This window comes from Balaenoptera physalus, assembly GCF_965194825.1.
Source record: "Balaenoptera physalus genome assembly, chromosome: 18".
NCBI classification, from domain to species: domain Eukaryota; kingdom Metazoa; phylum Chordata; class Mammalia; order Artiodactyla; family Balaenopteridae; genus Balaenoptera; species Balaenoptera physalus.
The window spans coordinates 57066081-57303996 of NC_138899.1; the positions used below are offsets into that span (position 1 = coordinate 57066081).

General features: G+C 38.0%; 2 protein-coding genes across 10 annotated transcripts in view; both read left to right on the top strand.

Moving 5' to 3' along the window:
- Positions 1-3166: 3166 nt before the first annotated feature.
- Positions 3167-182458, top strand: DGKH (diacylglycerol kinase eta). Of its 9 annotated transcripts, XR_014256274.1 has the most exons (33): positions 3371-3568; positions 10425-10649; positions 67642-67752; positions 72954-73034; positions 99894-99998; positions 100264-100396; positions 104751-104857; positions 105547-105672; positions 109196-109298; positions 109689-109742; positions 110430-110589; positions 112378-112486; positions 112604-112743; positions 116080-116164; positions 123022-123107; positions 129463-129562; positions 131093-131366; positions 132053-132175; positions 135386-135511; positions 141806-141923; positions 142919-143029; positions 143172-143268; positions 149311-149418; positions 151779-151892; positions 152144-152278; positions 153462-153625; positions 157449-157554; positions 158553-158645; positions 161453-161572; positions 162773-162881; positions 164368-164498; positions 169150-178809; positions 178855-182458. XR_014256274.1 is itself a non-coding variant. In XM_082435364.1 (32 exons), exons 2-32 carry the CDS (start codon positions 10458-10460, stop codon positions 169231-169233), a joined length of 3705 nt encoding a protein of 1234 aa, XP_082291490.1. In that variant the 5' UTR covers positions 3167-3282; positions 10425-10457; the 3' UTR covers positions 169234-182458. The 9 variants fall into 9 exon arrangements, 8 of the variants coding, with proteins under 8 accessions (XP_082291490.1, XP_082291492.1, XP_082291488.1 ...); XM_082435364.1 differs by lacking the exon at positions 3371-3568 and adding an exon at positions 3167-3282 and having other exon boundaries at positions 169150-182458; XM_082435366.1 differs by lacking the exon at positions 3371-3568 and adding an exon at positions 3176-3276 and having other exon boundaries at positions 169150-182458.
- A 25251-nt stretch (positions 182459-207709) lies between these two features.
- Positions 207710-237916, top strand: part of AKAP11 (A-kinase anchoring protein 11) — a 52685-nt gene continuing 22478 nt past the window's right edge. The window contains 9 exon segments of the mRNA XM_082434982.1: positions 207710-207846; positions 220254-220363; positions 224404-224520; positions 227216-227263; positions 233141-233275; positions 234679-234943; positions 235501-237132; positions 237135-237812; positions 237815-237910. Of these exon segments, the coding sequence (XP_082291108.1) occupies positions 220304-220363; positions 224404-224520; positions 227216-227263; positions 233141-233275; positions 234679-234943; positions 235501-237132; positions 237135-237812; positions 237815-237910 (3031 nt within the window). The 5' untranslated portion in view covers positions 207710-207846; positions 220254-220303.

A 237916-nucleotide genomic window follows, 5' to 3' on the forward strand; every position in this document is an offset into this window, starting at 1 on the left:
GTGATAGAGTGTGCTAGTTTTCACCAAAAATCTGTTCCCTTTCTTTCATGGTTATAGAGTTGTGGTTGGGACATGGCTACCCTGCTAGTGGCCTCATTTTCCTGCTCCTTTGCTGCTAGGTGTGACCATGTAACTAAGTTCTGGCTGATGGGATATGGGCAGATGAGAAGTGTGTCCCCTCTGGGTCTAGGCCTTTGGGTTTGGGTTCCATGCTTTTTTCTTCCTCAAGCTGGAATTCCCTAATCTGCTTCTACCATGTAGATAAAGGCAACACCCTAGAGGATGGAATAGCAATATGGGGCAAAGGAGCCACCCAGCTCCCTGGACCGCTTATCCCAAGAGTGTTTTATGAGAGAGATATAAATATTGTGTTTGAGGGATGGCAGGGAGGAAGGAGCCTTTTACCCTAATTAGTATACATAATAAATGAAAACTGGTTAACATAGACTACTAAAAGGTGGATTCTCAGATGGAGTAAATAATACCAAAATTCAACTGTTATTTACAAAAACACTTAAAAATAATGACTCAGAATGGTTGAAAATGAAGAGATGGAAAGATGTATACTAGGCAACCACTAACAAAAAGAAAGATAATTGTATCATACAAAATAGAATTTAAGGTGGAAAAACAATGGACAGATAAACACCTAATGAACTTAACTAGGCAAACTGGATTATAGTCCTGACTTTGAAATTTATACAGTGGAACCCTGGGCAAATTGCTTTATTCTTTTCTAGTTTCAGTTTCTAGCTCTATAAAAGATGATAATAACATTATTTGCAGAGTTGGGAGATAATGCGTGGGGAACATTTTTACAGCCATAAAAATATAGTAAGTCAAATTCGATCATATAATTCACTCATTCGACATTTACTGAGCACTTCCCATGCATCAGAAACTGTACTGAGAACTAAGAAGATGGAGTCAGTCATATTACCTGTCATCAGAGAGATTATATGTAAAAAAAAAATGAGTTTAATAAAGTATTCTACAGCGTTATGGAGGGAGGGGTGTGCATTTTGTCTAGAGAGAGTGGCCAGCAGAGTCAAAAAAGATTTCATAAAAATGGTGCCTCTTAGGTTGATTCTGGAAAGATGATCGGTGTTTGGACAGGCTGAGTAAGAGGAAGGGTATTCCATGAGAGGGTACAGCATAAAAATAATTGGCCTGATAGGGAACTGCATTTGAGGAACTCAGAGTGTTTGATGAGACTGGAGAAATAGATGCTGGCTAAGGTACTGGGACTTCATCCTACAAGATGAAGCCATTTGAAGTGCTTATCCAGGGAATGACTTGCTTGCTTTTGCATTTTAGAAAGCTTATTTTAGCCACAAGGTGAGAGATGGCAGAGGTGGAGGTGTAACCAGCTTAGGGGCTGTGAAACTAATGAGGAAAGGAATGCAATGTTTCAGGGGCTTGAAAGAAAGGACCTGAAACCAGGCAAGAGCTGTGAAATGGAGAAAAGGTGATGGACGGGAATGTCTGGTCCACGGAGGGGCAAAATGGGGGAGAGAAGGGGAGCCTGGGACAATTTTCAGATTTCTCCTTTGGTTGACTAGGTGGATTGTGGAGACATTTACTAGAATGAGACTAGCGAGAACAGGCAACTGGCAGGAAAGTTAACTCCTGTTTTATTAGTCAAGCTGAGTTTAAGGTCAGTGGGACGTCTGGGTAGAAATTTCTGATACGAAATTGGCTTTACAGACTGGAGATCTGGGATAGGGATGGACACTTTATGAGTTACTAGCACATGGTTGGTAGTTGAAGTCATGGGTGGGTCTGGATAGACCAGGCAGCATTAGAAACAGACCAAGGGCAGACTATTTAAGCACTCCAACATGTCAGAGGTGGCAAAGGGGCTGAGCGAGGTGGTTAGAGAACTGGAAACTGAAGTGTCACAGTGGCCAATGGAAGGGATAGTTTCAAGGATAAAAGTTTTGGTTCCCAGTGACAAATGCTGCAGATATGTTAAATAAGAAGGGAATTGGGGGTCGGGGGGAACAACCCAACGGTTTAGGGAATTTTGAAAACCATAGGTGACCTTTGTCAGGGTCGCCTCGGAAGAAGAGTGAGCACAGAAGTGGGTTTGCAGGGAAGAATGAGTGGTAGATGAAGAAATGGATGTGAGAATATTGAGAAAAGGCGTTTATCTCCCGAAGAGCTTGGCTGTGAGGAGGTGGGGACTGGAGACAGACTGGATCAAGTAAGTGTTTTGAAAATTTCAGTTTGTTTTAAAAATGTGTGAATATATTTGACATGATTAAGGGCCTTGGGAAGATGCTGACAGAAGGAGCCTGAAAGTCCAGGAGACGGAATAACCTGTGAAAAGCCATTCTTGGATTGGAAATAGACGCAAACCGTCTTCGATGCCAAAAAGATGATCGGAAACGCTGTTTGAAACGTTGTTTTCAAAGGGCGGGACGAGGTGACTTGCCATTTATTGAGCAGTCACTGCGAGCCGGTCGCTTCCCCTCTAACTTGAAGGTAGTGCTCGAATAGGAAGGCAGATCGACTCCTTAGCCGGGTTTTTTCCCCATGAAACCGTTAATCATTAAAAATGAATAAAAGAAGTACTCCCTCAAGCCTAACCCCTCTTGCAGATGCTAACCCATCGGCGGTGTTTTTAACGTCACAAAGAATAAACCATCCCTAGCGCGACTGGTTCAACAGCGGCTCTGGAATGCAGTTATCTCCCTCGCTCTGTCCAAGTCGGTTACTGTCCAGCGTGATTTCGTTCAAGCCTCAGCGCCCAGAGGAGGGGAGGTGCCTGCCGCGCGGGCCGCCGGCGTCTGGAGGGAGGCGGGCGCCGGCTGCAGGCACCGGGAGAGGGAGACTCGGGGAGAGGGGCGCTGGAGGCGTCTCCCGGGACTCGCGGCCACCGCCGTTCCCGTCGCCAGCGCATCGGCCGGCCCAGCCCGGGCTTCCCCCGCCGCTCCCCGCGCGCCCGGCTGCGGCTGGGCGTCGGTCCCCGGGGGAGGCCGCTCCTGTCCCCACTGCCGCCCGGTGCCCCTGACCACCCGGCGGCCGCTTTCGGTTCCGCGCCTTATAAGGCCTGACAGGGGGGTCACGTGCGTCCCGGGCCGCCCGCCGGGAGGAGGGGGCGGCGGGGAGGAGGGGCGGGAAGCGGAGAGGAAAAGGGGAGGGAGCCGGGGGCGGAGGAAGGAGCGAGGGGCGGGTTCTGCGGCCGTGGGAGGCGGAGGTGGTGGCGGCGGCGGCGGTGGCGGCGGCGGGGAGCGGACCGCTCGGAGCTGGACCGAGGAGGAGGAGGAAGAGGTGGAGGTGGAGGAAGGGACCGGCGCGGGGGCGGGAGAGCGCAGCGCGGCGGAAGCCGGAGACGGCGGGAGGGCCGGTGGCTGGCCCCGGGCGGGAGCCGGGGCGGCGGCGGCAGCGGCCGTGAGGACCGCGGCGAGGGAAGCGCATCCAGCGGCCCCGGCGGCGGCGGCGGCGGCGGCGGCGGGGGCCCGGGTCTGCGCGCTCGGGCGGCCGGCGGGCGCGGGCCGGCGCGATGGAGCCGCAGCACGTGCGTCCCGCGCCCGGCGCCCGCAGCCCGGCCTGGGAGGAACCGGTGGGTACAGCGCCCGCGCCCACCCCCTCCCACTTCTTCTCTGTTCCCCACCCCCCCCGCCCGCCCGGGCCGGGTTCCGTTCAGGAAATGGCCCGGGATGAGGTCCCCAGCTGCTTCCCAGCCGGGACAGCGCTTCCTCCGCCGCCCGGGCTCCTCCTCGCGCGCCTCCCGGAGCGCCTTTGTCCGGCCAGCCGAGACTCTCCTCGAGGGGCCGCCGGCGATCCTCTGACCACGGTCCTCGGAGGACCGTTTCCGTGCTTCATCGACTTCTCAACTTTTTAGTTGATTTTAGAGCGAGGCGGGTGGGTAGGGAGGGGGAAAGGAAAATCCCATTCTGTGGGTCCGCGTGCATGGCTCGGAGGAAACCGGTCTTCCCTCCCGAGACCGCGCCCTGGGCCGTCACCTGGGCGCGCAGGTTCCTAGAGATACGCGCTGGCTAGGCGGATCGCGGCTTGAAGCCCAGAACCACGCCTCCGCCTCGTGTTCGCCGCTAAAGCCCCGGGCTTTTCTAGGGGTCAGGGGGTTTGCCAGGGATGAAGCGGGAAGCTGACCTAGATTTCGCCGAGGATTTTCGCTGCCCATACAACGCGGAGGTCGGGTAATTTTAGGGACCAGAGTAACGTGTGCGTGTGCATTGTGTGTGCGAGGATAAGGAGCAGGAGCCTGGGGGGCTTCGGATTTGGTCCCTCAAACTCCAACTTCTTTCTTCCAACTCAGACAGTCAGAATCACCTCACATCTCTCCAGCGATTCTACCCCGAAACCCCCGTCTCGCTCAGAGCTGTGTAATCCTGTGTGGGCTGCCTTTTCCCTGGCATCGAATTTTGGCTCTCTACGTCCTGCCTCGATGTTTGCTACTCCGTCTTGGTTGAAATTCTTGAACCTATTTGAAAAGCCTCGTCCGAAATTTCTGGCCTCATCAGTATTTTGTTCAACATGTTCGGATGCTCTTTTCCCAGGGACTCCGCGTTATCTGCTCAGGCTGGCCCCCTGCCTGTTGAGAGCTTCTAGGTCAGGTGCTAGGCTTGGTTATCCTTTTTTTTTTTTTTTTTTTCTAATATGTACACTCCCAGCTCCTTTGCCCAAGTACGTTTCTCTACCTTCTGTTTCCCGACCTTTCGGGAGTGTCCTTCAACTCTGATCCATCTGTATCTGCAGCTGTCTTTGCTTTTGTAAATCTGAACATGTTGTTAGGTTGCCCATCTCCTCGTATTTCTTCTATTGTGGTTATTACTGGGGATTAAATTATTCTTGAAACTAAAAATACAATTCAGTTTTGGAGTTTAAATCAAAGATCACTGAGAACTAAATTCAGTGACCTGGTTTTGTAACTTTTTTACTTTTAAACTCTCCTATGTGAAGTCCTTTTTGAACGTGCATACTTTAAGTCAACACCAATCACAATGAAAAATACCCGGTTATATGTATTTTACTTTAAGATGCTGATGCCTCAACTACTTTGTGCCTAGAAAAACAGAGGAAGATGTTTATTTTTGCTTTACTTAAAGTGACAAAAATGAAAATGTTCATTTATTAGCCTTTGAAGCTAGAGCCCGAACAGAAATATGTGAATGAATTGTGACACTTTGTCCAGCTGCAGAATTCTCCTAAAAAAATTAGGTTTATTTTCTTTAAATACTGAAAGCCTTTTTATTTACTCAACAGGTATTTTATACAGCACCTACTATGTTCCAGGACTGCTGGAGCTGACAGCACAGGCACAAATCCTTAAATCCTCACAGAGTGTTCATTCTGAGTAGACAGAATGTCTTGTTTCATACATATTAATAGTTTACATTCAGAGAGTCCAAAAAAAAAATCTTCAGAGATCTCATGTGTGGTATAAAATGATACTTTTGACAAAGTGATTTTATTTGAAACCCTGTGGCCAGCTATGTCTGACACAAAGTCTAAGAATTAATAAAGGGGATTCTCATTTAATTTCCTAGAAGAGTTATCCAAATTACTGAAAAGTGGTGTATACAAGAAAAAAGAAGGGGTAAATTAGGGGAAATAGAGTATTTAAATGTTAATTATTTCAGACGTGTGGAGCTAAGTGGGGAAATACCAGCTTAATCTAAGTATGTTGGAGGACAGTTTTCCCTTCAAAACAAATTTCATCAAAATCAGGGATTCTTGAACTTTTCTTGGATCAGTGATCCCTTTAAGAATCTAATCAAAGCTATGGACTCTCTTTCTCCCCAAAATGTACGCATGCAACATACATTTAAAAATTTAATAACATTTCAAGGGAATCGCAGAGTTCCCAAAACCAAATCTGTGGACCCTCAAAGACCTTGGGTTAAGAACATCTGCTTTGATCTGGACTCCATTCTGCTATCATTTAAAAACTGTTTTTTTAATTCAAATATAGGCAACTTTAATACTTTACCATAAAAGTATACTCATTTACATTTATGAAAAGGAATATTCAATACTGAACAGGCAGTATTCACAGCACACAGATCCTATTGCATTATCCCTTACTGTATATGCCAGCATACATGTAAGGATTTACTTTCCTCATTCTTTTTTGCCGGATCCCAAAATGATGTGATTCTACATAGAACTATTCTGACAGAAGAGTAAACATAGTATCAGGAATCGATACTGAGTAATAATAAAGAGAATGAGGCAAGTCTAACTTGAAATGCACCCACGTCTGGAGCTGAGAGGCAGCCGCTGGCCATCATGGCGTTTTTTGTACGTGGAGATGAAATGAAGTTATTTAGTTAAGTGAGGGCATTTAAATAAACTGTTAGCCTTATTACTCCACCTAGGGCACTGGGCCTACAAGAAGATAAATGTTAGCATTCAGGTGTCTGTGTATTTTCTTTAACGCTAGGTCTGGAATGTAATCAAATCAGTGGAAACAGAGACATTACCTAAATTTCTAATTAATTAAAAAATACTTTGGTGGTGGAAATAGGTGGGGAGGAAGATATTTAGCCAAGCAGCCCTTACTTGTAGATAATATCCTGGGGGGAAATGGATGGTTAGAATTCTAGCCAGAACTTAGAAGAGTGTGGGAGTATTTACAAAGTAGTTCTTAAACAGTGCAGGGATACTAGAGTAACTTTTACTTGTTAAAATTTATTTTTATTTCCAAATGATTTTTATCTAGTTGGCTCTGATGAAACTATTCAGAACTACTGAAAAATTAGGAAGGGGAGAGTTTCAAAGGAAAAAGGGCCAAAACATAAATGAGAGTTTACAAGTATATTTATGTATGAAGTCTAGATGGCCAAAGGTTTTTGCCTTAGGTACAGTGATGAGCATATGTACATGGAATTGATACCACAATTAATTTCGAAACCTTTTTTGTTGAAGTAACAACTAAGGAAACTTTAATGAAATTTTGAATGTTAACTTCTAAACATGGAATAGATAGTGTATTACGGAAGTAGTTTTAAAGTTTGAATGAAAGCAGGTCTGTACCTGTTCAACCTGCAGTGTTCTTTGCATGGTTCCCATTGATTAGGAACTTGAGTCCTAGAACCTAACTCTTTTTAAAGTGCCTATGTACTTGGGTTCTTCAGAATATAAATGTAGACTTCTTTATGTTTATGATATAATATTTAATGTAAAACCATAGAACATATGAGATTTAAAAGTTGCAAATGGATATTAAACCTCTTGTTATGAGTCGTGATCAATAAGAATGTAATTCAAAATATCTCTATAGATATTAATACGTTAATATTCATAAAGTTGGTATCAGAATGAGAATTGGCTCTAACTTATACATCTTCAATATAATAGTTCTTTTTTTTTTTTTTAAATGGGGCAGAAAGCCCTATTAAGTAGAAACCTAAACCTAATTTAGTGGTAGCTTCTATTTCCATTTCTTTTTGAATGTAGTGTCTATGTGGCTTATGTCCAAGTTTGTAATAGTGTGTTTGTGATATGTTGTGTTCCAAACAAAGATTTCAAAGTAATAATAGTAAATATGTAAGACACATCTAAGAAATTATTTGAAAATCTGAAAACACCAAGTAAGGAAAAATTCAAGGAAATCTTGTAAATTAAAGAAATAATGTAATATGCCACATATTTGAAATTTGTTTTAGTTGCTATTTTGAGGTACATTAAAATGGTTGCAAATATTGAGCTCTTGACATTGCTATTATATTTTTAAGGGAAGCGAAGTGTATTGCAAGTATACAGTATACAGCTTTAATATTAATTCTGGAAATTTTACAGATAAGACCTGAAAAGATGCTAGTGGGTCAGCTACTTTAAATTTGGGATTATTTGAAACAGTTCCTCAGAAGAGATGATTGAAGAAAAGAGGGTTTTTCACGAGCTGCCCTTTGTGGGAAATGATGCAACATTCCTTCACTTGCTTACACAGTATTTCACTCTGAGTATGTGCTAGGGAAATTGTAGAGCAGGGATCATTTATTTAGCATGAGCAGGCTAAGACTGGCTGTGCTTTCAAAGTCACAACCAAATTTTAGAACTTGTTACAGGAGTCTTTGAAGAGCAGGGATAACTGTGAGGTTAATTTTTTATGAAGTAATGAATACCTTTACTTTGAAGTATTAATTGCCCAGCTTTTGCACGGGAAACTATTTTAATATTTTTAAGTGATCAGTGTTTGAATTAGAGTGAGAAGTGTATTCAGTCTTCTTTTTAAGATCACAGAATAGGCATGGACATTAAACAATGCCTTTTCCTTTCATCACTCTTTGCCTGGCTTCTGGAAAATGTTACTTATATAAAACTTTAAAGCCTAAAGTGTGAACAGAAACATATAATTGACAAACTGACTTTTGTTGTATGATGTGGTAAGGTGAATAGAACATTACAATAAGACACATGATTTTGACTTTGGTCCTGCTTGTGACTTTGGGCCTCAGGTTCTTTACATTAAAAGAGAGGTCTGAACTAGGTTTATTCTTTCAAGAGGCCCTTTACTAGGGCCTTTACTAGGTTTATTCTTTCAAGAGGCCCTTTACTAGGTAAATGCTCTTATTTACACTGTCAGACCATTAGACTTGTCAGTGACCAAACAGTTGGGTTGGGATAAAGGCCATTATTTTGATTATTTTTTTCTCTTAAAGAATTCCCTTCTCAGCAGTACGTTCTTTGTAGATATAGAATTGCATTTTTACAGAGCCATAAGGGCTCTTAAAGTTTATTTTGCCACTTCCTTCCCTTCCTAAAGAAGACAAATGAGGCCGGAGAAGTAGCCTTTATCAATTAGTATTACCTGGCAGCAATCTCCTGTCTTTGCACATTCAAACTAATCAGCACATTTTACATTTCAGTCAATTTAATCTACCACGTGGATAGACAGTAGTATTGGGATTGCATCTTGTTTCTTAAAATCTCTTAGAACTGTTAGTTCTGTCACAGCAAATTATTGAGAGTAAGACTGAAACTAAAAACAACCAAGCAACAACAACAACAAAAAACCCCAAACTAAAACATCCCTCCCTTAGTCTGGAGGACCCTCAAAGGTCATGTCAGTTGAAAAAATTCGAATGAATCCTGAAGGGCATGAACACGCTGAAGAGACTGAATGCTTTCCTGAAGTGTGAAGAGACTGCATAGTCTGGCAGGGACTTTTTGCCCTACTTAAAAATATAGCTAACACCGGTTTGGAATTCTCTGTGGACGACAAGAGGAATCTGTCATTTTAGCCTCTTCTCCCGGAAGCCCTCCCACACCTACAAGGGTTCTTTGGCACGGGGCGTGCACAACGCACCGCGAGGCTGCTATTCCCAAGTGTCCGCTCAACCAGCTCGCGGGGGACGAGCTGTGAGCGGTGCCTGCCGCCTGTTGATCCCATTTCCTCCTGCTCTAGTCCGGGTTAGGGAGTGGCTCTCCCAGGACTTCCAATGTTTTCGTGCTCGGGCACTCGTGTTCACACGGCTCCAGTGCATTGTTTTCTTCCAGGCAGTCTCGGTTAGCGCTTCAGCTTAGATATTTATTTTGCATTCTGTCGTCTCGGGCTGCGGGTACTTGCTCGTCTCTGCGCGCTCTCCACGCCCTGGCCAGTTTCCTGTTAGCCAAAGGGATCGCTCTTTCTGAACCAAAAGTTCTCAGAGCCGAGTGGAACCTCCCGGAAAATGCTCTTCTCTTCCGTGTGCGCCGGATGGGAGTGGGGGTGGGCCAGAAACTAAAGGCCACGGTCGGGAGAGCTGAAAGGACCCGAACCCCTAGGCGGAGGCGGGAGAGGTACGGGTCATCCGAGAAGGGCTCCGGGGTCCGGAGACAGACAAGGGGGCAGCGCCCATCCATCTCGGGGCCGGAGGGGACTTTTACTCGAGGGAACTGTGCGACGAGGCCCAAGTGTCTCTGGAGAGATTCTGGGTCCAGGAGGTGGCGGGAGCACCCAGGGGAGCCGGGAGGAAGCTAGGTTCCCTTTCAACTCCTGGGGCCGTTCTTGCCCCTGCTGCCCGGGGACCGAGGGAGGGAGCATCGCCACTGCCGGGCCTGCGGGGATGGGATGCGGAGGCTTCGCGTCTCCCCCGCCCTCCCGTCCATCCTGGGGACCCCGGACCCTAGGGGAAGTGGGAGGTTGTCCCAATCCCTCTGTCGCTCCCATCCTCTCTACCCTCCTCGGTTGTATTCCAGGTCAGGAACCCTGTAACATCCCGAGGCTGGGTGCACTGGCGTCCCAGCGGGCCTGGGTCCGTGTCCCCTGCGCCCCACCGCGGTCGCCACTCAGGCGGGAGCGGAGCGCGGGATCCTGGAGGGTCCCGGCCGCGGGAGGCGTCTGGTCCCCGGCGACCCTTCTCCCGCGGGGCCGGCTGGGGGAGGGGAAGATGGCGGCGGCGCCTGGGCGCGGGGCTCCGGGCCCGGCTCGAGCAGAGCCCACCTACTGACCACCGCCGCCGCCCCCGCAGGGCGGTGCTGTGTCCCCACAGGAGTCGGAGAGGATGGCGGGGGCCGGCGGCCAGCACCACCCTCCGGGCGCCGCGGGAGGAGCAGCCGCCGCGGCCGGCGCCGCGGTCACCCCCGCCACTGCCTCGGCCGGGCCCGGAGAGGATTCGTCCGACAGCGAAGCGGAGCAAGAGGGACCCCAGAAACTTATCCGCAAAGTGTCCACCTCGGGGCAGATCCGGACCAAGGTGAGGCTGGCCCAAGGGGACCGTGGAAGGCGGGAGGCGGCTGGGCGGGTAAGAGGAGAGTGGGCGCCTGGGGCGCAGGGCGATCCCGGGAAAGTGTGGAGCCGAGGTGAGGGCGGGGCCTGGGCCCGGAGGCGGGGCCTGGGGGAGCCGGACGGCGCGCCGAAGGAAGGGATTCCCGGCCGGCGCGCTGGGGCCTCCAGGGTGGGTTCCGGGGGAGCTGTGTGGGCAGGGGCGGAGGAGAAAGGAAGCAGGGAGCGTGGGAAAAAGCGGAAGCGCTGTTTAGAGTTCCCACTCAGGGATCTGAAAAGGAGTGTTTCATTTTTGGTCCTACCTGCCGTGCAATGGTTCGGTAGAGTGTGTGCGTTGCGCAGGGAGCGAAGTGCAGGCTGACCAGCCAGAGCTGCAGTGAACTTCGCCACCTTCCCTTCCCGTGGGCAGCAGCCTGCCTCTCCCTGGCCCACTCTGAGCGGGTGGATGGGGAGGTGACACCTGACAGCCCCTGTGCCCCTTTGCTGCCCTTTGGTAAATGATGCTCGCGGTTAACCGCACCCTGCGCGGCACAAACAACAGACCTCACTGGAGTACTAGGTTCCCGCTAAGTGCAGTGTTCTTATCTTATCGACACACCCATGGTTATTTTTAATGATGAAAAGTAACCGCTTTGTGTTACATGGAGATTAGCATGCTGTGCTACTCTTTGTGTAGCAGGTACTGTTGACCTGTGAGGGCTCAAAGTTGAGAGTTTTGATTTTATATGTATATATAGCAAATGCTTACGACTGAAGGATTATTTATACACTCTAATTTTCATCATACTGTAGAAATCATCACGCGGAGAGTCAGTTATCACGGGGGGACTTTAACGAGGAATTTGCAAAGGGAACCAATAAAATCATTGGATTTGTGTGCTCTTTAAGAATAAATTTGCAGAAGTTAATTCATTCTATACCTATTTTTATGAGAATTTGTTTTCTAAGGTTAATGGACCCATATATGAAAATAGAACTTTTATTATATGCCTGTGGGTTCATGTTTGCACCTGCCTCCTTATTTTCTAAAATAAATATGTGTAAGCACACACACAGCTGTTAACAAGCTGCACTTAGAGTCAGAGATGCTTCCTTTTCAAGTGCGCATCTTGTAACCTCCTTTTAACAGTGACATTTTAAATTTAATATAATTTTGATAAATTAAGGATATGGAGTTTAATGTATTTTTAGAAGATTAAGGCTAAACAAAATAGGGACTTTCCTAACAGAGAGTACTTTTAACATTTGAAATCTTAGTTAAAAAAAAAAGTTCACAAAACTGTGTTAATAATGGGCAAAATGGCAGGTTTTAAAAAAATGGTATTTTTATACATTCAACTTAAATGGTAAAAATTCTATGTATACTTATATCAAGATTGACCAGGAAATTTATACTGTTTGGAAGAAAATTTAGAGATAACCCTAATTTGAATTGAGTAACGTCAAACAACAAATTTGTCGGGAGTACCACTAAAATTTGAAGGGTTCTTGAACTCATGACGATAGCTACGATTATACTCTTTAAATTTGGTATTATCTATGGTTTGGGGTGAAGTATCTATATTGAGACTAAGAGTAAACTCAAAAAGCATGTTTATTCTTGGTTTTCCATTTAACTTTCTCACAAAAATATTTAGCACATAATGTTTTGCCATGATTAGGGATAATTAGTGATCATTCAATGAAATGTTCCTTAAATTTCTAAAGATGTATTGAATTTCAGAAGTCCTGTCTTTTATACTAGCTTATACAAATGCATACAAGTTCATCAACATTATCATATATGGACACATGAAATCAGGGCCTAAACCGGCTGAAACTGGTGGGCCTTGTCCTCCCTGCCTGTCCCAACCCCCCAATCCAGACTGTTCATCTCTGCTACAGATTTCATCCGTTACATCTCTTACCACAGGTACTGATTCTCAGGGATGAGGGCAGGGCAGTGGGCGGAATTCATAGAATGGGAGCTGCTAAATTTCACTGTTGGTTTCCAGTCTTCAGTTGTGATCCAGATGAGAGTTAAGGGGAAAGATCTTTAGAAAAGGACAGACACTCCTGATCCCTTCCACAGGTGTGTAAAATGGGGGAGCCTGGAGGAGAAGGAGGCCCTGAGACTAGCCCAAGGCTTAGTCATATTTAAGACAGCAGGAGCTTGTATATCCCGAAGATAAACCAAGGGACCACTAGGTCTCACAAGTTGTGATTACTAATGGTATCTTCTGTCCTGGTTATGTAGCAGCCTGGGGTGGTGTCTGTGGCACACGCACACGTATTTACACGCACATATCCATGTGCTTACATATGTCTGCACATATATGCTCTCTCTTTGGAAAGCACTTATGTACAGACATACAAAGGGCCTACAGCAGAGTGAGTTGCACATAGAGGTCGTAAGTATTTCTTAAATGAATGACTATGTGTATATATTACATACATACATATAATGCTTCATATATATAGGTATTATTGTTAAAATGCAGTACTTATTTTAGTGTCCTTTAAGATCCTTAGGATCATAAAGCTGTTTGGTGTCTAGTTTAGGTTTGGAGTGAACAACAGCCACTAACTTAAGTAATTACCTTATTTGAAGTGAAGTGTTCCTTGTTGTGAATGCTGGTTAATGTTTTAAATAATTTGAGTGTTAGTGAAGAACCTTAAGTTAATTGTGGCATTTGGGAAGTATCCAGACTTCTCTTAATTGAAAAAGTAACATGTGCATATAGTAAGACATTCAGACAGTGTGAGAGGATATTTGGTGATGGTAGGGTATCCAGTGAAAAGTAATCTCCCTCCCACGTTAGACCACATAGTCTCTGTCTCAGAGGCAATTGTTGACATTTTCTTGGTGTGTTTCCAGAAAATTTCTATGCACATACAGAAATATATATATGTGTGTGTGTGTGTGTGTGTGTGTGTGTATATATATATATATAAATATATAAATATGTAATATTTAAAAAATACTAATGAGAACATTCTCTACACATTCTGCCTCTCGTTTGTTTGAAACATGGAGATCATTTCTCTAATGCTTGACTACGACTACCTCATTCTTTCTAATGATGGCAAAGTATTCCATTATATTAAGTTGAGCTAAGTGAAGTTGCTCTGTCAGTAGGTCAGAATGGTAAAGAGTAGGGCTGGGAGGTGGGGAAAATGGGGAGAAGTACACACTTTCAATTATAAGATGAATATGCTCTGGGGATTTAATGTACAGCATAGTGACTGTAGTTAATAATACTGTATTGTGTACTTGAAATTTGCCAAGAGAATAGCAAAGTATTCCCCCCCCCCCACACATACACTCTTAGCTGTGAGGTGATGGATATATTAATTAACTTAATTGTGGTAATCATTCCACAATGTATATGTCTATCAAATCATCACATTGTGTACTTTAAGTATATACAATTTTTTTTTTTACTTTTTATTTATTTATTTATTTATTTATTTGGCTGTGTTGGGTCTTCGGTTCGTGCGAGGGCTTTCTCTAGTTGCGGCAAGCGGGGGCCACTCTTCATCGCGGTGCGGGGACCGCTCTTCATCGCGGTGCGCGGGCCTTTCACTATCGCGGCCTCTCCCGTTGCGGGGCACAGGCTCCAGACGCGCAGACTCAGCAGTTGTGGCTCACGGGCCCAGGTGCTCCGTGGCATAAGGGATCTTCCCAGACCAGGGCTCGAACCCGTGTCCCCTGCATTAGCAGGCAGATTCTCAACCACTGCGCCACCAGGGAAGCCCCAGTATATACAATTTTACTTGTCTGTTATACCGCCATAAAGCTGGAAAAAAATGGTCCAATATGGGAAATTTCATACGGTTTAACCTGCATGTTATGTCATCATTTAATTAACCAGCTCCCTATGAAAGGATATATGGGCTATTTTAAGACAACACTAATCTCGGCTTTTTTGCAGTGGATACTTTGTGTTTTTTTTGTAAATTTATTTATTTTATTTATTTATTTTGGCTGCGTTGGGTCTTCGTTGCTGCACGCAGGTTTTCTCTAGTTGGGGAGAGTGGGGCTACTCTTCGTTGTGGTGAGCGGGCTTCTCATTGCGGGGCTTCTCTCATTGTGGAGCACGGGCTCTAGGCATGCGGGCTTCAGTAGTTGCGGCATGGGCTCTAGAGCACAGGCTCAGTAGTTGTGGCGCACGGGCTTAGCTGCTCCGTGGCATGTGGGATCTTCCCGGACCAGGGATCGAACCCGTGTCCCCTGCATTGGCAGGTGGATTCTCAACCACTGTGCCACCAGGGAAGCCCCCAATGTACTTTTTAAATAAAGAATAAATAAGACTGGCATGCCTTTTAAATTCATGTGGTTTAATAAAATGCTTATGTACATTTTAGTACCCTGTCACATCCTAATATTGTATGCTCTTTGTTCCCGTTTTCATTTCCCATTTTTTCCTCCTGTTTCTTTGCCTTGCTGTCATCTCTACTATTTTTCTCTTTCTCTGTTTTTCACTTTTTTCCTTTCTCTGTATCAGCTAAATGGAATTTCAGGTAGTCTCATCTAGCTACCCAGGTGCTAAACGCTAGATAATTTTATGGGTGCCTCGATTTCCCCAAAGGAAAAAAAAATCACTTATATACAAAAGTTTAAATAGTGCTGATGTGGGGAAGCCAAAGGGAGCTGTAACTCATCAAATCTCTTCCTCTCTCTTTACCCTTGACTGTTATCCCTAAATTCTTAGTCTTGTTTCAAGGAGAAGCTTGATTTTGCATTCAGATTTACTGTTGTGGAGAATTTCACAGGTGTTTGCTGGGAGTGAGACATTCTGAAACAGCACTGATACAACCTCACACCAGCTTAGTTTTGAACATGAGTGTGAAGGACAGTTGGTTTGCTTTTTGTTGGCCCATGAATACTGTAGTCTTTCATTTTGCAGCGAATGGCTGGAGGAACATTGGTCAGGCTTATAGACTAAGATTGTTCAACCGTCATAAGCCAAATAGTGTAAACAAGTGGGAACCATCTCAATGACTTCTTTTCACACTGACTCATCTTGGCTAAGGTCTTGAAGCTTCATGTGTCAAAAATATTTCCTAATTTGGTTTATTATGCTCACATTTATTTTTTTTGACATTTATGTCTTCTTACAGTTAATTTTAATGTCCACAAATGTGTCTCTAAATTTAGGTAAAACATACCTAAACACTGGAAAGATATTCAGAACTTTGCAACATTATATCTGGATTAGGACATCTCTTTCAGCCCATTAAAAGAATAACCACCACATTTTTCAGTTGGTACCTTGGTTTTACTTTAACATGAAGGATGTATAAATAAACTCTTATATCTTTATGGTAAGGCATAATCAATATGGAAATATTGATTTGTATTTTTCACTGCTTTATGAGATACAATTTGTGCAATTAAAACATTATTTTTCACCATAAACCTTCGATAGAGTAGATTAGGGAAGACTCGCTCAGTGTTATTTCAGGTTGTAGGTGGCAGCCCATTAGTAGGTCATGCTGATTCATATCCAGTATTTAAAACAGAAACAGAATAGATTCGAAAATACTATTTAAGACTTTTAGCCACAGTTCTGCATGGAAACATTGGATTGGGTAATGATCCAAATAGGACGGGAAACAGAAACAAGGCCAGAAGATTGTTAAGAAATAAAGTAATATTAACAGGTTTATTGTTCAGAAACTCAACATGATGTGAAAGGCAAGTAGGAATTTTTACATTTTGATAGGTGATAAGCAGGAAGATATCTTGAATTAGAATAATTAACATTCATCTAGGCAGAAATCAGCTAACTTTTTCTATAAAGGGCCAGGTAGTAAATATTTTAAGCTTTGTGGGCCACAGTCTGTGCTGGAATTACTCAACTCTACTGTTGTAGTATAAAAGCAGCTATAGATAATACTTAAATACTTATATGCAGCTGTAATGTGGTATATGTGTGGTGTATGTCTATATGTGGTAAAATGTGACTACATTTGTTCCAATAAAACTTTAAGGATGTTGACATTTGAGTTCATAACATTTTTATGTGTTAAAAAATATTATGTTTTTAAAAAAGCCATTTAAACATGTAAAAACCTTCTTAACTTGTGGGCTGTATACTATCAGGTGCCAGAAGTATATGGCCCATGGATTTGTCTTGTGGGCTGTAGTTTTTTGATCCCTATCCTAGGTGATGGAAAATGGTTTGCAAAGCACTACAAAGTTAAGGTGCTGTGAAATGCAATCAGTGTTTAGGGGACCAAAAATAGCTAGATTTCAATCCATTTAAAAATCTCATCTTTGTAGAACATTTTATTTTTAGCTTGGTTTGCGTCTTTGCTTCCATTTTAATGTGAACTAAATATAGACTGGAAACTCTGAGTCTTGGTACACTAATATATGGTATAACAGCTTTCTTTCCATTTTGATTACAAGTTAAACATGATATCCCATTAATAAAGATAAGAGAAGTAATAAATAATTTACTAAACCTTTACATATAACTTAAGATGCATTATTTGAAGGTATCTAAATTTAGAAAGCTTTCAGTTAGTTTAAGGTTGCATGTTTGCTATTGTGGTGAGAGTGATGGAAGGTTATATGAAACTACTATTGTAAATGACTCGGGGCTCCTTACTATTTCCAGGGTACAGTGTTTCACTCATATTGGATTTGTTAGGCTTTACTTGCTCAGGAAATACGTATATAGCAAAGGTTTTAATTAAAGAGAGTTTGTTTCATGTCTAAAAATAGACCTTTGAAAAAGACCATAACATGTTCATTATATGTCCATGCCCATTACATTTTCCCTTGGCAAATTAGTTTGATTTTGTTGGGTATGGAGTATTTTTTTCTGTGAATATTTAGTTATTTGAAACACATTTGTAGTTTTGATTTGGTTAAGTGGCTTAAGATGGTCAATAGCCATTGTTGATAATGGCCTTAATTTAAGATTCAATGTACATTGTTTCTACTTTAGATTGTCACTTATTTTTTTCAAGTGAACATATATGGCAATAATTCCCCTCCCTGCCTCCCCCTCTGCCCCCGCTTTTTGTTAGAAGGATATTGGGAAGACTTGTTAGTCTCTTGTTTTCGTTTTTAATTTTTATTGGAGTATAGTTGATTTACAATGTTGTGTTAGTTTCTGCTGTACAGCAAAGTAAAGCAGTTATACGTGTACATATATCCACTCTTTTTTAGATTCTTTTCCCATATAGGTCATTACAGAGTACTGAGTACAGTTCCCTGTGCTGTACAGTAGGTCATTATTAGTTATCTAAGCCTTTTGTTTTACACCAAGGAAATATGATTAACTTTATCATGTGTGGAGCTGGAATCTCTAACCTTCTCACTGTGCGGTTTGAATACCAGGACTTTCTCAAACCATCAGATTATAATTTAGTATAATAAAGCTTTTTTTAATAAAGCTTAGGGCATTTATGTCAGAAATTTGAAGACACCTTTCTCCTTAGCATTTTATTGTTTACAGAGCAGTTTTATATACATGATCTCATTGAACAGTTGCTTAAAACCATCTGAATTTTACAACTGATAAAACTGAGACCAAGTTTGAACATCTGCCGAGTAAATGGCAGGGTTGGAACTCAAAAGCAGGACTTCGAAACAGTGGATGGCTTCCAAATGTCTTCTTTTAAGTCCCGTAAGCTTCTTGGGTTTTGAAACTTGACATCTACAGTGTACAGGTATGGATGTATGCGGGTGTCTCCTTACCTCTCCTGCCTCTTCTCCTCTCCCCTAAATTCCCCTCTCCTCCCCCTTCCCTTCCCTCCTCCTTCCTGCCCTGCCCTTTATTCGTTTGTTTAATCTGTGAACGTATCTGTGACCAATGTTTTAGGTATCCTAATGCCTTTTTTGCAATCGAAACCTCTGTTTTTAGTGAGATGTTAAAGAGGATATGTTTGAAAAGTGAATTGTGGAATAAAAGATTTCAGCTGAAATTTACATTAATTTTAATTACTGTTGGACAAATCATGGAATCGCTTTAAAATGTCTTTAGAAGGACTAATTTAGAAGAAATGCTTATAGGTATCTAACACTTCAAATAGATTTTCAAAGAAAACTTAGTTTCACTTTTATAAGGTAAGATGCTATTTTTAAAAGGTCATGGTATAGCACTAAAAAGAATTATATAAAGTACTTTTCCATTGGCCTATTAAGGCATAGTTGAGGAAAAAATATGAGTAAAATTTATTTTTAAATAAATGGCTAAGGAATGAAAATGACATTTTGAGGGCCCGATTTTCTCCGTCTGACTCTTTAATTTAGATAAGAAAAGGTTCCAGGGTGTATACCTGAGCAGGCACACTGTTTTGCGTGGAATTATTGGTACAAACTCATATAGTACTTTAAAATTATGTTATAATATTATATGTATATATGAATATATACTATCTCCGTGGTTTGTGAAGCATAGTGGTAAAATGAACACCTGTGAACCAGCTTTGGAACGAGAATATTTTCAACATCACGCATCTACCTGTGTGCCCCTTGGCTTTTCTACTCCTTTGTTGCCCCTCAATTCATTCAAAAAGATATTTATGGTGTCCAAGTACTGTCATAGGTGCCAGGGATAGAGCAGTAAACAAAACCAAAATAGATGAAAACCCCTGCCCTCATGGGGCTCACATTTTAATGCAGGGAGAATTTATAACTTATAAATATGTAAAATGAATAGTATATTAGAAGGTGAGCAGTGCTATAGAGAAAAAAAAGCATGAATGGGAGCGGGGGTGGGGTAGGAAGGGGAAGGTCTTCCTGAGAAGGTGACATCTGAGCAATGACCTTGAGGAAATGAGCTACGCAGACCTCTGGGGGGGGAAAGAAGTCAGGCAGAAGGAACAACGGCTGCAAAGATCAAGAAACAAGCTACAACAAGGAGGCGATCCGTGGGGCTGAAGTGGGGTGGGGGGATGGGAGTGGAGGGGAAGCAGGTGGAAAGCTGGAAGTAAGTTAACAGTAAGGTAGTGTAGAGTTGCTTGCTTGGGGTTCATGCATTCCATAGTCTGGATGGACTTCAGAGGGCTCCCCAAATTTTGTGTCCATGTGTATGCCCCTCAGAAGACTAAAACCACTGATTTGTAAAGGGGAATTGCAGGACAGACAATAAAAGACAGATGAAAAAAATACAAACACACACTATAACCATCTGTTGTTGTTGTCATTTGGAGAAATGCTAAAATTAGGAGTGGGTTCAGTGCAATGAAAGGAGAAACTCCATTGGACAGCAGGGTCCCCTGGGGCAGTTAGGTAGTGTCGGGTTTGCTTCTCAGCTCTTCCATGTGCAATTAGGTGACCTTCACCATGTTATTTAACGTGGCAGAGAATGCCGTGCTCCTCAATATCTGGGTTTCCCCTGTCCTTCCTGGCCCGCTTTGAGACTTCATTTTCCGCGTGCAGATAGGTGGGGCTGTGTCAACTGAGTTTGGGCCGCTGGAATATGAGTGGGCATGATGTTTGTCACTTGGCCTCTAAAGCCATTTGTGGGACTCTCCATGCTTTGTCCCTTCTCTCACGTGCCAGATGGATGTCGATTATCCAGTGGAAGGAGCTTGGATCCCTGCCTCATAGAGCAGAGCCTCTGTGCTCCTGCCCCCAAACCTCACTGGCCAAATTGGATTGTGACACAAAAGGGAAATGGACCTTTACTGTGTTCAGCCCCAGAGATTTGGGTACTGTTTGCTACAACCGTTAGCATACTCTTAACCAATACACTTCATTTCTCTGAACTTCAGATTTCTCATTTGCAAAATAGGGATAGTGATTCTGCCCTCAAAGGGTAGTGATGAGGATTAAGGAAATACACAGTATGCTTTTGTATCCCTGATTATTATAATTCTTTTCCAAAACTGGTATAAAAGTCCTGATAACACAGTTATTCCTGATACACATGCCTTCTAAATACTGTAATCAGTAGGCTACACAGACCACTGTCCTTTGTTGACTATTTAAATGGACTTGATAAAACTATATATTTTTACAGACCGTTATTTTGTCATTTGGAAAACTGTCTTTGCTACCGTGCAGGGCCCTTTGGACATACGAAAACCCATACTGCCAGAGCAGTGAAGATGGGCTCCCTCGATGACTTTCATGAGGGCCAACCTTGTTTCTACAGTAAGATATGCTACAAATGTCTTAGGAAAAAATACTCTATTAAGGACAAACGACCACTTGGAGGTGGTAGTGGAGATAATTGGCCAGGTAGGCTTTTAGGTGCATCCATGGCCAAGTCTGCTTTATCCTGGATTGATCTTTATACCTTCCCTTTCTCCCCTTCCTCAGCTCCCACAATCTGGCTTTTGCCCCAGCGACTTTATGAAAACTTCTTTTGCAAAGGTCACTGAGGATCTAATTGCTAACATCCAGTGGTCTCTTTTTAGTTTTCACTCAGCTGTGTTTCTTGCAATTTTGACACTGTTGACCATTTTTTTTTCTCACACCTTCCCCTTTTGCTTTCAAGGTTTAATCCCTCTTATCTTTCTCATTAGCTTTTACTGCCTCTCAGCCTCGATCCTTGATTCCTTTTGCTAATGCTGAATGTGTGTGTCTCCTAGGATTCTCACTCTCTTTGCTTTTCCTTGGTTGATCTGATCCATTAGGTTAGGCTTTGACTACCAGCTGCACCCATCTTTCTCCAGCCTGTGCTCTCTCCTGAGATCTGGACCCTTTGCCTACTAGACATTTCCTATGGTGGGTCCTGTAACCATCTCAGCCTCAATATTTTCACAAACAGATTTAAATACACAAGCTCCCCACCCCCCTGGCCACATTTTGCTCCATTACTTTTATAGGAAGGATTTGCCTTGTAGTTAACTCTGATTTTTTGTCTTGCCGATAATCTTCATTAATTCATTTGCTTTTAGCAAATACGCGTTCAATGCCTACTATGGCTCTGCCGAGTGCTAGGGCCTGGGGAAACAGTGGTGTATAAAGCAGATACAGTCCCTTGCCTCATGGAGCTCAATTAGCAGTCACCAAGTTTGGTCAATTGTGTATTTTCATAGATTATCTCCTTTAATCCTCATAATAAAACTAAGTAGGTAGGTACGAATATTATCCCCATTTTAGAAACAAGGAAACCAAGGTTTAGATAAATAACTTGCCCAAGGTCACCCAGCCATCAAGCGACCTGCTGGATGCCTGATTTAACTATTATGATATATAGTACCGTCCCTTTCTCTACTGCTTGCATCTGTGGTGAATTCATTCCTTCCTTCCCATTTCTATTGCTGTTTCCCCAACCTTCACTTAACCTTTATAATTTAGCATTTGGATTTTTGTCATGGATTTCCTCTCTGGTCCATTCTCTACTACTGCTCTGCCAGAGCTATCTTTATAAAAGAGAAGTATGATCATAATACATTTTGCATCAACTCTTAGTCATTACCCATTACTGGTGGCATAAAGTTTAAATTTCTTAACATTGCTTCCTAGGTCTTTCTCAGTTTAATGCTAGACTACCTTTCTATTCATTTAATCATTATTTATTGAGTACTGTTGTAGTTGCTGGAATGGCAAAACCACATAAAAAAGCCTGCTTACTAGAGCTTGTAGTCTATTGAGGGAGAAGTTAATAAACATGTAAGGAAATATATATCAGATGTTCATAAGCATAATTAAGGAAAATAAAACATGATAAAGGGAGAGGGAGTGATGGAGTGGTGTGTATACAGTTGAGTGTGTGTAAAGTATTTTGAGTAAATTGGTTCAGGAAAGACTGTCTTTGATGAGGTAATATTTGAACAGGGATCTGAATGAAGTGACATGAGCCATGCAGATATCTGGTGTCAGAGCGTACCAGGCAGAGTCAATACTGTAGTCTCCAGTCGGCCACTGTTCTGTGGGCAGTCACGCCAAACCCCTCTCTGTTCCCAGAGTCAGGCAGGTGCTGTCACACCTCCAAGTCTTTGCATGAGTTATTCCATCTACCTGGAATGCCTCCTCTTTCCTGTTTCTCTGCCTGATTTATTTTATACTATCATTTCCCCACATCTCTGAAAATATTTGAAGTGGTTTACATTCAATACTGTGTATCAAGCTTAGGTAAAATGTAGCTAGGAGTGTAGGACCAGGAGGAAGCTTAGTAGGTTAGTCTATAGAGCAGAGACTCTGCTCTCTCTTTCTCCTTATAAAATATAATATAATATAATAATATACAATGTATAATATGTAATATTTCATATTATATAGTATACACAATACATAAGATGCACAATACAACATATAATAATTTTATAACACTATAATATAATATATTATGTATATTATATAATATATAAAGATATGTTATATATTTATATATCATATAATATATATATAATTATATTTTATAAATGTAATAAAGATAAGTTGTAAATTTGGCCCCAAGCTTCATGGCAGCCAGAGCAACAAGATCACTTACAAAATGTTATTGTCAGTGGTGAAAAAGCCCTCTAGATTTTAGCAGGAAAAACAGTTTTTCTAGATCCCAAAGAATGTGTTGTGTTCTGCCAGTCTTCACTGGGGTGTTACTAAGGGGTGAGGTAGACACTCCCCTACATCATAACACAAATGCTAGAGGTGTCCTTACAATGTCTCCCCTTGTAAGGTCCGGACACGATCTAAACGGCAACTTCATGACAGCAGTTCTGGAGGGGATTTAAGTAAGGCAGTTTTAGTTATGGCTAAATCCAGGCATAAAATCCAAAATGTTTTTGAAGATTGAATAAATGGCATGTACTTCAGACAATACTCCTGATAAACTGGGCGTCTGCTGAAATACTTTCAAAGTATTGTAGCAGCTCAGGTTATCTGCTGTTATTTATTTATTCAGGTGCTGTTGATAAGAGGGGATTGAGTGGTATGTTTTCAGCTGATCTAGAAAGAAAAATCTGATGTTTCTCGGTGGTTCTCCACTTCATATCTCTAATAAAATGGTTTTACATCTAGGTTTTTAAAAACTATATTTGCAGTGTTTTATGAGTGCAATGCAGAATATTAAAAACATGTATACATTTTAGGAAAGTTATGAGAAGAGTGTTGACCTCATGGACCCCTGGAAAGGTCTTGGGGACACTTTGACAATTGTTATGTTTGCACAATGTATCTGGACTGATTTTTTTTTTCTTTGAGAGAGACAGCCAGGAGGATATCTGGAGGAAGAGCAGAACAAGCAAAGGGAAAAGCAAATGCAAAGGCCCTGAGGTGGAAACATACCTGAGAGAGTCCAAAAATGTTAAGAGGCTGAGGGTGGCTTGGAGCGAAGTAGGGCGGGGGGAGTAAGTAGCAGGGAAGACCCCAAGAGAGGTCAGGGGGACGACAGACACGTTGTGGTGATTTCCATGAGACAATATACATATTTAGCCTGGTGGCTGGTACATAATTAACATTTAATAGATGCTAGTTATCACAGTACTATTAAAGGAATACAGTTGCAAGTTTGATCTTTAAAATAAAAGCAGCCTCTAAAACAAACTCTTTAGAAATAGCAGAGACACAGAGCCATAGCTAGAGAGAGACCTAGGAGTCAAGTGAGGGCTTCTTTAAAATAGTGAAATGATTCTTTTTTTTAGGAGAAAGAAGAGAATATTGGTGGTCTGAGGAGACTAATCCAGTTGAGAGGGAAGATTAGATGATGCAGGAAAGAGAGGAAAATTCCTGGAGCAATGTTCTTAAATACATGAGGCAAGATGGGATCTTGTGAGTAGCTGGGAGCTCCTTTGCTGGGAGCAGGGCAGTTTATCCATAGTATTGGGTAGATGCAGTGGTAAGCGTTTCTGGAAGTTCTTTTCTGATTCTTTCAGTTTTCTTAGTGGAATAAGAAGCTGGGTCCTCAGCTGAGAAGATATTAGCGATCTGAAGAGAGAGGAAAAGGTATGAAATACTTGAATGGGAGAGTGGGAAAGTGAATGGAGTAGAGAAATACGGTGTGAATATCAAGTGGCATTAAGGGCACACCTGAAGTGAGAGGGGCCATGAGTTTAAGGTAAGCACTGCCAGCCTGGTACGGGACCATGTTTGGCTGCAAGGGTATAAGCACGGAATAAGTGGAGAATTGGATTAAACCAGGGTTAAGGTTTGTCTCTGTAAATATGGCAAAGCAAGAGGGGACGGGGAGCTTGAGGGTGGATACGGAGGAGAGATTATCATGACAAGCTCTGGCATTTGTGTTAGGTACCCAATGAGTGCTCGAAGCAGGTCCTAGGAAGTAAGTGTGGGACCCAGCAGCTAAGGAAGGGTGGAAGGGAAAAATCATTGCAGAGTTAAACTTTAGTCATTCAAATTAAAAAAGAAGAAGAAAGAAGATAAAAGAAAGACTACCAAAAGAAGCTCTCCAGTTTTAATTATTTTAAATATGTTTTACAGATGCATTACTAATAGGTTTTCCTGGGGAAATCTCGAGATCATGTACTCACAGCTGGTGTCCCTCCATCAGTAAAGTACAGAGAATATTTTATGTAGAACATGAAACAAAAAGTTCCTCAAAGAAATAAATAGATCTGGTTTGGAATTTTTTTAAATCATGCAAATGAAACCCTAACATGCATGAAGTAACCCATGAGTCCCAGTTCCAGCTCTTATTGGTTAACTTACAGGACCTCTCTAAGCCTTGGTTTCCTGGTATTAAACCATATTAAAGCTCTTGTGAGGATCAAGTCATTAGCTCAATACCTGGCACACAGTAAATGCTAGTAAATGTTAGCTATGTTATTCAAGCATCTCGAGGTGAATGGCCCTTTTTCAAGAAGGTGCCTCTGTGCTTCCAAGTATATAAGTGAGTGAGGTGCTAGTGAAATCTTCAGTCATCGTGAAAAAAATTCCAGGCTTATTCTGCCTTTGGCATGCCAGAGCTCAGAGCTGTTTGACTGTAAACCTTTTTGTAAGTTGGGAAGTTTACAGAGATTTTATCATAAATCTAGTTAAGATTCCACAGCAAAGGGAGGAATGTTGAAGGAGGAGATTCAACTTTCCCCTGGTACCACTTCTGCCTTATCATCACCCGTACCTGTCATAACAGTTCTAAATTATTCCCATGTGAGTATTCATGGTCTTTCCCCTCCTCCTCTTAAAGAAGAAGCACTCTAGCTTGTTGGATCAGCTTCTTCATTCTCCTTGGTTATGGAGCAGGAGAGTAGATATGATGAACCGACAGGAAAAAATTCCCTCTACGGCATTAGTACCTTAAGGGTCTTACTATATGTGGTATAATTGAGAGGCTGGAATGAACAGGAAGTCACATGTGCTTGGCTTTCTTCTTAATGCAAACTGTGAGCATGTGTGAGACATTCCTTGGGCAATATGTGGGCAAAGGAAGAGGACTGGGGTCCTATGTGAGCAAGTAAGAGAAATAGCCAGTAAAATAAGGATCATTGTCATCATTGTGATTCCATGTATAGCTACAGGCTGATAAAGCCTGGGGACTTGATGTACACTTTAATTCACCATCTCTAGTATACTATGAGCACATTATATATAAAATATTTAAATTATAAAGCAGTGTACACCCATGTTCATGGCAGCATTATTCATAGAAGCCAAAAAAATGGACGGATGGATGGGTAAACAAAATGTGGTCTATACATACAATAGGATATTAGCCTAAAAAAGGAAAGAAATTCTGACACTGCTACAACATGGATAAACCTTGAAGACATTATGCTAAGTGAAATAAGCCAGCCACAAAAGGACAGATACTGTATAATTCTACTTACATGACGTCCCTAGAGTAGTCAAACTCAGAGAAACAAAAAATAGAATGGTCGGTTCCAGGGGCTGAAAGGTGTGGGGAATGGGGAGTTAGTGTTTAATGGGTACAGGGGTTCAGTTTTGCAAGAGGAAATCGTTCTGGGGATGGATGGTGGTGATGGCCGCACAACAACATGCGTGTACTTAACACAACTGAACTGTACACTTAAACATGGTTAAGATGGTAAATTTTATGTTATGTGTATTTTACCACAGTTAAAACAAATTATAAAGCAAGCTTCATAGCAACAGCCCACTATAAACTAAAATACTAATATTACAAGAATTTTTTAGTGAAACACTCAAGAAATGTGCAGAACATCAAGACAATTATGAAAACATCAGGAAAACTATGAAACTTTGCTGAGTAACAAAAAGAATTCAAATGAATGGTCTTAAGTTTTACCTAATTTATCTGTAAGTTTTACACAATTACAAATACATTTGCTATTGGGATTTTGGCTTACTGAAATGATCTGAAAGGTCATACAGTAATATCTAGTTACATACTGAAAAGGAAGAGTAATGAAGTGGGCCTTAACCAATCAGATGTAATTAAACAGCATAAAGCTACAAAAAAATTAATGTGGCTTTGATATGGGAATAAAGTGAGAGATCAGTGGAGCAGAATAAAAAGTCCAGAAACTTGCCCATAAATATATAAGAATATATTTTACTCTACAGATAATATTTCAAATCAGTGGTGAAAAAGATGGATTACTCAGTAATTCCTCTTGTGGCAACTAGCTCACCATTCAATTAAAAAAACTGGAAGCCCAATCCTTACCTCACACTATGGACTACATAGTTTCCAGATGGGTTAAAGATCAAATTTATAATAATTAAATCATAAAAGTACTAGAATACATAAAGGTAAGTAATTGCATAGTCTCAGGGTTGGAGACAATTTTAAAATGTGATACTAAGGAAGAAAACAGAAAGTAAAAGCTTGTTGAATCCTGACATTGAAACTCACCATGAACCAAGTTGCAAGGCAGATGATTTCCCAAATTACTCCTGTGTTTAGCTAGAAAAATTCTCATTCTGAAAAAAGGGAACCCTCCTACCCTGTTGTTGGGAATGTAAATTGGTACAGCCTCTAGGGAAAACAGTATGGAGGTTCCTCAGAAAACTAAAAATAGAGCTACCATATGATCCAGCAATCCCACTCCTGGGCACATATCTGGAGAAAACCATAATTCGAAAAGATACATGCACCCCATTGTTCACTGCAGCACTGTTTACAATAGCCAGGACATAGAAGCAACCTAAATGTCTATCAACAGAGGAATGGGTAAAGAAGAGGTGGTACATATATACAATGGAATATTACTTAGCCATAAAAAAAGAATGAAATAATGCCATTTGCAGCAATATGGATGCAACTAGAGATTATCATACTAAGTGAATTAAGACAGAGAAAGACAAATATCATATGATATCACTTATATGTGGAATATAAAAAAAAAGGGTACAAATGAACTTATCTACAAAACAGAGATAGAGTCACAGGTGTAGAAAACAAACTTATGGTTACCGGGGGTAAGGGGGAGAGGACAAATTGGGAGATTGGGATTGACATATACACAGTATTATATATAAAATAGATAACTAATAAAGAACTACTGTATAGCACAGGGAACTCTACTCAGTACTCTGTAATGGCCTATATGGGAAAAGAATCTAAAAAAGAGTGGATATATGTATATATATAACTGATTCACTTTGCTGTACACTTGAACTAACACAACATTGTAAATCAACTATACTCCAATAAAAATTTAAAAAAGATTCTCATTCTATGTTTATGACACAAATGTCCAATAATAAAGCATTGTTTAAGTGATTTTGCTATATCCATATCAAAAAAATCACTGTTCCTTCAGGTGCACAGTGCCTGGTGAAAGAAGTTGTTCAGGAGGTACATAAATGAACAAATAGACAAATTAATTCACATCATGTTGACATGGAAGATACCCACAATATAATGGACAGAAAAAGGAGATTATAATACCATGTGTAGCCCCGTGGAAGGAGATAACAGAGATACAGTGGTTTCTCATTGTATTACAGATTTATGGATATTTACTCTTTTCTCTTTATTTCTATTTTTAAATTCTTTTTACAGGTTACACGTTTGCATTTGTAATAAGAAATAACTTTAGTTTTTAAATTTGGATATATATCATTACAGAAAAATGCAAAAAAATTTTTGAATTCTCATACACCAAAGGAATTTAAATACCACCCAGTGTGCATTAATAAAATGTGTCTGATAAATAAGTGGCATAATACTTCATATTTCTAGAGGTGAATTAAACATTTCTGTAGGAATAATCAAAGGTGGATGGTATTATTCACCTAGCAGCATGCATTAATTTTTCTTTTTCTCTATAAAGGAATAATTGAATAATAATTCAGCAATTTACCATTTCTGTAAAAGCAAAGTCAAACAAAAAACCCCTACAAGTGTGATCCACACTTATAAATAAGATTACTATAAGGATGTTATTGAGATGTTAGAAGCTGGAAGTCTGCATAACCTAATAAAATCAATAGCCCTTAAAAAGGGTGGCATTCTGACAAGACTGAACTGCATACTGGCTTTTTCTTCTAGTACTCTGCTATAATTACTTTGTTATCCTTCCCTTAAGACGCTATTTTTTAGTGTCCACTGAATTCATGGAACCTTTTTCAAGGGTTCACACAGAACCATGGTGCTTTTGTTAGACGGTATGTAACAGGAAAGAGTAATTAGAAAATTTACTAAGTTCTGTTTATACTCATTGTGATCTATTTGAATTAAAGATTTTTCTTTTCATTGAGTCATTATGGTTTTAAGATACACAGTAGAAAATCCCTAACAGTTGAAGGATGCTGGTTTATTTGCATTTTTGTGTTTTGGACATAGAGAGTTATTACAGAAGTTATGTGTGTTTCTTAAAGAGTAACTTAGACATATTAAGTAATTTTTCAAAACATGATTTTTGCCATTTAAACCCTATTATTCTTACAGTTTCATATCTTCTGTAAGGTCACCACATTTACCAAAATCTGTATCCTGAGGATGATGAAAGTTCAGGTATCTCACTCAAAATCAGTTGTGAAAAGCACTAAATTTCATCTTCCCTTTCTCCTTTGAATAAATTATAAACAAAAGAAATATTTGTAAACTTTTTGTTTATCAGTGGCATGTTAAGATAACTATTAAGAAGACACTTGAAACAATCTGCATTATGGAAGGGAAAAAAAGGCATCCTTACCCTACCTTGGCTTATGCGCTATAACGTATCCGTGTATCTCCTGACTCAGATAATGTTTCAAAACAGGCTACTGTCCAGTATCCATCTATCCACTCATCCCCAAACAACTTGAACATAGGAACTATTTATGTGCTGGAATTACAAAGATTAATAAAACACATCTCCTACATTTTAGCTGTTCACTATCTGATGTGACTTTTTAATGTTGAATAATACCTCAGAACTTCTAATAAATCCATAGTTTGATCTAACAAAACGATTTTTGGAAAAATGGAATTGAATATATGAAGGTATGTGTCATTCTTGAAATGAATAGTACCTGGTGCTTTGTTTCACACCCAGCATTCGAGAGGCAATGCATGGTAATGGATAGTGTTGAGTTTTTAAGGACATATAAAGGCCCTTCTGCCTCTTATACTTACTAGTTGTATGATAGTAGATAGTTAACATCTTTTAGCCTCAGTTTCCAAATTTTAAAATTGAGATAATTCAGTTCACCTTTTGGGGTTGTTATGAGGATTAAATGGGATGAGATTTGGAAAAGTGAACTTCAGTTTGCCTTCTGTCTCTTTTGTACTGTTTCCTGCTTTAGGTCATATTTCTGCAATATGTTAAATAAGTTCACGTTTAAATTTACTAGTGTTAGGTAAGCTGGGACGAAGTGAGAGAGTGGCATGGACTTATATACTACCAAATGTAAAATAGATAGCTAGTGGGAAGCAGCTGCATAGCACAGGGAGATCAGCTCGGTGCTTTGTGACCACCTAGAGGGGAGGGATAGGGAGGGAGGGAGACGCAAGAGGGAGTAGATATGGGTGTATATGTATACGTATAGCTGATTCACTTTGTTATAAAGCAGAAACTAACACACCATTGTAAAGCAGTTATACTCCAATAAAGATGTTAAAAAAAAATGTACTAGTGTTGTTTGAGAGTGCAATAATCCTTCCAATTTGGCAGTACATTTAGGATATTAATTTTCAGGCTGGCAGGTTTGTGGTGGTTACGCTGCTACATTGTATCTCACTGTTTAAAGTGAAGGAACTTTAAAATATTTATTTGATCATGAAAGTGTGTCTCCTGGGACTAAGGACATCAATGAATAAGACATCTAAGTGTAAAAATGCAATACGTACTTGGCTTGACTTTTGCCATCATTATTTTTGTACCGTCGTTAATCTGTACATAAAATGCTGTCATTCTCTTCCCTTAATTTGCAAATCTTTCAGAAGCCTCTTTGAAATTTAGCCCTCAATAGATTTGTCAACTAGTCCCCATTGCTTCTGCCCATTCGTTTAGGCTACTTAAATGTTTCTAACTAATGTCTATGGGTTGCTGCAGCCACCAACTGAAATTTAAGGAGGGTGAAGGTGGGGACTCTCTTAGTAACGGCCTGATGCACCGATTGCTGTTCATCCATTATCGTAGTTTCCACATCAGCACTTGCTGGTACCTGTTTCAGCAGCTTCTTCCTACTCTTTCCTGTTTTCAGGCTGCTATCTACATTCTACAAACTCATTGGCACTTCAGTTCCACCCCTGTTAGCTATTTCCATCCTTGATTTCTATGCTCCTAATTGAACCCTGTTTTTATTTATTTATTTATTTATTTGCCTGCGCTGGGTCTTCGTTGTTGCGCGTGGGCTTTCTCTAGTTGCAGCGAGCAGGGGCTACTCTTCGCTGTGGTGCGCGGGCTTCTCGTTGCGGTGGCTTCTCTTGTTGCGGAGCGTGGGCTCTAGGCACGTGGGCTTCAGTAGTTGTGGTGTGTGGGCTCAGTAGTTGTGGCTTGTGGGCTCTAGAGTGCGGGCTCAGTAGTTGTGGCGCACGGGGTTTGCTGTTCCGCGGCACGTGGGATCTTCCCGGACCAGGGCTTGAACCCCTGTCCCATACGTTGGCAGGTGGATTCTTAACCACTGCACCACCAGGGAAGTCCCCTGTTTTTATTTTTGAAGGCTCTAAATCTCCTGAACCATTTTAAACAATGTATAATGTACTAAGCTTTAAATCTCACTCTATAATAGCTTTTTCCTTTTAATATGAGCCCACTTTCAATGTGATTCCATTTTCCATTTTGGATCACTGTATATAATCCTCTTATAACCTTTTTTTTTTTTGAAATTGCAGGTGGAGTTTGTAAATATTGTACAAATGGCTTTTATAAATAAATTTCTCAAAATTCAGTCTATGATTTGAAAAAACCAAGACTCTAGCCTCCTTAAAATAAGCTTAAAAAATTACTTGGCTAGTAAAAATTGTTATTCATGTTGTTTATAGCCTGTGTAACAGACAGCTGTGTTGGAAGGGAAACAGCTCAATTCTTTATTGGCCTACAGAATAAAAGTATTATTGCTATAGACTGAATGTTTGTATCTCTACAAAATTCCTATGTTGAAACCTAATCTTCAGCAGATGGTATTTGGAGATGGGACTTCGGGAGGTGATTAGGTTGTGAGGGTGGAGCCCTTATGAATGGAATTAGTGCCTTTACTGATGGAACCCCAGAGAGCTCCCTTGCCCCCTCTGTCACGTAAGGACACAGTGAAAAGACAGCTGTCCGTGAACCAGGAAACTGGCCCTCCCCAGACACTGAATCTGCTGGCTCCCTGATTTTGGACTTCCCAGCCTCTGCAACTGTGAGAAATAACTTTATGTTGTTTATAAGCCACTTAGTCTATGGTATTTTGTTATAACAGCCCATATGGACTAAGAGAATTATTATATAACAAAAAGAATTCAATGTGTGGTATATTTGGATGTGTAATTTGTGCTAACATAGTAATATATTTTCTATTACCTGTAATGGAAAACTTTCTGCACTGGATTTTTGGACAATGACTAGCTGAAGAAAGAAGAGAAAAATCAACCTCCAACATAGAGCTGGAAGGCGAAAGACGAAATATTTATATCAGTAGAGTGTTTTGCAAGAAAACATTAGAATCTTTTTTATTGCCCATTTTCTAGAAATCTTACTGCTGTTCACATTTAGGTTAACCATGTATTCCCTACAGTTGCCTATTCTAACTTTGTTTCTATTTTTTGTGACTGTGGAGTTTTCACATATAGTGTTGTGAATTTGATTACTTTATAAGTAATTTATGGCTCTTTTCCAAGAATACATAAGCAACAGAACATTGTCTTAAAAAATGTGCTATTCAGATGTGCCAGTACAATTCATCCAAGGGAAGCACCTAAGGCCTGCTAGTTAAAATAATTTGATATAACTCCAGTTTCTATAGCATTGAGAAAGAAGTTATTAGAATGTTTAATGTGTTTTTAAATGTGTGTATGTGTGTGTTTTTCTTTTGGTGGTTTGTAACTAAGACTTGTATCCTGTTAAAATGAAAGTCACCAAGGATAGAATATAGAATTATGCACCACTTTCTCTTTCTCCGTAATGTTTATTCACACTCTTTTCGCAGTGCAGTTCAGACATTCTTGTTGGTGCTTTTAAGTTGCTTATATTTGTAATAATCCCTCCACTTGACCATTTAATAAAATCTTTAACATACCCCTTGAGAAAATATAGTATATCAGAAGACTAGAAGATGCTTCTAGTCTTAATTAATCTGCCCATATTATGAATTTAACACTTTTTTTCTGATATGGTTTAGATCATCACTTTATAAATACTTAAAAGGATGATGTTGCAAACTTCAGAATAGAAATACATAATTAGTGAAATGCTGTTTTAGAGCTTTTGAAAGCTTGTATGAAACTTTACTGTTGATTATTACTGATGGCACTTGGCTTAATGTTGCAATACTAAGAAATGATAAAGTCATTTACCCAAGAAATTTAAAAAGGATTAATAATATGTTCAGATAAGGAATGACAAATACAAATTTCTGAATATTATTCATCTGAATAAGAACAGAAATTGGAAAGCAATTTTTATCATCTTTGGCCCTGTCCTTGAACTTTTATCTGTTCAATGGAAATGTTAGGGTGAATAAGGTCAGCCTATTTAGAAACATCTCAAACTAGTTTGACTTTTGGTTCAAGGCAGTCATTTGCTTTTCTGGCTAAAGAAAATAGAAGAGACTGCTGACCATCAAGATTTAAAGGTTACCTACTTCTATTTCCACCAGATAGAATTAGGATGAAAATATCTAGCTATACGTGTTCCTGCAAGGGCAGTTTAAGATGATTGCATCAGCATTCTCAGTGGTTTTCCCAATTCCAGCCTTCCTTCTCCTCTAATCCTCTCTCTGCAGGTGAAATGATCTATTTATTTCTTCCAAAGAGAAATAATTTTGGAAAAAAGTATAGAAAAAGTTAAAAGAAGATATTAGCCTTTCATATTTCCACCGTTCAGAACTAAACAGCATGAGTATCTTGTCATATTTGCTTCCACTTTTTTAATTTGCTTAAACAAAATCACTATTGTTTTTACAAAAAGAAATACGATACATGTGATTGTAAAGAATAAAAATAAATACAGTAAAGTACTGTACCAGTGAGGTTTCAGTGCAGGAAACAAAACATTCTAGGTATTTTAAACAGAAAGGGATTTAATTCAGGGAATTGGGTCCTTACAAAAATCCCTGAGAGGCTGGATGAGTAAAAAATATAGGCACCTCTGCCACTGCCGCAGCTGTCTTATACCTATGAGTCCTTTCGAGAATGGCTCACGGGTTTTTTTTTTTAAACTTCTTTTTAGGTTTGGAAATGTCTGCCTGTTGTCTTTTTACATGAATCATTTGACTGAATATAAGTCCCATTTTCCTTCCCTTCAAATTTTGTTCCATTGTCTTCGACTTTTGTATTGTGGAAAAATCTGAGAGCAGCCTGATTTCCTCACATTGCTTTTTCTATCTGGATGTCTGAATAATTCTTTCTTTATCCTTGAAGTTAAATTATGTAATGTCTTAGTTTTCCCTATACCCAGAAAAATTATGTTTCTATTTAAACACTGTTATTTAGATTTCTTTATCCTCACCTATTGGTGTCCTTTTCCTTTACGCTTTTTGGCATGGTGCATTCCACAGAATAGCTCATGTTTTTCAGACCAAATGTAAGACTATTAGGGAAGGCATTTAACTTTCCAGTTCTAGATCTAGTCTGTACCTTATGTCTGTACTTTATGAGATGCTGAGTTTTCTGCCTTACAGATATGTGAGTACTTGTTGAATGGGTTGGGTTTCTGTCTTCTGGGATAGAAGATTGGACTAGGTGACCAGTGACCCTTCCAGCTCTGATATTCCTCAATTAGTATTTTGTGACTTCCAGTATCAGCCTGTAACTAGGCAATATTCTGGTGAAATCCTTTGCTAATTATGCTTGTTGTAATGAAAATGAATGAACTAGTTCCAGTTCTTGATAGTCTTTTGAAAACTAGCTTCTGAATCAACTCACCTTTTAGAAATCTTTCTCTAAAAGTTTTGGATTCTAGGAAGGCTACTGAACTTGACTATTATAAATGTCAGGTCTGCAATATTAAGTTATAACAGAATCCTTCATGTCTAATTTTTTTCTTGCCCTACATATTTTTCTTGACATCTGAAAGCTCCAGATTTCTGAGCATTTTTCATTAAGTATACCCATTTTAGTTATTATTTAAATTCCCCTCAGAAAATTTTATCCCCAAGATACTTATCTAAATTTTATAGACTATAGCTTCCATATAAAATTTTGCTTCAGGGGGAAAAAAAAAGATTTCTCGAATTTAACAATTTAGAACCATGAATCTAGTTCATATATCTTTACAGGTGAGAAAACCAAGAATCAGAGAATTAACTAAGAATTAAGTCCTGACAGTAAGTCACAGAGCCAGACTCCTAATTTTTATGCTTCTTCACTCACGCGGTGCTGGGAAAACAAAAACTTGGATCATTCTTCATTCCACATTTACCATCTTATGTACATATTTTAAAATGCTGTAGCATTTTGGGGGACAATTACTTGGTATTTGCCAAATGGATTTTCTAATGTCATCATTTTCTGTATTTATTAGTTGCTATTTTACTGAGGAAATGTTTTCTCTTCTCTCCATTTATTTTTAAATTTATTTTTTGCACACATCAGTATGGACTTACGACTTTCTATTTTACTCAGTGGGTTATAAGCCATTGATGCTCCCCACAGGGCTGTATAGAGAAAGACCTTCATCACCCTGCTTGACCTCCAATAGCTGCTACTTGCCTGCCTTGCTCAGCCCCACCTGATGGGCTTTTGAACTGAATTAGTAAAGAAGGAAAGGAAAACATATTTTTTATTGGTAGAAATAATAGTAAAAAGTAAAGCTGCCTTTTGAATGTTTTTCTAGACCTTCCAACTATATTTTTAGTGACCTTTATGTTCTTAGGATTTTCATATTCCTTAATATATTTTTCCTGTGTTGTTTTCCTTATTATCTCAAATGTTGTTTACCCATCAATTTCCGTTTTATTATTATAGGGTTTTTCCTCAATGTTAATACATTTCAGAGGCAAAGGCTCAAGTTTAAAATTTTAGTTTACAGTAGTGTTTTTGTTTGATGCCATGCATCATTGGATCTTATTGCTTGTCCTGTAGTAGAATTAATGTGTGTAAAATAATGCTAGCTTGTTCCAAGTAGTCACATTAGTATTTTCAAATCATCATTTTTACCAGGTTCTAGAATGCTGTTTGTTTAATTTTTTAAGAGATATCCATGTTGATATCTGTTGGAGGAGGTAGTGTGCCCCCCCATAGGCATCAATAATATTCCATATTTCTCTTTACTCTACAAATTGTATTGTCAATTTATATTTGTTTTCCCACTAGAATCCCCAACCTTTGCTTGTTTGGTTTAAGTATCTCTGGGGCCCAGCATAGGGCTTGTTGAAAGTCTTTTGAAATGAATTGAAGAGTGTGAAAATGAGCTGTCAGTTCTAGATCTTTGGGATAATGGAGAGTTGAGGGGATTTATGCCAGAGGCTCTGGCTGCCCAGACTCTTCCTATTTTTGGTCTAGGAAAAAAGCCTAGAAATGTCTGCATTAGCTAGGCTAGTACTAGATAAGATCATGGGAATTTTTTTAAAGTTAATGAATTTAAATTAGGATCTTAGTAAGTATGCTGCCAGTTGTCAGCATCTTAAAATGTTTGAGAAGCAAAAAAAAAAAAAAAAGAAAAAGAAAAGATTAAAAATATTTGCTTTTTGCTTCAAGGAACTTGCGACTTGAATGGGGAGGTACGTTGAAGGGGGCAGTGAAACCAGTACGTAGTGATGTGACACTTGTGAGGTCACTGAAATTCTTTTTTCCATTTGTAAAACAGTGACGTGCCGTCCTCCCTTTCTGTTTTATTCAGCTGTGAGATTCAAATGGAGACACGTTAAAAACCATAAATAGTTACAGAATGCAAGGTTGTGTTATTTTACCATTGAGAATGCAGGGAGTACAGTCATCCCTAGGTATCCAGGGAATTGGTTCCAGCCCCCCCCCCCATACCAAAATTCATGGATACTCAAGTCCCTTATATAAACTGGCAGAGTACAGTTGGCTCTCGGTGTATACACAGGATTGGCATCGCGGATACAGTGGGCTGACGGTACCCGGTGCTCCTGGGATTCACAGCTGCCACCTCACCTGGCGCTGCAGATGCCAGCCCGGCAGGGGGCGCCCTGCCCGCCCCAGACACTCGCCAGAGGTTGGGAGAGTTGGTTAACCCAACCCAACAGGGGTAGGGATAGGGCCCAGCCCTCTCCCTTATGGGATGCTCTGTGGTGTCTCTTGCTTCCCGGACGCACTGGTTGCGAATTCATGGCTGGCCCACCTATCCACCCGCTTCTCTTTGGTGACCCCTTTTGCTTTCCTCGTGTTATTCTTTATCTCCTCTTGCTGCCTGGGGCTCAGTTTTCTCGGACACCCGAGCTAGGACAGATGGCTTTCTCTGTCTTTAAAAGCGTGAAAGAAATACTGAAAATGAAACAAGCCCCCTTCCCCAAAATAAATGAACAAATAAAAAATTGAAAAAGAAAAAAATACCCCAGAAGCCAACATATTTTCTCAAGAATTATACAAAATAAGAAATAAAAGTGAACTTGGTGTTATACCCAGTTTTAAGTGCAGGAGGCACATGGAGAGGGGCAGCTGGGGATTCCAAGTAGAAGCGGTGACCACAGCAGAGGATCAAATGTGAGAGCAGATTAAGGTGAATAGTAGAATAATAGAAACTGGTGACCAGACTTTAATAACAATCTTTACATAGTGATACAAGAACTCCTAGTCATTGATATTTATGTAAATATATTAAATATTTAATATAAAGAACATAGACATTTATACATATGTGTACTTTATGAATATTTGCACCATAAAGTGACTTAAGACAAAAATTTTTTGAATTGTTTATTCACAGGTATCTCTTGGAAGTTCTTTGCTGTTCATCTTATTGCTTTCCAAACAGAAATAGTACAATCCGTTCTTTTTTTCTTCGCTACTACATTGTAGGAAATGATCCCATCTGCTATTCAGTGTTGTATATAAGAGCGCTTGTGTGGTTTTAGTTTAGGTGTAAATATTTAAAACTACCAGGATTTTTTTTCAGGAAGTTATTCACAATAGCCTCATTCATCTTAAAGAGCTTTACTATTTCAAAAAATTGATAGTAATGGTAACTTTACATAAACATAATAAAGTGTGGGTTACCTTAATGTAATATTTAAGCTTTAGCTCAGTAGAGCACTGCCTATGTTCTGTTCATCCTGAACTAATATTAAAATAACCTCTGTGGTTATATTTGATGCAACCAATACAGGCTTAGGATACAATTTTATAGTTAACAATACCCTTGTAGGCTGTAGAGGGGTAGCTAAGGATTAGATTTTTTTTTTTCCAGATTAGTAGCTTAAACATGCTAGATTTTAGTTGCCTGCAATATACTTATAATAATTTGGGTTGACAGTGTCCTGACAAAATTATAAGGACTTTATAACTGCCTAGGTTCTGAATGTAACAGAGAAGTATAGCAAATTTGGTAAAACAGATGGTAGTGGTCAAATTAATCCTGCTGTATTAACCCAGTGAAAATTTTCATAATGCCTATTCTCTGTTAGTATAAAATAACCTTTAATCCCATAAATGGATATTGTGTATGCACCCTGGATTTCTGTTTACTATTCTTCTTGCTCATGGTACTTTATGTTGCTATTTTTATCCCTGCTTTGAAATAACTAGCCGTCATCCATTTTGAGCTACTGATCTACTTTATGAATTGAGAATATGATGCAACATAAGAAAAAATGCAAATTTAGGTTATATTAATGTAAAATTATAAAAATGTTAGCTGAGACACGCTGGATCATCAACTAAATAATAGCTTTGGTGCACTGACCAACACTATCTTGATAGGACATAGGGAACCTTTGAGAATATAATAACTGTTTGTAAGTCATAATATTTCATTTCATATTTGTAAAATGTCTGTAAACAAAATAGTTTCAAAGATTCCTCTCCCATCCCTCCCTCCCTCCCTCCAACTCCCACAAAATAATGGCAATCCTGCCTCCATAACCTGCCCAGGATGGTCATGGCTCCATGGAATGCACTTTAAGATACATCGATGTAAGGGGAAAGGTACAGTGATTGTGATTTGGAGTTTGTGGCAGTAGGTGGTTTGAAAGCTCTGATAGTTCTCAAAATAGAAGCAATGAGGCTGCTATGATGTAGCAGACATACTTCTTGAAATGTTAAAAGAAATGATCAAAGGTGGTATAGTTTTGCAGCAGAGCTTGTCTTTTATGTGGATGGAATGGATTGTTTTGGGAAAAAAACGTAAAGTAGAACAATAAAACAATGCTAGGATTTAAGGCTCTGAAACATAGTCTTATGCTTTTTTTTTTGAGGCTAGTGTAGACAGAGTTTTAAAATTGAAATAATGAGTTTTTAAAAATTATTTCAACTCTTGGAAGATCCAGGTATATTTAAAGTTCATAATCTGAGTTCGCTCTTTCCTCTGTGAATTTCTGTAGCACTTAAGAAGTACCTTTCCAAAGATATTTACTACGTAGTGATGTGTTTGTGTGATGTCTGTATTTTTAGCTCACTTATTATTAGACTTTAATTTTCTTCTAAGAGCAGTAAGAATAGAGATCTTTCAGGCATTTCTGTAAACACCCAAAAGAATCGAAAGCAGGGTCTCAAAAAGATATGTGTACACCCATGTTCACAGCAGTGTTATTCACAATAGCCGAAAGATGGAAACATTCCGAATGCTAAGGGATGAATGTATAAACAAAATGTGTTACATATTATATATATAAAATGGAAAATTATTCAGCCATAATAACGAAGAAAATCCTGATACATGTTATGACATGGATAAACCTTGAGGACATTATGCCAGATGAACTCAGCCAGTCACAAAAAGGAAAAAATCTGTATGATTCCACTTATATGATCTACCTACAGTTCTTAAATTCATAGAGACAGAAAGTAGAGTGGTGGTTGCCAGGGACTGGCGGTATGGGAGAACGGAGAGTTGTTTAACGGATATAGAGTTTATGTTTTGCAGGATGTAAAGAGTTCTGGAGATTGGTTGCACAGCAATGTGAGTGTAGCAGACATTACTGAACTGGACACTTAAAGATGGTTAAGATGGTCAGTTTTGTGTTATGTGTATTTTACGACAATTTAGAAAAGCTTGCAGAAACTATGTAAAGGTGATCGTTAAAATAGCGCTCAGCAACAATTGATCGGATTTGGTTACACTTCTAGATTTTAAGAAGCTTTAAGAAGCAAACTGTGACTCAGATTTGTAATACGATATTCATCTTTAAAGATACATGTTTTCAGTCATGAATTAGAAAGCAGAATTTAGTGTGGGTCTGTGAAAAGCACCACAGAGTTCACAGAGATTTGTCCTGGTATCTCTGTAGTAATGCTTTGTTTGAATTTTCATGCTTCATAAAGGGTTTATATTTTTCCTATTTCTCACAGACATAGATCTGTGTAATGGAATGACTGTTATCTGTCGGGTAGAGTTAAGAGACAAGTGTGCAACAGTGTGCCATTTAAGAATCTTATTCAAAAAGGAGATTCAAACAACAAGGTCCTACTGTACAGCACAGGGAACTATATTCAATATCCTGTGATAAACCGTGATGGAAAAGAATATTAAAAAAGAATGTCTGCATGTGCATAACTGAGTCACTTTGCTATACAGCAGAGATTGGCACAGCACTGTAAATCAACTCTACTTCAATTAAAAAAAAGAAGTGTCTTTATAAAAAATAAATAAATAAATCTAAAAAAAGGAGATTCAATTAGATTTATTTAGAAATTGTATGATTTATATGTTGTTGTTTGTTATTTTCTTAAGAGTTGAAACTTTTTATTTTATGAATAATTTTATTTTGACTTATGCAAATTCAGTAGTTTAAGGTCATGACAAGTCATTTTTGAGAAACTTCAAATTCAGTTCAGAACCCATTTATGTGGTAAGTTTTCCACAATCACTCCAGACTTGCTTATTCTATCCCACCAGTGAATTTCAGTAACTCTAATTTAATAATGTAATACATTGCACATTCTCCTATGCTTACTGGGATTTGCAAGATGATTAAAAGTGCCAACCCACTGGGAGAGAATGTTCTGGTTACCTGACTGAGCACTCTTTCGAGGAGGAGGTATCATTTGAGGTGGAGTGGGGGAAACCATAGGAGAAAGGAGAGGGTGTAGAGATTATACAGAGACTGATGATGCGTCTGAACATGTGGAAGGAGAGGGTCCCGGGCAGGTGGGTTTCCATGTCCGAAGGTGATTCTGTTTTTCAGTCACACTAGGTTGATGGCTTGGCTGGGTTTAGAATTCTGGTTTGGAAATTACTTTTTCCCTCAGAACATTGAAGGCATTGCTCCACTATCCTCTAGTTTCCAGAACAGAGAAATTCTTTTACAATCTGGACTTTTGGTGCTTTGTATATAGCTTGTTCCCCATTCTCTTTGGAAGCTTGAAGGATCTTCTGTTTTCCAAAGGAATCTGAAACTTCATAGCAATATTCACGTGGGTTTATTTTCATCCACCGTGTGGGCTTTTCTGTACACCCTTTCAGTCTTCAGTTCTGGGAAACTGGCTTGAATGATCTCTTCCGTTCTGTGTTCTCTGTTCTTTCTTTTCGGAATCGTTATTATGTGGATGTTGGACCTTCTCCACTCATCATCTCATTTTCCTATTCCCCTCCCCTCCCCCCTTTTCCATCTTTTCGGTTTTTTTGTTCTGTTTTCTGGAAGATGTTCTTAACTTTATTTTCCAGCTCTTTTATTACATTTTCCTGTCTTTAGCTAGCTAGACGCATATACACGTATGTATGTATGTACGTGTGTGTGTATTTGTATGTGGAGGTGGGGGCTTGGGGGAGGAGCTTGAGAGAGAGAGAGGGAGAGAGGGAACGAACCTTGAGGCTGAGTGGACTCTGTGTGTGTGTGTGTGTGTGTGTGCAGGGGGTAGGGACTTGTCACGGTATAATCAGGTTGGCCATTTTGTTGGTGGCCTCTGATACCGTTATCTTTAAGTCTTCTCTTCACTTGGTCAGATCCCCCCAAGAAGACTCTTCTAGTGGAAAGTTGTAGTCCTGGCTGCCAGCATCCATTGAGGAAAGAGTCTTTTGTGTAATTCTCCTGTTTTTAATATTATACCCCTGCCTTCAGTTATGCCTGGGCTTCAATTCTAGGCGTCCTCTGTGTGACCCTCTCCAGAATAAACCTCCAGTCTTATTCCAGGGTTGGGGGGAGGGCAGTTGCTAGGCTGAAGTTGAAGAGATCGAGGGTGGAGGTGTTGGGGGATGCACGGATGAAAGGGGGTGCTGAGTGATTTTAAAATAGATTTTTCAACCACTTCCTTTTAGCTTCACCTTTATCTGGCATCCAGAGGCACCAGGTGCTGTCAGTTCTTAAGCCATTTGGGGATGGTTTGTTCAAGGGGGTTGATTTTCACCTTTTCCTCATTGCTGTCTTACATTGTGCTAAGTACATCCACACTCATCCATCTGCTTTACATCTTACAGAATTTTGCAGTTGTTGTCTTCTCTCATTTTGTTTATCTTTGTGGTTTTATGCCTTTTTAGAAATCCCTTTACTGGGATTTTGAAGTATTGAGAATGAGTAGAGCTAAAAGCATGTGTTCAATCAGCCATTTTAAATTGGGAATTTGGGAAGTTAAATCTTCATAGAGGTGGTAAAAGAATGAATATCTTTCTTTCTTTCTTTCTTTTTATTAAAGTATAGTTTATTTACAATGTTGCCTTAGTTTTTGGTGTACAGCAAAGTGATACATATATATTCTTTTTCAGGTTCTTTCCCATTATAGTTTATTACAAGATATGGAATATAGTTCCCTGTGCTATACAGTAGGACCTTGTTTCTTATCTATTTTATATATAGTAGTTTGATCTGCTAATGCCAAACTCCTAATTTATCTCTCCCCACCACCCCTTTTCCCCTTTGGTAACCATAAATTTGTTTCCTATGTATGTGAGTCTGTTTCTGCTTTGTAAATAGGTTCATTTGTATCATTTTTTAGATTCCACAGGTAAGTGATATCATATGATATTTGTCTTTCTCTGTCTGACTTACTTCACTTCTCTAGGTCCATCCAGTGTTGCTGTAACTGGCAGTATCTCAAGGAATGAATGTCTTAATTTAAAATTTAATACTTAAAAGTTTGCTAGTGTGTAGTGTCTGTTGGACCATATTTTAAGAGCCACTCTTTTTGATGAAAACCCCAAGATAGATCAGAAGATTCTTAAGTATATGATTCCTCGTGTGTTCATGTTCTTTAAATTCGTAGTGTAATGCTACTCTCTTTGTGATCTAAACATGCGATGAATACTTCAGAAGTATAAATAATACTCCTAACTTTTTTTAAAGTAGTATGTGTTTCTGGGACTTCCCTCATGGCACAGTGGTTAAGAATCCGCCTGCCAACGCAGGGGACACGGGTTCGATCCCTGGTCCGGGAAGATCCCACATGCCTTGGAGCAACTAAGCCCATGCGCCACAACTACTGAGCCTGTGCTCTAGAGCCTGCGTGCCACAACTGCTGAGCCCATGTGCCACAAGTACTGAAGCCCACACGCCTAGAGCCCGAGCTGCAAAACAAGAAAAGCCACTGCAATGAGAAGCCTGCGCACCGCAATGAAGAGTAGCCCCGGCTCGCGGCAACTAGAGAAAGCCCCAGTGCAGCAACGAAGACCCAACAATGAAGGCCCAACGCAGCCAAAAATACATAAATAAATTAATTAATTAATTAATTAAAAGTAATATGTGTTTCTAAAATGAGTTATATTAAAAATCCAATAATTAAATAAATATTTGAGTGCATATATGTGCTAGTGCTATGTGAGCTATTCTTAAGCTAAAGGCTGTGCTTCAGAGCTACTGTTAATTGAGAAAAGTAAGTTTTACATATTTAAGGGCACATCCCAGGAGTACACTGAAGTGCGTAAGGATTTAGCAAAAACTTTTCTCGTTGGAACAATTACGAATTCGCAGGGAACATGATTAAATGCTAAATTTTATATTAAACTTAGTGCTATAGAACGTCACAGTAGAGAGAAATTCTTCTGGGCCAAGATAACGAAAGGATGCTTCATCTCGGCTCGGACAGCCCTTTGTCACAAGTGCATGTTTAAAATTGAGCTCTTCATCTTCTCATCCACCCTGATCGATAGAATGTAGAAGGTTTGTGAGTAACTGTACAGGTACCCAGTTCACCAGCTCTTTCCTGGCTCATTCCAACCCACAACCTCCCCACTAAGAGCTTGTCCTGCATCACAGCGCTTGGGCCACCCTCTAGTGTCTCTGCTTTCTGTAATGGTAGTACCAATTTTGCCATCCTCCTCTCTCTCTTCTTTACTCTCTGTATCCCATGTTATCAATTCTTGCTGATTCTTCCTTTGCAATATGTCTCCAGTTTGTCCATTCAATTCTAGCATCTCAACATATTTATTTAAGTACCTGATATGTGCTAGGAAGTGTGCAAAGTATTGGGGCTGAAGAAAGGCCATCAAGGAGTCTGTACCCCTTCATGGGTACAGAGATATGGACCTTGAAAATTTCAGGAAAAATGTGGGATGTGTTAGGAAAGTGCTTTGCATAGGGTCCCATCGGCAGCATGGAAGGTTGGTGTTTACCCACTGGGGGAGAAGGCCTGACACAGCAGAGGATGTAATGGGTGTAGTTTAGTGTTTGCTGGAATAGAAGGTGGTGGGTCTGAGGCTGTTTTCACTGCAGGTGAAGCAGCACTAGTAAGCAAGGGCGAAGGCTCAGAAGATATTGAATTCATTCATTCAACAGATATTTATTGAGCATCAACTGTGTGCCAGGCAACTGTTTCACAATTGGATGCAGCAGTGAACAAGACATATAAAAATCATATATAAATATAAATCATGTATCATCATATGAAAAGCATAAGTATAATAAATAAATAGATAGTGCATTATGTTCGAAGGTGATAATTGCGATGGAAAGCTATAAAACAGAGTGATGGAGCTGGGCATCTTGGGCCCTAACCTGTGGCTGAATGATTTTCACACTGTATTCCCCAGAACGCTGGAGGCTGCAGAGGTGCTTCACGGGATCAATAAGCATTTGTTCTGGATTTCATTTTTTTAATATGTTTGAAAACATTTCAAAAACAGTAATGAGAAACAGCATGGGCAAACAAAATATATTATGTATGAAGTTTTACACATTAGATACCACCAAAGTGTTGACTGGTGCCAATGCAATAGTCATGTTTGGAAAAAGGCCTGGATTTTGAAACAGTTGTGTTTGTATTGTAATATACAATTTTTATTCATATCATAATATACAGTTTTACCCACTTAAACCTAAAGATGAATTTACTTTAATAAAACATCTCACTTACATATACACGGAGAATCCACGACTAAAATTATTTGAAAACCACCTTGGAGAATCCAGTTTGCCTTCCTCTTGGCTTATCAGAGCTGCCTTCAGCACCTTCAGACTTTCTCCTTTCTAATCTCTCTTGCATCCCACTGCTAGAGTTAATTTTCTTTTTTAAAAAAAAATTTTTTTAAATTATTGTTTTAAATTTTTGGCTGCATTGGGTCTTCATTGCTGTGTGCAGGCTTTCTTCTACTTGCGGCGAGAGGGGGCTGCTCTTCACTGCGGTGCGTGTGCTTCTCATTGCGGTGGCTTCTCTTGTTGCGGAGCACAGGCTCTAGGCGCGCGGGCTTCAGTAGTTGCGGCGTGTGGGCTCGGCAGCTGTGGCTCGCAGGCTCTAGAGCCCAGGCTAAGTAGTTGTAGCGCACGGGCTTAGCTGCTCTGCGGCATGTGGGATCTTCCCGGACCAGGGCTCGAACCCATGTCCCCTGCATTGGCGGGTGGATTCTTAACCACTGCGCCACCAGGGAAGCCAGAGTTAATTTTCTTAAAGCGCTGAAGCTTATAATTAAATGCTTGAAACTCAAACCCTATTGTGGGGGAAAGCAAGACCTTAAGCACATCTTTGTTTTCTCATCTGTAGGTATCTTCTCTGCTCTAAATTTTTATTTCCATGATTTTTTTCCCCAAGCTGTGTCAGTGGTCCTTACGATCCATCTCTAGCTTACACACCCAGTGGCCCCGCCCCGCCCCCAATAATCCCTGCCCTTAGAATGTGCCCTAATCTGCTCATCCTCTTCACTCCTGTCTCCTCCCTTCCCCAAAGCACACACCACTTGCTGGTTAATTACTCTTTGCATATATTTATGTTGTTTCCCCAGCCCATTCTGGCCTCTTACTTTAGGCCATTGATTTAAATTATGCACACTCTTTAAAAACAGTCTCCTAGAACTAATGGTTAAAGAAAAGTTCTTGGAGGAATGTTGGCACTACCAAATGATGTAGCATTAAGGTAAACTGCAAACTGGGAACAAGCCACTTGATTTGTCTAGACTGTGCTGTCCAGCACAATAGCCACCAGCCATGTGTGGCTATTTCAATTAAAATCAATTAAAATTAAGTACAATTAAAAACTCAGTTTTTCAGTCTCACTAGTACATTTTAGGTGCTCAATAGCCACGTGTGGCGAGTGCTTCTGGGACAGTGCAGATAGAGAACGTTTCCATCGTTGCAGGATGTTCTATGGGGCAGCACTGGTCTAAGAGGTCACAGGTGACTTTTGAGTTGTGTTTCAGGGACTTCTGGAGGAAAAATATATTTACAGATGGTCAGAGGAAATGCCTGATGAAAAAACAGAAGAGATGAGTTTAGACAGTTGGTCCTAGAGATTTGACAGTGGCAAGAGGGAGAGACATAGGGGAACAAGTAATGGCCAAGTAGAAAGAGCGGTGTGGAAAAAAAGTTGTGAGAACAGAAGGACTGGATCTGTTCTAGACATTGGAGGAAGAGTAAGTACGAAGAGGTAGACATATTGGACGTTGGGATAAACAGGACGTTGGCATGGGTTTCACTCTGTTTCAGTTTTGGGTGAAGCCCCAAAAGATTGCAAACAATAGGTGGCAGTGATATCCACATTCCTAAGTAAGGTTTGCACCTCTTAGTTCACCACCTTGAAGGTGTGGTCAAGCTTGAAGAGACCAAGACAGGGGCCGAGAGGGCGGGAGGAAATGGGATGCTTCCATTTCACCTGAGTGAGGGTGTTGGAAGGAGACCACTTGGCTCTCTTGCCATGATCTGTGTGGACACTGAATCTGGACTAGACAAGTTTAGAGGTCAAATGCTGGAGCTCTGCCTGCCTGGCTGGCTTCAGAACAAAGAGGGAGAGCTGCTCTGGAGCCAGCTGTGCTTTCGCTAATAACAAGGCAGCATGTCCATCAACAGATGAATGGATAAAGAGTATGTGGTATATGTATACAATGGAATATTACTCAGCCATAAAAAAGAATGAAATGATGCCACTTGCAGCAACATGGATGGACCTAGAGATTATCATACTGAGTGAAGTAATTCAGAAAGAGAAACACAAATATCGTATGATATCGCTGATATGTGGAGTCTAAAAAATGATGCAAATGAACTTACATACAAAACAGAAATAGACTCACAGACATAGAAAACAAACTTACAGTTACCAAAGGGGGAAGTGGTAAGGGAGGGGGCGAGGAGGGATTAATTAGGAGTCTGGGATTAACAGACACACACTACTATATATATATAATAGATGAACAACAAAGACCTACTGTATAGCACAGGGAGCTGTACTCAATATTCTGCAATAACCTGTAAGGGAAAAGAATAAAAAAATAAGTATATATGTATGTATAACTGAATCACTTTGCTGTACACCTGAAACTAACACAACATTGTAAGTCAACTATACTTCAATAAAAAACAAACAAACAAAACAAAACAAAAAACAAGGCAGCAGGGTTTGTTTTCCACGGACCAGGAGAGGGCCTGGTGGGTGGTCTTTTAAATTAAGAGTGGCCCTACTCAAGAGCCTTTCCTACCAGGGACAGTGTGACATTTGCAGTACAGGCTAGAGGTGTGCCCATCAGATGCAGAGGCTGGAGGGTGGGCAGGCATTCTGAGTGATCACCTGAAGAGGCTTTGCTTGAGCCCAAACTAGGGAGAGCTGCACAAGGATGTTTCCAGGAGGAAAATCTTTGCAGAACCCATGAAGAGGCCCCTTTGAGGAGACAGACACTGTGGGTAGTAAGACACTGTGGCACCCATGCCAACGTCCTGAAGGAAGGAGCTGACAGATTCAAGAGAAGAAGCCTTTCCATGCCTGGAACAGCCTGGACTGGGGAGGGGAGAATCTTGAACTTTGAATAAAGTTTGGAGTTTGGGCTGGACATTTTACTTACTGAAATATAATGGTTTTTGTGACTAAAGGTGACCAGAGAACTTCTAATTTTTGTGAATGACTGAAAGAGCTTTGGAATGGATTTCATCCATGACAGGGAAGGAATAGGCTTCTGACTGGATTAAAGGTGCAGTGGCTAAAGAACAGAGTTTTTGCTGCTTGCACTCCGGGGGGCCTTATTTATTTGGGGTAATGGCTATACTGATTTGGAGTTGGATGAGAGTACAGAATGTTTAGAAAAGCTTTTAAGAGATTGCGTTGAGAATTAATCAGGAGTAAGCGAAAGGATAATAGCCTGCAACGTGCTCTGTTGAAGAGAAACAACAGGCATTAATGGATCAACAGCACATGGGATTTTTGCTGCTCTTTCCGGGATTACTCTGCAGTCTGGGATAAGGAGGAGGCTATTATATATTTATTTGAGGTTTCCAGTTTTGGAATTTTCAGGCCTCACAGTTTTGTGGATTGCCATTTTGAAGTAAGAGTAAAGCAAATGGAAGATGCTGTTTAACACAGCCAAGTTCTTTTCTGTTTGTGGCGGTTCCAGTGCCTTTTAAGGCTATTAGGGGGCTAGTAATTAAATATGTTTCTTTCAGCTCATGGTTAGGCTGGGGTAGTATATTATTTCTATTTTATTCTTAGGATTGGTTTCTTTATTATGTATGTTCTATGGGGACTCTTGTTACACTTTGTCAGTTAGGTGTCACATCCAGACAGCAGACAGAAAACAGGCTCTCTTTTCTGGTATACCAAAAGCAGTCCCTCCCCACCCCCAGACCTCCACTCACATCTCATTGGCTGGAATTAGGTCTCATCCCACTTCTGAACTAATTACAGATGGCACAGGGAAAGGAATCCTCCTAGCAACTTATTAAACTAATTAATATGTACTTGCTGGAGCTAGGAATAGATTCAGCATCCCCTAAGCATATGACTTGCAGAGAAAGAGTGGGTATCTAATCAGGGTTCTGTGAGGAAGGAGGAAAAGATATTGGATGCTGGGTAGAGTCTTGTACCTATTCCTAGAATTATATATACTGACTTATTACAGATTAGATGGTAGGAACATAGTATATGTTGACTAACTTGCTGTCACAAAAACCCCAAAATATAGTGGGTTAAATAATATAAAAATGTATTCCTCTCTCACCAGTAACAGTTCAGAGGCATGTGGTCCAGAGCTGGTGGGATGGCTCTAACATAGCTTGAATATTAGAGTTGCCAAGTTGTAATAACAAAGAAACCCCCCAAATTCAGAGACAGAGAACAAAGAAGTTTCTCTCTTACATGACAGTGCAAGGAAAGTTTCTGAGGTGAGTGAGTATTTCTGCTACGCGAGGCCACTCAGGGACCCTGGTTCCTTCCGTGTTGTTTCCTTGCCATCTCCCCAAGGGATTGCCCTTACCTGGGGGGGGGGTCCCTTATGTTCCAGGTTCCAACCAGAAAGCGGAGGAAGAAAACTTGGAGGAGGGAGGCCCATGTATCAAGGCCTAGGCCAGAGGGCACTCATTACCTCTGCTCAAATCCCATGTGCAAGAGCTCAACCACAGGGTTCATCCAACTGTGAAAAGCTTGTGCTGTACTCTGTTCAGGGTGCTATAACAAAATACCGTAGGCTGGGTGGCTTATAAACAAAAAACATTTATTCTCACAGTTCTGGAGGTAGGAAGTCCAAGGTCAAGGTGCCAGCAGATTCAGTGTCTGGTGGGAGCCTGCCTCCCAGTTCATAGATGGCCATCTTCTAGCTGTGTCCTCACATGACAGAAGGGGCAAGGGAGCTCTCTGGGGTCTCTCTTATAAGAGCACTTATCCCATTCATGAGGGTAGAGACCTATTCACATCCCAAAGGCCTCACTTCCTAATACCATCACAGTGGGGTTTGGCTTCAACATATGAACTTCAGGGGGACACAAACATTCAGCACCTGGGAAATGCAGCATCAGTGGGCACATTTCAGGGTTGCCCAAGTCATCACCATTGCCGGCCAGCAGAAAGTGGGGAAAACATAGTCCAAATCTAGGCCAGGTGTCTCTAAGGGGATGACACTTGAGTTGCCCCCATCTCTTCTACTCAATTCCCATTGGCCTAAACTTAGTCACATGGCTGCATATAAGGGAGGCCAGGAAATGGAGTTTGTAGCTAGAAGGCCAAGTACCGGGGAAGGGAAGAATGGACTATGGTAGACCACTAGCTGTTTCTCTCATGAAAAGGTTTCTCTCTGATCTACATAGAATCTTTCTATCCAGAGACTGCTTACTTATTAACAAATTTTTATATAATGCCTAAGGCCTATAGTCCCCCATCATAACGTTTCTGACTTTAGTTACTTGCCATCTTTCCACCATAGGAAAAACTGATAGTAGTAGTAAAGCAGTATTAGTAGAGTCATTATGAAAAAAATTTTTCTAAAGGTGATTTTTATAAAAAAATATACATGACCTTGGCCTTCTAAAACAATGTGTATAGTTGTGTTTGTGTTTGTATGTGTGTGTAGTTTTTAAACTTTTATAACCTCAGGTTATACATTTGATAAAAGAAAACAGGCATCTTTTTGGAAGTGAGTGGTAAATTTTCTTCCTGTAGCCCATTTGGACTTAGGTTCTGCTACTCTGAGGTGATAACTTACTTTCTCATGTAGGAAATTATTCTTTGAGTGGTCATAGGATGTTGTCCTAAACTTTTATATGTATTCTTTTACATGCTATTTTCAGACTTTTGGGTTCATACTTACAAACTGGTTTAGTGAGGTTTATAAGTAAATGAGTAGATTATACACACCTTTCATTTCTGGTTAAAATGAAATTAGATGTTGTGAAAACCCTTTCTAGAACCTTAAGTATGATCTCCAATATACTATTAGCTCCAGGAAGGCAGGCATTTTTATCTGTTTTGTTTACTGCTCTATCTCCAAGGCTTAGAATAGTTCTTGACATGTAGTAGGCATTCAATATGTGTTAAAAGAATGAAAAGATATGTAAAATACGATATATTTCATGTGTGAATCATAGAACCTGATTTTCACTTCTGAACTTATGGAATTTGGATTAGGCATCGGAGCGAAGTAGTCTTTGGTTGCCTCACCTTCCAGGGGAAAAGTACAGCAAGCCTTAGAATCTTCCCTGGCTCTGTTTAACCTCAGCAGACAAATTCTATGTGTACACAGAGAATTGTGTACAATAAAGGTAACACGTATATGATACGGCCTAACATAGGCATCAAGATGTAGGGATATCTGAATTGAAGAGAGGGAAAGGAAATGTTCCACTCCAGGCCAAAAACAAAACATTCACTTTTCTCAACACAGCTTTTCTCAAGTGGATTGGAGTTTGAGTAGGATGAGGAAGAAATAAAATAATTTGGATCCTAGAATGACTTTTGGGGGTGAGGGAGATAGGGTTAGACTATCGTCTACAGACCGAGTGGGTAACTTGATCTGTTTTATGATTTATTTTTTTCTCATACTGTAATTAATATATTTTTCAGAATTCACGTACCACTGATAATATTGAAAATGAGAGATAAGCTTTTTAGAGTAAACATAATCTTAGCACATTGCTCTCCTCTGCGAATCCATTACCTTTTACAAATAGGGCTCCATGAGGACTGAGCATATGGAATTGCAAATGAGTGAGCTCTACATAGGTGGTGCATTTGGAAAGGAGGGTGTTTAAGCCCAACAGTTGGAGGTGAGTCAGTGAGGAGGAAAGATCCTGGGGAAAAGCATTCGGGCCTCTGGAAAGACGTAAATGTGGGTCCCAAGATAGAAGGGTCCATGTTTTGTTCAGCAAATAGCAGGTAGACCAGTAAGCCGGGAGCATAAGCTACAGGACCAGTGAGGCTGGACGCTGCACGTAGAGAGGGGGCTACGAAACCAAGTAAAGATGTAGACAGTCAAGGGCCTCAGACGCAGGGTTTTTGTTTTACTCTGTGGTTTATGAACAACCAACCACGATTTTGAACAAGGAAGTGACAGGATGAGAGCTGCATCTTAAGGAAACAATTCTGGAGGAAAGGAGTATAGAGAATTAATTAGCGGGGACTAGATTTCCTTTTATGAACAATAGGGAACGTTTGTTGGATTGTGCTGTTCAGTTGAGGCCTGCGCAGTAAGCCAGCATCCTTGTGAGTGAAGAACAACTGCGAGGAAGGTTCCTCATCGTGGGTTTTGTTTGGAGACCTTGAATGCGGTGCCTCTTGAAGCTTGTGCTCCTTGGCGGTCGGGGAACATCTGGTGTGCACCTGCTGGGAGAGCCAAGACACAGAGGTCCTGGGCCCCTCTTTGGGCTCACAAGCCTGGAGGACAAGAGGTATTTTGTTCATATTGTCTGGCAAGGTTTTCTCTGTGTTTCGTCCTTTTGTTATCGCCAGTCTTTGGTAAAGACTCGTTTGAGTGTTCTGTCTTGCCCCCATTTTATTATGGGCTATTAAGAGTGGAGCTGTTTTCCACACTCGGGCCAGACTTTAAGGGGAAGCAGTCACTTCCAAATGAAGGATGAGTACTGGTGGCAGGCTGGCTGCCGGTCCAGCTCTTGTCTCCAGCAGGAGATTCTTCCTGCAGCGCTGTTCTTCATTTCTCCATAGGAGGTGTCTAGGTGAGAAATAACGGAGTTACCAGAACTGGGGCACAGGCAGCAGGATCAGACAGGAAGACCGTGTTTCAAAATCATTTTGATGGCAAACTAAGGAATGTAGGGGCAAGAGAGAATTAAAGATAGTTCAGAAGTTTGGGGATTATGTGCTTAGGAAAATGCCGCTGCGGCTGCTGACAGATGGGGTCACAGGAAGAGGAGCAGAGCTGCCGTGGGAAGGTGCTGAGTTCGTTTTGAATTCCAGATTGGGTGACTTTTACCCAGTGTTGTGTAGTTATTTCCCAGAAGTTTCAGAATTAGCATCTAGGTTTCCTGGACCAGACAAATGTGTTTTTTAAAATTATGCAAGAACATATATTACATGAAATAAAATCTACTTGTTGAGTTTCAGCTGGTGATAGCATCTCCATGGAGCTGGAGTTAAAAAACTACTGAGAATAAATGGAGAAATTTGTTTTAGGAGATCTGTATCTATTTAGAGGACATAATGGGAGGATGAGTTCACCCAGAGAGATTTGGCAGGTAGGATATATTTGGAAATAGCCAAGGGGCAGTTTTCTTGAAGAAGCAGTGAAAGCTAGGCAGTAAGCTTGAAGAAAATGAAAGAGACAATAAGAATACTCTACATTTGAAAAAAAAAAAAAGAACTTTAAAGGAAGTTTAAAGAGAGGCAAGCATAGATTGGAACCTGGGACATAATGAAGAGGTGAAACAAGTTTATACTCTTTAAGAGCAGACATGCTGGGGGAAAGAACGGGTGGGGAGGGAACAATCAGAGATGGAAGGCAGAGGAAAGAGTTCAGTTCCGTTTAACAAACAAATTATAAGTACCATTGAGATGATGGGCATGGTGCTGGGTATCAGGGATACAAAGATGGAGTAAATGCGGTCTTGCCTTTGGGGAGTTACTGCCTCATAAGGGGCAGGAGCGAGAATAACAGAAGAACAACTGATATCCGCTGAGCCCTATGTGCCAGGAAGTGTTGTAAATACTTTACATGAATACATTGGCTCATTTAGTCCTTACCACACCCCTACAAGTTAGTTATCGTTGTTATTATCCACAATTCAAAGGACAAGAAACTCAGGCACAGAAAGGGTAAGTAATTTGCTCCAGGTCTTTATCAACTGGTCAGCTGTGGAGCCGAGATTTGCACCCAGACTGTACAGCTCTGCACCCCTGTGCATCACACAAACAGATGAGTACACTACAAGGCAAAGAGAGAAGTAAGAACAATGCACAAAAGTAGCACAAGGAAGGGAGGAGTTAAGTTTTTCTGGCAGGGGATAGAGTAGGGCAGGGAAGATCTCAGAGGAGGAATAAATGGAGGACAGGAAATGGATCCTGATAAAGGAACACACTGTCATGACCGAAGTATGGAACCCGTGTTGGTATTTGTGTGTGTGTTATCGTTTTACTTAGTGATTTGCCCAGCCTTCGTCTCTCACCTTTACTCTGCCCTGTTCTGATCACAGAGGACAGTCACATTTGATTTTATTCATTTTGGGGAACAATTAAGATGGTCTTAAAAAATCTACTAGAACCGAGTTATCCTTTTAGGGGTATCAGTCCTGCCAATTGAAACCATCATTAGAGTGGAGTTTATGATTTTAAAAATAATCCCTCCCTGCCTCCGTCACTTGTTCCTTCTCTTTCTTTCTTTCTTTCTTTTTTTCTTCCTTCCTTTCTTTTTTTCTTTCTTTCTTCCTTCCTCCATCCCTCCCTCCCTTTTTCCCTTCCTTCCTTCCTTCCTTCCTTCCTACCTGTCTACTGACCTACCCATCTACTTACCTACCCATCTATCAATGAATTCAGAGAACTGGCAGAAATGTAACTGAGATTTTCTTATGCAGTTGGGACCCAGATAATCTCTGGGGAAGAACCAGTGAACTTGAAGAGCAGATTATTGAAGATTACAGTTGAAATTCCAGAAAATAAACAGATATTTTACACAGATTGGTTAATAGCCCTTTCTGAGATAAACATGTGTGGTAAAGATAGGACTCCTGGTGAGATGTAGCCAGATCCCGAGCATTACCCCATTTCCCGTCCCATCCCTGACTGTCTGGACCCTTTGACCACTGACCCCTCGGCTGCACTGCCGTCCGAACTGGGAACACACGGCAGCAATATTGCGACACTTAGGCATGGCGTGAGGTCGTTTGTTATGCACATTACTTACTAGTTAAAAAAAAAAAGTAATGTTTAGTGGTTTATTTTAGCCACATCAAAATGCCCCTGCATCAAAATAGTTGTGTCATTGTGGCCGAGTGGGAAAGTAGTTACATCAAAATGTCATGTGTAGGCAAAGGGATTATTCTTGGAAGTGAGTGAATCCTTCCTTTAATAAAGGAAGAAGTGAATTCAAGATTAGAAGGATAGATTTGTTTACCCCTTTACAACAGAGTTATTATGTGCCACTCATGGGATCTAGGCAAGGATCGGTCTAACTCTGACAAGAGGTCCATCTATGTTCCTGGCTCTGAAAGAAAAAGCTGGGCATCGGGCATAACACCACTACCACCCTGTGGTAGTGTGTTGTAGTTCAGGGTGTTTCATGAAAAAAAGTACATCTGATGTGTACATCAGATGTACATGCCACATGGACATTTTGTTCCTTCTCCTTTGAATAAAAGTATAAGAGCACTTTATAAAATCATATATTTTTATCACTTTAATATTAATCCAAAAAATAACATTTAGAAACTCCTAAAGAAGGAACATATTAAAAATGGAGAGAAAGCTTAATTTTAGGAATGAACAAATAAAACTTCACAAAATAACCACAGTCTCAGGAAGGTAATTATATCTGTAGCTTTTCTCAAGACAATTACAAACCAGTGTAGGGGACAAACTACTTTCATAATCGTTAGATTGTTTATTGACATAGAGGTTAATTAGAATATGTTGGTGTAATGTCTATTATTTTGCTTTAGAATGCATTAATTTATAAATATAGTGCATTCTAAACTATTACATATAGAATGGATTAACAGCAAGGTCCTACTGTATAGCACAGGGAACTATATTCAATATCCTGTGATAAACCATAATGGAAAAGAATATGAAAAAATATATATGTATAACTGAGTCACTTTGCTGTACAGCAGAAATGAACACAACATTGTAAATCAACGATACTTCAATAAAATAAATTTTAAAAAATAAAATAAAAAAACAAAGTAGCATGGTCATATATTCTGATACACAAAACTGCTTGAGGACAAATGCTTCAAGTGGCAGTTTATAAAAAGGGAAATGTTTTGTGATGTAAACAAAGCGCCTGCATCACCTTACTGCATTATCCTTAAATACTGGTTCTGGAAACACATGCCATCTCCATTCTTCTGTAAGCTGGGATCTTCCTGGCTCACTGCATTTTCCTCTGGATCCTGACTGAAACATGTCCTCATCACTGCCACTGCAGTTCCTCTGCCAGTATTCACTTTCTCAGTGAGGTCAGGCAGGTGCCAGCATGGGTTTGGGTGGTGGTGCAGGCTGGAGACATTATTCAGGGAGGGGGAAGATTAAGCATCTAGGGCTGCCCTTTTCTGTCCACACGCCTCCAGCCCCCATTTACCGCCACATGGTCGTGTCCAGTGCAGATCCCAGCTCCTCGTTCCCTCATCCAGCGGTCTTATTCTAGCCTCCTTCTGAAAATCAAAGCTGTTTTTTCTCTGAATGATAGTTGAGTACAGCCTGGTTTCTTGTGGGCCGCTGGCTTTCAAGAGGAGGAAGGGAAGAGCTTGAGTGAGCATGCTCAGTTATTAAACCCAAATGACTCCCCCCACTGGCTGGAGCAGAGCCAGTGGGGTGGGCAGAGGGCAGGAGTGGTACACTAATGGGGTTCCATATACAGAGGAAAGAAACATTTTGAATATAGAGATACAGTACTTCCTAAAACCATGTTTTAGGAAGATCCTAACACCAAATCTGTAAAATGTTCAAAGCTAAATAAGAGTAAATGATCAGACTGGATATCAATTAAAGTGCTAAATTATATCTTTTCAAGGTTTTATATAAATTATTATACTTAAATATGTTTATGAGAGTTTATTAAACCTGACTGATAATCATAATGACGAACAGAGATTTTTTAAAATTTATTTATTTTTGGCTGCATTGGGTCTTCTTCGTTGCTGCGCGTGGGCTTTCTCTATTTGTGGCGAGCGGGGGCTACTCTTCGTTGTGGTGCACGGGCTTCTCACTGCGGTGGCTTCTCTTGTTAAGGAGCACGGGCTCTAGGAGCGTGGCTTCAGTAGTTGTGGCACGCGGGCTTCAGTAGTCGTGGCTCACAGGCTCTAGAGCGCAGGCTCAGTAGTTGTGGCGCACGGGCTTAGTTGCTCCACGGCATGTGGGATCTTCCTGGACCAGGGTTCGGATCCGTGTCCCCTGCATTGGCAGGTGGATTTTTAACCACTGCACCACCAGGGAAGCCCACGAAAAGAGATTTTAATATGTGTAGGTTCATATACCCTACTCCAGACCTGTTGAATCAAAACGTCCCACATATGTAAATTGGTGCAGCCACTATGGAAGACAGTATGGCGCTTCCTTAAAAAACTAAAAATAGAACTACCGTATGATCCAGCAATTCCACTCCTGGGTATATATCTGGAAAAGATGAAAACTCTAATTTTGAAAGATTCAAGCACCCCAGTGTTCATAGCAGCACTATTTACAATAGCCAAGACATGGAAGCAACCTAAACGTCCATCAACAGATGATTGGCCTAAGAAGATGGGGTATATATATACAGTGGAATATTACTCAGCCATAAAAAGGAACGAAATGTTGCCAGTTGCAACAACATGGATGTACTCAGAGGACATTATGTTAAGTGAAATAAGAAAGAGAAAGACAAATACAGTATAATATAATTTATATGTGGAATCTAAACAATAATACAAATGAATCTGTATACAAAACAGAAGCAGACTCACAGACATAAGAAACAAACTTATGGTTACCAAAGGGGAAAGGTGGGGGGACAAATTAGGAGTATGGGATTAACAGGTACAAACTACTATACATAAAATAGATAAGCAATGCGGATTTACTGTATAGCACAGGGAACTATTTCAATATCTTGTAATAACCTATAATGGAAAATCTGAAAAAATATATATATATAACTGAATCACTTTACTGTACACCTGAAACTAACACAATACTGTAGATCAACTATACTTCAATTTTTAAAAGTCCCAGATGAACTGAGGCTGTTCATGTTTATAAAGTTCTCCATGTGATTCAGACGATCAGCCAGATTTTAGAATAACTGGTGTATTTGACAGAGCTTTATGTAATGTATGTATACTTATTTTAACAAAGAGGCTTAAATTTGTTTTTAAGACAGTAGGAAATTCATGGTGGGACAAAATTCAGAAGGGGAAAGAAGAATACAAGGCACAAAGCCAAAGGGTCTGGAGTCGAGAGGAACTAAGGGAAATTTGGAGGCTGATAGAAATAACAGGCTTGAAGCAATTTAATACTTGGATGGTAAAAGAGATTGACAGACTGGATCAGAATGACACCAAATGGTTTACGTTCCAAAGTCTTAAGATGATGGGCAGGACTTCCCTGGTGGCACAGTGGTTAAGAATCTGTCTGCCAATGCAGGGGACACGGGTTCGAACCCTGGTCCGGGAAGATCCCACATGCCGCCGAGCAACTAAGTCTGCGAGCCACAACTACTGAGCTTGTGTTCTAGAGCCCGCGAGCCACAACTACTGAAGCCTGCGCACCTAGAGCCCATGCTCCGCAACAAGAGAAGCCACCGCAATGATAAGCCCGCACATGTCAATGAAGAGTAGCTCCCACTCGCTGCAACTAGAGAAAGCCCACGCGCAGCAATGAAGACCCAATGCAGCCAAAAATTAAAAAAATAAAATTAATTAATTAAAAAAAAAGGTGATGGAAAGTAGTCATTCAATATAAGTTCTGGCATATGTGTGGAGAAAAGTAGTTCTTGTTTTATAATCAGGCAAAAAATAGAGGAGCTAATAAAAGAAAAAAGTGATATTGTCATAGAAGATTCATACATTAAAGTGCATTCTGGTGATGAAGGTAGACTTTTAGTTTAGAGATGTAGAGTAGAATTCGGATCTGTGTGGATTGCATTTTGACCTTTCAAGCAAAATTATGTAAGTTTAACTGTTGGATAGAATAGGGAAGGATAGAAAGTTTATTACAAATAATCATTGATTTACACATTTTATAGATATAAGTCTGGATACCACCCAAATACAATATTAATGCTGATGTGATAGATGGCCTCCCTTAGCAATGATGGAATGGTAGTGAATAAAAGTAGAATGGCTTTCGATTTGGGAAGAAAAGAAAAACCCAAGAGAATAGTCAACAACTAATTGCTTAAATTTGCTGCAGGGACATTTGCAAATGAGAAAGAGATGGCCACAAAATAAGCACCTCTGGGTGCAGTTCTCAGAATGCTGTCAATTTCCTGCCCAGGCTCTCCCTTAAAAGCTCTTAAGATAGTGTACAGTTCAAGTTTCCTCTAAATGACATTCAACTGCTTTATTTGAATATCAGTCTTCACTTCATTTATTCTTTTGTGCAATTAAGAGCTATTCTCTGTGCTAGGAACTATGGTAAGTGCTGGGGCTACAGCGGTGAATAAGGTGGGCCTGGCCCTACTCTAATCTAACAGGGAGGTCAGTTTGAGGCTAATTGAATTTTGAAGAGCCAGTGGCATCCAAGTGGAGTTATCCGACAGCAATTGTCATCATTTTCTAATTCTTACTGGTAAATAAGACTGATGTTCTAAAAAGTAAAATACTAACACTATATAGCAGTTTTTTTTGTTGTTGTTGTTTTTTAATTTTATTTATTTATTTATTTTTGGCTGCGTTGGGTCTTCGTTTCTGTGCGAGGGCTTTCTCTAGTTGCGGCAAGTGGGGGCCACTCTTCATCGCGGTGCGCGGGCCTCTCACCATCGTGGCCTCTCTTGTTGCGGAGCACAGGCTCCAGATGCGCAGGCTCAGTAATTGTGGCTCACGGGCCCAGTTGCTCCGCGGCATGTGGGATCTTTCCAGACTAGGGCTCGAACCCGTGTCCCCCGCATTAGCAGGCAGACTCTCAACCACTGCGCCACCAGGGAAGCCCTATATAGCAGTTTTAAACTCTGCTCCATTATTAAATACCATTTCATGATTGATTTTTCTTCTGTAAATGTTTAGAAAACTATACATTTTGGAACTGTATACTTTATGTAATTAAAGCTGATCTTTGTGGGATAATTTCTCTAAATATAAGCATTGGGCTCTTGTTCAGAAATGGTATCTCTTTATTGAACTGTGTCAGTCCCACTAAAAACACCTTTTCCCAAAAGTATGACCTGTTAAAATAGTACCTTGCTTATTAATGACACTTTATACAGCATTTGGGAGTTTATGAAAGATATTTACACTTCATTTTGTTTTGTCCTAACAACTCTGAAGAATACAAGGCAGGTGACGGTGATCCTCACCTTACAGGTAGGGAAACTTAGGCTCATAAATGTTATTGCTCATTTGCAGCACAAATCTAGTAAATGGAGCCAGAAATGGAACTCAGTCCAGGGCTTTTTTGGGGAGTCAGGTCTATTTCCTTTGTGCTTTCTGACAGTATATTGACTTGCTGGAGAGAGAAAAATTGAAATATTTTTCTCCACTTAATTCCTCAAGTTCTTATCAGAAAAAAATGTTTTAATCCTCTTAATTTCTTACTTTTTGTTTCCTAATTATTGAATAAATTTATTAACATATAGTCATTATTTTCTTAGTATCAAGTCTGTGGTTATATGTGTAGGATGGAAAGATAAATAAGATACAGGAGAGAGAGAGATATGAATTTTTTAAAATTCCTATTCTACATGATTAACGCTATAAGTTATGTGTGGGCATAGTGCTGTGGATGCACCCAGGATATGATGGCCACCTGAGCCTTGGAGGATGATAGGATGGGGTGGGAGATTTCTAAGAAGAAACAGAGGAAACTATTATGAGTAGAAGGAAGAGCTCGTGTAAAAGCTTGGACGTAGGGAAGCATGGAGGATTTGGGGATTCGCAGGTACTTCTCTTTTCCTCTCCTGTTAGAGGAATTTAGGAGAAATGCTGAAGATGAAGCTGTTACAGAAAGTGGGTCATTTATGGAAGGAAGAGTGTGTGCCCAGCTCACAAGTCTGGGATTACACTGTGGGTGATAGGAAAGCACTGAACATATTAAACCAGAGTTTGGTGAGATCAAAAATATTTCTTATGGATAATTCTGTCCATGATGGGAACAATGGACTAGTGGTGGGAAAAACTGATCGCATGGAGAACATGTAGGGTACTGTTGAGTTCAACGGAGTGAGAGGAGCTTGAACTAAGGCAAAGGCGGGAGGAGTGGAAAGGGATGGATTGAAAGATAAGATCTGTTCTGTAATAAATAATGCTTATCACGGGGACTAATGTTAATGATGATGGTATCTTGTCATACCAGCTTTTTAAAAAATTATGTATCCTTTCATATCCATTGTTTCACATGTCACAACAGCACATAAAGATACACAGCATATAAGGATATTTCCACTTTAGAAATTAAAGTCTGTAAAACTAAAGATGCTTACCATTCAAGGAAGTCTAGACTCATGATGTTATAGGTTCTGTACAGGTACCCTGTACATAGACAGCTTTCCTAGACCTTATATAACAAAATGGATACGGCAAAGAAAGCTATAAGACAAAGACTAATTCTCTCTTTGGGAGGGTGGAGTAGATAGAGAATTAAAAGAGATAGGAAAGAAGTGATTACATACAAAGTATAGAGTGGTGAAAATTCTCTTGACCCATGTCTTAGTCTGTTCAGGCCGCTGTAACAAAAATGCCAAAGACTGGTTGGCTTAAACAATAAATATTTATTTCTCACAGTTCTGGAGTCTGGGAAGTCTAAGATCAATGTACTGGTAGAGATAGCCATCTTCTAGCTGTGTTCTCACATGGTGGAAGGGGCAGGAGAGTGCTCTGGGGTCTCACATATAAGGGCATTAATTCCATTCATGTGGGCCCCACCCTCCTGACACAATCTCCTCCCAAAGGCCCTACCGCCTAGTACCATCAAATTGGGGGTTAAGATTGCCCCCAAACATTTAGTCCATAACAAACCACATCTCCCATCACAACAAATTCCATTCCCATTCCCTAGAAGAGAAATTAAGGGGTCGTGCTGGGGCAAGACTAGGAGAAGCTCGAGATTCTCCTGGAATTTTTGAAGGCATCTGTAAAAGATGAGTCATCACTGACATTTCCATTTCTCCACATCAGGCTCTTCACCACACCTATTTGATATCCCCCCAAAAGCCAACATATGAAAATGTATGTTTATCAGATAAATCAGGCAGTAACTGATGTTTTCAAAGATTTTTAGCTTTACAGAATGGCTCATTGAATGGCTGTTTGTAAAGTTGCACTCTCCTCAGGACATTGAAGTAGTATGCCATCAAAGCAACTTCAACTTGTGACACAGAGGTGTTTCTGAAATGTTAGGTGAAATCCTAGAGCGCTCATGTGTGTATAATTTAAAAGAGAAATTACTTTTGTTTGCTTTTAGCAGGGGGCGCGAAATGAGCAAATTGCACAGCTTTAAGACATTGGACTGCAAACAGTCTCAGAAAGCCAGATAGAAAAGAGATCTTAAAACTTTTGAAGCTTATTTTATTGAAACAATTTTTTTTTCAAAGCCAAATTCATTTAACTTTTTGTTTTTAATATTTGGAAACTGGGTTATTGGATTACGGTTAGGGGCTATATGACTTCACTGATTTTTCATAAAGGTCAGATTGTACTAAACTAATATCTGCCAGATTATATGATGAAATGGCCATTAAATGCAAATGTTTCTAAGCCTTATTTTGAGGGAGGGGAGAGCTTATCCCTTATCCTGGAAATTGTGAACAAAATAAAATTAAAATCTAATGCTTATTTTTCATAGATTGTTCATAATAACTGATCATAGCTAATTCTTATGTCTGTTACTAAATTCAATTTGTTATTCTAGTGGAACATTAATATTGAATATAATAAATATTTCGATTTTAAAGAAAGATTCCTTGTTTCTTCCTTTAGTTTACTCATTATTTTGAGATTTTTCAAACTACAGTATTTTTCTCTGAACCATGCTTTGCCTATATGATTATATTTGCAGGAGCTGTTACAAATTAATCATTTTTGTTGTACTCCTTCTTTTATGAGAAGTGTTTGTTTAACTTGCCATATATAAACAGACATTTATTTTAAGGATTAACTTTCATGTGAAAAACTGCCTCCTAGTTAAGTCTTTTTAATCACATCTCTAGAAAGCAAGCTAGCTTCAGATGTCTTTTTCTTTCTTTTCTTTCTTCAAGAATTTAAAATTGACTGTTTGTATATTATAACATAGAGAAGTTTGTAAATGCACGTATTCTCCTCAGCCTCACGCACTGCAAATAAATCCATGCTTGTGCAAGATTTAAAGAACATAAAGTTATATAGTAAAACACAGATAAATTATTCGCCTTGAAAGTGACTATGTAAGGAGCATCTTTAAATTATCAATAGCCATAAAATCAGGATAGATCGACATTTGCCTGTTCCTCTGACTATGTCTCCCCAAACCCTCACCCAGGGAGTGCACCTTGGGGGCCATATATACTTTTTTGCATTGTATTTGCTGTTTTTTATATGCAGTGAAAAGAAGCAGACCTGCTGAATGCTGGAAACCATAAAATCATTTATAGCCATTCTTTCCTGTTTTCTTTCCTAATACTATCTTCGTTTTAAAAGACAAAGTTATATACCATTTTACACTTTAAAAGTTGTTTGGTTTAACATTTATGGGGGCCTTAAAGTGTCAGCTAACGTGTTAATTGGTGATGTTATTAAAATACGTAGGACATGGTCTTCGCTCTATGAAGGTCACAGCCTGGTGGGAACACAAACATGCCATTCAGTTGTCGTAGGTGCTGTTATACAGGCAGGAGAAGGACACATTCGAGGGACAAAGATGGGAGTGTTCACTTCTTCCTAGGGGGTGGGTAAGTCTTCCAGAGGCGGTGGCACTAGATCAGAATTGAAATGATTGGGTGCTTTCAAGACAGGCGATTGAGGAGGGGGCATTTAGGGCAGAGAGAGGAGCCTCTGGCCGGAGGGGCAAGCGAGGAGGCTGGACAGCATCGTGCAGGGGTCGTCTCTGATACATATAGAAGTTTGGACTTTATGCTGCAGGCAAAAAAAAAAAAAAAAAAAGATACAAATGAATTCATTTACAAGACAGAAAAGGAACCACAGACCTAGAAAGCAAACGTATGGTTACCAAAGAGGAAAGAGGAGGATAGGATAAATTAGGAGTGTGGAATTAAAATATACATACTTCTACGTACAAAACAGACAAGCACAGGGAAGTATACTCAATATTTTGTAATAACCTTTAAAGGAAAAGAACCTGAAAAAGAATATGTGTGTGTGTGTGTGTGTGTGTGTGTGTGTATAACTGAATCACTTTGCTGTATACCTGAAACTAACACAGCATTGTAAATCAACTATACATCGATGAAAAAAAAAAAGATAGCGAGAACTAAGGAAGGATTTAAGCAGTGGCATAATGTAATCAGGTTTTCATTTTAGAAAATTACTCTAGTAACCATGTGGAGAAGAAATATTAGATTATTTATGCTTTTTAGAAACAGCCTGATAGAACATAAATAGACTAAACACTAACTTTTCTTCCTCGTTGCCTTCAACAGAACTTTACAAAAATCTTAAAACACCCACTTTTATAATTTGAATTGCCAAAAGATTTGTTCTCTGGATGAGTTATATTTTTATAGCATTTCAAGACTTTGTGATCAAGTTTAAGAATATAGACTTTCTACCCTGGGTAACTTTAGATGCTGCAGCAGGGCAGCTCGCCACTTAACTCTTCCTTATTAATACCCTTTTCTCTCGCAATCTTTTGCATCTAGTTGCCCAAGGCAAATGCTTACACTTTCCCTTGGTTCTTTTCTCTCTCTTGCCCTTCATGTCTATCAGAGAGGCCGGTAGATGCTGCCTCCAAAATAACGTCTCAAATTCCTCTACTTCTGTCGGTCTCAGTGATGCTACAACGTTAGTTCCATCCTCCCTGGTCTCTCCCTGGGACTCCTGCAGCAGCCTCCTAATTGGTCCCCCACTCTTTCTCACCCATTTCCCCATTCTCACTGTCTGGCTTCAGACAGTTCACTAGCTTTTTGCACTTAGAATAAAAAGCAAGCTCCCCTTTGTGGCCAACATCTCCTGGCTGTTGTCTCCCTTAACCTCATCTCTTGACACTCTTCCTTCTGCCCCAGCTGTTATTTGCTCTCACGGAGGCCTGCAAACACTTATTCACTTCTTCCAAGAAGCTCTTATAATTTGGTGCCTGGAAAATACTCCGTGAACTTAATAGCATAACAATATCATAATAACACTTTCTGCCATTTATTAAATATTTTCTGTAACCCAGATAGTGTGCTAAGTGCTCTCCAGGCATTATCTGATAATTAAATTAGATGCAACAAGCTTGTGAAGTTGGCATTATTATCCCCATATTTTAGGGGAGGAAACTGGGCACAGAGAGCTGAAGTAACTTACGCAGATTTGTACTGTTAGCGTGTAGTGGAGCCTGGCTTGAGGTCTGTCTGTCTGATTCTAAGTCGGGCTCTTTGGTACTGAAGTTTCAACAGTATTTTGTCATCATTAAATTTTAATGCTCTCACAATTCCTGGAGGACCATCTGAGAGCAGGCTCTAGAGGGAATCTTTTAATGAAATTGAAAGTAAACATTAGTATGACCTAACTACCCTATTAGAGACAACAAACTTTTCTCAATATTTTATGTCTTCTTGATAATAAAAGACAGTATAGTGTAAAAGTTGGAAATAAACTCTGGAGTTCAAACAAACATGGGTTTAATCTCAGCACCTTCTATTCGTTCATATGGATCTCCATATCATATGTGCCAGATAATGTTCTAGGTATTTGAGACACATCAGTGTGCAGTCCAGTGGGATGGATATAAAATGTTGGTTCTGTAAGCTGTTTTTGCCCTGGAGATTCACTGTAGCATTACTGCTCTTCTGTGAATTCAGGATAGATGTGATCCATCTTGGACCCCCATCCCAAGGGGATCTATTTGAGTCAATCCCGTGACATATTTCCTAAGGACAGTCTCATAGGAAGGCTGTAAGTTTAGTTTGCTATAAATAAAGTGTCCTTCCTTCTTCCTTTTTTTTTTCCTTCCAGTTAAAATGAAACATGAAGCTTAACTTTATTAGATATAATAAACTCAGGGAACTTATATTCTTATAGGGGTAGCACAATAAATATAATAAATAAGTAAATTACATTATACATTAGAAGTTGGAAAGTTCTTTGTGTGGGGAAGTAAATAAGATCAGGATGGGGGGAAAATATGGAGAGCATGTGCAGTAGGAGGTCAGTGAGGTGGGTCTCATCAAGAAGGTGAGAGACTTGAAGGAGGTGAAGGAGTTGATCAGATGGATATTTGAGGGAAGAGCAGTCCAGGAGGAGAGAATAGGTAGTGTCCAGTTCTAAGGGACGTGCATGCACGCCCACTTAAAAGCAAAGCATCACTGTGAATGGAGGTGACCAAGTGAAGGAGAGATACTAGGTGAAGTCAGAGGGGTTCCAAGGATGTTGTTGGTGGCAATAAAATGAACTTGTATACATAAAGCACTTAGCACAGGGTCTAGCCCAGAATCCCAGAGCCCCTGCCCACCTCTTCCAGCCACATCTCTTGCTGCTCCCCGTTGCAAGCTCTACCCTGTGTTTATAACCAGAAACTCTGAAGATTCCCCAAATATCTGTGCTGTTTTATACCTTTCTACTTCTGCACACACGTAAAATACCCTTCTCCCACTCATCATTCTGATAAACTCCTTCAAGACCCACCTAAGGCTCTCCTCTGGGAGGACAACATCACTGACTTCCTCTGAGGCAGAGCTTCCTTCTTTGGGCCGCCATGCACCATGCTTTGAGTATGTGTTTGTTACAATAACACATAGCTGATGATAACTGACATTTAATGAGCACTTACTATGTGCCATGCAGTAAATACTTTTACGTGTTTTTAAAATTTATTCCTCACAACAACAACCCTATAAGGTATGTCCTGTTGTCATCCCCATTTTATAGATGAATAAATAAAGCCATGAAGTTTATTGACTTGCCTAAGATCATCCAGCTACTAAGTGGTGGCACCAGGAGTTGATCACAAGGTTTCTGGCTCCAGAGCCCATGCCTTCTTAACCATTACATTATACTGCACCTCCACCCTTCCACCATTTTACTATATACAAGTATATATGTACTTATATATGTACATGTACTCATCACACTGTATTGAAAAGTATTAGTTTTGTGCATGTGTCTTCCATAGTATTTATGACTGCTTTGAGTCACCATGTTGAATTCACCTTTGCTCTTTGGGGCTTTGCACATGTGTTCCCTTGTTGAATGGGGAGAATAAAATATTCTCTCATGTAATTTACAAAGCATGAGAAATAATATTCAAAATGTTAATGATAGTGTGTCATTAATTTTGAAATTTATTTGGTTTTGAATTTCATTTTAATCATGTTGTTGTGTTTCTGCTTCTCCCTAGACCAGTATTAAAGAGGGACAACTGTTGAAGCAAACAAGTTCTTTCCAAAGATGGAAAAAGCGATACTTCAAACTTCGAGGTCGTACACTTTATTATGCAAAGGACTCAAAGGTAATTTGAGAGAATACTAGTTGCAAGCACTCGAAGGCCGTAGATGGAATTGAAATTTTGGTTCTATAAACTGTTTTTGTCTTGGGGCTCACTAGCATTACTGCTCTGGTATAAATTCCATATAAATGTGTTTCATCTTGGACCAAATCCCAAGGGGGTCTATTTGAGTCAGTTTCATGCCATTTCCCCTGAGGACAATCTTATAGGATGGTCCTAGTGTAGTTTGCTTTCTTTCTTTTTTCCTTCCAAGTAAAATGAACAGTTAAATGTAACCTTATTAGATAGATATAATAAACTCTAAATTTGGGTTCCCCCCTTTCTTGCTACTTTTTACCCCATAAATCTTTTCCTGAAAATGAGAGAGAGAATTGCTGTAGTTACTAAGAGTTCATACTCTGGTTTCAGACAAGAGTTCGTATCCCGATTCTAGCACATTCCAGTGGAGTGGCTGTGGACAGCATGTTGTTGAGAGGAGGCTTAAATGAAATTACGTACATGAAGTGCTTACATAATGTCTGGCACAAAACAATCACTCAATTATGCTAGCATTTAGAAATAAAAATCATAGTGAAATAAAATAAAGGCTTAAATAATTTTTATATAGCAATTGAATGAAATAAGAATGATGAGCTTTGGAAGAAAAAAATTGTAATGATGAGCCTCCATTTAAAGCGGATATTTTACTGTTCCTTCAAAAATAAACATTAAGGTGGGTACCCTCAGCTGGCACTGGAGCCCCACCAAAACAGCCCCCTGCCCTGTTAGACCTGGGGGACACCTTTGGCCAACACTAGTGTCCCCCCAAAGTGGCTCCTGCCCCAGGGGTCAGCCCCACACACCAGAGCACCCACAACAGTTGCAACTGGTCCTTGCAGCCAGCCACACTGGGGTCCAGCCTTGCATACAAGCACCCCCTCAGCAAGTGCCGCTGAGCCACAACAGGAGGACACATGCAGCCCACAAAGGGGACACTCCTGGATCATCTGGCCCTGGTAACCAAGGGAGACCATGCTACTGGGCCCCACAGGATACCTTCTACACAAAGCCACTCTCTCAAGACCAGGGGATGTAGCCGATCTATGCAACATGTAGAAACAAACACAGAAAGTTAGGCAAAATGAAGAAACAAAGGAATATGTTCCAAATGAAAGAACTAGACAAACCCTCAGAAATAGATTGAATGAAATGGAGATAAGCAAACTTCCAGATAAGGTGTTCAAAGTAATGGTCATAAAGATACTCACTGAACTCAGTAGAAGAAGTGTGAGAATTTCAACAAAGAGATAGAAAATAATAATGGAAATGAAAAATACACCAGAGGAAGCCAACAGCAGATTAGATGACGCAGAAGAGAGGACCAGTGGTCTAGAAGATAAGGTAGTGGAAATCACCCAATCAGAACAGTAAAAAGAAAAAAGAAACCAAAAAATGGATAGTTTAAGGGCCCTTTGGGCAACATCAAGTATACCAACATTCACATTATAAGGGTCCCAGAAGAGGAAGAGAGAGTGAAAAGGACAGAAAACCTGTTTGAAGAAATATGGCTGAAAACTTTCCTAACTTGGTGAAGGATACAGACATCCAGGCCCAGGAAGTACAGAGAGACCCAAAAAGAGTGAACCCAAAGGGACCCACACCAAGACACATTATAATTTAAATGCCAAAATGTTAAGCTAAAGAGAAAATCTTAGAAGCAACAAGAGAAAAACAACTAGTTACATACATGAGAGTCCCCATAAGACTGTCAGCTGACTTTTCAGCAAAAACTTTACAGAAGGGAGTGGCACAATATATTCAAAGTACTGAAAGGAGAAAACTTATAACCAAGAATATTCTATCCAGCAAGATCATCATTCAGAATTGAGAGAGAGATAGTTTCCCAGACAAGCAATAGCTTGTCTACTTTGTAGTTCATCACCACTAAGCCAGTCTTACAAGAAATGTTAAAGAAATTTAAACAGAAAAGAAAAAATTATAACTAGAAATATGAAAATTATGAAAGACAATATCTCATCAGTAAAGGCAAAAATATAGTAAAGATAGTGGATCAACCACCTATATAGCTAGTATGAAGGTTAAAAAACAAAACTAGTAAAACCATATATATCTACAATAATGAGTTAAGGAATACACAAAGTAAGATAACATCAAAAACATAAAATGGTGGATGGAGTAAAATTGTAGTGCTTTTAGAACATGCTCAAACTTAAGCAACTATCAACATAAAATAGACTGCTATATACAGAGGTTGTTGTATAAGAACCTCATGGTAACCACAAACCAAAAACTGATAACAGATATACAAACAATAAAGAGAAAGGAATATAAACACAATACTAAAGAAAATCATCAAATCACAAGGGGAGAGAGCAAGAGAAGAAGAAGGGAACAGAGAGGAACAACAAAGATAACCAGAAAACAATTCACAAAAATGGCAATAAGTACATAGTTATCAATAATTACTTTAAATGTAAATGGACTAAATGCACCAATCAAAAGACACAGCATGGCTGAATAGATACAAAAAACAAGAACCATATATATGGTGCCTACAAGTGCACATGGAACACTCCAGGACAAATCTTTTATTAGGCTACAAATCTCAATAAATTTTAAAATACTGAAATCACATCAAGCATCTTTTCTGACCACAACAGTATGAGACTAGAAATCAACCACAAGAAAAACTGGAATAAAACTCAAACACATGGAGTCTAAACAACAAACTCAGTAACAACCAATGGGTCATTGAAGAAATCAAAGAGGATATCAAGAAATACCTTCAAACAAATTAAAATGGAAACACAGTGTTCCAAAATCTTTGGGACTCAGCAAAGGCAGTTCTAAGGGGGAATTTGATAGTAATACAGGCCTACCTCAGGAAACAAGAAAAATCTCAAATAAACAATCTAATCTTACACCTAGAGGAATGAGAAAAAGAAGAATAAACAAGTCCAGAGTTAGTAGAAGGAAGGAAATAGTAAAGTTACGAGTGGAATTAAATGAAACAGAGACTAAAAAACCCCACAAAAACCTAAGAGCAGGTTCTTTGAAAAGATAAATGAAATTGATAAACCTTTATCCAAAGTCATCAAGAAAAAAAGAGAGAGAGCCAAATAAATAAAATCGGAAATGAAAGAGAAGTTAACAACTGACATCACAGAAATATGAAGGATCATAAGAGGTTACTATGAAAATTATATACCAACAAATTGGACAAACTGGGAGAACTGGATAAATTTCTCAAAACATACAATCTTCCTGACTGAATCAGGAAGAAACAGAAAATCTGAACAGACCAATTATTAGTAATGAATATAATGAAATATTAGCTAGTATGAAGGTTAAAAAACCTTTTAGGTTAAAGGTTAAAGAATGAAATCTTGCCATTTGCAACAACATGGATGAACATAGAAGGTATTATGCTGAGTGAAATAAGTCAGACAGAGAAAGGCAAATACCGTACAATCTCACTTACATGTGGAATCTAGAAAACAAAACAAATGAACAAACAAATCACAACAGAAAGAGACTTACAGATACAGAGAACAAATGGGTGGTTGCCAGAAGGGAGGGTTATGTGGGGTTGGGTGAAATAGGTGAAGAGGATTATGAGATCCAAACTTCCAGTTATAAAAATAAATGTCATGGGGATTTAATATACAGTATATGGAATATAATTAATAATATTGTAATAATTTTGTATGATGACAAATGGTTACTAGACTTATGGTGATCATTTGATGATGTATTTGATTGTCAAATTACTATGTTGTATACTTGAAACTAACATAATACTGTATGTCAACTATACTTCAATTTAAAAATAGTAAGATTTATTGTTACTGTGCCAGTAGGATAATCAATCATTTCTATATTAAAAAACACGTATTTGTGATATAATTAGTAGAGTTATACACCAGGAGGTAAAAAATAAATAAATAAACAAACAAACATAATTCTTAGTTTATGCAGCTGTGGAAGTAATAACAAAATAGAATAATCTTATTTTAAAAGTCATTATGTTCACGGTTGTCCCTGATCTGGCTCCATTCTGACTTCTCACATTTATCTCCAGACAACACTGACCACTCGATAGCCTACAGCCTCGCTCCATGTTTTCCATCCCCAGGATGATTTTTCCTCTATCTCCACTTAAAGAAATTCCTTATTTTCTTTAAGGTCCCCCTAAAATTGGCTTCATTCCGTTATTCACAAGAGAAAGCATTTGTTTTCTGCTGTGACCTTCCATAGCATTTTGTAGTATCTGCTCTTCCACTTTTAATAGTCTCCCTTACTTAAAACTAGTTGTGTCTATTTCAGCTCCCGTGCTAGATTATAAATTCCTTGTAGTCAGGGAACAAGTCTTACGGTCAGATTGGTTGGGTTGAAGTAGAGTTGCATGACCCTCTGGAGATCTTGGGGGGTGGTAAAAGTTATTAGATAAGGGAGCCTGTTTTTCTAGCAGTTCTAGAGGAGTGGTGTTATACCTGCCTCACTGGAAGAACATTGGATGACTGTGAACAAGGACCAACTGACTCAAAGTGGGAAGGATACATTTATTTACTAGAATTTCCTAATTTCTCAATTGTCCATTTTAAAGATTTTATTTCTATGGAGTTTTTACCACTGAAACTTTTTTGATTAAAACCACTTTTAAGCATACCAAAAAAATAAATGTTGGAGCCTGGCCAAAAAAAGAAAAGAAAAGAAATAAATAAAACTTCTTTTAAGAGTATAAAAGAAATGTCATCTTATATTTGCAGAGCACATGCACCATCTCATTTGAACACATTTACAGATGAGGAAGGTCACATTCAAAAAGTTCAGTAACTGTCCATGATCTGAGCCAGGACTAGTTCTTCTCATTGTGGGGAGTGTGTGAGTATGTGTTTATGTCATACACTGAGTAGTAGTTTTCCCATAAACGATGTTTCTGGAGAGCACAGAGCATTTTTCAATGAAACAGTATGCCAGGGGAGTTCTTTAAAGTCCTTTACAGTTTGGAATTTATGTGTTCATTGAACTTTATGGTTTTACTCACCAAGCAGCAGTAATTTCAGTTTTTCTTCCTTTTTTTATTTCTAATTCCTGACATAGCTTCATGGTCATGATGTGACGGTAAAAAAAAAAAAAAAAAATACTGAGGAGCATTCAGTTAGGTTTGCACTTGACATGTTTGTATTCTTTTTCATTAACAGTCTCTGATATTTGATGAAGTTGACCTCTCAGATGCCAGTGTAGCTGAAGCAAGCACAAAAAATGCTAACAACAGCTTCACGGTATGGTTATACTCTGGTAACTCCCCCCTCAAAAGTTATAGAATGATCTTTCATGAGCTTGTACTGAACGCCCTCTTCAGTTGCCAGCTGTGTGTCACATGTGTTGGAGTTCTCACCAAGAACAGTAAACTTGATAAGTACATTGTAGACGCTAACACCCAACGTGTCATGATTGTTTGGGTCAATAAACCAATGTATTAAATGTAGTTTTTTAAAGTATTTATATAGTTTTTTTTTTAGACCTTCTAATTTTAGTGCCTTAAAATTTTCACCTCCCTTTAATGTTCAACTAATTCCACTGTTCTTAAATATTCAAAAAGTTTGGTTCTTTACCTTCAGTCTTAAAAATAATATTTTCTCCTTTCCATCTACAGCTACTCTAGTTGCTGTAGTTCAGGCCTTCGTTTCTTCTCACTTACGTAATTCATTTGGCAGCTATTTAAAGAAGTGTCCTCTGTTCCAGTTAATTTTTTTCCAATTGCAAATCACATTGCTTAGAAGACCTCACTGGCTCGCCATCGCCTGTCAGGTTGCATCTGTAACTCCGCCGTAAAGTCCTGTAAAATCCTTCCTCAGCATTCCAGCATACTGATAACTATTTGTCCTTAGACATCCCACCGGTCCAGCAGTTCTGTCTGAACCTAATGCTTTTTCTATTCCCTCTGACTTAAATGATCCCTCCTCCATCAACAGCTGTTGAAATTCTACCAGTTCTTCAAAGCTTATCTCAGATATCCCATACTTCTTCTACTCCTTTGATTACAAAAATATGAATTAAATATGAATTGAGGACCCACCATGTGCTAGGCACTCGTGCTAATAAACACAAGGGATTCAGAGATGAAAAAAAATATATATATATATATCACTTCCCTCAAGATATTCATGGTGTAGTTCAGTGAAGTTCATCTGGGATTCCTTTTCTTTAAAAAATATTTAAATATTTATTTATTTATTTATTTGGTTGCACCAGGTCTTCGTTGCAGCAGGTGGGCTCCTTAGTTGCGGCTCACCAGCTCCTTAGTTGCAGCATGCGGGCTCCTTAGTTGTGGCAATGCAAACTCTTAGTTGCAGCATGCATGTGGGATCTAGTTCCCTGACCAGGGATCGAACCCAGGCCCCCTGCTTTGGGAGCATGGAGTCTTATCCACTGCACCACTAGGGAGGTCCCTGGGATACTTTTATAGCTACATTTTCCTTAGGTCCTCTCAGGTGCATTGTTCTTGCTGGGTCGCTGACCCCTTCCACACTCCTAGCCCCTGCCCTAGGAAGCTTCCACTATGGACAGCAGTGTGTTATGTTCATCCCCTAGGCATGCCAGGGCAGGGAGGACAGACAGATAAACAAATACAGAGCAGTGCCATGATGGAGGTAAGCACTGGTAAGGGTGGGGGATGGAGAAGAAGCAAATGAGTTCAGATTTAGTCTTATTGATTTATGGGCATGTGAGATAATTCATGCTGTGAATATTCCTCCCCCTCCCCCTCCCCAGGGACAGTTGAGTTTGAGAAGAGAGAGGACAGCCAAGAATAGAATCCTGGGAAAAAGTTAAAATGTAAGGTTTGACCAATAAAGACTGAGAGAGAGCATTCTGAAGTATAGAAGGAACATCAGGAGGCAATGATTTATAAAAAGCCAGTGGAAGGGAGTTTCAAGACGGAAGTTGTTAAACATCAAATGCTGTAGAGAGGTCAAGTCAAAGAAGAAAGGAAAAGTGTCTGTTGAATTTGTGAATCAGGAGGTCATTTGGTCACACTGATGTGAGTAGTTGCAGTGGAGGGTGGCATGCAGTAGCAAATGCATGGCAAATGATAAGTGGAAGGGCAGAGAGAGCCAGCACGGACTCCTTGTCCTACAAGCTTGGCGGTTAAAAGAAGGAGCAAACATATAGCAACAAGAATGTTCAGGCCTGAAGAGGCAGTTCTGGTTTTGTTGTTGTTGTGGCTCTTTTGCTTTGTTTTTAAAATGAGTTTTGAGTGTGTCTATATGAAGAGAGGGAAGAATTATTAGAATCAAAAGCTGAAGCTGCAGGAGAGAAAGGGAATAATTGTTGGAGCATGATTGCTGAGTAAACTGCAGGGGGTGGGACGCAGAGCACAGGTTAAGAGATTAGCCTTGAACAGGAGACAGAAAGTTTATGGAAGTAGGTGTGGGCAGGAAGTTCATATATTTCAAACCTAAACACTACTGTTTTCTCAGTGAAATTGAAGATTAGGTCATATGCTATGAATAAGACTTTAGGAGGGTTTGGAGGAGCTTCTATAGAAAATAAGAATCGAAACTGAACAGGGACCAGTAGAAGACTACTAGGTAGTAAATAGTGTCCACCAGAGATTGGAGATAAGTAATGTTCTTAATTCCTGGGCCTATCTTTTCTTAAAGATAGGAGTAAAGAAAAACAACGAAATTGGCCCAGGATTGATGATTTATAGGGCATACTGGACAGAAAGATAAAAAGGGATTGTTGGGGCTTCGCTGGTGGCGCAGTGGTTGAGAATCTGCCTGCCAATGCAGAGGACACGGGTTCGAGCCCTGGTCTGGGAAGATCCCACATGCTGCGGAGCAGCTGGGCCCGTGGGCCACAACTACTGAGCCTGCGCGTCTGGAGCCTGTGCTCTGCAATAGGAGAGGCCGCGATAGTGAGAGGCCCGCGCACCGCAATGAAGTGTGGCCCCCGCTTGCCACAACTAGAGAAAGCCCTCGCACAGAAACGAAGACCCAACACAGCCAAAAATAGAATAAATAAAAACAAACAAACAAAAAAAATTAAAAAAAAAAAGGGATTGTTGGATGTTTGAGAGATCAGTAACTGATCCATCTTCCCCTTCTGAGTTCTCAGTTTTTGAGAATGGAGCATAAGGAATACAGGATGACTTTATTAATGGCTGAACAGGATCCAATAACCACTAAATACAGAGCTTCTGATAAGTTGTTGGAGGCTGAAGGGCAAAATGTTGCTTATTCTTCCTTCCTCCCAGGTGAAGGTCGGGTAGGGCGATTAACCTATCAGATTAACCACTTGTCTTCCCTGGGAAGTGAGCAATAGTTTTCTCCCCTCTGTGGAGACTCGTGGTGGGGTTGTGGATAAGGGGTTCTCCCCGACAAGGATCTAGAGTTTAGTCTGAGTGAGGGTTCCGAAATTTAAGATTTGGGAGAGGTTATTCAGATCCTTCGTACAGCTCTTTCTTGGACCTCCAACTGCATGCAGTCTCTCCTTTTGTACCTTCTCATAGAACTTACTGTATTCCGCCTTGTGTTTAGCTAAGTACTTATGTTTCTTATAACCTCCTTGAGGATAGGGACACTGTCATACATTTTTATCTCATAGTACCTTATCCATAAGTATTTGTTGATTTTAATTAAAAGATGAAAGCTCATTTTGGGCATGAGAAGACTTTTTCGTTGAAATATTTTCAAGAAATTTCCAACGTTTCACTCAGCCAAACTTCGTTTCTGAAGTTTGTTGGATGAGAAATGCGAGACTAAAATGTTAGGCAGATTGCTTAGAGTTTTATAGCAAATCAATTTGGTAGAACTTTCCAGGGTATAAAATGGAATAAGAGGTATGTTTTCAACCAGTAATTGACAATCCTCCCATCTTTAAATATTTAAATGTTCCACCTTCCTGGGTTCCAGTGACTGCTACTCGTGGTGTTATTTTGGCCGTTTTGTGTCAGAGGTTAATGGTGTAGTTTGGTGGTGTTATGGCTGGGGAATCCAATGACAGCTGAATTCTGCCTCATTACAGCCACTACTATTTGCCTTGAAGTCCCTAAGGATGATATATTGACAAGGGACAATAGTAAATGGAAAATCTATAATTAGTAAATGGAAAGTGGAAAAGCTGTGCTTTACCCAAAAACCCAATGTCAAACTCTAGTAAAATGGGTTCTACAGGGAGTGTTCTAGAGAGCAGGGCAGAAACTGACTTAGCTGGGGAAGTCATTCTGTGGTTATGAGCAAGCACTGAGACTGACTGAGCTTCCAGAGGAGGAGACACAGACATCTTGAGGGTGGTGTCAAAGGATCTGCAGACATGGTTAAGACCTACCTACACGATGATTACTTTTAAACAGGCCTATGCTCCCATCCCTGGAGTTAATAATTGTCTTGTTTTTTGGGTTGTCTAAATTCCCTCAGGTATTGTATTAGTTTTCTGTTGTTTCGTAACAGATTACCACAAACTTAGTGGCGTAAAACAATGCCTATTTATTATCTCACAGTTTCTATTGGTTTCACAGAATAGCTGGATTCCTCTGCTCCAGGTCTCACAATGTCGAAATAAATAGATATGATAAATTAAATACACACACATGCACGTGCACATACATATATACTTTTTAATTACCCTACATTGGGCTAATTTTGACCTAAGTTTGAATTTCTGGTTTTACAAGTGTCTTCTGCAGTAAGCAACAACAACAAAACCTACTAACATTGAATGCATTTTCTGTGACGTTAGGTGTCAGTGATATGATCAGGGAACAGAAAAGAACAGTTCCAGACAGCCTTATTGGCATTTTATGAGTGTTTAGGTTAATGTTCACAATTAATTTATTTGTAGTTTAAATTCTACCATGACATCTTCTATGACTGTGGAATCAGTGAAACATTCTTAATTTTTTTGTCCATTTTTAATTGTTTTCTTTTTTATTTTATTGATATTTGCACGGTGTTTTAGAGTTTTATTTTCCCTTTAACCTTTTTATCTTTAACATACCTCTGTGCTGTATGTGAATGTGCTCTTCTTATATTAAACTAGAGAGAATTGATTTCCCTTTGGTCATACTGGTGCCCCCCAGGGAAGGGATTGCAGATCTCCTGATGTTTAACCCAGGGCTCTTTCCTATTGCACAGTATTCTTTCCATCTGGATGGTCTTTACCTCTGTTCTCTTTCTTCTCACATCCACTGCTCTCTTTGTCTCTTTCTCACTAATCATGGCATGTCTATCCCCAGCTTTTTTTAATTTTTCCAATTGCAGAGCTTAAGACTGAAGTCAAACAGCCGGGGTTTGGGTCGTGTCTCGGCCGTGTCTAGTTAGGTGACCCTAGACAAATTAGTTAACTGCTATAAATCTCAGTGTCCTTAACTTTAATTGAGGGTAATAATGGTATCTGCCTCATAGGTTATGAGGATTAAATGAAATATGATAATGCACCAAAATACCTAGCACAGTGATGACCACGTACAGTTTGATACATGTTGGTGGCAACTGATATCACACACTTATTATCCCTTGCTTCCCTTCACAAGTGACAGTATTGCCAACTTTTAAAAGTTTGGGAATTTTGAAAGAGAATATGGATGAACTTTATCTTGAGAAAACATTCCATGCTGCCTATTTCTCAGAGGTGTAGTGAAGATTTATTTCCACTTTTATCTAATATTAATAAGTACTGTTGGGAAAAGCAACCATTCTGTAACAAATGGAACACAGTTGTTCCTTGTTAGGTAAATGTTATTTGCTAAAGAAGAGCTTTTTAATGATTTGAAAGCCATCACAATGATGTGGTATACATTAGGCTTTCAAAGTGTACTGTTCAAATGACTGTGTTCTTTAAATTTTAATGAAGTTTGGGCTAAACCTTAAATAAATGAGTCATCATTTTTAAAGAAATTGTATCAACATTGGTAAAACTTCTTAGAAGGTTTGTAAAGAAAGCTTTTTTTTTTTTTTGAACTAGAAAGAAATACAGAGGTAATTTATTTTGTTTATTTAACCACGCTTAGCATTGTTAGTGAGTGATCTACAAGTGTGTTTGAAGTCCCATGGTTACTTCATATCCACGCTGGCTTAGTTGTATGGAAACAGATGCCATGTGGCAGCACTTATTTTTAGAACTAAATGAGCACTGAAACAGAGTCATTTTAGTTCAGGGGTCACTTGCCACGGTAGACATGACCGAAAGTTGATCAACATTAGATGATGACTCTTCTGACGAGGTTTTTAAAAGTAGACATAAAAACAAACCAATAAAGAGAACACTCTTACTGCACATAAAGTGCTGAAAATTATGCATTCATAGTATAGTCGAAATGAGCAGACTGTGTTTTCATGGAAGGGGAAAATGTTCTTAAGAACTTGTTTCTTTCATGTTTACTTTCTGTTTATTCTGTTTTCCTCTTAGCTTCCTCTCTGTTAATATAATTCACTTCATCTTCTCTCTTAAGAGAGATATCACATCCTTTGAACCTAAGGAAGTGTCAATTTACTTTTATCCATTAATAACTCAATCTTTAGATACATGGAAGTAATGAAAAGTTATTTTCTTTTTATATCATTTGTGAATGCACATTGCAAAACAGGCATTTAGATAAACATGTTAATATATAATCACTTAGATAAATAAGTTGCCTATTTTATTTGATAATATGTAGTCTACTGTGTACCTCTTATAACTGCTTTATATCTGATCAGTCATTCACTTTTTTATATCAGTCTTATAAGGTAGGTTCCATTATGCTTCCCATTTTATAGGGGAGAAATCTGAAACAGAGAGGTTAACATCCAATACATATAAAGAGCTAGAATCTGAACCCATCTGGGTTATATGGCCTCAATCTGTACTCTTGACTACTCTGCTATCCTGCCTCTTTATTGTGGAGTTGTAAATGAGTATGATTCAGATAGTATTCCTGCGGTTGCTTTTTACACGTTCAGTTGTCTTTTCTCCTCCAAGTCAATCATAGAGTCTTTTTTTTTTTTTTGGCCGCATTGGGTCTTCGTTGCTGTGCGTGGGCTTTCTCTAGTTGCACCGAGCAGAGGCTACTCTTCATTGTGGTGCACAGTCTTCTCACTGTGGTGGCTTCTCTTGTTGTGGAGCACAGGCTCTAGGCGCACGGGCTTCAGTAGTTGTAGCACGTGGGCTCAGTAGTCGTGGCTCACGGGCTCTAGAGCGCAGGCTCAGTAGTTGTGGCGCACAGGCTTAGTTGGTCCTCGGCATGTGGGATCTTCCCGCACCAGGGCTCGAACCTGTGTCTCCTGCTTTGGCAGGCAGATTCTTAACCACTGTGCCACCAGGGAAGCCCAATCATAGAGTCTTATATTGTGTTACTAGATGTATCGCAAGCACTTGCTGGTTGTACTACAAATTTAGAGCACTGTATTTTATTGTGGGCACTACATGTTAAATAGACAGGTTGATAAAGACCTCACAGAGGCAGGTAACTCATATTATTTAAAAAGGTCTGGAAAATGGGATTGATTGACATTAAAGGGCACTTTTTATGTTAAAGATTTGGGAAGATGTGACATCTTCTCAATATTTGAGGGATTATTATGGATAAGAAGCAGTAGACAGGTTTGGCGTACAGGACAAAGATCCGTGGTTGAATTCACAGAGGGACAGTTTCAGCTCTACACAAAAGAGAACTTTATAACCGTGTCATCTGATAGAATAGGCCTCTTGTGAGGTAATGGCTCTGCCCATTATTAGAAATCTCTAGTCATCTCATTCCCTGTGATTGGAAAGTGGCTTCCAAGAAGACAGTCCTCAGAGCAGACTCAGGTTCAAGGGGCTGAAATGACTTTCTCAAGGTTGGATGACTGATAGCTATGTGCAGCTAGTACAAAATTCGGGTCTCTCAGCTCTTGGCGTTTGTTGGGAGTAGGCAAGGAGCAGTGGATGTAGAGCTTGCTCGACTCCATGCTGGACATTTTCCACACTCTGTCTCGTTATAGGACACAGCAGGAGCTAAGGGACCTTCCTTCAAGAATGCTGTTGGAGAGAATGTTGCATGGTGTGTGAATGTGGGAGGGGAGATGGTGGAGACTGAAATTTCCTTAGGCACAAAGACTGTCTTCTTCACCACTGAATCCCCAAGGCTAACACAGGGCCAGGCATAGAGTGGAAAGACAATAAATATTTGTTAAATGAATGAAGGAATGTGTCTTGTTGAAGGAATGAATGATATTTGTAAACTCTAATTTTTCTTTGAGAGAAAGGTGTTATTTCAAGTTCAGCCTAGAGAGCACAGTTTCCTAATTTTCCCCCGTGGTGTAGTATTATAATATACCCATAAACATGTGTATCCTTGTTTGAAATCTACACATCATGACTCAGATTATTTTTATACCAACAATAAGTCTAACAAACATGATTCTTGCCTATGATTAACCATTGCAGTATTTCCACATAATTATTAGATGCCGGATAGTAGCAAACCTCATATTTTTTAATGTCTATGTTGGTTAAAATATTGTACTGCACTCTCAAGTGACACCACATTAATGCAATTTGAGGGGTTATTGTTTTCCCTTTTAAAGTTGACTTATATACAGTTTAGGTTAGACTTCATACTATGAATCTGAAAACTTATACGTTAAGTTTGAAATTTGTATTTGGTTTTCTATAACTTTGACAGCAGGCTTTTAGAAATGAAATGTCTTATCATTGTTTTTGTGGGAGTATCATGTTTATCTTTTCGTTGAGTGATGTAGATCTTTTCCAAGAGTATAACCCAGAGAAATACTTCTTAACATTACCGTGAGCTTCCTTAGGCCAAAGTCTTAGGAGGTGAGAAAATGTTGGTCCTTTTGTAGCTAGACTAAAATCTTGGGGTGGAAATAAGATGTGGGTGGGAGAACTGTGCCTTTGTCTTCACCTTCATTAGTACTCTTCCATGAACCTTTCAAATAGATTAACTGAGGTCTCCACCATCACTAGTAACCTTCCATACATCTTTCAAATGGACTTTCTAAAGTAAGGCAAGAACCAGTGAGCATGTCCTTGAGTATTCTGGCAGCTCAGGAGCTCTGGGAACCTGGGCTTGGTTGCATAATCAGACCATGGGTCTCCAGATCAGTTTCATCAGACAGACCCTCTGATGAATGACGGTATGAATAGACACCATCAAAATGTTGGGAAAGAGGGCTCATCGTCGAGAGAACTGTGTCCCTGGAGGTCCAGACAGGGTACCATGTTAAGTAGCCGTGCTTGGCATTACCACTTGCCCCTTACCCTGTCCTGGCCTTGCTGAAGATCCATGACTCAGGGAGAGCATGGCGCTCCTGGTCAGTAACCTGCACCTGCTGCCTCCGTACCTTTCCTATTCCCCTAGGCTATTGCACAGAAGCCCACTCCCCACCTGGTCCTCCACTTCCAGAACTGCCCTTAGACATTCGTTCATTCATTAGCAAATAGTTATCAAAAGCTTGCTGCATATATCAGACACTGTGCTAGATTCTGGATATACAGTGGTGACTAAAAGGAATTGGCCGCTGACTACCATATTTTGAACAAGTTTAAAAGCCTCCAGGAATAGGTCCCTGTCTTTAAAGTATGTGGCCTTAGAATAGGATTCTTGGGATACAAAAAGCAATGAACTGCCTCCCAACTAAGACTAGAAACTGTGTCATCACAGGGGCCCAAGTTATAGGAAAGAGAAGAGATTATGCAAACTCTTCGACCATTCAGGATTCCATAGACAAAATCCTCTGGACTGCTTCATCTGCTTTTCTCCACCAACACATACCTGGTGTCAGTATTTCTGCCACCAAAATATGGTGACCATGTAGAACTGCTTATTCCTGACCATAAACACCAGTGTTTAATGAAGCTGGTTCCCTGGGAAGCCTTAGCCTCAGGCACCTTGGGGATGGCCAGTGGAAGACGTCCACCCAGATGAAAGGTCAGGCCTGTATCATGGAGGGCTGACCTCCACAGTGCCCCTGCCGTATTGAGGCTCCCAGTGAATGGCCACATGCTGCACAGCCTCCTGTTCTTGGGCGAGTTGTAAATCTGCATTTCACTGATATGTTCCACGTACTAGGCCTTTCCCAGGTTCCAGCTGGATGGTCCTGAGCTGATGCTATCACTCGCACCATGATCTTGGAGACAGCAGCTGTAGCTCTACGCGGACTTAACTTCTAGATCCATTTTCTCTTTTGAGAGATTCTGCGTGGAGACGGGCGAGGGTTGCTCAAGTTTCAAAAGAGCAGCCCCAGGCCGACCAGCCACCCAGTGGTACAGAGGCTTCGAAGCTGTGCCGTCTTCCACAGGAGATCTCTTCACGCTGCCAGCCTTGCTGCCTCCCCATGCCCCTTTTGGAGAAGGGCTGTGGGATTTACTTGGACTTCACTGTGGTCTTAACGTGGCTGAAGCCTCTTAGTTGAAGCCTCCTTAGTTCCATACTCATTTAGGTTAGCTCTGACTTCTGATCCCCATTTGTGGTACAGAAGGGAACCTCAGACCCTGTTAAGAGATCATATCCTGTCTCACAGAGGTACCCGGAATAGAGGCCTAACATGGGAAAATAAACTACTAGTAATAAAAATTAAAACAAAACCGTCATCAATGTCTGGATATCAGCTAAAGATATCCTGTTATCCTGTGGCCTCTGACTGAAACAGCAGAATCCTGAAGAGTTTTAGTATCTTGGAAGTTCTATACTGACCAGCAGGGTAGAGTCCTGTTTTCTAAGGAGTTTGATGTTCCAGATCTCCCAGGAAGTCAGAATCCTTAGTGCCCTGTTAAGAAACTGGGAATAGTGAAGAGCCGTGGTGGGGCTCAAACGCTCCAGAAAATTCCAGAGATGTTTGCCGTCCTGGGCCTTATGAGTGATCCAAGCCTCCTGCAGTCTTGAATCACCCTGACAAAACCCAGGTGATGTGCACACAAAAAGGGGTGCTTTGTTCATCACACCTGGTCTTATTGATGGCTTCAGAATCTGGCCTTGCATCTGTCATGAAGTGCTCTAAAAATGAGAACACATCATTATACTTATCAGATTTTGGCTCCATTAGACAATTTAAAACAACCACTTATTTATTTTTAATATTAAAATAGTTTTAAGTTCTCCTTGAATGTTAATGAAATATTAAAACAGTACTAAGGAAAGCCTATTATCCTACATATTTTAAAAATTTAAGGTGTTTATAATATAGATAAGAAAAATAAATGATTATTCATTTCCAAAACCTCTTTGGTCTGTCCTGTAACCCGCAATAGGGAGTAATGAGCACATAGCAGGTAATTTTTAGTTTATGTCTCACTTCATTATCTCATTAAGCCTATGAAGTAGTTATTCTTCCTTCCCTTCAATAGATGAAGAGGTGGGGTTCAGAGAACATAATTTTGTAAATTTATGTAGTTAACAAGTAGGATAATTAATATTGAAAGCCTGTGATTTTTCCATGAGGATGAATAGCATATTGGAATTTTACGAGTGCAATAGAAGTAATCAACATTTTAAATAGAATTTAGTCCAGTCCGGCCAATCCTAGTGAATCCTCATTACCTTACAAGTAAGTGGAAAGAAGGCTGTGTAGACCAGTGTACCAGCTAGCAATGATTAGAGTGCTTGCTTGGTTGCCACCCAAGGTCAATTTTGGTGATAGTCATTAGGTGAATTATCTTTAATGGAAGAGAGAGGATTAGCAGTTTTTTTGTTTTGTTTTGTTTTTTAATTTTATTTATTTATTTATTGGCTGTGTTGGGTCTTCGTTCCTGTGCGAGGGCTTTCTCTAGTTGCGGCGAGCGGGGGCCACTCTTCATCGCGGTGCGCGGGCCTCTCACTATCGCGGCCTCTCTTGTTGCGGAGCACAGGCTCCAGACGCGCAGGCTCAGTAGTTGTGGCTCACGGTCCTAGTTGCTCCGCGGCATGTGGGATCTTCCCAGACCAGGGCTCGAACCCGTGTCCCCTGCATTGGCAGGCAGATTCTCAACCACTGCGCCACCTGGGAAGCCCAGGATTAGCAGTTTTGTTTGCCCTCTGCATTGTGACAGGTCTCCGGTAAGAATTTAATTTCCAACAAAAAAATGTTTAAAGAAGAGATTTTTCAGTTCAGTAGTTTCTGCCTTAAACGTTTCTATGGACCCAGTTTAAACTTTGCGAAGATCAAATCTCAATGCGTGCAGGCAAAGGTAGGTTTTTACTCCTGGAAGACAAATTACAATCTAGTCAGCAACGGACAAGGGGCATCAGAAGCAAGACCTTCCTATTGACAACACGCAGGTGGATTGCTATCCGGTTGGAGATATTTTTCCTTTTTAGTTTTGCTCGTTGTCACAGGATGAGACTTGCTGGTAGCAGATCTGAAGGCTTTTGGACAGTCCTGACACTCAGGCTGTGTTAGCTGATCAGGGTTTACGAAAGATCGGACAGCTATCTTAGGATACTTTCAGAAGTTTCTTGTAAGCTGCCCCCCCACTATGGGATTCAAGGCAGAAGATGGTCTTTAGATCTTGGAGAGAAACAGATTATTATCAAGAAGCTATTAAACAGAGCTGGCATCTTAAAATAGAGGGTGTGGCCATAGGATAACCTGGCCCTTGACATCAGTGCTTAATTTGGCCCCTTCCAGCAAGGTTGAGTTATGTCTTCCATTGATCCAGACACCGGACATCACCTAATGACATGGTCTGTCTGGATCAGTTGGTAGGGTATCTTGTCCCTGCAAATGGGATGCTTTTACACACTTCACTAATGCTTTGTAATAATCTAGCACAACCCTATATAGTGTGAATGTCTGATGGTGGATAGTTACTGGGGTAGTAACCAGAAGTCATACAGGCCTGCCGCTAATATTTCAAGAGGGAAGAGTCACAGTATTCTATGCGTTGTATGGATGTATGTTCTACAGATCTCATGTTTATAAGCGTTGAATGTTTGGCCTCTGGTTTCTGCACAAATGGCCATTTTCTCTTTTAGAATTCCATCAGTAAAAGATGCCAACAATAATTAATTTTTCATAGTTGCTCAAGTAGAACTTCCCTATTTGTTAGGCTCATAATGTAAGAAAGGCTGTCAGGACAAAGCAGCAAATTCTTCTCCCTTTGGAGACCTTTGTAAAAATTCAGAGTGTTTTGTTTTGTTTTGTTTTGTTTTCGTACAGGTAAAGTGTTGTTCCTGTGACAGTGTTCTAGGTTGCATGTGCCTTTTCAGGATGGGTAGAGCATGCCCAGCAGCAAGTACCGACGTGACTACTCAAAATGACTACTGAAAAAAATTTTAACCTGGGCCTTAACACAGTACGATCAAGATACATGCTTTATGGGGTAGACTGTAAAGAAAGTTTTTTCAAGTCTTTTAGATTCATCAATACCTTTACTGCCCACATCATCCAGAATTAGCAGAGGTGATGAAATGTACCAATTATGTGTGCAAAGACATATGTACAAGGATATTTATTGCGCATTGTAATAGGGAAAGATTGGAAACAATCCAAATGTGCAAATTAGAGACTGGTTGAAATGAATGATGAAATATATCACACTGTAGAATGTTATGCAACCATGAAAAAGAATGAATCAGCTCTCTATGTAATAATACACACCAAACTCCAAGTTTTATTCAGTGGGAAAAGCCAGATGTGAAACAGCATGCATGTATAAAATGTCACTCTGTGTGTGTGCACACAACTCATGCATTTAAACCTCAAAAGACCACATATTTGTTGTAAATGCAAAGAATGTCTCTGGAGGGGTACACAGAAGCTTACAGATATTTGCCTCCAGCAAGGAAACTTGGTAGCTGGGGACAGGCTCGAAAAGGGAGAGGTACTTTTCCTTCTAAATATATTTTGAAATATTTTTTGTATCACAAATTACTTATTCAAAAAAATTTTAGATGTTACATGGGAGCCCTTTCTGACAGCTTCCTAGCAGATGCATTTGACAAGAGTGATGGATTTAGTAGGAAGCCCAAGTTGGACACTGCTGCAGTGTCAAGGAAACCATGATAAGGTACATATCAGACCACCTGTAATAGGAGGGAAGGAAGGGATGGATGAGAGATATTTTGGGAAAGTCAGGAGAACTATGGCCAAAGGGAAGGGAGAAGGGAGAGGAGGAAACTAACGCAGGGTTGTTGAATTTGGGGGGGATTGGTACGTAAATGATGCCTTTAATTAAGGGTAGAAAACAAGAATACAAGCAGGTCTGTGGGGTGTGAAAAGAAGACATTGTGAATCGGACACTGAGAATTTAAAATGATGGTAAGATATCCTGGTGATGTCTAGGAGGCGATTGATGAAGATGCTTTAAAGACTATTAAAACGATTTAAAGTACTTTTTTAAGTGTCATTTTCCTGGCTCTTTTTACATTTCTAGCATATTCAAACATCTTCCCTATTCCTTAAGTATGATTATGGTGTAATGGAAATTTTAGATTTTAGACATGTTTTAGTGTTGTGGTGACTAGTACAAACAAGATAATTATTTTGTTTTGACAATTCCCATTGCATATGTGTTCTGTACAAAGCAATGTGTGGTTACAAACCAAAGGAGCGGTGCCAAGGGAATGGGGCCAACGCGTCATTCCAGCCGCTGGTGCAGCCGAAAAATATTAGATGAGCGGTAAAACTTTTACTGTGTCCATTAACGCACAGCCACTGCTAGTTTACGGGGGAAGTGTGTGTCACAGCCTCCGTATAGAATTTCTGAAATCACTGTGCTCCTTGTTATTACAATTAATACTGAACAAATGGAAAAACCTTTCAGTTTCCCATGGACAATGTAATACTTCAAATACAGTGCTACATACAATTATCTAATCTTGTCAAAATTTTGTTCTCCAAAGGTGTCTGGTTTGCAGAGACCTGTCTATATTAGCAAATTAAATTTATTATTATTATTATTATTTTACCACTACCTTTTCTTGTTCATCTTTAAAGAATGTACAAGTATATATAGGAGTGAGATATAACTGTAATATCCCTGATTATCTTTTAAGGGGAGAAAAAGTGAGTAGCTTGTACAGCCTGTTCTGTCTGTCCTTTTAGGATAATGCCAGTAAATTCTTTGCTATTCTTTCATTCTCTAGTAGATGGCTAGGAAAGCAGACAGAACTTAGTTTCAAATTCTACGTGTGCTTTGTGACCTTGGACAAGTTACAAACCTCTCTGAGCCTTAGGTTCCTCAAATGTAAAATGGATGCTACTTTTTGAGTTGTGTGGATGAAATTTGATATGGTACGATATGATATATGATGTGATATGGTATGCTATGATATATGAAATGATATATGAAATAATATATGATATATGATATGATATGATATATTTTAGCACACACAGGTCCTGGCCTGTTATAATTACTCCATAAATAGTATTTTGGGCTTTAAACTGATTTTCATTCGAAATGTGAAACCTGGAGTCATCTAAACTGCTCCCTCATTATCTCTCTTCACAGCCAGTCACCAAGGCCCATTAATGCTGCCTCTGAAAAAGCTATTAAACCCTTAATCATCTCTGCTGTTGGCTCCAGTCTTCATAGACTGCTTCTATCCACAGCAGCCCCATCGCCACCCTGAACTCTTGTCCTGTCTTGCCTTTCCCACAGTTTCGTAAGAGTCTTCTCCCCTGTCTCTTGACCACCCAGCTGACCCACTCCATTGCTGCCAGAGTTATCTTTCTAAAATAAAGTATTTTGTGTCTCTTTCCTGCTTACAGCCCTTTCGTACTTCTCTGTCACTTTGAAGATCAAATCCAGACTCCTGAGTGTGGTTAAAAGGTTTTTCGTAACTACCTCTCTGGTTTCTCTTTGTTCTTCAACCTGTGATTGTCATATCACACTACTTAAAATACCAGTCCTTACCTTGATTCTTCATCTGTGTGTTTGTGTGTCCCTTCATTTGCAATATCCCTTCCTCCTTTCCCCTTCTCTGGCTTCCTACCTCCCACCCCCCGAAATCTTACTTGACATTCATCCTTAAATGCTTGAGTATCATCTCCTGCAAAGCTTTCCCTGATCCTTCAGTTTTGGTTAGCTGCCCTTTCACTGTATTCTAGTTGCACCCTGGGTGCTGAGAGCACAGATAATGGTCCAGATCTTGAAGGATCTTTAAGTCAGGCCAGGTGGTTTGGAAGATGACAGGAACTGACTATATTGAAATTAGGTTTACGTATCTGTGTTCCCCATTGTACCATGAGCTCCTTGAGTGAAAGGAGAGAGTATTTCCAGGGCTGCAATATTGCTCGGTATATAATAGGCACTCTTTACATTTTCTAGTGACTGAATGAGTAGTTTGATGGATGGATTCAAATAGAGAGTGTAAGTTTTTAAACTATCACCATAGGTAACCTTCAGCACTTTCCTCATAATGTTATAGCTCATCTAACCCATTATCTTTGCCCATTGCTTAAGACATTAATATGCTCTGTGCTACACTTGTGTTTGACTTGTATTTATTATTATTTATTTATTTATGTTTTGTGTGTGTGTGTGTGTTTGACTTTTAGAATACAGTTGTGCAACAGACATGAAGTGGATGGAGTCAGAAAATAATCAGATGTTATTATCTAAGTGGAGAAAAGTGCTGTAAAGGGGAGAATAGCACCTTTTGGTGGAGAGTGAAAGTGGAGACCTTAGATAAGGTTATCAGGTTATTAGTCAACTCTGATTTTCAAACACTTGGGTGTTGGACTCATGGGGAGCTTGCAAACTTGCAAACACTAAGCAAACTACATAGAATTACACAGCTGATTTGTGTGGCCTGGCTTTCAGTTCTGAATTCTTTTAATTCCCTTTGGTAGTTGTGAAATAGGCTTGCTTTATATTGGCAGTGTAAATATTACTTGATTTTGGTCTCCTCTTAGAATGCTGATCAGTAATTTTTAGATCTTTTTTTAAACCAATTTTGGTGAGCGAAGTATATTTTTAGTGATATTTTAGTTATAAATACTATTATATAGTTAAATGAAGTTGTAGCTTAATTATTCACAGGAAATATTTTGTTATTGCTAATCTGAAACTTCCTTTATCCTAACCCTTTTGTTTTCAGTCGACATAATTGTTTTGATGACACTTGGTTTCTTAGAGTTGGATAGGTCAAATTATAGCACAAGAGATTTCACTTTCAGCAGGGTTGTATGGTGCACATAAAGGCAGCTGAGAAACAAGCTCTACTTGTCTGGTTTAACAAGGAAAGAGGTTGTGATATGAAACCGGAAGTTCTGACTGTAAACTCTGGCTCTCCTATTTAACGAGTCTGTGATTTTAAACAAGTTAAATTTCTTTTTATCTATCACGTAGGCCAGCTATATATATGGATGATTAACTGAGATAATGTATGTGACCATATTGACAGCAAGGCACTCTGAAAATGTAGGATGCTGCAGGAGTAATAATTCTGTTTATCAACATGAGACCCTCCGATTTTTAAGGAACTTAATTATTAATTCCTTTGAAGAAAAGTTGTTTGCATCCATGGATATTAATTAAAATTGTGAATATAATAAGAAAATATAGTAGAGGTGTCATTGATTTACCAGTTCATTATTACAATATCAAAAGTCCTTATTATAATTTACTTTGTGGGTGTGGTATTATATTTACTTTGTGGGTGTGGTAAGCTGAATAATGAACCCTAAAGGTGTTTACATCCTAATTCCTATAACCTGTGAACATCCCTTTATATGGCAAAAGGGACTCTTGTGGTTGTGATTATGTTAAGGATCTTGAGATGAGATTATCCTGGATTACTGGAGTAGCCCCAGTGTAATCACAGGGGTCCTTATAAGAAGGAGGCAAGAGGAATCAGTCAGAGAAGGTGAGACTGTGGCAGCAGAAGGTTGGAATGATGCAAGGAAGGCACCGCAAGCCAAGGAGTGCAGGCAGCCTCTAGAAACTGAAAAAACAAGGACATAGATTCTCCCCTACAGTCTCCAGAAGGAATGCAGCCCTTTGACCCCTTTGATTTTAAACTTCTGACTACTACAACTGTATGAGAATACTTTGTTATAGCAACAATAGGAAACTAATACAACAGGGATTGACTATCATTAATAATTATAGTTCATTTGAATTCTAAGAGACTTTTAATACTGACTTGGATCCAAACTTTCTTTATTAGTCTTCAAAGAAACCGTGGTTTGTCATTGTACAAGTAATTTATCTATGTAAACGATACAGTAGCATAGTCCAGCAGGTAACACTTACAGCCTTTCCTGGTAGACTCCCTGAAGCCTTTGCTGTGTCTCTTTTTCCAGGGAGAGCAGGGAGAGGAGCACAACCTCAGAGGGACTGTCATCTTTACCCTGTAAGATTTCACTATGTCCTTCTACCTTTGGCTCTCTAGTGAACCAGATGCTTCTGGGAAGTGACTCTTAGGACCGTTACTCTGAAACAAAGCCTTAAAGACAAGATATTCCCATAAAGATGTTAAATAGGCTGCTTTCTTTTACAGTTTTTGTAAGGATTCTAAGACTATATAAATTATATAATGTTGAGCTGAGTTGCTCATTTGAAAAATGTTTGGATTGTGCCACCTTACACGTCTCTGTTTTATTGTGTTAACATTTCATTAAATGCTTTTCAATAACATTTTGATTTTAGAGTATTTTATATTTTTATTTTTTTATTATTTTTTTTGATGGACATAGTGGTTCTTTTTAATTAATTTATTTATTTATTTATTATTGGCTGTGTTGGGTCTTTGTTTCTGTGCAAGGGCTTTCTCTAGTTGTGGCAAGCGGGGGCCACTCTTCATCGCGGTGTGCGGGCCTTTCACTATCGCGGCCTCTCTTGTTGCAGAGTGCAGGCTCCAGACGCGCAGGCTCAGTAGTTGTGGCTCACGGGCCTAGTTGCTCCGCGGCATGTCGGATTTTCCCAGACCAGGGCTCGAACCCGTGTCCCCTGCATTAGCAGGCAGATTCTCAACCACTGCGCCACCAGGGAAGCCCTTATATTTTAAAATTCATGTAAAAGGTAACTTTGCTTTTTAGAAAGTGAGATCCTGTGGAAATACTGAGAATATTGGTACTGATAGTATTGAAATCTGTGGTTCCTTTTTTCATGGAAACAGGTACCAGAATTTATGTTTTATTTATATTTGAGGAAAATCAAATTAGCACAGAAAATGACATTGTTATGAAGCCATGATTCCTTAGTCAAGTTTTATGATCTACAGAACTAATCTTAAGCAGAGTCACTGAAACTCCAGAATTATATGGAAGTAAAATTTGCACAGCTGTCTGCAGCTTATTTCATCCTACCCCATCTCAGTCAGTAATCAGAAGTCTTACTTCACGAGCTTCTGTGGACATTTTAGGTCACTTGAGAAAGGGAACCACGTTACTCATCTAATTTGAGTTTGCTATGGGAGAAAGAGGTAGGAGGTCAGAGGCTTGGGTCCTGGTGGGTATGGCCTGCAAGCTGAGACTTAAGACACCCACGTCCCTCATCTTCTTAGTTCCTTGAAGGGTTTTGCTTGGGGTTCCCAAACATTCAGTACATTTTTTTTTAATTGTGAAAAATTTCAAATATACACAGACTCAGGGTAACCGTGATGAATCCTCACATGCCCACTGCCCAGCTCTTAACTATTATCTAGATGTTGCCACACTTGCTTCATCTAGTCTCTCTTCCCTATTTCATCTGAAGTGTTTTAAAACAGATCTTTCACATCATTGTATTGGCCCCTCATTCTTCAGTAGGCATCCCTCAAAATACGGTTGCCAGTTTTAGCTCTACCTCTTTTCCATCTTTCTTCTCAAACAAAACCTAGGTATGGAGAAGCTGTGAAAGAGATTTACTGAGTTGACCATAGTTAATTCAGTATTTTATAGTGAAGGAATAATCTTTTTTTTTTTTTTAATTTGCTATAACACTTTTTAAACTCCTCATGTAGGAAGTGGATTAAGTAATTGTGGACAACTCATTGAGCTTCTAGATTTTTTTTTTTCCTCTTCAATGTGTTGTAACACAATTAACACCATACTTAATTTACAGAGATGATTGAAGAATCAATGAGTTACTGCCTTTTTGCCATAAGTCTGTAGTCAAGTGTTCTTGTAGATAAGAAGACACATACTCCTAGCAAAGATGTTCTGCTCTCGTCCAGGGGTCTTTCCCTTTCTATAATTAGTAGATTTTTCAGAATAAATATTTTATCTACTTATAAAAAAATTTCCATTAGAATTTATTTTTTCAATACTTGCATTTTTTCATAGCATCTTGCCCCAAGGGAGTAACATTTCATATCTATGCTACAGAATTCTCAAATTTTTATATCAATGTATAGGTAATTATTGTTGCAGTTTGATTTTTGAAATTAATATCATATCCAGATGATATATATCTTCTTCTTAGATAGGAAAATAAGCAGCTTTGGGACAGACTTCCTCAAGTTCATGACTAATGCCTCCCCCTTTATTATGAGAGCCTGTGGGGATGTTTGATATGTCCTACTCTACATTACAGGAATGCCCACTAAGATCAGTAAGTTGTTATTCAGCTGAAAGGACTCATCAGCTAGGAAGATGATCACTCAGCCAAAAACAAAAGTGTAGAATGATTTTCAGATATCCTTTTTGACTCTTTACATACTCTCAGTAAAGGGTCTGTGTGTGTTTGTTTATAAATCTAAACATGGTTCTAAACAGACATATGAAAAGATTTTTAGATCATTCTGAAAGGGAGTAGGGCCTGCGCGTCTGGAGCCTGTGCTCCGCAACGGGAGAGGCCGCGACAGTGAGAGGCCCGCGCACCCCGATGAAGAGTGGCCCCCGCTTGCCACAACTGGAGAAAGCCCTCGCACAGAAACGAAGACCCAACACAGCCAAAAATAAATAAATAAATAAATAAATTTATGAAAGGGAGTAGGGAAGACCTTAGTTCAACTACCAAGCAATATGAATTAACATCCTATTGATATTTACATAGTGTGCTGCCTGCATAGCAAAATTTCTTTATAAATTCCAGCTGTAGATTAATAGGTTCTCACATGTATGTGAATTACCTGTTGATCTCAGTCTTACCATTAGTCCATTACATCTTTATAAGTTGTGTTACATTATTTTAGATATTGTGAAATTTGGGTTCCAGGATTTCATGGAACCTAGTCTCTTTCTTCAGGAGCACTTAATTCAGACTCCACAGCGTTTACAGCTATAAAATGAATAATGTTTATGGTATTGCGTCAGTATGAGAAAGTCTCTTCCTAATCTAAAATTCTGTTATTTTAATTATACTATCTGATTTAAATTACACCGTCTGTTGAAAATACCTGTGGCACTTTCTTTGGTCTTGGTGCCAGAAATACATTCGTTGTGACCTTTTGTACTTTTATTAGTCTCCTTTTAAAATTCATACACCCTTAGGAGAAAATAAACCTTTATCATGTATCAACACCTCAGAAAAAATTACTCTTTAGGTCAGTAGTTGTCACCTGAGAAAACCGATGGGGCTTGAGGTGACTGTAATAAAATAGGGAAGCACTGACCCTAGAAGGCAACGGAGTCATGGGAGTTTGTATAGGATTTGCAAATTCAGATGCCTCCATGGGCCGTTAAGTGTATGGAGTGGCCAGCTGAAGAAAATAGATTTAAGCTGCTTGTATTGTGATGAGCAAAGAACCTGTCTAATATGATGGATATTAACTTGTTGTTTTACAACACAGCACTTCATGGTTCAACAGAAATGGCCACAAAAACCTCGGAGATCACCATTTTGTAACCTCTGTTATATCACGTGGGGTGCTGTAGGTGGGAGGCTATTACAGATGGGTCCCACACAAAGAAATATTACTAGGGGCAGATGAGACACTGGAAATTTGGGTGCAGAAGGGTGCAGAAAAGGGAGATAAGGGCCCATAAAGATTAAGAGCACTTTCCTTACATTATTTTAGGCCAGATCCTGCTTTGACTAACGGGAAAGTTGGATGCTTCTGTTACCCTTCGTGGTTGATAAATGGGTGTGCACCAGCATTACCTGTATAGCTTTGCCAATATACAGTTATATACATCTGAAATTATCCACGTCTCTCCCCACAATAAGATTTTGATTCACCAAATCTAGTTTGGAGTGTGGTTGGCTATGTTTTGAAAAAACTCTTGGCTTGATTCAGGTACAAACACATCATTAAAGACCTATGCCCTTGGATGTAGTGATCCCTATTTACTCTTTGAAGTATCTCTGCTCTCAAAATACATAAGATGTATGGCTACGTTGCAGTTTGGCACGTTTAAGCTGTTAAAGTGAATTACTTCATTCCAAAAAAGAAGAATGGAAATAAAGGGAACATATATAATTTAAGAGATGGATATAGATTTTATGAGGAAGGATGGAAGAGGAATATTAAGACTGAGCTTTTGGCAATTTCAGGTATAGCAAACCTAGTGTTATAAAGACACGTGTTTATACCTGATTGGGCTTTAACAAAAGTCAAATTATATCCCCTAAGTTATAATAAGTATAGACAACAAAAATTATTATAGTACAACTAAACTTTTTGTTTGTCCTGCTCTCCAAGAAAGGCTTCTCACTGCAAATGAATATTTCAGTCAGGGCTATTCCGGATTAATCAGTAAAGATACAACAATAAGTATGCCAGGGTGCAGATGTGATCAGTATGTTGTAAACAACTTTAGATTAGAAATAAGAATTTTTGAACAGAAGAAGTTGTTGGACCCTTAAAGTTACACAGAAGGTTGCAGAATTTCCTTCATTGCAGAATCAGAAATATGAGTTAAAAGGAGGAACCCTCTATCTTGAATAGTTTAGGCATGATACCTACTAGAGACGGCATTCTGAACTCTTTCACTGCTGTACTGGGATCTCATGCTCTTTGGTAAGCCTTTTGCCGTTATATTCCTGCTTTGAGTAAGGTTAGATGCAGCGCAATTAAGGGGGGGGAGACCATTTCTTCTTAATTAGTTTGTTGATGTTTTCCTAATGTCTTCTAAGGAATAGGTCATCATCTTTATTTCTATTTTGGTGGTTTGCTAGTCAGTGACTATTTTGTTGGCAAAATGCCTCCATTTTTGACCTAAGCTCCTGTTACTTTTGTCTGTGGACCACACTTACACAAGGACTATATACCTTATAGAAGAAAGCTGTAAATATGTACATCTTCCCTGTCAGCGCTAAGAATAATTGCTATGCTAATATTTAGTGAGGCTTGGCTTGTAACAGACACTGTGCTGAATGCTTTGCTTGGGTTGTCTCTCTAACCCACACCACACTCAGCAGAGCTGTGAGGAACTGGTCATCTTCATCTTGCAGATACGAAACTGAGGCTCAGGAAACGTTCATAGCCACACACGTAAGAAGGGATGCTGTTGGTATTCATCCTGAGTCCGTCTGACTCCAGGGTTTAGGCACTGAATCACTCTGCTGTTACATGAGTGTTTTCCAGTTGTGAATTTGCAGTAAAATATCTTTAGAACACAGGTTCTCAAACTTGGCTGCACTTCAAAATCACCTGGGAGTTAAAAAAAATAAAACAAAAACTGGTAGCTGGTTCCCACCTTCATAGGTTCTGAGTTCATTGGTGTGGAGCGTGGCCTGGACGTTGGGGTTTTTAAAAGTCTCCCATGTGATTGTAAAGTGCAGCCAAGCTGGAAAACTCCAGCTTTGGAACACTGCAAAGTTTTAAATTCTAAGTTCCCATTCTTCTGTTAGTAAAAAAATTAAAGAATGTTTTTGTTACTGAAATACTACCTATTTACTTTAGAAACCATAGACCAACCAAAAAAATCTTATTTAAATTATCTGCAATTCTTTCACTGAAAGATAACCAGTACGGTATTTGTTTTTTTTTTTCTCTGCATGTTTATATATTTAAAGTCTTAACTATAATGGTACTCTTTGATGGAATTTTACATATTTAATGCCAGATTGTTTTATAACTGTTTTATGTATTTACATGCTTTCCCAGACTGAGAAATTCTTGATCCTTATACAACATAATAGTGTTGTTGGATTAACCCTTAGAGGCCAGTAACTCTCAAAGTAGAACAATATCTCTATTCCTGTGGAGTTTGTATATTATTTGAGGTAGCACTTAGAAAACGAATTTAGATGTCTCTCCTTTGTACTCCATCTTATATAGCACTTTTTCGGACAGGCAAATCTTGGTTTACTTACCCATCTCCCTTATAGATTGGTAAGGCAAAGCCCATATGGTTTGTATGCCCAGGCTCTGGCATGCAGTAAACACTCAGTAAATGCTGGGGTGGATGACAGGTGTATTTCCCAGGACCCGAGATGGGAGTGGTGGTTATAGTTTGAAGAAACTAATTACTGAAGTAAGTTCAGATGTGCCTGAAAAAAGTCATTTGGGAATGTTGCGGTAGTGGGAAGAGAGGGTAAAAGTAAGGGTTGAGATGAGACCAGGGGCTAGGGGACACTTTAGGATAGATAAACTACAGATCCTTCAAGAAAGGTAAAGAGTCCTCTAGTTCTAGAAAAATTCTAGCTTTGGCCCCCAACAGGCTCGGAGAGTCTTCCCTGGGAATAGCCCCCTCCTCTATCCCTCCATCTCCCCACCCTACTCCCTTGTCATAATAAAAAGGCTTTCAGAATAAGAACCAAATAATTTTCAGAGTCTGCTGCTCCTCAGATATTTTCCTGATAAAGATTTGGATGAGGAACTACTGTAGTGTAATGAGGTTCGGTGAGGATACAGCTAGAGCCTGTCATTTAGCAGATGGGACTGTTGGCATATTCTTTTCTACAAAGGTCAGTGATGAGGAAGAATTTAAGTAAAAGGTGGAGAGGGGACTCAGAGCATTGGAGGCCTGAGGAGTGATTAGCCCCGAGAGGAAAGGGACAACCTGGGAGATGTTACAGGTTTGCTTGGTAAACCAGCCTTGTCTTCAGTTGGGCCGAGGCGGCTCCCTGAGGTATTTTTCATCCTGCAGCCACAAAGCGAGACATCTCTGCATCCCATGATTTATGAAGGATTTTCTTTTCCTGTGTCAACATCTTATAATGTAACTTTATAATAGATTTCTTAATCACAAGGCTTGTAAATCACAATTATTTATAATTTCTGTTTGGCTCTTAAAATCTTAGCTTTTATTTTAAGAATATGTTATGATCTTTACTTATTACTGCTCATTTTAAAACACTTTTTTAAAAAAAGGAGAAATTACAAATGTAAACATTTTACTTCGTCAGCGTATGAGGTACATGCATGATTTATGTTGCCGAAATCCTTTAGAGTTGAGGCATTTATGTAGCTCCAAAAGCTACAAGAAAAATTAGAAGCTATTTCTCTATCCTTTCCCCTCTTTTTATTGAATTCACAATGGCTTTTTAAAGAATAGAAAGGCATTAAAGATAGTTAAAACCATCAGACATCCTGCTTTACTTAGAATTCAACAAAAAAACAAAATTAAAGAATAAAATAGAAAGCCTGGCTTATTTACCTAAATAATACATGTCTCACTCACTGTAAGATCTTAATGAGAGAGAGGGAATCCTTAGCGTTACATCATATAGTATAGCAGAAAAATTAAATAAAACATGCTAGAGGTGATATTTATTCAGATAAATATCAGATTGATTCAGTCAGTCCATTGACACACAGAGATTTCTGGAGTGCTGTGCCAGTCATCAGAGCCAGGGGTGTATTATGATTTAATGGTCCCTCTCTGCTGCATTTGATGATCTGTCCTAGAAAAACATTTTGAAGCAATAAAGCATCCATTTGGCTCCTAAGTAATGAGGGAGGCATTGCTCTTTGCATTAACTATTTATTGAGGAAGAGGAGTGACCAACTGCTAATAAGCTTTATCCAAGGAGCATAGTGGAAAACAGAAGAAAATGCAAAAGTGAGGTTCTGTTCAATTTCATATGCAATTAACAAATATCCAGTGCTGAACGGTTAATGCTCGACGTCCATGTGACTTCTGGCCGGCTGTATTTAAGCATGAGTGCCTGTCCAGTGTATTAAAGGCCCCTTAGTCTACGGAAGGATTGTGTAGCCTAAACTAATGAGAGATGAAAGGAAGCAGTGACTGGTGAGTAGCTACAACTGCGCTGAGCTCTATAGCTTTGAATAATGGACTTATTTTCTAAGATGAACACTAATGATTGAGGCTTGCTAGTTTACTCCTTTTGGGAAGGGTTCCTTTTTTTTTAGAGATAATTATTGCTTTTCCATAACTTGGGAAATCTGCTCTCTACTGCAATATGTAGATTATCACTTGATCAAACAGCTTTTAACCTGGGAAAATTTCTAATTTGCTCTACAAGTAAATATATAATTTATTATTTGGAAATAGGTTCTAGGTGGGAATGTAACATTTTGCTTTTCTTTCACAAGTAAATAAATGGTCTCTTCTTTGCAGTAAATGCTTAGGATTTAGCAACTTCAAGGTTACAACCAGAATATTGTATTCACACATAAATAGGGCCTGCTTTCAAGTCATTTCAGAATCTTACTTGGAAGCTTTTGGTGCTATAACAGCATGAAGTTTTATTCCTCTTGCTTTAAGATTCTTGATATAATTAATTTGCCTTCTTTAGTAACATGAAAAAAAGATGAAAGTCACAATTATTTTCATCCCTTAAAGCCAACTAAAGGACTTATATGCTAATTCTTCTTCCCTGTTCTCACTAAAAAGTAGTACAGTGGAGTTCTACACAATGGGAAGAAAATCTGTCACATAAATCATATTAAAATAGGCCATGGAAAGGATCTGTAAACCCAACATTATTTAAAGCAGAATAGTCTTGATACTATTATAAACCAATTATGAAATCATTTAATATTGCATTCCTTTGATTTTTGATTTTTCAAAATTTCCATATTGAAAAATATGTGTTAATTCTAGCTTACTATGAATTATTTTGATTTATATTTAGAATCCATTTTCAAGATATATTACGTGAAATAAGAATATTCTGCTTATATGAGTTCATAGCCTTGGGTAAAGGGCTAGAAAGCCTGATAAGTAAATAGCGATGAGGGCAAAGACAAGAAAAGTCTCCTTAGAATTTTTCTTTCCTAGACCACATTGTATCACACTGAGAACTAAAATCCATTTACCTTACAGAGAATCTTACTTTCTTCATCAAGGAAGTAAGGACTCAAGAGATTAGAAATGGTACCAGCTTGTAAGATGTTAGGTCTTGCAATAATCTCTCTTCGTGGGTTAATAACAATCAGTTTGCAATATCCCTTTCAGATAATCACTCCATTCAGAAGACTAATGCTTTGCGCTGAGAATAGGAAAGAGATGGAGGATTGGATCAGCTCGCTGAAGTCTGTACAGACCAGAGAACCTTACGAGGTAAAGCAACCTCTCTCCTGTCATCTCGTGTTCTTAGAGAATAAATGTGAACCGTAGTGCTAAAGCTATATTCTGCGAAAAAAAAAAGTATGTGTAGATTCATTCAGCAACTTGTTTAAACCTGATACTGATTTTTTTTTTAAGTTAAAGCAAAATGTTTTAGTTTTAAAAATTGTGGATTTGAAATTGTAATCGTAACTGTATACATTCCAAACGTAGTCCTGTTCTCTTGTTTGGCAAATCTGTGCTAACGTCTCATTTCTAGGTGGCCCAGTTTAATGTGGAACATTTCTCAGGGATGCATAACTGGTACGCCTGCTCCCATGCCCGACCCACTTTCTGTAACGTCTGCCGAGAGAGTCTTTCTGGAGTCACCTCCCATGGCCTGTCCTGCGAAGGTACAGTAACATCCAGGGTGTGTTCTCCCTCGACACTAACCTTACTGTAAACACGCTGCCACGGGTACATCTGTGAACAGAGAAACATCATCAGAGGAAGACATTTCCCTTGGGTGGAAGCAGTAGCTGGGAGCATGTCAGTGGGACCAGAGTGTTTTAATTTTACTGTGGCTTAAAGTGAAGCTTTGCACGCATAGGGCCAACTTGGAAAATATTTTGGCTCAGGAAAAGATAACATAAAATCATTTGAAGGGAAGTATAAATCAAAATGTAGCGTTTCCCTCCTGAGGAACTAGCAACTACCCTTAAAGAAAATTCTTTAGACTTTGTGTATCATTCTAATTTTCTAGTATTCTTTTTCTATTCTGTTTAAAGTACAGAGAACAAAACTTTCTGTGAGGACAGTATATACTTTTTGGCAGGATTTAGATTGTTACTTATGTTACATTATTTTAAATGTTTTATTTCATTTATGTTTAATTTAAACGGATGTCATCCTTTTAAATTTCTTTAAAGTTTTCTAAAAATAAGGTCTATGCTGTTGTTCTCATGGCAGGCTTTGTGGGTTATTTTTAAATTTAAGAGCAGTGACCACTTAAAAGAAATACATTAATAGTCAACAAGAGAAAACCATACCTTCTTTAGATTTATTTAATTTAATACCTCAGTGATTCAATCACTGTGTACTACTTTTGAACTACATATAATACCATTATTTAGCTTTTCTCTCTAATACAAAAAATTCTTAGGTAATCTTGTAATAAAACTATATCATAATTAAATAATAAAATAGAAATGGAGTCATAGTTTTAATTCATTTTAAATTACAAAATCCAAGATATGTCAGTATTTCGGCTATTTAATATGACAATGACACAGCCTAGTGGATAAGAATAGAGCTCTGTAATTAAACCCTGTGGGTTCCAATTTCAGTTTTACCACCACAAACTGTGACCAGGAGTAGTTTAACCCTTTTAGACTTTTGCTTCCTCATCTGTACAATGGGGATAATAATCATTTATACCTCACAGAGTACTATGAAAATGAAATGAGAGAGTACATACAATGACGCTACTTTTCTAGTCAAATATATGGTAGACATTTGTAACTGCGTTGTATAAGAAGTTCACCAAGTAAACAATTACAGATTGCATCATGGCCTGATGCATTAAAATTCATGAAAATGAGAATTTGGAGGAGGCATTAAACATTTTTTTAGATTTAAAGAATGATTGCAAACAAAGATATAATTGGTCTTTATGACTTTAGTGATCTAAAAGTGTTCCTGTAACTCTACTAGGGCTGTAATATTATATGGGGTTATTTTGAAGGTCTTTGTACTATTACCTTATAGTCTATTATCCTCAAAATGCTAAAAAAAAAATCAGATCTAAAATAGCCTTAGATCTGATCTGTGGTATCCTTCTGATTTGAGAGTTATGTATTATTAAATATAGTTAACTGTTTAGGAATTGAAGTTAATAGTGGGATGACTGAATATTTTTCTAAGCATTTTAAAAGAAAAATGAAAATTATATTAGCTGGTGAGAATAAAACACTTCAAAGTCTTTAAATAAATGTGTTAACATTATTCTATTACTAATTAAGTTCCTGACTTTTTTTTAAGTCTCAATTATAGTATTTTTTAATTATCTTTTTAGAGGAATATATGTTAGTATTGATTTTCTCTGCTGATAAAAATTTTAAATCTGCAGCGTCTTGCGCATGAGTATTTTTAAAACTGCAGCAGAAGGTTTTAAAAATCCCAAGAGTTTTATGAATATACAAAAAAGTTGCCTTTTTATTTTATGAGACTGTGGTTATTTAGGATATTTTTACTGTAAGCAAAGTTAAACTGTAGAAACCCCCTTGAAATCTGAATAAACTGCTTGCTTGATAAAACTAAGGGCTTAAAATACAAGACGCTTTAAAAGTTATAACAGAGATGCAAATACAGGAAAAATTCATTCAACAATGACAATGAATAACATTGTATTAGAATGGAATCTCGCTTCCAGTGTGTTAACGCCATCACTAAATTTACTTAATCTTTCTGCCCTTGTTTTCACAGTAAAAACAGTCTGTACTGATTTGTCTTGTAGGTTTGTGTTGAATAATAACTAAAATTATGATTTTAAAGCCTTGCATAAACAAAATATATGAATGAAAAATAGAAGACAGAAAATACATTTCATAAATAATCCCATAAGTCAATTGAGAATGTTAATTATAATTTCAGAGCATAATTGTGCTTCACAGTTATTTATACAGCACTCTAAGAATAAAAAGTTAAGTGGTGATTTTTTTTTTTAATCAACAGCATAAATATCTCCACATGGGTACTTATTTTTATCTTAAGTACCCATGAACACTTACAACGTGGTAAAGATTGAATATTGCAATAAAGAATCATAATTTGTTACATGTCACTGTATTTTTTATGTTTTATGGTTTTAAAATAATGACTTTACAGGTTAGGAAAAAGTGCCTTATTTCAGAATAACTTGTTTGGAGAAAATTGTCAGCTAATTACTAGGCACAAATTAAGGTGCCTAGTAATCATGTCCATTCCTTAATGTCCATAGTTACAGACCAGTTTGTTTTATTTTTATCATTATATGTTGTATATGTTGTATTAAGCAACTTTGTAATTCTCAAGGCTCATTGCATGAAGAACTTTATTATTACAAAAGTGATTTTTATTTTTAATGAGCTGTTTGATTTTTAATGGCAAAATCTTCAAAAAGCCATGAAATTATACTCTGTTGCCCTCTTTTTACTTCCTTCTTTGCCTCTTAGAAAAGTTATTGACTGTTAATATCAAGTACTTATTTGTACTTAAAAAGCAGCCTGCTTTTAAAAACTAGAACTAAAACTAGAACCATACTTTTGAGAAATACAGTAACAGATGACAACATTTAAATAGTTTAAAATATTAAATAATTTAAAAGTCACTTGGAGCAAAAAGGAGCAGGTCATGCTAAATTTTTTTTCAAACTAAGCTAATTTCCTATGGTGCTGTTTCTTTATACTATTGTTTATCAGCAGTAAAATTCAGTTGAAAACTTGTTTTCTATACGAAGTCTGCGCTTAGTCACAAAGTCATTTATAACAAAAATAGTATGATTTCTAGGAAAGAGTTTGTCAATGTACACAAAAGAGCAGGTAAATGAAACATTGCCAGTGTCCATAGACTAATATTTTTAAAGGAAAAACCAGCTCAATTTAAGTGGCCATTTATATATCGGCTATTCACGATACTTGAAGCATTCTGAACATTTGACTACAGGCATCTTAGTTGTTTTACTTGACCCCTTCGTTTTCATGTTACATCAAATTAGGACAATTTAAAGAGAATGGTGCGTAACCCGTCATTTCAAATTTGTTAACGATTTACTGGTAGAAATTCCAAAACCATGTGATAAGGAGCCGCCTGAAAAGTCAGAAACTCTTATAACGTCAGTATCCGTTAACGCTTGGATAATGTGTGTCGCTAGAGGGATGGATAAGCTTAGTAGGAGTCAAGTTCTGATTTTCATAAGCAAGGGTTAATTTTTCAAATAATCTGTGGTTTATTTGTTTTTTCATGTACGTGCTGCTTCTGTCTTGGTTGTTTCCTCTTATTTCTCCTTTGCAGGCACCTTTTTGATAATATGGCCTGGGAGAATTAGCGATGCCTGTAGTAGGAACATCACTTCATCATTCCTTACTTCTACATTGTCATGTAGTCATCCCAACAGGATAGTTTCAAAAGACAGTGCCATCTTTGTGACCCTCATCAACCTATTTCCCATGATGCCTGGATATTTTCTTGACGTACTTGCACTTTAAAAGTCCCCTGAATTATCTTGGTCTTTATCTCTCTGGTAGTTTCAAACTTTCGATTTAAGTATATTATACGTACAGAAAACAGCAAATATCAGAAGTGTACACAGCTTGTTGAATTTTCACAAATTAAATGCATTCATGTAGTCAGCACCCAGACTTAGAAATTGGCTGTTACCAGCCCTCCTGTATTACTGAATTTTATTTTCTTCTGTTGTGTGTGTGTTGTCTCCCTTCTCCTCAAGAATTTATTTTTTTTTGTACTTATTTCCTTTCTTTTCTTCTTTTAGAGTAAGTGGAATCTCTTTAAGTAGCAATCTATAGCTTGATCAAAGTGCTTCATAAACACATAACCATATTTGCTTTTTAAAATATCATTGAAGAGTAATAGAAGCTTTTAAAAATATTGTTTTTCTTCTGCCCCCCGACCACTTTAAAATTTCATGCTGTGATTTCCTTTCATTGTTGGTCCAAAAGTGCATATTCATTTAGCAATGGTTCACTTTTTTTTTTTTTTTTTTTTTTTTAGTGTGTAAGTTCAAGGCTCATAAAAGGTGTGCAGTGAGAGCAACAAATAACTGCAAGTGGACGACCCTGGCGTCCATCGGGAAGGACATCATAGAGAACGAGGATGGGGTAAGCTCGTACTGTCTCCCATCTCTCCCCGGCACGTCCGCTCTTTTATTCCCCTCTCCTGTGGAAATTAAGTGGGAGCGTCTATTACTTCAATTACGACAGCGAGTTCAGGGGGAGTGTTTATTATTATGATTAGATGGAAGGTTTTGGTTGATTGTGACTTTTTATTTTCAATCCAGTTCTTTGTAGCTTCCTTCAGCTCTTAAATTTCAAGGGGAATGTTGTGTAAGGGCTTAGGAGTGGTTGCTGTGCTGGGCTGGTGCTGTAGACCCTTATCTGGCCAACTAAGTTATTCTTTAAGGCTCAGCTCAGCTGTTTACTCAGATGTTCACTCCTGAGACTTTGGGGTCTCCTCTCAATGGTGCCCCCCACCTTCAAAACCTTGACTCCCTTGCATGTGAATCTCTGATAACACTTCGTGGTCACTATATGGTAATCTCTCTATGTGCCTTTCTCCTCAGTGAGACTGCAAATCCTGCAGGGCAGGGGTTTAGCCTTACTTATCTTTGTATCCCTATAGTGCTCAGGGCATAATAGATGCTCAATAAATGTGGGGGAAATGAATGTATGCCACGAATGATACATGGTGCTGATTCCATAGAGTAAGAAATCATTGTATCTCTTCCCTTGGCTAAGAATGGTGTCCTCCACGGTCTTTAATTTGACTGCTCTTTCTTCCTGCTGCACAGCTGGCTATGCCCCACCAGTGGCTTGAGGGTAACTTGCCCGTGAGTGCCAAGTGTGCTGTCTGTGAAAAAACGTGTGGCAGCGTTCTCCGTCTTCAAGACTGGAGATGCCTTTGGTGTAAAACGATGGTGAGAGTTTTATAATTATTTTCCATTTAAAATGTTTCTTTCTGTACCTTTTTCATCTGTGTGATTTAGAGACAAAGCTAAGAATTTATGGCAGAGCAGAGCCTGGTAGCACACGCACCCGTTGTAAGGTTCATCTTTTTTCAAGATGGGTTCCTTCCACTCTGGTTACTTTTGCAAATGCCCTTTTTGTAACACTTACTCTTGTCCCTTTGTGTGAAGACCTCTTTCCCACAGTTTTATTGTTTTTCATCAAGCTTTAGCCACACTTAGTGGTTTGCTATTTTCAGCCTGTTTTACTACCTGTTGCCCACAGAAAGCCACCAAATTTTGATTAACAGGCAAAGTGTAAGTTTGCTACAACCCCGTGTGTGTTCTCTGAGAGAAAGAAGCCGAGTTCAGTAGGCCATGCACTGATATAATTTAAATTATATACATTTATGTTATATAAATAAGTAAATATTTAAAAACTTCTTGGCATGTGCAAGAAAGTGGTGAGAAGCAGACACAGCATAACGTGGAGCCAACAGCAAGCAATGGTCCCATCTTTGCCAGACCGTGTGAGGACTGGGCCTCCACCCTGCAGGAGGGCAGTCGGAGCAGGAACTCAGAGGGTGACCTCACACCCCTCAGAGGGTGACCTCACGCCCCTCAGAGGGTGATGTGGGGCTAAAAGACAGCAGGACGAGGAGGCAGTGAGTGCTTATCTGAGCGCCGGGTGATGCTGTCTGATTACGATGCTGATTGCCTTGCTTTGGGGCAGAGTTGTTTGGTCGTGTTTTGAGTCTTGGAAGTCAGCCCCTCTCCCCCCCCGACAAAAAGACGGAAAACCATTGCTTTTAATAAGCACGGTGAAGATGAGCAAATGCAAGAGATGTGCATGTGATATGTTGATTTCATAATCAATGAGATTGAGTCCATAGGCCACAGAGAAAAATAAGTCCTACAATTTTTTAGTCAGGGCTGATAGGCAATCTTGTGTTTATTTTTTGTTTTTGTCTTTAATTTTTTTTGGCCGTGCTGCCCGGCACGCGGGATCTTAGTTCTCCACCAGGGATGGAACCCGCACCCCCTTCAGTGGAAGCGAGGAGTCTTAACCACTGGACTGCCAGGGAAGTCCCCTCTTTTTCATTTTTGAATCGAACATGATTCTCTTCATTCCCAGGCTTTTGTTAGTCTTCATCGATTGCCTCTTTTATTGACATAGATGTTACTTTTTATTTCTTTTATCCCATTTAATATAATATGCAGACTATATTAGATATCCCTCTTTGGAGTTTTGGTGCAACCCTAACCCTGAAAACCCCCTTCTGCCGTTCCTTATTTTAAAGGAGTGCTCACGTAAACAAGATTTTAAATCAAGATTCCATCCCACCCAAGATTTCTTTTTTGGGGGGACAACCACTGATGTATGCATCTACCACTACTTTTATTAGTCTGCATTTACTGAAGTCTATTTCTCTACTTCTGGAACTTCAGCTATTCTTTTTTTGAAAAGAAAGCAGGTCATCTGTGTGATGAATTATTTTAGAAAGGTTTTATGTAAGTTGTCTTTACCTGTAATATATAGGTCTCTACTTGTGTTTAGTCAGTAGTTGTCTTTTTCTATTGTAGTTGATTTACAATGTTGTGTGAGTTTCAGGTGTACAGCACAGTGACTCAGTTATACCTACATACATATGTTTATGTATTCTTTTTCAGATTCTTTTCCTTTATAGGTTATTACAAAATATTGAGTATAGTTCCCTGTGCTATATAGTAGGTCCTTGTTAGTTACCTATTTGATATATCATAGTGTGTATATGTTAATCCCACACTCCTAATTTATCCCACAGACATAGCAAACAAACTTATGGTAACCAAAAGGGAAAGCGGGGGAGGGATAAATTAGTCAGCAGTTTTTAAACTTTATTAAGTTTAACAGTAGGAGTTAAAAAAAAAAAGCAGTAGGAGTTAAATTACGTTTTTTACTTGCTTGTTCTACTCTCTGCCACATTTTTAAAATTTCACAAATGGGACAGAAGTATTATTACAGACTGTAGAAGGGATGATTCTGGAATGTCTTTCCTCTTTTTTCCTGGCAAACTTAAATATCACCTTAGCATGAAATCATTCCATGTGTCAGTTAGACATGCAGGTTTCTGGGCCACCATCACTTTTGTTACATGCCTCTTAATCTTGCACTTCCTATACACTATCATTTATCCATTATGATATTATGATGCCTTTAAAATTTGAGTTTCTAACAACAAAACATCTAGTGTCTAAACATAGTCACCTGGTTCAAAACAAAACAAAACCATAGTTCCACAATCCTAATAAGTCATAGTTCCACACTCCTAATAACTCTTAATTTTTCCAGCTGTTGACCAATCTCGGCATAGTTTTACCTTTTCTGTAAAAATAGTGAAGATACAATTTTATCTCTGCTTTTCTCATTTAACATTGTTATAATCATTGAGCAAAATGCTCTGTGATTCTCCTACGTTTTAAATGCCTTTTAAAACTATCTGTGCCTGCTCATTTTTCTAAAATCCATTTGGATTGTTAATGATTATAAGTCATAACAGGAAATGGTCCAAAATTAGGTCATCAGCAGAACAAGAATTGCTATTAAATTTCAATTATTTTCTCAAAAGTTTTGATAAATACACGTTTAATTGCTATGCCAGTTTTCTAAAAGGACTAATGAAATAAAGCCTTTTTAAATAAGTGCTTTATGAAGTGCCTGCTCTTACTAATAAAACATTTAAAGGCTCTCTAGTTGAGTACATAAATTATTCTAAATTGCCTGGGTCCTACTTGATATGTTTGCCCTGCTTGAGTGACCTTGAAACTTTTTTTTCTACAGAGTTAACACACTTGCTGAGTGCCTGTGATGTGTATCATTTTCCAAGATGAGGGGGCAATAATAGGACCTTTTCCTTTTCCTTACAGAGCCAGAAGTCTAGCTGAGAACATAGGCATGGATGTGCTTATAACTATAATAACATGACAATTTTATAAAAGAGGTGTGAATAGAAAGTTATAGATCACTGCAGAAAGAGCAGACACATTACAGATTATATTTATCTTCATTAAATTCTGTAAGAATTTTATAAGGTAGGTGTCATCATCATTTCCTACGGACAATGATATTGACACTCACTGGTTCGCTTCCCTTCTTCCTTCCCTCCTCCCTCCCTCCTTTCCTCCCTTGCTCCCTCCCTTCCTTCCTCCCTTCCTCTGCACTTCTCCCTCTTCTCTTCCGCTCTCCTTCCCTTCACCAGGCATTTATTGACTACATACTACTTGCCTGAGACAATCATGAAAACAGGCTGTACAGACCAAATCAAATTCCCATCTCTAAAATGATTAGGCCATTCCTTAGAAGTATAAATATTGTGCCATTAAAGTAATTTATCAATTACTGAACATTTTGGGATGCACTTGATCTTCATTTACCAGTTCCTTAGATATAACTTATACCATAATAAAACATTGATGTGTTTTTATGATTCCTGAAGGTTTATTTCATTGTTATTAGGTACACACTGCCTGCAAAGATTTATATCATCCTATATGTCCACTTGGCCAATGTAGAGTATCTGTCATACCTCCAATTGCACTGAACAGCACCGATTCTGATGGTACGTAGCAGTAGTGTAAGTATGTATATTCCTAGTATATCAAATGTTGATATGTACATCTATTTTCCTAGAATAAATAGAACTGTAATTGGTTATTCTGGTTAGTTGTTATATAATAATTCCATTTCAATTGCAGAACAGTACATTTAATTTATAAAAGAACGTTTTAAAATTAAGGTGTAAAAACATAACTATTAACACAGTGGTGAAATTACAGTGTATAAGACTTAGCGATTTTACATTTCAGCAAATAAAATAAGATCGTTATTCTGTAACAAAATGCAATCTGAAAAGATTAATTTTTTATAAGCAATTTTTCCCCCTCCGTAATTGAAGCTGCCCATTAGCATAGCTCTTATTGAAATGTGTTTTCTTACCATTTCATTGTAGGAATTTATACTCCTATAAATTCATTCACTTTTTCTGGAATTTTACAACTTAATTGTACGTACTGAAGAACCTGTTTACAGCACTGGTTTTGGAATAGCATACTAATAACTTCCTTGTAAGCAAACCATATTACAAAAAGCTTTTACCATAAACTCTTATCAATGTTTTGCATCGATAAAGTGCCTTATGCTTTTCAAACTTTTTATATAAAAGATGCCAGTAGATATCATAGATATTATAAGCTGCAGAAGATATGATTTGTTAACCTGTGTTATTAACAGCCCCCCCACCAAGCCCTGATATATCAAAGTTCTGTTATTTATTATAAAATTTAAAAATATTTTCTAAGGCCTTATCAAGGAGGAGTTAAATATAATGCCGAAAATGAACATGAATCCTTTAACAATTGTGAATTTATAGACTATGATTGGTTTCTCTTAATAATTAAGTGTTGTTACGGCAGGTGGTAGATCTCAATTTATCTATGATTAATACTTTTACCATCTTTGGTATAATTTTTCATTATAGTGCACATTTTAAAAGATAAGTTCTATGGTCTTAGTATGTAAATAATAAACCTATCTCCTTTTGGGGGTGCTAAATGATAACATTGTTAAAGTAATAAACAAGGTTCTTTATTTATGAATTTATCATTTTTCCTCTGAAGTTTTTTTAAGAGTTTAAAAAGAGAAAGCTGTACGTATTGATCTTGTGCTGTGTTTTGTTTCTTTTTTTTAACAGGTTTCTGTAGAGCAACATTTTCATTCTGTGTTAGTCCTCTATTGGTTTTTGTCAATTCTAAGAGTGGAGATAATCAGGGAGTAAAGTTTCTTCGCCGATTTAAACAGTTACTAAATCCAGCTCAGGTGTTTGATTTGATGAATGGCGGTCCTCATTTAGGGTAATTGATTATTGATAAATCTCATTTGAATGATATGTAGCACTGAGCACGAAATACACTTGGTTTCTCAGCTGATGAAAATTGCAGATTCATCTAGACATCTCTGTGTTGATCTTCTGACATCTCCCTTTTTTTAAAGTTCTGATTATAAATTTTAACATAAACTTTTTGATATTTATATATCTTCCTTGGGTGCTGAAAGTTCTAAAGTTTGTTTAGAAAATGTTTTAGAATATATCCTACATCAAACAGTTCTGTTTGCTTAGCTCTACAAAGTAGATCAACTTGTGTAAATATAGAAATACAAAAAATAACTTGAGAAAATGATTTGCATGAGAGGGTAGTATTGAGTTGTATATAATACAAATAATTATTTAACCAAAGCACAGATACTGTTGTGGGCCTCAAGGACAGGTCCTCAAGGATTTCAGACTCAGTTCCCACACATGACAAAAAAGTACTTTTGTTAATTGTTCATTTCAAACTTTCTGGAATGTCATATAACCTAAAATCTGGGGGGAAAAGCTTAAATATATTTTCAAGAGGGAAAATATGCCTTGAGGCACTTTGAATACATTTTTAGTGTATATATATGATTTTTGTTGAAGAGGTGATATTGTATCATCTGACCCAAGAGCCTGCGATCTCCTTATAATTTACTTACGCCAACTCGGCTTTTCTCTTGGGTTCCACTGTCACCTTAAATCATAAACACAGAAACAGAAATGAAGATTTTAGATACCAGTTCCTGAGAAGGCCTTTGTGTTTTGTGATTTAGCACTCTCCTATCTTCTCTGTTTCTCTCCTCAGTCTCTCTTTGTGCCTCTTTTCACTGTGTCCTTTCAGGGTCTTCCTTCTTGTTTCCATTTCCTTTTTCTTGCTGTCTCAAGCCCTTCTGGTCCCATGAGTGTTGTTCTTTTTCATTTGAACCCAGCTCTTTCTTTATGTGCTTGTACCTCCCTTCCTTTCTCCTGCATGTGTCCTGGCACTTCCTCATCTAGCCTCTCTCCTCACCTTTGTCTCTCCCGTTGCTGGTTAGCTTTGTCTCCCTTTCTAGCATATCTGTTTTATAATCCTTGATGGTTCCAATATCTTATATTTTTGACATTTATTTTTTCTACCCATCCTCTAAAATTCTAAGAAAGTCCCTTTGTGAAACTTCTTGAGATTGTCTCCATATTTTTCGATTTTCCACAATACTTGAGGTGTACAAAGGTACATTCACACGGTGAAATGTGTCAAAATTTGAGGTGAAGGAAGGCAGAAGTAAAAAGATTGACCTGAGAATAGGAAAAGAGGAAGCAAAACAGCTACTGGGAGTATGGCGGGGGTACACTGGGCAAGGTTTGGTGGGTCTCTTTAGGAACTGCCCCTGTGTCACTCAGGAGAGTCAGTGCCCTAGATTCTCCTCCCTGGTTTGTAATATGCTACTCATGGAAATAACATATCCTTGTGAAGTAAAGAGAAAAGTCAGTACTCTTACCATCTCCTATCACTTACCTTTCATTCTCTTTCCTGGGTTCTGCTTCTTTTTTGTTTTCTCATTTCTCACTCCCCTTTTTTCCTAATTTTATCTCCATTTCTACTTATAATCTCCTTTCCGCTTTATGATTAAGACATTTTCTTGAGTTACACATTGCACTCAAATTGATTTTTATAGTATAATTCATATGTAAGAGTTCTTATATTTAATCTGAACATGAATACCAATAACTAACAGAATGACAAAGAACTGGGGAATGTGATTTTTATTTATTTATACTAAAATAAAATACTTTTTTCTTTCAGTTTAAGATTATTCCAGAAGTTTGACAATTTCCGGATTCTTGTTTGTGGAGGAGATGGAAGTGTAGGTTGGGTTTTGTCAGAAATTGATAAGCTCAACTTGAATAAACAGGCAAGTGGTCATTCCTTTCACTGCTAGTTATCCTAACCTGCTGACCAGTGATGTACAGAAATGTCAGCGTCCCTATGTGTCAACTTGTCTGAGGTCTCCTGTGGGGCTGTCTTTCAGTGTCAGCTGGGAGTACTGCCTCTGGGTACAGGAAATGACCTTGCCCGGGTTCTTGGCTGGGGAGGCTCATACGATGACGACACCCAACTTCCTCAGATACTTGAGAAGCTGGAACGAGCCAGCACCAAAATGTTGGACAGGTAATAACAAATTCTCTTCTAAAACTAGATCGAAAGTGGCATACTGATATCTTTTTTTGATAATTAAAATTGTACTGACGGTAACCCCTGACGGGGGTCCACCCCTGAGGTCTAGAACAGAGCCTGGCACAGAATAGACACTCAATAAATATGTTTTTTGAGTGAATGAATGAATTGTAAAAAAAAAAAAAATGAGGAAACTAGTTTAATGAATCCATTATTGTAAAGATAATGTAGAAGGCTATGTTGATACTAATTACTTTTAACTGCTATTTGGCTCAGAAAGCTTAAATAGTTAATGGGGGGGGGGCTTTTGATGAGTATAATAGGCATGGTCCCTTCATCTTCTCGTTTCATTAAAACTAAGAAAGACCATATAAACCTTAGATTTTGTAGAATATCTCTTCTTAATTATACACACTGAGAAGGAATTGAACCAACAAAATACTAAAAAACATAATCTTTTCCCAGGGACAGGGAAGTGTTAGGAGCACCGCTTCACATGAAGGAACTATCGCTGTTCTTATGGTATCCTCGACTGCATCTCTTAACTGCTTTCTCTCTAAATGCCCCACATGTAAAAAAGAAATCACAGTGTGTGTGCCCTGAGTATTATGCAGGAGGTGTTTAGAATTGGGGTATAGGGACCATCCAGGGCTCAGTAAGCAGTAACCTCCATCATAAGTGGGACACAAACGTCAAAATCTCATTATAAATTTGAGCTAGCATGAATCAAAACAACTTTGATAGGATTAGCCATCTGTGGCACTCTTCCCGAAAATCACAAAATCTCATCAGGGAGCCACCAATCTAAAATGTAATTACTCTAAAATAAGCTGTAACCTAATTAATTGTAACCTTGCCTGACATAAGGTAATGTTGTAATGGCTGATTCTTTTGCTGACAGAATATTTCAAAAGAAAGCTGGGCTGGCAAGCGTTTGTCTGTGTTTATCCCAAACCAGTCATGAGAGGGATCCCCCAGTAGTTTGGGAGCATAAAGTGGACTCAGTTTCCAGTCTTTAAAAGAGCCTGGAGGTGATTTCCCAGACGACTGCCCAGTTCAGTGCTTACCAAACCCCACAAGGTATTTTAAATGGCTTTTTGGTGTAAATTTAAATACCACTCTCCCCGCAACCTAGGAAATGCTGTGAGGCATTTCCTCTGCTCTGTGTGCTTTTTCCCTTGTAAGTTATAAAAATTAACTTCTCTAGGTGGTTAGCAGAGAAACAACACCCCCCTGGTAAAATTCCTTAATACAGACCTGCAAAAAAAACAAAAAACAAAAAACCACAAGAAAAAACAAATCGAAGGGGATTTAAAAAGCTAGGACTGTTGTTTAGAAACATAAGAATATTTTGTTCCAGTGCTTTCCTTACTAATTTAAGAATACCATTTGTAGAGAACAGGTGAAAAAATTGATGTTTAATAATATTCCACATCATGTATGCTTTTTCATATATATTAATTTATTTGACCCTCAAAACAACACTGGCTAAGAAAAGCATTGTTATGACTGTTTTACAAAGATGAAAATTGAGTCTTGCGGAGACAGTGGAGTAACAATGAATAGTATTTTTTGTCTGCCTGGCACTTCTAGTTACTTGATAGAGTATCATCTCGTTTAATCCTCACTGTACATTTAGAAATGGCTAATATCATTATCATCTCCATCTTACAGGTAAAAAGTCTCAGGAGGTTTTTATATTAGCAGTGTCACATAGCTAATAAGTGGTTGAACTGGCTGTCTGCACTGAAATCCAGACTCTACTTCCCAGGGGCTTTCAACACTGCACTCTCTGTTTAATGCACATACTCACCAAATGGGTCCGTAACTTCTGCCTTCAACTCTGCTTAGCTGGTACCAATAAGCATCCCTTCTTGACTTGTGCTGCCACTTTCTCCTGTTTCATCAGCTCCAATCATTGCCTATAAAGGGAGGAGGTATAGCATGGAAGGTGCAAGGACATTTGGGTGGATTTCTTTCCCAATTCTTTAACCATCCTTTGACCAGAGAAGTATTGCCAGATATACGGAACTGGACTTTCATGTTTCCAATTGTGATTTTTCCTTATTTGAAAGTTTACAAAGTTTAATTATTTTATTTGTTGCTTGTATTACATCTGTTTCTGCACTAGAATACAAGCTTTATTAGAGAAGTCTTATTCAGTTTTGTATTTCCAGGCCCTGGAATACTGTCACTTTGAGACATTCAGTATATACCTGTTACATGGATGAATGAAGGAATGGATGACTTTTTGTGCTCAAATGTATATTTACAGTATATTCATGTCAAGAGTTGAATAGTAGCTATACACATCTATTTCATTTACACATTCTAACATATAACTTATGTCTTTTGGGGAATTCTCTCAGAATTTGAATTTTTATGCAAAGACTTATTAGTCTGAATGATACACTAGGCTCTCTTTACATACTGATGCTAATCTTGGGATTTTCCTCTAGGTTCTATCACTGGCATCCACTGTGATATGCTTTTCTTAAAATCCATGTGTTACAGTACTGCTCTTGTTATGCTTTGTGTCTTTGAAAAATCTTTATTTCACATCCTGTTACTGACAACAATAATGTCCCTACCCAATTGTTCTTCCCAAATTTTGAAATTATTTTGGATAGAAGACTGGATTTATCTGGAGTTGATTGCTTTTCTCTAACACCAAATGATTCAATGTTTGGTTTGAAATTAATATTTACAGCTAATTGAAGTAAATTTGCCTCCATTAAGTATTATTTCTATTAATTTTTTCCTCTCAATCCCATGCGTACTTTCTTAATGTAAGAAGGACTATTTAGCTAATTTTCATAATTTTCATTTCATGTCTCTGTAAGCTGACTTGGCAAGACAGATTGTTACATGCAGAATGATTTACTTTTCGTAGGTACTACGCGTTTGTTTAATCTAGGACATGTTTTAGAATTTGGGGCTGTGACCCATTAGCAACTTGTATAATCTAGTTAGAAATTGCAGTGAGCATTATTTAAAAAGTGAAACAGAAAGGAATAGAAAAGTCAGAATGCTTTGCACCTAGTGAAGAGGAGAGGTCTTGTTACATATCTGCATTTCTTACTGTGGGCCATAGCCTTCAAATATTTGGAAGTCATCAATCAGAGAATTGGTAAGATACGGAAATCATAAATTATGAATTCAGCATTTTATGAGATTACGAAAAGTCCATCTCTTCCCATATTTAGTTATTTTAGACACAGGAAACCATAGTTCATGAATATATGTGCATATATGTGTTTGTGAGGTAAGAACAAAGTCAGTTTATTAAATTTTAAAGGAATTTTAGACCAAAGATTTTTCTCCCTCCAGGTGGAGTATAATGACCTATGAACTCAAATTGCCAGCAAAGGCTTCTCTACTTCCAGAACCTCCAGAAGCATCTGAAGAATTTTATGTAAGACTTTAACTCTTTATCTATCTATCATTTGAAAACGGGGATGAGTGTCTTGAACAATAAAAAACATATAAGATATGGTAGTATGTTCGCTTAATCGTAAATTTTCTTGTTTGGGGTTTGGTCTCATTGACTGCCTCTGGTCCCCTCCTCCAGAGGAAAGAATCCTTACCATCTAGGTGAGTGTCCTTCCATGACAACCACCCTGGGCGTGTGACTTCAGCCACATCACTCGCCTTTGTGGGTCTCATCTTCATGGACCTCAGCTGTTGACGAGACCACAATGTTGGGAGGATTAAAGGGGGTGATGAGTGTGTGGAAAGCACCAGGCATGCAGGTTCCCTTGCTCCCACCCACCTGATAGTTCTCCCTGAATATTCCACCTGCCTATTTACTCTTACCAGCCGGGCTCCAGGGAAGCCAGCTGATGCCAGGCTCCTGTTAGCTTTCACTCATCTTCTGCTTCACCCATGAGTACCTGTTTGAATATTAGATGTTCGCCCAGCTCCAGACACACATCAGTACTCGTCACCAGAATATTGTATTAGAATTTCTCTCTTCCTGCTTTCCCTGCTGTGTTGAGGATGCATCAGGACAGGCCTCTAGGTTAAGTCTGTGGATCAAGATAAAACAAAGGAAGACAGTGCACTTCATTCCATCCCTGCTACAGACCACTAATAACTACAGTTTTTAGACGTTCTTAAAGATTCAGCATTCTGATTAAACCTCAAAGCACCAGAGATTTAAAACAACCTAATTTTCAAAGGATTATTCTCTGACTCACTAAGACCATTTGATCTATGATAGCTTATTTTTCCCTCTAGGAAAATTCATCTGTTTATTTTACAGTTGAAATCTTTGTTTTGTCATTAAGAAAATTATGATCTTGTCAAAACTAAGGAAAGGAATGATAACTAGAAACATGGGCTATTCCTTAAAGAAGCTAATTGTATTTAAAATTTTCCCCTGATACAAAAGTAGCAAAAACTGCTTCTAAAAATTTTGGAAAATACAAAAATATATAAAAAAGAAGGTAAAAATTTTATTTACAGTCCTGCCACCCAGAGGTAATTACTATGAAACATTAATATATTTACTACTTGATTTCCAGCAGCATTTTTGTTTATATTATTATTTTATTCAACTATAAACATAATGTTTTCATAGGAACCAATCTTTTTTCTTAATAGTATTTTTTAAATGTTATTAATTTTCTCTCCAAAGAGACAAAAGGGGCATTATTTTGCTCTTCTTACTTCAAGATGTCTATTTCCTAGCATATAAGATAAAGTCAGACAATTTACTTTTATCATATATGTAGTCACTAAATATGAGGTACAATTGTAACTACATGGAAGAAAGCTCTTTTTTAGTGTAAAGGAGTTTTGAATGAAACTTCATGTATTTTGCTTTTTTATTAAAGTATTTCATAACAAAGAGATAGTGTGCCTTAAGATTAGAGGTTAAATGAGTGTTCTTTGTCACTCTGACCAGTCACTGTGTGACCTCTTTGCCTTGAAAACTGAAATAAAAGTAAGCTAAATATTCCTTCTTCGTAGGCTCAATCTAATTTTCCAGCTTATATTTTTTAAGTAAAATATTTATTTTGGATTCCCATATGCATAATTGTGAAATTACTGTTTTTTTCAATTTTCCTTAAAAGGCCACAAAGTGTGGTTGATCTTCTTATTAACTGTTAGCATTCTGCTGGCACCATAGAATTATAGAGCTTAAGGAATTGTGACAGTTTTATTGATTAATTCCTTATGGCCATAATTAAGTAATTCTATTTGTTGTTGTACTTTTTGAACATTGTAAGAATAGTGATTCCATGATTTCCTTCAGTAACAATGATTCTATTGCTTAATATTCAATATCAGAAAATGTATTGTTTACATTTAATGTAAAATCCCTCTGCCATCAGGTTCTTCTCTCCTCTACCCCTTGGCGAATGAATATGCATTTCTCCATTGGCCTCATACTAGTTCACTCTGTTCTCACCTCAAGTCTCACTTGAGACTTAGGTAAGACTCATTCCAAGTGTCCACCACTCACTCCAAGTGATCATCCCTCATCTCCCAAGTCCTACGTCTGTGTCCTTCTTCAGTAGTTCCACAGCCCCCTTCACCTTCCATCATCTTAGTGCTATCACACTGTAAGGATCAGGCAATGTATATTATTCACTCACCATTATATTGTCATCTGGTACGATGACTGGCACAAAGTAGACAGTGAATTAAAAGTTAGTATTGTTAGGGAATTCCCTGAAGGTCCAGTGGTTAGGACTTGGCACTTTCACTGCTGTGGCCCGGGTTCAATCCCTGGTCGCGGAAATAAGATCCCACAGGCTGTGCAGCACGGCTTGAAAAAAAAAAATCGTATTGTTAAATTCTTTTAATCTAAATACCAAACAGTATTAGAACAATGGACATCTTGACATCAAAGCCCTCTGGCCTTATGTATTCCTTGGAAACTAGATTCCTACTGCTTTCTTTTTGGATTAAAAGCCTTTTGATGCAGAGGTCATGTTTTTGGTCTCTTCTATATCATTCCCCAATCATACAAGTCTAGTAAGTCTACAGATGCTTGTTATCAATGTCAGGGTAATCAAAGAGAAGGTGTGAGCTGCTGTACCCCAGTCAACTCCCTGAAAACACAGGAGAGAATGGCCTCAAATTTCTGGAAATGAAAATCTTCTGATTAGTTTATTTCTAAATTTACTCTTACTGAGTAATAAAACTTCTTTCCCCTCAATTCTGTCTGTTTTCTAGCTGCTTGGTAATAGCATGCTATGAAGTTGTAACTTTATTTTTTCTTTCATTCATTCAACAATATTAAGTGCCTATTGGTACCTGGGACTGGAAATAAAAGACTTACCCTCTAGTTTCAATCAGCTTAGAGCTATGTTTGCCAAGCTATGTGCCAGGCACCTCAGTGAACTCAGAGGGCTACCATGAGATTCTTTTAAATTTCAAAGAAGACATTGTAATACTCAACATCTGTTGGACATCACAGAAACTACTAGCTTGAGGTAGTACACAGTTTAAATATTAGGTTGCACTACATTCCTTTTGATGACATTATGTTTTTGTCCAGCTGGATTTTCAGTAGTTGCTGTGATATAAAGCAAACTCCACACAAAAATTAGTGTTGAATAGGAAATGAGGGTATCACGGTCCAATCTGATTCTAAGGTTTGAGATGTATACAGTGCCCACAGGCCCACAACTAGTTATTTAAAAATGAAATAAGATATTTCTTTTCTTTTAATTTATGTGTATTATTTTTTTCAAATGGTTATTAAGTTGTCAGGACATAAATACTTATTAAGCTGTTTGGACTTAACTACTATTAAGTATTTCTTTTGGCCCAGGGGCACTGTAACAAAATTACTAAGACGCTAAGGATGCATGAGCCCAGAAAGTTTGGGAACCTCTGGTCTAGTGGGAGGGCCAGACAAGGAAATGACCAACAATGTTTAAGTTATTTTCAGGGTATAATGATTGCACAGAAGAGAGGGTTCTTAGCCTGGTAAGTTCAGTGAAGTCTTTACAGAGGAGGTTGTGCCTAAACTAGGTTTTCAGCACAAAGAGAAGAATTAGCTAGTTGAAAAAGAGCATTACGCAGAGCTTGATAGTAAGGACCTTGGTACATTTGGGGCACTACAAGTAATTCTGTAGAGTTAGAGCATGTGGTGCAGGGGAAGGGCATCAAAAGACAGGGCAGAGGAGAGGAAAGGAGGGTTCAGATCATGGAAAGTCTTACATGTTAGCTGAAGACTTTTGACTTTCTCTAGAAAACTTAGACATGTTAAGCTGGGATGTGGCATGATCAGATTTGTGCTTTAGAAAAAAAATCACTCTGTTGTGAAGTGGAGAATGGTTTGAAAAGGGGCAGGAGAGACAGAGGAAGCCCAACCAGAAGGCTGTTATAGTAATACACCTGATCAATTATGAAATTTATATTTGACAGATACAGTTAGGCAAAGACCAAGACTTGCTTGGTCAGGGTGTGTGTGGGGGTGTGTGTGTGATGGAATAAGCTCCAGAATCCCTACTTGTATCTTGTCTGCTCTTCATTAGCTGTGGTTCTTGGGCAAATCACTCACCTGAGCCTTAGGTGCCTTGGCTGTAAAACAGGACAATCAATAGAATAAATACATACAAAGTATTTAATTACAGTGCCTGGTACACAATAAAAAACGTCAACTGTTATTACTTTACCTTCCTAATGCTGCTAAGTGACTACATAATAGCTTAATAAGTGACATCAATAATTTTATCCCAGTTTCCCTGATGGCGCAGTGGTTAAGAATCCGCCTGCCAATGCAGGGGACACGGGTTCGAGCCCTGGTCCGGGAAGATCCCACATGCCACAGAGCAACTAAGCCCCTGCGCCACAACTACTGAGCTTGCGCTCGCAACTGGAGATAGCCTGCGCACAGCAACGAAGACCCAGCACAGCCAAAAATAAATAAATAAATAAATTTATTTAAAATAATAATAATAATTTTATCCTTGGATATAGAGGTTATTTCCTTTTCCTCTGGAAAAGGTTGTACTCTATGCCTTTGGTTACTTTTAATGGACAAAAACTTGGATTTTTTAAATGTAAATTCAAATGGAATTGATAGTTTTTCTCGACCTTCTTATGTTCTATGACAGTCTACCCTGTAGGGAAAAGAAATAAAATCAATTTTATGGAAGAGTATTTCCTTTCTTTGCTTTTTTTAGAAGATACATTTTCATTTTTCTGATCTTAACTGTAAAGATGTAGTTTTTAATGTTTAGACCAGGAATCAGTAAGTAGATTTATCAGTCAATACAATATTGTGTGAAACTTTGAGGTTCCTCCCCTCTCCTCCTTTCTTTCAGGTAAAATTTCTTTTCCATATGTGCTCTGCCTTTGAAGGCAGTAAGATAGAAATTTAAATCAGTAGCACACTGATTGCCATTGGTGGCAATGGATGTAAAGCGGGACTGAGATTGCTTTGGGAAGAAGCTAGTCAGGAAGGCTTTATAGGGGGGCGGGTAATTGAATCTTCATTTGTGTGTGAATAAACTGATGCTGATTGGTAAAAAGCAATGAAAGGTTACCTGAGTCAGAAGAGCATTGGAGGCCAGCTTGAATAGAGCAGATAGTTTATAATGGACATTTTTGAGCTGTGTGACATGGAATAGAGTTGAGGCAAACATTTGGTGGAAGGCTCTGAATATGAGGCTGTTTAAATATTGTGCACATTTTTACATATTAGGAAGATGTGTTCTTTCAACAGAATGTTAAGGTTTGAGTCAAATAGATCAGGGGATATGGGATTCCTTTAGCATTTTGATTATTTCATTGAGAGAAATACTTATTTACATGATTGAATGACATGCATTCAGCATTTTAAAAACTTTTTATTGAATTATACATACAGAAAAGTGCACATATCATGAACATATAGCTTGGTAAGTTTCCAGAAACTAAATGAACCCATGTAATCAACACCCAGACACAAGGCAGCATTACCAGTACCCCCCTGTGCCCCCTTTCTTTCATCACCCCACCTCCCCCCCCAGTAACCACTATCTTAACTTCTAACAGCATAGATTAATCTTGTCTGTTTTTGTACTTTATAAAATAGAATCATTTTGTATGTGTACACTCCTTCATTTCTGAATTCTTTCCCTAAATATTATGTCTGTGAGATCCATCTATATTGTGGCATAGTGGTACATCATGCATTCTCATTGCCCTGTAGTATTCTGTTGCACGAATATACTACAGTTTTTTATCCATTCGACTATTGAATGGATGCTGCTGTGAACGTTCTAGCACATGTCTTTTGGGAAAGCACATCTGCCTTTCTTTTGAGTATAAACAGAAGTTGAATGGCTGAGTCCTACAGTGTTATGCATACGTTCAGCTTTAATAGATACTACCCAGCAGTTTTCTAGAGTGTTTGTATCAATTTGCGCCTCCACCGCAGTGTACAAGAATTCTGTTGCTCCACAACCTTGCCAGCATATGGCATTTTCCATTCATCTCTGTTGTTTTCCTTTTAGCTATTCTGCAGCTATACAGGGGTGTTGCACTGTGGTTTTAGTTTCTATTTCCCTGATGGCTGATGAGATTGATCACCTTTTCATCTGCTTATGGACCACTTGTATATCTTCCTCTTTATTTATTTTTTTATTTATTTATTTTTCATTTTTAAAATTTTATTTATTTATTTTTGGCTGTGTTGGGTCTTTATTGTGGTACGCGGGCATCTCATTGTGCTGGCTTCTGTTGCAGGGCATGGGCTCTAGGCACGCGGGCTTCAGTAGTTGTGGCATGTGGGCTCAGTAGTTGTGGCTCACAGGCTCTAGAGCACAAGCTCAGTAGTTGTGGCACACAGGCTTAGGTGCTCCGTAGCATGCGGGATCTTCCCGTACCAGGGCTCGAACCCGTGTCCCTTGCATTGGCAGACGGATTCTTAACCACTGCACCACCAGGGAAGCCCTATTTTCCTCTTTAATTTCTAGTCTTTTGCCAATTTTTATTAGATTGTCTCGCTTTTTTTGTACTGATTTGTAGGAGTTTTTTTTTATATGTTCAGCTATTTGACATTAATGAAATTTTTAATGGATTTTATGGATTTTTCTAAGAATATGAATTAAAGAATTCCAGAAACTAAGAGCCTTTCACAGAAAGGAAATATTTATCTATTTCGTATAATGACTTTTTCATATATATCATTTATTTCATTTATATTTCATTACAGCCATTGCCGTGTGTCAGATGAGTCAAAATGGTCCCATTTTTGAAGCAGTAATAACTGAGTTGTATAAATGCCAGAAACATTAATACAGTGTGAGTTTTTTATTTTTTCAGATGACAATTTATGAAGACTCAGTTGCAGCTCATCTTACAAAAATCCTCAATTCTGATGAACATGCAGTGGTCATATCATCTGCCAAGTGAGTTGTGGCGTTCAAGTCATGATATAGTTATATGGTGAAAATGAAAGGAAAGCTGTTTCCTACCACTTATGACATTTCTTCGTGATTTCCGCCCCCCAAAATATCTGTGAAGTAGGTTATAGAACTAGATATACTAAATTTGCACTGGTTTTTAAAACACCACCTTAGCATCTTATTTGCAGTGGAGTTTATTTAGAGGCTATTTTTTTGAGGCTTAATTTGAAACATTTTTGTCAAAAAGGTACAGTGAATGTTTAGAATTTGATTTATCTAAGTTCTTATTTAAAGAAACATTTATGATTAATTATGATGTGGAAAACACATTTCACTATAATTCATTATTTCCATAAACACTACTATTCAGGGATTGTTTACACCAGGAGAAGGAAAATAATAATGAGATTTTTCAAAATGACATTTCTCAGTATGTTTAAATTATGTAATTATATTTTAATTCAAAGTTATCCGATTTTAGTTAAGTTGATTCCATACATGGAGCCAAAGCTACTTGATTTTATTATCCCGAATGTTGCCTGGCTGGAATTTAGGATTTAGTCTTGAATCACCCTATACTGCTGTCATGAGAACTGGAAAGTCAACTACAGGAAGGAGTGAAACCCACTGAAATTTTCAGCTGATGAGCAAAAGTAAAAGCATGCTTTAGGATTCAGGCTTAGCAAGGAAATATTACTGATATACAGAAAGAGGAGAGAAAGGGAAGGGAAAGAAAGGGAGTGGGGAAGTGATGGAGGGAAAAATACACAAACTTTACATGTTATATACTTAATTTGCAAAGAAGTCAAGGAAAGACAAAATAAATCATGAAAAACAAATTTGCTTGTGACCAAAGCACAGATGTAGTGACAATTGCTTTTGGCGCCATAACCTTCAGCAATAGGAGACAGGACTGAGCAATAGGAAAAGAGTTAACAGCAAAAGGCAAGGGAAGCACACTAGTTGCCCAGATTAGTGGGCTCCAGATGCTCTTTATTTGATGGGCAGTGCTGCTGATGGGTTTTTTGGTTGATGCCTCGGTTGGGTGTTTTTTAATTAGTTATATTGCTTTATGGTGAAATGTACAAATCTCTACTTTGTCCCAGGCCTTAGCACTCCCTATTGTCTTTCTCCTCTTGGGCCAAATTCACATACCAAAGTTACTTCCTCTGGTATTTCTTAAGTTACTTCTATGAGGAAGACATTTGCATTTGCCACCCTTGCCCTATGAGTCAAGTGCCTCTTTATGGGACATTTTAGAGGACATGGCTAGAAAAGATTGAAAGTTGCAATGGAAACTTTTGAAAGGTATAACAAGTTATAGAATTATTCTTTAATACAGTTAAGTAAATATTTTATTTGGCCACCTTTCTTAGTTCAGATGTTAGCAAAGCTTTAATATTGGCTTTCGGGTGTTTGATTACTGCCTCTTTTACATTTTATGTGTTTTTTATTTTTATTTCTTTAAGATGATAATTGACTTATAACTGTCTCTTTTCAAATAAAATTTTATGCAGAATCCCAATATTAAAAAACTAAAATTTTATTTTGTTGGCATTAATACATTGGATAGGATTAAATTATTAGTTACTTAACAGAAAAATAAGCAATAAGGTTATAGGTGACAGTTTTAGTTTTATGTCCTATGCAGTTTCCAATTATTTCTGTATTTTATGTTGGTTACATGGTCGTAAGGATGCCATTTTTGTTTAATTGAAGACAATTTCCTTACGACCATGTAACCAACATAAAATACAGAAATAACTGGAAACTGCATTAAATATAGTACGAGATTTGCACAAAAAATAGTGAATTCTAAAGTAAAAGCTAACATAGTATTGTTCTCTTGTATACCTAACAGTTATTTTTAAATGTTAAGAACATTTAAAAAATTATATTCTATATTTCTAAATGAAATTTTAATCAAGCCTTGGTGAAATCCCTGAAATATTTCTGAAAAACAGCTTTAAAACCACTGACGTTAAGTCACAGTGCTGTACTATGTCAGTCTGAGGTCCTAGATGAGATTCAACCATTTGCTGGCTTTGTGACCTATGCCTGTTTTATCAAGTGTAAGAATGGAAAGAATGCCTGTCCTTCCTCCCTCATGGAACTGTTAGGGGAATTAACTTGAGTAATGAAATAAAATTAGAGCTTATAAACTACAGAGTGCTATATTAAATTATGGTATCATCACCTCATGTTTTACCCAACTGCATTCACATTTTTTCCTTGACCTTGACCTGGCTCCTTGTCTAGGCTCTACTCTTAGCTTGGCTTTGGATTCCTCCCTGACTAGCTCACTTGCCTTTAAGCAGATTCTATTACAACCTTGGTCCCCTCTTGTCACTTGTCTGAGCTCCCAGGCCTGCCCAGATGCCTGAACTTTACAACTGCAGATTAAAATTCTGGGGGATTTGCCATAAAGAGGTTCAAGAGAGAAAAGAGAGGACAATATGTAATAACTTTGTACCAGTGATATGGTATATTTTTACTTTGACTTTTGTTATGGATTTTTTTCAAATATGCAAAAAAGTAGAGACACTAGTATAATGATTTCCCACCATACCCATCACTCAGCTTCAGTATTTATCAACATTTTGTCATCTACTCCCCACTTTCTTTTGCTGGAGTATCTCTAAGCAAATCCCAGAAATCATTTTATTCCACTTTCAGTATGTATATCCAATAATCTTTTTTAAAAGTCTAATAAAATTAATAATAATTACTCAACCTATATTCCATTTCCCCTAATTTTCTTGAAGTTTTTTTTAGACAATTGATTCGTTCAAATCAAAATCCAAACAGGGCATGTATTGCATTAGGGTTTATGTCTCTAAGACTTAGAAAATCTATAATAGTTCTCCCTACTTTTAAAAAACTGTGTTATTTGAGGCACAACATATACACAGTAAAGTACTCAAATCATAAAGGTACAACTTAGTGATTAGAAAAAGATAATACACATACACATTTACATCTACATTCTTTTAACTACCACCTAGATAAAGAATTCTCTTCTTTTGTTAATGCCATTTACTTGTTGAATGATGCATTAAGGCAGAACATTTTAACTAAACCTCTTGTGTATGTTTATATTTGTTTCATAAAATAGTAATTCCCAGTAGCTTAAGCTATTTTTAACTATTTTAAAATGTTGAAAATGCTGATGGAAAAGCTGTATTTCATCAGCATAGCTAATAAGTAGGTTAACTAATGTAGTTCATCAACATAAAGTCAACATTTCTTTGACTTGGTAATTTTGTCAGTTCAGTATGGTAACATGAGTTATCTTCTGAGATTCAGAAGGACTAATTAGTCATTACAGATGTCATTTATTAATAAAAATAAAAAACAAGTTATAAAGTAAATGCAATTTATTCTGTAGACAAAAATTCTCAGGGACTTCCCTGGTGGTCCAGTGGTTAAGAATCCACCTTCCAATACAGGGGACATGGGTTTGATCCCTGGTCGGGAAACTAAGATCCCACATGCTGTGGGGCAACTAAGCCCATGCACCGCAACTACTGAGCCCTTGTGACTCAACTAGAGAGCCCGCATGCCACAAACTGCAGAGCCCATGCTCTCGGGAGCCTGCGTGCCACAACTACAGAGCCTACAGTGCTCTGGAGCCTGCACGCCACAACTAGAGAGCCTGCACACTGCAGCTAAGACCTGATGCACCCAAAAAATAAAAAAATAAATAAATAAATAAACATTAAAAAAAATTTCTCAGAAAATGGGATCATTAGCGGGAAGAAATAATAAAATTGGAACCATTGTCATAGAACCATAGAATTTTAGATTTAGGATCTATCTTAGAGATAATTTAGGCGAACCCCCTCACTGAATAGATGAGGTTAGATATGTAGTTAGAATCTTTCCTCAGAGCACATAGATAGCTAGGGGTTTTAATATATTATGCATTGATGTTTGTAAATCACCTTTAATTTCTGATTGGAACTTTTAAATATCAGATTAAAAATGAAGTTTTCAGGTACTGACTACCAATATGTGGTTCTGCTTGGGAACCATCGCCGTATTTTTCTTAGTGTAGCATTTGCATGTTTTATTGTCATTTACCCCTATTAAAAATAAGTGGAAAACTGATAAATGAAGATGCTGTTACCAGTGATAAGTGTAGATCCCCTATATAACATAATTAAGATGATGGTGGAAATCATAAAGCATGCTAGCTGTGTGGACTCTTGTTAGCTTCAACTGAGTAATTTGACCATGTTCAGCTTGGAAGAGAGAGAACAAAACTAAAGAAGTACAGTGCTGGATATACCTCATCAAAATGATGACTAATGTTAATTAAATGTGGAATTAGGAATTTAGAATATTTTTAGCTCTATGTGAAGATCCATGTTCCAGTTTCATTCATTTGATTTTTGCACATATTTTCTGGAAGTCTTTATGTATTAAAGCAGGAAACTGTACCAGTTGGAGGATACAGTTTTTTGTGTTACTATAGTAAATACATCTTAAAACTGTTTTTCCCCAAGTTTGCAAGTTCCTAGTTGGTGTGACTTTGAAATCACACTGCTTTTAAGTATACATTTTATTTCTATTTTAAAAACCTCTGCATTCACCATTTAGGTATAACAAAAAGTGAATTCATTCCTCCTGATTATAAACATCCTCTATCTTCTGGAATATGGAACTTAGTGGACCATAAGATTCCCCCAACTAAATGGCAAGTGTTCCCTAACCCAGTGTCCTCCTCTCTCCCTGAGCCTCTGTCTGCCTCAGCAGCATGGCACAAGTGAGGAAGCACCTCTGCTGCCCCTTTCATTCCTAGGCTGATGGACCGACAGGCTCTGTCCCTAGGAGTTAGTGAAATGCCAGCAAAAGTAGCTATGATAATGTTATGGCATTATGCAATTTCACAAATCCAAGAGGAAAATTTATCAACACAGTGTTGTAATAATAACAAGGAAAACTTTTATTTTGGAGTTCCGTAAAGAGGACGGAATGTCACTGTTTCCTCTTCTTAAACGTGGGACGTCTTAGAAAAACTTTCAGTAAAGTTCATAGAAGAAATTTCATAGTAGCCTGCCTGAATATTTCAAGAAATTCCATAAAAATATTATACATGAACAAAGAAGACCAAACTTGACATGAAACACATGAATGAATCTCTAATAAATGGTTAGCTAGAGTCTCTGTAGAAATTTGTTTAAAAGCCCAACCAAAAAGGTTAAAGGTTAGGAAGTATTACCTTTTGTCCAAGTGAAATCTAGAAATGGTTGCCAAAAATAACAAATAAAACAAAAAATGTTAGGAGTAATTCATTTATTTCTTAGATGATAAATGTGAAGGTTTGAAGAGAGAGAGAGAGTGTGTGTGTGTGTGTGTGTGTGTGTGTACTGTATCTACTGAATGGCTCGATTTCCTAATACTTAAGTATCTGGAAAGTTTATGTCACTCACATGCCAGAGAAAATTGTGAGTGTAATAGAAAAAAATAATTGCTGTAATCTGGGGGTTTTTTTCCTAAAATTCCTCAACCTTTATCAATGTTAAAGAGAAATATTATTATCTTAAAATAGTCTGATTTTGTTTTCAAAATCACTTTATAAGTGCTTGCTACAAAAAGCTCGTCATATACCATTCTGTTGGTTGTAGTTTTTAATCCAACACCAGTTCTAAAGACTTTTGACAAATTTTTTAATGTTTCAGATTTTTTTCTTCTAGTCTATTTCTATTGCAAAGAAACCAAATGTAATTAAAAGAAACAAACAAGTAAACCATACACTGCTGACACTAACAAGACCTAAATTCAGTTAGTCTGCATGGTATTACATTGGTTATTTTAAGGAAAAAAAAATGAATGGATTTACAGAGACTATAACTCAGTTCAAGTGGCAGGTTGGTTTCCAGCATAACGCACAACCTCTTTCCTCTTCAGGAAGGATATAGTTACCCATATAATGAATAGGAGAGCAACAGTGACACCATTAGTGACAGATTTATTCTTGTTTTCTCAACACTGAAAGTCCTGTTATAAGGATACATAAGGTGCAGAAGATAATGCTTTCTTTTTTAAATAAGGTCTACAACTACTCTTCTCAAGAATTTTAAAAATTTAAATATTTGAGAAAGGCTTGTTATAACCTTAAAATGACTTATTTAAATTATGTACAGCAAGGTTTATTCATGTATCCATTTATCACTTCGAATGTCTTGAACTTATATAGGACATGTTACACAGCAAAAACAAGTATGGGTTTATAAACAAATGATCCCGATATTTTAACAGTTTACTTAATTGTGTTTATTTTTAAATATGTTTGCAAATCAAAGCAAATCAGCCTACTGAGTTTCCTGAATTGCACAATTTCTTTTCTTCAAAGGGTACTTTGTGAAACTGTAAAGGATTTTGTTGCCAAAGTAGAGAAGGCACATGAAAAAACGTTGGAAAAAGCTGTTGCAGCCGATGCCGTGGCCAATAAAGTAAGCGGGACGTGTTCAGGACATGAAGGTTTTTTACTGACAACGTTAATATTGAACTGTGTTTTACAGCTAAATTGATTAAGTGGCTTTCCTGCCAAAACATCTTAAACCAAGAGAAAAACTACTTTTGAATCAGATATGAGGGTTTAAAACATGCTTTATGGTTAGTCCCTTTAATATGTAGGAAAACTGCATTGCTGAAGACCAACACGCTGAACTTGATAACTCAACTCCTTTTTCCCACTGATTGACATTTTGAAGGAGAAATGCACAGTAGTCGGGTCACATGGGGGGAAATGCTGGGAAGCTGGCTTTCCAGTGGGAAGAGGAATGGTTTTCCACTTCCAGGCAAACCTTGGCCACTCAAGTTCCCTCCCAGCATGGTTGCTTGGATTTCCCAGATGTTATGATCCTCGGCCTCTTTCAGGGTTCTGTTTCTTGCTTTGCCTTTTTCTTTATAGATATTTCTTTTCCATTGTGAGCTTTCTGAGGCTAAAATAAGAATAGTTTACTGAACCTTGAAAGCTACCATCTTTGCTTTCATTTGTTCAGGACAGGGCATTCTCACAAAAGGCTTGGCTCTCTTGGGCTTTGCAAAGGAATGATCTTCCCCAGCTGTATATGGTGGTTTGATTGAGTGGAAGGAAAAGAAAATAGAAATATACGTTTGAAGTTTTCAGCCTCTTTCTCTTGTTTTTCTACTCTGTGGAGAGCTTCAGAAAACAGAAACCCTCTGTAGTCACACTTTTTTCTCATAACTGTCTCTGCTGTAACTTTCTCTTGGCATGTCATCAAAAACAAAGGGAGGCGGAAGGGACTGGAAATTGTGTGGAGGTAAAACGTATATTCGGCAGCAGCATCAATAGCTTCAGTTCTAAATGTTTCTTTACCCTTAGGAATTCAAGAAAAGCAGAAAGAAACAAAGGCCCAGTACTTGCTTTCTTTCTGCATCGTTCTTCCTTATCCTGTGCACATTCCTTTTTCTCTTTCTTTGAGCCAATAATCCCTTAAGTACTGTCACTCCTTTGCAAACCAGAGCTTTGAAGGTGAGTTTACAGGACTCAGCCAGACTTGGCAGTTTGTGTTTACAAGACTCAGACAGGCTTGGCAGTGCCTGTCTAAGTTGATTACTTAAAAAAAAGTTTGTGCAATGTTTTGTATAATGTACAGCAAATTTTGTATAATGCGTAAATTGTTAATGTAATGTGTCACTTTATCGTGAAGGTTTCGTTGTTTTCTTTTAAAGAAAAATAGCTTTAGGAAGATTGTAAAGATTTTCACGTGTGCGATGGTGCTTGAATAGTTCTGGAAGTATAAATCAGTAAATTTACAGAATAATTGTGCTGTTTTTTAAAAAATCATAAATTATTAAGTCCATAGCTGTCTAAGGTATAATTTGTAATAGATAACCAATTAATGATAAACATCAATGTAGGCATCTTTCCTCTAAAAATCAAAAACCATTCATTTAAACTTTCACTTTCCATCTCCACTAAATGAAGATTCATTCCCGTGCTTTTGTTTTCTTAGTGTTCAGTTCTAAATGAGAAGCTTGAACAACTGCTCCAGGCTTTGCACACAGATTCCCAGGCTAGTCCGGTTCTGCCGAGCATCAGCACTCTCATTGTAGAAGAAGATCCTGCGGAATCTTCCAGCGAAGAATCCTTGTGGGAAAGCAAGGAACAACTCTTGGATGACACTACAAAACCTTCCTCCCAGAAAACTGTCAAACCGAGGGAAATAATGCTGCGGGCAAACAGTTTAAAGAAAGCAGTGAGGCAAGTCATTGAAGAGGCCGGAAAAGGTACACATTAACAAAAGTAACTTCTGAAGAAGGGAGCAGTATTCCCGTGGCAAGCACAAGGGAATTTTCCTATTGGTCAGTCTGGACACACTTTAAAAAGTTTCAGAGATAAAGTACACTGGAAACATTAAAATAAAGTTAAAAATTACCTTTAAATCATATTTCTAAAATTAAAATTTTTTAAACTGGAATCTGTTAAATTCTTAAAGAATATCAAACCTATAAACTACTTTGAAAATATTTTAACATTTATTTCCTAAATGGTGATGTTGCTTTTTTAAGAGTTTATAAAAGTTACACCTATATTTTAATTTTTTGTATTAATTAAATATGTATACTTCTCTTAGAATTTTAGTAGTAGATTAGAAGTTAACTTTAATGTAAATAATATTCAGAAACAGATTGTAACTTGTAATTGGACTTGTATTGCATTCTCTAAAGTTCTTATATTTTATTTTTCTCTTCTGCTAAAAATATAATTTCGACAATTTAAAATTTTTCCTTTTATAATCTCTAGTACTTAACAGACATCACATGACCCCAAAGTTCATTGCCAATCAGTGCTTATTTGTGAATGTGGAATCTCTTTGGGTTTCTATTTCAATTTTCCTTTTTTAAGCATATTTTAATATTTATGGATCTTATTTTTGCTTGTTCAAACATATTTCTCTTCTGGGTACTTAAAGCGATGGATGACCAGACAGTTCACTCCTCTGAACCAGTTAATCAATCATTTGATTACGATAGCACAGAAACAGATGAGTCTAAAGATGAATCAAAAGAAGATGATGCAAAAGCGTCATTAACTGGTAAGAAAACTGTGATAAAATTATTTTGGAATTAAATAAAATGTAATTCTGCTTTTAGTTTTCAAAAGGCCTATCAGTTTGAAATAAACTATTTGTATTTTTAACAAGGTTTTTTAGAAGTTAAAGCTTAGATATTCATGAATGCTAAAATAATGAAGGTAACATTAATGGTCTAAATAGACCATTGTCAAGTACTCTCACATCCCTTTTTTATCACATGATCTGGAAATCATCATAATAAACTAAGGATTTGGGGACCAAATGTGGCTAAATATCTTAATTTTCCTGAAGAAAGAGTAAACACCAAAACAGCAGATTTTAACCTATTTTAGCCCGCAGATTCCTTTGAGAATAATATGGAAGCTGCAGGCCTCACATGCATAAAACTTGACATTTAAATAATTTATCAGTCCCTTGAGTTCCATTGATCAGCCTAGATGGCTGGTAATCCTTATTGGTAAATTAAGTTTTTAAATCATAGGACATCTAGTTACAACCCTATCTCTACTGAAATTATTTTTGCCAGGAAATTATTGTGTAGTTGCTTGAATAATATTAACTGTTTCTCTACCTTTTAGGTTTTAATTGAAGATGAATTTATACTTTTAATTTTTCATGTTGTTTGAGGGAAAAAGTGTTAATTTACTAGAATAAAACAAGCAGAAATATTAATGAAGATGAGAAGATAATATGAAAATAATTACATAGTACTAATGAAAATCAATTGATATTATATCACAACTGTTTGCCATCATTAAATTTTTGCTTTTACTTCCATTACATATAAACTTGGATAGATTACTTAAGTTCTCTGTGGTTTCCTCATTTGTGAAATGGGGATAATAATGTACCTACTTGTTGTGACCTTTAAATAAGTTAATGCACATTAAGTGCCTAAAATAGCACCTGGTACATTGTGCTGTAAAGGAATGTTTGCTGTCATTATCACTATTATGATTATTGCTACTACTTCCGCTGTTGTTGCTAACTACACTAACTTTGAGAGAGTTCTTCATTGTATTTAAAACTCTTAGAAACTTTGAAATTAGACCATATTATAGACCTCACATGTCTGACATACAACCAGTGTTTTTATATTCTACATCCTTAGTCCTTTTAGACCTTATGTGTACCTATTCCAGCACACAACCCAATTTTATAACCTTAGATCTTTTAGACCTTAAATGGCCCCATTGCAGAATATAATCCAACGCAGGCATATTTTACAACCTTGACCGATGGTCATTGAGCCTTCGGACTACTCACTTTCACTTCGTCCCCCTCTCATGGTCAGCTCTAATTCTTAGGAAGTTTTTCTTTTGTTAATGTATTGCGCTTTATATATTCTTCCTTAAATTTCTACCCATGATTACAGTTATTATTAATAAACTTTTATGTATGATAATGTTAACAGTAACAACTACTGACATTTGTGTAGGGCTTTATGGCTAGTTTAAAAGCAGTTTTACACACATCATTTCACGATATTGAAGGTGACTGCTGTGCGGCAGCCCTGAAATGATACCGAAAACAGCTTTCATGGCATCATAGTCTCTTCCCACACATTATATCTTCTTTGCCAGATTCTCTCTCCTAAATTGCTTTACCAATCTAATTTGATGATTTTAAACTTTTTTTTTCTGGTTGCACCCATTTGGTCACTATGATACCCCATTAAAATACGATGCTCCGTTTTGAGCAATATTCTCCAGATATTTCTGTAATGCAAGAATACACCGATACCTGTATGCTACTCATTCTGGACATAATGAACGGCTCTCTTTGGAGGACTGGTTTTTCAGCACTCATTGGTAATGGTTTTCTAACCAGCTACCATCCCACCTTACTATACTCTCATGAATTTGACCCTTCCGTTATAGCCTGCAAAGGAAACCAAAAAAATACAGATATAGTGGTGTAGATATTGTTATTGAAATAGGCATAGATTATACAAGTCTTTATGGAGCAGTATTTGATCTTATTTTTTGGCTAGTAATCCAATTTAGTGGGAATCAGTAGCGGTAGAAGTGTTTCTGTATTAATCATTAATTTTTTGCAGCATATTCATTGTATTATCATTGAATAATATAATAATTCGTACATCTGAGATGTGCAGAATACACATTAATATGATCAATGAGATGTTATGTTTAAGAAGAACCATGAAACATTAATTTAGTTACCTGCAATGGAAGATCAATCTTAGTCACTAGAACACACTCTGTTTTTTATCACAGATGAATATCAAAAGGCTGTTTTTATTAGAAATTAGTTCCAGGGCTCCCATCTGTCAAAAAAAAAAAAAAAAAAAAGAGTGCCTGTTCTGCTACTTTTCTTTAGTGCAGCTGGACTGTTTTTGAACAGAGAGATGAGTGTGTAAGATTAATATAGTTAGTTTGTAATTAGTCTTCGGGAGAGTAAAGATAATTAAGTTTTAGAGTATTTTTAAATTGAGTTTGAGGATTACTGTTTTTTAAACACCTGCCAATCGCTCCTAAATTAGTTAAAGATACTATTTGCTCTCCATTAAATTGCCCCAGTTTAGATAGAATTAAGTCTCTCTTTTTGTTGTTTACTTTGAGAGTAATTCTGTTTTGGAATAATTTTTTAAACATATTGAGCTTTTATAAAAATATGATAAAACTGTTTTGGACAAATCACTGTCATGAGTAAATAATTAATTGGGAAGTACAGGAAAAGTATATTGGTTTCATTTGAAAAAATAATATTTTTCCTTCCACGTGTAGAAGAAAATGCTACTCATGTTTCACTGTTAGCTCTGGGAATTACATTCCTTAAATTTTATCATTTATCCAACATTTTTGAGAAGAGGATTGCATTGGTAGTATACACTGCAACACATGTTACATTTTCAAAAATTGTCAGGCTTCAGAATTTCCTTTTTCTTTAATAATGGGTTTCTCACATTCAAATTATGAGGATCACTGACCTTTAATTATGGTAAGCATCTATTTTTTATTAATTGCCATCTATTCGAAATGGGAGATCAAGACTTCTAACTGTGGCAGATTCCTTCCACATAGTAAATCCCAAGAAAATGAACAGAAAATGGTAAAAGAATAAACACAATGTAATTATTTTTGGTTCTACTGATTAAACATGTATGAAATTATTTTATGTCATGAGTGTTTAAGGACTTGCTTATTTTTATAACTTTATCTCCTTTTAATCTGGACTTTTTGCCAACAGTTAAAACTGCACCTCGGTCTCCAGATGGCCGGGCAAGTCGTTCCCAAACTGACTCTGGCTCTGGTCCTGCTGTGGCAGCCAGTAAAGAAAACCTCCCAGTGCTCAATACCAGAATAATCTGCCCAGGTAGTACAGATTCTGAAACATGGTGTATTTTTAAGTATTTCCGTGAAAACGTATAAGTACTCATTTTCCTGAACTACAGAACTGTGTTCTTTTCTTTTTCTTTAAGATTTATTATTTATTTATTTATTTTTGTTTATTTTTGGCTGTGCCGGCTCTTAGTTGTGGCACCGGGATCTTCATTGAGGCATGCAGGATCTGTCGTTGAGGCGTGTGGGCTCTTCATTGTGGTGCGCGGGCTTCTCTCTAGTTGTGGCGTGCGGGTTTTCTCTTCTCCAGTTGTGGCGTGCAGACTCCAGGGCACGTGGGCTTTGTAGTTCGCGGCACGTGGGCTTAGCTGCCCTGTGGCGTGTGGGATCTTAGTTCCCTGACCAGGGATCAAATCTGTGTCCCCTGCATTGTAAGGCGGATTCTTTACCACTGAACCACCAGGGAAGTCCCTAGAAATGTGTTCTTAAAGGTAAATGTTCCTTTAAGAAAATGTTCTTGGTACTCTTGTCAGTCAGAGTCCAGATCCTTAGACTTTGGTGTGTACAAGAGTTGCCTAGGAGGTATTAAAGCAAGTGTTCCTGAACCCTGCCCTGAGAAATTCTGATTGAGTAGTTCTAGAGTGGAGCCCAGGAATCTGGATTTAAGTACTCATGGTAAATTTGATCTTATATTCTACTACCTTTTATGTATCTCCATAGCCTTCCCTGGATAAAGGCTTGGGATTAGGATAATATTAGCAGAAACCAAAGGACTTGTGTGGAAAGGATGGGATGTAAATGTAGATGTCTCAGAGGTCTCCTTAAGTACCATTTGTTTGACTCAGTGAAAACTTTCCAGATTCGTTCCAGAGTAGATTGGAACCCAAATTACACCCTGAAAATCAATTTCTCCTACAAATTATTTTTAAAGGTGAATCATAATTCAAAAATAATAGTTGGAGACTTTATTATCCCACTTTCAGTAATGAATAAAACAACTGGACAGAGCAAGAAGGAAATAGAAAACTTGAAAAACACGTAAGACGAGTATAGCTAACATGTCTACAGGACACTCCACCTAATGATAGCAAAATACACATTCTTCTCAAGTGCATATGGAAAATTCTCCAAGATAGACCATATATTAGGCCATACAACAATTCTAAATAAATTTAGAAGGATTGAAATCATACAAAGTATGATCTCCAACCACAATGGAATGAAATTAAAAATCAATAACAGAAGGAAATTTGGGAAATGCACAAATATGTGGAAATAAGTGGGTCAAAGAAAAAAAAATCACAGAGAAATTTTAAAAAATACTTTGGTATGAATGAAAACAAAAATACACCATACCAAAATTTATTTGATGCAGCTAAAGTAGTGCTAGAGTGAAATGTATTAAATGTCTATATTTAAAAAGTAGAATGACTACAAAAACCTAACTCTCCACTTTAATAAACTAGAAAAATAAGAGTAAACAAACCCATAACAAGCAGTAGGAAGGAAATAATAAAGTTTTGAGTGGAAATAAGTGAAATAGGAGAATATAAAACAGTACAGAAAATCAATAAAACCAGAACTTGGTTCTGTGAACAGTTTAACAAAATTGATAAGCCTTTAGCTAGACTGACCCAGGAAATAAGAGAGAAGATTCAGGTTCCTGAAATCAGGAATGAAAGAGGAGACATTGCTATGGACCTTACAGAAATAGGAAGGATTGTAAGGAAAAACTATAAAATATTGGATGCCAACAAATTAGATAACTTAGATGAAATGGACAAACTCCTAGAAACAGGCAAACTACTGAAACTGATTCAAGAAGAAATAGAAAATCTAGCTGGATCTATGACAAGGAAAGAGATTGAATTAGTAATCAAAAAACTTCCTCCAAAGAAAAGCCCAGGCCCAAATTGCTTCACTGGTGAATTCTACCAAATGTTTAAAGAAGAATTAATACACCAGTCCCTTACAAACTCTTCCAAAAACTAGAAAAAGAAAGAACACTTTTCTTAACTTACGTTTTATTTTATTTATTTTTTATTAAAGTATAGTTGATTTACATTATCATGTAAGTTTTGGGTGTACAGCACAGCAATTCAGTTTCATATATGTATTCTTTTTCAGATTCTTTTCCTTTATAGGTTATTACATAATATTGAGTATAGTTCCCTGTGCTATACAGTAGCTCCTTGTTGGTTATCTATTTTATACATAGTAGTGTGTGTATGTTAATCCCAGCCTCCTAATTTATCCCTCCCCCCACCTCCCTTTCCCCTTTGGTAACCATAAGTTTGTTTTCTTTGTCTGTTAGTCTCTTTCCGTTTTGGAAATAAGACCATTTGTGTCTTTTTGTTGTTGTTGAAAGAACACTTTCTAACTCATTCTATGAGGCCAGTATTACCCTGACACCAAAACCAGTCAAAGACATCATGAGAAAGCTATAGGCCAATATCCTTGATGAATAGCAACACAAAAATCCTCAACAAAATCCTAGCTAACTGAATCCAACAACATATAAAAAGAATTATACACCATGATCAAGTGAATAGTATCCTACTAATGCAAAATTGATTCAACATATGAAAATTAATCAACGTAATATACCATCTTAATAGAATAAGGAGCAAAAACTATACAATCATCTCAATAAATACAGAAAAGGCATTTTAAAAAAATTCAACACCTTCCAGTGGTAATACCACTCAACAAACTAGGAATAGAAAAAAACTTTTTAGCCTGAGAAGGCCATCTATGAAAAACCTATAGCCAACCTCATATTTAATGGTGAAAGGCTGAAATCTTTCTCCCTAATATTAGGAACAAGACAAGGATGTCCAAACTAGCCACTTCTATTCAGCCTTGTTGGAGGTTCTAGCTTGGGCAATTAGGCAAAATAAAAAGAATTAAAGGTGTTCAAATTGGAAAGGAGAAAGCAAAACTGTATCTCTTCACACTTTGACCTTGTATATAGAAAATCCTAAGGAATACACACACACACACACACACACACGCACAATTAGAGCTAATAAACAAATACAACAACGTTGTGAGATAAAAGAGCAATATATAAAAAATAATTGTATTTCTATACACTAGTAATGAACAATCTGAAGAACTTTAGAAAATAATTTCCAATAGCATCCAAAATAACCCAAAACAGTGAGTAAATTTAACCAAGAAGCTGAACTATTTGAACACTGAAAACTACAAAACATTGTTGAAAGAAATTTTAAAAGACCTAACAAAATGGAAAGATATCTGTGTTCATGGATCAGAGGACTAGATATTATTAAGATGGCAGCTCTCCTCAAATTGAGCTAAAGATTCCACACAACCCTTATCAAAAGCACAATTGCCTTTTTTGAAGAAATTGATAAGCTGACCTTAAAATTCTTATGGAAATACGAAGAACTCAGGATAGCTGAAAAGTCTTGAAAAGAAAGAACAAAGTTGAACGAAACACACTTTCTTTTTTTTTTAAGTTCCACTGTCTTTCTGTTCTTTTTTTTTTTGTAAATGGATGACCACAACAAAAGCAACAAAGGAAACACAATTTCTGATTTCAAAATTTCCTCCAAAGCTACAGTAATCAAAACTGCATAGTGCTGGCATGAAAATGGTCATATAGATCAATAGAATAGAACTGAAAGTCCAGAAGTAAACCCCTACATTTATGGTCAATTGATGTTCAACAAATGTGCTAAGACAATTATTTAATGGGGAAAGAATAGTCTTTTCAATCAGTGTTACCAGGGCAACTAGATATTCACATGCAAAGAATTATGATGGACCCCTGCCTCTCACCATATATAAAAATTAACTCATTATGGATAAAAGACTTAAAGGTAAGAGCTAAAAATATGAAACTATAAAATGAAAACATAGGCATAAATGTTCATAACCTTGGATTAGGCAATAGTTTCTTAGCCATGACTCCAAAAGCACAAACAACAAAAGAAAAAAAAGATAAATTGGACTTCACTAAAATTAAAGATCTGTGTGAGTCAAAGGGCACTATCAAGAAAGTGAGATGACAATCCACAGGATGGGAGAAAGTAGTTGCAAATAATATATCTCATAAAGGACTAGCATCCAAGATATATAGATAAATCTTAAAGATTCAACAATAGAAATACATATCCCAATTTAAAAATGGGCAAAGGATCTGAGTAGACATTTTCCCTAAAAGTTATTCAAATGTCCAATAAGCACATGAAAAGATGCTCAGCATCATTACTCATCAGGGAAATGAAGTCAAATCCACAATGAGATACCACTTTACCCTTTTGGGATGACTATCAAAAAAAGACAGATAATAACAAATATTGGCAAGGACATGGAGAAATTGGAACTTTCATACACTGCTGGTTAGAATGTAAAATGGTGCAGCCATTTTGGAAAACAGTTTGGCAGTTCCTCAAAGGGTTAAACACAGAGTTAACATATAATCCAGAAATTCTACTACTACATATATACCCATAAGAACTGAAAATACATGTCTGCACAAAAACTAGTACATGACTGTTTATAGCAACATTGTTCATAGTAGCCAGAAAGTGGAAACAACCCAAATATTCATCAGTTGATGAATGGAGGAACAAAATGTGGTATATCCATACAATGGAATATTAGTCAACCATTAAAAAGGATGAAGCGCTGCTATATGCTACAACATGATTACCCTTGAAAACATTATGCCAAGCAAAAGAAGCTCAACACAAAAAGGCACATATTATATGATTCCATTTACATGAAATGTCCAGAATAGTCAAATCCACAGAGAAAGAAGATAGTTTAGTGGTTCCCAGGATCTGAGAACAGTGGGCAATGGGAGGAATGGAAAATGACTGCTAATGGGTAAGGGGTTTCTTTTGGGGAGTAATAAAAAGTTCTCAATTAATAGTGATCATTGCACAACTTTGTGTATATACTACAAACAACTGAATTATATACTTTAAAGGGGTGAATTTTATGGTATGTAAATTATATCTCAATGAAAATATTAAAATAAAAAAGATAAATCCAGAACACATTTGGTTCTGGAAAGGCTTCCATGTCTAGAGGTCATATCTCTCTTCAAACCTGGGGCCCTGGGATGAACCTTTCTGGGCTGAAGCTGTAAATATGGCTAACCTTAAAACATTTTAGAAAATACTGTACTTTTCTATGGGGCATCCGAAATATGATTCTTCACCTCTTCAAACTGTTCTTTTCTCTCACCAGCATGGTTGTTTTGTTCATCTGTTTACTTATTTAGACATAAAGGGAACTGGCATCACAGAGTATACCATTGCATATTCAAAACTGTGAAATTAAATGACAGAATAAAATTCATCTTGATTATTTGATAATCGGCTAAACTTTGTAGCTAAAATAATGAACGTCTTCTAAGAGGAGCACATTGTTGAGGAAAGGAATGTTTGCTAAAGAAAGGACTTTTTTCCCTAGTGTTTCTCAATTGCATGATATATTTTTCTGAATTATTGTTTCCTTTTTGTCTATCTGTTCCCTTGGGTCCCCATTCCTTTGTCTTCTCACCAGACTTTAGTGCTTCTAGCCTTAATATTGGGTTTGTAGATCATAAAATTCGTTAGCTTTGAATACCATAACTAGTTAGTCGAAAGCTAACTAGTTGTTGAAATAAATTTGAAGTTTTACATATTTAGAGGTAATATGAATGCTTCATTTTTATGTTCAATACTGTATTCTTCTAAAATTCATAAATACCTCTGTTTAATATTTTGCTACTTATTCTTGACAGCAACACTGAATTTTCACCTTAGCATGTCAACATTTTTACTTGAGTATCATTATCTATGCTTTGAGAGCGTGGAAGTGATAACTCTATGACATTCTGGATAATTCAGCCTTTATTGTAAATTCCTTACAGACTTACTACCTTATTTGCTAATAAAAAGGAAGTAATATTTACTTGTAGAAGTTACAGAATCATTGATGGTAAATAAGAAACTGTCACGAAGAGATTCCTATTTAGGTCCTCACCTGCTACATTTTTTATGACAACATATAGATCCCAAGAAGCATCAACAACCTTGTATTTACCATGTATGGCTGAGTTGCTTTGCTGTGCACCTGATACTATCACAACATTGTTAATCTGCTAGACTCCAATATAAAATAAAAAGTTTAAAAAAAACCTTGTATTTACCAACATCATAGTTCTTAGTTATGATTAATGAGAAGAACAGACACTGAAAACCATGCTTTGGGAGCAAGGTGTTTCTGATTAGGTCTAAAAACAATGGAATGGCTCTTTCTGTTTTTCTCTTAACATGTGATCCTGTATTTTTTTTTTTCCGTCCAGGTTTAAGAGCAGGACTAGCTGCCTCAATTGCTGGGAGTTCTATTATCAACAAAATGTTACTAGCAAATATTGATCCTTTTGGTGCAACGCCATTTATTGACCCTGATCCAGATTCAGTGTAAGAAAATACTTCTGCAAATATTTTGTTTTGGCTTTCCTTGTTTCTGTTTTATACGAATGGTAACATTTTAAATGCATTGCAGTAAATATAGTTTCACATCCAAAAAGGATCATCAGAAAATTTCAAAAGTCGATAATGATGAGTACATTGACCCACTTGAAATACAGTGGTTTTCATGATCTGAGGTAGGTCCCTTCCGGTCTGTGGTCTCGGATAACAACCCAATGGCGAAGTGAGTCACAGCTCTGCACACTTTTTCCTGGAATACTTTATTCACCTCTGCCTTCATACTCACATTTTGGCTATTCCTTTCACCTCATTTTTTCTCCGTCTTGCCAATTCTGCCATCTTTCCACATTCGGCCTCTGGGTTTACTTATTTCAGAAAGCTTCTGGCCCACATTGGTCCCTTCCCTTCTCAAAACTCCTTAAAAAAATTGGCTGTTCAATATGTACTTCTTTTTACTTCCATATTTAATTTTGCTTTTGTTATGTCTCATTTTTCTAATGACACTCCTGAAGGACACTACTCCTTTGTATTTACTTTCCAAAGCACCTACAAGTAGGGACTCGATCTAGTTGTTTTCTGCTCAATAAATGTTCAATAAAAGTACAAGTGTGGAGGAGACTTTCTAATTAAAAAAAGAGGACTATTGGCATCTGACTGCAAGACCCTCCCATTTGTGTGTGTAGTGAGGGGCTTATGTAGGAGGTAGAAGAACTAAGATTTTGTTACAATTAATAGAAAAGCATTACCATGACTCTGTCTCTGCTTTGCCCTGCCCACCATCACTTTACATCACATGTACCGAAAATCACAGACATGTACTGGGGTCCTGCGCATGGCATATGAATAGGAAATGACTCCTGCTAAGCTTTCCTCTCTTCTATAAGAAATAGAGGCTTGAATGGTGCTAAGTGCTACTTTGTGTGCAAATTGTAATTGTTGTTAGGAACCTGAAATTGACTTTTATGTACTTTTCCTTATTATAGAGATGGATATTCAGAAAAATGTGTCATGAACAATTACTTCGGGATTGGATTAGATGCAAAAATTTCATTAGAATTTAATAATAAGAGAGAGGAGCACCCTGAAAAATGCAGGTAATTTTGGTAATAGCAATAATGTAATTACACAAAGGCAATTTTACTTTAATTTCGTTTATTACCTCTTTTGCTCTCTCTGCCTTTCAAGAGTAAATAAATAATAGTCATACTGAAATTCTCTGCCAACATTTATTTTCAGGAGCCGAACTAAAAACTTGATGTGGTATGGAGTCCTTGGAACCCGGGAGTTATTACAGAGATCATACAAGAATTTGGAACAGAGAGTTCAACTTGAGGTAAGTTCATCTAGAAGTAAAGACATTTCAGATTATCTTACTTTCCAAAAATAAAAGATTTATTTGTGGAGCTGATTTGGCCTCAGTTTCTCTTGAATAGTGTTTAAACACTTGAGGGGAAAAAAATAAACATGGTTATCACCTTTACACCAAAGGAGGTATAGACACTGGATATGCGTGACACAATTACCATTGTCATTAGATCCTGAAATTTGGATGTTCCTATGGAATTGCGGTGCTCTGTGAAATGGTAGGGCCATGGGAGTACATATATATGGGATAGCATTTTTTTTAAGACATTTTTTGATGTGGACCATTTTTAAAGTCTTTATTGAATCTGTTACGATATTGCTTCTGTTTTTTAAGTTTTGGTTTTTTGGCCTAGAGGCATGTGGGATCTTAGCTCCCTGACCAAGGATCAAACCTGCACCCACTGCATTGGAAGGCGAAGTCTTAACCACTGGACCGCCAGGGAAGTCCCCAGGATAGCATTTTAAACAGATTTTTCCATTTTAAGTTTCCAAATTCTGACCCAATTCTATAATGCCTGAAGTTTCACAAATCCCTGAAAATATCATAGTAAATAGAACCTTTTAATTTAAATGTATTTTTTTGTTTTAATTATCTCTAACAAGTTACTTAAAAGAGATTTTGAGCATTTAAACTTTTTAGTATTTTTAAACTAATTTAAATAGTAAATTAAGGACAGCAAAAGTTATTTAATCTCTGATTAACAGGAAAAAGAAAATTGGGGACATGACTCCGAAAAGTCTACTACTTTCTTAGCATATTATTTTCTTTCACCTTTGATCCAGGGTTCACTGTTTATGCTGATAAGCATGTCTTTCCTATCTTGTATCTTTTTATAACTAGATATTTTAAATTGAGGTATAGACTGCATACAGAAAAGTGTGCAAATCTTAAGTTGACAACTCAGTGTGTTAAACAGGACGTTTTTATTTTAGGTGTTATCTTGATAGTGGAACGTGGCCTATCAAGAGGTGCCTGGCTCATTCATTATCAACTAAATGTCCTAGTAAAGATAAGCCTGTTCTACCTTCCACTCTAGAGCATAACTACATGATCAGCTGGTTTGATTTATCATTGCTTGTAAAATTAAGATAGATGTTACTGGCTGAAAAGGTACAAAATGAGGAAGGCTCACACTTAGTAAACACTATCCTTGGCAGCCCCATCCGTTACTCAACTTGGGTTCTTGCCTATGGATTGTACTGTAATCATTCATTTTCTTTATTCATGTTCCCTAGTCAGCCACACTCTCCTTAAGGACAGGTAGGAAGTTGTGTTCATCTTTGTTATCCCTGTTGTCTTGCACAGTTCCTGGCCCTGACATGAGAGGGAAATAGGCAAATGATCATTTTACCCTAATCTGTTAAGTGCTATCATCAAGACCCATAGCTGGGCATCTTTAAGATTTAGGGAACTATCTGGAATCAGAATGACTCCATTGCCTTTATTTCTGGAAGAGCCTTCAGCTCTTCGGAAGTACTACTTCTGTCCTTTTTTATTGGTGGTCCAAATTCTGAACAATATCCTACACGGCTGCTTTGTAATCTCCATTTAGCAGAGGTTCTTAACACTTTGTGAGCTGTGGACCTCTTTGGCATGCTAGTGAAACTACGGACCCCTTCTCAGAATATTATTTTTAAAGCATTAGTTAAATACATATACATACAAAAGAAAATAATATTGAAATAAATTAACAAAATATTTTTTAAAGTGTTATAGAGTATTATATGTGTTTCTTCATTGCCACATAAAATGGCAAACATCTAACAGCATATATAATAAGTACCATACTTTTGAAGTAATCATGAACATAGATCTTAAAAGATATCTGAAACATCTGTAATAAAATAGAAAACATCTGTTTCTAATGGTGATGAAGTCACGGGTATTGCTAATATGTGATTTGCTATCTACATTTATAGTTGAGTGCAATGCTAAATTTCAGAGGTTGCTGACCGTAAGAGATATGTTTTTACCATTCCAGTTAACAGACCCCTGAATCTATCTGAATCTATCCACAGATAAACATTTAACATTTAACACAGAAGTTTATGTTGAATGATTAAAAGGAAAGTAAATTTAGTAAAACAAGATAAATGAAAGCATGTTAATATACACAAAAGGTAAAGTAGAAAAATTAGAGAATTCTTTGCCAGAGTTAAAAATAAACAAACAAAACACCTGCTATCCCTGAGGACTATGGAAGGTCCATTGTTTAAAAATTCATTTCCCTGATGCCGGATCACTTGGGATAAAGGTAGAGAAGAAGACCCAAGGCTTGGGAAACTCTGCCCAGAAAGGTCCCTTTCAGCAGGTGCCAGTTGTTAGCAAAAAAACTCTAACTTTTTGCTCAGAAGTTTTCCTTTCCCTGTTGTGTCGTATGGAAGAAGTCGTGTCTTGACTTTGTGCAGAAGAAAGACTTTAACCTTGGTTTCTCCATCTGCAAAATGGATAAAATAATGCTTTTGTGCAGAATCATAATTCATCGAGCTAATGTTCAAGAAATCACAGTCTAAACTGAAAAGAATTATGCAAATATAAACCCTGTTTTCAAGCCACATAAACTGTGAATCTGATACATACCGGAGTCTTAGAACATTTGAGTAAGGTTTATAATCCTCTCTACAATCATGGGAATGCCAGAAATGCAGAATAACATTGTAACATCAAATTTTCCTAGTTTTAGAGTAGAAACACCTTTGACCTATGAATGAAAACTGTCGTTAAGATTCAAATTTTTTTCTTAAGGATGACTTTTTTGTCCAGATATACCTAATTTACATGTATCTCGCAGCTTGTTCTGTTTTTTAAGTGAAATAATGATCAAATACTGTTTTGAGTCCTTTAAATACTAAGATACATGAAAGAAAAAAACAATGTTCACCTGTAATCGATAATGAAATACATGATAACAAATAGTTGTTTAATTAATGTTTTTTGTAATTTCACATATTTCCATAATCTCATAACAGATGTCTCCATAATTTGTTAAATTTGGCTTGTTATATAATAGTACTTTCTATCTTTGTTTAGTTCATTCAATAATAATTATTATAGCTACATTTTAAGTCATGTTATAATAATTGAAGTTTCCTAAATGCTTCCTATCAATACAAATCACCTTTAATTCTTAAACTTTATGAGGTAGTTATTTTCATTCTTTATGAGGCGGGTATTATTAGTTATTTCAGAAGCATGAAGTCACTTGCCTAACTAAAATCAAACAGTTGATAACTGGAGAAGCCAAAGTTTCAACTCCAATGTTTTTTCCCCATAAAACTTTAATTTGTAATTATGACTGAAGAAAGACATTTACTGACTCCTTGCTATGTGTTTTGTTTTTTTTTTTTTTCCTTACTATGTGTTTTAGATGCTTTTCTGTCCCTTACCTTATTGGCCACACTATCTGGACTAGGTATGGCAAAATGAGGCTCTGAAAGTTTAAGGCACTTGCCCAAATAAGTGACAGAATTCAAAACAGGCCCACTATCTTCCCACTACACCACATTGCCTAGTGGAAGGAGCAGAAAAAGCAGACACTAATCAGAAAAAAAAAAAGTGTAGCTGCAGTTTTAAAGCATTTTGCCACATTTTGAACCACAAGTGGAAATGTGGGGAGATAGAGAAGATTATAAAAGAATATAACACTACTGAAGTTACTCCCAAATATGAGAGAAACAGTTGAGTCAGGTGACCTTAATTTATTGAATCTGTACTGCTCATATTTTCCCTATGAGACTCTATGAAATGGATATTAAGCTCTTAACCCTGGGTGTTTTGCCTAATGCATATATATTAAATTCAGCAAAGTATATGGAAAGTTTTCATCTTTCAAAGTTTTCATCTTTTTCCATATTATGCTTGCAAATAGTGTATCCATTATAAAATCTTTAAGGACTGTTCTGAATTTTTTTTTTAAATATGCCTTTTATATTTACAGAGAGAGCATTTTTTCCATTTCCTTTGTTAGCCATATGACTTTTTTCTAAAGCACACAAAGATATTTGCTCAATTTCTGGGTTCAGAAAAAAGTTTATTATTCAACTAAATACTTTCATTTAACAGATACACATTGATCACCAGTTATGTGCCAGGAATGGCCCTAGGTGCCTAGATACAGTGTGGACCTTTGAATGTGTTTTCATGTAAAAGAAAAGAAAGGTTGTAAAAACACCTGTAAGGGTTAGTGTTAGGAAGTATTCTCAGTTATTTAAAATATTTGAAAAGTGGGTTCAGACCGGATTCTCATTTGTTCTAAAGGTTGAAGATAATTTTCATTGGGCATTAAAATGCAATTTTTATAAAATTATGTTAATTATTTTTTAATTTGGGAATTACTTAATGAAAATATAGCATCTGTTTTAAGTATGACATCTGCAAACTCCTCTCTTAAAAACGAAGGCTTAAACCTTCTATTCGGTAAGAATTTACTCATATGTCATATGTAATTACTTTGCCAGCTATGTGATATTGTATGTTTCTTTTCATTTAAGTGGTAATTCATTTTCATTTACGTGATTAATTAGAAGGCATGGAGTGTAAAGTGCTTTCTGACATACATGTTTTTTCCTTAAAAAGTGCAGTCTTGAGTTTAGCAAGTCACCAGTTAGTTACAGAGCACAAGCAAACTACCAGAGAGTGTGAGAGGTGCTAGGTGAGATGGTTAGGAGCCAGAGTTTACCCTCAAAGAGCCTGCTTTCAGTGTTTAAAGTAAGAACAAAGATGACTATGATGCAATTAAGAATATCTTAAGTGACTTGGGAGAGACTCATGAAAAGTATTGCCTGATTTTGGAGGAAAGAAGAGGTAAAACATTTGTTTTCTTTTTCTTTTTTTTGATGTATAATTGACATACAACATTATATTAGTTTCAGCTGTACAAGATAATGATTCAATATTTTATATATATTACAAAATGATCACCACAATAAGTCTAGTTAATAAATATCACCATACACAGTTACAGAATTTTTTTTCTTGTGATGAGAACTTTTAAGATCCATTTTCTTAGCAACCTTCACATATTCAATAGAGTATTATTAACTATGGTCGCCATGCTGTACTTTACATTTCAATGACCTATTTATCTTTTTTTTTTTTTTAAATGAGGTGCGTTTTTTTTTTTTTAATTAATTTATTTATTTATTTATGGCTGTGTTGGGTCTTCGTTTCTGTGCGAGGGCTTTCTCTAGTTGTGGCAAGCGGGGGCCACTCTTCATCGCGGTGCACGGGCCTCTCACTGTCGCGGCCTCTCTTATTGCGGGGCACAGGCTCCAGACGCGCAGGCTCAGTAATTGTGGCTCACGGGCCCAGTTGCTCCGCGGCATGTGGGATCTTCCCAGACCACGGCTCGAACCCGTGTCCCCTGCATTGGCAGGCAGATTCTCAACCACTGCGCCACCAGGGAAGCCCGACCTATTTATCTTATAACTAGAAGTTTGTACCTTTTGATTCCCTTCACCCATTTTGCCCACCCCTTACCCCCTTGCCCCTGGCAACCATCAAGCTGTTCTCTGTATCGATGAGCTTAATTTTACTTGTTTGTTTGCTTTGTTTTTAAATTCCACATATAAGTGAGATCATACAGTATTTGTCTTTTTCTATCTAACTTATTTCACTTAGCATAATGCCCTCAAGCCAATCCATGTTGTTGCAAATGGCAAGATTTCCTTGTTTTTCATGGTTGAAAAATAGTCCATTTATATATATATATCACAAGTTTATAATATCACACGTTTTTAATCTGTTCATCTGTCAGTGGACACTTCGGTTGTTTTGTAAAACATTTTTTTCAATTTGGTTTTCTGTAACAGCTTTGGCTATAATTATTTACCCTTTTAAAGTTTTTAAATTAAAACAATAAGATAAAGGTAATGTGTAGGAATATATTTACAGGAAAGCAAACATTATGCACACACTTTCCTCCATCGTCCTTTGTCGTTGGTATTCTAGTATCTTCCAAACTTGTGGTTTTGCTCTTTTTATCTGACCTTTAAGCTTTTGACCTTACAGTGTGATGGGCAGTATATTCCTCTCCCCAGTCTGCAAGGGATAGCAGTGTTGAACATTCCCAGCTACGCCGGAGGCACTAACTTTTGGGGTGGAACTAAAGAAGATGATGTAAGTATTTCCTTGCTCTTTCTAGAAGCTGCCCACATTCCTTGGCTCATGGTCCCTTCCTCCATCTTCAAAGCCAACAAAGGTGGTTGAGTCCTTGTCACGTTGCTTTGCTCTGATCTCCTCTTCTGCTTCCCTCTTCCACTTCTAAGGATCTTGTGATTACACTGGGCCTACCCAGATCATCCAGCATAATCTCCGCATCTCAAGGTCCCTAATTTAATCACATCTGCAAAGTCTCTTTTGCCATGTAAGGTAACATTCACAGGTTCCAGGGATTAGGACATGGACATTTTGGACGGCAGGGGGGAGAATATTATTCTGCCTACCAAAATACCTTTCTATACCTTTAATTTTCCACATTTATATTATTATTTTAATTTTTAGAAATGTCAAAGGGCTCATTTGGCCATTGAGGTTTAGGGCTATTTTTGTTTTTATACTTTCCTGTATTAAAAAAGAAAAAAACACAACCTAATAAATACATTTGTTCTACGGACTTCCCTGGTGACGCAGTGGTTAAGAATCCGCCTGCCAATGCAGGGGACACGGGTTCGAGCCCTGGTCTGGGAAGATCCCACCCTTAGAGCAACTAAGCCCGTGCACCACAACTACTGAGGCCCGCGCGCTCTAGGGCCTGCGTGCTGTAACTACTGAGCCTGCATGCTGCGACTACTGAAGCCTGCACTCCTAGAGCCTGTGCTCCGCAACAAGAGAAGCCACCACAATGAGAAGCCTGTGCACCAAAAAAAAAAAAAAAAAAAAAGAAATGCATTTGTCCTAAAGATAATGAGAGAAGGCACAATTATGAAAGTATATATAACAATAAAAATGAGAAGTTTACCATGATTTTTTTTTTAAATTTTATTTATTTATTTATTTATGGCTGTATTGGGTCTTCGTTTCTGTGTGAGGGCTTTCTCTAGTTGCAGCAAGTGGGGGCCACTCTTCATCGCGGTGCACGGGCCTCTCACTACCGCGGTCTCTCTTGTTGCGGAGCACAGGCTCCAGACGCGCAGGCTCAGCAATTGTGGCTCACGGGCCTAGTCGCTCCGTGGCATGTGGGATCTTCCCAGACCAGGGCTCGAACCCATGTCCCCTGCATTGGCAGGCAGATTCTCAACCACTGCGCCACCAGGGAAGCCCTACCATGATCTTTGAAGAATCACATACACTGAATGTTAAGCCCTTTGATTTGAAGCTCGTGATGTAGTGGTTCCCACTGAACAAATTTCTCAGGGCTCTTAAATGTGCAGGCAGGGATTAAAGTATAAAATAAATTGGAAAGTATTTTTAATTTTCATAACGTGAATATATTCCAATCCTATTGGAGTATAAAAATTTAAATTAGCAACCAATTATTTGTCAGCCCATCATCACTCTTAAATATTTTAAGGAGAAGAAATCAGTGAGATTAAGATAAATAAAGATAGGCAGACAGGATTCTGAGAGCTTCACATTCATAACTTAATACCCTCAATTTTTATCTAAATTTTATCAGTGAAGAAACTGACACAAAGTTCACGCAGTTCAAAAGTAGAAGAGACAGGGTTTAAAACCAGGCAGTCTGATAACGAAAAGTTCCCAAATTTGTGTCTTGATATTTTCAGTAAAAATTTTAATTATGATACGACTTTATACTGAATATTTTTTCAGAGGCATAATTATTTATGTTATAGTAAAAGAGGACGTAAAAGGAGCAAAGTAATACAGCTGAAACTTAAAATTTTTAGGTTAAGTTGATTTTGTGAAAATGCATTTAACATCAAAGCAAAGTAAGCCCACGTGTTTTCATCCTTTGAGATTTCTTTTCATGTTCTCAAATGCGCTGAAAAGTTGTTGTAGATATAAAGCACATACGCACATTGCTTGTAACACCTTGAAAGATTTCCCTTAGAACATATCAAGTGAACTGGATCATAATTTGCATGTTCATTAGCTTTAACTTTATGAAATCTGCATCACCTTTTGAAATTTTAAAGTTTCCTAAAATTGCATGCATCATTTTATCAAGATATCTGAGTTAGTATGAACAGGTATTTAATACATCTTATATCAAGATGAATTATTTGGAAATATATTAGTTCATTGGTCCTACGAGTGCTTTATAAGAGGGGCATGGAGTATTTTATCTGTGTGGGTTTTAAAACATTTTTATTGTGTTTGTTTATTTTAAGCTATATTCAGTGATTTTTTTTTTGTCCTTGGATTATCATTTCCTAATAATATTTACTTACCTTTCTGCTAATAGTTTTTATAAGTTTTTAAAAATATATCTGTTGCAGAGTTTACATTGCTTGAAGTGCCACTTCACCTAAACCTTAACTTTATCAATGGAAGTGTAATGTCGGTTTTTCTTTCAGATATTTGCTGCACCATCATTTGATGACAAGATCCTGGAAGTCGTTGCAATATTTGATAGCGTGCAAATGGCAGTTTCAAGGGTCATTAAACTGCAGCACCATCGAATAGCCCAGGTTGGTTTCTCTACTCAAACCTGACTTCACGATTTGGGCCACTGAGAAAGCTCTTCCAAATGACTCCTACACTGTATATTCATCTGTAAAATAATGGACTTTCTTGTCATGTCAGTTGTTACCGTGTCATCCTAAGTGGAAAAGCATAACATTCCATTCCACAGAAGGGATTAAAAGTCAAGTTTGAATACAAGACTGAGTGTCAGCTTCTCAGGATGATTTGTACTCTAAAATAACTTGTTGTATTTCAGTGCCGTACAGTAAAAATCACTATATTTGGTGATGAGGGAGTCCCGGTGCAGGTGGATGGCGAAGCATGGGTTCAGCCTCCAGGGATTATCAAAATTGTCCACAAAAACAGAGCTCAGATGCTCACAAGGGACAGGGTATGTAACAAATAAACATTCTTCTGAATTTTCCTTTAAAAAAAATCTTAAATTGTTATGAAAAATAGAAACCAAGGGAAAAGATTTAAATTGTCTTTTAAGTCTGACATTTAGATCATCGTGCTTTAAAAATATGAACAAATATTTATTTAGTTCTTAAAATAATTAGCTTATTTTTTTAGGCTTAGAGAAAAATTGAGCCGAAACTACAGAGAATTCTGATTCCATTCCCACATACCTCCTCACCTCCCTGTTCCCCTATTATATTCCCCTAGTATGTTCCCCTTAACATCTTGCTTTAGTGTGGTACATTTATTACAGCTGATGAGCCACTATTGTTACATTATTATTAACTAAAATAGTAGTTCACATTACTCTTTGTGTTCTACGTTCTATAGATTTTGACAAATGTACAGTCACTTGTCCTCCACCTACCCATTCTCTCTTATCCCAACCCTGGCAACCCCATCTTTTCACTGTCTTTATAGTTTTGCCTTTTCCAAAATCTGTATTTTTTTTTAAATTATATTTTATTTTTGGCTGCGTTGGGTCTTCGTTGCTGTGCGCGGGCTTTCTCTAGTTGCTGCGAGCGGGGACTACTCTTCGTTGTGGTGTGCAGGCTTCTCATTGCGGTGGCTTCTCTTGTTGCAGAGCACGGGCTCTAGGTGCTCTAGGCACACAGGCTTCAGTAGTTGCAGTGGGTGGGCTCAGTAGTTGCAGCATGTGGGCTTAGTTGCTCCACGGCATGTGGAATCTTCCTGGACCAGGGATCAAACCCCTGTCCCCTGCATTGGCAGGCGGATTCTTAACCACTGCACCCACCACCAGGGAAGTCCCCAGAATATGTATTCTTAATTAAGGTCACACCCATAACAAATAAGGCTGCAATATCCATCCTGTCTGTTACGCATATACTAGTAAATATTGAAGCATAAATTGAAGCTGTCTTTTTTTAAACTTTTCAGTCATATAATCATCGTCATCAATTACATTACTTTGTATTTGTTGCAATACACTAGAAAACTTTAAAATATCTTTTTTGTACTTATGATGTATTTAATGAGGTGTTAGATTAGGGAAAACAATAGTAATTTCAAAGTCATTCATGTACTATCTAAATACACATTTATTTGGGCCTCGGAGCTCTAAACTAACAATTCATTGCAATATTGATTTTAAATAGGCCTTTGAAAGCACTCTGAAATCTTGGGAAGATAAGCAGAAGTGTGATTCTGGTAAACCAGTTCTTCGAACGCATTTGTACATCCAGCATGCGGTTGACCTGGCGACAGAAGAAGTGTCTCAGATGCAGCTGTGTTCACAGGCCGCAGAGGAGCTCATCACCAGGTACCGAAGTCCTGTGAACCTTGGGGGCTGTGAGAACGCTGGTCTTGGCCAATTTTGGTTTTTGTATTTTTTTAAAAAATAAATTTATTTTGTTTATTTATTTTTGGCTGCGTTGGGTCTTTGTTGCCGCGCATGGGCTTTCTCTAGTTGCAGCAAGCGGGGGCTACTCTTCGTTGCGGTGCACGGGCTTCTCATTGTGGTGGCTTCTCTTGTTGCAGAGCACAGGCTCTAGGTGCACGGGCTTCAGTGGTTGTGGCACACGGGCTCTAGAGCACAGGCTCAGTAGTTGTGGCGCACAGGCTTAATTGCTCTGCGGCATGTGGGATCTTCCCGGACCAGGGCTCAAACCGTGTCCCCTGCACTGGCAGGCGGATTCTTAACCACTGCACCACCAGGGAAGCCTGGTTTTTGTAGTTTTAATACATCATTGCAGTTGTTTGGGGTATCTAGAAGGGATGCCTTTCCCCTCCTTCTTCATTTGCTGCCTCATTTATGCCTTAGTAATCACTGTTTTTTTTCATCAGCTACCCTCCAACACACACGTGCACAGACCTGTGTTCTCCACAGGCCAGATCTCTGACTTCCTGAAACACGATGGAGAACTCGCCTAATGAGCCCTGTCGTTATTTATATATATATATATATATAATTTATATATATTATATATAACCCTTCCATTATTATTTCCCCAGTTTACACATAATCTTTACACCCTACTACTCACTTATATGGTGCCTCATAATTATTAAGTGTTTATGGGAGGTAGAAGGAAATGCAAACATTAACCATGCAAAAACAACAAAGAAAGTCAGGGGGTGGACGTGGGAAGAGTCCAAGAATCAGTTTCCGGCAGACGTGTCACAGAGTTTGTGAGACCACGGAAATTAATTTTAGGAGACAGAAAGAGAAGATAAAAATAATAAGTTCTGTGAATGCAAAACGAATAAAAATCACTATGACCAGGGGCAGACTTCAGGGGGGAGGAGGGACCGTGGGCAAGTTTCTTATCTCCTCCTCACCTAAATCTTATCAACCAAATGGGGATACAAGCTGCCTGACCAGGTCGCTGTGAAGGTTAAGTGAGACCCACCATGTGAAGTGCTTATTAACACAGCACGTCTGGTGTATTCAGTGTTCTGAGCATGGTCACTCTTATATTTTCCCCACACCTTCACCTGGTCACTGATCAAAATGTTGAAATAGAAAAGAAGGAAAGGGGCTTCTCTGGTGGTGCAGTGGTTAAGAACCCGCCTGCCGATGCAGGGGACACAGGTTCGAGCTCTGGTCCAGGAAGATCCCACATGCCACGGAGCAACTAAGTCCGTGAGCCACAACTACTGAGGCCACGTGCCACAACTACTGAGCCCACGTGCCACATCTACTGAAGCCATCACGCCTAGAGCCCATGCTCTGCAACAAGAGGAGCCACCACAATGAGAAGCCCATGCACCGCAAGGAAGAGTAGCCCCTGCTCGCCACAACTAGAGAAAGTCCACAGGCAGCAATGAAGACCCAATGCAGCCAAAAATAAATTAATTAATTAATTAATTAAAGAAAGAAAAAAAAGTGAAGGTTGACCAGATTTGCTTTTGGTCTACCTAATTTGATTCCCCGTCTGTCTTTATAAATTTTGCAAATGATGAAAATCAAGCTCACTCATTAATTTTCACAATGTATTCATTCAATATTCAACAAATAATTTTGAGCCTCTTCTGTGTGCCAACCATCATATTAGGCACTGGGATGCCACGATGACTGCAGTCCCTCTTCATAATTTGCTGGCGGAGTAGTAGGAGGGAGATATGTGGCCAAAGATCTGTCACACGTCACACAGTGGGCACTGTGGATGCACAGAGGAGGCCAGAGACAGTGAGGGAGGCCTGCCTGGAGGAAGTGACTTCTCAGCCTAGTCTTGAAAGAAGAATAAGAGAAGGAGTAATCTAAGAATGGGAGCCAGCCTGGGTAATAAAACCCAGAGGAGTGTGAGTGCATGGTACTTTGAGGAAATCTCAGGGTGTTTGGAGTGACTGAAATGTTCACGTGGTATATTTGAGAGTGTGGAAAATGTGGACTGAGAGGTGAGCGGCAGGGGGGCGGGGGGGGCAGATCTTTATCAGGATGTTTCTGGAAGCAATGTGAAGCACTGTCCGCAGAACAGCAAAGCTGGGGCAGGGGTGAACACTGTCAGAATGGTCCTGTTAGGAAACGATGGACTGAGCCAGTAGAGATGGGAAGGAGATGAGAAGGAGATAGGTTAGGGTCTAAAGTTGGTACACAGGAATGTTCAGGATGATCCTAAGGTTTCTAGTGAATGGCTGGTTAGACTAAGGTGCCTTTGATGCAGCCATAATATTCAGGAAGAGGAACAGATTTTGAGAGGGAAAATGATGGGTTCCATATTGGACTTACAGAATTTCAGTTACATTAGAAATACCTAGGAGGAGATTCAGTTAGCAGTTGAAAATGTTAATCTGAAGTTGATTTACAACTTTCTTTTTCCTTGAAAATTAGAATAACATTTATCCACCTCTGTTCTTCTTATTAATAACCTCTTCTTCATGATTTCTCAAGGTTATTGGTAAGGATGCTTAGGTGACATTTGCAAGTTCCTTTGTGCCTTGGATATCAACGTATGATCCTTAAGAATTACACTCTTGATTCAGCCATGTGGGGCTTCTGTCTCTTCTTTTGTTCTTCCCTTTCCAGATTGAAGATCATTTTCCTTGAAGATGTTAGAAGCAAAAGGATTAGGATAGTCTTACCTTCTTGTCACCTGCAAAGCTTACATCACTTTCTAGCAATCAGTAGAAGTTCTCCTTTTTATTTTTTTGGCTGTGTCAGGTCTTAGTTGCAGCGCACGGGCTCTTCATTGTGGCGCTTAGGCTTCTCTCTGGTTGTGGCATGCATGGGCTCTCTCTAGTTGTGGCGCATGGGCTCTGTACTTTGCAGCACATGGGCTCTCTCGTTGAGGCTCCCGAGCTCAGTAGTTGTGGCACGCGGGCTTAGTTGCCCCGTGGCATGTGGGATCTTAGTTCCCCAACCAGGGATCGAACCCGCGTCCCCTGCATTGGGAGGTGGATTCTTTACCATTGGACCACCTGGAAGTCCCTCTCCTCCTTTTTCTTCTTGGCCTCATTGCCTCCAGAATTGTGTCATTCTAGGACTGTTCTTGAAGGTTTATATTCCAAAGGACTGTGGCACTACAGGCTTTGGCATTGGATAGACGTAGATTCAAATCCTGGCTCTATCACTGTATGTGATTTAGTATGTGATTTAGTATCACACACTAAATCTTTCTGAGCCTCAATGTCTTCATCTATAAAGTGGAGAAAGGTAACCACAGCTACCTTTTAGGTTGTGAATATTAAATTAGATAAGGAATATAAAGTACTTAGCATATAGAAGATATATGTGGCAATGTTTTTCCCCCAATCTGTTGTATTTGTGCCTGGTTGAAGTTTCAGTGAATAAAAGATGTCTCTACGCTCTACATTTGGGACCCCTCTCAACTTTCCAGTGATACAGCAAAATGAAATGTTACTATACCCTCTTCTTCCAAATAGCACCTCAATATGCTTACCTCTGATTCTAGGTCTAACTTTTTTTATATACAAGATTTGGGGTTAGTACTTTTTGTTGCAATAGGGTTTGAATTTTGTAAATCTACCCCATGCCATTCATCATCGAGCAGTTATTAAACAAGTAAATTTCCTTTCATGACCTTTTTTTTTTTAACTTGTTTTACTCTACTGTTTCTACACTTCAGAAAACTCGGCAGTGCTCAGAGGAGCTGTCTGTTCATTTGCCTCGTCTTTGCTTTCAGGATTTGTGACGCAGCCACCATCCACTGTCTTTTGGAGCAAGAGCTGGCGCACGCAGTGAACGCATGCTCCCACGCACTGAACAAAGCCAACCCACGCTTCCCAGAGGTGAGGAGCTAATGGTAAATGCCCATTCCACAGATTTTTTTGGTGTTACACATATAACTTGATACTATAAAATGTGCCACATCCTTTGAAAGAACATAATATTAGTCTATATGCGTCTCAGCCAGAAGCTTATCATTCACTTGTGGCCAGGTTTTTCTTCATTTTCCTTTTCTGCTGTGTTTCCATTCCTGCTGTTTAATTTGCTTCCTTTTTTTCTATTTCACTTTCAATCACTGGTCACCTTCCCATCTTCCTTGTGCTCCTTCTGTTTTTAAGTACTACCATTCCTTTTTTTTACCTTCTCCCCTGCACCTTCATATAGGGCAAACCTAGACACCATGCATTTAACTAGAGCTGTTCATTCGTTTTTGAAGTTGTCCACTGAAATGATTCTCCATTTTGTTTTACTAAATCAGTAAATTTAGTTAATTTTCTAACATAGAAGTTAATAATACAGTGGATAGAATATAAATGTGAAGTGTGATGTATGGCGTAGAGAAAACTGGTAACATTATTTTTACCCTTTCAATTATTCAATTGATTTACCTAAGTTATTATACAAATAAGTGTTAGTCCTCAAGATTAAAGTTTAAAAATCAATCTGGTTGGAACTATGGAGAGTGAAACTCAATGGATAGAATTAATTATGATCAGATAATGTCCCTTTTAAGACATAATTTTCTTTGACTTAATTCTTGTGGGAATATGTCTGTTGTCGCCAGCATATACATGTTTGTGTGTAGGAGATGTGGTCCTGAGTGTATTCACTATAGACAGTGCATTCTTTTGGCTCTGTGCTGACAGAATTAGAAGAGGTAATCATGCTAACAAATGTGAGTGTGAAATTTTGCAATTACAATAGAATTTTGGTAGACTTTTTAAAATATTTGCGATGTGAATTTAAATCGGAAGAGTAAAATGTAAAGTACTCGCTGATGATTGAATCCCAATTTAATACAGAACTACTTGTCTTTGATGTTTTTGTTTTTTTTTCCTAGAGTCTTACGAGAGACACTGCCACTGAAATAGCCATCAATGTGAAGGCCCTATATAATGAAACAGAGTCTTTACTAGTTGGCAGGGTTCCTTTGGTAAGGAAAAGAAATGATGGATAACATCAGAATGATGATAAATGTATGGTTCTTGCCTTCATTAGGGAGCATGCATTCATCAGATTCTAATGCACAAGCAGCCTCTGGCCTCCATCCCTAGAGCTTCCTTTTTACCTAGCTTTTGCCTTCAAGAAAATTTATGGCTACACCTGGGAGTTACACTTTAGGCTAACAGGAGTAGAGATTTCCCCTCATCGTGTTTGTTTTTTTTTTTTAATAGATCCTTATTGGAGTATAATTGCTTCACAATACTGCGTTAGCTTCTGTTGTACACCAAAGTGAATCAGCCATATGCATACATATGTTCCCCCCAGTCAGCTTTGAGAATCTTGAGCTTTACAGAGAGTGGTAGACATTCCCTAGGGACTCATTAACCCATTAATGCAGAAAAGTAGAGGAAGTCATGAGTTGTGTTCCCAGAAATAACATTTGAAATATGATTGTTATTTTCTAGATTTGCTTAGATGATGCTTTCTAGATTCGGTGTTTCAAGAACTAAATTTCAAGAACTAGACCTATTCGTAGGTTAACTCAAGATTGCTGTTGGAAATCAATTTGCAGCCAAGTCTGAATCAGACCACAGTCCATGGACCTCAGGCCTAAGTGCTAGGAATCCATAGATTTTCTGTCTGGTTTGCCCACAGTCCTTTACTAATCAGCCTTTCTTCCCTCACCCTTGAAATGTTCTAGCACGTTGGGTCTTTTCGCCACCTAGTGTTCCATTGTAGGTTATTCACACATGCTGTTGTAACTGTAGAAGGCCTGATATGTTAGCTATTGTCTTCTTCCTTGTAACAATTTTGATTAATTGATAGGTGATGATCTTAAAAAACATTTCTCTTTACTGTAATTTTATCTCTTTCTTGGGAAAATTTATACATCTAAATAAAAGGGAGAATAAAAGTCATAGTATCTGGCACAGTGGAAGAATGGGAGGTGTGTTCCATAGCCTAGCCAACTGTAAGTGATTGGTTGGAATATCTGCTTGACTGGAGGCCAGAGTAAAATGTATCCCCCTTGAAGCATCCTTTGCCCTGAGAAGAGAAGCTTAAAGGCTGCATGAAGTCCATTGGTTTTACCCATCTCCGAGGGAAACTCAAGTATAACTTCCTTGGGGCCAGAGGTGGCTACCTCTGCTATGGTCATGAAGAGAAATTTTTAGGAAGAAACATTGACTATCTCTTCTGATAAAACCAATGGAAATCTTCTTGGCTATTCTTGGCACTTCTATTATTAACCTGAATTCTTCTTGCTGCTCTTCTAAAATTAGTCCTATAGAAAAGCCAGTGAGCTGTGACCTTGGTCCCAATTATTGGATGAAGGACATGTATTTTTTTGTGTTATTTGAAATACATTTAAGATAATTTCTGATTGACGAGAACTAAAAGCATAACTTATTCTGTATTTTAGCTCTCTACACTGAAAGTACCCATTAAATGTTACTTGGTTAATATTAATCAATTATATTATGCTAATATATAAGGATTCCCATCCACTTTTAATTCTTCTGTCATTGTCAAATATGGATGTTTGGTTTGAAATGTATACCAGTGAATTTTTTAAAAATATTTGGCAATATTGATATCAAAATAGTCAGTCATGTTTGAGAGCAGCTAAGTTATATTCTTCATTTTGCTTGTAGAATGAATATGCAATAACCATTTTATCAATTTTGTAAGACATATATTCTTAGACTTAAAGGAAAGTGGTAAATTTTATTTGACCTGGTGGAGAATCTCCATAATTTTATTAACTTCTAGAAATGCTAGATCCCTTGAATAACAGAGCAGAAAAAATAATGTCCCTAATAAATAAGAGTAATATTCTCTCTGAACTTTCAGCTTAAAATTCTGTGAACCTATATGTAGGTACTCTACAATTTTAAAGTAGTTTATAAAAGTATTGATTAGCTGGAAGAGATCTTAGAAAGTGTGTAGTCACTTTCTACTATTTACTGAGAAGGAAACTAAGACCCCTGAAATCAATTCATCTTCCCTTGGTTGCATAGTTAGTAAAAAGGCCAGGTCTAGGATTCAGTCACCTCCCTTTCAATTCTGCACCTAACAGTGTTTGTTTCACCTTTATTCATTTACTGAATTTGTAAGTGACTTTTAATAACTGCTTCAAATGGGTGGATAATAGGTGACCAGTTAAATTCTCTTTAAAGTTTGCTAGCCCTCTTCCAGGTTACAAGCCATTTAGCTTTTTGCTTTGCCCTGATTTGTACAACATTTTGTCACAAATTTTCCTGAGATCCATGGGTCTTTTTTTAACCTGTTATTTTAATTATCCAGAGGATTTTTGTGCCAGGCAGTTCTTATTATATGACATATTTTTGACCAATTTAAAATATTATTATTTGTTCACACAGTGACCTATGAAAATCAGCATGATTTTTGCCACAAAGAAGTAGAATAATGAGATTACTCGCTAGTGCAAGCCGGCAGAATGGGTGGATGGATGCGTGGATAGGAAGGGAGGAGGGTTGGATTTACATAGAAAAAACATCACCATAAGTAATACTTTTCCCTGTGCAATTATTAAAGTCACACTAGCTACTTACATCGTCTTTGGGAAGTAAGGAATAAATCTATTCAGATTTGCTTAAATGAGCTCAGTATAAAATAATTTGTTCTTTTTTCCATATTCTTTTTTATTAAAACCAACAACAATCTAGCCTCATCTGATAAGAGATGAGGATGTTCAGTGTCAGTAAAATAATTTATTCTATTTGAGGTTGGTCACTGAGGCTTGTTTTATTTTGTTTTTAATCTGCTGGTCAATAGCAGTTGGAATCTCCACATGAAGAGCGGGTATCCAATGCCTTGCATTCCGTGGAGGTGGAGCTACAGAAATTAACAGAGATCCCTTGGCTTTATTATATCTTACACCCAAATGAGGATGAGGTATGTAAAATTTGACCTGTTTCTTGATAAATGTGTGCACTTTGTGACAATAGAATTTGAATGCATCCTTTGAAAAAGAGATGTTCAGGGGAAAATACATTTTGAATATAGTCGTCCTCCCTTATCTGCAGGAAGTATGTTCCAAGACCCCCAGTGGACACCTGAAACCTCAGATAGTACTGAACCCTATATATACTATGTTTTTCCCTATACATACATATCTAAGATAAAGTTTAATTTATAAATTAGGCACAGTAAGAGATGAACAACAATAACGAATAATAAAATAGAACAATTATAACAATATACTATAATAAAAGCTATGTGAATGTGGTCTCTCTCTCTCTCTCTCAAAATATCTTATTGTACAAATGTAATGCCTTTTCCATATCAGCTAAGCACTTCTCATGCACTGTGGCTATAACCTTTGCAGTTTGAGATGCAACAGCAAAGCTAGCATGAAGTTCTTTTTCCTTCTTCACAATTTCACAGACAGAAGATTCGTTCTTACTGTAGGTCTTAGCAAGCTCAGCATACGATTTTTCTCTTTCCTTATTAAGTCGAGAACTTTCAGCTTTTCATTAAAGGAAGCAATTTTACAGCTTCTCTTTGGCATATCTGAATTGCCAGCATCACTACTCTTGTGCCTCGGGGCCCTTATTAAGTAAAATAAGTGTGACTGGGACACAAGCACTGTGCTACCACAACAGTTGATCTGATAACTCAGATGGCTACTAAGTGGCCAACAGATGGGATACGCTGGACAAAGGGGTAATTCACATCCCACATGGGATAGATCAGGATGGCTCACGATTTCATCACACTACTCAGAACAGTGCACAACTTAAAATTTATGAATTGTTTATTTCTGGAATTTTCCATGTAGTATTTTCAGACCGTGGTTGACCGCAGGCAACAGAAACCGCGGAAAGGGAAACCACAGGCCAGGGGAGACTACTGTCCTACTTTCAAATGCACTTTTCTTGAACAAACGAGAAAAAGTTTTTATGTGAACAAAGGCATCTTAGGGGAATCAGTACCTTTTCAGGAGTACATAACATCATGAACTTTTGGGGAAGAAGTTATCACTTCAACAATAGTTTGTGTGGATAACTTACATCTATGTTATCTGTGCTATCAGAGCGGGTTTGTCTTCTCTTAATATCCTGAGAAAATTCTCTTCTTGTTCGACTCGAACAGGAGCCCCCCATGGATTGCACCAAGAGAAACAGCAGAAGCACAGTATTTCGTATTGTGCCCAAATTCAAGAAGGAAAAGGTTCAGAAGCAGAAGACAAGTTCACAGGCTGGTAGGTGACCCACACGGGAAGGGAAAGTATAACATTATGAAAAAAATAACGTATTGAGGTGATATCGCTGAGGGGATGAAAGTGATCTGAGACTAGAGAGTGGTGATTATTGCACCATGTTATGAATGGACGAAATACCACTGAATTGTACACTATAAAATGGTTAAAATGGTGAATTTCATTTTATGTTCACTTTACCATAATAAAAAATCATATCACACCTAAAATAAATCCATATATGAGTAGGAGTCTGTAGTCATGAAGTTAACAAGTCTACAAGGTGGTTGCTGATTTGCTGCTACTTTGCTGGGTGAATGTCAGCCTGTCCGTTAGATGTGTCTTCGTCTCGCCCAACAATAATTCAAGGCTTGTAACTTGTTTTCCTTCTTCAGTGTGCAAAATCTATATCATTTTGATAAATGGAACGTAGAAACTTTCATTTACTCCGTTAGCTTGCTAGATATATTTTCCACCTCAAGTTATATCTTCTCTTCCTTCTCTTTTAAGGACTTACGTACGATGCCATTTCAGCCCCTCAGTAATGACAGTCCACTGTGACACTTGTATTCTCAAGCAAAGATTAAACTCTCTCTTGGGTATTCTTTCAAGTTCCCTTTCCACCTTTCCTTAGAGATTAAATTTAATGCTGTACTACTGTTAAAGACCTTCAAGTTCTGTGTATATGATGGTAGGTGCCTTTCATAATCAAGTCATTTTATAACTCTTCTGAGTTAGCCATCTCATTTTGAAAAGTGATATATAACCTTATTTTGGACAATCGTAAAGCAGCTATTGAAGGGCATTTTAAAACCAAATGTGGCAAACAAGCAGACTTTTATTAAGCTAATCAATGTTGGGTAAAATGTATAAAAGAGTGATTGTACATACTGTAAAATAACAACCCAACTAATCTTAGAAAGCAGTGTTGACAGTTTTTAGATGATATTAAATTAACAATACATTTATTGCTATAATTATCAATAATGGTAATCATCAAAACCAATAAAGGCAGTACTTGAAGTCAGCAAGACCTGAAGCAGAAATCTGTGTAAAATTGTACCCTGTGTCAGACTTTAAATTTTAATTAGCATTTGTAGCTAATTAAACTATAATAAGTTTCATATATGGTCCTTAAGGAAATCATCAGAGCTTATTTAGACCTTGTACTACTGATCCTAATCATGAGAAATACATTTTTTATACATACTGTGCAGTTTGCATGGCTTTAAGGAGGAAATTGAGCTAAAGAGAAAGGCACAGGTGCGCAGCAGTGAATGTCTTTGTAGAGTCAGATCCTGTGTTGATTGATAGTCTGAAACTTGCATGGGAAAAAGTGGAATTGTAGTTTTGTTGAGACAATACCTTGAACCTTTCCCTTTGCTAGCACTGCCGCTGTACTCTTTTTCACATCTTCTTTGGCCAACCTGTGCTTTGTAATGCATTGAGCATGTAGAAATTAAGGGGGTTTTGCTCTTAACTTTGGTAGTTCAGAAATGGGGCACAGAGGAAGTTGCTGCTTGGCTGGATCTGCTCAATTTGGGAGAGTACAAAGAAATCTTCATCCGTCATGACATCAGAGGGGCTGAACTCTTGCATCTGGAAAGGCGAGATCTGAAGGTATTTCCTTTGTGCTACTCTTCTGCTCTTAAAATTTTTCTTGCAAAACAGATTCCTTTTTCCTGTGCTGTTCTGTTCTGTGCTTATAGCTTGGCTTATGTTATGCAAACGTGCAGTAATCTAATATGCATTGTCCTGTGGTCTGAGTTCCTGGTATGCTTTTGAAACAAGAATGTCAGCAATATTTTTCTGTCAGAATCATTGTCTGACTGTTATAGCTAAAGCTTAGCATGAACTTAATAAGTTTTCTCTGCATCCATTGTTATGGCTGTTCCTGTGCTAATATTTCCAAATGGATCATGTTTCCATCAGTTCATTTTTTTGGATCAACATGAAAGGTGATATTTGTTGCTGAAAATATCTAATAAAAGGTTAACAACTAAAAATTAATTCAAAATACCAATAACAAAGCCTTTCTAATATATGGAACTAGATGAGAGACTTACAGCAGTGGCTACTTAGAATCCTATGATTTGGTTGTGTTTCAAAATTGAGCTTTCAGAGGTCACATGAACAACTAGACAAATAAATTCAAATCTCCTTTCCACGACTTATTATTAAAATTGTATTCTTCTCAAAAATAAATTTATTATTTTCTTTAGTAAATGAAGTAAAAATTATGCCTTGTTTTTGCTAGAAAGCAGCCCAAAGCCTATTTGTCTTTTATGACAGGGAATGAAAAGTATTAATTCATGGTCTGCAGCAATTCCCTTTTATTCTTTGGGTGGGGACTCAACCATAGAAATGGCCAAAGAAGCATATTCTGTCCCAGGGTTAGAAGTAGGATTTTGTAATGTTATATTTTCTTACCCCACGCTGCCATTTAAAAATTCCAAGATTGATTCATAAGCAAGTGACAAAGCCTTCAACATTTGCTGGATTGATTCCTTTCCTGTAGACCAGGTTCTAAAATGTGTAGAATTATGAGACAGTAAATTCCTAATAAATTCATGAACGGTTGTGCCTTTATCTACAACTACATTAGTAGAGATCTTTGATCCCATGATGGGTAACCTAAAGTATAGATTTTTATAAAGCAGAGTCATAAAGTTTTAGCACATCAAAAGTAGACACCACTTATACCTAAACATTTTTAGCCAGAATAATAATAAAATAATAGATTAACTAATTATCTTAGTTGAGAGTCCCAAATCTGGAACACAGCAAAATATATAGTGTTACAGTTCATAAAGTAAAAATTGACTTCAACACTTGAATACACCAAAAAATAAATGTAGAGGATCATTACATGCAACATATTTGTGTAGCTTCTGATATCCTTGGCAGGCAGCAATATTTATTGAATAGCTACTGATTAATATATTATGCCAGCTTCTCTAGGTGGCATCTGCCCTCTAGAAGCTTGCATTCCATTTGCCGTGAATAATCATATGTTCAAGGAAAAGACTGTGTGTGTATATAAATAGATATGTATATGTTACATTTATGTACATGCAAACATATATAAACATACACACACAGTGAGTGAAGCAGTTATTTGCAGAGTGAAAAAACAAAGCTCACACAGAAAAGTCAAAGTTAGACTGATAGGACCTGGCTGGAAAAAAAATAAGAGTACAAAGGAGCTGCTGATTAAGAATTATGTTAGTAAAATTTCTATTTAGTTTTTCATGAGACATTTTTGTTGTTTTTATTTTTTATGCAAATTACATTCTTTCCCTTAAAACTTTTCTTTCAGAAGTTTTATTGACATAGTCCATTTTAACTGTTTTGGTTCTAAAACAGGGTGTGGGGCAATGGGAAAGGAAAGTAATTTTACAGAAAGAGCCTTCAGTGGAACAAAACCGAGCTAGAGAACGAGCTCTCCTCGTACTCTGTGGTTATAGCTGTAAGGGCGAGCAGACCCTTCAGAGGAAAGTCTCTTAATGTTGGTGAAGGGTTATCTACTCCCTAGGTAATCTTGTCCATTCCCATTGCTTCGAATACTGTCTGTGAATATATCAGTGGTTCACAAGGTTGTGACCTCATTTGTAAACTTTAGGATTATATCACCAACTCTACTTGCTACTTGGCCATCACACAGGATGTCAATCTTAACGTGTCCACACCAAACTTCTACTCTCCTTTCCTACTCCCATTCTACCCCTTCTCCAGTGCTCTACATCTTAGCAACTCAGGGATGTGAGCTAGAGAAACCCAAGATCATATTTAGCACCTTCCTCTTCCTTATCCTTTCCCCCCTAACTCATTAAACCCATCACGTAGTTTGACTTTAATCTCCATACATTTCTCTTTCTCCTTTCCACAGTCCTTCCTCTTGCCTGTGTAAGGTCAGTAGCTTCCTAACTGGCCCTCGCATTGCTACTCTTGCCCTCTCTCATCCATTATCCACATTGCACAGTGACATTTTAACATCAGGTGTATCACTTTTCTGCTTAAAACCTTTTAGTGGATTCCCATTTCAGTTAGAATAAAGACTCGCATCTATGGGAGGCCTACAAGGTTCTGCCTATATATTCAACCTGCTATGGAATACTGGCCCTTGCTGGGCTATACCCTTCCACCCTGGCCCTATTTCATTTGTTTAAAAATACTGACCTCTCTCATCTTAACGGTGTACCCTCCTATGGTATGCTTCTCCCCCTACCCGTCACCTGGCTAACTCCTGCTCAGATCTTGGCTCAGGTGTTACTTCCTTATCATCAAAACAACTAGAGATAGAAATGTGACAGTCTAAAGGTGGGAAAGGGGAAATATTGCTAATGTGTTTTAACAGACAAATAAACTAATTGCATCATTTTACCTCCTAGAAGGCAGTAGGAAGAAGTGAGGGATAACAAAGAAAATGGTAAAGACACAGGGGTTTTGTTTGGTTGGTTTTTTTGTTTTCTCCATTTGGAAAGTTGTATATGTGTGCGTAGAAGGATAACAATATCTACGAAGCATGCCTCTGCAAAGTTAAAGCTATTCTTCCAAAGAAAGAAAAAGTCAACACTAAAGAATATGATAAAAATAAATATATAACAAACATCATGGCATAACTTTATCACAGCCTAACTCCTAGAAGATGTGAATGTATTGAACTCAAACTAAAGAAAATATAGCTAAGAAGTTAGTGTAACTCTAGGGAAAACATTCATCTCGAGACACCAAAATACTAATTCTGGGTAGAGTCTGCATCTCTCAAAGAAGTTTTTATTCTTGAGAATACAGTGTGCACATGGCCTAAAATAAAATATTTAATATTAAATGTATTTCTTAATCAGATAACTATGTTATCACAAAGTATAAAGAATATTGAAATATTCCACTCAAATCAAAGAATCTAAATGCCTCTGTAAATGCATCTACATTTCTATCTTTCTGTAGGGTTTGGCCTTGCTTTTAAGTTTGCTGTTTTAGCACACACTCAGGAAATGTATAGTTGCCTTAAGACAAATTGCGGAGGACCTGGTATCATATGAGCAAATATTTTTCAGGGTCAGTTAAATATTGTAAAAATGTTACCCTGAAATTATCTCAAGCTCAGAAAGAGCACTGGCTGTAGAAGGAGTATTTTCCAGAAGGATTCAGAATCATCAGTAGCATTGCTGCTATAGAATTCAAGGAGATCATAAAGTATATGGGAGAGAGAGAGCACGCGCATGTGTGTGTGTGTATCTTCTCAAACAAATAATCTTGTGGTACCGTATATTCTCTAGGCTGCTTTGAAAGTTGTCTTTTTCCTAATTTTCAAATATTTCACACTCTTTGTTTTGTGAAGAAGTTATTTGACTTCACACAAATTGATTATGCCCATTACGCTTAAAGAAGCTATAGGGAGGCCTTCACCATCTCTTTTAGTTTTTCAGACAGCGAATGCTATGGCTATCTTGGATGGGTCTCATTTATCACTGCAACAAGTATTTGTTTGCCAAGCTCCTGCTCTGTGCTGCACACTCTGCAATCACCATTCATTTCGGAAAACTAAATATTGGGTTCTTGGTTCTTTTTTAGGAAGATAGTCCTTAAGAAACAAGAATTCTGAGGGGAAGGAGTCAAAAGTGTTTTGAGGAAAAGCATCAACCCACAGATACCAATGTTTATGTAATTGTTTATACTTACACATTACAAAGTATAAGGAATATTTAAATATTTCACTCAAATCAAAGGCTCTAAGTGCAAGTTCAAATGCATTTGGATGCCACATTTAGGTCATGGGCACTGGAGTCTTCCTTGAGGATCAGGCCTCACTTGTAAGTTTAATATTTTAGCAAGGAAATGTATAGTTGTTTTAAGACTAATTGTGGATACCCTGGTGTCACATGTCGCTTCTCTCAGAGATCACAAAAGGACCTGTGTTTTTTAAAACAGAAAAAGAAGAAGAAGAAAAAAGAGGAAGTAATTTTGACTCTTAAAGAATTGCCCTTGTGTATAACTTATGAGAATGTTACATTTAAGAGTTTGTGTAAGATGTGATTTTTTTACTGGTCGGTAATTTTTTAATGCCAGAGTTTTTTTGGTTTTATAAACTTACTTTTCTAACTTTTACTTCCTAAATCATTGAACATAAACTAAAATGAATGAGCTGAATGCTAACTGTGTCATTAGCTAGTTAAATATTTAATCCTCAGTTTTTCTCTTGTCGGTAAACTTCTTCCTCTTTCTTTTTTCTTTCTTTCTACCTTTTTTTCCTTTTTTTTATTTTTAGGACCTGGGGATACCGAAAGTGGGTCATATGAAGCGAATTCTCCAGGGAATTAAAGAGCTTGGAAGGAGCACTCCCCCAGTCTGAGGTGTAATCATATTGGTGCTATTCCTTGGAAGGAAAGTAATTGCTACTTAATGCAAAGTCCTTGGGAGCCATTGGCTGTTCTTGTAGTTTTCTGCCTAGATAAGTAAGCACCACTGAGGCACCTCTATGGCTTGATATGGGTGAAAATTTTGATTTGAGGTATTAGAAAATATTTTGTGCCAAAAAAATACATTCCACAAAGCCATTTTCTTATTGTGCAAACCTGACACATTCAAATATGCTCATATTAGTAAAAAGGTGGGAGGAATCTGAGACAATTGCATTGTCCAAAAGGTGGAATTGCACAATGTTTACTTTCCTTTAACCTGGCCAGATAGAATGTTCTTACCGTGCAACCACATAACAATATGTAGCTGAAACTTCTTGGGTTTCATTATTGGAGGCATTGGCTTCTTACTTAAAATCACTGGCTAGAAGACTAAGATGTAAATTAAGTGGTGTTTTGAATTGGTATCACCTCAGATTCCTAGCTCTCAGTGGTCAAAGAATATGGTTAAAACCCCTCAAATTCTATGAATGAATGCAAATCTTAATGCACGATGTTCCTGCCTGAATTGTCTTTCTGTTTCTTGCATGTCACATTTAATATGTAACACTTAGCTTTAATGTCAGTTTTAATGGAATTTAATTTATTACTACCTAAGTACCTTTTGGTTGGCTAAAGGCACTTTTCTGTTCTTTGATGTGGAATTTTGCATAAATATTCTATATCTAAGAATTTTTGAACATGTGTCTGTGCCCTAATCAACAAATGATATATATCTTATGCAAGCCAATTTTATACCAACCTATCATAAACAGTAGGTGTGCACATTAAGAAAATTCTCTGGATATTTTCATAAAATTATATGTTCTGTTGCCTAACAAAACTTATTATAGCTTTCCGTACCAAAATTCCCACATTCTGTCTTAAATTTTTCATTTCAATTAAATAATTATTTAATACTCTGTTTGCATCTATAATATAGCAGACTGTTGACATCCAGGAATTTCCCCAACGTCTCAACTGGGATTGGTATACTGATTGGTCACCCAGACTCACCCACTAGCTAAAGGGACTCCTGACACAAACTTCCCAACAAAAGAGATTTAAATTTTTTCTTAAGGGCTTTCCATTATTTATTATTATCTCACTTAATTCTTATATCCTATCAGGTAGATATTATTTTCCTTTTTGTAAACTATACTTTAGTCTAGCGCATGAGGAGTCAACATTACAATGATCAAAATCTTTGAAAGCCAAAGGCATACATATCAAAAAGTCACAAAAATGTCCTTAACTAAATTTTCTTTAGACATCATATACCAAAAAATTAATTCTAATGTTTAAAAATCTTCTATATAAGAGAAGTAAACAGGGTACTGACCTAGTGGTAACAATTTTCATAAAGTAGCCTTCTAGGTAGGTGCTCAAAAGATATACATATATACACATATACATTTATATGTACATTCACACTTGTGTACATGTAATCTGAAATATACTCTCATTGATATTTTCTAGACATTTATTTGCCAGATGCTTAAAGAGAAATATCAATGGGAAAACATTTAAAATGAGCTATTGTCAGACATATAATTTAATTATATCAAAAGGGTTTAAATATTTGATGTTTATCCTTATTTATAACTTGAGTATTTACTAGTAAAAATCACAAAATTTGGGCATCTTAAAAATAAATGAAACTTGATGGGTTCCTGACCAAGTGTGTCTGACTATATATTTTACCTAAGTTGTGAATAAATGGAAATTTTCCAAAGCGAATTGTATCAGGTAGCTTAAAAGAGCAAAGAGCTACTCACTTAATTTTAATGTTATCCGCACCTATGAAATCAAAGGTCTTCCTTTCCAGTCCCTTTTAGAGTCCCTCACCGTGCAAAGTATCCTGCTCTTTCAGGCACTTCCCTGTGAAATCAAAATAGGCAGACCAGGTTCTCAGAACTCTCTGCTGAGATCACGGATCCCTGTACACAAAAAGAAAAAAAAAGGAAAGGTGGAGGCAAGGAGGCAAGAAATCCTAGAAAAGAATGAATGAATGCAAAAATCTCCCCAAATTCTCCTTTGCCAATAGGAAAGATTATCTAGTTATCACATGTTCAGAATTTAAGAGTAAGATGTAAATGATTAGATTTTGTATTTGATGTTGCTTTTTCACTCTTGAGTAACATCCCTTATATATGTTGAACCTCAGTTAACAGAATCCTTAGCTAGAATTTTCCAGCAAATGGCTTTTGGATGAGGGAAATTCTTTAAAATGACAATTTTGATCTTTTTGGTTAAATAAGAGCATTTTTCACTGTGTGCATTGTCTGTGCATGGCTATGTAGGACCCAAAGGACATCACTCACGCCTGTTTGCCAGGATGGTGCCCTCAGAGCCTCCAGAGGCCACTGTCAGCCTCGCAGAGGAATCAGCTTCTCATGGTAGATGGGGTTACAACAAAGATAGGAAGAGCTTCTCCACGTGGCCTGATCCCAGCTCTGGGGAGTGCAGGTGGGGCCTCTGTGCCTTGGTCCATGCATAAGCTGAGGTGAGAAGCTCAAGCCTGGGCCTGATTGGCAGCTGTAATTGCCGTCTTTCCTCCCCACCAGACTCTCCTGCATGTAGATAATTTGGGAGGGTTGGAGGGGAATCACAGCTACCATCCACTTCCTTTCATTTTCCTTCACTGCTCGTTTTCCTGAGGAACAACTTACTTGTCAAGAAAGGGACAGGGTCAGGCCTAAATAAAATTTCAGAGTACTCAATTTTTCTCTTCCATCTGTCCCTCCACCTCACTTTCTGAGTTTCTTGCTTACTTCCTGGCTTCCCATTTTTCCACGTGCCCAATAGACATGGTGGCTCAAATTCTCACTGCCACGTACTACCCTTTCCTCATCAACTGTCCCACTACAAACTGACTTCTTTTATCTTGCCCCACCTTGGCACCCACTGTTGGTCATCTAGCCAAGTGTTAGGAAGAAAACAATTTAAAGGAACTGATTTTACAGTTTGCGTTTTATAAAAGGAAACTTACTAATCTAAATGAATTGATGGATTAGATCATTTGAGGACCATCACGTATATTGCTCTGGCTGAGAAGAGGTGATCCCTGAATGTCTAAGATCTGTGCTGTCCTACATTGTAGCCACTAGTTCCATGTGGCTGTTTAAAGTTAATTTAATTAGAAATTTAGTTGCTCAGTTGCACTAGCAACATTTCAATCACTCAGTAACCATAGCAGACAATACAGATGTTGAATAGTTCCATCACTGCAAAAATTCTCCTGGACAGCACTGCTCTGCATCATTGCTACTCAAAATGTGGTCCATGGACTGGCAGCATCCCTGGGATGCTTATAGAAATGCAGAATCTCAGTCCATTCCAGCCCTGCTGAGTCAAAATCTTCCTTTTAATAAGATTTGTTGGGTAATTAGCCCTGGCCTAGATGCGTTTTTCTCTCTCCTAGCTAGGAGAGATCTGAGGTCTTCGAAGGTTCTCAGAGTAGCTTGCTGTCCAACCCACTGTTTCCTATCTCTTCTCCAACTAGTCCCAGAAATGAGCTGAAACTCATTCATCACCCAGCTGAGTTTTCTTCTCAATCCTTATTCCTAATCCAGGTTCTAGATGAGCCCTACCTACCCAGTATATATTTTGGTTATATTTTGGTAGATAAGGTGGCACACAGGAGATTGGCCAACACAACTGGCCTCTCTCCAGCTCCTCACCCCACGTCTAAGTCACTAACAATCTGCATTTGCTCATGTGACATTCTCATTTGTTCACAACTTAAGTCACAGGGAACATTTCAGAAGAATATGTACTGAGATAAGTAAAGGCCGGGTTGGTCTCCAACAACCTGTACTTTTCACTTTCGTTTATCAGTAGATTATCCTATTGACATAGTTCACGCTTGAGGGCACATAGCAGCATACACACATTAAATGAATCACTAGGCATGCAAAAAAAAAAGAGAGAGAGAGAGACCCAAAATGATTACAAGTAAAGTGAATGTGTCAATAAGACCCTAAAAGAAGGCATGTTTTGCTAGACTAAAATCTGGCTTTCTTATTATGCTAACTTATCCTGATTTTCAGAGAGTTAATAATTCCTTAAAATAGTGCCTGAAAAATAGTATATTCTTGACCCTCAAAATACAAATTATTTAATTCTATAATAAGATCTGTCCCAGTGTGACATATGGTCAGTAAGCCTTTACTTTTTTTTTACATAGTGATATAATTGACCAAAACATTATTGCCTAGAGATTCTTTAGCTAATTTTAATGAATAAAGAGACCACTACTTTAATCTCCATAGAAGTTATTTGTAACAGGAATTGAGGAAGGAAATACCCACGCAAAACTATGACTTAGAAAATTAGAGTGGAAACGTCTCTACATCATTTCTAAAGTAAATTACCTATTATCTCCCACTGGGTTGACAACATAGTGGACTTTTCTGTTGTATAGATGTGAATTCTTTAAAGATACCGCTTTTCATTAAGCTGTAAAAACATTACATCTTTCAACCTTGACATCTAGGCTCTCTCCTGCTCCCTCCTTCCAAAATGAACTTATCTTGCATTTTTCAAATGCAGGTTGGATGAAACAATGGGTTTAGAGATTGACGATATAAATGGCAGTTCTTTAAATCAGCTGAAAAGAGTAAGAAGTGAAGATTCCTCAATATTATTGGTCAATGGAATAGCTTCCCAAGTGGTTTCCAGAGCTTGACTGCCATGCCTCTGCTCTCACTGCCCCACGCCAAGTGCCATGGGGCCTGGGGCTTGTTTCTCTCTGCTATGGCATCTCCCCAGTGACTCTTGTATAGCAATCTCTGTGTCAGTTGGGTAATATGTTGCCTTTGCAATAGGATGCCTTCTAAAGAAACAAGCAAAACTTTAAAGAGACAATGATTATTGATTTTTATAATACACAAAGCATTAATTTTTATTGTTATTATTGTTTCCTCTTTATTTCCTCCAAGTTTTGTTGAGAGACATCTCTTTTAGAATAAAAAACTGTAAAGGTTTATCGTGACAGAGAATGGAGAGATAAAAGACAGCTGGACTGTACCTATTTGTATACTTCTTTCTGTTATTTTCAGGAAAAGAAGTTTAACAGAGTAACTGAGGCTGCCTTAAACTCAGTAACGATGTTTAAGAAAAACCCCATATTACTAATATAGATGAACAGGTTAATTCCCTTTATGTAATTAAGATTCTATTTACATATATTTATATCCTCTCCCTCTTAATTTTGTATGCACTTCCAAGTTTTAGTTGGAAAAATAGAAACCAAGCCACTACTTAAAAGTTCTAAAAACTCCACATAAAATATTTCATTTTAGCTACAAGTTATTCATTGTATAGGAATTTCTGAATAGTCTGGATATTTCATAGAACTGCATTTCAGGAGCAAGTTAATCAAACCTAAAGGAACATAGGGTTACTTTCTAAATGGATTAACGTAAGTTTCATACTCAGTTGATAATGCCACTGAAGTAGGATAATGCAGTTAGATATACAAGCTAAAAAGGAAAACAAATATATTTTGTTGTCCTTACTGTTTGCACTATTGTTTGCCACTGCTTAGCCATATCTATTTCTATATTCTAAGTATTAAGCTGATATGTAGCTAAAGATTTCTTACAGTTCTGGTAACTGGTAACTAGCGCTGTGAAAGGTTTTGGCGTTGTAACATTCCCAGTTTTGTGAGTTATATATTGTATATTGAAGATGACTAATAAATTGGAGTAATATATTTATCTAGAGCTGGGAAAATATATAATTATTTTCAAATATTCAAGTAAGTTGTATCGAATTTTTTCTTCCTCTTAAGTGAAATGAAAGTCTCAGTTTTACATTAAAATGTCTATTTATACAACAGGTTTCTCCTTTTACTGGTTTTATTAATTTTCATATTAAAATTTTTCTTATCTTTTTATACCAAAAAACTGGTCACGCTGATGATTCAAACTGCCGAGATGTATTTTAGTTTGTAGGACTTCTGGCAGACAAAGTATTTAATAACAAACCAGCTTTGTATATTTTGTGGCTTTGGGGGCAAGTATTTTACCTTTGACTCTCTATGCGAGGCAATGCTGATATCAGCAAAGTCAGTAATAGACAGTATTACTCATACTCATCAGTAGAAGGTTTTTACAAGTTGTATAAATCAGTGCATTTATTTATTATGTCGTGAAATTTAATCTTTACACAAAATGCATATTCTAGATCTTTTCTTTGTTACTGCTGTTGCTTAGAGTGTAACAGCTCTGTTAATGATTTACTTACGTACTTGAAGTACTCATTTCTGTCAAACAGATGCCCAATTTTTTTCCGTGTAAAAATCTGATTCTTTACCATCATAGATAGCTGAAAAGTAATAGGGAGTCTGTTAAAAAAAAAAATTTTCATGTTTAAAATAAATATGGAAAAAGGCATAAAGCCAAAAATGAAATCACCAATATTAAGTATTTACTGTAACCAAGGGATTTCATCATGCTATATTTTGCCAATATATGTTTTATCTTCAAGTCAGGACTGCTTTTCTGTAGTAAATTTTCAATTTTTGTTTTAAAAGAGATCTCAGTGATTATACTGCCAATATGACATTTGAATGAACATTAAAAATCTTGAACCCTCCAAATTTCACATACCTCCAGCTCTAGGTTTCAGGGTGTATATTTTTAACAGGTTTGCATTTGACTCTGGGCTGCTTTAGTCAGAGGACCTATGAGGGATAATGGTTTGTCTGTTTCTGTCAATCAAGTCAATGGGATTTTAATTGAGTTTTGAATTATTTCTGTTTTAAAATATTCTCTATTCAACTTTTAAAAAACTAAAAATGTTAAACATAATAGCACAACATACCACACAGAATAAAATCACGTTTTCAAGGAAGAAAATTAACTGTTCTGATTTACCATGAGGCTGTGTCATATACCAAAGAAATCACTTTAATAAGCCCTAAATTCAACTGTTTTATTGTTTTACAGTGTAAGCAGTACATGAATTGTGAACTATTTAAGAACTATAGGAGAAGATTAAGAATTAATTTACTAGAATTTAAAAGACATAGAGTTTTACATTAATTTTATTGTTGCACAAGCAATTATTGAAGGCAGGAAAAAAGAAAATATATGAGAAACATTATATGGGAATTAAAGGAAAAAGGAGCTTGGTAATTTGTGAAAGTTTTGGAAATCAACAGTTTGAACATAGGTATCTTTCAGTTTATATTATAAAAATGCAAAACGTGTGAGATGTATGGTGGGCACAAAACCACAAAAAACAAAAAAATGTCACACTGGTGAAGTCTGGGTTTGTATCTGTATCTTTTCAAAATAACCAGTGAGTTTAGGGAACCCATTCTACTGTTGAAATTTGTAAGTCAATTAAGCAGGTAGTTTGGATAACCTGATCATTTGTGTTTATTACATGAGGCAAATGTCTGTATTTTCTCAACTTAGTAAGTGATGTAGGGAGAACTAGTCAGAAGGGCTTAGCAACTTCCCAAAGAAGAACTCTGGTAAATGTAGGTCACACCAGACCATACAGAGTAAAGAGATTGATTTTCATGAACCTTTCAAGGCTTAGAACCTTGAAATTTGTTAGCAAGGATGGATTTTCCTTTCATTTGAAACAATAAAAAAGGATTCAAATTTACAATATTATAAATAGCTAAATTCTGTGATTCTGGAGATGGGAATATGGTTTAGGTTTATTGGGTTCCTCAACTGACTTTGGCACTGGCTCACTGTGTCCTTTCTACGAGCTAGATGTTTTGGTGCCTTGGTTTCCCTAATTAGAAATGGCACACAATATTATCAATTATAAGTTCTTGTTAATTTTTCTTTTACAAAAGGAACTAGGTAAGTGTGAATCATACTTAAGTTTACTACTTCTTTCCCACTGTCATTTTAGATGTATGGAAAAGCTTCCCAGACTTTATCCTATCACATGAAAATTAAAAGCCCAAATTAATATCCCTTTCTGTTCATTTAAAAAATAAGTGAAGTTACATTAGTACTATCAGCACCAGAGAAGGTTATGGGTATGTTCATCTGTGTACTACAGGTTCATATTATTCATTTTGGTATAGGCTAAAAACTCACTTCTAAAATCTTCAGAAATTTAGACCAATTTTTTTTACACTCACCCCAGACAACAGTTTTATAAATATATATTAGCTAAGACTTTCACATCTTTTCTTAGATTAACTCCCCAAAGAGGAAAATGTCTCTTTAAATCAGCGTTTTTAAAAAAGGAATACCGGACTCCCTTACCTTGTTTTACTCTGTGACGTCACTTACTTTCTATACTAAGTGAATTCTAAATAGTTTCCTTGCTGTTTGATCTGAAGCATGCATCACTACCTTCTTTGGCTAAGGAATGGTACTCTCTCATGCAAAGTACCTTCAAAACTTCCTGTAAAGAAACTAAGCTAGAGATTGTCTTAATTATTACCATAATGGAAATCTAAGAACAATTAAGGGGAAAAAATTAGAACAACCTAGTTAAAATTATTAAATATAGATAAGGGTAAATGAATATTGACTTTATTTTTCCCTGACATTTGAATTCAGTCACTGTCTGATCCTTGACTTAAAGATTTCCTTGCTAAATCTGGTATTTATTTATGACATTGGAGCTCCTGCTGCATCCCCCTCCCCTAAAAATGCTGGAATTTTAAGAGGGTGTAAGCTGCATGACATAAGGGAAAAGACTGAATCAGAGCTCATTTGCATGTATTTTGATCCGTCTTAATGGCTCAACTTAGTTTTCATAATAACAGATCTCTAAATGATGATTCCAGAATGATTTGGTACAGTGATGGGAAAAAATTATTTTTCTGGGAATTTGCTTCCCACAGTGACCTGATATACAGTTGACCTTAGTATAATTAAAATTAATTATCATTTTAATTAGCACCTACCCTGTTTACAGATTTCCATTGTGCAGCAATTTTTAAATATACATAATGATGAGCATGAAAGAATTGCAAACTTGAACAGTTCTTTTGTTTCCTTGCCTCCTTTTACTTGAAAAGCTTTCAGAAAGCTTTTGAGAGGTGACAGTTCTCATAGCAACATTATGTGATTATGTTTTTCTGCCAAGACACTCATAAGCTAAAATGTGGAACAAAACACAGGCTTAACTTAATCTTGCTTTGGAATTGTATAAGCCAAAGCCTTTTCTATATCAAAGTGTTTTTTTAGTATTTATACAGTTGCATATTTTATTTTTTGTCCATCTCAAAAATTGAATTGACATTTTATGTTGTATTTCTAATTAGTTGCAGTAAAGCAAAGTGCTAATGCCTTGGTTCAGACTTTTATCAGTACAAACCTTTACCATTTTTCTCTCCTATGCTTTTAATTTTTTTTTAATTTATTTATTTTATTTATTTTTGGCTGCGTTGAGTCTTCTTTGCTGTGTGCGGGTTTTCTCTAGTCGTGGCGAGCGGGGGCTACTCTTCATTGCAGTGCGTGGGCCTCTCATTGCGGTGGCTTCTCTTATTGTGGAGCATGGACTCTAGGCGTGCGGGCTTCAGTAGTTGCAGCATGCAGGCTCAGTAGTTGCGGCACACGGGCTTCAGTAGTTGCAGCATGCAGGCTTAGTAGTTGCGGCACGGGGGCTTCAGTAGTTGTGGCTTGCGGGCTCTAGAGCGCAGGCTCAGTAGTCGTGGTGCACGGGCTTAGTTGCTCCACCGCACGTGGGATCTTTCAGGACCAGGGCTCGAACCCATGTCCCCTGCATTGGCAGGCGGATTCTTAACCATTGCACCACCAGGGAAGCCCCTCTTCTATGCTTTTGCCATAGTTTTTCAGCGACCAGTTTTCCTACCTTCCTTCTCCCCTACCTCTAGTCCATTTTCCACATGGTTGACAGATTGGTCTTTTTAAAACACAGATTTGTTTTGTCATGCCTCTGCTAAAAATTCTTAACTAGACTCTCCCTGCTTTACAGCATGGCAGCCTAACTCCTCAGCGTGATGGATAAAGGTCTCCATGACCTTGCCTCTTCCCACCATTTTTAGCATCGTCACCCACCATTTCCTCTAGAGACCTTTTGTAACCCAGGAGTTTGGAACTTCTCACAGTTCAGTGCTTTGGCATAATCACGTGCTGTAGATCAACTCATTCAAGACTCAGTTCAAATTTTACCTTCTATGACACTCTCTCTACCTGACTTCCCAGGCAGGTTAAGTATTTCATCCATGCTCCATAGTCTCTTGAAACTTCTTCTATTAAAATAACATCGCATTTCAATAATTCAATATATATATCACATTTCAGTAATTCAATATATATATATCTGCTTGCCCACTACTGGATTTCTCTTTGTAGTCTCAGTGTCTAGCTAGCGCATAATAGGACTTTAATAAATGTTGAGTGAATGAAGGTAATATAGCGCCCAAACTTCTTTGTGTTTTTATACTTTCACAAATGAACGCTTAGACTTCCCTGAGAGTCCATATGAGTGAGATGTGTATTCAGAAGCACACATAGACTCTGGGAGAACCAACAGAAGAGAAACAGCAGGGAAGAGCAGTTGCTTTGTGAAGGATAATCATTTGTTAGCTATTCATGAGAAATATTTACCAAATCTGAATTCTTGTTTCTAAAATTGAAGCTTAGAAAATTTTCACATAACTGCCAACTCCTTCTTAGTCATAATCCATAAATATGCCCTAAAGATGATCTCTCTTTGGCAGATATTCAGTGTATACAATCTACGTAAATACATACACTAATTACCTACACAAAATAATGAGACTTGAGAAATAATTTTTAAAGAGGTAATTTAGGTATAATTTTCTGAAAAATAGTTTTCAACCAGAGATAGAGACTGAATTTGTGCAATTTCAGGTCATCTATAGTTAATGATTATTTCATTTTTTATTATGCAAATATAAGAAGTCTTGTTTGCCACTGTTATCACCCCATATAGAACATAAAGACTAAAAACTATTACCTAAGGGTCTGTTTTTTCTTTTGTGATTCTATAAAGGCTTTCTACCATGTCTCCAAATTATGATAAAGGTTAACATAAAAAGCCCTTTATCGGAATTCCCTGGCAGTCCAGTGGTTAGGACTCTGTGCTTCCACTGCAGGGGGCACGGGTTCAATCCCTGGTCAGGGAACTAAGATCCTGCATGCCACCTGGCATGCCCCCCCCCCAAAAAAAAAAACAGCCCTTTAAAGTCAATAATTTTAAAAATTAAATAAATCCAAAATTTGCATGTAAGTAAATTAAATGGCCTCTTACTTCACTCACTTAGTAGATATTTTTTACCTGCTCTACACTTGACACTTGATTAATGCTGAGGATACAAAGAAAATAAGACATAGCTCTTGTCTGATAGAGTTCAAGTTCGTTTTCATGATTATTCTTCTACAGTTTAAGAAATTGGGAGGACATGTTTTTAAATCAAGTATTATTTCTCAGATTTTTTCAGGGAAGTGGTCACTTTCCACCCAAAAAACTAACTAAATTCTGTGTCATAAATAAGTAATCCCATTTTTATGTCCACAGTTTTTGTATTTTCAGGTCAACCACAAATAATTTTTGACCATCACTTGTCAAGTACATCTTTCATCAATCCTATAGAACCCCATTTCCACAACCATAGGTGCTATGTGTGATCCAAGTGACTAATGAGTTTGTAGGACACAAGTTCAATTTTAAGTCCATTTTAGGAAGGCATATATCCTCACTAATGACACACACACCAAAATATATGAAGTATACATTGGGAACCCACAGTAGAAGGAAATAGTGCTTTCTGGTATATTTCAAAGGCTCCACTTGAAGTTATTGGTTGACGTTTCCACCTCAGTTATTTTTAATGGGGAGTAGGGAGTAATAATATTTAACAGGTAGCATACTTACCTAAGCATATAGTAAATCTACTACTGGTATTTTTGTGCCGCAATGCACTGATATATAGATGAAACAGAACAAAAATATGTGAGTTATAAAAAATTAACTTCTCTGAATATTTATTGATGGTTAGGCAATTGGGTTCCTTTATGAGAAGGAAAAAACTATTGTCAATAAGTATGGAAAAAACCTTACTTGTATGTACATTTACATATTGATAGGCATATTTGGAAGTCACTGTTTTCCATCAGTATAAAGTATCAACCATTTCTATGTTCTCTAGCAAAAGGAAATTCTTAGTTTGATAGAGCTTTACTCTTTGTTCGATGTTGTAGAAGGACCACAAAAAAAAGAGGCTCAGAAGGCTGGACACTTGACCGTCATATTCAGCATATTCATTCTACCTTTCAATAAAGATAATCAATCATGGGACTTCCCTGGTGGCACAGTGGTTAAGACTCTGAGCTCCCAATGCAGGGGGCCCAGGTTCCATCCCTGGTCAGAGAACTAGATCCCACACGCATGCTGCAACTAAGAGTTCACATGCCACAACTAAGGATCCCGCGTGCTGCAACTAACACCTGTCGCAACCACATAAATAAATAAATATTTTTTAAAAAGATAATCAGTCATGATTTGCCTCCTATTTATCATCATGTTGAAAACCTAACAATATTGTTCCTTTTGTCCCTTGCATTGCAGAAGATAGTTGGGATCTAGCCTTTGCCATATTATTTATAGATAAGAATTTACTACATTTTGGTAGTCTGTTTTGAAACTTGTATCTGAAAGATGGAGATCCTATCTATTTATTACACAGTGGGCTCTGTTTGCTGCAGAAAAGAGTGAAACTTTAAACTGCTTAGTACACTTGCCAGTGAAATATACCTGACAGAGCAGAGGTTATAACTTTAGCTCTAATGACTTTTAATAATGGTAAGAAAACATGAGTTTTGTTTGTTTACATGCTGTTTACAATGGCATAATTTTTAAAATATATACAATTGAGATATTTATTGCATACTATTTTAAAGATGTTTTATGTGTTTTCACCTTTGGAATATATTGTTACAGTTCCTTATACTGATAATTTGGGTGGCTTTGTTAATGTAGCTAGTAATTTTTATGACTACTAAGTGACCAGGTTTCTGTGCCTTTTATTGTGGGATGCATGATTATGTATTTATTGTATGGAAGTCACTGATGCGTGTATTTTTGTACTTTGCCGAGAGTAATGGTTGATCTCGATGTACATGATGATGAGAGATGCCTTTTCCAAAGGGCACTGCCTTGAGATCGTCCTTCTCAAATAAAAAGAATGCATTTGGACAATGTGTGAAGTCTCCATTCTTTTTGGTTGGAATCTCTTTTTTTAAATTAAACCTTTTATTTTGAGATAATTGTAGATTCACATATAGTTGTAAAAAAATAACAGAGAGAGAGAGAGAAACTGTGTACCCTTTACCCATTTCTCCCTGGTGATGACATCTTGCAAACCTATATATAGTACAATATTGCAACCAGGATATTGACACTGACACAGTCAAGATGCTGAAACATTTTCTCATCACATGGACCCATAACAAAGATCCCTTGTGTTGCCCTTTTATGACCACACCTACTTCCCTCCCACCTCCACCCCCACCCTTAACCCTGGGAAACCATTAATCTATCTCCACTTTTATAATCTTGTCATTTCAAGAATGTTATATTAATGGAATCATACAGGGTGTGACTTCTTTTTTTCACTCAGTCTAATTTCCTGAAATTCATCCAGTTGTTGCATGTATCAATAGTTTGTTTCTTTTTATTGCTGAGCAATATCCCACCCGGTGGGGGAATTCATGGTAAAAACATAATTTGATTTATCCTTAAAGTAATGAGTTCTTGAAGTTCACCAATAAACACTTGTTAAGAACCAAATATGTGACAGGTGTTGTTTCCAGTGGAAACGATCTATGAATAGTCCTGTCTAGTGAGAAAGAAAGCTTATTGTAACACAGCGTGTTATGTGCAGTGATGAAAATCTGCAACCAAGTATGTGGGGAGCACAGAGGAAGGGAGGATGTAGAGGAGGTTTAGGGGCACCTTCCTGGATAGGTGACCTTGAGTCTTCAAGCAGTTAGCCAGGCAAAGTAAGTGTGTGTGATGCAGGGGTGACAGTGCAGCAGAAGACAGCGAAACAGCATGGTGGGTACAGCTCGGTGTTGCTGAAGCATAAAAGGAGTACAGCAAGAGACCGGAGATGGAACTTGGCGTAGGTGAGGGCAGAACAGTGCAATCAGATTTGACCTCCGTGGGTGGAATTGACCTGCAGAGGACTAAGGACAGGAAGATCAGCTGGGGGTCTAAGAAACAGATAATGAGGGACTTCTTTAGGGCAGTTTTAGTGGAACTGGAAAGGGGGGAACAGATCTGAGAAATACTGAGATGAAAATGGCCTGCGCTTGGAGACTGGCGGTGGATGAACAAGAAGGAAAGAAGAATTCCAGGTTTCTACCAACTGAAAAGGAAAGTACCTTGGTCAAATTCATATTCGGGCATCATGGGTTTAAGACGACTGTAGGATGTCCATAAGCTACATGACAATGTTGGAGAGAGGCATGGGAAAGAAATACAGATCTGGGAGCCTCATCTGGTGGCTTGAAGCCATTAGAGAAGATGAAGTTATGGGAATCCCCTGGCGGTCCAGTGGTTAGGACTCGGTGCTTCCACTGCAGGGAACACAGGTTCGATCCCTGGTCGGGGAACTGCTAAGATCCTGCAAGCTGCGCAGAGGCCACAAGAAAAAAAAACAGAGATGAAGTTGTCCTGAAAGACCCCCAGGGACTCAGAAAAGGGGCTCCACAGATCTAGGACTCATACCTTGGAGGAGGGGTTGCTTTCCAGATGATGCTTCTGGGAGATGGGTGTGATGAAGCTGGTTCTAGGCTGGAGAATGGGACCCACTGCCCTTCCAGGGTGAGAACTGGTGCCCAGGCAAAGCTGGCAGAAACAGTGAACAAAATAAGAAGAGTAAGCCTTTTCCCCTCCCACTTTCCAATTTCCCTCTTGTGTAGCCCATTGGCAGAGCGGGCAGAAAACCAGCTGGCAGGGAGCAGTGCCATTTGTATTGCAAGAGCCTTAACCCCAGCATCACAGAGCAGACGATCAAAGTGTGTACTGGGAGCTGAGAGGTAACAGTTCCTTAAGTGGCCACTTAGTCTAATAAGGCACTCTTCTTTAAGAACAGCAATCTTTATTACATTCAGTGGAAAGTGGGGCAAGACGCTGCCCCGGAGGATTAGTTGAGGGACTGGAGGATTCTTAGCTTGAAAAAGAGAAACTTTAGGGTTGGGGAAAGGGGGTAGAGGTGGGAGGAGATGAGGGTGGATGTAGAATTGATTTAAGTATTTGAGGGACCGTTGCGGGGAGTTGGACTTGCATTAGTTCTTTTTTAATTTTTTATATTTTTATACAATTTTTAAAGGTTACGCTCCATTTACAGCTATTACAAAATATTGGTTGTTAGTGTGTTCTGTAAGATGTAGGTATGCTGATGGCTCATCCTTATTTTTGAGATTAAAAAAAATTTTTTTTAAGTTTTATACAATGTTTAAAGGTTCCGCTCCATTTACAGTTATTACAAAATATTGGCTATATCCCCATGTTTTACAGTACATCCTTGTAGCCTATTACAATACATCCTTGTAGTTTGTACCTCCCACTCCCCCCATCCCTATATTGCCCCTTCCTTCTCCCCACTGGTAACCACTAGGTTGTTCTCTGTGTCTGTGAGTCTGCTTCTTTTTTGTTATATTCAAGTTTGTTGTATTTTTTAGATTTCACATATAAGTGATATCAAAGAGTATTTGTCTTTCTCTGTCTGGCTTATTTCACTTAGCATAATGACCTCCAAGTCCCATCCATGTTTCTGCAAATGGCAAAATTTCATTCTCCTTTATGGCTGAGTAGTATTCCATTGTGTGTGTGTGTGTGTGTGTGTGTGTGTGTGTATACACACATACTATTAGTACATCTTCTCTATCCATTCATCTATGGATGGATACTTTTAAATGAGACCAGCAAGTGAAATTGACAGGAAAAACTATGATGTCCAAAGATGCCCTGGGCTGTCTCATTGAATGAGTTCCCCTTTGAGAGAAGGGTTCAAACAGAGGCTGAGAGAATGTGAACTCCATGTAGGGAAGAAAATTTTTTCACCACTGTATCCCAGTTTATGGACCAGTTTTGAACATGGTATGTGCACAATATCTATTTGATGACCAAGTCAGAAGTAATTCAAGCATCAGATCATAGGACCAGAACATCTTGGGGTCCCCTTCAATTCTGCAGTTGACTATATAGAAAGGAAAATTATGCAGAATCCTAACCAAATTAGGAAACAAATGAATCAGAGTTTGAACTCCAAAAAAAGCTTTTTATACAGCTTCCTTTTAAAAACAAGTCACTAATAACCAAAACTTTTATGCATCTCCATGGTGACTCTGAGACACTGCCTGATTCTGAAGAACTTTCTGAATCATCGTATTAAATTACTTATACTTTAAAAGGCAAATTATATGTTATTCTGTAATAATTCTTTAAAGTAGTCATTTGTTTATATAGCCATAATTCTTGATTAATCAGAAGGTCAATTCCCTAATCTTGGCAGCTAACAGTTTATAGTCTGTCCATTCGGCCTGCTGTAACAGAATACCATAGACTAGGTGGATTTTAAACAACAGAAATTTATTTCTTACAGTTCTGGATGTTGAGACGTCCAAGATCAAGGTACTGGGAAATTCTGTGTCTGGTGAGAGCCCGTTTTCTGGTTCACAGAGGACCATCTTCTCCCTCTGTCCTCGTATGTTGGAAGAGGCCAGGAAGCTCTCTGGAGTCTCTTTTATACGAGGGAGGCACTAATCCCACTGATGAGGGCATAGCCCTCATGACCTAGTCACCTCCAAAAGGCCCCACCGCCTAATATCATCACCTTGGGGGGTTAGGATTTCAACAAACATTCAGACCATGGAATAGTGCTAGGAAATTAAATTTTCACTGGGAAATCTAAATACAGTAGATTTCTCTGCATTATTATTATTATTATTTTATTTTTATTATTTTAGGAATAAGAACTGTCACGGTAGTCCAAGAATCTGACTCTATCTTTCCTTCCCTAGCTCTAGCCTTGATATTTGTCTCCCTCAGTCCTTGTGCCACCACTGGTACATTCACAAAATGTGACAATCAGTGCTACGGTTGGTAACATCCTGGAACTTGTCTATGGCTGGGGTGTGGATTCCAACCACAAGAATGAGAGGCTACAGATGAAAAATTGTAGCATCTGGCATTGTATAGCACTTCTTAGTTTGAGACACTATATGTACATTTAATCCTCATCACAACCCTGTAAGTTTAGTATTAGCCCCATTTGAAATGTCCTCACACCCTCACACGACTCAGGTTGGTCCTACTGCTGGCAATGACATTATAGATAAATATGGGCATTGAGCACTACCTTTCCTTAAAGGAGAGACACTGACTTACTAAGTAGGAAGCAGCCCCCAGAAGCATGGTGTCAGTAAAGCACGTTCTCTGCATATCTCCTCTTCCACCTAGACCTCCCTCCCACCCCAATCCACACTACCATGGCACCCTAGCAACTGAGAGAAAGTCCACAAAGGGAAGGGACCAAAGATCTTACCGTTTAGGTTTTTTTAAGCTTTTTTGACTGCTACTCACACTGAGAGATATGTATTTTCCCAGTATATACAAATATATACATATGTGTGTGTGCATATATATGTATAAACATATGTTTACATATTAAGTTTAACAAAGGAGTACTTATGCACATGCAATGTGCTTTAATATTTTCTTTTCTATTTTTTTTTTTAAATACCGATTGCAACCTATTAAAATGATTTTATAACCTGCTAATGAAAGGGTCAGCAAACTTTTTCTGTAAAAAGCCAGGTAGTAAATATTTGGGGCTTTGTGGGCCACGTGGGCTTTTCCAGTTCTACTCAATGCTGCCACTGCAGCAAGAAAACAGCCACAGACAACATGTAAATAATGGGCACAACTGTGTTCTAATAGAATGTTATTTACAAAAACAGACGGCAGACCAACCACTGCACTAACAGGTCACAGCCCATAGTTCTACAGTTTTAAAAATGCAACCTTGGTTCAACAGTTTCCAGTGCTCATCTGACTTCCCAAGAATCATCTGAAAAGCATGTCAAAAAGTGTCCAGCACCTATGGAAGTAGAATCTCTGGCGAAGGGGTCAGGGCGCCATTTTGATCACCCTCCCTGGATGATTCTTACCTTTGACCAAGGTTAGGAATCACTGATCTGATCTAACCTCTCCACTCAGCCCCTAGTTTACAGAAAATAAACTAGAGCTTGAAAGGCTGATTTCTGGGCTTCAAGCAATTGTCAACAAATTTAAAGAACCCAGGTCATACAAACTAGGGACTCAACCACAGTGCAGTTAAGTTGGAAATTAATAACAAGAAATCTGCAACAGAGCATAAAACTTATCTCTTATAATTTGTTCAATACATATCCCTGCAGAAATTCAGCAAAAGTGACAACCAGTTAAAGGACAGAAGCCAATGCCCATTAAGCTGACAATAAGAATACTAAACACTTCAAGACTACTATAAAAAATTGTTCAGCCCAAAGGCATGAATGTCTAAAAGCTCATTACTCCATGATGACAATTTTTTGACCATCAAGAAACACTAATATGTAACACTCTAATTAACTTAATTATGATTTGATGAACTATACAATTTCAACTGGAAATCGAATTATTAAAGCATTTCAGCTGATCTGAAAGTGATTATAGAATCCTGGAAATATGTTTTACATTTTTTGGCCAGAAGTAATTTTTAAATTTAAAGGTAAAATTCAGTCTCTATTTTCATCAAGATAGAAATTATCTTAACATAGGGACTTCAATATATTGAAACAATAAAATGAGTAAAAATAGGAACAAGCAAAAATTGGAAGTTAGAAACTAAGTTTAGTGAATTAATTCATTGTAAACTCTGAAATTAAATATTAATTTACATTCATTTTTATATGTACTCATACTTATTCTGCATTCTCTGATAACTTTAATTACAGAGTATTTTAGGTATTAACTAAAGTCACTTATTTCCCTTGTATATTGACTCTAAATAAAAGGAAAGCTTCCATGCCCTCCTCTGAATTGGTGTTTCTTCTCATCCTTGTCTGCATCATTTCCCCTGCCCCCACGTACAACACATACCACACACACACACACACACACACACACACACACACACACACACACACAGCACCCTAAATTACATCCCTACTCTCCTCCCCACCTCGACTACCTACACCATCTCTTCTCTAGATGTCAAGCTCCTGCTTATCCATGGAGTTTCAGCTCAAGGGATCTCCCAATGAGACCTTCTAAAATTCATCAAGGCAAACTTAGACATTCTGGTCTCTGTTCCCATTACACTTTGTTCCCATTACATACTAGAACAAGTGTGTTGCATCATAATTAGTAATGCAGCTCTCTTCCCACTAAATTCGCTGTTTCTTAAGAACAAAGATCATATAATACTCATCTTGTCCCCATCACATTGCACAAAGCTTGGCTCCTAGCTGATCTTCAAAAAATGTCTATTGAATGAGTGAAGAGAATAACTTACTTGCAATATTTTGTTTAAAACTCTTACATCTAGACTTCCCTGGTGGTCCAGTGGTTAAGACTCCGTGCTTCCAATGCAGAGGGTGAGGGTTCAATCCCTGGTCGAGGAACTAAGGTCTCACATGCTGCGCGGCCAAAAACAAAAACCTCTTAAATCTATGTTCATAAGTGACATTTCACTGCTCTTGTTTAGTTTGGGAGTCAAGGTTACAGTAGCTCATAACATTGGCTGAGGGAGCATTTCTTCTTTTTTATTCTGTGAAAGAATTTGTGTAAGTATAGAGTTGCCTGTTCTTTGCACATATGGTGGAGTTACCTGTAAAACTCTTTAGTCATGGCTTTATTTCCTCCTATTTTCTTTGGATTGGTTCTCTTTTAGTTTTCTACTTCTTGGGTTGGATGTTTAGTATATTCTCTTTATTAATAAAAGCATAAAAATGATCAATTTTCCTTTAAGTACTACTTTAGCTGCATCCCACAAGGATTTTTCTTTTTCTTTTTTTAGAGGCCATGTATGGGTCCAAGATGGTCATCTGCCTGTCTAGGACTTCAAGGACAAGTTCAATCGCTTAAGAGAGGTCTGTGGGCTAAGATTCAGGACAAATCTCTAACCTCAGTTAGGAATCAGGCAGAATCCCAATCAGACAACCAACCCAGCATGGTGGAAGCAGGAGAGAGCTGGAGTTCAGTGGAAAAATTCAGTGGGTGTTCAGACTTGAGAGCAAGTCCTCCAGACAATAGACCTACAACTTCACACTAACTCCATATGAAAAGCTTCCCAATGGGCAGAGGCCTGTGCCCTGTTCAGGACTGACCTGTCAAGGCCGAGCCTACTGCTGGGAAGGTATTATGCATCCCCCAACTTTGAACATTCAGCTTCATTATTATCCAATTTAAACATATAATAATTTACTTTATGATTTTTTTTCTTTGATTCACAAAATTCTAATACATGTGTTAATGGCAGCTTTCCATCCTGGAGGTGGTCTAGTCATAGCCCATGGGATGGATTAATTTCTAACTCACTTGAATGAGACTGAAGCGGCTGCCTTTTGGTGTTTTAGCTTAATGGGGGAGGGGGAATTTCCTGTTAGACGCCCCAGCTAGGGTGGTTCCTGGTTTGACTGTCTTTCTCCTGAGATCCTGAGAGCCATGAAAATAGCAGTTCATTTAGCCATTTTGACAAATGCCCTCAGATAAAATCTGATTCAAGTGATAAACTTAACTCTCTAGATTTTTGCCTTCATTTAGATTTTATCCAGCATTTTTAGTTATTTACAAAGGGAAAACTGGTCCAAATCTGCACTGTCCAATACGGTAGCCACTAGCTACATGTGGCTGTTGAATACTTGAAATGAGGTTAGTCTGAATTCAGATATACATATCAAAATTTGCTACTTAGGACGAAAAAAAGTATGTAAAATGCCTCAATAATATTTATTATATTGCCCAAATGTTGAAATGATAATATTTTGGATATATTGGGTTAAATAACATATATTATGGAATTAGTTTTTCATGTTTCTCCTTACCTTTTTAATGTGGCTACTAGAAAAATTTTAAATTATTATGCATGACTTGCATTAGATTTCTTTTAGACTGTGCTGGTTTAAATAATCTAGTCTTCAATATTATTTAGGAAATGTATCTGTTTTTAATCACAGTATTATATTAGTCTTTAGTACTTTATGGATGCTGAATATACATTGTTAGAATACTTATTAGTTTGTTTATATTTTATGAGCACGAATGGATATTTTATTTTTTTAATTGGATAAGAATTTTAAAAAACTAACACGGAGGGAAGAATTTGAGTACTAGTTATTTTCTAGAATTTTTATTCTAAAAGAGAGCATATAATAAACACTTGATTTGCTGTCAATGTCATTTCTCAGAAGCGACAAGATTTTTGGCTTGTGGAATGTCGTTATTTTAGAGGGTAAAATATGAAAGTGGAATAAAGCAGTGTCAGACATGTTTCTTAGATTTTAAGAAAGAAAGTTGATGGTTAAAACTAAGAGGAAAAAAAAAGCTGTTCAGTAAATGGTGCTGGAATTATTAGATATCCATAAGAAAAAAGAAAAAATATTAGATCCCTTTCTTACATCATAGTCAAAATTAATTCTAATAAATAAAAGACATAAATGTAAAAAGCAAAACCTCACACTTCTTAAAAGAAAATATGGGCACTCCTCCTGTGAAGACGCTGAGGAGGTCGTGAACAAAGAGCTGGCTGCTGCCAAGAAGGTCTTGCTACAGCTCCTGAGTTTACTGCTACCTAATCTGAGGTCACAACTGGTCTGAAGGTGGCAGGTGCCCTCTGTGCCTTTTCAGTGGTTCCCTTCTAAGACTGGAGCCCTCAGCCAGCCCTGAAGATGGGTCTGCACTTCCACTGCTCAGGCCTCTGATATCCATGTGACTGACAGGGTCTTGGTGCTCCAGCCGGGTGTCAGGCCTGAAAATAGTTGAAGAGATTATAGTTGAAAACTTCCCTAATATGGGAAAGGAAATAGTCAATCAAGTCCAGGAAGTGCAGAGAGTCCCATACAGGATAAATCCAAGGAGAAACACACCAAGACACATATTAATCAAACTACCAAAAATTAAATACAAAGAAAAAATATTAAAAGCAGCAAGGGAAAAGCAACAAATAACATACAAGGAAATCCCCATAAGGTTAACAGCTGATCTTTCAGCAGAAGCTCTGCAAGCCAGAGGGTGTGGCAGGACATATTTAAAGTGATGAAAGGGAAAAACCTACAACCAAGATTACTCTACTCAGCAAGGATCTCATTCAGATTCGACAGAGAAATTAAAACCTTTACAGACAAGCAAAAGCTAAGAAAATTCAGCACCACCAAACCAGCTTTTCAACGAACGCTAAAGGAACTTCTCTAGGCAGGAACTACAAGAGAAGGAAAAGACCTACAATAAGAAGCCCAAAACAATTAAGAAAATGGTAATAGGAACATACATATCGATAACTACCTTAAATGTGAATGGATTAAATGCTCCAACCAAAAGACACAGACTGGCTGAATGGATACAAAAACAAGACCCATGTATATGCTGTCTACAAGAGACCCACTTTAGACCTAGGGACACATACAGACTGAAAGTGAGGGGATGGAAAAAGGTATTCCATGTAAATGGAAATCAAAAGAAAGCTGGAGTAGCTATACTCATATCAGATAAGATAGACTTTAAAATAAAGAATGTTACAAGAGATAAAGGAAGGACACTACGTAATGATCAAGGGATCAACCCAAGAAGAAGATATAAGAATTGTAAATATTTATGCACCCAATATAGGAGCACCTCAATACATAAGGCAAATGCTAATAGCTATAAAAGGGGAAATCGACAGTAAGAAAATCACAGTAGGGGACTTTAACACCTCACTTTCACCAACGAACAGATCACCCAAAAAGAAAATAAGTAAGGAAACACATGCTTGAAATAACACATTAAACAAGATGGACTTAATTGATATTTATAGGACATTCCATCCAAAAACAACAAAATGCACTTTCTTCTCAAGTGCTCATGGAACATTCTCCGGGATAGATCATATCTTGGGTCACAAATCAAGCCCAGGTAAATTTAAGAAAATTGAAATCGTATCACGTATATTTTCTGACCACAACGCTATGAGACTAGATATCAACTACAGGAAAAAAACCATAAAAAAAAACAACACATGGAGGCTAAACAATATACTACTAAATAACCAAGATCACTGAAGAAATCAAAGAGGAAATAAAAAAATAACTAGAAACAAATGACAATGAAAACACGACGACCCAAAACCTATGGGATGCAGCAAAAGCAGTTCTAAGACTTAAGTTTATAGCAATACAATCCTACCTCAAGAAACAAGAAAAATCTCAAATAAACAGCCTAAACTTACACTTAAAGCAATTAGAGAAAGAAGAACCAAAAAAACCCCAAAGTTAGCAGAAGGAAAGAAACCATAAAAATCAGATCAGATATAAATGAAGAAGAAATGAAGGAAACAATAGCAAAGATCAATAAAACAAAAAGCTGGTTCTTTGAGAAGATAAACGAAATTGATAAACCATTAGCCAGAATCATCAAGAAGAAAAGGGAAAAGACTCAAATCAACAGATTTAGAAATGAAAAAGAAGTAACAACTGACACTGCAGAAATATAAAAGATCATGAGAGATTACTACAAGCAACTATATGTCAATAAAATGGACAACCTGGAAGAAATGGACAAGTTCTTAGAAAAGCACAACCTTCCGAGACTGAACCAGGAAGAAATAGAAAATATAAACAGACCAATCACAAGCACTGAAATTTAAACTGTGATTAAAAATCTTCCAACAAACAAAAGCCCAGGACCAGATGGCTTCACAGGCGAATTCTATCAAACATTTAGAGAAGAGCTAACACCTACCCTTCTCAAACTCTTCCAAAATATAGCAGAGGGAGGAACACTCCCAAACTCATTCTACGAGGCCACCATCACCCTGATACCAAAACCAGACAAAGATGTCACAAAAAAAGAAAACTATAGGCCAATATCACTGATGAACATAGATGCAAAAATCTTTAACAAAATACTAGCAAACAGGGCTTCCTTGGTGGCACAGTGGTTGAGAATCTGCCTGCTAATGCAGGGGACACGGGTTCGAGCCCTGGTCTGGGAGGATCCCACATGCCGCAGAGCGGCTGGGCCCGTGAGCCACAAGTACTGAGCCTGCGTGTCTGGAGCCTGTGCTCCGCAACAAGAGAGGCTGCGATAGTGAGAGGCCCGCACACTGCGATGAAGAGTGGCCCCCGCTTGCCACAACTACAGAAAGCCCTCACATAGAAACGAAGACCCAACACAGCCATAAATAAATAAATAAATAAATAATTAAAAAAAGAAATACTAGCAAACAGAATCCGACAGCTCACTGAAGGAATCATACAACATGATCAAGTGGGGTTTATCCCAGGAATGCAAGGATTCTTGAATATACGCAAATTAATCAATGTGATACACCATATTAACAAACTGAAGGATAAAAACCATATGATAATCTCAATAGATGCAGAAAAAGCTTTTGACAAAATTCAACACCGATGTATGATAAAAGCCCTCCAGAAAGTAAGCATAGAGGGAACTTACCTCAACATAATAAAGGCCATATATGACAAACCCACAGCCAACACCATTCTCAGTGGTGAAAAACTGAAACCATTTCCACTAAGATCAGGAACAAGACAAGGTTGTCCACTCTCACCACTATTATTCAACATAGTTTTGGAAGTTTTAGCCACAGCAATCAGAGAAGAAAAAGAAATCAAAGGAATCCAAATCAGAAAAGAAGAAGTAAAACTGTCAGTGTTTGCAGATGACATGATACTATACATAGAGAATCCTAAAGATGTTACCAGAAAACTACTAGAGCTAATCAATGAATTTGGTAAAGTAGCAGGATACAAAATTAATGCACAGAAATCTCTTGTATTCCTATAGAGTAATGATGAAAAATCTGAAAGAGAAATTAAGGAAACACTCCCATTTACCATTGCAACAAAAAGAATAAAATACCTAAGAATAAACCTACCTAAGGCGACAAAAGACTTGTATGCAGAAAACTATAAGACACTGATGAAAGAAATTAAAGATGATACAAATAGATGGAGAGATATACCATGTTCTTGGATTGGAAGAATCAATATTGTGAAAATGACTATACTACCCAAAGCAATCTACAGATTCAATGCAATCCCTATCAAACTACCAATGGCATTTTTCACAGAACTAGAACAAAAAATTTCACAATTTGTATGGAAACAAACACAAAAGACCCTGAATAGCCAAAGCAATCTTGAGAATGAAAAACGGAGCTGGAGGAATCAGGCTCCCAAACTTCAGACTATACTACAAAGCTACAGTAATCAAGACAGTATGGTACTGGCACAAAAAACATAAATATAGATCAATGGAACAGGATGGAAAGCCCGGAGATAAACCCACGCACATATGGTCACCTTACCTTTGATAAAGGAGGCAAGAATATACAATGGAGAAAAGACAGCCTCTTCAGGAAGTGGTTGTGGGAAAACTGGACAGTGGTATGTAAAAGTGTGAATTTAGAACACTCCCTAACACCCTACACAAAAATAAACTCAAAATGGATTAAAGACCTAAATGTAGGGCCAGACACTATAAAACTCTTAGAGGAAAACATAGGCAGAACACTCTATGACATAAATCACAGCAAGATCCTTTTTGACCCACCTTCTAGAGAAATGGAAATAAAAACAAAAATAAACAAATGGGACCTAATGAAACTTAAAAGCTTTTGCACAGCAAAGGAAACCATAAACAAGACGAAAAGACACCCCTCAGAATGGGAGAAAATATTTGCAAATGAAGCAACTGACAAAGGATTAAGCTCTAAAATATACAAGCAGCTCATGTAGCTCAATATCAAAAAAACAAACAACCCAATCCAAAAATGGGCAGAAGATCTAAATAGACAGTTCTCCAAAAAAGATATACAGATTGCCAACAAACACATGGAAAGGATGTTCAACATCATTGCAAGATTGTATTAATGAAAAATAGAGACATTTAATAAAAGGAGAATGCATAAATAAACTTGTCTATTAATACAAATCAATGAATCATATAAACATGCATCAATCAGTATGTTGGATTTTTTAGTGTTGAGGAAAAGAATAAGCAGATTCCCAAATATGTACACACCACATGATACCATTTATGCAAAAATTTAAACACTCAAATAGCATATATTGTTTATGAATTCATATAGTAAAAGTATAAAAACATTTGTGGTAATGATATGCATCAATTTCAGGATAGTGGTTTCCTATGGAAAGGAAGGAGAAAGCGTAGTAAAACTTTAACTGTACCTTTAACATTGTGGTGTCACAAAACCCTGTCCCCAGGGGAGGTGGTGAATCAGATTGTTAAAAAAAAAGGAGAGGAAGCATTTGCCGTGTCCTGGAACATTTTACTTTAAAAAAAAATCTGTTATATTACCTTTATTTTATTATTTTAAATGTTTCATAATTTAAAACTATAGTTCCCATCATCTACCTCCATCTTCTCCTGGCAAAACAACCTGAACCAGGTTCTAGGATTTATCCTAACTTCAAAACTTCTGTTCACTCTGATCTTATGTCTCCATTTAATAACTTGGTTGCTGATTCATACGACTGATTCCTCTCTTTTCATTGAACCTGAGGTCCTTGGTAACTAAGGAGTTGATCCAGGAATGTAAGCTTCCCTTGTTTGGGCCATTTCTCTTCCTCAACTGATGTCCTACTTCTGCACCCATATGGATAGAGATTATTTTATTTGTTGGTACACATTCTTAGTTCCTGCCAGCTGTCAGCCTGGATTTCTGAGCGTCTCTGGAGCCTAGGTTCCCTGAGCTTGGATTTGCCCGCTTTTTGGATCACCTCTTATACTGGGTGTTAGATCCTTTGACACCTGCTGCATTCATGAACTATTTTGGGGATATGGAACTCTGAGTTCCAGATTGGATTTCCACCCAGCTCTGTTGTCTGAAACCTGTCCCAATCTAGTAGATGAGTGTAATAGATAGCCCAGCTAAGAGTGATGAAAATTCACAGCTCTCAGTACTTGCTAAGCTTTCAGACTTCCTTCCTAACCTGTGTCAGACTGATCAAATTAAATGCTCTTGAGATCCAGGCCTTCAAAATAAAAACCACTTACTAGGACACAGTTGTCTCTCTTAACCTTCCCTCACTCCTTAGACCTAAAGGTCTATATTTCTTGGAAATATAATGCTGTCTTAGAGATGACTGGGGCATCATGAGTCCTTTAAGCGTACACCCAGGATGGCATGCTTCCAAGCTACTTGCCTTGTGAAATACAACATGTCAGCAACCCTTTGCCTTAGATCTCCTGAATAGCCCTGCATTTGAACAGTGTGGTCTTTCTGCTCTCTGAAGATTCCTCTTTGACTCTACCTAAGTTTCTTCTTCAAAGTCCTCTCTGTTTATTGCACTTTTAGAGACTACTACAGCTCATGCCTGATTTAGACTCATTAGCAACTGGATCACGCGCAACCTGAAGCCCCACTATCCTCAAGGCTACTAACTCTGATCCCAGAGCTCCACTTTTTGTTGCCATTCCTCACACCAAGCCTCAAGACCAGCATATGAAAGGAGAAGGCTGAAAGATATAGTGGAGCAGCAGAGATGAGTCAGCTGCCCAAACGATGCCTATTGCCTAATTCTGTGACAGAGGAAAAATCAATTATAAACAACACACAGTCCCTGCCTGCCTTCAAGTAGCACAGCTGTCAAGTAGGTTGCATAGAGGCAAAGATAATGGGTGAAGCAGGAGCTAGGCAGAGTCAGTGTGGAGAAAAATTTATCCCATGGAGGCTTCCTGCCAAATGCCTTTTCAGGAGTTTTCAGGGGGAGTCAGACCCTTGGGGATAGGAGGTGATGCCACTTCCTCCAAGTGGACTAATTAGTTTTCTAGACACCAGATGGCAGTAGACACATCAGCATTATGGGATTCTGCATCTTCTGTGTAGGGCAGTGGCCAAAGACTCCAAATGACAAGCAGAGATGAGATGGTAGGCTCTCAGCTCTGGTCTTCCGCTTGTATACCATTTATTGAAGTACTGGAGTTTTTTCCACTGCATCCAAGAATCTGGTATGACATGAACTATGTATTCCTAAATATCTTTTATTAGTGTGAAGGGTGGGACTTGAATTTGGCAGGATAAAGGAGAGGCTGTTAGATTTGAGAGTTGTAGAATTTGAGAGCATTTAGGAGCTGTAGTTGTAGGTCACCAATATGATAGGTTTAATGCTGAGAAGATGAGAAGGGTGCCATGCAGCCTTGTGAAAGGTTGTAAGGAGAGAAACTACCAGGGTGTTATTGATATTAGTAACATGCGAATAGGGTTGTCCCTGGGTACCACTGCTGACATAACATTTGAAGGTCACTTTGGCTTCCCTGAGAAAGCTTGTCAGTTATCCTTTGTGGCTTAGAATTCCTCAACATATTCTACAGCTACAAACACTGACAAAGAGAAATAAGTCCAAGAAGTACCTTCGTTAGAAAATGTAGTTCATGTATATTTGATATTCTGAGGTAAGGGTGGATGACATTTAAATAAACAATTTAGATGGTGGGAAGGAGAAATGACCAATTAGTTACCTTGGTAGTGGGAAGAGTGGAGCTGAAGATATAGCTTTAGTGTTTGGCTGGTTATTTCTGTCTGGCTAGCAGTCTGGGGTGGTATCCGGGGCAGGTCCATTTTGACCTGGCAGATAAAAAAGGGTTCTGTCTAGGGCAAGATATAAATAGGATGTCATTATAATTTAGTTTACAAACAGATTTTTTTGAGAAAGAAAAGAGGCATTAATAACAGCAAAAACTGTGATTATACCGGGATTGTGTATGATTGTACCAGGCAAAAACAGGATGTAAAGTGACCCTGAATATAAATACTGGGGCCTGGGGGGAGGGAGTGGTCCTCAGACTGGAGCAATTTTGTTGATGCCTTTATAGAGGTAAAACGTGACCAATATGAGTATCCCAGTGGCTCCTGGCATAGGTGGAAGTGAGCCACTTGTTATTGGAACAGCCATGAAGTTGGTGTTATATCACTGAGAGACAGGGTGTTTAATGAGGAAATCCATCATGAAGGTGGCCCATGGAAACTGAATGCTTGGCAGGGGGCACAGAAAGCCTTTGGCTTCTCCCAGCAGGTGTTTGTTCTTATGTATATCTTGTACATCATTACATCCCGTAACTTTCATTTTTTTTTTTTTTTTTACTGTTCATTGCTTCTCTCTTTTTTTTTTTTTAAACATTTTTATTGGAGTATAATTACTTTACAATGGTGTGTTAGTTTCTGCTTTATAACAAAGTGAATCAGTTATACATATACATATGTTCCCATATCTCTTCCCTCTTGCGTCTCCCTCCCTCCCACCCTCCCTATCCCACCCCTCTAGGTGGTCACAAAGCACCGAGCTGATCTCCCTGTGCTATGCGGCTGCTTCCCACTAGCTATCTATTTTACATTTGGTAGTGTATATATGTCCATGCCACTCTCTCACTTTTTGACCTGCAGGTATCAGAAGTCATGAGTCAAGGAAAGTAGAACCCAAGTTGGCCGAGGTGAACAAATGAACAGAGGGCAGGATTCATGACAATCTTCTATGGCTTGCAGGTAATTTGAGAGAGACTTCTCCCTGAGGACAGGTGAAGGATTTGCTTGGTCTCTTCATATATTATTGCCATTTCAGGAGGAGGGACAGGAGGTGGAATACAGGCTGGATCAGAGGACGGAACATTGTGGTGTCACAAAACCCTGTCCCCAGGGGAGGTGGTGAATCAGATTGTTAAAAACAAGGAGAGGAAGCATTTGCTGCATCCTGGCAGAAGGGACTGGTGTGCAGATTCCGAATGGTATCTAAGAATCAATTATCTCTGCAGAAAGAGCTATCTGTTTGCAAAATGGCATTGTCCGGTCATGTTTTAATGAAGGGATGCTGTAGCAGAAAGCTGCATTGACTTTTTCTGTAGAGACCAAGTAGAAATGCAGGCACTTCAGAGGATGCTGGTGTGGCGAGGTAATAATGGTCCAGAATCGAGTAGGATAATGTACATTTCAGCAGACATCAGCTGAGGACATTTGTTCCTCTTGGAACTTAGCTGAATTCTTAGAATCACATAAAGAGTAAAGTGAGCAAGAAATGTTCATGATAATTAAGAACAGTTATAAAAAATCCAGACTAATATTGAAGTTGGCAGGGCACAGGGTTTGACACTAAAGCCCAAGTAGTACCTTGTAAAATGTTGACTTCTCTTTCCCATAAAAGAATGACATTTCCTCAAGCCATACACAAAAGGTGGTGTGGTATTCTATCATATTTTATTTATTGCACATCTTATTTTCATCAAGAGTTTATACAGGAATTTCAGAATAGCTACTGACCATCTGAAAAAGAGAGCAAGAATTACAAGTGGTTAACGTGTAAAACAGGAGCTCTGCAGGAATCTTGTTACACCCATTATGCCCTGCCTTTAGGCATGATGTTTCAAGATAACAAGATCTTTGTAAGAATCTTATTACAGCAACTGATAAGGATAGCAACCTGTACAATCAAATGTGAGATAAGGACAGGCTTTAAAAAGGAAGAACTTTTAAATCAATTTAGAAATAAGAGCAAAATATGACAAAGTCAGAGATTAGGCCCTTACCAAATTGGGCTCTAAAAAGCATATCTTAAAAATAAATTGGGGCTTCCCTGGTGGCGCAGTGGTTGAGAATCTGCCTGCCAATGCAGGGGACACGGGTTCGAGCCTGGTCTGGGAAGATCCCACATGCCGCGAAGCAGCTGGGCCCGTGAGCCACAATTACTGAGCCTGCGTGTCTGGAGCCTGTGCTCCGCAACTAGAGAGGCCGCGATAGTGAGAGGCCCGCGCACCGCGATGAAGAGTGGCCCCCGCTTGCCACAACTAGAGAAAGCCCTCGCACAGAAACGAAGACCCAACACAGCCATAAATAAATAGATAAATAATAAAGAATGGGGATTTAAAAAAATTAAAAATAAATAAATAAATAAATAAATTGCATGAGCATGATGAAGTGAAGCTCAATGTGAGTACTTAGTCCAAAAAAGAAAAAAAAGAATACAAAAAAACAAGATATAGATATAATAAATTGCACATATCTCAAGAAATTTGACATCCACTATTTATAAAGATAACCCATTGCATTTTAAGACACTGCTAATTATTTTCCGCTTTATATTTGAACTCAGATCTACTCCCTTCCCTCTGGAAGAACAGAAGTCTAAGACATTTCTTGTATGACAGTATTTCGACTTCAGTTTATTATATCCCTGTGAATCTTCCCTTCTCCAAGTGAAATACACAGGTGAAATTTTACCTATGACATATTTTCTTACCCCCTCTCCTCTGGTCATATCTCACTGGTTAATGCAGGTGTGGACTGACCAGCTTAGAGTAGAGTAGGGCCACCACCTCTTTTGCTCTGAGCATCATACTAGCATTCATGTAGCCTCAGTTTGCATTTTTATATTTCGGTAGCCACATCCTTCAGAGGAAGAGGATAGTGCTAACCATGAAGTGATATAGGCCAGTAAACCAGAGATGGTGAGTTGCTTTGAAGTTCATGAGAACTGACTATGAGGACTCCTAGTTTTCCTCTGGAAGGTTGGCTGATTTCACAGCTTTCATTGTGGGGAAGAGGAGCAAATCCATTCTAGGACAACCCCAGGGGATCCAAAACAAATAGCGATCAAAACTAGTATGGAGCTAGACTAGACATCTCTAGCACAATTTAATGGCTTAAAAATCCCACAAAGAACAGGGATTTCTTAAAGCCTAGGAAGCATTCAGGGTATCTTAAAAGTTCTGTGAGTTTTCAGCCTAAATTTTTACTACAGTGTTTAATGCTTCTGGGGCCAGAAGTAGGCATGCAGTATTCATATTTCGCATGCATGAGTATTACCTACTTTTAAAGATTCAATCACATAAGGATATTTCTGTTGAATTTCATGTGAATTAACTAATGAATAAGGATGCTCTTATCTCATGTTCAATTCATGTTTCATTTGAAAAGCAAAGCAGCCAAGGAACAAGGAATGATAGTCCCAGGAACAACTTGTTCTAGGATCTGTTTTCTCTTGTCATAAGGTTATGACACTATTCAAAGGACTTCCCTTGCCCTTTAGATACCTAATACAGGGTAAGTCATCTAATATCTTTTCTTATGTAGTAAACATATATGCTGTTGGCTCATATGAAGAGGAAGTCTATTTCACCTTTTGCAAAAGACATTTTTGAAAAGTTGTACATAAATGTTTTTGTAAATTATTTTTCCATTTAATTATACTAAATGCTTTTAAAATTCTTGATTACATTTGTGCTTCTCTGAATTAGAAAGGTCTGTAACAAAAGTGTTTTATGAACCTTTACTCTTCTATTTTATAAATTTATTTATTTATTTATTTATGGCTGTATTGGGTCTTCGTTTCTGTGCAAGGGCTTTCTCTAGTTGTGGCAAGCGGGGGCCACTCTTCATCGCGGTGCGTGGGCCTCTCACTATCGCGGCCCCTCTTGTTGCGGAGCACAGGCTCCAGATGCGCAGGCTCAGCAGTTGTGGCACACGGGCCTAGCCGCTCTGCGGCACGTGGGATCCTCCCAGACCAGGGCTCGAACTCCCGTCCCCTGCACCAGCAGGCAGACTCTCAACCACTGCGCCACCAGGGAAGCCCTGCTCTTCTATTTTATAATTAACTTTATGCCAACCATTTAAAATCAGCAGGGCACTGATATTTTAAAAACTGTCTTATGAAGTAATTACATTTAGACATGATTATTTGTTTTTGAATTTCAAACAGTTATACATTATGTTTTCTTAAAAGATGGTATATCTGTATTTTACATATTGGAAGTTAAGTTAGTAATTTAACTATGCCTATGATGTTTTAAATCAGAAGAATTATTATATATGAGTAAGATATATAATAGTACTCAAATTTATTTTGCTAATTCAAGATGTCTTTAATTTGGAGTGGCACTTCTGAATTATCACCTGTATTATTCACTAATATATATATATATATATATATATATATATATATATATATATATATATATGAAAACATTACTGGGATAAACCATAAGGGAAAAGAATATTTAAAAAAGAATGGCTGTATGTGTATAACTGAGTCACTTTGCTGTACAGCAGAGATTGGCACAGCATTGTAAATCAACTCTACTTCAATAAAAAATAATTACTAGGTATCATGTTATAAGAATGGTTAAGAGTTTTGTCCTTCAAGAGACTCACTACAAAAGAGTAAGGTAAGTATATAAGTTATAAACGATACAACAGACTGTGGTGTCATATACATACTAGTAAGACAGTCATGAATGAGAAACTTCACCTTTTAAATTTAAAAAGCATTTTTGTTTTTAAATGGCTGATGACATTATAATTTTCATATTTTCCCACTTTCCAAATGTTTTACATTGGTTTATTATTACTAAATAATGTTTGTAAAGCAACCACCAGAAAAGGTAGTCTGCTCTATTATCTTTTCCTGTATCCTTTGTAGTCAAAAGGTCATTAGGAGGATTACACTGAGTAGTTAGCTTTGTGTAGCACGCCTAGTTCTGCGGAAAGGTAGAACGAGATTGAACCAGCTAATTTTAGTCAGAACTATGACATTTAGTGCCCCCAGTGATCAAGAACAAATCATTCATCCGTGCTGGGACATAATTCTTTCATGCCCGGATAAACCAAACGTCTTGGCTCTGTCAGGCTATGTAAACAAATGAAAGTAACATTTCCATTAAATAGCAAAATTACTTTGGAGGAGACCCCACCAGCTACTAACTTGATTGCTAGAAATTCGCCCACTAGAATGTGTCCTGGGGACATGTGAGGCTTTCCTAGGCATAATGTTAGGTGCACTTAGACACAGCCTGTGTTCTCTGACTTGTCACTCTGCTGCCTCAGCTTCACTGTACACCACTGGCCTTCCCCTCTCTACACCCCCTTCTGCAGGGAGCGTGGGCAGGGGACATGTGTGTCCCCTGCTACACCATCTCAAGCATGGGACAGGCTTTCTACTAATTCCCTTTGCCACAGCACAGATTGGGTTTACAACATGTATCAAGACTTTACTGAAGATTCCTGGTATTAAAGAAAACAATTTAGGTGATACAAATAAACTACCTCTTCATGAAGCGGACGGTCTCCATTCGGAGAACTCCAAAATGGAGTGGAAGCCAGGAAGCTTATATAGGATAAAGAATAAAGAACATGGAAAAGAAAAATAGAAAATATCTGATTGGGGGGCCACAGAGTTGAACTTGCTTGGGGAGAGAAGGAACAAGGAAATAAGTCCAGAGTTCGCTTGGCCTTTGGGGATTGGCTGCCTGGATATACTGTTTCTGGTCTAGTGGACAATGTACAGGGACGTGAAAGTTCTCTAAGTTTTGGTTTGCTGAGGTGGCACCATGGGCCCAAGCACCTCCATCGTGAGCTTAAAATTTAGTTTAATTCTAGCAAAAGAAGTAAAATAGAACTCCTTTCCTTCCTTCCTTTCTCCCTTTCCTCTTCCTCCTCCCTGTTCCTTCCTTCTCTCCTCCTCCTTCCCGCCTCCCTCCTCCTTCTCCCCTCCCTCCTCCCTCCTCTTCCCCACCTCCTCCTCCCCCTCCCTCCTCCTCCTTTTTCTCTCTCTCTTTCTCTCTTTCTTCCTCCCTCTCTCCCTCCCTTCCTTCCTTCCTTTGAATAGTTATTGAATAACTACTAACACGCGCTATGTACCAGGCATGTATAACTAAAAACAGATGTGGTTCTTGCTCAGGGATCCTACTATCTAGCAGAGGATAGAGACAGACATTAACCAAATAATTACTCCAATAGAAATCATTTTAAGTTGTTGAATGCTTTGAAGAAAAAGTAGAGAGTCCTAGATAAGGAGGAGCTTACTTAGTCTGGGGAGTTAGGACAAGAGTTCTTGAGGAAATGAGAGTAGAGCAGGATGCTGAAGGATTCATGGGCATTCAGAGGCTAAGGGGGATGGAGAGAGAAAGAACATTAATACTGAAGGAACAGCCTGTGGGAAGGCCCTGAAGCAGGGAGGGTCTGGCCCTATTTCAAGCAACCGAAAGGAAGACTAATCTAAGAAGGAGAATGATATCAGAGAAGAGGAGAAAGTTAGGAAGATCATGGGCAGAACCATAATAAGCCACTGAATGGTTTTAAACAGGGGAGTGACATGGTCAGATGTGAATTACCCAAGTAGAAATGCCAACCCTCTGGGGATAGAGCACACATATTTCAAACAGCAGGCAAAAAAGACAAAGCTAGGAGCAAAGTAGCTGTGCTAGGAAAAAAAAAATATGGACTTCGTAAACTGGATATATTTTATTTTTTAAAGTATTAAAAAAGAATAAGCAACATCCACACAAAACTTGTACACAAATATTCAAAGCAGCATTATTCAGATAGGCGAAAAGTGGAAACAATCCAATGCCTATTAACTGATAAGTTGATAAATAAAATGTGCTATATCTATACAACGGAATCACGATTGGGCAATAAAAAGAAATGAAGTACTGATACATGCTACAACATGGATGACCTTTGAAAACATTATGTGAATGAAGTGAGACACAAAAGACCACATGTTGGATAATTTTGTTAATATGAAATTTCCAGAATAGGCAAATTTATAAACACATAAATGGATTAGTCATTGCTTAGGGCTGGGGACAAGGTGGAGGTTTGACTGCTAATGGGTATGGGGTTTCTTTTATGGGGGAAAAAACTGTTCTAAAATTAGATTTTGGTGATGATTACACAACTCTGGGACTATACCACTGAACTGTACATTTTAACTGGGTGAATTGTATTGTATGTGGATTATAGCTCAACAAAGCTGTTAAAAAAGAAAATAAAAACCATCCAGGAACTAGGGACACCCGTAGAAATGGATTTCAACCCTAATTTCTTCTCACTTTATATTCGTTGGATTCAAAATAATGGTAGCTGGCAAGAGACACCACAGTGACTGTCTTGCTAGTGTGACTTGGGAGGATTTATGGCTGTATTAATTTAGGTTAGAATGGTAGAGTTGAGCCCATTGTTCATCTAAATTAGCTGTAACCAGCAGCTGTTTCAGTTAATCATTATAAGGACTGCAAACAGCACTCAAAGGAGGACTCAGTTCCTTCAGCAGTTTAAAAGAGTGATCTTAATGTGTTAAAATAATACCTTTTCTCATTCAGCACTTTTCCTTTCAAAAAGTAACGCTACAATGTTTCTTGAAATCTTATCTTCATTAAAACCAATGTGTTAAGTTTAAAATATTGCTCCAGATCTTTTAAACATTTCTTTTCTAGTTCTTAAATCTTGATTAGGAAAAGGTGAATCATTATTTACTAAATACCACATAGGTTCAAAATAGCTACAGAGAAAGGGAGTATGAGGTTGAGCAGGTGGCAGTGCTTCCGTTTTCACACTCTGAAAAGGCCAAGGTTTCTTAGGGAAACATTCCTGGTATCTGTATTAATCAGTTTCATAGTTCCTCAGCCGGTGTGTGTGTGTGTGTGTGTGTGTGTGTGTGTATGTGCGCACTTCCAATTTCATTTGGCATGTGCTGACGACTGTTAGGTTTTTATAAAAATTCATTTCATTTCCCTTTTCAGCTTCCGTCTTGCTGGTGTGTGCATGCCAAAGTGTAATTCAGGCTTAACCACTTTGCGTGTAGGTTAGTTCATTGCCTTGTTTTATGTATGAGGAAGCTGAGACTCAAGGATGATAAGGTACTTTGATTCGGTTGAGTCACCCGTTAATGAGTTCTTCCAGTTGGAGCTCAGGTCTCCTGATTTCTGTTTCTGTTAGTGAAACATCTTCATTTTCTAGCCTTCAACCTGTATCTTTTCAAATCTTATACTTAGGAATAAATATCTGCATTGAACATCACTTTATGTTGGTTTTTCTTAGAACTGACTTTTGGACAGAAGAGGTGGTTATCTGTGTGTTGTAAATGGAGGAAAACAAATCAAAGGTGACTTTCCTTTTGGGCCATTCATTTTCCCAAGTAACAAAATTTCCCATTTATTTCTCCAGTTGTAATTAAACAGCAGTAACTGAAGGACATCTAGATGTTCTTAACAAAAGGCGGCAAACAGAACCAGGACTCTGACCTAATGGATTTTAGAATAGGAATGTCAAGGTCATTGGAAATTAAAAATTTTCAGAAGTCTCTCTTACATAGATTACAAATCTCCTAATCTCCCTGCTTCCTCTGTGGTCTCCTTAAGATCCACTCTCCGCAGCGAAGAGCTTAAAAAAAATTAAACCATAGGTGTCTCTCCCCTATTTAAAACTCTCCAGTGCTTTCCACTGCACTCAGAATAAACTCCCTAATTCCTTTATTGGCTTACAAACCCTACAGGATGTAACCAATGCTTGTTTACTTCTCCAAGCGCATTTCCAAGCTTATTTCCTCTTACTTTCTCATACCTTCCCCCTCAAACCCTATTTAGGGCCTTTGAATTAGCTGTATCCTTTGCCTGGAATGCTCTTCCCTCTGATATTTGCATGCCTGTTAAGCCAACCACTTCTTAAATGTCTCCTCCTCAAAAGGGTCACCCCATCACAATCACCATCACATCATTCACTGTATTTCCTCTGCACAGAGCTTCACACTAACAGACATTTTTCTCCCTTTCCCCCCATAAGCTCCCTAGAACCTAGATTTATCTGTCTTCGAGGCAGCTCAATCAAGAGCCTGGAGGAGTGCCTAACATATGTAGGAGCTCAACAAAAATTTGTTAAATGAAGAAATGAACATACGAATATACGCTTTCTTCCCTGCCCCTCTCTCCCAACCAGGGCAAAACTCATAATGAGGATACACTTAAAATCGTCTTTCTCATCTATCAGGTATTTCCACCCTTGAGGAATAGATGTCTTCGAGGAGACTGCAACATCACTGGATTCGCCCTTCTGATTCTACCTTGTTTCTACATATTAGCTTTTCATCTAGAGCTTGGTTTCTCCGTGACCAATGCTTTTACTTCCCGATCCCAATACAGGGTAACGACGGAAGGGTGAGCACTAGGGCCCGGAGATCCCTTGATGCTAATTGTTGAGGTTAGGATAGGGCCGTTGGCCTGGTGCGCTGTGACTGGTCCTCCCTAGAGATGCTGGGGAGAAGGGGCGGAGCTATCCCAAAGGATGATCCTTTCTTGGGCCGTCCGATCTGGTGGGGTTGCCGCTATGAGAAGGGCCCCGGGAATCAGAAGAAAGCAAAGCTAGCCTGGGGCGAAGAAGGAGCCCAGCTGACCCCAGGCGGTAAAACCAAGGGGACGAAGGAAAGGTAGCAGGGCCTTAAACCAAAACTGCAGAAAGAAAGCCAAGACTTGGATATTTTGCCAGAGGAAAGGGTTAAACAGTTTCCAAGGTAACGGACCAGGAAGCGCGCAAGACGTCTGCAGCAGGTTCGAAGGTCAGCCTCGAGTTTAAAGCTCCCCTGGCCCAGCGGATTCTGGCCAATGGAGGGGCAGCTGGGCGTGGTCACATGATGCGCGGGGCGGTCCTGCTAGCTGCCCTGGAGCACGTGGGAAGGTTTTTCCTGTTCCTTCTTTCCTTTTTAAAAAAGCCCACCCACTTTTGCGCGGGCTTTGTCGCGGGGTTCTTCTCGCGAGAGGCGTGCGACCCTCTCGCGAGAGTGAGTGGGAGGCGTGAGGACTAGGAGGTGTTGCGGGCTGGAGTTGCTGCGGCGGAAGCCGGGGGTGGGCAGGCCGGGGGCGGGCCGCGGGGCGGGGAGGGGGGGAGGGCTGGGGGGCCGCCGCGGGAGGGGTCGCCCGCCTGCTTAGCAGCTCGTGCGGCTGGTCGTTGCGGGCCGGTGACATGCCTATGAGCTGCGGAGGCTGCGGCCCCCAGGTGAGCCGGGCGCGGATCCGCCCGCGGCGTGAGCAGTGCCGTTGGCTGGGGTGGCGGCGGGGTGTAGGGCCGCGGTGGATGGAGCGGCCTGGCTCGGGCGCCGCAGCCCCTCCGTCTACCCGCAGTCCCTGCCCGGACTTCTGAGCTGCCCCGAGCTGCGCCTTCTCACGGCGGTGGGAGGAGGGCGGGAGGAGCGGGGCGGAGGTAGGAAGCTCGAGGCACCGGGCCGTGGGGGAGGGGTGTCCTCGGGCTCGAGACGGGTCTTCCTGGGGTCGGAGTGTGGCGGCGGAGCAGCATCCCCCTTGGATGACAAGCTTAGTTTCCATCCCGAGGGTGGTCTTCAGAGCCGGGTCCCCTCCGTGCGTGCTGCTGCGTATGCTTAGTTGGTGTTCGTGGTGCGCGCACAGGAGCATATGGAGGAGGAGGACATTGCACTTTGTCCTCGAACAGCATCCTTCACTGTCAGAACCCTTGAGCCTTGGAACCAGGCACAAACCAAATCTTGTGACAGAAACGGAAAGCGTCCAGCAGCTCCTCGGAGTGTTGAGATTTGGATTTGCTGTCAAATTTTCTTCAACGCTGTTAAATGGCTCAAATGCTGGCCATCAGTATTCCGAGTGGATTGGGTATACTTACTCTTTTATTCCAGGCACTTAAACTGCTTTATTAAAAAAAGTGTATGTGACCAAAGTATTAAAAACGTTGGTAAAATGACAATGGCAGTAGAACCTAAACCACAGTGGTATGACGTGGTAACAGTTCTGCTTTCCCTCCTCTGAGACCTTATTAAACTGGAGGTGGTTTAGCTTAAGATGCTAAGGAAATTTCAGGGTGAGAAGTACTGCTGAGGTACATACCTAATGGCTTTAGTGCAGATTGTAGTTAAAAATTCTGGTTCTCTTTTCAACTTTGTAATTATTCAGCCCCTTGCAAAACTCATAAGCTTTCCCTACCTTATTTCCACCTCGTTGGGGATGTTATATTGATTGATACTGATTTTGATATGTCTGGAAATAGAAAATATACTCAGAAAATTTAGGGTACTCAGCAATGCAAAGATGATTTTAATGTGTTATTATTATTTATGATTTTAGAATAAATGGCAGCACAGTTCCTAGCACAATCAGTGTTAGTTAAAATAGTGCCATTTAATGAATCCTTTTATATACACAGTCACGTTTTTCAGTTAGTACGCTGGTTATGCATACTTTTTTATGGTCCTTCTGGCAGAACTGACCCAAAGGTTGACAGTGAATTTCACTCTTAGTTGTAGCTGTGAGTTAACAGCAGTTTATAAGTGATCAGAATATAAGGCAGTCAGAACAAATGGATTCCCAGGCTGGATGAGTGTCTGTACCCACATAGCTGCACTACTAATAAGGGCCTAGTGGTTTATCTCCAGGCTAATGATATTTCCCAGTTGTTGAGGATATGGGACTTGCCGAAGTCCCTGAACCACAGTGAGAAATTCTCTGGCTTCTGAACTCCTGGGATAAGTCTAGAAGCTGAAGAAGTCTTCCTTTGCCTTTTGAGGCTGGTAAAAGGATAGTACGTTTAAGTTGTTTTTCTTTTTTTAATTAAAAAAAATTCCAGGAACTTAACTGTCTGGGAAAGTAAATCAAACCAAATCAGATGATACATTTTAGGTTATTCTTAGGGAAATTTCTAGTTATAAATAGGCAATGGAGCTGTCTATACTTGGAGAAAATGTGAAAAACTTAGGCAGTGTCTTTTTGAGAATGGGCGAAAGAGACCGGTATAGAGTTAAGAAGTTCTCTACCATTTCATCTTGGCGAACTGATTCTCAGGGATAGAAAAACGGAATTTTTTGCTGGTCTTTATCACCGTTTGGCAAGGGTTTCAAGCTTAGGATGTAGATACTTGTTTCATAGTGCCTTTGAAAAATAATTGAAGTCACTTTGGGTAGGATAAATATTTAGGTAAGCTGAATTATCCTTTTTCTGTCAAGTGGCCTGAATTTTAGTAGTAAAATCACCCATTTGGAGGAAATGAGGGGTGGGACAGGTCAGGAAAAGATTTAAGCTGGCCTGGGCTTGAGTTAAGGGTGTATAAACTGGGAAAGCTTATAAAGGAAAGGAAACAAAAATACTTTATCAATTTAAAAACAAACCAAACAGATCTGCCACTCATCTTTATATATACAAGTTTATTTTATTATAAAATACTAGCATAAAGGCATTTGAAATGTATAGGTTAGAGACTGGACAGAAGAAAAGTTAACATTTTTGGATTAATCTCAGAATGTTTCATGGGGAAAAAAAAGATAAATGGCATAGAGGCTTGAAACGGATTGGATGTTACGTGAATGAAAATGAGGTACAGTGTAAAAGAGTTTGTGTTTGGGAGTCCAGCAGATCTGTTCATTGATGTTAGTGAAACTCTTTTTCTTCATCCCTGATAGGAGAGTTAAAAACCTCAAAGTTACTGTGAAGCACAGAGTGACTGCTTACGCAGTGTTTTTTTTTTTTTGACCTCTTCTGATGTCTTGAGATTATTTGGCTGCAAGGAACAGAAACCATTTGAATTAACTTACTTAAAAAGGGCGTTTGTCCTAAAGTTGCAGGACTGCCTCTCAAGCCCAGCTCAGCGTCCTGGAAACCAGAACATCTTCAGGCAGTTACTCTGCCAGTTTTTCTCTGGAAACACATGACATGGTCTTGTGTCTCTGTGACTCTGTAATGTCTGTTACAGTTTCTTTCAGATTGACTCTCTTTAAAGCTCTTGGTTTCTGCTTCCCCATACCTTTGGTTTGCATGAAACTTTGGTTTGCTGTGGTGACAACACAAGATATTTTGATTTTGTAGCATGGCTCTCAACAAATACCTCCATATCTTAATTCTGAACTTCTGGAGAGATACTTCAGTTGGTCAGGTACCTACTTGTAGTCCAGTTGGCTGAGGGTGGGGGAAGATGGAAATGGGAAAACGGGTGGGGGAGGAGATGTAGGTGTGTCTCACAGTTTGTACTTTTTCAGGCTGGGTACTGCAAGTTCTCTAGTGAAGGGGGTGTGAACAAGGGGGGAAAAGGTGGGTACTTCTGGTGTACTTTTAGCATCCTGCAGTTTTGAGTTTTTCCCTAGTACTGCGCTGAACTTGCTCTCAGCAATGATCTCCTTCAGGACAGATTCTCCTAGGTGTGTGAGGGGCAAATTATGTAAATGTTTTGTGCCTCAGTTTTCTTACGTGTAAAATGGGTACGATAACAGCAACTTCTGTTGTGAAAAACGTGAATTCTGTTTAATAGCAGTTAAGCAGTGCCTGCCTGGCACAGTGTAAGGATGTGGTGTGACGGTGACTGAGGGCAAGCTGTGTGGCGGGCACTGTGGCGTGGACTCCTGCAGCATTTCAAGAAGGAAGGATATCATTCCTGCCCTCAGGCATTTACAAGTCTACTGCTGACCACTCCATACTTAAAACCGTTTCTTGACTTCAGTGACACCTAAATTCTCCTAAATCTCTACCTCATCTGCTTTGACTGCCACTTATTTGTGGTTCTTTGTTTATCTGCCAGGAACCCTTTATCATGGTTGTCCTCTTAGATTCTCTCTTGATCCTCTGTTTTTTCCCTGTCTCTAAGATCAGCTTTCAAGCTCTGGATATGTGGATGATTCCTAGAGTAACATCTCTAGCTCTCACCACGCCAACTGAATGTATTTTTTAGGTGCCCTTTGGATAGTACCTTGACATAAAATAATGCTGTCTGCCAGTTATTTCTTCTAGCTCCCCAAGCTTGAAACCTAGAAATTATCTTTCACAGTCTTCCTGTTTTTATGCCTCGTGTATTCTGTCGGTTAATAAGTTCTGCACAGGCTTTTAGAATGTCTCCTATGTGCCGAGCACTGGACCATCTGCAAAGCAGATCCGTTCACTCATTCCTGCTGCTGGCAGCTTAGGATAGAGCCTTATTACTATTTGCAAGAGCTGCTTAAATGCCTTTTCAGCAATATACTCTTAGAGTCATGGCATCACAGATGTTACTGATAAGGAAAACTGTGTTCCTGAGTTAAAATTCTGAACATATTTTTTGTTAAAAATAATCTTGTAGGTGGGAATTATGCATAAGGTTAAGAACATTATTACTCTACCTTCTAGGAAGCATATTCACATTGAAAGCACAGCCTCAATATTTTAGGGTTTTTTTTTTTAAGTTGTGTTTATTTTTGGTATACAGGAAACTATAGAGAAGCAAATATCTTAATAGATAATCAATTAGGTTACAGTCACATCTTTTTTACATGATTGACTATTGTTTTGAAAGACAAAACAAAGTAGTAACTGATAGCTGTGGTATTTTTAGATTTTATGAGTTAAACAGCAGGTCTGTACCCAAGGAAGAAGCTAACATTTCCGTTCCTTCTATATGAGGTACTGTTTTTAAATGCATTATTTAATTGCATTCTCATAGCCATCCTATGAAGATGAGCCTCAGCTTCCTTATCTGCAAAAAAGGGATAGCATCCCCTTCACACCACTGTTTGCTTATTAGGTATTATTCTGGTTTGTTTTTGATGGTTGCTCTGGGGTTTACAAGGTAACTTATCAATATCACTTCTTGTATAGTGTAGGGACAATATCTTTTCAATTCCAGCACACCACATGCTATGTGTTATTTTATCATACACTTTACTTCTAAACCCCATATTACATTGTTATTTTCAGTTTAAAGTTATTCTTTAAGGAATTAAAAATGAGAAAATATTTTTTTATATTACCCTCATATTGACCCTTTGAGGTATTACCCTTAGTTTAGATCCAGATTTCCATCTGATATTGTTTTTCTTTTGACAGTGGAATTTTTTCTTTTTTTTTTTAAACAGTGATTCTAGTGATGATTGGCTGGTAATGAATTCTCACAGCTTCCTTTAGTTCAAATTATTTTGCCTTAATTTTTGAAGGATATTTGGGTATGGATATCTGGGTTGACACTCTTTTTAGATTTTGCTCCATTGTCTTATTTTATGGTTTGGCATAGTTTCTGATAAGAAATTTGTTGTCTGTCTTTGTTCTTCTGTATGTAATGTGTACTTTTCTGTCTGGTTGCTTTTAAGATTTTTCTCTTTATCACTGGTTTTCATAAATTTGGTTATGATGTATATTGGTGTGTTCTTCCTCATGTTTATTTTTCTTAGGGTTTGTTAATCTTCCTTGCATCTATCAGGTTATGGTTTTCATCAACTTTGGGAAATTCTGAGCCATTTTGTCTTCATATATTGCCCCCTTTCCCCCCGCCCCCACACACACTTTTTGGGGTTCCAGTTATTCACCTTTTACAGTGAGTCATCGATGCTGCTTTGCTTGTTTGTTTTTAAGTTTCTCTGTGCAGCATTTTGGATAGTTTCTATTGCTATGTCTTTAAATTCACTGAACTTTTCTCTTGCAGTATCTAATCTGCTGTTGCATCTGGTATGTATTTTATTTTCATCTCTAGAAGTTCAATTTGAGTGTCTTCCCTCTTCTGTTCCTTTCCTTATCATGATCATGTTTTCCTCTCCCTTCTTAAGTGTGTGGAACACATTTGTTCCAATAGTATAGTTTTAACATCTTTTCTGTTCATTCCATCATCTCTGTCATTTCTGGATCTGCACTTAGTGACTTACTTCCTCCTGCTTATGGGTCATATTTATCTCCTCTGTTGTATACCTGATAATTTTTGACTGTGTGCCAGTCATTGAATTTATGCTGTTGCTCACTCAGTTCTGTTTTAATCCTTAGAAGTGTTGGATTTAGTTGGGGTGTATAGGTAGCTTATTTGGAATCTGTTGGGTTGTTTTGAGGCTTGCCTTTAAGCTTTGTTAGGGTGAGTCCAGAACAGCCTTCAGCGTAGTGCTGACTTAGTTCCTCAACTAAAGCAGTTCCTTTCTGAGGAGTCCATCCATTACCTGATACATTACAAAGTTTTCCCACTCTGGCTGGTGGGAATGCAGACTATTCCCAAGCCCTGTCTGGCTCCAGGTATTGTTTGGCCTACTGCTCTCTAGAAGTTATTTCCCCAACCTCAGCTACTTGGCACAGATCAACATTCGGTCAAGGACCGTAGGGAAGCCCACCTGCAGATCTCTAAAGCTCTCACTCTTTCTGAGCTCTCCCTCCAGTATATCTGCCTTGCAAATTCTAACCACCTTGGCCTTCCCAAACTGTGACCTCTGTTTCTGCAGCTCGGTGAGACTGCCAGACTTTTTAGCTTTCCTCTCCTTGTGTTGTGACCTGGAAGGGTTTCTCTTCTCTCAGGGATCATAGTCTTGCATTGTCTTTTGTCGGATGTTTGAAAAGCAATATTTCATATATTTTGCCCTGTTTAGTTGTACTTATATTGAACAGAATATTTTTAACACTTGGACATTTGGGACTTGGCCAAAATATGTATTTGGAGCATTTATTATAAATATTATAAAAGTAGAAATTATTGGAAACTTTTAATTATATTTTCACAAGTAATTCATTAAATGTAGAAGTGTCCATTCCAACATTTAAAGGTCAACTTTGCTCTTTAAAAATAATTGCTTTTTATTTATTCAGTGGACGTTTGAATGCTTACTGTGCTAGAATACAAATGCAATAAAAAACACTTTTGTCTTCAAAACTCACAAAAGGAGGGAAGCATGCAAACAATGGCATCAAAGGAATAAAGGGCAAACCACTTTGGGAACATAAAGGAGTTGGCTACTTGCTTTGGCAAGGAGGGATACAGGAGATGAGGCAAGCGTTCTCAAGAAGGGAGGTCCTTGAACTGATGTATGAAGAGTAAGTAGCAGTTCAGCTGATGGAAGAGAGGGTACATCTGAGGGAAGTTTAGGAGGATGATGGGTTAGGGTTTGGTTATTGACTAGATGTGATAGTAGTGACTGAGGGAAAGACCTACTGGCTTGATTGGTTTACTGGCTGTTAACTGATATAGAGAAAACAGGAGGAGATTGTTTAGAGAGGAAAGTTTTATTCAGTTTTTGAACATGCTAATTTTGGAGTAACTGGGATATTTACTTGGAGGTATCTAATAAAAATTGGATATAAGGAACTGAAACTCAGGTGCAAGAACTGAACTGGAGATATATATTGGGGAGTTATTTGCATAGTTAAACCAGAGGTAGAAATAAAATATCCTTGGAAAACTAAATAAAATGAGTACCTAAGAGGAGGTTAGAATTATTGGTCATTGAGTAACAAGTTATGAAAGAATTTTGGAAGGAGACTAATGTAATGGCTAAAGAGATAGATAGCTGTTTCTCAATCAGAAACCACATAGGGTACTTGTAAAAGATACAGATTTCTGGGTTCCATGTAGACTTCCTGAATTCAGATCTTGTTGGAGGGAAGTAATAGATATAAGCTGATCCATACAGGTACTGAAGTCAGAGAACTAGTGCAGGAGAAGGAGGGTCAAAATAGGACAGTATTGTTGATAGAGGGCTAGGAAGGAATTTCAGAGAGTCCTTGGCTCCGTTAACTCATGGTAAAAAAAAGATCAAGAAATATATGATGCTGACCTGAATACTTCTTAGGCCAGAGGAGAGGAGAGGAAAGACTTTGGAAATATTTTTCTTATTATAAAAGAATTTATGCACATCTAGAAACACACATAATTGCATCTACCCAGATAAAACCAATGTTTATACCCATCTAGTGTATGTTCTCTTTTATATTGCATGTATTATATAAATGCACACATGTAGTCATAGAGGTTTTACACAAAATGGGATAATGTGAGCATGCTGGAACCTGCCTTATTTTATTTAATAATCTGTCATCTTTCCATATTATAGGTATTTGACATTTTATGACATTAAAAAAAATCCTAGTTGTCACAAGTGGCCACTATCATGAGTTTAGTCTATATCTGTCATAGTATTTCCTAGGCCTGTACAAACACACACACGAGTGTCAGAGTTGTGTGTGTATATAATTTTTTAAAAAAAATCACAAGTAGCACACTATTTACATTGTTCTGTAACTTGCTTTTTCCCTTAATATATTGTGGACATGCTGTCACATCAGTATGTGTTGCTCTCTTTGCAACAGCTGGGTAATAGTCATATGAAAGTATTATAATTTATTTGAATTGATGGGCTTCTAGGTTATTTTTAGCTTTTCATCCTTTTTTGTTTTAGTGAATATTCTTTCACATATATCTTTGTGAATTTTGTGCAAGTACACATGTAGGATAAATTTTAAGAAGTGAAATCGCAGGACCAAAGGGGTAAGTGTAATTTATTCAAAGTGTCCAATACCTGTTTACTGTTTATAATTGTTTCTCTATCTTTCATTTGTTTTCTTTTACATTCTGTGATATTTCTTAAAACTTTCTCAGTTGTAATATCTATTCTGCTTTCTTGCTGCTTCTCAGGGGATTTCATTTATTTTATGGTATTGTTTTTATATCCTGTGGCTTTCCTGAGCTCCAGCAGCTTACTTTTCAGTTGTCTGCGTTGTCCATCTGTACTTTCTTGTCTCTGATCTGCTTTTTAAAAAATTATCCAGGTTCACTTTAATTTGTTTGACTCTAGGGAAACACCCTTAGTTATTCCCTATTTAGGACTCTTGTTTACTCAACAAGAATGGGACAGAAAACAAAAAAGCATTAAGTGAAAAGTTTATTATCGTAACATAAAGGTGTTCCAAGGGAAAATACTATATTTTTACTCCTTTTGTGTAATCTGTCTAAAACTACATTCTCTCAAATTATAAAAGATGGTGAGGGAACCCTGCTGTGTTACTTTCTTCCCCCATCTGCCTTTGTATCTTTTCAAAGATGATTTTTGTTTCTTTGCTTTATCAGAAGTATGAGTCATGTCATCTTATGCTGGATTCACTTTTATGGACTGTTGCGTAGATATTCTCTCATAGGTTTTTTTTCTTTGTGAGGTTAATATTATGTTTTAAGTTGAACACAAAGCTATGGAGTAGGATTCAGTAAGTATTTTTCTTCAATGAGTGAAGCAGAGTGTAAACGTGGAATTAAGTTTAGTTTCTTTTTTATTAATATAAATTCTTAGGTACTATTCTAAAAACAGATAATGTGAGTTTCGGGTGGCATGAGTATATTTGTCTGGAGTGTTTTTCTTTCTTTAGTATATCTCTTATGTGGTTTTTGGTTTTGTTTTGTTTTTAAATGATTCTTCATAGGTCCATACTGGATTCTTTAGTACTCAGCTTTGAAAAGGGTGTTCTATTTAGGTCGGCTATTCAGGAATATTGCAGGTAATGAACTGGGGTAGCTTGAGGTGTCAGACCCGGGATGTTGTATCAGGGCCCTCTGATCTTCCCCTACTTCCGTGTGACTGTTTCTTCCCTCAGGGGCTTGGCCTGTCGCACCTCCACCTTCAGGTGTGGTAATGGGTCAGTAGTTTCTTGCCTGGTGAAGCCTCCAGTGAGTTCGAGTTTAATCTTTGCTCGTGTTGACTTTAGTCAGCAGCTGCAAAGGTCATTGCTGTCTCTCATCTCTTTTCCCAACTCTGCCCTCTCCGCAAGGTTAGGGGTCTGAGAAAGTAAAGATGCTCTGTGTGCTGGTCCTCTGTCCTTCCAAGTTGTGTGTAATGGCTGCCCTCGTGTCATTGCGGGAATGCACTCTAGGTAATTCAGTCTCTCCTGTTTCTGGCATCTAGAGTGCTTCTTATTTCTTTCTATTACAAAGTGTGATGAACAGCTTTTCAAGCCTGTATACACTACAGAGAAGAGGGTAAGAGCCTGGGTGCTAGAATTTGAAGATTTGGATTTGCATCTCAGCCCTCTACTGCTTACTGTGTGGGCCTGGTGAATTGTTAACCCCTTCCTCTTGCCTCTGTTTTTCTCACTGTAGAACTGGAGTACTGCTCTGCCAGTCCTAAGGATTAAATGAGATGTGCAAGGAAATCTCTTAGCACAGCAACTGGTGCATTATAAACTCTCCTTAGAACCCTCGCTGCTCCAGGAGCATCAGTTCCTTTGATGAATTCCCAGAAGTAGAATGGTTGTGTCATAGGCTAGGAATATTTTCAGGGTTTTGACATGCGTTACAAAATTGCCCTCCAGAAAGGTGGTGCCGGTTTACTCAGGAGATGAATTTGAGTGTTTGACTTTTCCGGCACCCTTGTGTTGGCCTCTATATTTTATATGTTTTATGTGAAGTTTGAGGCAAGTCCACTTGCCCCTGAGGGTTTTTGGCAGCTGAAGAGAACTGTATGGGGAAAAAAAAGGAGAGTGACTTGGCCTGGGACAAAGAAAAGAATTATTTTCTTGCCTTGGTTACATAAACCTGTGTATTTACACCTTGTTTTGAGAATTTTGGTCCTCTTGATCATTTTGGTCCGTAAGTAAATATTTTAATTTTCCTTTTACCTATGTTTTGTGGTTTCTCAAGTGCCTCATATAAATTTTCCATTTGATTCTTACAATTAACTTGTCCAGTAAGTAGGGTAATATACATCGAGGTAATATACATCATACACACCCATGTAATATACATGGAGGAAACAGATGCAGAGATATTGCAATTTACCTAGAGGAAACAAAGCTAATGAGAGGTACAACAGGGACACAAATGCTCCTTTTCTGCATCCTGGTGTATGGTTCTTTATCTTGTGCTATTGGGACCTCCCTTGCCTTTCTGACAATTCTGCTTCAATTCCAGTCATGAATCAAATTTTATTGTTAAAGAGACCACTAGGATTTTTCTTAGTTCAGAATAGAATAGGAATTTTTTGTCTAAAAATAGAATTCTTTGTGAAAAATCAGAATATAGAAATCTCTAAAGGGAGGTGCAGATGTGTGCCTGCCTGCACACACACTTCAGTTTTATCTCTGTTGTGGAAGAATATAAAATTAGAACTCCACTAAAATTTAGTTTAGTTTTTTTTTTTTTTTTTCAGTTCTGCAGGGGACTAGGTTGAAGTTTGCTTTTGCCTATAAATGTCTTCATAGTATAAATTGATATTAACAATGTCTTGAAAACCTCAACTAGGTAATTCTTGAGAAGACCAGTTTGATTGAAACTAATTAGCCATTTCTCAAATCTTTATTGATTCAATTTTTTTAGTGTTTAGTGATTTAGTATTCAGTTCTCACTCCTACCCTTTACTGTAATAAAACAGTTTGCTTGTAAGACTCTGATCCAGATGGGCTATATTTGCCTTGTTCTCCTCCGTATCTATAGCATCTAGTGCAAGTAGATTTTGAATGAAGGGACAAGTTACTGTGGTCAGATGTGGATATTGAGTGGTTAATGCCCAGGTTGATTTAAGCTCTAAAAGATATTTCATTAAAACATTGATAAAAAGCTGAGACTTAGTTTCAGAGTTTCTCCCAAGGAGGATGTGTATGTGTGTGTGTATAAACACATGTCTGTGCATGTGTTTTAAATACTACGGTATTAATCATTTAACTTGGATGTTTTTGAACTCTCGTCATTGGTATGCTATTGAGATTCCTATATAAGGGCTTTGTTTTTATCTGATTTTATTTGATATGTACAGATTTCATATTCTCATTTGTTTATTTCATATTCTCATTTGTTTATTATTAAACCTTTCTGCCCAAGAAATAAGAACGTTTAGAGCATTCACAGTTGCTGTAGGGATAGAGTGACTTTTAGGAGGCAAGAAGGCTGAGATTCTTTTTGGGACGTTCTCTGCTTCAGATTTTTAAAAGGCTTTTGAAATATTTCTTATTGAGGCTTTCAAATATTTTCTTATTTATAATAAAAAAGGGCAGTGAGATTGACTAGATAAGGATAAACTAGTTTATAATAATTTTGAACCTAAAAAGATTTTTGTAATAATTTGGTATCTTGTTATGGTGCCAATATTCGTATTTTTCAAATATTCATGTTGGATTGCTTAATAAATTTTTACGTCTCAGAATTCTTATGTTTTTTTTTTTTCTTGTAAATGACTGAATTTAAGAAGTTATCTTAGGACAAAATGCTTGCTTGAATCACTAAGATCAATAAAATAGTCATTTTCTTTTAATCTTTTTTCTTTAGGTCTTTTGTGGACTAACTCTTCACTGATTACCTACAACAGCAATATAGTTATGGCGACCTTCCAGACTTTCAGAAACAGTCACATGAAAACTAGAGCATCTGTCAGAAAAGTAAGTTCACTATATTGGATTCCTTTTAGTGATAGTTTTAATAAAAATGTTGATCAGTTTTTTTGAAGTCGAAGTCTTGTTAAGCAGCTATGCTATGGTATTCTTGTTTTTAAAATGAATCTTATTATTGAATAACGATAAAATACTGAAAAGATTGGCATATATGAAAATAGTGATATGAAATCATGAAGACAATGAACTTTATTTCCCAAAGATCACGTCTCCCTATTTCTTCTCAGCAGATAGTTTTCTCTCTTCTTTTTAGCAATATAAGCATCAGGTGTGACTTTCCTTATACAGCTTTAGCTTTACCCCAAAATATTACCATCCATTCATTCACTCAGCAAATATAATATAAATTTGAGTGCTGCTTATATGCCAGGCCCCGTGTTAGGTATGGGCTGGATAATCAGTAGTGAGCAAATTGAATGTGATTCCTGATCGCTTCTGCTTTCTCGTCTGAGGAAGAGCCCTCTCTCTTTTCTTCCCTTGAGACGATTTGGTTACCCTTTCACTTCTTGACATTTTTGTCTTTGCTAAAGCTGTTGGGGGGTGTTACTTAAAGGCAGAAAGGGAGGATGAATACTGGGGGATGGTCAGCAGTCTTGGTGAACCCTTTTTTTAGCTTCATCTTCTGCATCATATGACACTCTTGACAAGTCCTTACATGTTAAGACGGTCTTTGACTTCTTTCGTTACAGCTTCTTTCTTTTCTTCTCTCTTACGATAACACTTGTCTCTTTTGCACATCTTCTTTCCAGCTTCTAATTGTTAGTGTTCTTGTAAGCTGCTAGGCCTGCCTTTTTGTTTATTTACTCATTTCTTCAGAGATCTGAGCAATGTTTAGATTTGACTGCTAACTGGAAGAGAGTGGTTGTCAAATCGAAAGGTGCCGGCGGAGTCGGAAAACAGAAAGTAAACTTATTTTGGAACAGTGTAGTAATTACATTTTTAAGTAATATGCCCCATGTGTTTTTCAGGTACCTTTAAACTTAGTAGGTCCCCTTTTTAATTTGAAAAAAGTACAATAAAAACTATTTTCTCTATTTCCACTTTCTGTAAAGTAGAGTATATTATACTTTTTTTCAGATTAGCAATTGGACCCATAGCTTTAAATTAATATTTAAATTGTATTGATTGCTTTAAATTAATAATTAGAACTAAGAAATACATATATACAAAATATAGTAGTGAGCTAGTGATCTTGTTCTTCAGACATTATACTACCTACCTATTTGACTTGAATTTACCAATATATTCCTGAGATAAGGAATTAGGCTACAGCTGAAACTTTATACTATTAATTTAATGTCTTTTTTATTCAGATCATTATTTATATTAGGCCCATGATAAAGATTTGGTTTGAATTCACTTGAATACTTGGAAACCCTTTTAGATAAAAATACATGAATGGAAATATTATATACTGTTTATGTGTATGTGTGTTATGCACAGCCTCATAATTCTTTGATTGCTTCCTTGCTTTCTAGGACTAAATTGACCCAGTTTCACTTTCTACTTTACCTTCCTCGGACCTAGAATGGGCTATTTCTCCAAAGAACCCCTGAATAGTATTTAGAAATCAAGATCTGCGCTTTGTTCCTTCACTGTCATGAGTTTATAATGATTGCTCATGTTCAGATTTCACATTTCATATGTTTTCCTTTTTTCAGTTCATGTTCATATCTTAGCCTGAAAACTTCCACTCATTAATGAAAACAGAATCACTTAAACTTTTGAATGTTCAGATATTGGGGGAAAAAACAGTTCAATAAACACCACGTATACTCTTCACTTAGATTTACTTTCTGTTAACATTTTGCCACACCCATTCTGTGTGTGTACATATATACACACTTCCCTTTTGAAACTAAATGAGAGTAGGCTACAGACATTATTTTACTTCTCTTCTTAATATATCAGCATGCATCTCTTAAGAACATTAGCATTATTACCACCCCTCAGGAAATCGTTAATTCAGTAACACTGTCTAACATGCAGTCCATGCACAGATTTCCCCAGCTGTCTCAAGTATCCTTGTTAACTTTTTCCTTGCCTCTCATCTAAGATCTAAGCGAGGTTGACACTCTGTGTTTGGGTATTGTGTTTCTTTGGTCTCCCCCAGTCTGCTCCAGTTCAATGGTCTAGATTCTTTTCTCATGATGGCAAATCTTTGGAAGAGTCTGTACCAGTTATCTTGTAGAACATTCCCATATTCGGAGTTCATTTGTTTTTCCCTGTGGTTAGGTTCAGCAGGAACACCTCAAAGATGATGTCATGGTCATTCCACTCTGTCAGATCAGGCAGGCAGTGCATATTGTTAGTGCCAGGCTTGACCAGGTAGATAAGTTGTAACCACCAGATATCGCCAATCTAAAGACACATAATCCCTTTGTAATTAACACTATTAATAAATAATGTGTAAGGTGATGTTGCAGAACAGTGTATCTTGTTCCCCAATAGCTTTTAACCCAGTGGATTAGGGTAATTGATGATCCTTTCCTAAGTCAGTAATTACATTGGAGGGAGTTACAAACGGAATTTTTAAATTTTGTCATTCTGTTCATATCTGTTAGCCAGCATTCTAATGTAAAGTAGCGCACTCCCCCAATCCCCACCCTTTTTATCTGTCTCTTTTAATGGACTTGTAGTTTTTTTTTAAAATTCAGTTGTTATACTCCATTATCATTTTTATTTTTTGATGCTCAGATTATCGCAAATTTGGCCAATGGGAATTCCTTCAAGTTGGCTTCTGTGTTCTTTTGAAATAACCCAGTTAATCTGCATGTCCTTGCATTCTTTCACAATAAGATGTCCCAGCCACACTTCATACATTTCTGCCTCAGACCTGGAACCAGCCATTCTGTCAAGGGGGATCTAGTTCTTTTAATTGGTGAATGGTATTTAGAAATCAAAATCTGTGTGCTGGGTATGCTCATTGCTACTGAGGGTCATTGCTTCTATGATGTATCAATGGGAAAATGTAGTACATACATCTGAAGAATCTTGAGTTCATATTGAAAGTTCAAATTTAACATTGTATTTTTTCTTAATTGCTTTGATTTCATATTTGCTTCCCTTCTCTTAGATAAGATTTCCACTAATTTTTAATTTATTAAAATTAGGGAACATTTATTGAGTTCATCTTGTATGTTAGGTACTGAAATCTGGGGAAATAAATAGAGTAAAAGACAATCTCTGACCTCAGTAACTTGGTTTAATGGGTAGGAAAGACTATATATGAAAGCAGTTATTATAACATGTTGTGATATAGGTTAAATGATCTTAATGTGCAAACAATACAGTAGGAACTTAGAGATTTATTATGACTAAGGGATGGGAAAATCTTCACAGGTCTTGGGATGGGTAGGATTTCTACAGGGGAACATTGGGGAGTAAGGACATTTCTGATAGAAGAGCAGATCAACAAATCAGAAGGTAGAGAGAAATTAATGTTCTGTTTATGTCCAAATTTAATACCCATTTTTTAATGTAACTTTTTCCTCCCTCTGTTTCTTTGCACTTGTGACATCTTTCTCTTTCCAGTCTGGAATGCCTTCCCTCATTTTCATCATACAGCTGCTTTAAGACCCCTGAAAAGCCTTGTTTTGAGTTATTATCTCTTTCTTTTTTTCCATCTCCAACTTTGTTATGAGAGTCATCACGTTGTTAGCATACCTTACTATTAGCTTCCACATCGTCTCCTTATATAAATTGTTGCTCCTGTTCTGCCAGTGACTTGGAAATCAGACATGTGATCTGTTAGGTTTTAGTGCAGGGTGAGAGTGAGAGAAACTGGCTGAGGGCCTCATGGTCTCCAGTGGGTTGAGTGACTGGGCTGTGGCATGTGTGTGTTGAACACGTGGAGCTCTACTTTAGCCTTTTGTTCTTTCTTCCTCTCAGCTGAGTTGAGTTCTGTTACATCAAAAGGTTTCCAGTGAATATTCATTGGAAAGTTAGTGACTCTTCATTTAATCCATCACCAGGATTTTTTACCTTGTCTTAGAATTAAGTAAATTAAGAATATCTTTTATTTTCAGAGCTTCAGTGAAGATGTGTTCCAGTCCGTAAAGTCTTTATTGCAGAGTGAGAAGGAACTATGCAGTGTATCAGCAGAGGACTGTTTAAAGCAGGATGAACATGCCAATTTGACTGAGGTTTGACAGATTACTCTCTATACCTTTCCTAATGCAGCACAATGTATTTTCATGTATCTTTGTAGAACTGCATCGTCTATTTTTAGAATGCCTAAAATTTCTGCACATTAATACATGTGTGAGAAGTACCTGTTTTAAATATTAAATACCTGCTAACATTAGTGTATTATAATGAGCACATTTAATTCACTGCACAGGCATTACCTGCCACTCATCAGACACACAGCACTGTATTAGATGATTTCTGCTATGTTCAGTAATTGGGACTTTCATACTAAAATTTTCTACTCTGAAATAAAATATATACTTATTTCTTATATTTATTTTTTGGGTTATTGTTTTCTTGGTTGTTTAAATTCAGTGCTTTGGTTCAAAATGAAAAAGTAGTGGTACGTTTATTTTGAAATTAAGATATTTACCACCTTACGGATATGATATACTACTTGCTCATCTATTTCTCTGTTGCATCAGCGTTTCCAGCCTTTGTTTGAATTTATTACTATAAAAAGGAGTTAATTTTTTTCAACAGTATAGCCATAGTCCATCAATACATTTATGTTACCAAAGAAGAGAGATAGGGTATTGGGCCATTGAAGCTCAAAACCAATAAATATGTGAATTTAAAAATTTTTTTGAAATCAGGGTTCTAATAAAAAAATCTTGATTATTATTTTTGGGAATGATTTTCTTTCATATTCCTTGAGAAACTGTATTTGAAGTAGTTCCATAGTATGGTGAGCACACCTTTCAGACCCTGTAATGGTCTCTGACCTGTGCCTCTTCTTTTTGTATCAGCTCAGTGCTGTGGCTCTTGGCTGTTCTCCTCTTTTTTATCCTTTTTTACTTTATTTTAGTAAAGCCAAGCCACTCCTAATCTCCTCAGCTGTTGCCAAGCGTGACAAGTCTTCTGTGTCCTCTGCCCTCAAACAGTTTTCCAGCCGTCTCTTTCCAGTTGCTTACACAGTGCCCCTCTGAGCCCACATTCCTTAATCAATGGGAAATTCAAACTTCTACTGGCACCTTCAAAACCCTATGCCAGCTTATTTTCTCTTTTGTATTCAGTGAAAGGAAACTTGAAAGAATAGAAGGAATTTCTCATTTTAGGCTATAGATATCTCCAAGTATCTTTTTGAAGAAAGGAAGGAAACTTGTTATTTGAGTGTCTCTTTGTTATCGAGTGCCTATGATGTGCTAGGCACTTTCCTTCACATTATCTAATTAATCCTCACAACTGTGGGAGAGGAGGTGTGTTACCTTAAGTTTTATAGGTGAGGAGACAGGCTCCTGCAGGTTAATAACTTACCTAGGCACCTGGAAATTAACTGTAACGTTTCTGTGAAGTAGTACCCATAATTAATGAGAATAAAGATTCTGGAATAATCTAAGATTCTGACTTGCTTTTTAATTATCAGAAAGAGATCTAAAGTATATTGAGTGTTGCTTTGTATTTCAACTATGCTGTTTTCCATTAATGCTTGAGAATTGATTATCCGTATTGCTGCCATTTAAGTGCTTCATATTTTTAGTCACAGTACTTGCTTAGTAGACAGTTTACTAGTCTATCTTCAAGTGACCAAAATTTCTTCTTATGATGTCAAAGACATAAAGGGAATATAAATTTTTAAAATAATACTTTTTCAGGTTATAAAAGTGTACGTCATCCATATAGAAAAATAAGAAATACTGAAAGCATAAAAAAGAAAATGACTATCATTAATCCTGTGAATTAAGAAAGAAAAAACCATGGGGGAAAAGAGTAGAGAAAAATAAGATCACTTATAATTCCATCATTGAGAGTTACTCACTGCTTATAATTTGGTATATTATCGTCCAGTATTATTTTCCATGCATATGTTTTTAAAAATAAGGTTGAAATTGTGTGCATAGTCTATATCATATTTCTGTAACTTGTCCTTTTTACTTAATAGTGTGACATTTCCTCAGGCCATTAGATTTTCTTCAGTAATTTAATTTACATAAACTTTTGCAGAGAAATCTCTGTGTAAAGGCATTGAAGGAAAAAAGTGATGATATCCCAAAGAGTCAATCAGGAGGTAGCCTTGGGGGTGCCCAGGGAAGGCCTCTCTGAGGAGGTGACATTTAGGTTGGAACTTAAAGAATGAGGAGGAGCTAGGCATGTAAACATCCATGGACTAGAGATCCGGGTTGAAAGGGCACCACTCTGAAGCCCCTAGGCAAGAATGTTCTGGTGTGTTCTGGACCCAGAAAGGGGCCCATGTGTATGAATGAAAGTGAGGGAAAGTTGAAGGTACCAGCTAAGCCAGAGCCTTGGGCCCTGTGTTAGGACTTTGCACTGAGAAGCCTGGAAAGGGTTCGACAGGGAAATGACAGGATAATTCCTGGGGCAGGTGGGAGAGGATTGGAGGTGCACAGGTGAGAAGTGGCATCAGGGGCTATGGAGAGAAGTGGGTACATGTGAGATACGTCTGGGGACTAGAATTGATTGAACTGGCTAATGAAGTGGCTGTGGGGGAGGTTTAGGAACCTCAGTTCTGGAGCCAAATCTTTGGTGAAAAAACTTTGTGATCATCTTAGAAAAAATTAATCATTCTGTCCACGACAGCAGCATTTTAATGCTTTGTGTGTTTTTTTTTGCTGTTTCTCAGCTCTGTCAACAGTCTAATTGAGACAAGACTTTAAAATTTTAATGGATCTTTATTCCTTTTTTATTCAGGTCACATTTCTAGGTTTTAATGAAGAAACAGATGCTGCTCATATACAGGTATGGTCGATTTATTGAACTGGAAAGGGCCCTGAGAGATTATGTGGAACAAATTTTAAGAGCATGGAAAATTTGCCTTATTAGCCCCAAATTTACATTAAACTCTTCTGTTATCATTCCTATTTAAAGTTAAAAGGTGACATTTTGAGATCAATTTTTGAGTGTGCCTTGGACATTTTCACTTTTAGTGTTTTCACCAAGCGTCCTTGTTATGACAGAAAGCAGTTTTAGGTTAAGAGACCACAAAAGTCACTTATCTGCGAAGGTTGCAAACTGCAGGCTGACGTTTTCTCCATTCTGTCATAATGTAGACTGAAAGATTTATTTTTTTATTTTGATGTTTTTATAATCTAACTTCAACAGTCATATTCTTATGTTTTTAATTGAGATAGAGTTAAATTTAAAAGATAAAATTTGTAAAAAGTTGTGAAAATTTTAGCCTGTTTGATTTAGGCAGGTATTTATAAAGGGACTGACAGTTGAGATTAGGATCAGCAAAGGAAAGCTCCACAGTTACATGAAGAGGAGTTGAAGCTCGTGGAGATGTGGTAGGCGTACTTTTTTTCACCTCGTACCGCTTCTTAAAATTTGTGATTGCCGTGCTTCCTTTTGTGGCAGTAAAGCATCTCCTAGTAGAAGAAGCAACACTGCATTATTTATAAAGATAATGCATATCAGGTGATGATGAATGAAAACTCTGCTGTGTGTCTTGATTGTGCTCTTGCCTGAAAGAAATAGTTTAGACAGAAGGCACAAGAGAAGATATAGTCCCGAGAATGTAAGGCTGAAAGAAGTATCCAAAATATTTCTTTCATACTCTACTTCCTCTTTAAGAATTACTGATAAAACCAGGAAAATACCCTATGAAGGGTCAAAGATGTTAATAATTCTTTTAACTGGGAAAAACAGTTACATCAAAAGGGCAAATGAGAAGAAAAACAAAGGCATTTTCTTTTCCTTTACATCTTCATAAAATTTTCAGTAAAGTCTGATATAATACCTTAGAGAGGAAAGGCAGAAAAATAGACTTGGATTTTATAAATATGTAACTTAAGCTCCAAAGAAGTATATTCTATAGGCAAGAATCCCATTTGAAAAATTCCATGGTTGACCAGAGCCTCCCATCAAGCCTCTTAGATAGCCTCAACCACCAGAGGGCAGACAACAGAAGCAAGAAAAACTACAATCCTGCAGCCTCTGGAGCAAAAACCACATTTACAGAAAGATAGACAAGATGAAAAGGCAGAGGGCTATATACCAGATGAAGGAACAAGAAAAAACCCCAGAAAAACAATTAAATGAAGTGGAGGTAGGCAACCTTTCAGAAAAAGAATTCAGAATAATGATAGTGAAGATGATCCAGGCCCTCGGAAAAAGAATGGAGGCAAAGACTGAGAAGATGCAAGAAATGATTAACAAAGACCTAGAAGAATTAAAGAACAAACAAACAGATGACCAATACAATAACTGAAATGAAAACTACACTAGAAGGAATCAATAGCAGAATAACTGAGGCAGAAGAACGGATAAGTGACCTAGAAGACAGAATGGTGGAATTCACTGCTGCGGAACAGACTAAAGAAAAAAGAATGAAAAGAAATGAAGACAGCCTGAGAGACCTCTGGGACAACATTAAACACAACAACATTCACATTATAGGGGTCCCAGAAGGAGAAGAGAGAGAGAAAGGACCAGAGAAAATATTTGAAGAGATTATAGTCGAAAACTTCCCTAACATGGGAAAGGAAATAGCCACCCAAGTCCAGGCAGTGCAGAGAGTCCCATACAGGATAAACCCAAGGAGAAACACGCAGAGACACATAGTAATCAAAGTGGCAAAAATTAAAGACAAAGAAAAATTATTGAAAGCGGCAAGGGAAGAACGACAAATAACCTACAAGGGAACTCCCATAAGGTTAACAGCTGATTTCTCAGCAGAAACTCTACAAGCCAGAAAGGAGTGGCATGATATACTTAAAGTGATGAAAGGGAAGAACCTACAACCAAGATTACTCTACCCGGCAAGGATCTCATTTAGATTTGATGGAGAAATCAAAAGCTTTACAGACAAGCAAAAGCTAAGAGAATTCAGCACCACCAAACCAGCTCTATAACAAATGCTAAAGGAACTTCTCTAAGTGGGAAACGCAAGAGAAGAAAAGGACCTACAAAAACAAACCCGAAACAATTAAGAAAATGGTCATAGGAACATACACATCGATAATTACCTTAAACGTGAATGGATTAAACGCTCCAACCAAAAGACACAGGCTTGCTGAATGGATACAAAAACAAGACCCATATATATGCTGTCTACAAGAGACCCACTTTAGACCTAGGAACACATACAGACCGAAAGTGAGGGGATGGAAAAAGATATTCCATGCAAATGGAAATCAAAAGAAAGCTGGAGTAGCTATACTCATATCAGATAAGATAGACTTTAAAATAAAGAATGTTACAAGAGACAAAGGAAGGACACTACATAATGATCAAGGGATCAATCCAAGAAGAAGATATAACAATTATAAATATATATGCACCCAACATAGGAGCACCTCAATACATAAGGCAACTGCTAACAGCTATAAAAGAGGAAATTGACAGTAACACAATAATAGTGGGGGACTTTAACACCTCACTTACACCAATGGACAGATCATCCAAAATGAAAATAAATAAGGAAACAGAAGCTTTAAATGACACAATAGACCAGATACATTTAATTGATATTTATAGGACATTCCATCCAAAAACAGCAGATTACACGTTCTTCTCAAGTGCGCACGGAACATTCTCCAGGATAGATCACATCTTGGGTCACAAATCAAGCCTCAGTAAATTTAAGAAAATTGAAATTATATCAAGCATCTTTTCTGACCACAACGCTATGACATTAGAAATGAATTACAGGGAAAAAAACGTAAAAAACACAAACACCTGGAGGCTAAACAATACGTTACTAAATAACCAAGAGATCACTGAAGAAATCAAAGAGGAAATCAAAAAATACCTATAGGGCTTCCCTGGTGGCGCAGTGGTTGAGAATCTGCCTGCCAATGCAGGGGACACGGGTTCGAGCCCTGGCCTGGGAGGATCCCACATGCCGCGGAGCGGCTGGGCCCGTGAGCCACAGCTACTGAGCCTGCGCGTCTGGAGGTCTGGAGCCTGTGCTCCGCAACAAGAGAGGCCGCGAAAGTGAGAGGCCCGCGCACCGCGATGAAGAGTGGCCCCCGCTTGCCGCGACTGGAGGAAGCCCTCGCACAGAAACGAAGACCCAACACAGCCAAAAATAAATAAATAATAAATAAATTAAAAAAATACCTATAGACAAATGACAATGAAAGCACGACGACCCAAAACCTATGGGATGGAGCAAAAACAGTTCTAAGAGGGAAGTTTATAGCTATACAAGCCTACCTAAAGAAACAAGAAAAATTTCAAGTAAACAATCTAACCTTACACCTAAAGAAACTAGAGAAAGAAGAACAAACAAAACCCAAAGTTAGCAGAAGGAAAGAAATCATAAAGATCAGAGTGGAAATAAATGAAATAGAAACAAAACAATAGCAAAGATCAATGAAACTAAAAGCTGGTTCTTTGAGAAGATAAACAAAATTGATAAGCCATTAGCCAGACTCATCAAGAAAAAGACGGAGAGGACTCAAATCAATAAAATCAGAAATGAAAAAGGAGAGGTTACGACAGACACTGAAGAACTAGAGAGCATCCTAAGAGACTACTACAAGCAACTGTATGCCAATAAAAGGGACAACCTGGAAGAAATGGACAAATTCTTAGAAAGGTATAACCTTCCAAGACTGAACCAGGAAGAAACAGAAAATATGAATAGACCAATCACAGGTAATGAAATTGAAACTGTGATTAAAAATCTTCCAACAAACAAAAGTCCAGGACCAGATGGCTTCACAGGTGAATTCTATCAAACATTTAGAGAAGAGCTAACACCCATCCTTCTCAAACTCTTCCAAAAAATTGCAGAGGAAGGAACACTCCCAAACTCATTCTGTGAGGCCACCATCACCCTGATACCAAAACCAGACAAAGACACTACAAAAAAAGAAAATTGCATACCAGTATCGTTGATGAATATAGATGCAAAAATCCTCAACAATATACTAGCAAACAGAATCCAACAACACATTTAAAAAGATCATACACCACGGTCAACTGGGATTTATCCAGGGATGCAAGGATTCTTCAATATATGCAAATCAATCAATGTGATACACCATATTAACAAATTGAAGAATAAAAACCATATGATAATCTCAATAGATGCAGAAAAAGCTTTTGACAGAATTCAACACCCATTTATGATAAAAACTCTCCAGAAAGTGGGCATAGAGGGAACCTACCTCAACATAATAAAGGCCATATATGACAAACCCACAGCAAACATCATTCTCAACGATGAAAAACTGAAAGCATTTCCTCTAAGATCAGGAACGAGACAAGGATGTCCATTCTTGCCACTGTTATTCAACATAGTTTTGGAAGTTTTAGTCACAGCAATCAGAGAAGAAAAAGAAATCAAAGGAATACAAATTGGAAAAGAAGAAGTAAAACTGTCACTGTTTGCAGATGACATGATACTATACATAGAGAATCCTAAAACTGCCACCAGAAAACTGCTAGAGCTAATTAATGAATTTGGTAAAGTTGCAGGATACAAAATTAATGCACAGAAATCTCTTGCATTCCTATACACTAATGATGAAAAATCTGAAAGAGAAATTAAGGAAACACTCCCATTTACCATTGCAACAAAACGAATAAAATACCTAGGAATAAACCTGCCTAAGGAGACTAAAGACCTGTATGCAGAAAACTATAAGACACTGATGAAAGAAATTAAAGATGATACCAACAGATGGAGAGATATACCATGTTCTTGGATTGAAAGAATCAACATTGTGAAAATGACTATACTACCCAAAGCAATCTACAGATTCAATGCAATCCCTATCAAATTACCAATGGCATTTTTTACAGAACTAGAACAAATCATCTTAAAATTTGTATGGAGACACAAAAGACCCCGAATAGCCAAAGCAATCTTGAGGGAAAAAAACGGAGCTGGAGGAATCAGACTCCCTGACTTCAGACTATACTACAAAGCTACAGTAATCAAGACAATATGGTACTGGCACAAAAACAGAAACATAGATCAATGGAACAAGATAGAAAGCCTAGAGATAAACCCGTGCACCTATGGTCAACTAATCTATGACAAAGGAGGCAAAGATATACAATGGAGAAAAGACAGTCTCTTCAATAAGTGGTGCTGGGAAAACTGGACAGCTACATGTAAAAGAATGAAATTAGAATACTCCCTAACACCATACACAAAAATAAACTCAAAATGGATTAGAGACCTAAATGTAAGACTGGACACTATAAAACTCTTAGAGGAAAACATAGGAAGAACACTCTTTGACATAAATCACAGCAAGATCTTTTTTGATCCACCTCCTAGAGTAATGGAAATAAAAACAAAGAAAAAAAAATTCCATGGTTAAACTTTAGGACTGCAGGTTGACATTTGCAGCTAAAAACTATTAAATGCCTAAATTGTCGTGGATGTGTGAGATAACCCTGTAAAATTTTGTTATAGCTTGGTATCATTATGTTTAAAAGGCTACCGAAATAGTCATTTAAAAATATTTTAGTACATTTTATTTTTGAGTTTTTACAAAATTGATTGTGGCCAGGAAACTGCGTATGTTAACTATTATGAAGTGGAAAATTTATTAACCAGTAGACCTTATGATTTTTTTATAAGGCCACATTATAGGGACTTTAACAAAAGTGTTATGCTACAGTGTTATTTATTGTGTTATTGCTTTAAATTAGGATTTGGCTGCAGTTTCTTTGGAACTCCCAGATCTTCTGAATTCACTGCACTTCTGCAGTCTAAATGAAAATGAAATTATTTGTATGAAGGATATAAATAAATCATCAGATATAAACAATGGTCCTTTAAACCAGGTAACTTTTATATATTATTTCTAATGAGTTTTTGTTGGCAAATTTTACAGTGACATTTGATTTAGTGTATTAAACTTTTAAATGCTTGGGTGAAGTTTCTTTTTGTTTAATGCCATCTCAAGGAAATATGATTCATAAGAAATCTAACTCAAGAATCTTTGAAATCACTGAAGGGTAAAATAATTTTGGTCATAGCTTTAAATTAGATTTTCCATGTGTGAAGCTCTGTAAGTGGTATGCAAGTACATATTAATTTTTTTCTAAAATTTGATTATTTCTGGATTTCTTGAACTGCTACCTGTGTATAAGTCATAGGAATTTTTCCCTCTTATTTCCAGTTTCAAATTTGTGTAAATATTGTGCTGCATGTTTTAGAGAACATACTTTAACTCATTTTCTTGTTTAAAAAAATTCCATATAAAATGGATATCTGAAGATATGTTCTTTGTTTATAAACAAAAGTGTCATCATTTCCAAAAGGTCATTAGTTTTGTGACATTGAGCTTTTAGTTCTTTATTAAGTGTTACTTTGTTGTTAATACCGCAAAGAAAACTGAGTTGCATGTTTTCCCTCCTGAAAATTGAATTATTAGTATATTTAAAATTTGAATTACTTATTCCCTGAAGTATAAAATACCACTGTGTTTGTTATGCGATTTACAGATAAAAGTAGAACTGCTCTCTTCATTTCCTTAATTATATTTTTCATTTATACTTACTTTGTTTTATTTGCTAGGATACAAGAGGTGATTAGCTATTTTATCTAATTTCTAGTTCTTTGAATAAGTCATTTGTCAATATTTACATTTTTAAAAATAATATGGAAAAATCTGGCGACTTCTAATTTTAATCAAAGCTATAAACATTATTGTAAATTGAAATACTAGGGGAATTTAGGTAAAAGGAGGGGATGATTCTTTTATGATAGGAGAGAATGTGGTATCATACTAAAAGCTACAGGAAAATGGGATACAGAAAGACTAAGACCTGGTTCCTGTCCTCCAGCAGTTTACAGTGTAGTTGGTGAACTAGGTGAATGATTAAATAAGAAAAATCACAGGACTGTACAATAATACAGGAAAACATAATTGTCAAAGGAATGGATAGCAGGTTCTGTAACATTTAAGGAGATAGAATAGGTAGAATTTGAATACCTGGATAAGAGAAAGATGGGAGAAAAAGAGATTGAGAAGTGAGAAGTATTGTAGAGAAAGAATGAGGAAAAGAATTAAACATTACAAAACCAGGGAGCCTTTCAGGATGCATGTGTTTCTTTTCTTCTTCTTCTTTTTTTTTAAAATGGGATCATGTTATTTCTAGGCTTCATTTCCAGGTAATATGTCTTATAAGTATAATATATTTTGAAATTAAAATTATTCTTATCATCTTTTATCTTTCCCAAGAGTCATCATCCTGGAATGCTTTGTGTCATGAGAGTGTCATCTACATTACCAAGACTCAGAATTGATTTTATCTTTAGTCTCCTAAGTAAATATGCTATGGGTATAAGGTACACCCTGGACACATGTTTGCATCAGAAGTGCCAACTTGAGGCCACTAATGAAGATGATGACGATACTAACCAGTCAGTATCTTCCATCGAAGATGACTTTGTCACTGCCTTTGAGCACTTAGAGGAGGAAGAGACTTCAAGGCCATATAATGATGGTTTGTTCTTTACTAGATTTTTTTCTTGAAATAGAGAATTAAGGTGTAAAGTTCAGTTTTAAAAGTTTTAAGGCAGACTTGTTCAGTTGAAATTTATTTTGAAATTTGATGAAGTTTAAGCATCTAAATCTTTTTTTCTGATTGAGGAATTAATTTCCTTGTGATTTTAAGTTCATCGTTATCTGGTTTTTAGTTTTGTTCTTTCTCTTATTATTTAGGTAGTACTGTTCAAGTACTGTTTCCCTTATTACATTAAGCGTTTGGAACATGCCTAAGTTCAAATTTGAGCAGACTTAGCTGACAGAGTCACCTAAATATTAGTGTTTCTAACATGCGACAGTATGCTAGGCATTCTGTAGACCAGGTATTCCCAGATGTGGGGTAAAATAAAGCATGTACTTGCTTTTAAGTATGATTTGGGATGAACCTGTTAAACAATATAGTGTAGAAGACACAGTACAAATAAATATTTCATGCTTCAAGTCTACTTATTCCCATTGATTTAAATTAATTAAAAAATTCTGTTCAAGAATAATCATTTTATTCTTTTCCTGTAGGAATAAACATTACTGCACTAAGGAGCCAGTGTGATGCTGCTTCACAGACTATTTCTGGTCACCGTTTAGAAACCCATGATTTCAGGGTTCTGGTTGGCTCTGGGTGGCAGAAGTCATTGGCTAAACCTTCTGCTTCTTTAATAAGTATTCTGGGACATAAAGAACTGCCTTCTGTGAAACCTTCAGTCACGACATCAGTTTCTGAGCCTTGGGTCCAAAGGAGTTTCTATAGGTCATCCACTGCTTCAGATAAAGATAGTGATGCTGATGTGCAGAAACAGTTGTTCTCTTCTTCTCCTGCCTACTCGTCTGAATCAGAATGCTCAAGTCCAAGTCCTGTTATTTTCTTGGATGAAGAAGGATATCAAAAAAGTTTAAAAGCAAAACTTGAGTTACCTAAAATTCCTGTGATGAAAGATGATATTGAGGATTCAGACTCAGAAGTAAGTGAGTTTTTCGATAGTTTTGATCAGTTTGATGAACTAGAACAGACTTTGGAGTCTGCTTGTCCATTTCTAAAAGATCCTGCCATAGGGAAGCTGTCACAAAAAAAAGGGCACAAACATGAAAAATTGTGTTCTGTAACCACTACAATGAATCCTCAAAAATTCAAGTTTGATCGTCCAGCTCTCCCAGCTAATGTTAGGAAGCCAACTCCTCGTAAACCAGAATCCCCTTACAGTAACCTGTGTGATGCTCCAGATTCTCCCCGCCCAGTGAAGGCATCAGGGGAAGACAGTGGTTTGTTTAGCCCTATTCGATCCTCTGCTTTTAGTCCTCTTGGAGGCTGTACTTCTGCTGAATGTTTTTGCCAAACAGATATTGGTGAAGATAGGATTCATGAAAATCATGATTCTGTGTATTATACCTATGAAGATTACGCAGATAGCCTTTCATGTGAAGTACTGGGCTCGGTTCTTTATACCCAACATACAAATGCAACATCCAACATTAATGGTATTAAAAAGGGAGAAAATAAAATGGTAGCTCTTAAGTGTGGAAGCCTTGATCAAAAAAGTAAATCTAAAAATAAATCCTCAATGATTAAAGATAGCATTCAGAAGTTTGCAGCAGATCTTGTGGAGAAAAGTTTTGGCAGTGCATTTAAAGACTTACAGAAAGGAGTCTTTTCATGTACCAATGCTTTGTGCCAATTAGCCGTCAAATTGACATCATCCGTTTTTCAGATGGCATATAATGAACTGAGAAGGCAGCGTGCGTTTTCGTTGAAAGAACGTGCCATTAGTGGTCTGGCTAATTTTTTGGTGAGTGAAGCTTTCGCAAATGCTCTAAAAGATTTACAGTATGTAAAGAAGCAGATCTTTACAAACACTGTTGCTAGGTTTGCTGCAGATCTTGCTGAAGAACTTGTTTTTGAAGGCATCATGGAAGTGTGTCAGTTTTCGTATCCTCCAACACCTGCATCTCCACAGCGTCGGTCATTTGACTATGAAGACAAAGTAGTGAAGTCCTATGCAAAAGATTTGTCTGAATCTGTAATACAGGAAGCGTTCATTGAGCTGTCTCAAGTTGACGTGACCTTCACAACAAAGGCAGCAGTTAGTGTTTCCACAGATAACATTAAGTATGTGAGTGCAGAAAATGTAGTGCCATTGACACAGACGTCTACATTTTCCCTACTTTTAATGGTCAAACAATTATGGTGACAAAACCAATGCAGGAATATAAAAAGGAATACACAGTACAACAGGCCTTGTTTTGTACTTCTGGAGTTGTTACTTCTATACCAGTGCCCTTGGCAGGAAGTGCCCTTCTCCCATATCATATTTCATCTAATATGTATCAGGCAAAGTCTCATCCATCATCTGATGATAGTAATTTGAATGGTGGTTCTACCCAAGCAGGGGTTGCCACAAAAAACAAAGAAGAGGAGGTAGCTTGTCTCAGGAATATTTGTTTACCTTCAGAACACCATCCGGGTAACCAGAATGATGTTAAACCAACTAATGATGATATTGAAATGGAGAGCTCTTCAAAAGTAACGAGTGATCCTGTGATTATTAGCATTTTTTCTGTGGCAGTGGTGCATACAATAGTAAATGAAACTTTAGATTCAGTGACGTCATTCAAAGTTACAAAAACAATGGATAAACACAAAGATTGTTTAACTAAAACAGTAAAGGGAAAAACCCCTCCTTTTCACTGTGATCAAGCAACACTGCAACAGAGTGAGGCTAGCAAGAAGGACATGTTTGCTGATCGATTATCTAAATCTATTGTTAAACATTCCATAGACAAAAGCAAATCAGTGATCCCAAATGTAGATAAAAATGCACTCCACAAGGAAGGCTTGCTATTCCTGGAGATGAGTCACGGTTGACCTCGGAAAAGTTCCCCAAGTTTCTTGAAGCTCAAGATCATTTAACTCACTGTTCACTTTCAGAAAGAAAGGATT

What these genes read in the sequence shown, in the direction of transcription:
- DGKH (XM_082435362.1), top strand. Translation starts at nt 3,509, where the DNA reads ATGGAGCCGCAGCACGTGCGTCCCGCGCCCGGCGCCCGCAGCCCGGCC. An exon ending in AAGCATCTGAAGAATTTTAT is followed by an intron (nt 116,165 to 123,021) that starts GTAAGACTTTAA and finishes TTATTTTTTCAG; the next exon opens with ATGACAATTTATGAAGACTC. An exon ending in GTGGAACTAAAGAAGATGAT is followed by an intron (nt 149,419 to 151,778) that starts GTAAGTATTTCC and finishes TTTTTCTTTCAG; the next exon opens with ATATTTGCTGCACCATCATT.